Source organism: Notamacropus eugenii, chromosome 3 (assembly GCF_028372415.1).
Source record: "Notamacropus eugenii isolate mMacEug1 chromosome 3, mMacEug1.pri_v2, whole genome shotgun sequence".
NCBI lineage: Eukaryota > Metazoa > Chordata > Mammalia > Diprotodontia > Macropodidae > Notamacropus > Notamacropus eugenii.
Window position 1 is genome coordinate 285175959 of NC_092874.1, and position 283451 is coordinate 285459409.

Genomic DNA, 283451 nt, shown 5'->3' on the forward strand with positions numbered 1-283451 from the left:
TAAATAAATCTGGCTCCTTGTTCTAGTTGGGGAGGGGTTCCTGGAATCACTTCATAGACTAACAAGGGGTATAGTATTGATCTTGATTAAGTTTTGGGAAATTCATCTTTTCCCATGTGTGCATTGTAGAATTTGGTACAGAATTTTTATGGAATGATTAGTTTTGAAGACCTGGAGGAAAAAAAGATGTCATCAGGGAAGTTTGTGGTGGTAAAATAAGATGGATTGGCTACACTGCCAAGAGCAATGGGGAGGAATGGCAGGTGAATGGTGATACACTAGAGCAAAATCTTGAATGTGTTGAGTGGGTAATACCCTGACCGCCCCACACACACTCCAGGGAAATTATGGGAAGACAGACAAGATGCTCTACTCTATACTGGTCAGATCCCATCTGGAGTGCTGTATTAAGTTCTGGGCTCCGCATCCAGAAGAGAAATTACTTATCTGGAGTGAGTCTAGAGGAAGGTTGGTAGGGAAAGAGTTAGAACTATATCACGAGGATTGGTTGAAGGAACTTGGGTGTTTAACCTGAACAAGAGGAAATGTAAAATCAAGGACTGTCTTAGATAACCTCTTACATTCCTTTCAGGTCTTCATATGTAGTCCCGCTGATAAGAACTCCTCAATATCCAATACATTTTTAGATGTTGCCAGTGGGTTGATCTGTTTTGCCTCACTATGTATTATCTAGATACTATATATGTAATATATAATATTAAATATTTGCTATAAATTATATTGGCATGGATGGCTTCTTTGGGAGAAGGAGGGATACATTAGTTGGTAGAGATGGAGAGACAAATCTGTCTCTCCCTACCTATTGTCTATTTACCTATCTACCTACCATGTACCTCTGCATCCATCCATCCATCCATCCATCCATCCATGCATGCATGCATGCATATCTATCAGTCAGTTTATCTATCAATTGATCTATCTACTGTCTATATACCTATCTCTCTATCTACCATATAACCATCTCTCCCTAGCCGCCTATCCAGTTATCTAGCTATCATTTATCTACCCATATCTATTTATCTATTATCTACCTACCTATCATCTGTCCATCTCTCTCTCTCCCTACCTATCTCTCCATCTTTTTATCTATCTTCATATTTACCTCTCTATCTATTCCCAAAAGTCTTTATGCAATTTTAAACTTCCAAAGCTCCAAACTGCACAAAGATTTTTGGGACACTCTTATCTATCTATCTGTGAGTCTATCTATCTATCTATCTATCTATCTATCTATCTATCTATCTATCTCTATCTACATATAAAATATTTATGTGTATATATTCATATATACCATATGTGCATATAACTTTTAAAAAATTACATACAACGGACATTCACATAAACAATTCTCTTTCTTATTCTTTGTGCTGAACTGCTAGTATTTGTGGATCACTGTTAAATTCATAATTCAAAAAAAAAACCATTTCCAATTTAAAAACAAACCAACAAAAGACACTCACTACCTTAATACCAAATTGGTAAGGGCAGGGTAAAGGCCCAGGGCTAGGATTAGATAGGGTCCTTCTAGCTATGTCTTTATTGTTTTCCATTTCCTCACTTTTCAAGCTCCATGACAAAGCAGTCAAGACAAAGCAGTCTTCTCCCTCTGGAAGTTCATGCTGTTCTCATTGGTTAGTTCTTCCTAGTACCTCCATTTTAAGGAAGATGTTCAGTTGTGTATTCATTCTTCTATGGGCTCCAGTCTTGATTCTCCTGACTTTCTCCACCATACCCCTGAGCTGAAGGTACTTTCTCCCTACCTGCCCCCTGCTCCCTTTTGGCTTCCCTACATGTGCTCTTTTCCTATATTACAGGAAGTTCTTTGATGGCAGAATTGTCATTCTTTTTGCTTTTATTTGTATACTCAACAGTTAGCCTAGTGCCTAGAACATAGAAAACGATTAATAAATGCTTATTGACTTGTTGACTATGACCTTCTCTAGACTGCTCTCTCCTTGAACCCAATACATATACTCTTCACTGAGTCTTTAAGACACAGTAAGTTGACAAGCAATTTGTGAGGTTCTCCTTGAACCCAATACATATACTCTTCACTGAGTCTTTAAGACACAGTAAGCTGACAAGCAATTGTGACAAGCAATTTTATTCCTGGCAACTCCATATCACTTCTTCCATGTAATGAAAAGTATTCCTTGGCAGTCTTGGTGACCAATTTGGACAGTAGGGTGGTTGATCGACAGATTACAACGTTAGAGATTTCAGAAGGACTGAACCAACCAAATAATGGCTGATTGGCTACAAACAGATAGAGTCAAAATTTTGGCAAGGCCAAGATGAAAGCTTTTATTCAGTTATGCAATTTTGGCAACATATTGTCAACCAACGTACTAATAGTCAAGACATTAGAAAATTATATCAACAAAATTAGCAGACCATTTAGCAGACAAGTACTCTGACATAAACAAGATAGCAGACTTTAGACTAAACTAGAGGTCTGCAAAGGAATGATGCTTTACAATATACTGGATGTTATTTTTTTTTTTATTATTGATGCTTTTTCTTCTTTTTATTATTTTTAAAAAATTAATTTATTTTTGTTTTTCAAAATCAGATTTTGAGTTCTAAATTTCCCCCTTCTTTACACCTCCCTTTCCAAGATGGTATGCATTCTTATAGAAGCTATACACGTATGATTATATTAAATATATATCCACATTAGTCATGATTTGAAAAAAGAAACATGACCAAGGGGAAAACTAATTAGAAAGAAAAAACAACAAAAGAAAGAGAAAATAGTAAATAGTCTGCTAACTTTGTCTGCTTTCAGACTCCATAGTTCTTTCTGGATGTGGATAGCTTTTACCATCATGAGTCTTTTGGAATTGTCTTAAATCATTGCATTGCTCAGAAGAGTTAAGTCTAACAAAGTTGATTGTTGCTGAATGTTGCTGTTACTATGTACAATATCCTTCTGGTTCTGCTCACTTCACTTAGCATCAGTTCATGCAAGTCTTTCCAGACGTTTCTGAAGTCTGTCTGCTCACCATTTCTTATGGAACAATAGTATTCTATTACATTCACATACTACAACTTATTCAGCCATGCCTCAATTGATAGGTATCCCCTCAATTTCCAATTCTTTGCCACTCCAAAAAGAGCTGCTATAAATACTTTTGTACATGTAGATTGTTTTCTCTTTTTTTTATTATCTCTTTGAGATACAGGCCAATTAGTGATATTGCTGGATCAAAGCATGTACAGTTTTATAGCCCTTTGGGCATAGTTCCAAATTGTTCTCCAGAATGGTTGGATCTGTTCACAACTCCACCAACAACACATCAGTATTTTAGTTTTCCCACATCTTTTCCAATACTTATCATTTTCCTGGTTTGTCATGTTAGCTAATCTGATAGGTGTGATGTGGTCCCTAAGAGTTGTTTTAATTTGCATTTAATTAAAGCATTATTGATGCCTTAAAAAAATTACATTGTGGTTAGTTCCCAGTAACACTCAGATCCATAGACCCTTGTAACAGAGAAGTATAATTAAGCAAAATGGACTCATGCCTGGCTACAGCTAATAGCATCTGTATCACTCTGCACCTATGGATCACCACCTCTTTGCTGAGAAGAAGGCGTATTTCTTTGACAATCCTCTAGAATTAAGATTGATCAACGTCCTTATGTATTTTAATGTCATATTGTTTTGCATTATTGCAGTTATTTTGTAAATTGTTTTTGTGGTTATTCATTTTGCTTTAGTTCATACAAACCTCAAAATTTTTTATATCTAGTTGAGTTTTGCATCTTGATGAGCCTTATACTTTACTTCTGGGTTAATATTATCCTGAAATTTGTAGAACTTACTAGCTTTATGATCCTGGAAAAGTCTTTTAACCTCTAATGGCTTGATTTTCTCCTCTGACAGAGAGGTGGATTAGATGTCCCTTAAATGTGCCTTCCACATATAAATCTGTGATTGGTTGGTTGTTTGTTGTCCTTCATCTTCGAAGAGGACCAAAATGACATCACCATGATAAAGTGAAATTTCAGTGTCTCTGACTGGCTGATCAGACCAATACAAACTCAGAATGTTTTACCACACATTGGACACAGATAGTTTGTGTGAATATTTGGGGTGTATAACCCAAATTTGTGCATCCTGCATTTACCTTGTGCTATCTCAATTCTGCTTTGCTCAAAGAGCACAGCACCCTTTCTAATGTGGGCACGCCATGCTGAGCAGTCCTGTGCCAGTGTCTCCCATGTCACACAGTCAAATCCAAAGTTCTTGAGAGAGACCTTGAGAGTGTCCTAGTATCACTTCTTCTGACTACCATGTGATCGCCTGCCCCATGTGAGTTCTCCATGAAATGGTCTTTTTGGCAAGCATACATTTTGCATTCGAACAACATGGCCAGCCCATTGGAGTTGCACTCTCTGAGGCATAGCTTGAATACTCGGCAGTTCAGTTAGAGCAAGAACTTCAGTGTTTGGTACCTTATCCTGCCAGGTGATCCTCAGAATCTTCCTAATACAGTTCAAATGAAAGCAATTCAGTTTCCTGGCATGGCACTGGTAGACTGTCCATGTTTCACAGGCATACAACAATGAGGTCAGCACAATGGCTCTGTAGACCTTCAGTTTGGTAGTCAGTCTAACACCTCTTCTCTCCCAAACTTTTCTTTGGGGCCTCCCAAACGCTGAGCTAGCTCTGGCAATGCATGCATCAACTTCATTGTCAATGTGTACATCCCTGGAAAGTACACTGCAAAGGTAAGTGAACTTATCCACAGCATTCAAAACTTCTCCATTTGTTATAACCAATGGTTCCATGTATGGATGGTGTGGTGGTGACTGATGGAGCACCTATGTTTTCTTGGTGTTGATTATTAGGCCAAAATTAGCACAGGCAGCAGAGAATTGATCCATACTTTGTTACACCTCAGCTTCAGAGGCTGCACTGAGTGCACAATCATCTGCAAACAGAAAATCATGCACCAACACTCCCTCCACTTTGGTCTTGGCTTGTAGCCTTTCCAAATTGAAGAACTTACCAACAGTATGGCAGTTGACCTTGATGCCATGTTCATTCTCATTGAAAGCATTTGACAACATGGCTGAAAACATCATGCTAAAAAAGCATGGGAGCAAGCACACAGCCCTGTTTCACTCCACTGGTGACTGGGAAGGCATGAGAGCGTTGTCCACTATCTAGAACCTGGTAAGCATATCATCATGAAATTGATGTTCAATACTGATGAACTTCTCCAGGCAACCAAATTTTGACATAATTTTTCATAAATCCTCACAACTAAAAGTGTCAAAAGTCTTAGTCAGATCTACAAACACTGTATACAGACCTCTGTTCTACTCCTGGCATTTCTCCTGGAGTTGTCGGGCAATAAACACCATATCGATTGTTCCTTGTCCTTTGCTGAAGTCACACTGGCTCTCAGGTATATGACCATCTTCCAGGTGAAGGATCAGCCTATTAAGGAGGACTCTTACAAGAATTTTGCCAACAATGACTCAGAGAGAGATCCCCCTATGATTGTCACAGGGCAATCTATTCCCTTTACCTTTACAGAGATGGACAGTTGGAGGCATCCTTGAACTCCTACAGGATAACCTTCTCTTGCCATATAACCTGGAAAATTTCAGTCAGCTTAATCTCAACTGGAATAGCATCAGCACCAGGTGCTTTGCCACATGAAAGGAGCCTAATGGTCCTCAAAACCTCTTCTTTAGTTGGAAGTTCAGCTAAGGAGGAATTGACTTCAACAAGAGGTAAATGGTTAATGGCCTGAGCATTGTCTGTTGAGAACATTATGGAAATATTCAGCCCATCTCTTTAGGATCATGTCCTTATCAGTAATCAATGTGGCTCCATTAGCACTGAGTAGTTGTGATGCACCATAGGTTTTTGGTCCATAAATAGCTTTCAGGAAATCATAAAAGTGCTTAAGATTATTATTATCAACATAAAACTGAATTTCATCTGCCTTCTTACTGAGCCAGGAATCCAGAATCTCTCTAAACTTTACTTGTACTTTGCTTTTGATGGAATTAAATGCTGCCTTCTTAGAGGTGGGTGAACTATCCTGCTGGTAAATCCTGTGGAGTTCTTGTTTTTCTTTTAACAGCTTCTGAATTTCCCCATCATTTTCATCAAACCAGTCTTGATGTTTGTGAGTGTTCTGACCCAAATGAGCAAATGCAGTGCTGTACACCAGATCTCTGAAAACTGCCCCACTCCTTTTCTGCTCCACTATTACCAACTGTGTATTGGCTCAAATTTCCCTCGAAGTTAGCCACAAGCTGTTCACACTCACAGAGCTGCTCTGCTTTGTTGATATTAATTCTTCTGGTGGTCATTTTGCCTCAGGGGTGGCACTTTTGATGAATGTGAATATTTAACTTCTAAAGGATAAGTCTATGATCAGTCCAGCACCCTGCACCACACTTTGCCTTGACACTCTCACATCTTGTCTGTCTCTTCTCCTTACAATCACATAGTCTATTAGATGCCAGTTTTACTGTGATGGTGCATCCATGAAGTTTTATTGCGTTTAAGTGAGTGGAAAACGTTGTTGGTTATGAGAAGGTCATGCGATACACGAGTCTTCAGCAGTAAATGACCATTGCTGTTGCTGTTTCCAACTTCATTCCTCTCTAGGACTCCCTGCCAAGTCTAGTAGTTTGAGCCTACTCTAGCATTAAAGTCACCCAGAATTATAAGCTTGTCCTCTTTTGGCACATTGATGATAAGGTTCTCCCAGTTTTCATAAAATTTTTCTTTGACTTCACCAGGGATTGTCATGATGGGAGCATAGGCACTGATATGATGGCATGACATTTTCCTGTGAGTGGCAATTGCATTGTCATGAGCCTCTCATTTACTCCTTTTGGCAGATATTCCAGCTTGCTGATTAGATTAGTTTTGATTGCAAAGCCCATACCAGCTTCACAGCGCTCCCCTTCACTGCACCCACTCTGGAAAAAGGTTATCCAGCTCTAACTTCAGAAAGCTGGCCTTCATTTGCCAACCGTATTTCACTCAGTGCAATCCTTAAAAGGCTGCTCAGACTTAATTCTTGGTTTAGATGCATCCTGGTTGTTTGACTTCTCAATGCCTTTACCTAGGTGATCACTCTCTAAGACTAAGAAGTTGCAGAGAAGATCCCTACCCTCATTGGTAATAATAATAATAATAATAGCCAACACTTAGATCACACTGTATATATGTTAGCTCATTTGGTCCTCATAGCTACTCAGTGAAGTGGATGTTATTATTAGCTCCATTTTTTAGACTATCACCTAGAATAGTCACTGCATGGAGATTGGAAATTTCATGGTGAATGGAAGCATGGATGGAAATATGGTAAGGGAGATGCTTTTAAGTGGGAGAAAATCTCTGGAAGAGTTAATCCATTCAGTTTTGGAACTTTCATCTTGGGTCTGAGTGATGGACAACTCATCTAGCACATTCTATCCGGGTGGCCCCAAACCAGGTCATGATACATATCTCATGTAGCTGTCTACCCTAGCTGTCTTGCCATTGGACACTGGTGGGTAACCCTCAACCCCTGTCTACCTCTTGCTCTAGTCACAGTCATCAAATCAATACTACATTACTTCTCTGAAAAGAGTATGTTAGTGAATTGACTCACCCTCCCTGTGATTCCCTAAACTAAAACTCTCTTCCCTTGTCATCCTTCCTCTGCATCTGCTCTCTCCTTCTATTAGAATGTAAGTTCCAGGATAGCGAGAAATAGTTAGTTTTTATACTTCTATACTCTGTGCTTAACACACAATGCCTGGCACATTGTAAAGCATTTATCTCCCAGGGTTGCTGTGAAAACCAAATGAAATAATGATTGTAAAGCACTTGGCACAGTGCCTGGCATGATATGAAATTTAGCAATTGTTTTCATTCATTCACCATCTTGCCTCCTCACTTTGACCTCCTAGAATCTCTAGGATTGTAGTCACAGAGCTGAAAGAGACCTCCAAGGTGTCTCCTGATTTTTAGATGAGGAAGAAAAAGATACAGAAGTCAAATGTGACTTGCCCAAGATCACACAGGTAGTCAAGTGACAGAAAGTCAGATCGTTTTACCTCTCGTAGGAGGCTTTTCCTGATCCCCCTAACTGCTAGTGCCTTCAACCCAATTATTTTGATTTGCTTTGATATATTTCATATTTACTTACAGGTGTACAGGTTGATACTGCCTAGCAGAATGGAAGCTCCCTGAAGGTGAGGATGATCTCATTTTTAAAAATTGCATTCCTCAGTGCCTAGGACAGTACACTTAATAAGTACTTGTTGATTGCTATTGATTGATTATAGTCTTGGACCAGTTGCAGAGGGAGCAAAGGTCTATTTATGAATGTCAAGAAATGAGAGGTAGGTAAATGAGTAGGATTTAGGGCCTGGCACTAGCTCAGGTCTACATCCAGCAAAGAAGATGAGCCAAAAGGAAACTGAGCCAATGCAAACACTTCTGTTGTTGCTCCCCATCAGACACAGTGGCCTTTGATACACACAGACACACATATATGTGAGTACATATAGATATGCCTAGAAATATGGATCTAGGCCGTGACTATGCATATGTGGTCTATCTGTCCATCTGTCTATCTGACCACCTAAACTTATGAATTTTCTCTTGCATATGTGTCTAGTCAGCTCAGATGGCTCGACTCATATCTTGGCTCATACAAGCAAACCAGACCCTTTGGCTCAATACTACCTGAAAACTTTCTGGCCCATGGGGTTTAGAGTGAAGTGGTTTCTTTTTCTGAGAAGCTCTAAAACAAATAATTGGGATCCAGGCTAGAGCCAGGGTTATGTGAAACCCATTGGTTGCTGCTCATGTGGGTTTTCTGACCCTGAGACAATGAAAACAAAGTTAGATAAGAACTCTTGGCTACGTGAGCTTAATGATTTTCCCCCTCTAATGTTACCAGATCATTTTGTTTGAATAATGTTACTCTAGCCTTGATAAGCTTAAGGACCAGGGACCTGTTAATTAAATCTTCCTTTTCCCTAATTAAAAACAAATATATCTAACTTAGATTCAGCCCTAGTGCAGGTGTGGTCTGGGAGAGCTGAATTCTTTCCCTAATGCCCTTTATCCATGCAGGGATGTCAATGTATTTCTTACTTAGGCTTCCAACGTGATGACATAGGATCATAAGATCCTAGAATTAGAGGCAGAAGATACCCTAGAGGTATTTTAATATAGTGCCTTTATTTTACAGATGAAGAAACTGAGTCCCAGAGAGGTTATGTGGTTTACCCAAGATAACAGACTAAGTTTAAAAAGTATGATCAGATCAAAAGCTATAGGTATATGGTCTTTCTTGAGATAAACTCACCCCATTTCCTTTCCATTCATCAAATCCTTTTGTACTATGCTGCTAGACATTTAGACAACGAGAGATGTCAATTGATAGGAACACTGGCTTTGGAATCAGAGAACCAGAATTCAGATTTCAGTTGTGTGACTTCTTGGAAATCACTTTGTGTCTCAGTATCTTCATTACTTCTTTTTTTCTATCTACTTTTTAAAAAGCTAGTTGTTTATTTTTACATCATCTACATTTCCCATTTCCCATGGTCTATAGCAGAATGTCCTTAACCTTTTTTTGGCCATGGCCCCCTTTGGCAGCCTGGTAAGGCCTATAAGAGAATAATACTTTTACTAGGTTGTGCAGTCGAGAGAGTTCTGGAGGCAGGCGAATCTGAGTTCAAATTTGGCTTCAGACACTTACTAGCTGTGTGACCCTGAGTAAGTCACTTAACCCTGATTGCCTCCAAAAACAAAAAAGAAGAATGCTTTTAAATATATAAAATAAAATAGAGAAGATGGCAAAGGAAACCAAAGCTTAGTGAAAAGTAAAGATATGATTTTTTTCCATACAAAGTTACAGACCCCCTGAAATCTTTTTATGGATTCTTTGGGGGTTCATGGATTTCAGGTTAAGAATACCTAGTTGGAGAAATAGGGACAAGGATCTATGATTTCATTAAAATAGGAAACTCCTTCTATCAATGCAAGTTGACACCTTTTCTCCAACCTACAGTCTTAGAGAGTTAGCTACATCACCTAAGTCAAGTGACTTATCCAATGTTACACAGCCTGCCTGTGTCAAAGGTAAGAGTCCAGGTCTACCTCTCCCCATAGCTATCTATCTACTAGTCCACATTGCTTTTCCCCATGGTACATAGCAGTTAGACATTTTTGACCATTGTACTGAACTGTATCCCATTTTCTGCCCTTCTACAATCTCCTCCATAAATGAATCCTTTTCCAAATTAGATGCCACTTACATTCCTAGAATTATTTATGAACAGATAGCTCAGTCCAACCAATCAGAGGAAAATTCACTGACAACATTTTCATTTTAAACTTCTCTTCTTTGAGATGCAATGTAGCATAGATATAGAAGATAGAATGTGGAAGTCCAAGGAAGTCTGGATTCAAGTTATGACTCCGATGCTAGCTTATGACCCCAGGCAAATTTCTTAACTTTTCTGAGCCTCAGTTTCCCCTTCTACAAAATAGGGATGTGGCATCACAGTGTAGGGGGTACAGAGTTGTCAGAGTTAGGATGTTTTGAGTTTGAATCCTGCCTCTGACACATACTGTTTATTTTACTCTGGACTCTCAGCATCCTAGGTGGCACCCTAAGTCTGCAAGTTTCAATCAGTCAATCAGGAAGCATTGTCAAGTGCCTACTGTGTGCTAAGTGCTAAGAAATAAGACTGGTCTTATTCACAAGTAACTTATATTCTGAATTGTTCATTTGTCCTGGTAGAGAATTTTCCTTACCAGGAATCTGATGAAATCACGGGTCAGGACAAAACTGGAACAAACAGTAGCTGCTTTCTGGGGTGATTGTGATCAAGTGAGACAATGGATGTGAAATTCCACAGAAATGTGAGCTGTTGTCATTGGTTACATTCATTTTTAAAAATTCAAAGCAAGAAACAACAGCCAAGATAGTTGCCAGTTATTTTTAAATGAAAACAAATAAAAATAAAACAAAAAGTTCTGGTCACTAATAGCCACAATTAGTTTTTAATTAGAAAAATAATAGGCTACAGCCATGATGGTCACCTTTCACAACACTCTTCACTTCTAGCATTTTCTAATTTTATTTTCGAGGTGATTTCATTTTCTTTGTCTGTTGGATGCTATGAAGGAGTGGTTTCTGTAAGATTGATTGAAGTGGTTTATGGTTGGATTAAACTGTTAAAGGGTGACCATCCATTTACTGGTGGAAAGAACTTCCAATTGGATGAAATGGAGCATAAGTCATTGGCTATGTTCTTTACTCGGCATTTGGGAGCCTATGTGGAGGGCTTGGCATTTGGAGCAAAGGTTAGTGGTCAGCTTCCCAGGGGTGGCTTGCCTGAACTGAATGTGTTCTAAGATGTTACTTCTGCGCATTCAGCTCTTGAGCTGGAGCCAAAGAGGACCCAATGCCATGATGATTAAATGCTCCTGGAAACCAAAGCTGTGGCTTAACCTTTTTTAGTGATGGCACTGCATTGTGGCTAGGATGATGGAATATGGATTTGTGTTGTGTTTGGGAAGCAACAGGATGGAGAAAGAAGAGAGAGAGAGAGAGAGAGAGAGAGAGAGACAGAGAGAGAGACAGAGAGAGAGAGAGAAAGAAGAGAAGAGAAGAGAAGAGAAGAGAAGAGAAGAGAAGAGAAGAGAAGAGAAGAGAAGAGAAGAGAAGAGAGAGGAGAGAGAGAGAATGTAGTTATGGACAATCAAGAGACTTGGGCTCTTGTCCTGACTAAGGCATCTAATTGGCTGTGTGAATTCAGGCTAGTTATTTCATTTCTCTGTGCCTCAGTTTCCTCATCTTTAAAGGGGGGAAGGTGTTAAGTTAGATGATTGTTAAAGTCCATTCTAGCTGAGGACATATGGGCAAATGTTTAACAACTGGTACTTTGAAAAAAAAAGTACATATTACACATTTTAAAGTTTAATCTGCATTTCTAACATTTTCTCCATCTCTTTCTTAAGTCTAGGCCTTCAACAAAACAATAAATCAAGCTCCAATATGTAGTGTTTGATGATTTATGAGGTATAAATTCTCACACTGAAAATTTAACAACTGGATTTCCAGCAGGTTAGAGCTGACTCCAGCATACCTCTGATTCTAGCTCTCAGGAAAAAAAAAGTCTGTGAATCTATTTAAATTTAGGCATGCTCATGGCTTCTAATTTTAGATCCTAGTTTCATGCACCATTTACAAACACCATATTATAGCAACATTTTTTTTTGTAGTAGCAAAAAACCAAAAACAGATGCCCATCAATTGGGGAATGGATGAAAAATAAAATATGGTATGTGATTATAATGGAATGTTGCTTCACCTTGAGACTTGATAAATAATAATCTGTCAGAAGTTTATCTTAATTGCCTCCTACATTCCAGGTATTGTTCTAGGCACTTGGGGATAGAAAGACAAAATGAAATGGTCCCTACTCTCAGGGAGTAATCCACCAATAAATTTGTTTTGTGCCTACCATGTTCCAGGCCTGGATTAGGCATTGAGATGCAAAGAAAAATGGTTATTGCTTTTCAGGAAGTTCACAGTATATAACAAAATAATAAGAACAGAGAAGCTGGGGAAGATTTATATACTGATGAAGAGTGAAGTGATCAGGAAAACAGTCTGTTACAAGGACGACCATGATGCAAATGGAAAAGAGGCCAACAAAACAATGTAAGATAAGTGCTCTGAAGGTTTCGTAACCAAACTGGCTCTCAAAGTTGAGTTAGGAGGAACATGTATATACCTCCTGCCCTGCTTTGCAGAATTGACCTTGCTTAAAACGTCAGACTGTCAATATCGATGAACTGTCTTTTTTTCTTCTTCATATTGGGTGTTGAGTTGTCTCTGAGAGGGGAAAGAGGAAGGGCATGTAGGGAGATATAGGTGATATAAAAACAAAGAATATCAATAAAAATTCTAAAAAGAACCCAACTGAATGGGGCTCCAGGTGATTTTTTTTTAAAGCATTTCAGGAGTAATTACAAACTATTTTATCAGTGATGAGTGGAAAGAGCACTGGCTCTGACATCAGAAAGACCCAGGTTCAAATCCTGCCTCTGATACTTATGACTTTGGGCAAATCACTTAACTTCCCAGGATGTCTTTTTCTCCATTTGTAAAATGAATGATTTGGGCTAGACAGCACTGAACATCCTGCTAGCTTTAAATCTATGATCCTATGATATGTGATTTCTTTGTTATATGATCTCCTCCTTGGCTCTGCCACTTGTATGACCTTAGATAAGTCATTTCACCTCTCTGGGCCTCAGTTTCTCCATCTGTAAGATGAGGGGCTTGGACTCAGATGACCTCCCTTATCCTAAATCCTAAATCCATAGTAATACTTTTAATCTTAGAGATTTGCTTAAGGCTTAGCGAATGTGTGACTTTCCCATTGTTATACAGGTAATGACTATCAGATTTCAAACTCAGGTGTTCCTGATTCCAAGTCTTACTGTTTTTCCATTAAACTCTACTGCCTTTCTCTCTATCAATCACATTAGTTTAGGGTTTGAATTATATTCATATTAAGACTAAATCTACAGGAACCTTATTGCATTTACATAGTACATGCATACATAATGCATATGTACCTATTCATATACATTGCTACACACACACATATATTATATATAAAATCTAGTAATTTATGGTTTGCAAAATAATTACATCCATCCATCCACCCATCCACCCATCCACCCATCCACCCACCCACCCACCCATCCATCCACCCACCCACCCATCCACCCACCCACCCATCCATCCATCCACCCATCCATCCACCCACCCAACCATCCACCCACCCATCTATCTATCTATCTATCTATCTATCTATCTATCTATCTATCTATCTATCTATCTATCTATCTATCTATCTATCTATCTCAGCACTGATTCCCCCATATCTCTCCTCATTCTTTTAGTTCACAATCTTTGCTAGTAGGTTGAGTTCTTAGAGGGGTAGCTATTACTGCTCTTGGGATTCTAGGGGAAAGCATGTGAGTAGCTAATTGTAGTACTATAGATCCTAAGCCCCTATCAGTGTGCTTCCTTTTAACAAATCAGTCAGCAAACTCAACTTTTAACAAAGGTAAATTTACTCAAAAAAACAAAATAAGAACAATAATTGTATAATATCCCACACATAATCTTGGGGTCTACCATCACCCACCTACAGACTATATTAGGGGGGAGTGGTCACAAACTTAAAATACCATAGTAATGAGGCACATATATGACCAAAGTTGTTCGCAGTTCTTGAACTATGAGACAATGTCTGTTGTCTTTCTTGGGGACTGTCCTCACAAAGTTCACTAATGGGCGTGTTCTTTCTGTTGGATAGGTGACTCAGCTATTAAACTGGGCTTCTCTGGGGCTGGACTACGGAACTTTGCTCCTTTACTGGGCCAGGGTGCTTCTTTGCTGGAATAAGTCTTTGATCAAAAGGTTCTTTTGTGATGCTCTTTTTGTGATGATCCCTTGGCTGTCTATGACTGTGTAAGTATTTAGTACATAAACAAGGAAATCCAGTCTGAATGTCTGCAAGATTACACATCTTATAGATGAAGGACTTGAACCCAGGTCATTAATTGCTAATGCCACTTCCCTTCCCACTATAATACTCTGTCTTCACTCTGTCCAGAATAAGGGAAGTGATATATCATACCATTGTATTACATACACTAGCCAGAACCCATTAAGAGTATAGTGTATAGTTCTGAACTTCTCACTTTCCAGACTGACATTGACAAGCTTGGAGTGTGTCCAAAGGAGGGCTCCCAGGATAGCAAGGAAACTCAAACCCAGGCCATAAGAGTAAGTTGAAGGTTTTACCTGCATCAGACAGGCCTTAGAGATGATGCTCTCAAACAGGATTTCTGCTTTCAAATATTTGAAAGGATGTCATAATGGAAAACAGATTACACTTTTACTCTGGATAGTAGAACTAGGGCCAGAGTACAAGACCATTAATCAACATTCTTTGGGACCTGTCATTCAACCCACTTCTGAATCTACCTAACTGTGCTGTCATCCAGCTCACATCTCATTGTCTTGTCCACGATGGTAATTTAAAGCCCTTGTCAGAAGCTTACTAGAAACAAAAACTTCCTAACAGTTTCAGCTCTCCAAAATTAGAGTAGGATGTCTGAGGAGACAGTGATTTGTCTGTCACTGGTGGTCTTTAAGCAAAAGATAATGATTGCTTGCTGGGAATTTCATAGTGGGGATTCTTGTTTGGGTATGGGATTGGATGAGATGGCTTCTGAGCCATCTGATGGCTTCCATAATAATTGCTAGCTTTTATATATGGCTTTAAGGTTTTCAAAACACTTTACATATGTTGTCTCATTTGATTTTCAACCCTGGGATTCTAGTCTAGGGTAAGCCACTAACTTGTGGCATGGCCCAGTCATTTTGCACATTTGACCATTAATTGCAAGTTGGATCGGTTATTCACTCTCGTGATGACTATGACTTTTGAGAAGGCCAAGTTTAGGACTTGTTTTTTGTTTGTTTGGCCAAAGACTAAACTCTACTGTATTTTGATTTAAAATAAAAAGTGACATCATTGGAAGGACCATTCAACTGTTGATCCTATTCTGTGATTGATGCGGGATAGATGAAAAAGCCCTTTTGGAGTATTTGCTCAGGGTTTCAGACTGGACTCTTGAATCTGGGATTGTTTTGTTCCCTTTCATGGGGGTAAAGCAGCCACCCAATCATCTTGGCTGTCTGCCGAAGGCTACTTCCCTAGTCACCTTTCTCCTGAGTTTAACAATGGAGCCAGTTTTACAAATGCTGGAGCATGTCCTCCATTTTCAGAGGCCACATGCCTGCAGAATACAAACCTAATCACCAGCAGATGTGCCTCTGAATCAAGAATTCCCTGTTCTGGCTGTCCAGGCTGAGCAATGAGCTGCCTGACTTGGATCCCAGGGAGCTTCTTGAAAAACTCCACAGGATGCCTTGATAGCGCCCTGCGAACACTCAAAAGACAGATCCTTTCCAGACTCGGGCAGGATTCTTGGGATGCTGAGATAATACCTAACTTTGGGAAAGTGCCTTTGATTTTTCCTCCATTCCCCTGGAAAGTGTTTTCACAAGCATGATCTCATGTTATTCTCACCAGGGCTCTGTGAGGTAAGAAGGGAAAGCAGTGCTTCTCCTTAGCAACCTGGAGATGCTAAGTATCAAGGCCAAGGTCAACACAACTAGTTAGTGGCAAAACCAGGTTTAGCAACTTGGTCTCTGTGGGCTCTTTCTTAAACCAGTGATCTTCCCACCAGACAATTTACTATTTACTTGAAATTTAAAGACTTCTTAGGTGCTTTGGTTATCCAAGCTATTTCATTGATCATGGAATTCAAAGACAGATGTGCTAACCTTACTTCTTAAGCATGAGGAAAGGAGAAAAGATTAATACTTGAGTAACTCAGACAGCTTGGAAGTAGTGGATAGGATGTTAGGTTTGGAGTCAGGAAAACTTGGTTTCAAATCCCGTGTCAGATATTTAGTAGCTGTGTGACCCTGGACAAGTCACTTAAATGCTCTCTTTCTGAGTCTCCTCATCTGTAAAATGAGGGTGTTGGATTCCATGACTTTTAAGGTCCTTTCTAGCTTGGAAATCTATAATCCAATAATTGTATTATTCTTGCTCGCCCCCAGGTGGCGCTGCTAGCCTCTAGACTGATTTGACTGAAAATAAGAATTAGGTACAAAAAGAGAAATGCATCTGAAGTTGGAGGATCTGAGTTTGAATGTGGATTCTGCTCCTAACTACTTGTGTGAAATTGAATAACTGACTTAACTTGTCTAGGCCTTAGTTTCCACATCTGTAAGATGAAGTATACATAGACTAGATGACCTCTAACGTATCTTCCAAGTTGAAATCTACAATCTGATGATTCTGGGGTTTGAGTGTTCCATCCAACATGGAAAGCATGTAGAGAAGGTTGTCAAACTGTCTATAACTCACAGAGAGCTCCTGCCCATATCCCCTAAAGCTGCCTTGTTCACCTCCTCAATCCACAAAGGGGGTACTCAGTGTGAATTTCTACAACCAGAATCTTAGCTCCCAAAGGCGTCATCTAATCACGTTTCCTGGGTTTGATTGTATCTCAATGAACACTGATCATATAAACATGCCATACAGGAGTTAACCACCCAAAAGCATAGCTTACTGTGTCCAGGTTCTTTTACTCATAGCCATAGAGTCAACAAAATGAATAAAGTTAAATATATATCAAAATGACTTCTATGATTTGTTTGTGTAACTCCTTCTAAGCCTAGGATATTCCTTAACTAGTCTATAGGTACAACTCCAAGCTAGGAATTAGGAAGGAAGTTCTGTTGCCAAATAGCCTATTGCTAGTTACTTCTGTCAGGATTAAATAAACATCCTCAAATATTGTTCCACTCATTGTCCTTTGGATTTCCCACTCATGGTCTCCATGAACCATACTGTGGAGTCAGCTATTGGAACTCAAATTTAAAGTGATCTGGCTGGGGTAAGCTTCTTCTCTTAGACAACCATTGGTAATCTGAGTTCAGATGCTGCCACTGATTCTCTCTGCTGCAGCTAATCCTCTGTGGTCAGGGCCTTATGACCCTCCTCTGGCCCAAAGGTACAGTCTCATTACGGTAAATTGACAGCAAAACCAGGACAGGCTCTCTCTGTCCTGACCACCATCATGTTTGCCCTTCAGCTCTCTCTTCACTGTCCACGAACAACCTACAACTTCTGTGGTTTTGGTTTTTGTGTCCTCAGTGCCTAGCTTATTGCCTAGGACACAGTGAGAGCTTAACGAATGCTTGTTTGATTGATTGGACAGGTTGCTAGTTGCTCCCTCCTCCTTGCCTTCCCATGTCTCCAGTCATAGATAGACATTATAGAGTCCAGTCCCTGCATGTTACAGATGAGAAAGCTGAAAGGTCCTGGGAGATTAAATGAGTTGCCTAGGTCTCTCTTACTTCAAGTGCAGCACTCTATTCACTCCTTAAATTAGAGAATATAGGCATCCATCTTATTCTCTCTCATGCTAAATAAATGCTCTACCATCTGAGCTAATTTAGCAATTAGTATAGATTCAAATTTATTCATAACATGATGGTCAATGAGAGATATGGCAGAGTAGATAACAGGCCTTGAAATCAAAAGAGCTGGGTTCAAATTCCACCTGTCACATGACCAGTGCCAACAGTGTGTTGACAGTGTGACAAATAACTTAATCACCCATGGTATTAGACAATTCTCTAAAATTGTCAGTTGTAGGATTGGAGAACAGCTGTTGATCTTGATAGAGTTTCCTCCTAAGGGAACTCCCTACATTGATGAAATTAGGGGTCCAACCCCCTTTCTTCCAAAAAGATGATTTAATACAGCATAAGAAACATTTTTGAAGTGCCTACTGTGTCTACAGCATAACGAAATAAGATTTGGAAAGAGCTCAACGCAGTGCCTGACACATAGTAAGTCCTTAACAATTGTTTGCTTCTTTCCTTCATATACTAGATACTTGGAGAAATACAAAGTTTGGATAAGAAATGGTCCCTGCTCACATGGAACTTATATCCTATTAGTTGGATAAGATGTAGTTGACTAAAATATGTGACATTATATGCTAAGGAGATAGCACGGATTAATGGACAGGAAGTCCGTATAGTTGGAGTTAGTAAGACCTCTGTTCAGTTCCTGTCTCTGATGCCTACTGGCTATAGGACTGTGGGTAAATCACTTAACCTCTCCATGCTTGAGACTCTGAGGCCCAGAGAAGGAGCTGAACTGCATTGATAAAGAGAGTTCTCTCACTAGGGAGTTTCCTATACCAATGTGATCATAGGTCCAGCTCCTATCCTTAATACATGTTAAGTATTATGCAGTTGTTTGCAGTCATTTCTGACTGTAACACCATCAGGGTTTTCTTGGCAAAGATACTGGAATGGTTTGTCGTGTACTTCTCCAACTCATTTTACTGATGAGGAAATTGAAGCAAACATGGTTAAGTGACTTGCCCAGAGTCACACAGTTAATGAGTGTCTGAGATCAGATTTGAACTCATGAAGATAAGCCTTCCTGACTCCACGTCTGCACCACCTAGCTGTCAGTTAAAAGGATTAGAAGGGTTTTTCTTAAAAAAAAAAATGACTGAAGTAAGAGGAGGAGAGTTATTAGTAACAGAATGGCTTAGGAAAAGCTTAATGGGGAGGTGGCATTGGAGTTGTTGAACTTTCAAGGATGGGTGGGAATTTAGCAGGCTCTGCTGAGGAGGGAGCATATTCTAGGACAATAGCCTAAAGAAAAACAAAGTACATGGAATATTCAGGGAGTATACAGCAGTCTAGTTTGGCTGGAGAACAGAGTTTGCAGAGGAGATTAATAGGAAATAAAGCTGGAAATGTAGAATGGTGTCAGGGTCTGGAGAGCTTGAAAGATGTTTGAGCTTGAAGGGCAATAGGGATCCATTGAAGATTGTGGAGCAGGTCTACCCCTAAGAAAACTCATTCTGTCACTGGTGTTGAGGATGGATGTGAATAAGGGGGCAGAGAGTAGAGCTAGTTAGACCCAGGCTATTTTTAAAAGACCAATAGTGGGTTGCTGGAGGAGATCGGATGTGAATGGATTTAGTTGAATGAAGGAAGCAGCAATCAAGATAGGGAACACGGCCAAGAAGACTGCAGACGGAGTAAGTAAGAGATCAAGACCCTTGTGGTGTCGCCCCGGCTCTGCCACAAATTGCAGGGTGGTTTCAGGAAGTTGGTAGTGCTCTCATTTCCTTTCCTGTGAAATAGACACGATAGCAGTTCACATGGGTCATTGAAAGCAATGTGCTCTGGACCCGATGGTGAGGTCCCACCAGAGTAGAAGACACTCACCTATAGACGTATAGACACTGGAACCTGGGGAGAAGTTTCCTGGCCCAAGGAGCTGGAAAACTGGAGAAACAGGGTGGCATAGGGCAAGAAACTGAAGTTTATCCTTTCCAACTCCACAAAGAGCAGACCTTTCACATGGGAATGGGAAGCTGAAATGCCCTCTCTGGAGGGAAATATGAGAGACTAGATAAATATGTGAAGTTGAAGATGAGGGTATATGTGGGGGCTTGAGCCAGCAAATCTTGATCTCTGTAGGCCTGAGGTTGAGACAGCGGGTAGAAGCAAGAACTGACACCAGATGGTCTCCATCTCCTCAGTAAAGTAAGAGGCAAGGTCATTTGCCAAGAGTGGGGGCGGGAGGCTTAAGAAAAGAGAACCTGGAACAATCATGAGGAGGATTGTGCTTAGTAAGATTGCCTAGAAGCAACAAGGGCCAAGTTGGAGTTGGACAGTGCGTGGGCCAGTCTGCACAGTTCTGCCTCATCTTCCAGCAGCCTTCTGAGCCCTATGTTATGGGGGTGATTTGAGGTTAAGGATTAGAGGGTGAGAGGGCCTATTCTATGGCCATCAACACAGGAAGCAAAAATTCAGCAAAAAAAAGTGTCAAATTCTATAGTCCCCCAACTCTTGCCCTTCTAAATCCTTATCCTGTGTAAATGTCAAGATCTTAAGAGACTCCCTGTTTTCCAGAGCTAAGGCCCAGCAAGCAAGCTGCACTCTGAGCTGGGGATAACAACAATCCTTTGCGCTCACCTTCTGGATGATCTCAGCCACAGCAAAATCCCAGAATTTTTTCATATAATTATTGTATTGCTTTGATCAGCACCAGGTATTGTCTGAGCTTAGACAAGCACCTGTTGGATCCATGTTTCGGTCATGAAGCCCTGCTATGAATCAAACTTATCTCATTGTTACTGTTAACCCTCCTTGTCAAAGCTATAGATCACTGCATAGTTTTCGATTTAAGTATCAAGATCTCCCCACAGTAAATCAACTCACCCAACTAGGGGCAGGTCCCTGGCACATGTGTCTAATCTGCCTCCTTGATTGTGAGCCTTTTCCCTCACTTTGAAATTAAACTTGTTAGATTCCTGACTTGCCTGTCTCTAGCCTGCTCTGTTCAGCTCTGGCCACCCACAGGTTAGAGGTCGGTTTGGTCCAGTTGACATAACTTATCTGTTCCAGGAAATTTTCCCAAAGACCCGTGTGGTTTCTAGGCAATAGAGTATGGTGGAAAGGACCCTGTATCTGGAGTCAACTGACTTGGATTCAACTCATGGTTCAGACACTTCTTGTATGTGACCTTGAGCAAGTCACTCAATTCATTAAATTTTAATGGTCTCCTGTTGCCCTTAGGATCAAATATAAACTCTTTTCTTTAACACTTAAATCCCCTTACACAGTGGCTCCAAACTATTTTTCTAACTTTACTATACATCATTCTCCTTCCCCCACTTTTCTACTTCCCTCAAAGTCTAGTCAATCTGACCTTAGTCTCTATTCATGACCTTGCACTATCGTCTAATCAATCTGACCTTGGTCCCCATTCATGACCTTGCCCTATCTGTCCTCCATACCTGAATGTATTTTGTCCTCATCTCTTCCTCAGATGATGCCATTCTTCCCTCAATCCCCCATTTGCAAGAATTCTTTCCTGATTCCCTGACCTAGTCACCCCCTCTCCTAATCCATGTGCTGAGTTTAAATGGGCTTATTTATTTATAGAAGCCTTATCTCCCCAATAGAATAAAAGCTCTGGGAGGACAGGATCTATTTCGTTTAACACAATTAGGCGTTACATTGAACTACTACATGCCTGACACATAGTAGGTGTTTAATAACACTTGTTGATTAATTTTTGTCTTTGTGTCTCTCATGCCCAGCACAGTGTCTGGAACATAATAGGTATTTAAGATTATAGTAAGATCAGTGTATCACAGATAGAAAGCTGGAAGAGAAATCAGTGTCCAATTGCTTCAACCACCTAATTTTATAGTGAGGGGAACAGGTCTAGAGAGGTTAAGTGATTTGCCCATGGTCTCATATCAAGGAAGCATTAGAGGAGAGATATGAACCCAGGTCGTCTAACTCCAAAGTCAATGCTTTGACTGTCTCCTGTTTTCTGCTCAAATATTAATAAATACTTGATTGATTCTATGAGCTTCAGTTTCCTAATTTGTAAATTGAGGGTAATGGCACTTGTTGTTATAAGGAAAGAGCTTTGCAAACCTTAAAAAATGCCATATGGATTTGGGTCATCATTACTTCAATACTTTCACGTTGATCAAAGAAGTCATCCCTTGTAGGCAACCTGGGAATGAGCCTTCTCATACTTAGCTCAGCTAGTCTTCAGACTCTGAACAGTTCATCAATGAGTCTGCACTTGAAACCTTTCTAATTTGGGAGAAGTGCACTATCTGTACCTTCCATCACTCAAGGTCACTCCCATGAGTGAGGCATTGGACAAGGACTTTAATGGAAGGAGTTATTCTTGGTGGTTTTGTTCAGAGGGGACTTAATTTTCAGGGCTTGTGTTGGCCACCTTCAGTGACCTGCTATTAACTTTGTGCTTTGGCACAGCAACCTAGATAGGAGCCAATTTAATATTATTCCAGTTCAAAGGCACCATATTTTCACTCAACATCCTTCAAACAATATCTCACTGACCAAATGCCCTGTAATCACTACATGGAGAAAATAAATAAAGGGAAAGACTATCCTTATGCCTTAACTTTTCTTTGGGGGGGGCAGTTTGTGGGGGTCAGAAAGTGTGATGCCTTTGGGAACCTTATGGCTAGGATGTTTTTTAGCCTAATGGATGACTGCTGCAGCCTCCTAGCTACAATTTCTATTGACTCTTATAGGACCACTGAATGTTACAGTCTGAGTTAATTTAGTCCAACTTCCTCCTTCTCTACCATGAGAGAGGTGGCTGTGGTCTTTGGCTTCCACATCTTTGGCTGATAGTGGTGGTGTCATACCGATGTTCTTGACTGAGCCAAAGGCCTCATGCCAAAGTGGTGATGTATTTACCACCATTGCTCTGAAATGACTCTAAGGGTTTTATGTTAACTTGAAATGATGCCACAGTCACGTGGGTGATAGGGTTGGTGCAGAGCCAGATCTGGGGCTCATCGACTGGTCATTGCTCTGGCTATCACCACAGTCATTGCTTCTATCCTCATAAGCCAGGTGGCCACCTAGGCCACTCTCAGGAAGAGTTAGTCAAGAGCACCAATCAGATTAGATTGCTTTTCAGGCCTTCAGTTCAGTTGAAGTCAAGTCAACAAGTATTTCTTAAGTACTCACCAATATACTAGGCACTGTATTGAGTGCTGGGGATGCAATGAAAGGCAAACACATAGTCCTTGCCAGCAAGAAGTTCACAGTGCTCCCTTGAAGAAATGGAATACCTTGTAGAATCTTAGGATCATAGGCATTTATTGATAACATCCTAAGTCTAGAGCTAAAAGGGTTGGCAGAAACCATCTTGTTCAGTACCCTCATTTTATAGATGAAGAAACTGAGACAAAAAGAGCTTAAGTGACTTAGGATCTTAGCATCATAGAACTAGATGTAGAAGAGACCCCAGAGGCCATTATCCAACCCTTGGACCACTGCCAGTTACCTTGACTTTTGTCCTTCCACTGGACCCTGTTGACTCTGGAGGAGAGAGTGAGGCTGATGACTGTGTAGCTCTGCCTCACTTAAATCCAATTCACCCACAGGTCAAGCCATCACCCTCATGATGTCATTGGTCTTCTTCAAGAAGGGTGAACAACAACAGTCCAACCCCTCATTTTACAGATTGAGGCCCAGGGAGGGTCAACGATTTATCTGACGTCATACAAGTGGTAAGAGTCAGAATCAGGATTTGAACTCAGGTTCTTTAACTGCAGATCCAATGTTATTTCATCTTCACTGGTACTGGAGTAGCTCTCTCTCTCTCTCTCTCTCTCTCTCTCTCTCTCTCACTCTCTCTCTCTCTCATCATTAGTATTTCCCCAGTGATAATGCTATCTCTACCTTCTCATCATTTTTATAGCCTTGAAAGAGATGAATAGTAGAATTTTTAGGAAAATGCTCTGTTTGGCATTCAGTGCCCATCATAACTTACTCCATACTCTTCAATTCAGTGGCATTGACCTCTTGGCTGTTCCATGAACAAAACCCTCCATCTCTCACCTCTGGACATTTTCTCTTACTGTTCCCCATCCCTGAAACATTTTCCTTCTGCTCCAACTAATGATGTCTCTGGCTTTCTTTAAGTCTCAACTAAAATCCCACTTTCTACAGGAAGCCTTTCTTAACTTGTCAATTCCACTGTCTTTCCTCTTAATTATTTCATCTTGATCCTGCACATAGCTTGCTTTGTTTTATATTTGTTTGAACAGTGTCTTCCTCATGAGATTGTCCACTCCTAGGGTTAGGGTTAGAATTGAGGGAATCGAGGGTTGGAACTGCAGCGTTTAGAATTGAGGGTTAGGGTTAGGTTTTGTATCCTTTTTTGTATGTACTTAGCATGTAATAAGCACTTAGTATATTTATTGAATGATTGAAAACAGAGAGAAGATACACCTAATAGTGACCTTGAGTAAGTTTGCCAAATTGTTCAGTAGAAAGAGGGGACCTAGGTTTGATCCCTGGCTCTGCCACTTATGACCTAAGTGACCTTGGAGCAACTATTCTATCTGTCTGGACCTTGGTCTCCTCATTTGCAAAATGAGGAGGTTGAATTGAGTGATATTTGGATTCCCTTCCCTGTCCAGAACTGTGATCCTCTGACATCTTAGTTTCCAAAGAGCTTTAGGGAGGCCATAAGGCAAAAGGGCTTTTAGGTGAGCTGAGCTTAAAACTCACACATTTGAATGTAGCTTTGAGTCTAGCAAATGGACCTTCCTTGAGTGGCTCAATTTCTCTTCTGCCTCTTGGTATTGAATTCTTATAACCTGAAATAAAATAAGATCTTGCTCTTTGTTGACCTTTCCTCTTCCTTCCTTCTCTCACTCCCTTTCTGATTGTGACTCTCCAGTCTTAACCCTGTCTTCATCTCTGCTGATGAGACTGAAGATCATAGTAAAATGGATATTTCCATGATTATATAGCTAGGAAGTGACTGGGCCCTTTTGACTCTGGTCCAGGTCAGGTAAGGGACCACTTCCTCAAGCCCTGAATGTCTGAATTTCTTGGAAATTCTTTATTCCTGGGAGAAAAGAGGATTTAGTCTGTACCACAGACTCTTACAGTCATGGTTTTTCCCAAGGGGCTAAGCCATATATGTATAAATGGAATAAACCCATTAGTGTTCTGGTAAATGTTAATAACCAACTCTCCAGAAAAGTGTATGCATACACACTTTTAAATTTAATGTGTATTATTAATGTTTTCTGCGTCACTTTCCCAAATCTGGACAATCAACAGAACAATAAATCAAGCACTGATTTGTAGTGTTTGCTGACTGCCAAGGTGATGGGTTCTTACCGAAAATTTAACAAATGGCTTAGAGTCAGCTTCAGCACACCCTTGAAAACCTCAAGAGAGGCAGACAAGTTCACACAGGAGGTCAGGAAACAGGAAACCCCTCTACCAGTTATAGATGTATCAGCACGCAGAGTCTGAGACCACTCTACCCTCTTGGTCCTCAAAGCTTGATGTAAAACTGCAGCAGATTCCAAATCACCAGCAATCCTCAAGGTTGCATTACATACCCTGCCTGCAGTTAGTTTCCTTTTCATCTCCCTCTCCCCCATTTCTCTCAAATGTCATCTTTCCCCACCCCTTACCTATATGCCGCTATTCCCCTTTGCTCTGCTGTGCTGGGGAGACTTTGTCCTCATCCTTGTTTGCACACTGCTCCTAAACTGGTATTGAACAAGGAAAAAGCTAATCATCTCTGATATGTAAAGGAAGTAAAGAAAGTGGCCTAGCTCTTTTTGTGCTCTGGTTGTCATTAGCTTCAATAAATGATTGACAACGAGAGTGAGCTTTCCTTAGAACCTGAGTTAACCCAGTCCACCATCTTTTTTCTTGTCAAGTTTTTCCTCTTTGTAAACTACAGGGAAAGGTCTGAGTCAGAGGCGAGCACATATGGTGCGATGTTAGGTGTCCTGAGTCAGGGTAAGCCCAGCAGAGCTCCCCTCCAGGCATACTCCAGATCTGTGGTTTTAATCAAAGGGGTTGTGTTTTTCTGGATTTGTTTTGTTTTCTCTTGCTAAACTCTTCAGTGTGTGAAAAAAGCTGTATTTCTGTTGTAGGTTTAAGCCCATGGTGATGAAGAGGAACAGCCTACCTCATTTACCATGGGCTTAGTTTTTCAGGAGAGACATTAGCAATCAATCAGTCAATTAACTAGCATTTATTAAGTGCCTACTATGTGCCAGGCATTGTGTTAAGTGTTAAGGAGAGAAACAAAGGCACCCAACAGTGTGTGTTTGTGTGTGTGTATGTGTGTATGTGTATGTATGCCAAATTGTAGCTGATCCACTGAGGGAGGGCAGAAGAATTCACTGAGATTGGGAAAGGCTTCCTACAAAAGGTGGGGTTTTAGTTGGGACTGAAGGAAGCCAGGAGACATAGAGAAGGAGAGAGGGCATTACAAGCATAAATACATTTGAGACCCACATAGTCATCATCTGAAAAGCAACTTTCTTGATATCCTGATAGCCATAAAAACCTGGAAAACCAAGATTTATCCAAATTTCATATGTAGAATTCATACAAAATAAATATAGGTGATTTTGGAAGAGAAGGTGCTAAGAGTGGAGGAGATCATGAAAAGCAACATAGAAAGTGGGATTGGATCCAAGGCTGGAGGGAAATAAAGGAATGTAAGAGGAAGAGTATAGGAGTGAGTAAATTCCAGGCATGGGGAGGTGGAATGGTGGTGGAGGTAGTGTAAAGACAGAGATGAGAGATGGATCATTGTTTCTGAGGACAGTTTGACTGGACCATAGTGTACCTGAAGGAGAGGAATATATAATAAGGTTGGAAAGGTAGACTGGGGTCAGTTTGTAAAAGTCTATAAATGTTGATCAGGAATTTATATTTGATTCTTTGAAGTCATAGGGAATTACTGTAGTTTATTGGTTAAGGGAGTGATACAGTCAAATCAGGCATGAGGTGATGAGTGTGAACTAGTGCTGTATGAGAGGAGAGAAGGGGACAGATCTGAGAGACGATGTGCAAGTAGAAATGATTAAATATGGTGACTGATTAAATATTTGAGGTGAATGAGAATGAGGAGTGGAGGATGATGCTATGTCTACAAATCTCAGTGACTAGAAGAATGATTACACCTTTAAGAGGGTTGGGGGGAAAGGGAAGAGGATAAGTTATTTATAAAGCAGCTACTATGTGCCAGGTATTGTATTTAAGAGCTTTACAGATCTTTTTTCATTTGACCCTCACAACAGTCTTGTGAAGTAGGTGCTATTATCCCCATTTTGCAGCTGAAGAAACTGAGGCAAAGAGGTTAAATGACTTGCTGAGGATCACACAGCCAGAAGTGTTTGAAATCAGATGTGAACTTTCTGACTCCAGGCTCAGCATTCTATCCACTGTACCACCTAGCTACCTTGATACTGAGAGAAACAGGTTAAGTTGGAAGAGGTGCGGATTTGAGGGTGGAAAATCATCTTTGTTTTGCTGTACATTAAAGCACATATTGAGCTGTTTTATAGTTGGAAATGTCCAATAAACAATTGATATAGGACTGCAGCCCAGGCAAGAGATGAGAGATGGATATGTAGATCTGGGAGTGACTAACATAGAGATGATAATGAAACCTGTCAGCAAGGGAGAGATCACAGAAGGAGACTAGAAGATCCAGGATACCCACAGTAAGAGGGTGTACATGGCTGATGATCCAGTAAAGGAGATCTCTCCTTGGTTATATTTACCCCACTATGTTTCAATAATTCAAGAATTTCATTGGTGTGGGTTGCACCATCCACTAATGCAGATTGCAACCCCTCTCTGATAGACACTCTTGCAAGTGTTGTTGTAACTGAAAAAAGCTATCACCCTGTGGCCAACCTACTGATAAACCTTTCTGAATCTAGATAGTGATATCAACGTTGTAAAGTATACCTACAGTTTAGTGATGTATAATTGCAAATTGCTTTCCAGATTTTCTGGAATTCAAAACTCTGCCAACAGTGCATCATTGTACCTGATTTCCTACAATCTCTCCAAAATTTGTCATTTTCCTTTTTTTAAATCAACTTTGTTGATCCAATGGGTATGAGGTAGAACCTCAGTATTCCTTTAATTGGCACCTCTCCAATTTTTAGTGATTTGGAGCATTTTTATACGGTTATTGATAACTTAGATTTCTTGCTTGAAAAACTCCCAATACATATTCTTTGATTATTTATCAGTTGGGGGAATGGCTCTTGTTCTTATAAATTTCATCTGTTCTTCATATATCTTGGAAATGAGACCTACAGCAGAGAAACTTGCTTCAAAGACTTTTTTCTCCAGTTGTTTCCATTTTTATCCTGGATTTGTTTTGTGCAAAATCTTTCAAATTTTATGTATTCAAAATTGTGGGGAGAGATGTGAGACAGGAAGACTAATTCAATGAGACACTTTCTATCTCTTATTTGGTCATGAACTCTTTCTCTGTCAACAAATATTTATTTAACTCTTACTATCGACTTGGAACTGATATGCCAAGAAGTAGAGACAAAGAGTCAGTCAGTGAGTCAGTAAGCATTTATTAAGTGCTTGTTATGTGTCAGGCACTCTGCTAAGTGCTAGGGATAGAAAAAGAGGCAAAAGACAGTCTGTGCCCTTAATCTAATAAGGAGACAACAAACAAACAAATATGAATGAGCACGCTATTTATAGGACCAGCAGGAAATAATTATAAGAAGGAAGGCTCTAGGAGTAAGAGAACTTGGGAAAGACTTCCTGTAGAAGAGGAAATTTTAATTGGGACTTGAAAGAAGTCAGGGAAGGTAGAAGGCAAATATGAGGAGGGAGAACATTTCAGGTATGAGGAACAGCCAGCAAAAATGCCTGGTGCTGAAATGGAGAGTCTTGTTCATGGAGCAGAAAGGAGGCCAGTGTCATTGGAAGGAAGAGTATGTGAGGGAGAGTAAGACATAAGGAGGAGAGCATTTACCCATGGGGGATGGCCAGTACAAGGGTATGGCAATGAGTCATGTATGAAGAACATCGAGAAAGCCAGTTTGGCTGAATCATACATAGCTGGAGAGAAGTCAAGTGTAAGAAGACTGGAAAGGTGGGAAAGGGCCATAAAGGGCTTTAAAAGTCAAACAAAGAAAACTTCATGCTTGTTCCTAGGGGGTAATGGGTAGACGCTGGAGCTTACTAAGTAGGAGGGTGGTATAGGCAGACCAATGTCTTAGGAAATCTTTGGCTGCTGAATGGAGGACTGACTGGAGCGGAGGCAGGGAGACCAAAAAGGGGGCTTTGGTAGTGGTTCAGATGAGAGTGTTGGGAGACCTGAACTAGAGTGATGGCTATGTGAGTGAAGAGAAGGGGATATACAGGAGAGGTATTGTGAAGGTAGCAACAATAAAATTTGGCAATTGATGGAATATGCGGTATGAATTAGGATAAATTAGGAATGACATTGAGGTTTTGAGACTAGGTGACTGGGAGAATGGCAATATTCTTGACAACAATAAAAAAGTTGAAAAGAGAGGAGGTTTTCGGAGGAAAGTTAAGAAGTTCTTTTGGGGGCATACCAAGTTTGAGATGCCTATAGGAAATCCATTTTGAGATGCCCAAAAGATAGTTGATGATGCAGACCTAGAGTTCAGGAGAGAGTTGTGGACTGGATGTATAGATCTGGGAATTAGGTTCATAGAGATGACAACTGAACCCATGGGAGCTGATGAGGTCATTATATGAGGTACTATACAGGAAGAAAAGAAGAGGTCCCAGGATAGAGCTTTGGGGTTTATCTATGATTTGTGTGTGACACATGGACAAAGATCTAGCAAAAGGGATTGAGCAGGGGCAATCAGACAGGAGAAGAACCAGAGCAGAATAGTGTTATGAAAACCTCTCCAAGAAAGAGTCTCCAGGAGGAGATGATTAGCTGTGTCAAAGGCTGCAGAGATGTCAAGAATGATGAGGATTGAGAAAAGGCCATTAAAATTGGCAGGTAAAGGACCACTGAATTAAAAGGGGATAAAAGAGGAAAAAATAGCTAGAATCTAAGGTAGTATCTTAGACTATCTTTTATACAATTGGGAAATTGATGAACATATGTGGTATAGGAATGTAATGAAATATTATTAAACTGTGAGAAATGATGAGAGTCAATTTCAAAGAATCCTGCGTAGTATGAACTAATACAGATTGAAGACAGCAAAACTAGCAAGAAGGAGTCAGCTTTGAATGCAAGACAAAAGATTTGTATCTTGATGATGTAGCTCTTGAATAGGGAAGTGACATGACTGAATATATGCATTAAGACTCATCAGAAATATTTAGTGAAATTCTTGTATATGCTGGAACAGCTTTTCCAATTGAATGCCACATCTGCTTTTTCAGAGATTACAAGATTAGTCTTAGAGATTTTATCTAGTCCCTGTATTTTACAGATGAGAAAGTCAAGGCCCAGAGAGGGGAGAGGATTTGCCTGGAGTCATATAACAAATAATAACAGAATAGGACTCAAATCCAGGCCACTCAAGTTTTGATTCTATCTTCTTCCTACTATATCTCAGTCCTCCTTCACCTCCTAGTCCCATCCCATCTCCAAAGACAGAAAGTAGAAACATATATTTTTCACCAGACTTACTCAGGATTAAAAAAAATTAAAAAATTTTTTTTAAAAAGAGGACATTAGGCTCACCTGCTGGAATCAATGGTGAAGTGGGAAGAATGCTGAATTTGGAATCTGATGACCTGAGATTGAATCCTCAGTCTGCTATTCACTCTCTGAGTAACTTTGGACAAGTCACTTAACTTTTGTGTGCCTTGGTTTCTTCATCTGGAGGTTGTAGTCAGTGATCTTTAAGGTGTTTCTCTGCTCTCTATTTATCTATGAGATCATGGTCTTCTTGGAGTGCCCTCAGTTTTATCATCTTTAAAATGAGGTATTTAGAGTAGATAACCTTTAAGGTCCATTTCAAGTTCTAAATATATGAGCCTTTGATTCTATGACTTCTCAGTTTCTTCATCTGTAAAGTAAGGAGGTTGAACCAGGTGGAGTTTAAGGTCCCTTCCAATTGTAGATCTTTGATCCCCAAACTTGATTTCCCTTTTGTGTTTTGCTAGTGATTATTTGAAAACAACTTTCTCTTTAGCTCACAAAGTTAATCAACAAAGATTTCAGTTTGCCATGCATAGCAACTCTTTTCAATTTTTAATTCCATTCTTGATCATTTCCCCCTCCTGTAGAAATCACCGCTTTCCTCTAGAAAGGTTTTTAATCATTGCTAAAGTTTTATGAGAGCTTTGTCTAGACACCAAGGCCTATGAACCAATGATACATTCACAGTGCAATCTATTCTTCTGCTGGTATCTTGGACCACCTGCTATACACCTTGGAATGGTCACAGAAAAGCTTTTGGAGCACACAGAGAAAAAAACCCCTCAATAATTCAGTCTCCATGAATTAAGAATCTGTAATAATTTGGATGGAAATTTAGTTTTGTGCTACCTATGGGATAGAGTGTGTTATAATGGAGTGTGATATAATGGAAGATCATCCTAGAGTCAGGAATATCAAAGCCTGCCTCAGATACAAACTGGCCATGTGACTTTGGACAAGTCACTTGGCTTCTCACTGTTCTAGGCAAATTTCTTATGACTACAAGAGCAAGGAAGGGGCAGATTTGATTTAACTGAAGGAGTTTCCACACTGGAAGTACACTATGTTAAAGAAGTCAGATGCCCAAGCAAAAAAAAGGAAGTGAGAGAGGTGGGAACATACTAAAAATACTTTGATTCAGACACCAATATGAACAATTTAGAAGCACATTTAATTAATATAATAACAAATCAATGTGCTAATTATAAACTAATGTAAACAATTAAATGCAAATTTTGAATCTTTTTTTTCCGTTAGAGTAGGTCCCCAGGAAGTTTGCCTAGCTAAATTACTATCTTTTTAGAGTAAAGGGAAGTAGATGATTGAATATGGACCTTGAAATCAAAGGATTTGGGTTTAAATCCTGTTTCCTAATTTTAACTAGGTTATCATCATAAGAATTCTTTAATTAATCTTTTGTTGACTATCACATTCCCCACAATGATTATTCCAAAACTTTTATTACCCTTGAACCCCCAATGTTTTTTTCACATCAAAAATAAAATATCAAGGACACTTGACATTTTATATAAAATATATACATGAACTACACCTTTCTTCCTCATCACTCCATTTGGAAGTGCTCTCTCCAAAGTTGCCAAACCCAATGGACTTTCCTCAATCCTCATTCTCCTTTATGCATCTGTGGTCTTTGACCTAATAATCACTCTCTTCCTTGATGCTCTCTTCTCTCTAGTTTTTTTGGAATAGCATTTTCCTTCTACCTATCTGATATTTCCTTCTTAGTCTCCTTTGCTGGATCTTCCCCCAAGTCATAGCAGTTAAATTAAGGGGATGCCACAAGGCTCTGACCTGAACCTTCTTCTCTTCTTCCTCTATAATGTGTCATTTGGGGATCTTGTCCATTCCAGTGGATTCAATCATCATCTCTATGAATATGGTTCTCAGATATATGTATATCCAGCACTAATCCCTCTTCTGATCTCCAGTTTTGCATCTCCAACTCCCTGTTGGACCTCTTCAGCTGGATGTCATGTAGATGTCTTAAGGGAACGGATTCTGAGAAGATGGTGAAGTAGGTCAGAAAATTCCAAGCTCTCTAGATTTTCCCTACAAACAAGACAAAACAAAACCTCAGGGCAAATGTAGAATGGTAAAAATAAAGAAGAGTTATGGCAGAACAGCAGTCCTCTGGGAGAAGATCTGAAAAAAATCCAGGATGGAGGTTTGGTCCCTGTGAAGTGTAAATTCCTCTAGGCTAGTTCCGCTAAAATAGCAAGTGGTGAGCCTAGTTGAGTTGGAAGGTAGCCTGGCCAAGGAACCTCTGGAGCTAGGTCCAGCTTTGCCGCTGAGATGAGGCCCTGGGCAAGAAGGAACCAGTACACATCTGGTGAGTGGAGAAGCAGTAGGGTGGAGATGCTGCTGGCTGTGGGCACTTACAGGAGGGTGGAGTTATTGGTTTTGGTTCCAGGCCAGAGGGGAGAACTAAAGGAGGATTTAAGGCCAGAGGCACCACCCCCATAACCTAAGACTAGAAGTGATTACAATAATAAACTGCTACAATTTTTTTTTTAAATGAGCAGTCAAAGAAGAAAGAATTGTAGATACTTACTATGGGAATAGAGAAGACCAGGGTTCATCATCAGAGGAAGATACTGAAGCAAAAAAAACCCCAAAACCTGCTTACCCCAAAGAGTAATGTCAAGTGGTCACCTGCCCAAAAAGAATTCATAGAAGAACTTCAAAAAGATTTTAAAAATCAAATGAGAGATTGAGGAAAAATTTTAAAAAAATAAGAACAATTTGAGAAAAATGAGATTATGAAAAGAAAGTCAAACAACTGGAAAATGAGATCCAGAATCTTAAAGAAGAAAATGTCTCCTTGAAAATTAGAATTGGGCAAGGCAAAGCCAGTGAAGTTATAAGAGACAAGAAATATTAAAACAAAATATAAAGAATGAAAAAATAGAAGATAATGTGAAACATCTAAGAAAATCAACTGATCTGGAGAACAGAGAAAACATGAGAATAATCTACAATCAAATAAACTACAATCAGAAAAAGAATCTTGATACAATAATACCAGAAATGATGGAAAAAAAATTGTCCTGAAGCATTAGAATAAGAAGGGAAAATAGAAATAGAAAGAAATCCACTGATCACCACCTGAAAAAGATCCTACAAGGAAAACCTATGGGAATATCATAATCAAATTCCTAAGCCCCCTGCTCAAGAAGAAAAAGTTATAAGCAACAAGAAAAACACAATCCAAATATAGTAGAGCCACAATTAGAATCACACAAGACCTAGCAGTCGTGACACTGAAAGATTGCAGGTGTTGGAACACTATATATTAAAGATAAAAAGAATTGGGGTTGTTGCTGAAATATCATTGCCAGCAAAGTTAAGCAAAATCCTGAATGGAAAATGATGGACATTCAATGAATTGCCAGATTTTCAAGATTGCAAAAAATCTGAACTCAATAGAAAATCTGACATATAAGATCCAAGAGAAATATAAGGTACACATCAAAGACTAATTACAAAGGACTCAATAAGGTCAGACTGTTTACTTTTTATATGAAGAAATGTAAAATGTATATCTAAGATTGTTAGTAATTGGATAGTTCAAAAGAAAAATTGTGGTAGACCTGAGTATGATGTGATTCTAAAAAGTAACTGTTTAGGAAAAGGTAAAAAAAAAATAATAATTGCTGTATACCGATGAGGTGTGAGAGGAAGAATTAACAGAGGAATTAGATGAGGGAGGAGGGTTGGTAATTCTAGAACCCCCATTTTCATCAGGAATGGATAAAGATACATATGTATCTTTACATATGTATATGTATATACATATGGGTGTAAAGGTCTTCTAAATTCAGAAGGAAATAAAAGGCTAAGGGAATAGGGTGAGAGGATAAGAAAGGAATTTTTAGAGGGAACCCTACTCACATGAGATTCAGGCTAAAGAGAGAATAATATATACATTTAGTAAGGAATAAAAGTCTTCGAAATTTGTAAAGAAATAAGAGGGTGAGGGAATAGGATAAGGGGGGTATAGAAGAGTGTTTAAATTAATGGTAATGGGAGTGGTAGGTTAAGTAATAGGAGGGCAAGGTAGAAGATAGAAGTAAAGTAGAAGAGTCAGGAGGAATAGGAAATAAGACATATACACAAATATAAAATAAAGAGCAGAAATAGAATTTATTAGGAAAAAAGCAGGGGTAGTAATCATGATCTCAGATAAAGTTAAAGCTAAAATAGATTTAATCAAAAGAGAAAAATAGTGAAACTAGACTATATGTCAGCCATATGAATCAATATTGTTTTATTTAAAATAACTAGGCAGTATAAGGTTGGGATGTTGCTGTGGTGTAAGAAATGATGAGCTGGTAGATTGTATTGATCAGAGTAGCCAAATCTTTCACAGCTGATTATCACTATAACATTGCTGTTACTATGCACAATGGTCTCGGGGTCCTCCTCATTTCACTTTGCATCATTTCATATAGGCATTACTATGTTTTTCTGAAACCACCCTCACAACTACAATAGTCAATTCCCACAGCACAAAAGTACTCCATCACAATTATATGTAGCAACTTGTTTAGTCATTCCCCAACTGATAAACATATAGGTCCTTTTACCTTTTTTTAAAAAAAATCTCTTTGGGATACAGACCTGCTACTGGTATTGCTGGAACAAAAGTTATGCATAGTTTTATAATAACCCTTTGAGCCTGCTTCCAAATTCTTCTCCAGAATGGTTGGATCAGTTCACTACTCCACTAATAGTTCATTAGTGTACCTAGTTTCCCTTATCCCTTATAGCATTTGTCATTTCTGATAGGTATGAGATGGTACCTTGGAGTTGTTTTAATTTGCCTTTCTCTAATCAATAGTCATTTAGAGCATTTTTTCATGTGATTATAAATAGCTTTGATTTCTTCTAAAAATTGCCTGTTTATATCTTTGGAAACTCATCAATTGGTTAATTGTCATAATTTTGGTTTGACCTATATCTATACTCAGCATTTATTTGAGAAAGGAAGCCTTTATCAGAGAAATTTAACATAACTTTAAAAAATATTATTTCATTATTTATGGTACCTTTTAGCAAAATGTAATTTCCCTGATTATCCCTTTTAATTAGGTCTATTGTTTGCTTTGAGGTGATGATTTCCATCCCTGCCTTTTTAAAGTTCATCCGAAGCATATTAGATTCTGTTTCAGGCTTTTAACTCTGTGTTTATCTTTCTGTTTAAGTGTCTTGTAAACATCCTATTGTTTGGTTCTGGTTTCTAATCCATTCTACTATTGATTTTTATAAGTGAGTTTATCCCTTCACATTCACAGTTATGATTACTAACTGTATTTACCTCTATCCCATTTTCTTCTCTTTATTCTTCTCTCCCTATCTTTTTATCCTTTCCCTCCTAAAAAGTCTATTTTGCTTCTAAACACTGCTTTCCCTTAATCTGCCTTCCCTTTTATCACTCCCCCCAATCCTTGGCAGCATCTTATATCTTTCCGTGAATTTACCACTTAACTTGTAAACAATTGTCTCTACTTGCCATCTTTACTTCTTTATCACTCACTGGCTCCTCAACCTCACAATTTGGCTGCTATCTTTAAGACTCAGTGAAGTCTGTTTCTTCCAAGGTCATTAATGAATTTTTTGAGTTTGTTCCCTTCTCTTTCATTTTCCTATTCTCTTACTTAAGAACTTTATTGTCTCTAATAGCTTTAATAATTTGCTCAGATAGTTGACTCCCAAATCCATATCTCTATTCCTTTCTAGGCTTGGTTTCTTATATATTGATGATAGGAACCATGAGAAGAAGTGAGCCTACCATTTCAGAATTTGTGATAGAAGAGAGAAAAATCAAGCTAAGACTGACACTTCAGATTTGTCCCAAGTCAATTTTAAAGGACTAAGACAAAGGATAGGATCCCAAGGATCATAACTGTCACAAAATAAATCAGTGCAGGATAGATGAGAAAGCTCTAGGAATACAATTCTGAAGACAAGCAAAAGACAAAACCCATATTAAGGGACCAGAAAGAAGTAGAGAAATAAGCAAAAGACACAGAGAAGGGGGATAGAGCCAAGATGGCAGAGGAGAGTCAGCAACCCAGCTAAGCTTTCCCAATATTCCCCTTGAAATAACTTTAAAATAATGCCACAAATCAATTTTTTGGAGTGGTCAAGCCAACAAATGTTAGGGAGAGATAATTTTCAGCCTAAGACAACTTAGGAGATCAGCTTGAGAAGTTTGTTACACAAGGGCAGGGCATGATGTGTAGTACTATCCATGGGTCTTGAAGGTGAGCTTTACAGTGGTAGAATAAGAAAAAGGAGGAGGAAAAGGAGGAGGAGGAGGAGAAAGAAAGAAAGAAGAAGAGAAAGAAGAAGAAAAGATGACAACTGGTCAGAAAGAGATAACAAGAGACCCTTTCCTGCCACTGGATGCAGCTGGTGCTAATTGCTAGCTCTATTTCCCATTTGAAGTTCTGGTTCTAGGGCAGAGCGAAGCACTGGTGTTCACAAGAGAGCATGGGCTCTGGTCACAGTTCCAAGATAGAGAAGAGCATAGTATTTGTGGCTTCATGAAAGCAGGGGACTGGTCACAGTCAAAGGGTTGAGAGAATTGTTAAAACTTACAACTGCAGAGAAACAGGAACACTTCCTAGGTAAAGACCAGAGGACAGGAGAAAAGTGACCATATTTCTCCCAGGATCATACCAACTTGGAAGCACCAAAAACTTGTCAGATATAGCTTTCAAAGCAGCAATATGAAAAGGCTGAAGTTTTGGGCAGTACCACCCTACTCCAAAATGAGCAGAGCCAAACTTTAACATAAATTACAAAGTCAATAAATAGGCTAGAAAAATGAACAAGCAACAAAAAAAGAACTTAACCACAAAAAGCTACTATAGTGCTAAGGAAGACCAAGACAGAAAGTCAGAAGACAATAATGTGAAAAAAGCTACAAGCAAAGCCTCAAAGAAAAAATGCTAATAGGAACCAAGCCCAATGAGAATTCCTAGAAAGTTAAAGAAAGAAATGAGTGGTAGAGAAAAAATTGGGAAAAGAAATGAGAGTGATGTAAGAAAATTATGAGAAGAGAATTAACAACTTGGTAATAAAGGCACAAAAATACTGAAGAAAATAACACCTTAGAAAACAGAACTGGACTATGGAAAAAGAGGTAGAAAATCTCACTGAAGAAAAAAAATTTCTTACAAGTTAGAATTGGGCAAGTAGAAGCTAATGACTTCATAAGGCATCAAGAAAGAATAAAACAAATGCAAAAGAATGAAGAAAATAGAAGAAAATGTGAAATATCTCATTGGAAAAACAACTGGCTTGGAAAATAGATTAAGGAGAGATAATTTAAGAATTATTGTATTGCCCAAAAGCCTTGTTTCTAAAAAGAACCTAGATGTTATATTTCAAGAAACTATAATGAAATACTGCCCTGTTATCTTAGATCCAGAATAAAATAGAAATGGAAACAATCCACCTATCACCTTCTGAAAGAAGCAAAAACTCCAAATGAAAACTCCTAGGAATATCATAGCCAAATTCCAGAGCTCCCAAGTCAAAGAGAAAATACTTCAAGCCTCCAGAAAGAAGTAATTTGAATATTATGGAGCCACAGGATCACACAAGATTTGCAGTTTTCATATTAAAGGAGGAGGGGTTGGAATATGATATTCCAGAAGGCAAAGGAGTTAAGATTACAACCCCAAAAACCTACTCATCAAAACTGAGTGTAATCCTCCAGAGGAAAAATGATATTTAATGAAATTGAGAACTTTCAAGTATTCTTGATAAAAAGACCAGAGTAGAATAGAAAATTTGACATTTAAACTTAAGACTCAAGAGAAGCATAAAAAGATAAATATGAAAGAGAAATCATAAGAGACTCAATAAAGTTAAACTGTTTACATTCCCATATTGGAAGATGATACATATAATTCCTAAGAACTTTATCAGTATTAGGTCACTTAAAAGGAGTTTACACAGACAGAGGGCATGTTGGGATGATCTAAAAAAAATGAAGAGGTGAAAAAGAGGTATGCACTGGGAGAAGGGAAAAAGGAGAGCTAGAATGGGGAAAATTATCTCATATAAAAGAGATGTACAAGAAAGAGCTTTTTCAGTGGAGAGGAAAATGAAACTTGGGAGTGGTGGGCAATGCTTGAACTTCACTCTCATTGAAATTGGTTCAAAAAGCGAAGAACATATGTACATACTCAGTTGTGTATAGAAATGTAACTTACCCAGTGGGGAAATAGAATTAGGGAGAGTATGAGAGAAAGGGGGTGGGGAGAATGATAAAGAGGAAGGGAGGTAAGGGTCAGATGCAAAACAGATTTTTGAAAAGGGACAAGTTAAAAAGAGGGAATATAGAGAAGAAAATGGGATGGAGGGAAATACATGGTAGTCATAACTGTGAATGTGAATAGCATGAGTTTACCCATAAAACAGAAGCAGATAGTGGAATGGATTAGAAACCAGAATCAAACAATATATTGTTTACAAAAGACACGCTTGAAACAGAAAGACACACAGAGTTAAACTAAAGGGCTGGAATAGAATCTTTTATGATTTAGCTGAGATAAAAAAAGGCAGGGGTAACAATTATGATCTCAGACAAAACAAAAGCAAAAATTGATCTAATAATCTAAATATAATCAGAAACTACATTATACTAAAAATACCATAGATAAGTAATATAAAATATTTTTATAGCAAGTTTCTCTGCTAAAGGCCTCATTTCTTAAATTTATAAGAAACTAAGACAAATTTATAAAAATAAAAGGCATTTCCTGATCAATATGGTCAAAGGATATAAAAAGGCAAAATAAGAAATCAAAGCTGTCTGTAGTCATATGAAAAAAATGTTGCAAATCACTAATGATTAGAGAAATGTCAATTAAAACAACTCTGAGGTACTAGCTCACATCTGAGAAATCATAAATGCTACAAGGGTTGAGGGAAAATAGATACGCTGACGAACTCTTAATGGTATGATGAACTAATCCAACCATTCTGGGGAACAATTTGGAACTATGCCCAAAGGATTATAAAACTGTGCACACCATTTGACCCACTACCACATAGTGGGTCAAATACCACTACTAGTTTGTGCTACAAAGAGATCAAAGAAAAAGGAAAAGGGCCTACATATAAAAATATCTGTAACAACTGTTTTTTTTTGGTGGCAAAGAATTGGAAATCAAGGAGATGCTCGTCAGTTTTGGAATGGTTGAACAAGTTGTGTCATATGATTGTGATGGAAGAATATTGTGCTATAAGAAAGGATGAAGTGGATGCTTTGAAAAAAACAACTTGGGAAGACCTATATGTGAATCATTGCAAAAAGAAGTAAGTAGAGCCAGGAAGGAGATCATTGGACACAGCAACAGCAATATTGTAATGACCAACTATGACTTAGTTGCTCTAATCAATACAATGATCCAAAATAATTCTGAAGGACCAATGATGAAAAAATGTTATCCACCTCCAGAGAGAGAACTGATGAACCCTGAGTGAAAATTGAAGTATAATTTTCTCACTTTATTTTTCTTGCTTTTTTGTGAGATGGTTAATATGAAAATATGTTATACATGATTTCACATGTATAATTGATATATTGCTTGACTCAGTGGGTAGAGGAAGGGCACTAGAGAAGGAAGAATTTTGAACTTAATTTTTAAAAAAGAATGTTTTTAAAATTAAAAAATAATAAATTTAAGATTAAAAAAAGGAATGTAGACACACTCTTCACAATGTACAGAGAAGGAAAAGTTGGAGAGGTAGAAGGAGAACCAGAAGAGCATCATATCTGAAGTCAAGTAAGGGACGAGATGAGATGAGTGATAGAGAGATCAAATGGAGGCCTCAGAAAAGTCTTTGGGATTTATCTATAAGGATGTCAAAGCTGACTTTTGAAAGAGCAGTTTTCTTTCAAGAATCAGTCTCTTTCCCCATCCCCCAATCTCCTATAACCAACAGACAAGATTTCTAGAGTACACAGAAGGAACTCAATCATTTCTTGGGCTGAGAACCTGAATGGGATAACACAAAACGTTTTAAACAAGGCTACAGAAGCTCTATCCCAGATCTTGTTCTAAATACCATTCCTAAACAGCACTGGAATGTTGTTGATCTCACCATTGCTTGTGCTGGTGACTTTTGTTGCCTCATGTTACCTTTAGTTACGTAGATGACAACCCATGTTTCCTACACTTGTCTTAAAACATCTTAGGAATGGCTATAAGCCATTATAAGCTATAAGCCAATGTAAATCCTCTGTCTTCCTGAATTTACTACAGGTAAAGAAAATATAGCTGCCATTTGGAAGTCACTTAGACCTCAGAATATTGTCTGCCATCATTGAATGACAGTGATTTTTGCTATGAAATATTCTTGAACCTCTTCAAAAAGACAATTTTAACCTCAACTAATTAAAATAGTTTCAGAATTAAAGGATCATGACATTAGCTACTTTTTCTAAGGTCTTATTATCTTGTTAAATGTACTGTCTTTATTTTTCTTATGTGTGTGATGGTCCCATTCTTATGTTGAAACAAAATGTTCTCATTGAATCATAGTAATAATAGATGACAATTATATAATGCTTGCTTCAGGGTTTGCAAAAGGCTCACATGTTTCTTCCTACTCCTTTTGATCCTCTTTCACTCACCCTTACATACTCTTTGATTCATTAACACTGACCTCCTCACAGTTCCCAGTATAAGGAGTCCCATTTCCCAACTCCAGGTATTTTCAGTGGCTGTCCCCCATGTCTGGAATGCTCTCCTTCTTCATCTTTGCCCCTCCTCTCCAGCTGCCTTCAAATCCCAGTTAAAATCCTACCTTCTCCAAGAAGCTTTCATAATTCTTCTTAATGCTAGTGCCTTCTCTCTGATATTATCTCCACTTCTATAGATCTTGTTTGTACACAGTTGTTCGGGTATTGTCTCCCGCATTAAATAGTGAGTTTCTTGAGAATAGGGATAGTTTTTTTCTTTTTCTGGGGGGGCAGTTTCTTTGTATCCCCAAAGCATAGCACAGTGCCTAGCACATGACTTGAAATTCATGATCTCATCTTATCCTCACACTCAACCCTGGAAACTACCCCAATGAGAGAGGTGATTTAGTTTGGACTACTCATTTGAATATCATTATTCTTTTCAGATTCTTGTAAGGGAGAGACAGTCACTGGTTTATGAAACTGGCAGTGATGCTCAATTGATAACTAACTTTCTAAAACATTTCTTTTAAACTTTAACTCCATTCCAGCATGACCGCCTGCATTTTAACCATCTGTAGACTTGACATAATAGACATAATATCACTTTGTCTTTTTAAGCAGAAAAACATAGGGGTCTCATGGAAATTCTTGACATTAGGAAATGTCAAGAGCTGGTCATGGTGAAAAGGTCAGTAGTTACAGAAAAACAGTTTCAAAGCATAAACCAACAAGATTTAAACATGGTTTGGTGCCCAGAATAACTTGCCCCCCCCCGCTTTTTGCATAAATATCCTGGCCACTGAATAATTGAGTTGAAAACCCCTTTGCATACAGGAATTTTTTATATTTGAAATTAGCCTTTGTGAACAAATCCCATCTTACCAAGCCAAGAATTAGGTTTATGTCTTGTTTTTACTATTTAAATAGGTTTTGTTGATTTATTTTGTCTTTATATTAATCATTTCAACCATTTTCCCTCCGGATAGAATCTTCCCTTGTTTTAAAGAAAAACAATTAAGTAAAAACATTCAATAAAAAATTGCTTCAGTAACTGCAATAGTAATCATATTTGCCAAGGTACACAGTATCTTCTCCTAGGGTCTCTTCCCTGCTGAGAGGAACAGGATGCATGTTTAGCTATCTGTTCTCTGGACCCCCTCCTTTACTGTATAGTTTTACAATTTTATTGGGACTTTGGGGGCAAGGGTGAAACTTCATTTCAATCAATCAATCAATCAATCAATCAGCATGTACTGAGTACCTATTGCGTGATGGGTACTATGCTAAGTATTAGAGATGAAAAGATGAAAGTGAAGTAGTTCCTGTTCTCGAGTTTACATTCTAATGGGGAGAAAACATGCACATATACAAGATGTTCAAAAAAATCTCGGGGCAGTTTTAAGCTATTAATAATAAGACTTTTGGGTCATTCCATAGAAGTACCTACAGAATTGTGATTGTAGCTTGTCCTTTGTTCTCAAAGAGGACCATGATGTCAGGGAGATGATAACATGACTTGCAATTGATTTTGATTTTGAGTGAGGGAAGGCTGTGCAAAGTCACCAGACTAATTTTCTCCTCCAGAGCCATCCCGAGTCTAGTGGTCAGATGTCAATCAGGATGACTGGAGATGGCCCAGGATGTAGTGGGAGACCCTTTTAAGCTGAGGTCTTTTCAGGTTCTCACTTTAGTGAAGCAATGCCCATTCAGTGAACAGGCCCCTTCCTTTGACATACAGAATATATAGAAAAGTGAATATATGGTTGTCTTCAAGGCCAGTGTTTATTCTGCTGTGCTAAATAGATTGATGAGTTTGATAGGATGAGGGGGGTGAGGAGGATTGAGGAGGACTTTGGAGGAAAAAAGAGCTAAGTTCAAACTCTATCTATTTGCTCTGTGATCATAGGCTCTGAATCTCTGATTAAGTCACTTAATCTCTGAGCCTCAATTTCTCCACCTTTAACACTCAGATAAAGGTATCTACTCAGAGTTATTATGAAGATCAAGTGAGCTGATGTATAGAAATGTATATATTCATGTCACACATTGCTATTCTTGTTCTCAAAACATTCTTCCTAAAGTCCCCCATTTAAAAAAAATTAGAGGGTGGAATTCAAAAGCATAGCAATGATGAAGAACTGGCCACATTTCACAGTGTTTACTTTGCCACTGTAGAAAAGACCTTTCTGTCTAGATGGCCATGACCCCTTCCTGCTGCCCTCCCTTGGCTATTTGAAGCCTGTCTGAATGATTGATGGATTCCTTCCTCTTGTCTGACCTTTGAGAGGCAGCTTGGTCATGAAAATATGTGCTCTGCTTTAGTGATCCTTTATCTTGACCTGCCTGTTATTTCCCAGCTAGCAGAGGCAAAGGTGTTTTTTCTTTTTGGTTGTTTTTAACCCACTTTGCTTAATTGTGGAGTGATCATTCATTGATGTTATACAATGAGGGAGAGTTATGCAGTGGAAAGTGTGTTGTCCAAATACCTGGGTACATTTTTTTTTGTGGTTTCACCTCTTACTCATTGTGTGACTCAAGGTAAGTCAAGTCCTCTTTGAGTCTCAGTCACTTCAGCTTCAGGATAGTTATAATAAAATCTGAACTATATCTCTATTACAGGAAATCTACTGTAAGTCTTTCCAGGTTTAGGACAGAAATCAGAGGAACTGTGCATTCCTACTTATTATCCTTGGGTCATATCTTTGGACCTCAGTTACCTCGTCTGTAAAATGAGGAGCTTGGACTAGATGACCTCTGCAATTCCTTCTGTGATGTCTTGATTCTGTGTGATGCTGCTGTGTTCTCCAATGGCATAGTTTTTTGAGAATTGCTTCCATGCTAGCATGTGAGGTCAAAGTTAGATGCTTGTGGAAGGGCATGTTCTTAGTGCAAGGCTGCTTCTCCTGTATGAGGACATTTTTTTACCGATAGGAGACTCATCACCAGCAGGATGACCAATTTGGCCATGACAGCCAATCAAACACATAAAAATATAAAGCAGTCCTTGATCTGTATTGCCTCCATCTTCTTCTGAAATGATGGTAGCAGAGAGGTACAAAAGAGACAGAGGGTATTAATAATCATCCAGACTTTGAACTATAAATGTTAACTGTTGGTATCTAGTCAAATTTAATTTTTTTTTACTGAAACCTTTCCCCCCATTACCTTCATTTTCCATTTTATTCTCACTCCCATTCACATAGAAAACTATCCATTTAAAAATCAGTTCAACTATACTAACCAATATGTATATTCAATGTTCTACACATAGTCCCCCACTTCTACAAATAGAGGTAGCTAGGTGGTACAATGGATAGAGCCCTGGACTTGGAGTCAGGAAGATCCACGTCCAAATTTGGCCTCAGACACTTGTCATCTGTGCCACCCTAGGAAAGTCACTTAGCCTTTTACCTCAATGTCTTAATCTGTAAAATGGGAATAATTATAGCATCTATCTTGTAGAGTTGTGAGGATAAACTATTTGTGAAATGCTTTGGAAACCTTACAAATGTCATATAAATGTCAGCTATCATTAATGTTATTATTATTATTAGTAGTAGTAGTAGTAATAGTATGTAGTAGTAATAGTATGACACCAGGGGTAAAGGTACATTTTCATGTCTTTAATTCAGAGACAAGGTTGGTCAGTCTTAAATTCATCATTACTACTATTTCCATTGACATTGTTGTAATCGCTATGTATATTGTTTTCTTAATTCTACTTATTTCACTGCATCAATTCATGTAAGTCTTCCTGAGCTTTTCTGTATCTTCATATTCATCATTTCCTATTTCCATTACACTTATGCCCCACAAAATGTTTATTCATTCCTCAATTGATGAGCATCTAATTTATTTCTAGTTCTTTCTTACCAAAATTACTGCTCTATTTTGGTGTATTATGGAGTCTTTCTCTTGAGTTACGTATCTATCTGCTAAGTGAGTATCTGAATAGGCCTTGACCTAAAGGGGCCAAAGTCTCCCATTGCATCCTGGGTGGTGTCTAATCATCCTGATGAATATCTGTTCACTGGTTTGAGATGGCTTAGAAAGAGAAAGTGAGGCTGGTGACCTTGCACAGCCCTCTCTCACTCAAAACAAAATCAAGTGCAAATTATGTCATCATTTCTCTGATGGCAAGGTCTTCTTTGGCAACAAAGGATGAACACAACAACAACAAGTCTGTGTGCCTATCTGTCTGTCTAATTTATATGACTAGTGGTGAGATCTCTGTGTTAAATGCTATGATGAGATAAAAACCAAATTTTTAAAAGAAAATTCTAAATACCCTAACATTATAGAGAAAGATGGTAGCTGGTTACTAGCAATACTCTTATAAAAACTAGTGAAAAGCAGTGGGTAGGAAAATAAGTCTTCAGAAATCTCGGTGCATGATGCAAGCCAGATTGCCCTGGGACATTTCATAGAGGAAACTGGGAAGAGGATAATAGCAGACATGAGATGAGATAAATTTACAATAATTCTGGTAGAGACTCTGGTTTTAAATAACTTTAGAATCATCATATTTGGAATCAGTATCTGATATACTGCATCAGAAAGGGAAAAACGGCGCTCAAAAACAAGAATTTGGAAATAATATCTGACATTTACACAGTGCTTTAAGATTTACATAGTGTTTCAAATGCATTAAATGTATTTGCCTGGTCTTGACAAAAACATTCTGTGCTGGAGAAAATTTTAAAATAGAAATTCATTTTCAAGATCTCAAAAAGGCAGAAAAATTTCAAAGAATAGAAAAGATAATAACTAGTATTTTTAAAAAAGGTGACTGAGAAGATATCAGTAACTCCTGACATACACGTACTTTATTACCTCTTATAAGTCAAAGGAGATATTTGCAAAGTGCTTGGCACAGTGACTGGTACATAGTAGGCACTTAATGTTTCTTTCCTTCTTTCCTCCCAGACAACAATCTACATAGATTGAGAGTATCCTTGATAAAAACCTGAGAAGAATTTTGAAGCTCTTTGAAGATATTTTCTATGTTGTTCATTTGTTTCAGTTGTGTCTGACTCTTCATGACCCCATCTGGGGATTTTTTTTGGGTGGGGGAACAAAGATCCTGGAGAGGTTTGCCATTTCTTTCTTCAGTTCACTTTACAGATGAGGAGCTCAGGCAAACAGCTTAAGGTTAAGTGACTTACCCAAGGTCACATAGTTAGTGTCTGAGGCTGGATTTTGACTGCATAAAGATGAGTCTTCTTGATTTCAAATCCAATGCTCTGTCCACTACACCACCTAGTTTGCCATTCATTTTTCTATAGTTTACTGTATCTTCACACTCACAATTGTTTGAAAGGTGTCCAGAATGCAAGAAGATCATGCTTTATTGTTTCTTCATTATAAAAAAGCCCTTTGTAATGAATGTAGCTCTAAAGATTCTCTCCAACCATGAAAATGTTAAGAACATGCAAGATTCTGTCCTGCCATTCTGGAAAGCAATTTGTAGCTACATCCTCCAACTTACTAAACTATATACCATTTTTCCCATTGCTAGCACTACTAGGCTTACACCCCAGAGATTAAAATAAAAAAGAGAGACCTATAAAAAAGAGACCTATGTATGTAAAAATATTACAGCTCTTTCATGGCAAAGAACTGGAAACTAAGGGGGTACCCATAAATTGAGGAGTGGATAAACAAATTGTATGGTAACTTAATGTAATGGAATATTATTGTCCTGTAAAAAATGATTATTTCAGAGAAATCTGGGAAGAATCAGGCTGCTACTATATGCAAGGTACTGTGCTAAGTGCTTTAAAGATGTTATCTTATTTGATCCTCACAACATTGTGAGGTTGTCATTTTTGTCCTCTTTGTACAATTAAGGCAACTGAGGCAGATAGACATTAAGTAACTTTTCCAGGGTTACACAACTAGTGTCAGATTTTCCTAACTCCAAACCCAGCATTCTGTTTATTGAGCCATAAAGACTTATATGAACTCATGCAGAAGGAAGTTAGCAGATTCAGGAAAGCAATTTATATACAATAACAAATTCAGTAAAAACAATTTTGAAAGACTTAAGAATCCTAATCAATGCAGTGTTTAACCACAATTCCAGGGGATCAGTGATAAAGTATGTTCCCTACTTTTGAGTCATATTTTTGGACATGGCCAATACTGAAATTTGTTTTGCTCGACTCTACATATTTGTTCCAAAGATTTTTTTCTTGTTTCTTTTCAATGGGGAGAAGGTGGGAGAGAAAGAAAATGTATGCTTGAAAAAAACCAAACCATACACTATTCCTTGACATATCCAACCAAAGAGATATCTTTGTTACCCCATTCTTCCATTATCTAACAAGACAAAAGAACATGCAGCCTCATCAAAGAGAAGATTAGTGCACATTAAGGAATGATGTATATTATAGTCATAGTTATGGAAGATGATCTATGCCAAGTCCAGAATGAAAAGGCATTTATTCCCTACAGATGGTGCGGTCCAGATGTTCCTGCATGGGAGTGTCATTTTGTGGATCACATTGAGCCTAGGAATACCACAGAGTCTTCTCACTGAGCTGGTATGCTTTCCATTCAAAAACCTAGAAATCTTCCACTACTTTGAATTGAGCCTCCACAAAGCATTTTCTTAAAGTTAAAGGACATTTTTATTTACATAAAATTAAATGTGTTGAAAACATGTGTAAGCTGCTGCCCCACCCAGAACAATATACAAAAAGAAATTATCATCCCTCTCTCCTCCAGTCAATTTGGCTGTTGCCATTTTCTGTATGTTAGCAGCCCCCAGTTGGGCAGCCCTGTTCCTCTTCTTTCTCAAAGTAGATTTTGGCACCACACCAAGCCATCTGTCTGGCCAGGTACAGGTCTCTCACTGACCTCACAGTCTCTTTGTAACTACCCTTTTCAAATTGGCCCAGTGTCTCAGGTGGCTTCTCTCAATGAATTATTTTGTTCAGTAAGCTTTTGAACCTTCTCCTCCATTTGGCTAATTCTGCTTTTTTTAAAACCTCCTTCTCCTTGTTGGCTTTTTGGACTTCTTTTTCCAATTGAGTTAGCCTCTTTTTAAAGTTGCTATTTTCCTCAGCGTTTTTTTGGTTCTCCTTTAGTAAACTGCTAACTTGTTTTTTAAGGTCTTCTATTTTCTGAGCCAAGTTTAAGTCCCCTTTGGAGGGAGGGCCCTTGACTTCCTCTGACAGTATGCCTTGTTCTTCCTCATCTGAAGGGATGGGGGGAGACACCTGTTCCCCAAGAAAGTAACCTTCTATGGTCTTATTTTTTTCCCCCTTTTCTGGGCATTTTCCCAGCCGGTTACTTGACTTCTGAGTTTCCTCTCCACACCCACCTTGCCTCCAGTTCCACCCAGCTAGCGCTTAGGGGCTGAGATTCAAATGCTGCTTCCTAGCATCAGGGCTTTGGGTGGGAGTGGGGCTGCTATTCAGTGTCAGATTAAGTTCAAGTGCTCAGGTAGGGGCAGGGCTGACACATGGGGCTCAGTTCCCTCAGGGGGTTTATGTGGAGACCTTCGACAATGGATCCAGGCTCCTGCCTGCTTTGGGAGCCCCTGTCTTCTGCTGCCTCTGCTGCTGCTTCCCGAGGGGGCCTGAGTTATGGAGACACCCTGCTCCCCTCTTGGCGAGCCAAAAAGACCCTCTCACTGACCTCTGGTACCTGTGGGTGGAGGGACCTGCACTGCTGCTGGAGATTCTGTCCCTGAAGCCTGCTCGGATCTGCTCCTCTCATGTTCCATGCAGCCAAGGCAGGGCTGGGCTCTGCTCTGGGTCAGTGTGCGACAGAGCTTTCATGTCGGTTTTTCAGGTCTCTCTGGAACAGAAATCTCCTCCACTCTGTTGTTCTGTAGCTTATGCTGCTCCAGAATTTGTTGGGAGTTCTTCTTTACAGGTATTTTATGGGCTGTGGGTTAGGAGCTAGCACATGTGTGTCTTTCTACTCCACCATCTTGGCTCCTCCCCAGGTGGCTTCTCTCTTTCCCACTCTAGCTGATGCTTTGACCCCTGGTCCTTCAGGGCTGGAGACTTCCTCCCCATGTAGCCCGTCCTGTGCTCCAGAACTTGAGGTCCTTCCCTCTCCCTTCACTCCCTCTTCCCTCTTCATTCTCATGTCTTTCTCTCCCCTCTGTATTCTGCCTCTCATTTTCTTTTCCTTCTGACTGTCCTGTTGGTCTTTCCTATTTCTCCGCCTGGCTTTCTCTCATGGGGGGGGGAGGGGGAATGTTGCTTCTCCCTCTTCCTTCGTGGTCAGTTTTCCCCTTCTTTTTCCATCTTCCTGAAGTAGTCTTTACTGTCCTTCCTGGGCCGGTGATCTGTTTTTTCCTTTTTGGTGACCACTGTCAAGGTGCTGTTGGCTGTATTCCCTGACCTGGATTTCGCACCTGTGGTCCTGCTGGTAGTCTCCTCTGTCCCTGGTGATTTTGTCAGTGTTCCGGAGTCCCTGATGGTGGTTCTTGTTACAACGCCCTCTGACATTCCTCAGGGGCTTAGGTGAGCTTGGCTCCTTTAGCTCTGGGGGCCACTCTGAGCTCTCCTCTTCATCATCGTCTTCATGGGTCGTCCACACCAAGGTCACCGGCTGCGCTTGAGTCTTCCCCTTCTTTCACTCTGCTTTTGGGTGTGTCTCCATCAAGGGGATTTATTCCATCTATTTCTGGATTTCCTTCAACCGGAGAACCCCCGGCGGCTCCTTCCTCGGCAGGCCAGCGCTGGCAGGGTCTCTTCATCTGGGTCGTTATCAAACACTGAAGGCTTTTCTGCCGACCCTCTGATGTCTCCGGCTCCAAGGGGCCCACGCCGCCTCGGCGGGCCGCCACCCTGCTACGGCCTGCCCTCCACGCGGGTGCCTCCCACTGCCAGATGCCGGCGCCGGGAGTAAAGCTATGGCGCCTGTGCGGCCGTAGACTCCACAGAGCCGCCCCTCCCCCTCCTCCGGGCTCCTTCTCTCTTCCCGCCGCTGGCCCGCAGCTTTACCATCTCCGAGATGCTTCTTTTGTCTTTTTTAGAAAATAAGAACTATTTGTTTGGAAGCTTTTTTTTTTTAAGTCGCAAAATTTCCGTCGAAAATGTCGTCAGACTCTGCTTCCCAGACGCTCGTCTGGACCCTACTGGAATTGACTAAGGGGGAGGGGAGGCTTCCCAGACGCTCGTCTGGACCCTACTGTAATTGACTAAGGGGGGAGGGGAGGCTTCCCAGACGCTCGTCTGGACCCTACTGTAATTGACTAAGTGGGGAGGGGAGGCTTCCCAGATTCTCGTCTGGACCCTACTGTAATTGACTAAGGGGGGGAGGGGAGACTGGAGAAAATAGATCTGACCTTGACCTCTCTGAGGCTCCCACGGGTCTGCCCTGGGAGGATGAAAGAGCATCCGTCCGAATGCAAGAAAGGAACCGCTAGCCTTTCTCCAATGGCTTTCTGAGGGAGGAGTTCATGGACCTTTACAAACTGTGAAATGCCCTTTAAGCGGGAGCTGCTCTTTTTCTGGACCATCTTGGCTCCTCCTCGTCCTCCTTCTGTCTGCTTTTTGGTGTCCTGTGGCTCATTAGCACCTTCGCCAGAACCCTGGAAAGGGAGAAGAGGAAATGAAACCCAATTTTCCTACTTGTTAACAGCTCTCATTAAAAAATAACAAAAAAATAAAGCCCCAAAAAACACCAAACCAAACCCATGGATGGAGGAGGACGTTGTCAAAATTAACTCATGTGAACTATGGTTTTTTTTTAAAGCCATGAATTTTAAGAGTATCCACCCTGTTCTGTTTTATTTGCTTTTTTGAACTGAAGGCATCCCCAGTTGTATCCCTACCCTCCAAGTCAAGGACACCTAGCTTCAAAACTCAGCTAGGATATATACTATATGACTGCAAAATTCACTTAATCGTTCAGTGTGCTAGGCAATTCTTAAAGACTGCATGGCAGAGAAGATGCCAGCTCGAATGAGTAGAGTTTCCTCACTTGGGGGCTTCCCATAGCAATGAAACCACAAACCTGTTCCTATGCTTATTTTCCTTCTTACAGAAGACTTCACCATACCAAACTGGAGTAATGACTTTCCATACTCAGTACTAATGAATGATTGCTGCAAATAGTAATAAAAAACTAACAAATAATTGCTTGTAGTTGCTGCAAAGTAAGAAGTTTTCTTGTTCAGCCATGTAAAGTGGTCCATTTTTGCCCATCTTTGTATCCTAAGTGCTTAGCACAGTGCCTGCCCCAATGTAATACAGCTAAGTAAATACTTGTTGACTGATAGATTGATCCTTGAGGCCAATATAACACAGGTCTCCTTTCAGCTTTGAGCTTAATCTGAAGTTTGCTCTTAATAAACTCTTATGTTAATGAAGTTTAAAATGCTAATGAACACCATTTCATAGGAGACCTGCTTCAGTTATATTCTCTCATCTTGTAAGAGGTATCTCTTTGCTGACAGACTAATTCTGGGCAGCTAGGTAGTACAGTGGATTGGATGCTGGACCTGGAGACAGGAAGACCTGAATTCAAAACTAGTCCCAAACACTTGTGACCCTGAACAAGTCACTTAAGCCTTTTTGTTTCAGTTTCCTCATCTGTTAAATGAGCTGGCAAAGGAAATGGCAAACCGCTCTGGTATCTTTGCCAAGAAAACTCCATATGGAGTCAAGAAGAGTCAGACACAGCTGAAACGACTGAACACCACTACCCCATCTCACTCTAGATGCAGCTTGACTGAGTTGGGCTATATGAACCTTTTGGCCTTGGGACCTTATTGTCTGAAAGGATCTAAGAGATTAACCAGTACACAGAAGTATAGTTGGAGTGTCCCCATAACTACCCAAAGTTCTGTTCAACCAGCAAGAGCTATGGTCAACAAATTTTAATACGACCCTACATGTGGGGCTAGAAGGGATCTTAGTGATAACCCTTTCTTTTTAAGAATGAGGAAAACAAGACCCAGATTAGTTAAGTGTCTTGCCCAAGATCTCCCAGGGAGTGAGCTCAGACCCTTCTATTCCAAAGCCAGCACCCCCTATTGACCATACTGCATTTTTCTAGACTTCGTTTTTTAAACAACAGACCTATGATTTTACTGATGTACAGAACTTCCAGGGAGGAAACTGCTCACCAATACAGATCAGTATCTGCTATGTCTCTTAGAATCTTAGAGAATTACTTAGGGGAATGAGACTTGCCTAGGTTTTGCACAGGCAGTATAGGTCAGAGAAGGAGACTGACCTGAGTTCTTCCATCTCCAAGGTAAGACTCTCATGCCGACTCTCTTCTGTTAATGAAGTTTAAAATGCTAATTAAACACCATTCCATAGGAGCATTGCTTCAACTTGATTCTCTCATCTTGTAGGGGATATCTCTTTGCTGACAGTCAATTCTTGTAAATGTGGGGAAATCCAGAAACCTTTTTTTTCTCCCCCTAAGAACAATCTTAGGTAATTTTAGATAAGTGAAGAGATGGTGTAAGAAACAGTATAATAGACTAGATAAAGCACTGAACCTGGAGTTAGGAAGACTTGAGTTCAAATCCTGCCTCAGACACTTTTTGTGTCTATAGACTAGCCTTAACTAGACTCTTAAATCTTTGCTCTATCTACTGGATTGTCCCTATTTTAATAAATGGGACTAGGCATGTTTAGCCAGAAGAGAAGAGTGGGTGGGGAGGTTATATATAAGAACTGTCTTCAAGTATTTGAAAGGCTAACATGGAGGAAATATTAAAGTTGTTCTCTTTGGCTCCAAAGGCAGAAACAGGAGCAATGCGTTGAAGTAGCAAATAGGCTATTTTAAGTTTGTTATCAGGAAAAAAAATTCCCAACAATTGGGGTTGTGCCAGAATCAAATCAGCTGTCTCTAGAGATGGTAGTTTACCCTTCCTTGGAGGTCTTCAAGAGGGAACAGGATGGTTGCTTGTCATGTGCGATAATGTCATGGTGAAATTCCTTTCACATATGGATTTGATTAGATGGTTGTCGAGGTCTCTCAACTCTCAAATTTTGTGATTCTGTGTGTGTGGTATCTCTTTTGGGCTCATTCCCCCAACCCACACAAGAATTTTCACACACAGGTTGGGATTTCCAGAGGGCAGTTGAACTACTTTTCCCTCAGTGTTCTAGAATAACTAAGTGTTTGTATCATCTAACATAGTTATTCCTGAGCCCCTACTAGTGGGGCTATTAATCAACCAGTTGGTTTATTATCTTTTAGGGAAGGGATTTTTCAAAAAGGTATAGAAAGAACAAATGGTACAGAACATTTTCCAACTGAGTATACCCTCTCTTCTTATACACACAAGGTACCTGGTCTAGGAGTATTTCCTGCCTCATGACCCTGGAATTCCTTTTCCACCTTCATGGAATTCTCATGAAGTTCCCTGTACATGTACTACTCTGCTGGGCTGATCTTCCATTACTGCACCAGGCTGCTCCATGGCTGCTGCTACTCTTTTCCCTGTTTCTACTCAGGCAACGGGGAGGGGAAGACACCAGGACTGCTCTGGCTCTTTACTGGGACTGGCTGCTTTTCTTCTAGGCCACTCACTGGCTGCCTTGCATTCTTTTCAGACCTTCCACTGCTTACAAGGTTGCTGCCTGGGCATGTACATCTCAAATTTATTGATTAGTTATCTCTTGGTTGCTGTACCTATTCTTCCTGTTTCAAATAGACTCTGCTACCAGCTCCAGTTGTGAGTAGGGCCTCTGTGAGTATCTCAGTCTCCTGAACTCATACTATTACTTGGGAATTCAAAATACTCATTTTGCCTGATATAGGAAAAAATACACAAAATAAACAGCATGTGCTCACAAACACACAGTGGCTATACAGGAAATAGGACAGTAGCCCTTCACCTCACTCCCAGAAGCTCAAAATCATCCTGACTGCTCATAGCCACCAAGAAGTAGAGAGTGAAAGATCAACAGGTTAAACTTTTTGTATGAATAGTTAGTTCCAGATCAGTCACTCCTGAGTCATTAATTCTTCTGGCTCCAGAGTCAATTAAATGACTTTTAAAACATTATATGGTACCAACCCCTGAATCATTATGGAAAGAAACCAGTCCCAAAATTCCATGTGTTGGAGTAGAAGCAGGGAATAGCTCATGTACTCTAAGGAATGAAACTAGGCAGGGAAGACCTGCACATGTTTCAAGGACTAGTCATTCATGCTATGTGTAAAGTGCCTGTTGATAATTGACTGATAGAGAGAATCTCCTGCTTCCTTCAAAGTTCAAGCACCACTTCCTAGAAGAAGCCTGTCTTGATTTCCTCCCAGTTGCTAGCATCCTATCTCTGAAAATTACTTTGTACAGTGTCCCAAAACTCAACTGCACTAAGACTTTTGGGACATCTCATATGTATTGTTTTTAATTTTTTTTACGTATATGATGTCCTTTTCTTCCCCCTCTCCCCCAAGGTAAGCTTTTTGAGGACAGGGGCTATTTTTCATTTTTGTCTTCATTTTTTCTAGCACGTGGCCTTATACCTGGCACATTGTAGGTATAAATACATGTTAAATTTAATTGAATTTAGTCATCTTTTCTTTCATAGACTATTAACAAAAGTTTCCTAACTGATCTCACTACCTTGAGCATCTCTTTTATCCAGCTTATGCTTTATGCAGTGGCCAAAATGGTTTTTCTAATGCATCAGTTGGACGACAGATTCCTTTTAGCCTCTTAAGATGTTTTTGTATTCTGGTTCTGTGGTCTGTCAAAGTAGAGATCATCTGCAAATCTGATGGAGTGATGAAATGTAGTTGGTCGTATAGTAATAATGACAACAATAATAGCTAGCATTTATGGAGAGCTTTAAGGTTTAGAAAGTACATTCCAAATGTCATATCATTTAAACCTCCCAACAGTCCTGGAAGACAAGTGCTATTATTGCCCCCACCCCTGCCATTTTATTGATGAGGAAACTACGGCAGACAGAAGTCAAGTGACTTGCTCAGGGTCACACAGCTTGTAAGTGGAAGCTGGAATTGAACTCGAGTCTTTCTGACTCCAAGTCCAGTGCTCTATCCACTGTATCAGCTAGCTGCCAAAGTAATGTAAAATCCTCCATGAGGTAAAACAAACAAAAAACCCCCCCATCAATTCTTGAAGCATAGGAGAGAAGTGAAAATATAAAAAATACCTGGGCATTTCTACATATCTCAGACTTGGCACGTCAGTACTATGTCATGCCTTTCAAATAAGATCCATGCACTTTGAGTCCATCCTCTATGAGGAAGTGGATAGCAGACTTTATCATCAGATCTCTAGAAATGAATTTGGTCTTTCTATTGATCAGAATTCTTTAAGTCTTTCAAAATTGTTTGTTTTTACAATGTTGTTGTTAGTGTGTAAATAACCTTCTTGACCCACATCTCATCTATATGTACATACATATTCACCTGTACATATGTACAATGTACACGTACATGCACAATGAATAGCATACATATACTATATATGTACACAACATGCGTACATACATACACACAACATACATACACTCCCTTTCTCTCTGTCTCTTTCTTTTTTAAAATTAATTTATTTTTAGTTTTCAACATTCACTTCCACAAGATTCTGAGTTCCAAATTTTCTCTCCATCTCTCCTCTCCCAAGACAGTGTGCATTCTGATTACCCCTTCCCCCAATCTTCCCTCCCTTCTATCATCCTCCCCACTTCTCTTCTCCCTGTCTCCTATTTTTTGTAGGTCAATATAAATTTCTATACCCCACTGTCTGTATATCTTATTTCCCAGTTGCATGCAAAAACAATTTTTAACATTCATTTTTAAAACTTCGAGTTCTACATTCTCTCCCTTCCTTTTCCCCACCCACCCTCATTGAGAAGGCTAGCAATTTGATGTAGGTTATACATGTGCAGTCATGCAAAACACTTCCATAATCGTCAAGTTTCTCTCTCTCTGTCTTTCTCCATATCTGTCTCTGTCTCTTTCTGTCTCTGACAGAGACAAAGACAGAGAAACAAAGAGAGACAGAGAAGAAAGGGGAGAGAGAGACACACAGAGAGAGACAGAGAGAGAGAGACAGAGAGAAAGAGAGAGAGAAGAAGAGAGAAGGTTGTGCTTGGCTAAGGCAGTTGTCTGTTTTACTTGACTAGGCGTATTTGTTATAAGGGGGCCTATTTTTATTTTCTTTCCTTTTCTCCCCTCTAAAGGTGAATGTGGAAGATAAAGAAAATAGATTTTTGTTAATTAAAAAAGTAACAAAGACCAAAAAGTTCATACAGTATCTGGCTCTGTTAACAACCTGGACCATAGTGTCCAGGACAAGAGAGGTGACCATCTTGCTCTTCTTTGTCCTGGTCAAGCTCATGTATGGAAGATTGCATAGAGTTCTTGGTGCCACATTTTCAGAAAGACATTATCCAGCTGGAGGACAACCAGAAAAATGGCAACCAGGACCATGAAGAGACTGCTGCTGATCATGCTATGCAGAGATTGTTTGAAAGGGTGGGAAGAGGTGTAGCCTAAGTAAGAGTGGATGGTGGGAGGATGGTTCCTGTCATATATCTTTTTAAGTATTTGATTTAAAACTTTTTTGAAGACTGAATCTCCCACCTTGCCTAGATTGGAAGGGTAGGGGCTCTTCATGTTTCCTTCCCACTACTACTGATTGATAATGATTGCTTTGACCTGCCGTTTCCAACTTGGAATGATTTGCCCCTCCCTAGGCAAGCCTGATGGCTCTCCATATTGATGCCAAGCTTAGTGCAGGTACCTGACTGGCAGAGCCCACTGCAGCTGAGAACTTCTAAGCCCAAGAGAACCACCAGCCTCTGCCATCTTGGTAACTTGGATTGGAGGCATATACCACCTTGGTCAGTTATACTATGTGAAGATGAAGTTCTCGTTGGTCTTCAAGTGCCAGACTAGGAGCAATGGTTAGAAGGAACCAAGGGGCAGACTTGAACTTGATGTAAGGAGCAATTTTCTAAGAATTGACCATGTCCTGATGAGAAATAGGATGTCTTGGGGGGGAGTAATAAGCTCCCCATTACCAGTTTGCAAGCAGAGGTTGGAAGATCATTTGTCAGTGATGAGGCAGAGGAGTTTCCTCTTCCATTATAGTTTGGGTTAGATGATCTCTGAGATTCCTTCAGCTTTGAGAGTCTATAATTCTCTACAAATATTATCCAATTAGCCTCTTTTCTGTTAAATGTTTTTATTGCCATCTATGGTTTTTACATCACCTTTATTTCCAAATATTCTTCCTCCTCTCCTACTCAATGAGTTATTGCTTGGGACCAGTAATTAAAAAAAAAAAAGAGGGTGTGTGAGTGGCATTTGAAAAGGTTCAAGAAACATAATTTCTGGGAAATCTAATCATTTTATCAATAGGGCCAACATTTTAATTAAAGGGTGGTCATTTGGTTCTCTCTTTCTTAGACCAAAGAGCTTAAGCCTTATATATTCTTTTGGAAGAGAAGTGTTCAAAAGGATGGCAATCAACTCTGATTGGTTAACAGTTAATGAGAGAATGAATATTACGATGAGAGGCTGAACCTGAACTTTGATTATGTCATTTAGTTCTTAAGTCACTTCCTCTCTCTCTCTCTCTCTGTCTCTCTGTCTCTCTCTGTCTCTGTCTCTGTCTCTGTCTCTCTCTCTCTCTCTCTCCCCCTACCCCAAGCCTTGGGGAATCTGCTCAAAGATGCCCCTACCCAAGCCTGAGCAGGACATAATGGCTGCCCCACCTGGGTGGGGTTCTAGATAGAGGAGAAAGTTAGCTCAACCTTCAGAGATGGAACTTTTAAAATTAGAAAAGGGGGGAACTCTGGATCTCCTCAAATTATTGGTTATTAATGATCATTTCTTTCAGGGGGAAGAGAAGGGAAAGTAAAAGGAATTTACAAAAACTAATCATTGCATCATGGCTCTGCCACTTGCTATCTATGTCACCTACCCTCTTTAGGTCTCAGTTTACTCAGTTGTAAAACAAAGGGGTTGGACTAAATGACTTCTAATGTCCTTTCCAGGTCTTCATCTATGAGCCTGTAATCCTGTCCATGTGACCTTAGGCATTCCATTTTCCTCCTTTGACTTTAGGTTCCTCAGCTATCTAGTTGAGGTTCCTTTCTTGTCTTTCCCAAAACCTTAAACCCAGTGAACTCTGAAGCCCATAGATTGGACAACAATAGTTCCCTGACCAAACTTCATTTAATGGCTGTTTTCTGGACCCTCTTGGCTTAAGAATGATTATCAATAGTAACTGTTGCTCTTTCCCTGCCATCTTGATTTACTTATATTTTTTTCTTTTGTTCATTACAGGGGCCATTCCCTGATTACTTCTTAAAGAGGCCCATTCACTGAATGGGCATCACCTCACTCTGAGTACCTGAATGGGTCTTAGGTAAAAAAGGCCAAGGTCTCCCACTGCATCCTGGATGGTGTCCAGGATGAATGAATATCTGCTCACTGGATCCAGATGACTCAGGAGGAGAAAGTGAGGCTGGTGACCTTGCACAGCCCTCGCTCACTCAAAACAAAGTCAAGTGCAAGTCATGTCATCATTTCTCTGATGTCATGGTCTTCTTTGAAAACGAAGGACGAACACAATCTTCAACTGTAAAATGAGGGAACTGGACAAAATGGCCTATGGAATTCCTTCCAGCTCTCTGTCTGCGATTCTATGATAATACAGAACAAATAGCTTAAAAGTTAAGATTATTGCAACTGGAAACTGGAAGTTCCCTTCCGTCTCTAGAGCTATGACCCTGTGATCCTTTGACCCGAATCTCCCAATATATGCAATGTTCTGCACCCTCGGGTCCCTATCCTTGCTAATTCTTTGCACTTCATCAGGTTTTTTGATCTGGTTCTTTTGTGATTAAGGACTTGGAAAAGTGATCCCTCCCCTGCCCCCTTCCTGCTGCCATGACTTAGTGCAGCTCCAAAGAGGAGGAATGACTTTTCTTCCAGCAAACTCTTGCCTTGCACTGAGGTGACTTCCAGAAGGCTTTCTTATATAACCACAGAACCAGGGGGCTTGATGGGAACCTCAAGAGGTCACTCCAGTCCATTTTCTTACACTGAGATTTGCTAGCTTCTTGGCCAATTTCCTTTGCCTTCAAGGTATAGTGCAAGCCCTGCCTTGTTTACAGAGGTGATACAAGGCCCAGCCAGCTGTCACTAATAGGAATGGATTATCTGTGAATCATTAATGATTGGGAGCTGAGTAGTGTGTCAGTTTTGGACTGAGGGCAGCGTGGTAGTGACAGGTCTATTTATCTCAATTAAAGTGTAACTGAGCCTATTGGAAGCTTGATTTTTGCACAGACTGTGCTTGTTTTTAAAAGAAAAAAAAAAGCTAGTTGTTTTCTAGAGGATGTTGGGATGACATTGGAAAGGCCAGGAAATGGCTTTTTTTTTTTCTTCTGGGGGGAAGGAAAGGAAATAGTGCAATGATTAAACACAAGCTTTCTTTCCAGGGAATCCTGGGCAAGTTTTTCCCCAATATGAGATGGTATAAGTAAGGTCAGAGCATAAACAAGGGTCCTAAGAAGAGGGGGTCACCCTTGCCAAGGCTGTGAGTAGTTAAGGAAAAGAAAAGAAAACTCTGATGCTCTTTTGCCATTTGCATTGGAAAGGCCCATTTCCTAAGCTGGGTTTGGTGGGGGCCAGGGATTAAATAATAGGCAGTCTCTACTTGGGCAGAGGCCACTGTACATGATGACTGAATCCCAAACTCCCCTCTAAAGAATGTTCTCACTGGGGACCAGGGCTGTTGTTGTGGGACCAGATTACCTCACACCTGGAGGGATCTGTTTTGCTCTGAAGATACACTGAGATCTAGAGATACCAAGGTATATATTTTCAGATCCTTTCTGGAAGATTTCCTGGAAGAGCTTAAGTAGTGTCAAGGCCACCAGTGAGTGACCCTAGAGTGTCCTCTGGTTGAGTTTATAGGTATCCATCTGACCTGGATCCCTAGGTCCTCAATGGATTCCCCTATAGGCATTTAGATGTTGCATTAGATAGAATGTCAGAGTTGGAATCAGGAAGACCTGAGTTCAAATCTTACCTCAGATACTTGCTAGCTATGTGACCCTGGGCAAGTCACTTAACTTTTCTTTGTCTTAGTTCATCATATGTTAAATGGAGATAACCATACCTCTTCATTTACAGGAGTTCTGGGGTTTAAATGAGATAATATATGTAAGGTACTTTACAAACCTTAAAGTGTATCTAGTGATTGTGCCTGTCTCAGTTTCATCAACTGTAAAGAGGGGTTAATAGCAGCACCTACTATGGAGGATTGTTGGGAGGATCAAATAAGTTAATAGTTGTAAAAAGTGCTCAGCCCAGTGCCTGGCATATAGTAGGTGCTATATAAATGTTAATGATAACAATGATGATGTCATCCTCCAGTCTCTAAGTTGACCAAAGGGCAAACCGGATTTCTAGAGGTGATCTACATTGGGCAGATGAAAGGCTAAGCTTCTCTCTTTACAGGTGAACAAACCTATAGAGGTCAAGTGACTTACCCAAGGTCACACAGCAATATCATAGGATCATAGATTTAGAGCTGGAGGAAAATTAGAGTTCATTGAGTCAAAATCTTTCATTTTACAGATGAGGAAACTGAGGACCAGAGATGTTAAGTGATTTGCTAGGGTCACAAAACAGGTGTGTAGGGCAAGATTTGGACCTAGGTCTTGTAGTACCCTATCCTCAATGCTTTACTGTAGCCTTTTAAGGCACTAGGGGAGAACATTCTGGGCATTGGAGTAGGCATGAGCAAAAGCCTGGAGGTAGAAAAACTTGAGATTAGAGAAGAGTGAGTTGACTGAAATGTGAAAGGAAGGTGTATGAGAGTAAGTAAGTAAGTATGGGTTGGAGCCATGTTATTTGCAATCTTGAATGCTAGGATCAAGAGTTTGCATTTTGTTTAAACTTCAATTATCATCGTTCTGCCATTGGGCTAATTGGAATGAAGGTGTCTTCTCTCTTGAATCAGATGGTTTATTTCCACGGGAGGAATGGGAAGGTGGAGATGGGCAGATACCTATGTGAGGAGCTAAGCTACTTATCAGTAAAGTGGTTTTGGGAGAGGAGCAAAACTAAAAGAAACATGGTCCTTGTTGGTTTCTTGGGAACTCTGCCATGCAGATTCCTGCTAGCTGAACCCCAGAAGGATGATCTGAAGCATTGTGGGGGCTAGTGGGAAAAATGCTGGGCTTGGAGCCAAAGATCTTTATGTCAGCCAATCAACAAGCATTTACTAAATGCTTACTACAAGCCAGGAGCTGTCCTAGGTTCTGGGGATACAAAGAAAGTCTCTGCCCTCAAGGAGTTAACTTTCTAATGACAAAATGTAAACAATTACCTAGATACAGAATAGATATAGAGTAGAGGGGAGGTAATCTGGAAAGATAAGGCTAGGGGGAAAGCTGAGCTGAGAGACTCAGGGTGAGTCAGGGGTAATTCAGAGGCGGCACTGGGAGAGCATTCCAGACACAGGGGAAGGGGAGTCAAAGTCACAGAGAGGAAGGTTGTGTTGGTCTGAGTCTCAACTCTGACACTTGGGTGAACCTGGGCAAACAATTTACCCTTTCTGGGCCTCAGTCTCCACATCAGTAAAAAGAGGGAGGGTTGGATTAGATGATCTCTTAGGTCCTGTCCAGCTTTAGATCTGTGATGCTATGACTAGATGACCCCCAAATCCTTTCCATTCCTAAACTGATGATTCCCTCTTAGTAGAATGGATGCCCCTTGAGGGCACACTTAAACTTTTTTCTCTGGATTGCCAGTGTCTAGCATAGTTCCTGGCTCAGAGGGATAAGGGCTAGAGACCTAACCTATGATCTTATTAGTATAAGGAACTCCCCAGTGAGGAAACTCCCTTTTATAGGGCAAGTTGTCACTTTCTCTGACACCTTAGTGCCTCCAATACAGAGAGGTTAAGTGCCTTTCTCAACATCACATAACTTAATTGTGCCCAAGGTAGGTTTTTGGCTTCAAGGCCAGTTCTCTCCAAGATGACACCTTGACTCTCTCCTGATACATAGTATATACTTAACAAACATATTTTGGTTGATTAAATTTATGATCATGGCTCTAGATCTTGAGGGGATTAGCCTAGGTGGCGCCATAGTAAACTATATAGCACTATATAGAGCACTGGGCTTGGAGTCAGGAAGACTCATCTACCTGAGTTCAAATCTGGCCTCAGACACTCACTAGTGGAGTGATGCTGAGCAAGTCACTTAACCTTGTTTGCCTCAGTTTCCTCATCTGTAAAATGACCTGGAGTGGGAAATGGCAAATCACTCCAGAATCTTTGCCAAGAAAATTCCCAATATAGTCATGAAGAATCAGACATGACTGAAATGACTGGACAGTAACAACAGCATAGATCTTGTGACCCTGGGCAAGTTACTTCTCTGGGCTTCAACTTCCTCATCTGCAAAATGAGAGGTTTGGATTAGATGGAGGATTTCTCCCCTACTCCCACTCTGTCTCTGCTTCTTTCTTGTCTGTCTCTCTTTCTCTGTGTTGCCATCTGTGTCTTTCTTTATCTCTCTCTCTCTTTTCTCTCTCTCTTCCTCTTCTCTCTTCTCTCCCTCTCTCTCTCTCTCTCTCTCTCTCTCTCTCTCTCTCTCTCTCTCTCTCTCTCTCTCTCTCCCTCTCTCCCTCTCTCTCTCCCTCTCCCTCTCTCTCTCTCTCTCCCTCTCTCTCCCTCTCTCTCCCCCTCTCTCTTCTCTCTTCTCTCCCTCTCTCCCCCCCCATTCCCCCCCATTTCCTCTGTCTTTGTCTCTCTCCAGACCTGTCTCTAGATTTCTTTACTCTTCAATTTTCTCATCTGTCAAATGGAGATAAATAACACCTGCTGTACTTTCACTGAGGTTATCCTAAGGACTAAGGAACAGAACATAAATATAGTGCTTTGCAAATCTCAAAGGGCCTTGGAGATATGAGCAGTTCTCCCCACCACGGTCCCTGCTCCTGTCTGTCAGTCTGGGCTGCAGAGATGAACCCCTGGTGAAGGCTGCATCCAGGCCTAAGCCCTGGTAGAGAACAGCCCTGGAAGCTTTTTTTCTCTTTAATGCTTCACAACTTGGAAAACATTTCCAATTTCCCCCTTTTTTCATGGGAACTTATTGAACGTAAGTTAATAAAAATGTTTTTCTCATTAACTCCAGGACTTAATCATGTAGCATGACAAAGGAAATGAAAAAGAACAAGGAGAAAGAAAGATCCCTAATCCTGGGCAGGCCAAGTCCCCCCAAGGGCTGGAGCTTTCTGTGAAGCTGTTTGCTTGGCTCGGGCCAACTCCAAGTTCATTGTCCAGTGCAAGGTTCTCCAAACTTTGGCCTGAGTGAGCCAGGCTTCTGGGGCCCCGACAGCTCCTCTCCCTCCCCCATCATTCCATCTCCAGTCTGAACCCGAGGTCATCCTGAGAGGGCGTGGGGGACAGATAATGTACTCTCTCTGAACATTTTTAGGCAGGTCAAATGTATTTGAGAGGCAGGTTGGTAAAGTGGATCGACAGAAGCTGGGTGCAGACTCAGAGGGTCTGGGCTCAAGTCACATAATGTCCCTAGAATCCTAAACAGATATGTAAGAACCTTTCAGTGTTCAAGGGAACTCTCTAAATGGGGGGCCTTAATTTGTGGTCCAAGATGCATAAATCAATATGTACATATGTATGTGTATGTACACAGATACACACAACCCTCTGCATATACATGTATATGTGGATGAATATGCAGAATACATATATACAGTCAGTATAAACACATGTACCTATATACACATGCGTATGTGTATTTTTTACAAAATATTTTGATAACTATATTTTCATATAATTGGTTTCCTTTGTAATCTTATGCATTTAAAAACACTTTTCTGAGACAGGGATCCTAGGTTTCACCAAACTGTCAAAGAAGTCTGAGACAAACTCAGAGTTACAGAGTTATTGAGGCACTACTGATCTGCTTTAGGGGAAGGAGTTTCCCCAATGGGAGATCTCTTCATTGATGCATTCATAAATCATAAGTTTAGAGCCATAAAGGATCTTGGTGACCATCTAGTCTAGTTTCCTTTTTTTTTCTTTTTTTTACAGGTGAGGAAACTGGGGTCTAAGGAGGTCATAGGATCATAGATTTATAAGTGGAAAGGACTTAAAAGGAGAACTAGTCCAGCCCTTCATTTGCAAGATGGGGAAACTGAGGCCTTGAGAGATGAAATAACTTGCCTGAGGTTACACTGGTAGTAAAAATAGAAGTAGGATTTGAACCCAGCGTCTCAGACTCTACACCCACTATTCTTTTCCACTGAACCTCACTGGCCTTTCTAAACCTCTGGTCTTGATTTAAAAAACAAAATAAACAAAGCAACAAAATCAGCTACTTAAAATGAACAAGAAGGGCTCCTTTGAAAAAGAAAAGATTTCACAAAAGAATAACTGGGAGCCTGGGGAGTTATGTGGAAATAGGAGAGTTCAGTCCTTTCTAAATTGTCTTGGGGCATATTGGGGGGTAGTTTAGCCTGGCCTTGTGAGCTCCCCTCACCCCCTAGCTTGGTAGAACTACCCCCTTTCCTCCTTTGTAGGTGTTTAATTGAATCGAAATGTATTGACCTCAATAGACCAATCCTGGCTCTCTGCTTTCTGCATGTTCCCCTCTGCTTGTCTTCTGCCCCTTGTTTTTTCTTTCCTTCCTCTTCTGGATGCCTTTGGGCTCTGCTTTCCGGAAACACCAAGAACTTCATTTCGGGTTGTTCTCTTTAAAGTGAGAAACGATTGAGGATACACAAGATTTCTTCCACTAAAGAAAGACATGTTCAATAGAAACCTGGAAGTAGAGTGAGTGGTCCAGTGGTTTGGGATTCCCACTTCTGGGATACTTCTGGTGTGGCCTTGGGTTGGTTACTTGTTAAACCTGTTCCCTCACTTCGATGAATGAGGAGTTGGACTAGATCTGGGTTTGTAAATTTTTTTTGTTGTAACTTCTTTGTTTCTTCATTGTACATAGTTTGGTTGTCAGGGGAAGCCTATGGACCCCTTCTTAGAACAGTGTTTTTTGGTAATACAGTTATCAAAATATTTTTTAAAAATTCTAAAACAAGTTCAAGGGGCCTGGAATGGTCATCTTAACTAGGTGTTCTTAATCTTTTTTTCTGTCCTGGACAGTCAGGTAAAGCCTCTGGAGCCCTTCTCAGAAACATGTTTTTAAATGCAAAAAATAAAATGCATAGGATTGCAAAGGAAACCAGTTTTGTGGAAATACAGTTACCAAAATACTGAAAACAAAATTCATGTCCTGTGAGCTCCTTGAAATCTGGGACTGTCTTTTGCCTTACTTTGAATCTCCAGTAATTAGCATACTACCTAGCATACTGATGGTGTTCAATAAATGCTTGTTGACTGACAAGTTTTTAGAAAACATTTATGTGGACACTAATAAAGTCATAACCAAAAATCCTCTTCCATTGGAATACAAGCTCCTCGAGGGCAGAGATAATTTCATTTTTTGTCTTTGCATTCACAGTGCCTAGTCCAGTGCCTGATATGTAGAGAACACTTTATAAATGCTTATTGATTGATTGATATCAGACTCATTTTGACCTTTTTCTCCCAGTCTCCCCAATTCATGAACCTTTTTCTGTAATGTCAGCTGGGGGTCAAAGTGGATAAAGCACTGGAATTGGAGTCAGAAAGGTCTGAGTTCAAATCTGGCCCCAGACTCTTACTAGCTTGTAATTCTGAGCAAGTCATTTTAACCCATATTTGCCTCAGCTGTAAAATGGAGCTGATAATAGCACTTCCCCTCAGGGTGTTGGGAAGTTCAAATGAGGTGATGTTTGTAAAGCACTTAGCATGGTGCCATAGAGTTAGTGCTTAATAAATGCTTGTTCTTTTCATGTCTTCTTCCAGATTTAGTTGAGATTAATTTTATGGTTTTAGTCAGAGTGTGTATGGAAGTTTTCATTCTGTTTTCTTCACTCACCTTCACACACTCCCTTCCCTTCCCTTCCCTTCGCTTCCCTTCCCTTCCCTTCGCTTCCCTTCTCTTCCCTTCTCTTCCCTTCCCTTCCCTTCCCTTCCCTTTCTTTTCCTTCCATTTATGTCTATTAGATCTTATCTCTCCTCTCTTTATCTAGCCATAAACAGTCTGTATGACCACTCCTTAATAGGATGTAATGGGGGATTCCTTTCTGGGTATGTCTTAGACTGACTGGCCACAGAGGATTCCCTCCAGTTCTATCCATGGAGGATAAGAAGTTATACAATAACAACGGTATTGCAAACACAAATAACTTTTAAAGACTAGTGGCACAGTGGACATCGTACTGGGCCTGGAGTCTGGAAGACATGAGTTCAACTCCAGCCTCAGACACTTCCTAGACATGTGGCCCTAGTTAAGTCCCTTAATTGCTGTCTTCCTTAGTTTCTTTAACAGTAAAGTGGGAGTAATAATAGCACCTGTTGTTGTTGCGATAAGATTATTGTGAAGTTCAAATGAAAAATATTAATAAAATACTGATCACTGTGCCTGGTAGGCACTTAATAAATGCTTATTCCTTTCTTTTCCATCCTCTTCTCTCTCCTTTGCAGATAAAGGATATATGCCTCTGAGATGAAGTGAATTACTCAAGGTCAAAGGCCTTGGAAAAAAAAGGACCTGAACCTTCCAAGAGCAAGTCTAATTTGACACCAGGAAGCCTGGAACACTGATGACAAACTTCAGCACGTTCTCTCCTTTATCCCTAGGTTAGTGTTGACCCTGGAGTCTGGTGTGTGTCAGGTCCTATCCCTCTTTTAGCTTCCGTCCTAGTTAATTGGGAAAGATAAAGATCTACTTCCCTGCAAAGTTTGAAATAATAAACAGAGGTGCAGAAATTCAAAATGAAGCCAGTTGCGCTGGCTTAGTGTCGTTAGAAAGGGAGTTGGTGTTGTGGGGAGGACATTGGACAGGAAAAAAAACCCTCCGAGGCAGAGTGTTGGGTTTCAGTCCTTCCTGAATAATTGACCCAAGACTATTTTGAGAAGTTTGTAATGTGTTACAAAGGAGGCATTACTAGGGGCCAAATCCAGCTTCCTCTTCTTTATGGGCTGATTCTCATTGTCAGGGCTTTTCTTCTAGAAAGTGCTGCTAGTCACTACTCATAAACACTCCAGCTTAGTCTATATTCCTGCTCAGCCTGGACTAGTCACAGGGGAATGAACTGGTCTCTGCACACATAGGAACCATATCATCAGAGCCAAGACCAGGATGAGGTAACTGGAGTTTTATCCGGGGTACATAATGATATTAATAGTAATAATATAGGGTGGCTAGTGGTACAGTGGTACTACTGGTGGTATAGGTGGTATAGTAGATAGAGTGCCTGCATGGAGTCAGAAAGACTCCTCTTCCTGAGTTCAAATCTGGCCTCAGACACTTAGTAGCTGTGTGACCCTGGGCAAATCACTTAACTCAGTTTCCTTAACTGTAAAATGGCAAAAGAAATGAAGAAATGGCAAACTACTCCAGTATCTCTGCCAAGAAAACCTCAAATGGGGTCACAAAGAGTTAGACAAGACTAAAAATGACTGAACAACAGTAATATACATTGAATGTTTTAATGTTTGCAAAGTACTTAAATTTTTTCCCTCATTTATCCCTAAGCAAATTTAGGATTATTATCCTTATTTTACAGATGAGGAAACTGAGATAGACAGAGAGTGACTTGGGCAGGGTCACACAGTTGGTAAATGTGTGAGGCAGAATTTGAACTCAGGTCTTCCTGACTCCAAGTCCAGTGCCATATCCACTGAGTCATTCATCTGCCAGCAAGGGACTCTGTCCAACTTATTCCAGGGCTGTTGGGACAGTTGTCCTTGTATGGCCTTGTCTGGCCCTGAGCCACCAACCCCAGGGTCCTGTCCTAGAGTCAACCTTTCCCAGAACCATTGCTATACCTTACATCTGCTGCTCCTCCTGGGAGTTTGGGCAGTGAGAAATAGGCCATTGAACATAGGCAAGCCTGGGCCAGACTCTGTGGGAAACTGATCAGCCTTCTCTAAGTCAGTCAATACACCATTCACTAAGCACTCACTATGTGCCAGATGCTGGGGCTTGACCTTGGTTAGCATGTAGTAGGGACCTGATACTGTTTACTGACTGACTGAAGACAGTCCCTGCTCTTCAGGAGCTCACAGTTTAATGGAGAGGAAGCTCTGTACAAACACATTCTACACAGAATCAATTGGAAATAATTAGAGGAGTGAAGACAGAAGAAGTAAAAAACTTTGGGAAAGGCTTCCTGTAGAAAGTGGGAGGTTCTTGTTGCCATTATTTGGCCTTTACTCTCGAAGAGGACCATGACATCAGGGAGGTGATACCCTGACATACAAGCAAATTGGATTTAAGTGAGGAAGGGCTGTGCAAAGTCATCAGCCTCACTTTGTCTTCCAGAGCCATCTGGGTCCAGTGGTCAGATACAGAACAGGATGATTGGGGATGGCCCAGGATGCAGTGGGAGATGTTGGTCTTTTCAAGCTAAGGTCTAGCTGGGATGTGAAGGAAGACAGGGAAGCCAGGAAGCAGAAATCATAGGGATGAGCATTATATACATAAGGAACAGCCAGTGAAAATGCTGGGAGCTGAGGGGTGGATTGTCTTGTGGGAGTAACAGCCAGGAGGCCAATGTCACCAGATCAAAGGAGAGGGGCAATGAATAGTAAAGTTGGGGGGATAAGGTCTAGATTATGAAGGGCTTTGAATGCCAGAGGATTTTATATTTCTTCCTGTAGATAATAGAGAGCCACTGGAGTTTAATGAATTGGGAGGGAGGTGAGGGTATAACATGGTCAGATATGTGCTTTAGGGAGACTAATTTGATAGCTGAACAGGGGATATTTTTGCCTTGTTATCTGCTGCCACCTAGCTCAGTCCTTGGCACCCAGTAGGTGTTTAGCCGATATGTTTTGAATTGAATCGAATGGAATTCCTCTGTAGAAGGCCCACCCAACATACCGGAAGCCTTCCCTTGATTCTTTAAATATTTTCAGAGCAGAGTGAAGCTCTCAGACTGTCCTTTTATTATCTCTCTCTTGAGACATGACTGGCTCACCTTTCTCTCCCCCAAATTATGCACATTCTTTCACATCCTGTAACTCTTTGGGGAGCTCCATTAGTATGAATTTCCTCTTGGTGGCCTGACTTGACTCCATTTCTTGTCCGTCCATCACAGGGGATGGCTGTCAAATGAAGCTGTGGTCTCCAATTAAGACGAACCAGGCCCTGGTGATAGATGCCCCGAGCATCTAAGTGGCTATATTCCCATGTTTATAATTGAGAGGGCTTATTCTAAATTTAAATGAATGCAGTGACCTAAGTTTGAACTCAAACTTGAGCAGTTCGTTTAAACTGTTAAAAGAGAAAAATGTTCACGGTATTTGCCATGAACTGCCAGTCGTCAATCTACAAAATACCACAACTTAATTCATCAGAATGCTCAGAGTGAGACCTATGGGAGTGAATTAATTTCTTTTATTTATACTCATTTTTAAAAATCATAAATTTAGAGTTGGAAGAGACCTGAGAAGTCAACCATTCCAAACTCTTCCTTTTACAGATTGGAACCCTGAGAACTAAGAGTTTAAGTGAGGTACCCCAAATCACGCTGCCAGTAAATGGCAGGATTCAAACCCAGACCTCTGATTCCAAATGTAGATTTCTTTCCACCTCACTGTCCAATTTCCCTACATCTTTATATAATCAATGTGTCCATTTCTATTTCTTAGTAAGTAAACCATATCCACAATGATTGTATTTCTTTTTTTTTTTGTTGTTGTTGTTGATTGAGAAATTTTTCTGTGCCTTGAGTTTGTCATTTGGAGTACTGATGGCCACCTCCTTTGTGGACTTGGCCAAGGTCACATAGGAAAGAACTGGGATTTGAATCCAGGTCTTGTGATTCCAGAGACACTGCCCTGTTATCCTGTGTTGCCAGGCAGGATCCTCCAAAATCTTAATGATTCTATTCGTAAACATTTATCAAGTAGATCCTCTCTGGGGTACAAAGACAGACATCCCAAACAGTGTCTGCTCTCAAGCAGCTTAGCTTCCACTGGGATCAATCAATAAACATTCATGAAGTGCCTACTATGTGCTAGACACTGAGCATATGAAAAGAGGCACAAGGCAGTCCTTGCACCTAAGGAGCTAACAGTCTAATGAGGATGGCAATTAAGCAATCAATAAATATTTATTAAGTGCCAATCATATGCCAGGTCCTGTGCTAAGCACTGAGGATGCAATGAGAGAAAAAAAAATAAAAGTCTGCCCTCGGGAAGCTAACAACCTAATGGGGGAGACAACAAACAAACATATATACAAAGAAGCTCTATACAGGATAGATAGGAAACGGAAGGCACTGTAATGAAGAGGGATTGGGGAAGGATTCCTACAGATGGTGAGATTTTAGTTGGGACTTAAAGGAAGTCAGGGAAGCCAATGGGTGGAGTTGAGGAGGGAGACCATTCCAGGCATGAAGTACAGTAAGAGAAAATGGGCAGAGATAGAGGATCTTGTATGTGGAACAGCCAGGAGCCCAGTGTCCCTGGATGGGAGAGTAGGTAGAAGGGAGTAGTGTATAAGATGACTGGAAAGGTAGGAGGCGGATCAGTTGCAAAACAGGGGATTTTTCATTTGACCCTGGAGATGATAGGGAGCCACTGGGGTTTGCTGGGTAGGGAGTGTGGCATGGTTGGATGTGTGATTTGGAAAAATCATTTTAAAGGCTGAAACAGAGAACTGGAGTGAGGAGAGAGCTGAGGCAGACAGATTCCCTCCAGCAGCTATTGCAGTAGTCCAGGTATAAGATGATTCAGGTCAGCACCAGGGGCAGCGTCCGAGGAGGGAAGGGGTCATCAGACATGTGGCAGAGGTGAAACTGATGCGACAGCTTAGATATGGTGTGGGGGGCAGTGAGAGAGAGTGAGGAGCTGAGGATGGAGTAACCATAACATTTAGAGCTTCAAGAACCCTCCAGTTCTGTGATTCTGTGATTCTTTAACACATTTATTTTACAGGTATAGGAGCTGAGGGCCAGAGAAGTGAATTGTGCTGCCCAAGGTCACACAGCTAGCTAGCATCAGAGCTGAGACTGGCCCCTGGAGTGTGCTTGGCCCTAGTCACTTATTTTTCTCTTCCCTATGTACACATGGCTATCAATTTGGAGTCAGTTCCCCATCTGTTGTGGCATACACCTGGCTATAAGCAGCAGGTAATGCATATGACATCACCCTGAGAAAGACCAATCGATTCCAGGTTTTTGGAGCGTTAGCACATTTCCTGGGGTTGTGTATATTTTAAAATGGGCCTGCATGAATTCAGTTGCCTTCATGACACAGACGTAGGCTGTGTGATCTGGGAATTCAAAGAGGTATGAATAACATTCCATCCTGTCATTCTTGGTCTGTTTTAGGAAATGTGCACATTCACTCGAATCCCCTGTCCAGCTGCTGATAGAAGGGGGAGGCTGCCAGACCACACAGAGTGGCAGGCAGCAGAATGAGGTAGGTGTGGAAGGAGCTGACGTCAGGCAAGGGGTGATGATAACCTTTTGGTGCTGTTATAATGAATAGGACACTTCAAAGACGTATTTTGTGTTCAGGATTGATCTCAACAGCTCAGATTCCAAAGTGAAAGTTTACTGAGTGGAGGCAAGCTAGGGGTCAATTGCACAGGGTGCGTGAGTTCCCCAGGCTTTGCTTATGTTTTCAGTTTGGAGGAATCTTGAGAGGAAAAAAAGGTTGTTTTTTTTTTCATTTGCTGTTGGACTGCTTGGGCCTGAGGAATGTGTTCAAGTGAGGTCCCTAGATACTGACTTAGGCAGCTCCATCCTTTTGGTTTCTGTGGTCTCACCTTTACTAAAGGGTTCACCTGGGTTCTTCTTAAGCTTTCCTGAGTCTGTTAAATAAAGACTTCAGGTACTCAGAGAAGGTCAGGGCCCTACCAGCATGACCTTGAAATCCGCATTTGCATCTAGATAGCACTGGGAAAGGCTTGGCTCTGCTTGTAAGCCCTCGGCAGTTGAGATTATAGCCCAATAGTTAGGATTTTAAAAAAAATTTACAAAACTTACTATTATTTTTGACTGGACAGTCAAAAAAAGAGGAAACTGTTTTTACCTATGCTGACTGTACCTTCTTTGCAATTTATAGTCTTAATAGCATTGCCTAGGGGCAATGAGATGATAAGTGACTTCCCCAGGGTCACCCATCCAGGATGCTTCAGAGGGAAGATTTGAACAGAGGTCTCTTCCTGGGCTGAAGACCAGCCCTCTTTCCATTTCTGTGTGTTGCCTTTCTGGCTGCATTTAATTCAGTATCAATTTGTCAGACATAACAAATGGGGAAAAACACTTTGTGCTTAAAGGATGGAATTCCCTTTGTCCAGTCATTACATATGTAGGTAGCTCTCTCTCTCTGTCTCTCTCTCTGTCTCTGTCTCTCAGTCTCTCTGTCTATCTCTCTGTCTCTGTCTCTCTGTCTCTGTCTCTCTGTCTCTCTCTCTCACACACACACACATCTGTCATTTTTTGTCTTGTTTGTCTGTATCTATCAATCTGTCTATCCATCTGTTTCTGTCTATCTATCAATCTGTCTATCCATCTGTATCTATCATCTATCTATCTGTCTACCTATCCATCCATCTCTCTCTCTCTCTCTCCCTCTCTCTCTCTCTGTCTCTCTGTCTCTCTCTCTCTCTCTCTCTCTCTATCAATCATCTATCTACCTATCTATTATTTCTCTGTGTCTCTCTCGGTCTATAGGTGCAGACTTGTGATTTCATTCCTGTAGAGAATTTATGGCTAGAAAACTTCCTCTGCCTTTGTATATATTAGTCCCTGTAGTATAAACATAATAGTTTCAGTGAGCTGCCTGGGAGCACTGAGAGTTTAAGCCACTTGCACAAAGTCATATAGCACAGCCTAAATGACTATTTGAAAACTGACTCCCTGAGATGAAGCTGTCCTGGAGCTAGAGGGTACCTAGATCTTGAAAGAGAGAGAGAAGAAGGGGCAGAAATAGACCCCAAAGTCCTGGAGCCCATGGGTGCTTCTGATTCTGGATGCTGTCTGGTGTGTTAAAATCTTCTGTGCAACAATTAAAGTCCTTCAGTCTACATTTACAAGTTGTATATCACTCTGTGTTCAAGACAGACTGGCCTCCATGCTGTTCCCCTTAGTCACCATCCTGTTACCTGCCTCCATGCCTGTGCAAAACTTGTGCCCCATGACTGGAATCTTTCCTTATTTCCACATCATATAATCCCTCACATTTGTAGAAGTGGAGCTCAAGTACATCCTCCTGTTCATGTCCTGTCCTGATGTTTCCACATGCTGGGGCCTCCTCAGCAAGAAATTCCTTTGCATTTTCTTGGTATATATTTGATATTTACATATTTGTTCCTGTGTTTATTCCCAATAGAATATAAGCTCTTTGATATCAGGGACCTTTTAAATTTCACTTTGTATCTCTAGCAACTGGCATAGGATAAGCTCTGAATAAATGTGTATGTAGTGGATTGGAGGACTTTCTATGAGAATGAGTGAGGATGGTCTACTGGAACCATTCCATGGAGCATTCACACATCCATTAGGGAGCCCTGCCTGATCACTTGTAGTGACATTCAGTCAGTCAATGAGCATTTATTGAGCACCTTGTATGTGCCAGGAAATTCGTTAAGCCCTGAGGATACAAGAAAAGATAAAAGACAGAGTCCTAGCCCCCAAGGAGCTCACCATCTAATGAAAAGAGACAAAATGAAAACAACTATGTATCAACACATTATAAGCAGGATAAATTGGAATTGATGAGAGAAGAAAGGCACTAGAATTAAGGGGCATCAGGAAAGATTTCCTATATGAGGTAAGATTTTAGTTGGGACTTGAGAGAAGTCAGTGAAACCAAGAGGCAGAAAGGAGGAGAGTATTCCAGGCACGGAGGGCAGCCAGTGAAATTGTGCAGAGGTGAGAGATATGGTGTCTTGTCTGAGCCTCAGCAAAGCGGCCAGTATCACTGAATCACAGACATGTATATGGCAGGGCAGACGGGCTGTTGTTGTTGGGTCATTTCAGTCATATTTGACTTTCTGTGACCGTATTTGCTTGTTTGTTTTTTTGCAAAGATATTAGAGTGGTTTACTGTTTCTTTCTCCAGCTCATTTGACAGATGGGGAAACTAAGGCAAGCAGAACTTGCCCAGGATTACATAGCTAGTAAGTGTCAGAGGCTGGATTTGAACTTAGTTCTTCCTGAATCTAGACCAGGCACTCTATCCATTGTGCCATCTAGCTGTCCTAGGGCATTAGGAGGTGACAATAGGTATAAGAGCACTGGAAATATAGGGTGGAAAGGCTCATGTTATGAAAGTCTCTAGCCTCTTGCTGAAGGGCATGTAAGGCCAGAGGTTTCTGTTTTGGACCCTTGAACCCTGTGATGAGGTAAGATGTGGGTGACCATTAAAGAGGATTGGCCAATGTGTCAGGAGGATCTACTTACAGGTTTTTTAGAAGAGTGAATCCTTCCTGTGTCCTAGAAGTTATGTAGGCTTCTCACACCTGATAGCAAGGGCATATACCCATTTCAATGGGCCTTACTGGATCTCACAGCCTCAGTTGCCTCTTTTGCTTTGTGTAGTTTTTTCCCCTGAGAAGAGGTGACCAAAACAATCCTGAGACGGGTGTTTCTGGCCTTGGCAGCAGCTGCCTTAGTTTGAAAGGCTGGGAGCTCCAAAGTCCACCGGCTGCTTGACCAGCAAGAGATTTTCCTTTTGATTACCTTCTTAGACAAGTAGATAAACTCTATTATTATTGATGGGCACAGGATCCCTGGGACTGACAGCACCTCCCAAGGTGCTGGTCCCAGTCTAGCTCTTAAAACCATCATCTAGGGAAGCAGTTCCTATGGAGAATGCCAGTCATGCCTGCCAATTACTTAGCAACTGCCATACACAGGGCAGGCAAGTCAACCTAGACTAGGGAGCAGGACACCCTGAGGGAAATCAATCAATCAATAAACACTTATTAAGCTCCTACTATGTGCCAGGCACTGTGCTAAGTCTAGTCATACAAAAAGAGGCAAAAGACAGTTCCTGCCCTCAAGAAGTTTATAATCTAAAGGAGGAGAAAACATGTAAACAAAATATATACAAAACAAGACATATACAGGATAAATAGGAAATAATTAACAGAGAGAAGACACTAGAATTAAGACAGGAGGCAGCATGTACCAGGCAAATCAAAGAACCACCACCACCTCTACCAGCCTCTCTCCTGAAAACTTGATGGAGAAAGTCCAGGGTCCTGAACCCAAGAGCCTTGGAAAAAGCAACCTTCTAGTTCAGTGCCCTTAGTCATTATCCCAGGAAGCATAACATGTGTAGATGCTACCTGGCAACCATTCCTGCAGATTCTCTAGTCACAGCTCCTGACAATGCAGAAGAGAACATTTTCACCTCCAAAATACTTGGCACTGTCAAGTGGGTCTACACCAGAAACTGATGTCTTAGCACATATCAAAGAAGAAGCATTACCTTCTGCTTTGCAGCTCCATCCTAAGGATGCTGAGATTCTTCCATATGACTTGTAGCTGAAACACTGTTTATGTGTTAGTCTCCCACATTAGAATATGAATATAATATTCTTGAAAGCAAGGATTGTCTGGCTTTTCTATTTGTATCCCTATCATTTACCAAAGTGCTTTGCAGTGGTAAATGTTTAATAAATGTTTCATTCATTCATTCATTTATTACACTCTCAAAGTCTCTCTCAAGAACTTTGGATTTGACTGTGCACATGGAAGACACTGGCACAGGACCACTCAGCATGGCATGTCCACATCAGAAAGGGTGCTGTGCTCTATGAGCAAAGCACAATTGAGACAGTACAAAGTAAATGTAGGATGCTCAAATTTGGAGTATCCACCCTAAAAATTCATATGGACTATCTGTGCCCAATCTGTGGTAGAGCATTCCAAGCTCATATTGGTCTGATCAGCCACAGTTGGACACAATGAAACTTCACCTTATCATGGTGATGTCATTTTGGTCCTCTTTGAAAATGAAGGACAACCAACCAACCATTCATTCATTCATTCATTGTCAAGAAAAGATGAAAGGCTTAAGAAAATCTCAGTCCAGGCATAACTTGTCAGGAGACCCAGACTTACAAATTATATAGACCATACAGTTCAAAATACAAGTGAAACATCTTTTTTCTAAGTCCTCCAAAATGTTTCATGTTTCAGTGTTTAAAGTGTCAACTTTCTGAGAGAATATAAGAGGAGTAAGAAGTTATTATTTCATGTTTTTGTCAATGTGTCTTTGGTGTTTTCAATAGTTTTAGGGTATAGGAAATAAATACTTATTCTATGCCTCATCTACTTTGTACACTGAATATCTTTCTAGAAGGAACCCTGTAATGCTTTTGAGGAGACCTAGATATGAGCTGTTCCTAAGCTTTTACTTTATTGATTTCTCCCAGAGCTTCACTAGTATAAGTGCAAAATCAGCCCTAGAGTAGGAGAAACACTTGATTCCTTCTTTTTGGGGACAAGTCCTTCCCAGAACTAAATCTGGATATATATATGTGAGTGCAGTCACATTACCTGTCATGTCATAGCAAGAAATGATTAAACAAAACCAAATGACGGCGACCTCATTTGAAAGCATAAACACCATTCCATACCTGTAATCCTCTATCCCTTTAGAAAGAGGAGGAAAGTATGTTTTGTCAAATGTTTGAAAAGACCCAGATTAATCAACTGAAATTAATCAGGTTCTGCTTCACATTAAATTATTGCACAATCACTGTTTTTATAGAAAGTAGAAGGGACTGTAAACCAAGGGAGAGCCTTTTGAGTTAAACTGATGGAGGTTAATTGATGGTTTTAATTGAAAGGGTTGGTTTACATCTTGAAGTAAAGGGAAAGGTCAGAAAGAAAGCTAAGACCTTTAGACTCAGAACCTCTTCTCCCTTCTCAGACTTGTCTACCAGGTTCTAAGAGGGACAAATTGGCGGGAGAGTGGACTAAGGGGGGTTGAGCTGAGGATTTCACATTCAGCCAGCAAGGAGAGTGGATGCCTTTGGGAACTGGGCTCCTATAAAGACCACTTCTGGTTGCTAGACTCCACCAGAGACCTTATAGGCAGAATCAGAAACCTCAGAGACAATGTTTAAAAAAAATTTTCCCCCTCTTCAATTTGAATGGAAAACCCTGATTCACAAACACAAGATATCCAGTGTTTTCTATAACTTTTTGCTCAAGGGAAAGGAAGTCTTGAGGATGGCATATTATTGGGAGTAATAGATAAACTTCGGGTCTTAAGGGTTTTAGGAACAGGCTGCATCTTGGATTATAGAATCCTAGATTCAGAGCTGGAACAGACCTTAGGGGTCATCAAGGGCTAGGCCAACCCTCTCACTTTATAGTTATGGAAAACAAGGCACAGAGCTATTCAGTGACTTATGTAAGTCATGTAAGTGATAAGTAGCCAAGACAGGATTTGAACCTATGTTCTCTGACTCCACATCTAAGGCTCTTTCTATTGCATCTCAACATTGTGATCCAAACATACTTTTTTTGCCTGACTTTTATTTTACATAGAACATTTATTCTATATAGAATATTCTAGCATCCTTCATTCAAAGGTCCTGAGGGAATTGTGGAAAGGTGGTGGAATAAGGTAATTTTAAAATACGCCTTAAAGTAGTGAATTTTAGAATAGCAGAATAATTAGAAGTTGTGGTAAATGTTTGTTTAGCCTAAGACAATTGAGAAGGAATTTAGAAAAGCTCTGACCTCCCTTGACTTGATTAAGACTTGATTAAAGGGCAAACACCTCCAGGCAGATTTCACTGCATCAACAAACAACAAGCCCCTGGGGCATCTGGGTAGGTGTAGCCTCAGCTTCAGCTTTCATCCCTATGGACCATGTAGGGGTTGGGTGGCTGTTCTGGGGAAGATTTTGGGCCCTCCTCTGGTGCTGGCCCAGGCGCGGACCAGGCCAGGCTCACCAGGTTGTGGCTGTGGGGAAGTAGAGGGAGCACACATGGTGAGTGAGATCAGAGAGGTGGGGCCCTGCTGGTTGGGGTCGCTTCCAGGAGAGAAGTGTCCCTGGTAAGAGGAGAGCTAACCCTTGCAGTTGCAGTGACCTAAGGAGCCAAAGTATTTTCTATGGCAGCAGTTCTTGGGGCTGGGTCACAGCTCAGGGGAGAAGCGGAGTTCCATAGACAAGGTGTAAGCTCCAGAAGCAGTGACCACACCTGACCTTGGATTATAGACCACTGAAAGACTCAGGAGGTCAAAGGCCCCCAGATAGAGCTCAGAAAACAACTGCAAAACAATATGAAGCTGAGACATTAAACCCCTCTAGCAGAGCCCAACCCTAGTATAAGGTTACCAGCCAAGAAATAGGTCATTAAAAAAATTAGTAAACAACAGAGGAAGAACCTGACCATATATAGCTACTATGATGATAGAGAAAACCAGACTTCAAACTAAAAAGAAGACAGTGAAGTCAAAACAGCTGCTTGAAAAGCTTCAAAGAAAAATGTAAAATGATCACAAGTCAAAAAAAGTTATTGGAAGAACTTCATAAGGATTTTAAAAATCAAATAAGAGAGGTTGAGGAAAAATTGGGAAAAAATAAAAGTAATGTAAGAAAAGCAACAAAATTCTGAAAAGAAAGTCAATTAATTGGAAAAAGAGATCCAAAGACTCACAGAAGAAAATAACTCTTTAAAAATTAGAATTGGGCTGGGGGAAGGTAATGCCTCATAAGACATCGCGAAACAATAATCAAAAGAATGAAAAAATAGAAGAGAATATGAAACATCTCATTGAAAACAATTGACTTGGAAAACAGATTAAGGATAATAAACCTTGATGGACCACCAGCTGAATGTATCTTTAAAAAAGATATAACTTTTTTTTTTTAAAAAAAGAGTCTAGATAGTATACTTCAAGAAATTAAGAAATATTGTCGTGAAGTTCTAGGACTAGAGGGTGAAATAGAAATTGACAAAAAAATCACTGATAATCACCTGAAAGAGATCCCAAAATAAAAACTCATAGAAACATTATAGCTAAGTTTCAAAGCTCCTAGGTCAAGGAGAAAATATCCCAAGTACTAGAAAGAAACAATTTAAATATGGTGGAGTTACAGTCAGGATAGCACAAGATTTAGCAGCTTTCATGTTAAAATACTGAAGGGCATGGAATATCATATTTCAAAGAGCAAAGGAACTGGGTTTGCAACTGATGTAATCCTGCAAGGAAGAAAATGGATATTTAAAGAACTAAAGAGCTTTCAGGTATTCTTGAGGAAAAGACAAGAACTGAACAGAAAATTTGACTTAGAACCAGGAGAAACATAAGAAGATAAACATAAAAGCCCAATTGTAAGAGATTTAATATGGCTAAACTGTTTACTTCTTATATGGGAAAATGACATTTGTAACTCTTAAGAATGTTATCATTACTTGGATAATTTGAAAGTATATATATAGATAGAAGGCTTGAGATTGAGTTGATTATGATGAGATGATCCTAAAAAATAAATTTCACAGGGAGAGGTAATATGGAGCAAATCATCTTATGCAAAAGAGGTATGGATAGAAGAACTGTTATAATGGAAGGGAGAATAGAGTAGAGGGTGGGTAGTGGGAGAACCTAATTCTCATCATAACTGGGTTAAAGAGGGAATAAATATTCATTTTATGGACTATAAAAGTCTTTTTAACTTACAGAGGAAGAGGAAGGCAAGGGGATAGAATAAGGGAAATACTTTTAGAATTCTGTATGGCTTAGGGAGGCAAATCAGAAGTAAATTAGATTTCTGAGGAGGGAAAAGATTAAAAAGGAGGGAGAGAGGGAAAGGGAGAGGGAAGAAGAAGAATAAACAATGAGGAAAAATAGGGTGGAGGGGGGACAACTAGTAATTATAACATTGAATGTGAATTGGATGAATTCACCTATAAAACTGATACAGACGGCAGAATGGATCAAAAGCCAAAACCCAACAATATGTTATTTATAGTCAAAGGTCTCTTCTAGCACTAACCTTCTACATAGAGGATTCTAGCATCCTTCTTTCTAAGAGGTCTCTTTTAGCTCAAATATTCTATATAGAATGTTCAGATTTTTTTTTAAAAACATAGACTTTTGTTCTTTTTTTTAGTTCTAAATTGTCTTCCTCCCCCACAACTTATTAAGAAGACAAGAAAAGCAAAATCCATTACAAGTGTGTAGAGTCATGCAAAACGAATTTCTTCATTAGCCATGTCTTCCTCCTCACAGCCCTATCTGGTAAGGGATGGCATTTTTCATCACGAGTCCTTTGGAGCTGTGCTGTATCATTGTGTTGATCAGAATTACCAAGTCTTTCTTTACAACATTGCTATTACTGTGTAGGTTGCTCTCCTGGTTCTGCTCACTTAGTTTTATATAAGTTCATACAGGTCTTCCCAGGTTTTTCTAAAACCATCCCATTCATCATTTTCACTTGAACATTCTTCATTTTTACATTTCTGCTAACTAACATTCTATAAAGAATATTCTAATATTTAATTCTAATTTAATTCTAATATTTAATAATATTCTTCACTCTTTCTTTACTTCAGTGCCCTTATTTTATAGCAGGGAATCATTCTACTAGTCTGTGGGGATATTTGGGAATAGCAAACCAGTTCTTCTGACTTTAGCTCCATGCTCTTTCCATGAGCCTTCCAAGCTGGTTGATGGTACCACAAACTACATTTAAGAAGTAAATTCAACTCTCCTGTTTATAAGTCTGTGAAAACAAAATGTATTGCAAAATCACATGCACTTACCCAAGATGCTCTTGTTTAGAACTGGAGTTGGGGCCAGGGTGAATATGTATCTCTCTCCGTGTCTCTGTCTGTCTTCTCCTTCCCAACACTGAGAGCAGATAGCTGCTTTAAGGAAAAACAAAAGGAGTGAAGAGGGACCCTCCTAGAAGATGATGGGCACAGTGAAAGTAAAAAAAAAAAACAACCCATGATCCTTCTTCCTTTCAGAAAGGAGAGGTGTTATTAGTTACCTGTCTCATATAGTAGTTTATTATTCATGGTGACTTGTTACACTGTCTCCCAAGAGCCAGTCTGGTAGTACTCCATCATAGGCTGTCTTAGAACAACACTCTTTTGGTGCCTAGAGGCATGCTGGCAAGACTGTGGAGCACAGCAACTCATGGGTTGGATAGTAGGATGCCTGAACCTTTGGATTCTTGGTATCCTTGTATCCTTGACATCTGCCAAAGATGACGTGATCTGTTAGGAATGTCCTCAATTCCCCAAGGTCTGAAGCTGTTGGAAGTCAGTCAACCCAGTGAAATACCCCAGAATGCTTTAAACATTTTTTTCATTGTGCAAATCATCAGCAAATGTGCCTGGCTGGTTTACCCTCTTCTCCTTCATGGCAAAGGATCCAGCTGGGTGGTTTGATAGAGACTGCTGAACTTGGGGTTAGGAAGAACAGAGTTTTAATCCTGCCCCAGATGCTCACTAACAAGCTGTGTGGCCCTAAGCAAGCTGCTTAACTTCAGTTGCATCAGTTCTTGTGAGGCTTAAATGGGACAAGTTATATCAAGTTCTTTGTGAACTTGAAAGAGCTTATCGTTGGTCAATCATTTTTTCAGTCATGTCCAGTTGTCTGTGACCCCATTTGGGGTTTTCTTGGCAAATATATTGGAGTGGTTTGCCATTTCCTTCTCTAGCTCATTTTACAGTGAGAAAACTGAGGCAAACGGGGTGAAGTGACTTGCCCAGGGTCATAACAGCTGGAAAGTGTCTGAGGCTAGATTTGAACTCAGGAAGATGAGTCTTCCTGAGTCCAAGCCTGGCACTCTGTGCATTGTGGCTCCCTCTAGCTGCCCTATAAAATGATTAATAATTATATCTATATATAGCATATATGTGATGATTAATAAATAATAATAATAGAGGTCACATTAATGTTTGTTCTGTTGCTTTGGTTTTTTTTAGTTCTGTGAATATGGAATTTGGGATTAAGACTAGGGAAGACCTTCATTATGATCAGGTTTCTAACTCTGGGAGAGATGGGATTGCCCCCTCCCCTTTCTTTGTATCACCTGTGCTTAACATGGTGCCTGACACATGGTAGGTGCTTAATAAAAGATTCTTTACCCAGTATATCCAGTCTAACCTTCTTATTTTAGAGAGGAGGAAATTGAATAAACTTTCTGTAAAATCTGGATTCAGTCAAAAAGCTACACTTAAGAACCTAAAAGGCCAGATGTAGCCTTAAGGCCACAGGTTCCCCACCCCTGATCTAGTCCATTCCCTTTATTTTACAGATGATGGAACTGAGGTCTATAATAGTATAGTGATTCACCTGAAGTTTTGCACCTGGTGAGTGCTAGAAGCAGGATCAGAGGATCACAGACCTAGAATTCAAAGGGACCCAAAGAGGTCATCTAGTCTGACCCTCTTATTTTACAGATTGGGAAACTGAGGTCCAGAGAGGGTAAGTGACTTAGCCAAGGTCACAGTTAATAAGCTAAACAAGCAGGATTTGAGCCAAGCCCCTCTGACTCCATGGCTAATACTATTTCTTTTGTACCACATGCAACATGTGAAACCCCATTTTCTCTCTGTGTGAAAGCCAGAAAATAAAGAGGTATTTGGAGAGAAAAAAGGAGGTATCCTGAGCTTTGAAAGAAAATCTTTCTCTTACTTAGCCTGTATGTTCCAAGGGTTAAAATCAGTTTCTTTTCATCCAAAAAAGATTTCCCTTACCTCAATGACAATTTGAGGGAATGCTCCCCTGGAGTGGCCTTCCCCCCACCCCTCAGTTAATATGATTGGCCTTGGTTTGCTCATCTTGCAGCATTTAACAAACACCATCTGGTCCCTCTCCATTACTCTACCTTTTTGACAAAGAGAGAAAGGTTTCAGAGGCCAAGCAGTATCCACCGAGGCACACAAGTCCACGGAAGACTCAAAAGCATAGCCCGAGACCCATAACTCTTCATCTGAGACTCACTGAGAAATCTGCCTTCATCCCCTGTGCCCTTTGGGAATGGTTTCAAAGGCATTCCAGCCCTAGACTCATGCCAATATGCCGGTGATCAATTATTCTGTTCATCCCCCAGCAAATCCCCTAACTGATTTGCTGTCCCCTCGAGAGGAGACTTCCAAAGCTGACCTTAACTGCTCTGGCATTCCCTCTTCCCTCCTGGGGCCTACAAAAGAACAGCCCTTGGGGTTGGGTGATTTATGACTTTCTCACACAGGTCATGCTTGAGCCCAGACAGATAGGGGAGATCTTTCTTTAATGAGAGAAATGCACCATTACTCGGTCATAAATTCAACTTAATGGCAATTTTAAAAGGGCAGCATGCCCAGGCTTTTTTTGAAACACAAATCAAAAATCCCAAATTCCAGGCATATCCTCCTAGAAACTCTTTTTGGCAACAATCTCCCCCTTTAAAATGTTTTATTTTTTACTTTAGGAAATTGATTCGCCTTATTGCATCCCTGGGTTGCTTAGTTTAGGTTGGTGGGCAAGGCAAAGTCGCTGTGGCAGCAGAGAGGCACGAAGTGGCATGCAGCTCAGAGTCCCTTTGCCAGCGGGAAGGGAGGGCTTGACTTTGGTTGTCAAGGAAGCAGCAGTCAACTGACACATAGACCAGATCCACAACGGAGCAGGAATAAATGGAAAGGCAGATGGGTGGTAGAAGGGCTATAGAGATTTACCTGGAGTCAAGATGTTCTGAGTTCAAATTCTAGCTTTGTAACCCTAGGCTTAACCTTGCTCAGCTTTGTCTCCAAATCCTTGGTGCTGTCAAAAGGGTCAACATCAGAAACTGATAGGATTTTGTCAATGGAAATGATGTTAAAGATGAGGCCTTACCATCTTGCTTTGAGGTTGCCCCCTAAGGACCATGGAACATTTCCATCTGATTTGTAGCTGACTCCTTGAGCATGGTGAGCAGGGACTGTCTTTCTTATATTTATCTTTCTATTCCTGGTGCTTAGTACATTGTAAGTGATTATTTAATACCTTACTCATTTGTTCTCAGACTCAGTTTCCTCATATGTAAAAAAAGGGGATAATTGTAGCACCTACCTGCTGACTCAACTCCCTCCCTACCACTTTACCAGTTCCCTTTTCACCTCGGCATGCCTCCATATGAGGGCTGCTTGACCAATTGAGCAAGAGTATCATTTCCTGTGGGACCCCATTGCTAACAACTTTGCACCCCTTTTCAGATTCCCTTTATTGTCTAATGGAATGTCTAATTAAATTAGAATATAAGCAAACAAGATCCTTGAAGGACTATCTTGTTTGCTGGTGTTTGTATGGCCAACACTTAGTAGAGTGTCTATTACATAATAAGCATTTAATAATTAATCTAGATCTATCTGTCTATTCATCTGGATCTATTTATTTTTCTACCATCCAACCACCTATATACATCTTTCTGTTTAACCATCCATATTTATCAGTCTAATCACATGTATCTAAGCATCTCTATCTATCTATCTATCTATCTATCTATCATCTATCTATCTATCTATCTATCTATCTATCTATCTATCTATCTATCATCATCTATCGCTTTTTGTTTTTCTAACTCTATCCATCTATGTCTTTGTATCCAATCATTTATATTTATCTCTCTGACCTTCTATATCTAATCATTTGTATCATCTATCCAATTATCCAACCATTCATAGCTTTCTATCTGTTTTTCTAACTCTGTCTCATAGGCTTTGTTGTAGAGATCAAATGAGCTAAGATTTAAACACGCTTGACATATTTTAAAGCACCATATGAATGCTCACTATCCATCACCTCATCTACTGCCAACTTCATGATGAATCTTCTTTCATTCCCAGGGTATGCAATATATTTTGCATCCTTGCCTATGGAGTTGCAGCTTACACCTTTTGGGTGTTGTGAGACTTGGAAGTTGGTGGGAGAAGTCACTGTTTCCTAGTTTTCAGTATCTTGCATCTGATACTTTCAAAGCTGTTGGAGCAGAGTGTAATGAGTTTCTGGGAATGCGTAGCTAGAAATCATCCTGAACCAAAGAATATATTAAGTTCCCAAGATCTAGTTCACAGAGGGATAGTGTTTGTGATTATTTTCTTCATAGAGGCAGCAGGACCTTCTTTGATATCACTTCTCATGCTGCCTTGGGGCAGAGTCTGGAGCAGAATCCCTGTCCATAGTGTTTGGTATTTTTGTTCACTCTTCATGGGGTCAACAGTCAATCATAAACCAATAGAGATGGATTAAGCATCTATTGTGTACCAGGAACTTTAAGTATTATGGCAAAAATGAAACAACCCTTGACCTCAAGGAGCCTATAGTGTATTGATCATAAAAGTCTAAAGGTGGACAGAAGTTTAGAGGTCAACTGATCCAAGCTCCTCTTTATACAGATAAGAAAATTGATGTTCTTTTTTTATGTATTGGGAAGGATGGGGCAGAGAGTTTGGATCTAATGATTTAAATGGTGTAGGGAACTTTCTGTGAGGAAACTCCTTCCATCATCGTAGATCTTGTACTCTCTCCACTGCTTATAGCATGAGAAAATTGCCCGGATCAAGGAGAGGTTACATGACTTGCCCAAGGTCACCTAGCCAGTGTGTAACAGAGGCCAGCCTTTCTGACTGAAGCTGGCTTGTTTTTTGTTACTGCGTACAGCCCCTTCTTTTTTGAGTTGAGGTTCACAGAGATTAAGTAAATTTTCCCAAGGGAAGTCAGTGAGTGGTAGAATCGTTTCTTGAATTCAAGTCTCCTGAATCCTTCGCACTGCCCTTGCTGCTTTTCTGTGAGAGCTGGGTAGAATAGGGTGGTAGCAGGAACTTTGGCCCAATCTGGAAGATATGGACAGCTCCTTCTGCAAGAAGAGGAAGGCTCTGTGAAAAAGAGAAGAGTGGAATTCACTCTCTCTCTCTGCAACTCCATAAAAAAGACTCCTTCTTTGTAAGGTTATGTTGGCTGGGCCTCTGACTGGTAGCCAAAGAACTCTGCCAAAATCGTGTTACAGCCAAGTCTCAATTACCTGGAGGCCTTTTTCAAATCTCTGGCCTGGTTTCTCCTTGCCATTCACTAAGGGTAAACAGGATTATCACCTGCCAATATCCCAAAGGCTTTTTCATAGAAGAGAAAAGAGACTAATTCTGCTCAGCTCAGAAGGACAAAAGTAGGACCAGTAGTGAGAGTTACATAGAAGAAGCTATCAACTCTAAATCTGGAAGATTCCCAGGAACAATTAGAGTCTAATGGATGGCTTTGTAAGGTAGTGAGTTCCTTGTCACTGGAGATTTTCCAACACAAACTAGATGTCCTCTTGCTGGTTATATTGTAAAGAAGGCTCCTGCTTCAGGTAGAGATTAGGCCAGATACTCCAAGGTCACTTCCAAATGTGAGATTATATGATTCTAAGAGCCATGATTCTTCTGGACAGGTCTTTGTCAATGGTTGATTTCTGAGCAAACAATGTAAAATAATATTAGCCAAAACATATACAATTAGGAAGGTGAGCCTATCAACCACTCATTTAACCAGATGTATTATGTGCATACTATATGCCAGGTACCGTGCTGAGCACTGGGGAAAACAACACAAAATCAACTAATCAATTAATAAACATTTATCAGCCAATTGCTATGTTCTAGGAATCGTGGTAAGCACTCAAGATACTTTCTACATTGTTTTATTTTTCTGTTTTTGTATCCCTAGCATAACATAGTAACTTATAAATAGTAAGTGATTAATTAATTAATTAATAGTAAGTGATTTATTCATTGATTCAAATGGAAAGCAAAGACAGTCCCTACTCTGAAGAGGAGAAAACCTGCACATAGAAAAGCAGCTATGAGAATTTGCAGAGTCAATTGAGGCTAATTTTATAGGGGAAGGCACTAAAACCTTTGGAGACTAGTTCATTTTGAAGATGACCTGTGACCTCACTGGGTGATGTCTTGACTTGCTCTTGAATTGGATTTAAGTGAGGCAGAGTTGCACAAACTCATCAACCATACTTTCTCTTCCAGTCATCAAAGTCCAGTGGCAGGGCAAAAGTCAGGATGACCGGCCCAGTCTCAGACATCTCCAATGTCTGAGCACCTTCTTCAACCGTTTTGTGGGGCTGTTGGAACAAATTGTTCTCCTGTACTCATTTTGCAGGGGGATGTCTTCACATGCTTGGGGTAGATATCCCCTGCTCATAGCATAGCATATAAAAGTAGGGAAAACCAGAGGCCTTGGTCTGGTGTTTGGAGTTGGTCCACTACATTGTCGTTCCAGAGTTACTCGTGTTGGAAGGAGAAAGAGCAAGGGTTCCAGATAAGGGCTTTTTATGGCAGTTCTCTGCAGCTCCAGGAGTCTAGTGGTCCTTGTTAGTTTTTCCTGGGTACCTTAGTATGTGTTAACTTATATTAGGCTTCTCCCTGAGAAAGTCATATGTGTTGGGCTGCAATCTGTACAAATCTTTGGGCATGAGGATGTCAAAGGATGGGCAATGATGACTGTTCCACAAGGTTAGGGATAGTTTCTGTCCTCTTCTGAGCCTTTTCCCATCATTTCATTATGCTTTTGCATAAGTGACAGAAATTTTGGGATCCTGACAGAGGCCAGAATGAAAGTACAAAGTTAACATGCATGAAAGAGGGGATGATTGCTACAGAAAAGACCAGAGAAGGGGGAATTTAGGGAACTCCCCACAGATGGCCTCAGTCTTCTCAGGAAAGTAGGAGGGTAAAGGTACAGAGGATATACCATTAGGATATTAAACAAAAAAAGGCTATCAAATAGGCTATAGTAGGGATGTTAGGGGTTTGAGAAGAGTTTCAAAGGCTTAGAATATTTTCTGTGATAAATGATACAGGAAATTAATAAGACTAAAATAACAAGACTGCCCCACAGCAATGAGGAATGGGTTTAGATGCTCCCTCCACCAATAGTGTATAGACTTCAGTGAATGACTTCCATGACTTGTTGGCTAAAAGTCCATCACTGGGTGGCCAACTTTTGGTATTGAATTTCTCCATCCTTGACCAGACTGGTCTTCAGATAGCTCCCAGATGAGGAAATCCCTTCTGTCAAAGTACGTAGACATCTCTACAATTTATAAAGAACAAATGATAAAGTGTTTATTAAGTGTTTACTGTATGCTAGGAAATGTGCCAAAGGCTTGGAATGCAAATATGTACAAGCAGTCAAGACACCCTCTTTCCTCAAGAAGGTCACATTCTTGTGGGGGAAAGTAATACATAAAGGGGAGCTAGAAAACAAAGGTAGCTGTGTGCATGACACAGTAGCCAGGAAATAATGTTAATGCCTGGTTCCAGGCAGAATCAGATGAAAGTTCACTATCAGGTCCAAAGATCCCAGGTTCTAGTGGGAAGGGAAGATTAGGAGGATGGCCCCCTAATGTATAAAGGTTCAAAGATGGCCAAAAAGTGAGTCAAAGTAATCTCTTTATAATTTGCAATTGTTGTGAGAATTGTTTATTAATATCCTTTGACCATTTATAAATTTGGAAATGGTTCCTGGTGTTAAAAATGTGCATTAGTTCTCTAGATATCTTGACTATAAAACTCTTATCAGAGACAGTTGATTCAAGATTTTTTTCCCCTTTGGATCATTTTCCTTCTTGTCCTAGATAAATTGATTTTTTACATAATTGAAATAATTTATTTCATCTTTTGTTATTATTCTCACCATCTCTGTAAAAATCACTTTACCAAGTTCTCTATTTTATAATTTATTTGTAGGGTGATCATATTTTGAACTTGTGGTATTTGTTGTATCATGTTGGTCTATACCAAATTTCTACCATGCTCCTTTCCAATTTTTTCAGCAGTTTTTGTCAAATAGAGGGTTCTTCCACCAAGTAATGTCTTCTCTTCTCTCTCTCTTTTTACGCATCATTACTTTTAATAAAGCTGTTTGCTCTTCAGTATGAATTCTCTAATGTTCAAGAAGTTATAAACTGCTAGACATGCTTCTTTCACATCAATTAAATTGCTAGGTTCTTCTCTCATCATAAAGTTCCTGATATTGAGTAAGGTTTGATCATTTCGCTGAAGGATTTTTTGTAGAGGTAAAGAAGTCTTAGGGAGTTGGTAAAGGCATTTTGGTAAAGGAGTCTTATTTAGGGAGTTGCCAAGACCACTGAGAGATTAAATGAATTGACAGAATGTTTCAGAGGCATAATCTGAGTGTAGATCTTCTAGGCTTTAAGACTAGTTCTCCACCCACTATACCACACTGCTTTTGAGTATAGATGGACCCGTACCAAAATCCTTTCTAACTTGGTAGGATCTGCCAGTATGTATTTAGTTGGCATGACCTTGAAAAACCAAGGGTTAACCCCGTACTACCATGAACCATTAGAGAGTAGGTTTTTAGTGCAATAAGCTGTATATTCTTTGATATTTGGATGCATTTGTGATGTAACCATTGCTTCTATACCGTACCTTATAATCCTTTAATTATTATTCAGGTCTTTTCAGAGAGCATCTGTTCAATGTGCTAGAGGTCTTAGTCTGCAGGTCCCCATCTTTTGTGGCTATAGTGCAATATCCCAGCTGTCTATCTGTCATCACTAACTATTACTACATGACTGATTAACCTCTTTTTCTAGTCCTTTGTGTATTTGATAATGTCTTTATTCCTTTACCCCTTAGACCAGTGATTTCATGGGTTTGGGAGGAAATTGTCTCTACCAACATACATCTTCACTATTCTGCAGTAGCCTCAGAAACTTGCTTCTACCACTTTAAAGTTCAAGGATTCGGCCAGGATAATATAGAAAGTGTTTGTTAAAGGTAGAAATTGGAACCAAGTCTTCCCAGGGAGCAAGGGCTGTTGTGTCCTTGTACTCACAGTGTTTAGTACAATGCCTGGCACATAATAGTCATTTAATAAATACTTGATTGATTGATTGAATGAGTCATGTCCTGATTGCCATCTATCCACTAACACATGCTGTCTCTCATAGCCTATGTAGGTTTACCACAACTGCTGGAAGAAAGGAAGAATCTTTTCATCCTTTCTATGCTCTGGTAAGAAAAAAAGAAAACAACTTCCACCACCAAGCTTCAGAATAAATGGGGCAAATACCAAGTAGTTCTGCCTACCCTTTAGATAAATACTCTCCTCTAGCCCTCTGGGCTTCCTTGATGAAAATAAAGTTTTTACAAAGAAAAAAATTTCCCAAGATTCATTTAAAATTTTTCTCATGATGAAAGCCTTTTCTTTTAATGGTAAGCCAACCAGTCTGAGCTTCATTCGAGATTCTTCCCTATTCTCCCCCTTCCTTCCCCTCTAGACAGCAAAGAGATTTAAAAATATGTTGCAAGATTCTAATGAAATCTGCAGAGTAGAATTACATTCTTCTGTGTAACTTTAGGACACCAGGCAGAAAGATAACATAGTCTGTCTCGCTTTTTTGCAATTAGCTGCATGATATTGATTTAATTGTACTGCGCTTAATCAGTGGCTATGGTACAGATAATGGCACATAGTTAAAATAATTATGGGAATTAGATAAGATAATGCTTTGAATTTACATTATGTCTCACTACCAAATGGCTCCAAACTCCCAAATGGACAGAATAAATCCATGTTGCCATTAACCACTTACTACACCTTGTCAGTACGTTGGAATGAACAATCATTCTGGAGTCAGAACCCTTGGGTTCAAATCCCACCTGTGACACTCCTTTAACCTCCTTGGGGCTCAATTTTCTCATCTCTAAAATGAGGGGGTTGGGACTGAATAGTTTCTAAGTGCTTTCCAGTTCTGCATCTATGATCCTTATGAGCTTTCTGGGTCCCAATCTCCTCATGTGTAAAACGAAGGTGTTGAGGCCTCCAAGGCCCCTTCCAGTGGTAGATCTATGACCCTAGAAACAATTAGCTCTTGGGGCATTCCATACAGTAAGTGGTGTTGGCCCAATAGAAATATCCACCAGGGGTCCTGGAGAGTAGGGACAAAAATCAGGCACTGTAAGGTCATTCTATTGTAGTACATTGGCATTTATTCAACAAAGATTTAAGTGGGTGCTATGAGCATTGTCTTCCCCTATTCCATTGTGTCTCTCCCCCTTACACTGTGTCCCTGTCTCCCTCTTCGCCTACATTAGATTGTGAGCACCTTGAGGGCTTCCTCCAATCAACAAGTCAATCAATTGTTCATTCAATCAGCCAATCAGCCAATAAGCATTTATTGATTACCTTATGCTAGGCACATGATAGTTGAATGATTGATTTATGGCGATAGTGAGATACAGTATAGAGACCACAAAGTCTGGAGTCCAAGAACCTGGGTTCAAATCCTGCCTCTGATGCTTGCTTAGGTGGGTTACTTAAATTTCCTAGAACTCAGTTTCTTTATCTGTAAAATGAGGAGGTTGAACTAGGTGGCTCTTCAGGTTCCTTTCATATCCAGACCAGTGACCCTGTAATCCTAAAATCCTATGATTCTATAATCTAGACTCAAATTCTTTTTTTAAAATTTACTACCTGTTTGACACTGGGTAAGTCATTTATTCTCTTTAGTTTAATCTCCTCATATTTAATGTGAGGATGGTAGGCTAGATGATCTCTGAGGTTCCTTTGAATTTAAAATCTAGGACCTTATGATGATTGAGAAGAGAAGGATGGGGCATGTTTTGGGCTCCAGGTGTTATAGGAGTATTCCAGTATTTGATGGGCATCATATGGAATAGATCTGTCTTGTCTGGCCTAGAAGGCAGGACCAGACTCTACAGGTGGAAGTTTCTGAGTGGCAGATTAATAGTGGATGTGAAATCCCACCACCTTCCCCTGCCTCCTCAACATCAGGAACCAGGAGATCAGCTCCCCTCTCCTGCTACCTTTCTCTCCTTTCCTTTTGGGTTTCATCCAAGCGCCATCCCAGATTAGTAAGCACTCGGAACAGTGGTGTTCACTCAAGGGACAGGGGCTTTTGTTCAGCCGGATGGAGACAACACACCGGAGCCCTTCACCACCACCACCACTCTCCCTGTGGAGTGTAACATATCATTACAATCAGCTGAGCTTGTTCCTGGCTTTCTCAGCATCTGTAGTGGCAGCTGGTCCCTCTCCCTCTTCGTCAGGAAGTGCATTCAAGGGTATCCTGCTAGAAAGTTCCCCCAGCAAGCATTTCTTTAGATTGTGAAATTAACAAGACAGGCCTGAGTTGGTGGGGAAGGCAGAACCAAATAAGGTTGGGAAAGTTGGCCAAGGGCTCTCCTATCCCCCAAGTGATCTTTGAGACCAGGAAGGAACAATAAACAATCATTTCCTAGGATACAGGCATCTCCAGCCTCTTAAAGATCCTGGTGTTAATCAGAAAAAAATCATAGGATCATTGATTTAGAGCCTGGAAGGACCTTAGAATTCATTAAGTCAAACTGCCTCATTTTACACATGAGGAAACTGAGGCAGAGACATGATGTGTCTTGTTGGGGGCACACAGCTAATACATATCAGAAGTAAAAAAAAAAAACAAACCTGGGTTTTCCTGACTCTGAATCTTGCTCCCTATCTACTAAATACCATACACTGGCTTTTTTTTTTTTTTTGGATAAACACCACCTTGATATTTCTGACCTTAAATCTGGGCTTGAAAAGTGAATATCTCTCAGACGTTAGGTTTGTCCTCATATCTTCATGGCTGATGACTAAAAGTCACTTTCCATAGCATACCATTAGCATCTTTGTAAACCCCAACATGAGAGGCAATTAGCCTGGTGGAAAGAACACTGACTCTGAAGTCAGGGCCTTGGTCTTCTCTTCCTGTGTCATTCTTTCCCACATTTTTCCATGAATCCTCCATGGAGAGGCCACCCAATGTACTGATGGTCTCTTCTTCCTTCTAGGTCCCCTGACATTATGGTGGTATCAATACGGAGTGCATGATTGTCTCTCAATTTTATTATATGGCTGACCCTCCCCCCCTTTAGTTAGGCAGTTGCTTAATTAGTCAGTGAATGAGATAACGAGGTCAAGTATGACTGGTTTTTATTTAGTCTGCAACTGAATGACAAAGAGGGGGAATGATGATAACTGGCATTTGTCAAAAATATTTGAAAACTGTTGAGTTAATTAGGAAAACATCTTGTATGAGAGAAGCTTAGCTAGTGGGAAAATAATTGTTGGAAGAACAAGTTTTTTCTTTTTATACATTTGCCAGACACAGACACACACACACACACACACACACACACACACACACACACACACACACACACAGAGCTATTCACTCCCTGAGGCCCCAATAATACCCTCCCCATTTCCTCTCATCTGTCCTAGAAAGATTTTCTAAGTTCATTTATTTTGTCTTTCAACTTTATATTCAGTCATATGCACCCTAGTTAATATGTCAATATTACAGCCAACAATGTTGCTAGCCTTCAACAGTATTTACCCATGATTGAGACAGATGTGCTTCTTGGAGAAAGGCTAATTGAAGTCTCAACTGTTCAGTAAATTACTGGTTCATTTGTTCACACATAGAAGCTGGTACATCATCTTTATTTACTTTTGCTCCCTAAGCTTGTTTCATCTGCGGCCAGAAGACTGGAATTAGTGTTCTAGCTTCCACCCTAACTAGCTATATAATCCATCAATAAGCACTCAATAGAGGCCTAGTAAGTGATTTATTAATTGCCAGACACTGTGCTAAGTGATGGAAATATGAATACAAAAATGAGACAGCTCCTGCCCTCAATAACACATATTCTATTAGAGGCAGCGAGGAGGATTCAACTATTCACAGATAAATAAATAAGTGACATATACCAAATTAGTTTGTAGTCATTAATTTGTAGTTGGAGGTGCTCCAACAACTGGGAGAATCAGGAAGGGTCTTTTGAAAGTATTAGAACTTGAATTGAGCCTTGAAAGAAGCTAGGGACTTAAGTGGCAGAAGAGAGGAGGCTGTGGATTTCAGAACTGGAAGATAGCCTTGCAAAGTCTCAGAGATGGGAGATGGAAGGTTGAGTATGGAAGGCAACCAGGAAGTCAATTTGGCTGGTGTGTAGAATGTATGAGTGGGAGTAATATGTCACCAGCCTTGGAAGACATATAAGAGCCATATTTGGAAAGACTAGAAATGCCAGACTGAGGCATTGTATTATCTTCAAGACAATGAGGCATCACTGAAGTTTCTTGAGTTGGGGAGTATTTCTTTATTGGTAAAGGGCAGTAAGATCCAGCAGATTGATAAAACTGACAAAACTGGAAATGACAAATGCTGGAGGGGCTGTGGGAAAACAGGCACATCAATGTACTGTTGGTGAAGCTGTGAATTTAGTCCAGCCATTCAGAAAAGCAATTTGGAACTATATTCCAAAAGTTACTAAACAGTGTATATGCTTTGACACAGTGATGCCACTGCTAAGGTATACTCCCCAAGGGATTAAAGAAAGAGGGAAAAGGGCCCATGGGTACAAAAATATTTATAGTAGCTTTTTTTAGTAGTGACAAAGAATTGGAAAAAAGGTAGTACCCATTAATTGGGGAGCAGTTGAACAAATTATGGTGTATGCACATAATGGATTACTGTAAGATTAATGGAATGGTTTCAGAGATACTTGAGAAGACTTGTATTAACTGAAGCAAAGTGAAGTGAACAGAACCAGAAGAACAATTTCCATAACAACAACAATAAATGAACAACTTTGAGAGATATAAGATCTCTGACCAATGCAAGGACCAATCCCAATTCTAGAGGACCAATAATGAGGCAGGCTACCTACCTCCTGACAGAGAGGTGATGGGCTCAATAATAAAAACTGGACATACATTTCTGGACATAGCCCAGATGCTTCAATTTTTAGTTTGGTAACTTTTGGGGTATAGTTCCAAACTGCTCTACAGAGTGGCTGGAACAATTCACAAGTCTACCATCAATGTATTCTTGTATATATCTTCCCTTCAGTATTTGTCATTTTCTTTTTTTTTTTTAAATCCACTTTGCCAATTTGAGGGATGTGAAGTATAACCTCAGAGTTGCTTTAATTTACATTTTTCTATCTGTGATTTGGAGTATTTTCCCCCTATGGTATTAATAACTTGGTTTTCTTCCATTGAAAACTGCCTGTTAATATCTTTGAACAATTTATTAATTGGATAATACCTCTTATTCTTATAAGAAATGACAACTCTTAAAGAGAAACGCACATATTATTTAATATAGGAGATAATCCTAGTCTTGAATCAAGCAGTCCAGTTTGCCTGAAATGTAATGTGTGAAGGGGAATAATTTATTCTGCAAATGCAGACTGGAGCCACACCACAAGCAACTTTAAATGTCAAGCTGAAGAGTTTGTATTGAATTCTAGGATGTGATGTGATCAACATTTATTAAGTGTCTACTAGGTGCCAGGCATTGCGATATGGTCTGGCGATAGAAACAAATAGAAGAAAGACAGTCCTTGTCCTTAAGGAACTTAAAATCTACTGGGGAAGAAAACACACAAAAGGAATCTGGGAGTACCAGAGGGGCCTGGGAGAGTGGCATAATGAAGAGGATGTTATTGAGTTTTTTCAGTCATATCTAACCCTTTATGGCCTCATTTTGGGGTTTTCTTGGCAAAGATACTGGAGTGATTTTCCATTTCCTTCTCCAGTTGATTTGACAGATGAGAAACAGGCAAACAGAATCACAGCTTGCCCGGGGAACACAGTTAATGTCTGAGGCTGGATTGAAACTCATGAAGAGTCTTTCTGATTCCAAGACCAATGCTCTATCCGTTGTGCCACCTAGGCCAACCCAATGAAGATGATGGTGGAGTTGATGCTGGATTTTTGAGCCCTCTTGAAAGGGAGCTATGGAAGGACTGTTTTGCTCTACCCTCTAGCCCTCCAATAAGAGAGGCAGACACAACTAGGGGTACTGACAAAGTATGAGTAGAAAAGCTGGAACAATCTCCATGATGCTAAATTTTCAGGGAGAGAGTTTTATCTGGTGATGAGTTTATCTTGAGGGGTAGAGAGGGGAGATGAAGATGATGGTGGAGGTGAAATCATGTAGAGAAACTCGTGGCAAATGAAATCCTAGGAGAAATAGGAAACCATTGCAGCTTCTTGGGTGGGGGATGGACATGCTTAGACTTGGTGGATGAAACTTCTGGGAAGAGGCTTGTATCCTTCCTCATTTCAGTACCCACTCACTCATCAGTCCTTTACAGTTTGAATTCTGTCCTTATCACTTTTCTGAACTGCTCTCAAAGTCTTCTTAATTATCTAATTTTCTTCCAACATCCCTGCTGCTTTTGACCTTACTGACCAATCCAAAAAACATTTATTAAGTTTTTGCTATGGACCAGGCACTGTGCTAAGCTCTGGAGATACAATTATTAGATAGTCCTCCCCTCAAGAAGCTTACAATTTAATGGTGGTGGTGGGAACACCCAAAAGGAGGCAGGAGAGTGGGGGGAGACACCTGGGGATACCTGGCATGGTGTGGGGCATCTTGCTCTGTTGAGTTAAAACCAAGTAGGGTAGCAGACACAGAATGGAGTGAGCCGAAAAGTCCAATCTCTGCCCTCTACAAAAGAAGGCATTGGGAGGAGTTTGGTACTCTCCAACCCTCCAATCAGAGAGGAGAAGAGACTGAAGGAAGTGATGTCACTCAGGGCTTGAGTTAAGCAGCTTGGAAGTGAGATTAGTGTCAATGAGCTTCACCTGGGAGGAGCATCTTGTTCAGTGGAGTTGAAACCAGACAGAGCTGCAGATACAGAGTGGGAAGATTGATCTATTTTCATTCGGCATGCCCTCTTCTCTCCAAGCTTCTGAGACATATTACTTCACTGGTTTGATGCTTTCCTTCCTAACTAACTACTATTTCTTCTGGAAATTTTATCATCTTATTATTTTATCATCTTCCTGACCCCTGAAAATGGGTGCTCTCCAAGGTTCTAACTTCCTTTACAAAAGGGGTTCCCACTCGTGTGTGTGTGTGTGTGTGTGTGTGTGTGAGATAGTCTCCTCTGATTGTCTATGGACCTCTCCTCATATTTTTCAGATTTTCAGATTCATTAAATAAAATACATAGGATTGCTCTCTCTCAGTATGAGATAAGCATTTATATAACACCTATTTTATGTGAGTCGCTGTACTAAACACTTTTACAAATATTATCTCATTTGGTCCTCACCATAACCTTGTGAGGGACATGCTTGTTATTACTCCCATTTTACAGTTGGGTAAACTGAGTCAGACAGGCTAAGTGGTGCCCAAAAGTAAATGTCTGAGGTTGGACTTGGACTCAGATCTTATTGACATCAGGCCCAATGGATCTTTCCACTTTGCCACCAGCTGCCTCATTACAAAGAAAACTGGTTATATTGAAATCCTGGACTCCAGTTAAGAACCCCAACTCTGTGTTCTTCCTCATGAGACTTACGGTTTCATTGACCATCTCTGTGTAGCTGACTCTCAAATCTATATCTTCAACTGTGACAATAAAGAGGACAGGAGCTCTGGACTTAAAAGGTTTGGCTTTAAACACCACCTCTGCTGTTCCCTCCCTGTGTGACTATGGGCAAATCATTTCACCTCCCTGGGCCTCAATTTCCTTACTTGTCTAACGAGGGGGTTGAACTAGGCAACCTTTGTGCTTGATATCCAGGATTCCATGAGCTCCACATAAGCTCCGGTGCTTGATTTCCAACTGCCAACTCACTGTCCACCTGGATTCTGCTAGGACCCCAAACTCAATATGCCCAAAATTGACTTCATCCTCTTTCTCTTCAAACCTATCCTTCCTCTTAATTTCTCCATCCTTTATAAGTGTGCCACCATTCTCTAGTTATCCAGCTTTGGGACCTGAGTCATTCTTGAGTCTTTTCCTTCTCTTATTTTCTAGTGAGTTGGTAGAGAGGATTGAGTGCTAGACTTGGCATCAGGAAGACTTGAACTTGAATCTTGCCTCAGACAGTTACTAGCTTTGTGATCCTGGGCAAGTCACTTAATCTTTACTTGCCTGAGTTTCTGTAAAATGAATTATAGCACCTTAACAATAGCACTTACTTCTCTGGGTTTTTGTGGGATTTATCAAATAAGATAATATTTGTAAAGTGTTCTGCAAACCTTAACATATTGTTGATATTATTGTTGTTATTTTCCAAATAGTTGGCAAGTCCAGTTGACTTTAGCTCCACAATATTGCTACCTCTCAATAAACAAAGGAGGGTTCAGTTATGTTCACTATACTGTGCTTATTTAGGCAGGTATTTTATTGTTGTCTAGTCCCTTAGTCACATCTGACTCTGTGATCCCATTGGGGGTTTTCTTGGCAAAGATATTGAGGTGGTTTGCCATTTGCTTCTCCAGCTCATTTTGCAGATGAGGAAACTGAGGCAAAGAGAATTAAATGACTTACCCAGGGTCACACAGCCACTAAGTGTCTGAGGCAGGATTTAAACTCAGATCCTCTTGACTCTAGGACCAGTGCTCTACCCACTGTGCCACCTAACTGCCCCAAGACAGGGATATGAACCAAAATACAGTAGAAAAGTTTTTAAAAGTAATAATCAAAACCCTCAACTTTGGTCCATTTAAATGACCCATTTATTCCCTGTCCCACCACCTTGTTATCACTCTTATTTTCCATATCTATATCTAGTCACCATCATTGTCATCAGCAAACATTAATTATTTTCTAGGCATCAGTCTTATGTGTTGGGATAAAAAGCAAAAATGAAATACTCCCTGCTTATAAGAGGAAACAATGAGTATGCATAAAAGTACATGCAAACTATAGATTCATGGCTCACATGAATGTCAGTCCTTCTTCTCCTCAAATAGAATAAGTAACTTTCTCCTGATCTGACTGTTTGTGTCTGAGAGAAGATCTGAATCCAGTTGCCTTGTTTCAACTTCCTTGGGCAGTGCCCCATTTCTCACTCTTATCCCCCCTTCTAGTCATCAATTCTGGTCATAACCTCTTGCATCGGTTTCCCTGCCTCTGCCATCTCTAATATAGCCTTCTGTATTTTAAAACGTCATTCACTGGTATGGGGAACTCCTCATGAAGAAATAAATGCCCTCCACCAAAATGGACACTCTAAGTCTCTGCAATTTCTAGTCTTCAGAGTTGTCTGCAACCCTAAAGGGTTAATTGACTTGCCCAGGGTCACACTGCCAATATGTAGCAGAGGTAGCAGTTGAACCCAGGTCTTTGTGAATAGGAAGTCAGGTCTCTATTCAATTCACCATGGATGCCTTTCACAGTCTTCATGCTGCTGCCAAATAAGCTTCCAGGAATGACCATTTCCTTCCCTTGCTCAAAACACCTTCTGGAATGTCCGATCGCCTACAGGATAAAATATAAACTCCCTGGCTTGACAGTCAAGGCCCTTGATAATTTGGCTTCAACTTACCTTTCTCAGTCTTATTTCCCAGAATTCCTCCTTATGGACTCTCTGCTCCAGCCAAATCAGACCACTGGCTGTTTCCTGAACATGATGTTTTATCTCATGCTTTTGTGCCTCAGGCAGGGCAAGCTGTCCCCAATGTCTGGAATGTACTTCCTCCAACTTCCTCTGTCTGCCCCCCTCCCCACCCCAAGGCTGAATTCAGGTATGACTTTCTGAGTTCAAATTTGACTTCAGACACTTATCCCTCTGGGTCTCAGTTTCCTCATCTATACAATGGGGATAATAATAGCATCTGCCTCCCAGGGTTGTTGTGTGTTTTTCAACCTTAAGGCACTTAATAAATGCAAGTTACTATTATTGATAACTAATAGTCAACAAGAATCAGCCTCCCCTGATCCCCCCCCCCCCAGATGTTAGTGTTTTATTTCTCTTCCAATAACCTTGTTTTATACCTATCTGTGTTGTCTTGCGCACATGCATACATACATATATGCCAATAGGACATAAACTCCTTAAGGGCAGGCACTGATGAATATTTTTATTTTGTATTATGTGGGTCTAGTACAGTTCCTGGCTCCTGCTACATGCTTAAAAAATGCTTGGTGGGTTGGATTGAATTGAACGGGAGGAGAAAGATAGAATAATATCTCAAAGGATAGTGGAGATCTTGCTACCACAAGATCAAAGGAAGGAATTTTAGGTTGGGTAGGGTTCATTTAAGATGATGGAATGGAGTCAATAGAGAAGGGTTGGTAAGGAAAAATGATCAGTGAATGAATAAATAAATGAATGACAAAACAAAGCTTTGTTAAGCAAACACTATGTGCCAAGTATTGTGGTCAGTACTGCCAAGCCTAGAGGCCTGTATTGGGCTACCCGAGTCTTTCCTACCTGTCCCAGGTCTTCGGCTGGCCACGCCGGATGCACATATGAGAGAAAGGACGTTCCAGAGTCGAACAGGGGTTGAGCTTTATTCCAGGGAATCGGTTACAAGTGCAGGGGAAGGTCTTCCTTAGGAGGAAGAGGGGGAGATTTCCTAAGGAGGCTAAGCTTAAGGGATTGGAAGTAGAAGTACAAGCGGGGAGAGAGGGGGAGGGGAGAGAGGAAAGAAAAGAAGCGGAGCCCTACTTTTCTCTTTGGCTCCACACGTGCTAAGAGAGAGCTTTCAGGCTTCCTCAATCCTACTTAATCTTCAGCCACACTGTTTGCATCTCAATACTGTGCTGTTAGGTAACTAGGTGTGCTCCAATCCGGGACGACCTCGAGGGCAGGGAGACTCCACCCATCAGGTATCTCCGGGGGAGAGGCGGAAATACCCGAGCTAGCCGAGCTAGCTCAGTCTGACCTTCTCGAACCCCCGCTGTTCATGGAGGGCCTCGTAAGACTCTAAGATTTAGAAGTCTCACTTTTACCCGCCCGAGACCGTCCACACGGATTTGAGCTTCCAGTCCCAACAAGTACTAGGGATACAAAAAAAAAGGCAAGTTGCTCCCCTACTTTCTAGGACCTTATACTCTAATAAACTAGACAAAACATTTAATAGGTGCAAATTTAAGGAAGATGAAGTAGACTCTATTTTTCACTAAGGGCCCAACTGGTAAGTCAGAGCACTTATCCTTTAGGACTTGGGAGGAGGAGAGAATGAATGGGGAAGGATGTGGAATTTGAGGTGTGAAGGAGGGTAAGGTTGACATCTAGATTGTTGGAGGCTAGAAGATGACCCAGTTCCATCTACTTTCCTCACATTTTCAAGCAGCTTTACAGCTATGGTAATTCCAAAGGAAACTTTACAATGATGAATAAAAAATGCCCAGTGTTGGAAATAGCTGATGCTTACAGAGTGCTTAAATAACTTCAAGGCAACTTATGTACCTTACTTCATTTGTGCTTTATAACAACTGTGTGAGGGGGATATTGTGGGAGGATACTTACTCTCCTTTTGCAGATGAAGAAACTGAGATTCTCTCACAGAGGGTAGATGATTTCATTAATGGCTAATGAGCATTGGAGATAGAATTTGAATCCAGAACTTTGGACTATAGCATACTCTCTACTGCAACATGCAACCCTTTGATTTTCAAAGATTGTATTAAAGCAGGATATGAACCAATTGCAGAAGCCCATAGGATCATTGATTTAGAACCATGAGGAACCTTAAAAATCTTCAAGTCCAACATGCTCATTTTACAGATGAGACAGTAGAGTGGTTAAGTGACTTAATCATTTGAGTGATTAAATTAAGTGGTTAAGTGACTTGCTCAGGGTCACATAGCTAAGGAAGAGTCAAAGGCAGGATTTGAATCCAGATCTTCCTGACTCCAGGTCCAACTTTCTATCCACCATTATAATCTGCCTTCCCAAGTACCTGTAATCTAGTAAGTATAATCCAGTAAGTATCTGAGGCGAGATTTGAACCAAAGTCCTTCCTGATTCCAAAATCTATCCATTAAACATGTTAGTGTGAATTTCAACAATGAGTTATAGTCAAAACTTCCAACTTTTGTAGAAATTCTTTTCTTCCAAATGACCCACTGCCTGTCTCACCTCCTTGACATCCCTCCTATTACCTCCTTACTCTTGAGATTCTTTCCACACTTTCCATTCCTGGGGGCCTCCCAGAGGAATTTGAGAAAAATACTGATGTGAGGTTGGATGGGTTCATTTTATTTCATTAAGACCTCATTATCCAAGGTTCCTCCTTATCTGACTAATTCTTAAGTTATATAGAGGTAGCCCAAGGACTCTTTCTGGGCCGGTATTCAGTCTTCACGTTGATCCTTTCATTCAGTACAAAGCTCCAAACCTCCCTTTTTGGGGCCCCTTTTCCTACCCCCAGCAAACATCCTGATTCTTAATTACTTGCATCGCTTTCTGCTGAAGACCTTCGGGTCTGCAGCTGTTTCACAGGAAGGGGCCTCCCATCTTTGTTATGGTACAGGGTTCTGATTAATGTGTTCTCGGCCTTCATGTATCATCTTTTAAAGGTCTTTCTGAAAGTTTTTGCCTGGTACCTTAATTCTAGTGGAATGCAGATATAGTTCCTGGGATATCTGTGTTCTGAGGAAGATAATGTTAACTCTTTTCTGACCAAAAGCTGGACTGCTGTCTTTTCTAACAACAGAAATCTAAGGCATTGGTCTTTCACTTTTGTCTTTAAATGTCTGGGCTCACACACCCAATGCCCCTTTTAACAAAGAAAAACCAATGAACACAGTGATCTCATCTGCAAGTGTTGATAGCATTTGGTACTTGTTGTCCCAAACCCCTTTCTCTCTCCTTTTTTTGGAGGTGACTAGACCTATGATTCCATGATTATGAAGAAACTCTTTATTAACACTTGATCTCCAACTTGTGTAGTCTTAGACAGGGGATCCTAAAAGATTAAGACCTGCTGAGGATCATACAGCCAATACAGGTCAAGGACAGGACTGGAACCCAAATGTTCCTAACTCTGAGATCAGTTCTCTATGTATTCTACCATATACTGTCTCTTTTGTTCATGTGATTGTGGAAATCAAGAATAGACCTATGATTTCATTAGTATAGAGATCTCCTGGATGAGGGATATCCCTCTACCATTTCAGGTGGATACCTTCTCTGTTTTGGGATTGTCTAGATCAGCTAGAGGTAAGTGACCTACCCTGGGGCCATGCAGACTGGAACATGCATGCCACAGACTGGAACTTTAGTCCAGATCTTCCTGTTTCCATGATCAGCTCTCTATCTGTTACAACCCTCTGCTTCTGTCTATTGTTTGTTCAATTACTTTGCGGCTTGACTTCCTTTGAGCAATCTTTTAATTTATGTTGTTGTAGCATTCCTGTTGGTTTCCTGGTTCTGCCTACTTCACTGTGGATCCATTCATACAAGTCTTCCTATGTTTCTTGGATTTCCTCCATTTGTCATTACTTATGATGTAGTGATATTTCATTACATTCAACCACCTTTCTTCTCATGAGCCCTTTTAAAATCATTCTCAATCAGTATCTATCTAGTCAGACAAGCCTCATTTTAATCTCATTCTTGTCTATGAAATGTTCCTTAAAAAAAGAACCATAGACTCATTTAGAACTAGAAAAGACTCTAGAGGTTATCTGATTTAACCCTTAAGTGAAACAAGAATTCTGCCTTCACCCCTATTTTTCCCTAGTATCTGTTGTGACGTGATCAGTCACTTGGTCAACAAGCATTTACTATGGGTCTACAACACTGTTCTAAGAGCAGGGATACAAAGATAGGCAAAGCATAGTCCCTGTACTCAAAGAACTTACAATTTAATAGGGAAACAACATGTAGATAACTAGGAGCATGCAATATGTATAATATACACATACACATATATATGTGTACATACATGTTAGATAGGAGATAATAATTCAGTGAAAAGAATGTTATATCTAGAGTCAGAAGACCTGGTTTCAAAACTTGGCTTTGCTACTTCCTACCTATATGATCATGGACTAATCACTCAATTTCTATAGGCCATAGTTTCTTTTTCTGAAAAGTAAGGGGGGGTTGGCCTAGATGATCAACAAAGCCTTTTTAGATCCAGATATATGCTCCTGAGCACGTGGTCTTCTTGACCTGTTTCTATCTGAATATCTGAATAGTCACGATGGGGAGCTCTGTTATTGTTCAGTCATGTCCTACTCTTTGTGACCCTTTCTTGGCAAAGACACTGGAATGATTTGCCATTTTCTTCTCCAGCCCATTTTACAAATGAAAAAACTGAGGCGAACATAGTTAAATGACTTACTTAGGGTCATAGAACTAGTTAAATCTGACACTAAATTTGAACTCAGGTTTTCCTAACTCCAGGACTGGCACTCTATCCATTGTACCTTCTAGCTGCCCTGGGGAGCTCAGTATCTGTTCCATTTGTATAATGATGAGTGTTGAGAAGGTCCTCCATATAATGAACTGTAACCCAAGCCCTTAATATTTCTACCCATTATTCCTAGTCCTGTCATCTGGAGCCAGATTAAGGCTAGTTTCTTTTCTACATAAATGCCTTTCAAATGATTCAAAATTGCTACCATATTTTTTGTTGTTCAGTCATGTCTGACTCTTTGTGATGCCATGGACACGTCAGGCCCTTTTTGCCTCCACTATTTCTTAAAACCTGTACAACTTCATGTTTGATGTTTACATGACACTATCTATCCACTGTATCCTTTACCATCCCCTTTTCTTTTGACTTCAATTTTTCCCAACATCAGGGTCTTTTCCAGTAGGTCCCTGCTTTTCAGTATGTGGCCAAAGTATTTAAGTTTCAGTTTTAGTATTTGACCTTCCAGTTAATAACTTGAATTAATTTCTTTTAAGTATTGACTGATTTGATCTCCTTGCTGTCCAAGGAACTCTCAACAGTCTTCTCCAACACCACCATTCTAAACATTGATTCTTTGGGGCATTCAGCTTTCCTTATATTCCAACTGTCACAGCCATATGTTGCTACTGGAAAAACCATAGCTTTGACTTTATGGACCTTTGTTGGCAAGGTGATGATGTTTCTGCTTTTTAGTTTACTGTCCTGATTTGCCATAGCTTTCCTTCCAAGGAGAAAGTGTCTTTTAATTGGCTGGCTATAGTTGCTGTCTGCAGTGTTTTTTAAGCCCAAGAATATAAAACTGACACCATTTCCATTACTTCTCCCTCTGTTTGCCAGGAAGTGATGGGACTAGTTGCCAAGATCTTTTTTTATTTAATGTTGAGCTTCAAATCAGCTTTTACACTTTCCTCTTTCACCCTCATCAAGAAGCTTCTGAATTCCTCTTCACTTTCTGCCATCAGAGTGGTATCATCTGAATGTCTGAGATTGTTGATCTTTCTCCCAGCAGCCTTAATTCTAGCCTTTGATTCATTCAGCCTAGCGTTTCACATGATGTACTCTGTATATCAGTTAAATAAGTAAGATGACAGTATATAGTCTTGTCCTTCTCTTTTTCCAGTCTTAAACCAACCAGTTGTTCCATGCTTGGTTCTAACTATTGATCCTTGGCCTTAATACAGGTTCCTCAGGAGACAAGCAAGATGATGTCTTATCTCTGAGATATTTGTCACATTTTCCTGTGATTGACATAGTCAAAGATTTTAACGTAGGTAATTAAGCAGAAGTAGATGTTTTTCTGGAACTCCTTTGCTTTCTCCATAATTGAGTGAATGTTGGCAATTTGGTCTCTAGTTCCTCTGTCTCTTCAAAAACCATCCCGTTCTCCTGTTCTGGTAATTCTTGCTTCACATATTGCTGAAGCCTAGCTAGTGGAATCTTAATTATAACCTTGCTGGCATGTGAAATGAGTGCAATCGTTCAGTCATTTAAACATTCTTTGGCATTGCCCTTCTTTTGGATTGGCCTATAAACTGATCTTTTCCAATCCATTGTTGTGTCTTCCAAATTTGTTGGCATATGGAATGCAGCACTTTAACAGCATTGTTTTTTAGGATTTTAAATAGCTCAGCTGGAATTCCATCACCTCAGCTGGCCTTATTGTTAGCAAGGCTTCCCTTAGGAAGACCGTTGGACTTCATTCTTTAAGATGTCTGGCTCAAGATCACTAACCACATCACAGGGGTTATTGGTGATGTTAACAATTTTTCTTTTATAGTTGTTTTGTATATTCTTGCCTCCTCTTCCTAAGTTTTTCTGTTTCTGTTAAATCCCTGCCATTTTTTATCTTTTATCATGTCCATTTTTACATGAAACTGTCCTTTGCTATCTCTAATTTTCTTGTTATACCTATGTTTTCTTTTCTTGAGGCTACACATTTTTGGTTTATTCAACCTCTCTCTTTGCGATGTCTTTCTGAGTTAGCTTCCTGTATCAGTTAACTTCCACTGGGCACGATTGTGTTTGTCAGTGTCCCTCCTGAAATGTGGCCATGAGAACTGAACCCAACTCTTCAGGAATGGTTTGACCAGGGCACAGTAGGAGGATTCTCTCACTCTACTGGTCCTGTGTAGTGGATTTGTATTACTATAACATCTGATTGCTCTAGGTTTTTGACGGCCATCTCACATGAAGCTTCAGCTAATTTAAAGATCCAAGTCACTTTCACAGGAATCATTGTGTAGTTAGATTTTCCCTGTCTTCTTCCAAAGTTAATTTTTAAGAAAATATTTAACTGATGTCTTTTGTCTTTATAGAGTACTGGACTTGAAGTTAAGAACACTTAGGGTTAAGTCCTGCTTCAGATACTTAGCCTTCCCTCTGTTGATTATCTCCAATGTGTCTTGCCCATGTCTTATTTGTATATAATTATTTGCATATTGTTTTCTCCATTAGACAATGAGTTCCTTTAGACTGACCCTGGGTAAATCACTTAGCTATTCTCAGTCTCAATTTCCTCATCTGTAAAATGAGGGTTATAATAATACCCACCTTATAGCACTGTTGTTGTGATGATAAAAAAATAATATATTATAAAATACTTTGCAATACTCAAAGGACTATACAGAATTTATCATTATTATTATTCTCACAGTATTTTCAATTCCCCCTCTCTTGTTAAACTTGCCCCAATTACAAAACAAAAACAATTAGGACAGTGATGGCATCTGATACTGTACATAGCATCCTTCCCAAGAGGTAGTATACCTAACTCTCTGTCATGGGAAGATAGGTATGCTTCATTGTTGTCTCTTCTCCTCCTCTTTCTCCTCCTCCTCTTCTTTCTCCTTCTCCTCCATTTTCTCTTCCTTCTCTTCTTCTCTTCCTACCTAGTATTCAAGTTTTTTCTAATAAGATTTTCAATTACATTGTTGTAAGCATCATCATATGGTCTCTTGTATTGGCTTTTTTGGCTCATAAATCTTTCCATGCTTTGATGCATTCCTTATATCTATCCTTTCTTGCTATGAAACAATATTCCATTATATTCATATGCTGTAGCTCTTTTTTAAAGCTATCTTACAATTGATTATATCCACTTTGATTCTTCTTCTTTCCTACCACTTCGAGTGCTGGTGTATATATCTTGATATATCTTGGACATTTGTTAATGTCTTTGACTTTCTTGGGTTATATTCCCAATATTGGAGTTTCTGGGTCAAAGGCTATGGATAGTTTAGTCTTTGTTCTTGTGTAATTCCAAATTAATGTCCAGGATGATTAGACTAATTCTCAGCTCCACTGATAGATTTTGAGTGTGTCTATCTTCCCACAGCTCCTCCAATATTAACTTTCCATTTTTTGGTCATCTTCACCAACTTGTGATGTCAGACAAGTAAGCATAGCCTCTTTCACCTTCTTCATATACTCAATGGGGAATCTTACAACTTCCGAGGGTTGAACCTCAGTGGGTTGTTACCGAGGTCAAATGAGATCATGGATACAAAGCTCTTTGCTTTGTGTCATATAAGGAATTTGATGGGATACCTTCTTTCCCTGGTTTTTTCCAGGCAGTTTATGTAGTATTGGAATTAGTCATTCTTTAAATGTTTGCTAGAATTTGCTTATAAATCCATCTGTTCCTGGTGTTTTCCCCCACTTTTGGAGTTCATTTTTTACTTACTCAATTTCTTTTTCTAAGACAGGGTTATTTTAGTGTTCTATTCAGAATGGAAAGAAAGCTAAACCTCCCTGATGAAGTTGGAAGGAAGAAAGCAAGTATTTATTCAGCACCTACTATGGACCAAGCACTGTACTTAGCACTTTACAAATATTATCTCATTTAATACAAATATTACAGATATTATCTCATTTATTTGGAATCCTGGGATCTGAGGCTGATCCCATGTCTGCTCTCTGTGGGATCTTGGGTTAGTCATTTACTTTTAGGTTTCTGTTTCTCCATCTGTAAAATGAAAGAGTGGGACTTGATGTCCTCCAAGTTCCCTTCTAGCTCTGATGATCTCAGAGCTGGGATGGACCTAGAGAGGTAGTCCAACCAATTTATTTTACATTTGAAGAAACCAAGAACAAGAAGGGGGAAATAACTTGCCCAAGGTGGCATAGGTATTAAGTGATATAGCCAAGATCTGAATGCTTACCAACCCTCTGATGCCAAAGCCAATAGTTATTTTCTTCCATTATACCATCTTGGTGAATTAAATAATCAAAAAAAGAATTTATTAGGCTCTTGATATGTGGTAGGTACTGTTCTAAGTGCTGGTGAGATGAATACAAGTAAGCAAGATAGTCCCTACCCTTAGGACGTTTATGTTTTAATGGGGAAGACAATATCTAAATATACATAAAACCTTAAAACTCCATGGAGATCCTGGGGGCACTTTGTATTCCCTCACAATAGTTTTACCTGGTACTTTTTGTTGAGATAATTAAAAAGACAAGACAAGCATCGTCTTCCTTGCAACCTGAAGTTTAATCTAAGACACTCTCATGTTTCATAGAAACATCACTTGCCTGATGAGTTTTCACCTTCAACTGCTCAATAATGATAGTACCTTTAGTATGAGTGTGATGATAACCAACATTTATTCAGCACTCTCAGATTTGCAAAGTGTTTTACAATAATGATTACATACTAAAATTTGTGGGATACGGCCAAAGCAGTACTTAGGGGAAACTTTATATCTCTAAATGTTTGTATCAATAAAAGAGAGAAAGAACAGATCAATGAATTGGGCATGACACCAAAAACAAAACAAAACAAAACAAAAAACCAAAAACAAAACCAAACCCTAGAAAACCAACAATGGAGAAGAAATAAAAACAATTATTAGGAGCTATTTCACCCAATCATTTGCCAACAAAACTGACAATCTAATTGAAATGGATGAATGTTAATAAAAATAAAAATTACCTGCATTAACAGAACAGGCAATAGAACACTAAAATAACCCTGTCTTAGAAAAAGAAATTGAGTAAGTAAAAAATGAACTCCAAAAGTGGGGGAAAACACCAGGAACAGATGGATTAATAAGCAAATTCTAGCAAACATTTAAAGAATGACTAATTCCAATACTACATAAACTGCCTGGAAAAAACCAGGGAAAGAAGGTATCCCATCAAATTCCTTCTATGACACAAATATCAAAACAGAGAAAGAAAAGTACAGACCAATTTAATCTAATTAATCTAATGAATGAATAATGATTAATAATCTAATGAATCTAAAGGCAAAAGTTTTAAATAAAATACTAAGAAGGAGATTACAGCAATATTTCACAAAGATAATACACTGTGACCAGGTTGAATTTATACTGGGAGAGCAGGGTTGGTTCAATATTAGAAAAGCTATAAACATAATTGATCATGTTAATAGTGAAATCAACAAAAAACATATAATTATTTCAATAGATGAAAAAAACACTTTTAATAAAATACAACACCCATTCTTTTGAAAAACACTGAAGTGTATAGGAATCAATGTGCCTTTTCTTAAATGATAAGTAGTATCTAAAATCAAAAGCAAGCATTATCTTTAATGGGATAAGCTAGAAGCCTTTCCAATATGATCAGGGTGAAGCAAGGATGTGCATTATCACCAGTTCTATTCAATATAGAACTAGAAATAGTAGCTATAGCTGTAAGTCAGTATGTGACTCACAGAGAGATATGTTTCTATTTGAGTTTGATACTACTAGGGTAGAGGATCTCTAAGGACTTTTCCAATTCCAAATCCTATTATGATTTAGATAGAGTGTAAGCTCCTTAAAAGCAGATCAGTTTTTGCTTTTGTATCTCCAACTCTTCTACCTTTCAGTTTTTTTATTCACAGTCTTGTAAAAATTGATAGAAACTTATGTGGACATTTTGATCATCATCATCCTCATCATTATCATCATTGTCATCATCATTTACGATTTCATCCCAGTAGGGAACTCTGGTGAGGAAACTTTCTCTGCCAGTGCAGATTACTTCCTGCTCTGCCATTTAGAGTGCTAGAGTTGCCTGGGAAACTGAGCAGAGACACAGCCCAGGGTCATGTGGCCAAATGTGTCAGAGGTGGGACTTGACCCAGGTTTTCATGATTCTGAGCTTGGTTCTCTTATCCAATGTGCCATGACTACCTCTGGCTTGCATTAGTAGTAGTAGTGGTGGTGGTAATGGTGGTAGTGATAGTAGTAATAGTAGTAGTAGTAATAACAAGAATAGAAATTTTTTTAAAGAGTCTACTCCTCAAAAAAGTTCTGACTTTTATATCCATTGCTGTTGAATCAGACAGATCTTTCACCTAGGTTGTGGATGTCACAAAATAGAGAATATCTCTCTAGCCTTTCTTTTTCTTGCAGAATGTCAAACTAGTGGAAGGATGAAAAAGTGGTCTTTGGGTTTTCCTGGGACTGAGTGAGATCAGTCATGGCTTCTGAGCTGCAAGGTGTCTTGGAGGTCCTCTAACCCCATGATTTTATAGACCTGAGGCACAGGAGGTTAAGTGAGTTGTCCAGGGTCATATAGCCAGTAAGCATCTGAGGTGGGGTTTGAACCTGAGTCTTTTGGAATACCTAAACTTCCTGAAGGTTAGCATTATTAACCATTACACTATGCTGTCTTTTAGTATTCTCCCCATAAAAGACAGCTGGGTTCTGAATTGGGACACTTGAGTGGATGAACAGGGCGTAGCCCAAGATCATAGCCACAGACCTTTTTTCATTCAAGGAAACACATGGTTCTTTCCCCACTCTTTGGAAATGGGAGGGCTTAAGCTGATCCTTTGGAATCCACCCCTATTCCTTTTCCACCTGTTTGCAGTTACTGTCACAGGAGCGTCATGTCTCTTTCTTCCACAGCTGCAAAACAATTTTCCGTCTAGGACAAAATGAGTTCTTTGCTGTGTCAGGGACACTTCAGGATGTTCAAAGTCCGCTGTTCATTTCCCAATGTGTTTCTCTTCACAGTCTGTAGAGTTTTTTGCTTGGTGATCTGGAAAGAGATCTTCATCAGCATCTGGACTCTGTCTGCTGGTGAGACTACATCGGAACTCTGCCAGCCAACATAGGCCCATCCTTGGGCTTGAGTCTTTTACTGATCAGCCATCTTCTGCTTTAGTAACTGTGGTTTCTCTTTTTTTAAAAATTATTTTATTTGTTTTCAGTGCTCTACAATCGCTTCCATATAACTTGGATTTTTTTCCTCTTCCTCCCCCTCCTTCCCCCCTCCCTCCCCCATCCCTCCCTGAGAGGGCATGCAATTTTATATAGGTTCTACACATAAATTCCTATTAAATACATTTCCACCTTAGTCATGTTGTATAGAAGAATTAAAATGAATGGGAGAAATCATAAAACAAACCAAAATGTAATACAAAAGACATTGATCTGCTACATTCTGCTATCGAATTCTACAGTTCTTTCTTTGGATGTGGAAGGCATTTTGCCTTAAGAGACCACTGGGAATTTTTTAAGTCTTGGCATTGCAATGAAGTTCCAAGTCTACCAGAAAAAATCCTCCCACACTGTGTACAAAGTTGCTGTGTATAAAGTTCTCCTGGTTCTGCTCCTTTTGCTCAGCATCAGTTCATATAAGTCTTTCCAGGCCTCTCTGAAGTCTTCCTGTTCATCATTTCTTATAGCACAATAGTATTTCATTACATTCATATACCAATTGTGGTTCCTCTTTAAGAAAGTACATGCAAGAGGGAATATACACAACTTCGATGGATGGATGGGGGATTTTTTGATATGCTCACATCTATGGCCCTCTGAGGGAATGAGCTTCTTTACTGGTCTGACAGACGAACTAGGGAAATGACAGTGCTCAACATTTTAATAATATGTGTGCATATTGTCAAATATTCCTCTCCCATTCTTTTCATGATGCCATTGGCTCTCGATGGAGTCACAGGAATAATGGAGGTATGTATTGTAAATGTCGCCTCTATATAGAGTTATAGAATGTTAGTGATGGAAGGGAGCTTAGAAGATGAAATATTGCAATGAAGAATTTTAAAGCCAGGAGGTGTGTATTTGTCCTTTGTTGCCAAAGAAGACCATGCCATCAGAGAAATGATGACATGACTTGCACTTGACTTTGTTTTGAGTGAGGGAGGGCTGTGTAGGTCACCAGCCTCACTTCTCCTCCAGAGCCATCTGAATCCAGTGACCAGATATTCCTTAGGATGACTGGAGATGACCCAGGATGAGGCAATTGGGGTTAAGTGACTTGCCCAAAGTCACAGAGGTACATCAGAACAAGAGATTAGCTTAGAATGTCAGAGTTGGGAGAGACATTAGCACAGGAAATGCCAGAGCTGGAACATTAGAATTTAGAGATATAAGGGACCTTTTTGCACAGAATATCAGAGCTAGAAAGATCTTTAGGCTCTAGAATTTTGGAAAAGGGAAGGAGTTTAGAATGTGGGATAGCAGAGTTAGGAAGGACCTTACACTATAGAAAGCAGAGCAAGGAATTTCAAATAGAGAATGCTAGAACTGGGAGGGACTGTAGCATTAAGAGTGTCAGGGATGGAGTGGGGTGAAGCTTAAAGATCATATTGACACCTTATAGACCAGGAGGCAGTAAGGCTCTTGCTAGGCAAGCAGGGCAGGGCAAGGGAGAAGTTTTCCCTGTCTACCATCTGTTAGCTTCTTATTACAACTAATTTTTCTTGATAACTAGGTACTGAACTCCATTGTTTCTAAGCCGCCAGAGGACTGCAGGTGTTGTTAGAGCATGCTAAATTTAGTCCTCTCTATATTGAGCGTGCTGGAGCAAAACTCCCATCACCCCACCCTAGTTTTGTCTCTGGGTGTGCTCGGCAGTGCCTGAACAATCACATGTCCCGTCTAGACTTGTGAAACTTTGATTTGTTTCCTAGAGTCAATGAAAGGGGAAATTGCTTTTTCATGGATTCCACCTTTTAAAAAATTTCTTTGGGTTTTCCATGATGGCAGGTCCTATTCTACTCCAGCACCTCCTTCCCCCCAGGCATTATGCTGGGCTGGGATTGTCTCTTGGGAGCAGTTCCTGGTGCATGAAACCTAGAATCCCAGAAGGCTATAAAATTCAATGACATGTGGGTTTAATAATGTCAGGGGAAATGTTCAGTTAATCCTTGCTAGCGTGGGTGCACCTAGGATTCCAGAGAGCCAGATCCACAGAGTACTAAGAGGAAACAGAAAACTGGTAATTATCTGGTGAATTTGAACCATACAGAAAGCCAAACTCAGGGTTTCAGGCCAAGAGCAAAACTAAATAGTGGCTTTGGTGGGGAGGCAGTTCTTCTCCATCCTCCCTGACCCAGGAGAGTAACAGGGGGGTGGGAGCTGAAGATGTGGAGTCCCTCCCAGTTACAGTGGAGAAAGTATTGAATCTGGCTGCAGAGAAATCAGACTTTGAGTCTGGCTCTCACACTGTCTCATTCCTTCCCCCTTGTATTTTATTTGTATATATCTTGTTTTGACATATATTGTTTCCCCTGAGCATGTAAACTCCTCAAAGGCAGGTACCAGTTCATCTTTGTATTTTTATCCTAGCATCTGAGTGGTATGTGGCATTATGGGTATACAGCTGACTTAGGAGTCAGGGCAATCTGGGTTCAAGCCTTGTCTTCTGACACATGCAGGCTTTGTGACTGAATAAGTCACTTAATCCCTAAGTGCTCTGGGGAACTCTCAGACTCTAAGTTATGGAGAAAGTATATGCGTTCATCCTTTGTTGCCAAAGAAGACCATGCTATCAGAGAAATGATGGCATGACTTGAACTTGACTTTGTTTTGAGTGAGGGAGGGCTGTGCAGGTCACCAGCCTCACTTCTCCTCGAGAGCCATCTGAATCCAGTGACCAGATATTCCTCAGGATGACTGGAGATGACCCAGGATGAGGCAATTGGGGTTAAGTGACTTGCCCAAGGTCACACAGCTAGTGAGTGTCAAGTGTCTGAGGTGAGATTTGAACTCAGGTCTTCCTGACTCCTGCACTATCTACTGCGCCATCTAGCTCCCCCATGGAGAAAGTATAGACCTGTGCTGAAAAAGGAAGTTTCTCATTGAGAGCTCTTTATGCTGACCAAATCACAGGTCCGGTTTAAGAAAAAAAAAGCCCATCATTTGGAACAACATAGGTGCTTAATAAATGTGAGTTGTTGATCAGTGCTAATCACCACTGGCAAGTTATTTTGCCCCTTGACTCTCAGTTTGCTTATCTGTAGAATGGGAAGAGGGCTATTTATAATCCTTACCTCCCAAGTCTGTGGTGAGGAAAGCATTTTGTAACAATAACAAAGGGCTACATAAATGTAAGTTATTATTACCTATATTTTAAACAGCAGTATTCTTCCTGTATGGCTATGAATTGTGGACCAGAAAAATAAAAATGACCGGTGAACCACAGTGAGTGAGAGAGAGAGAGAGAGAGAGAGAGAGAGAGAGAGAGAGAGAGAGAGAGAGAAAGGGAGAGAGATGGATGGTGTCTTTATTTAGGCTGCAACAAATTGCCTTGGATGACATATTTAAGAGAAATATGAGAGTATGGCATACTGGGTGAGAGTAGTGACGTTCTGACCAACGTCCCAGCCTCTAGTCCCTGGAAAAAGAAAGATTTTATGAAGAGTCTTCCCATGTAGAGCAGCTGGTAATCTCTGTCATGTCCCTGTTCTCCAGTTTGCTACGCTAGAGACTTTGGGGCATTTTTCCTTGAGTGACATCTGGAATTATCTCTTTTGGCTGAAATGGGTTATCTTGATCTCAGTGGGGGAGCTCATTCATTCTGTATTGTCTGGTATACATTCTATATATATGTGATCCAATTTCTGCTTTGTTATCAACTTGGATAAGTGGTTTTATCTGCTATTTGCTATGCGTGTTCATTGTGAAACTTGCATTTGGTGGGAAGTGCGTCAAACCTTGGATCTATAGCTTGATTCCCTATTAAAGGACAGCAGTCAGGAGTGCAGCCTATATCCTTTCCAATCCCTCCTTTATACCTGATTTTCCTAAAGATTATTTCTTACCATATCACTGCCCTACTCAAGAAGTCCCACTGACCTCTTCTTAACTCTAGTATTAATCAGTCAACAAGCCTACTTAAGTATCTACTGTGTGCCACACACTATGGTAGGGGCATGAAACAATGCTTTTCCTCAAGGACCTTACATCCTATCAGAAAAATACAAACTCCTTTGTTTGACACTTAAAGCTTTTGCACAATCTGGTCATTGCCTATCTTTTCAGGTTTATTACACATTCCTCTCCTTCATACATTCCACATTCTAGCCAACCAAGCCCACTTGCCATTCCCCATACACAGTCTTCCATCTCCATGCCTTTGTACAAATTGCTCCCCCATATCTAGAATGTGCTCCATCTTTATATCTGCTTTGTAAACTATTAGATTCTTCAAAACTCAGCACCAGTGGTACCTCCTACAGGAATTCCTAGATGCCTATTAACTGGGGAAGAGCTAAACAGATTGAGATTAGTGCATGAAATGGAATAATAGTGTGGCATAGTAATGGCCAGTATGATGCATACAGGGAAATATGGGAAGACTTATATGAACAGATGCAAAATGAAAAAAACAAGGAAACAACAGAAAAAATTAATATGGTCATGGAAATAGAAGGAATAGCAATAATATAATTAAAAGTAAAAGCTGGAAAAGGATAATGACTAAGCTTAGTTCAATGAAGATGATAGAGATAATAGAAGGTGGCTTCCTAAACTTCTGTAGGGAGTGTGTGTGGGTGTGCTTTTCCATGTAGGTGATGTGTCCACGTGGGTCCGTCTAGTTGTGGCTTTCAGGGAGGTAAGAATAGATACCCTTAGAATCTCTTCTCTTACCTTTTTCAAGGGAGATTTTGATTCTTGCCGGGAGAAGTAGAAGGTTAGGACCAAAGGCTGACCACTCTGTCTTCTTCAGATAGAAGACATCCAGGTTAGAATTATTGCTATCTGCTCCTTTAAATATTGTTAGTCTTGGGGAAACAATTTTTAGGTTTGAACTGTACTCCTGAATGTTATATCTTAATAGAGGAATAAGGGCCTCAAGCTGTATATTGCCCTTTTCACCAAATACCAGTTCCACAATGGACACATCTGGCAAATAGCGAATAAACTCATTTATCCAAGTTGGTGGCCAAGCTGGTTGTTGTCCTTTGTTCTCGAAGAGGACCAAAATGACATCACCATGATAAAGTCAAGTTTCAATGTGTCCAACTGTGGCTGATCAGACCAATGTGAGCTTGGATGCTCTACCACAGGTTGGGCACAGATAGTCTGTGAACATTTGGGGTGGATACTCCAAATTTGCTCATCCTACGTTTCCTTTGTGCTGTTTGCTCATAGAGCACAGCACCCTTTCTGATATGGGCACACCATACTGAGTGGTCCTGATGGCAAAGTAGAAATCAGAGAAAGCATAAATAGGAAAAAATATGCTAAACAATATATAGAGTAAATGAGTTCTCCCATTGGGAGCAAAATAACTCAGTTCAACCAAGAGAGAATCCAAGATCTCACCAAAGAGAAAATTCCTCAGTCTGTAGTGTAGCAAGTGGGGATTAGCGACTTTGGAATTGCCAGTTACTCTACATGGGAAGACTTTTTTAGAGTCTTACTTCCTCCAGGGACCTGAAGACAGTATGGAATGTCAGGATTTCTTTCTTGAAATGAGAAACCTGAGGAGACCAGATCTCTTTTCTGTCTAGTTCTTGCCAGCTCCTGCTACCCCTCACACAGGCTCAGTGAATTAACATCAATCTCCATCAATGAGCTTTGAGCCAAGCTCATTCTTTTCACCTTCTTTCCAGAGGTGGTGGATTATACATACCGAACACTACATGTTTAGGCAGACTTTTTCAAAATGTTGGCTAGTTTCTTAAACTTCTCTCCTAATCCTTAAAAACTATTCTTTCAGGGATGATTAGGTGATGCAGTGGACAGAGCACCAGCCCTGGTGTCAGGAGGAGTCGAGTTCAAGACCAGCCTCAGACGCTTGACACTTATTAGCTCTGTGACCCTGGGCAAGTCACTTAATCTTGATTGTCTCATAACAGCAACAAAACATTATTTCTTATAATGGTTATTCTCTTGAAAGAAGAGAGGGAGGGATAAACTAGGAATTGTAGGTAAAATACAAATATAATTAATTGATAAAAATTTATTTTAAAAGGAAAAATATTGCTCTAGAGTAATGGTATGAGAGAAGGGAAGTGGAGGGAACAAACATTTATCAAGCACTTAAAAAATATTATATAATTTGATCCTTACAACAACACTGAGAGATAGGAACTATTATGATCCCCATTTGATGGTGGAGAAAACCTAGACAGACAAACAGTAAGTGACTTGCCCAGGATCATAAGGGTGGTGTCAGAGACTGGATTTTAAATCAGATCTTCCAGACTCCAGGTCAGCACTCTATCCACTATGCCACCAGTCTTTCAAAGTTGTTTTTCTTTGTAACATTGTAGTTACTGTATGACTTGTTCTCGTGGTTCTGTTCGCATCACTCTGCATCAAGGCATACAAGTCTTCTCAAGGTTCTCTGACACTTGACTGGAGTCAGTGAAATTTCAAAAGCAAGAAAGAACAAATTTACAGCTCATACGTTCTTTCACTATTCCTCCAATATTGAGTGACTTAGAGGAAGTTCCTTATCATGTTGAATTGTTGTTTGTCCTTTGTTCTCAAAGAGGACCATGACATCAGGGAGGTGATGCCATGACATGCAAATGAATTGGGTTTAATTGAGGGAGAATTGTGTAAAATCACCAGCCTCACTTTCTCCTCCATAACCATCTGGGTTTAGTGGCAAGATACACACATCAGGATGACTGCAGATGGTTCCAGATCATGTTGAATGGACCCCTTGTGGAGCTCTTAGGGTTGTCTTAGAGACAAGAATGGCACAGGAAGAGAGGACATGGCTAGGTGAATCAATGAAGGGACTCCCCACCTTGGTGAATTCATGAATCCATCTAAGTACTGAAGGATCAAATTGATGGATTCCATGTTGCCTGGGAGCCAGGGTAGAGGACACCCTTTTTCTATTTCCCTCTTCTCTACTAGATCCATCCATGAGTACTCTGGAGCATTGTAAGAACAGCTCCTACATAATATCTAGAAAGAAGAAATTAGAGCTATGGGGATCTGCAGATTGCTTCAGCCCCACTTCCTTCCCATCACTTGTACTGAAAAAAATAATGGTATAATGGATTGTGCTGAGCTTGGCAAAAGGGCTGTCAAATAATCAGCTTTAGCACCTTGAATGGAACAAGTGTTTGTTTAATAGAGTTGAACTGGAGCCATTGAGGAGCACCTCCTCTACTGAGGGAAATCAGTCAGCATTTATGAAGTCCTTACTATATACCAGGCACTGTGATAGGTCCTAGGATTGGTTCTGTGAGGATGAGATGAGGAAACTCTAATCAGTTCAGATCCACATCTTCTCCAATTCATATGCCGAGAGTCATGCAGTCATTATGTGTCAGAGACAGGACTTGATCGCAGGTCTTTCTGGTGCTGAGGACAGCTCACTAGCCATTATACCACACTGTCTCTCCAACAAAGAGAATATAGACAACAAAAGTAAGTAATCCTCACTCTCAAGGAGCTCATATTATACCAGAAATGAAATACCAAAAGGACAGAGACAAGATCAGTTCAATTGAACTCAAATCCACATAGATTCAACTAAGCACCTACTAGTTCAAAGAGATAAAAATGAACCCCTCCCTGTACTGCCCTCAAACAGCCTGTATTCTATGGGGAGGGGAGGGGGGAACAGGGAAGAATGGTAGCAAGGATGACATGCTTACAGAAAATTAGACTCAAAATACAAAAAAAAAGTTAATATCAGAAGGATATTAGTAATTGAAGGGATCAGGAAAAAAACTTCTATATGAAACCTGTCAGAAAACAGAAGAATGAAAAAAAACCTCTCAACTAACCAGAGGTAAGATGTTGGTCAAATCATCTGTCCTTCTTGAGACTCCATTAGCTCATCTGTGAAATGAGAGGATTTCCAAGAGTTGAAGAATGCAAGAACTCCAAGGGACCTTCAAGACTAAAACTAGCTTCTGACAATTGATTTGAACATAAATATTAAAACTCCAGGGATGCATTTTTCTATTTAGATGGTCTGAGACATCATTTTATTGGACAAAGACTCCCCCCAATTTCACTCGGACCTATTATTTCCTCAGTGTAAGAAGCTCCCATGGAGGAAAATCCCTCCACTGATGCAGAACGGCTACTTTTTTTGGGGGGAGGGGGCTTTCTTTACATCTGCAGCAAATTGACAAAGTTCCTGGAATACAGAAGATGCTTAATAAATGATTATTGATTTAACTTCTTCTATAGGTTATTGTGTGAGGCTTTAAGAGGTGAAGTAATTTACCCATGTTCACACAAACAGTATGGGTCAAACAGTAAGCCCACAGGCATTTATTAAGTACTTACTATGTACCAGGCAGTTAGGTGGTTCAAGGGATAGAGTGCTAGACCTAGAGTCAGGAAGATCTGAGTTCAAATGCTGCTTCAGACACTAGCTATGTGACCCTGGGCAAGTCACTTCACCCTTGCCTCAGTTTCCTCATCTGTAAAATGAGCTAGAAGAGGAAACAGTAAATTGTTCCAGTATCTTTGCCAAGAAAACCCTCAAATGGGGTCACAAAGAGCCTGACATGACTGAAATGACTCAAAAACAACAACGCTATGTATCAGGCACTATGTTAAGCACTGGGAATAAAAATAGACTGTCCTTGACCTCACAGAACTTTTGTCCTAATGAGGAAAAACAATGTGTGAAAGGAAGCTGTAAAGAGAAGGCTTTCAGTGGCAGGATCTGAACTCAGGTCTTCATAACACTAAGGTGGTCCTTTGGTATCATCTGCTGCCCCTTATATATAGAATATCCTCTGTTTACTTGGAAGCAATGGAGACACCTTTAAAATCTGAAAAATGACAGTTTGAGCTTGTTACCTTGTCACATATATGTCTTTTTACAACCCTGGGTGACTGTACGAGCTGGCATCGCCCTCACCTCTGACTCAGTGCCCACATATTTGTCTCACTGGTGGGGCCTTTTGGCCAAAATATTAGTTCATCTAAGTCAACTTTTAAGCAGAATGCCTAGCCTGAAGTTGGCACCTACATTCATGTATCATCCTTTCTGTATTCCAAAGCTGTCTGAGACTTATTTGATTAAGCATAAAAATAACTCTGTAAATGCCATTAGTGGTGCTGATGAATATTCAGTGCCTGGTCCTTTGCATTGGGATTCAGGGAAGCATTGTTGGACAGTCTGTGAGTCTTTCCTCTTGTAAGAAACTGATTGTGTTCTCTGGAGTCTGGAGGAATTATTTTCATATTGAGAATTTTAAGGGATTTATTTTTTCCATTTCCCATTCAACAGAAAGGAAACAGCTGGTAATTTTGTGAATGCTTGTCCAGTTTTTAGTTGGCTATACTACAATCTCCTTTTGCTAATTTGGTTGAGTTGAATATTTTTTTCAAACTTTTCTTGTTAGAGCAGGTTAGAATTAGTAGACAATAAATGACATTTCCTTCTCAAGAGTGGTGAAATTCAGGTTCTACTTTATCCTACTTTTTCTTCTGAAGTAGCAGCCTTTCTTTGATAGTTTTCCTCTGTCCCATGTGATTTCTTCCATTCAGCAGTCCTTGAGTTTGAGCAGAGCTCTTGACTTCATTCATTCCACACATATTTATTAAGCACCTCCTGTGTGCCAGGTAAAAGACAGTGTGGTGGTGTATGGGATGCCAAAACGCATTGCATGGGATGCCAAGATTCAGGCCAGACTCAGGGTCAGAAAAATCTAAATTCAAATCACATCCTGATTGTGTGATCTTGGGCAAATCACTTAACCTTTCTGTGCTTTGGCAATTTTCTAAGATCTTAACTTACAGAACAGGTGTTGATCTGCATTGATAGAGGGAGTTTCTTTTTTGGGAGTTCTGTGTCCACAAAATCACAGGTCCTAACCAGGCACAGTGCTAGGTACTGGAGATGCGGAGACAAAGCAAAACAAAATGAGCTCCAAATGAGCTTTCATTCAATTGGGAGAAACAACATGACATAAATAAGAAAATAAAATTCTGGGGTGAGGTCATTAACAGCTGGAGCTGGGAGATCAAGTCTGTTTATTGATTGATCAGAAAAGGTCTCTAGTAGAAGCTGACATTGAAATAGAGCTTTGGAGAAAGTGAGGAATTTCAAAAGTAAAGGTGAGGAAGATATGTAGAGACCTTCCATGACAAAGACTTAGAGATGGAAGAGGGGACATGGCATTCAAGGAACAGAAAGTAGGGGGATTTGGCTGACATGTAAAGTACTTGAAGAGGAATTGGATAGTAATGTATAACAAATAAGCTTGGAATGGGAGGCTGACTCCATATTGTAGAGAACTTGAAATGCTCAACAATAGCACTTGACTTTTTTCTTTGAAGAAGAAGGAACCATTGGAACTTTTTGAGTAGTGGACTACTGGATTGGCATTACACATCTGTTTATGTTGCACAGAGGGAGACCAATTCTTTGTGCCCAACTGTGAATGTTTTCTGAATTTATCATCTTTCCTTGATAAGGAGAAAGGCTAGGGAAAATCTTTGTGACTCTGGTTTTCCATCTGGAGTGTGTTTGTAGGAGGGAACACTTCTTTCCCAAACCAGAAAAGGGAGAATTATAACACAAGGCAAACTTGCCCACTTATAGTTGGGGCAACTTAATATTCCTTCAGGCTTTTGCAGACATTCCTCTCCCCCACACCTAGAATGCACTCCCTGCTCACCTCTACCTCTTAGCCTCCTAGGATTCCTTAGAAGCTCATTTTAAGTGCCATGATCTACACTAGTCCTTTCCTGATTCCCCATTTGTTGTCGTTGTCTCTCCACTTAATGCTGTATGTACTTATCTGTCAGTTCATTCCATGTCCCCCACCCCCAGTAAAATGTAAATTGCTTGAGGGGCAGGGAGTAGTTTTCTTTGCCTTTTTATGTACAGTCCCTCACACAGTGATATGTACTTCATTGGTATTTTAACAGTTCCATGCTGAATTGGATGGGAAGTTCCCTCCCATTCTTGTTGGAGGGGTGTGTGTGTGTGTGTGTGTGTGTGTGTGTGTGTGTGTGTGTGTGTGTGTGTGTGTGTGTGTGTGTGTGTGTGTAGTGGGGGACAGCTTGGATCAGAACCAGATGACTGCTAAGGTTTCTTCCAGAGCTCAGGGTTAGAGTCTGAGCCAGGGGCTCTGTCCTTTCTGTCTTTGACATCTCATTTCACCTTGCACATGATGGAGAGATATTAAAACAGCTGCACTCATGGCTCCAGTCATGTGGTTAACCAGGTTGAATAAATTGTTCATTGATGGGAAGTAAATTATTCCTCTTCAGGGACCCTGGCAGCTGTTGAGATTAATCAGTGATTTTCCCTAGAGTTCTAAACAGCCCTCTGGTGCCCAAAAAGAAACCAGTCACCTTCCACCAAGGGACTCTTCACCCCCACTGCTTCGAGAACCAGAGCATGGAGGCAGATCAGGCAGCAGGCAGTGTCTCCTTCACTGGAATGAAACTGGGTCATTCAACTGATGACAGCCAATGTTAACTTCCTTCTACCATGGTGACCAACAGGAGATGTCATAGCCCTCTTTGGAAACTGTCACCTGTTTCTATGTCTCCTCTTCCAATCCATCTAATTATACAGCTCCTGTCAAGTCATCTCTTTGCTCAAAAATCATCAAAGTCTCTCCATTGGCTATTGAGAAGAGAGCATACTCCTTAGGCTAGCATCTGAGGTCCCATCTAATTGAGAAATCACCCATAATTTTAATCTTCTCTTCTATTTCTGCCTTATTAAGATGCTGTCAAATTGTACTGTGTCACATTGTCCCTTTGGCACTCTTGTTTTCCCACCTCAGCCCCTTTGCTCATCCTGTCCCCTCTGATTGAAAAACTTTCTTTATTGCCACCTATCAAATCCAACCAATCTTTCAAAGCATAGCTCTAATGCTAAATTTTAGGTGGCACAGTGATTACAGCACTAGATTTGGACTCAGGAAGACCTGGGTTCAAGTCCTGTCTCAGATACTTGCTAGCCGTGTGACCCTGGGAAAATCACTTAAACTCTCTCAACCTCAGTTTCCATGTCTGTGAAATGGTGATTAATAATACCACCTACTTCCCAAGCTGGTTGTGAGGATCAAATGAGACAACATATGTAAAGTGCTTTGCAAACCTTAAAGTTGAATGCGAATCTTAGCTATTCTCCCTGAAGAATTTCCTGAGCCCTCTCCTCATAATGGGACAGTTAGATAATATAATAAATAAGAGTGCTGGACCTAAAGTCAGGAAAACTCATCTTCCTGAGTTCAAATATGGCCTCAGACTAGCTAACTAGTCTGCAGATCACTTAGTCCTGTTTGCCTCAGGTTCCTGAGCTAGAGAAATAAGTGTCAAACTACTCCAGTCTCTTTGCCAAGAAAATCCCAAATGGGGTCATGAAGAGTTGGACCTGACTGAAACAACTGAACAACTCCTCATGATGTCCAATAAATTGATAGCTCCCATTTACAGAACTCTTCAGGGCTTACTAAATTTTTTAAATCTATATCTATATATCTACACACACATGCACACACATGAATGCCTCACATGATTCTTACAATAGCCCTGGAGAAATGAGTTCTTCAACTATTACTATCTATATTTTACAGATCATTGGCTCATAGATTTAGAGGTGGGAGGGACTTTAGAAGTCATTGATTCCAACTTCCTCATTTTATAGATATGGAAAATGATGTTACATTGGTGAAGTGACTTTCCCAGGGTCATACAATTAGTAAATGTTTGAAACAGGATTCTACCCCAGTTCTCTTCTGATTCCAGGTCCATCTGTCTATCCATTATGCTATCCAGGTGCATGGTGGTTGAAATTAGATGGTATGTAAGGTTCCTTCCAGTTCAACATCTTGTTACAATCAGAAGTAACTTCACTTTTGCAGGCTCCAGTTTCTTCTTCTATAAAATGATAGGGACTGAGTCTAAAGACCTCTAAGGTCTTTTTTAGCTTTAAGCTTATGACCCTATTATCGCAAATCACTTCACCTCTGTATACTTCAGTTTCCTCATTTGTAAAGTGAAGGGAGGGGTTGGTGGGCTAACCCAATAACATGCAAAGTCCCTTCTAGATCTAAATCCATGATTCTATGATCTAAACACTACTCAAAGGTATAGTGCATAAATGAAAGTTACAGTGTAGTCCCTGTTGTCTCTAAGGGCTCTCTAGCCTAGCTGGGATGACAGGTTTAACCTACATGACAATCACCTGGGGAAGCAGTAGATGGCTAGTACAAATAAATGGTATAGATACTCAGTGGAGAGAATGATACTTGTGAGTTGGGGTGACCAGAGAAGGAGAAGATGTGATGCGAGCTGGTTTTGAGGGAGGAGGATCTGGGTAGTTAAGGTGAGAAGGTTTTTTGTGGCAGGAAGGAGTAGGAGAGAAAAGTTTGATATATATATATACATATATGATCTATTCCAGGAACAGTGGGAAACTAATCTGGCTGTAACAGGGAATTCCCATGCAGAATCCACTTTGTCCTTTATGTTTTAGGTAAATGTGTATGTTGCTGAATGTCCTGGAAAGAACGAATGCTTAAAGTAGGTGCTGAAAATTGTTTGTGTGATCAGATGGAATCCTGAATTGAATAAATATGGTATCATGCAGGATGAATTAGAAGGATGCAGAGGTCAGAGTTAGAAAAAACATTTGGTAAGAATTTCTGCAAGAATCCCAGCATAGAATGATAAACACCTGAAGGATATTGGTGGAGGTAGGAATAGAAAAGGAGGGAGGACCCCAAAGAGATCAAAGAAAGAGGAAAAGGGACAATACATACAAAAATATTTGTAGCAGCTCTTTCTGTGGGTGCAAAGAATTGGAAACTGAGGGAAGCAACAGGGAAGGGCTGAGCAAGTTCTGGCATATGAATGTGATGGAATAATGTTCTGCTGTTAGAAATGATGGAAGGGGTTTCAGGGAAACCCAGGGAGACTTATATGAACTGATGCAAAATGAAATGGGCAGAATCAGGAGAACAATTTAGACAGTAACAGCAATATTGTAATGATAATCAACTTAGGAAGGCTTAGGAACTCTGATCAACAGAATGATCCACCACAGGTCTAAGGGACTCATGATGAAACATGCTATACCGAGAGAGAGAGAGAGAGAGAGAGAGGAAGAGAGAGAGAACGAGCAAGAGCGAGTGCACTGAGAGACCCAGAGGGCAGACTGAAGCATATTTTCTTCTATTTCTTTTTTTTTCTTTTTCTCCTTGGATTATGACTAATGTAGAAACTTGTTTTCACATTTATAATGGTGTTCTTTCACCTCACCCTCTCATGTGGGGAGACTGAACAAGCTATGGTGTATGAATATGATGTTACTATTGTGCTGTAAGAAATGATGGAAGGCATGATTTCAGAAAAATCTGGGAAGACTCGTATGAACAGACAGGAGGGGAGGGAGAGAATTTGGAATGCCAAATAAAACAACATTGAATAAAAAAAAAGAAACGAAGGGACTGATGTAAGACATATTATAAAGGAAGAATCCACAGGACTTGCTGAGTACATATGCTGGGTAGTGATGGAGAAGAAGGAAACAGAAGTCACTCTAGCATTTTAGGGTGATATTAACAAAAACAAAAAAAGAGAAATAAAGAAGGGAAACAAATTGCTTGTGTGTGTGTGTGTGTGTGTGTGTGTGTGTGTGTGTGTGTGTGTGTGTAGGGAAACAGGGTTAATTTGGTTTTAGACTTGTTTAATTTAAAGTCATAACAGCCCATTCAGATTGAAATGCCCAGGTGGTGATGGTATAACTGGAGTTTGTGGAGACAGGATGACATTTTTGTGAATCTCTTAATAAGAGTTGACATTTATTGAATGCTTTAAAGTTTATAAATTACTTTATACACTTGCTTTCATTTGATCTTTACACTTATGCTGTATTTTTGACAGGATCTGTTATTTCAATTGAGTAAGGCGTTCCAGTGAGGAAATGCCCTTTACAGAAACAGATCAAGCCTTGTTTCTGCAATTTATAGTCTTAAAGATCGGCCAGGGGCATTGAAAGATTAAATGACTTGCACAGTCACTTAATTTTGTTAAAAAATTAATTTTAATCCAGGCTACTCTGACTCTATGTATTATTCCATGCTGCCTTTTTAGATTGTTTTATTATTCCCACTTTATAGATGTGAAAAATGAGGTTCAGGAAAATTAAAAGTGACTTGGCCATGGAGATACAGCTAATAAACATTTGGGATAGAATTCAAGTCTAAAGCTTCTTGACCCCAATGTTCAGTGCCCCACTTACTTTTTACTTATATAGAAATAGTATTGGCATATCTATGTTTTCTGTCTTTTCCTTGGGCTGAGTTGATTACATTCTCATGTGTGGTTTGAAATGCTATTGGCTCCAAATTGTATTTGTTTTGGGCTGCTTAGAGCATTGTGCTAATGAGTCCCAGGTCATGGTTTGATCACCATATGGGCCTGGTGAGTTTCATGCAGAGAGAAATCCTGCTCCACAGGTCACAGACTTTGCCCTGAATCCCATTCACTTGTCTTGAAAATATTTACCATTAATCCTAAGGGGACTGAGTGAGAAAGTGTGAATAGTTGAGCTCAATTCATCATGGCTACTGGAAAAAAATAGCCAGCTTGGGTCAGTTGGATTGTCAACATATATGAAAGCAATTCTCTCATTTATTTGTATGGAGAATTACATAAGAACCAGCAGATGAGGGGGCAGGTGCCTCATAGTTCAAGGTAAATTTTTTCCAAGCGGGCAGCATCTGCCTGGATGACTTCCTGCTATAGTAATCTATGACATCTTTTCCTCATGGACCTGTGATCCTTCAGATACCCTGACATCGCTTTGGAGAGAGCATCATGAGGCTGAACAAATGCTGGCACTGGAGTTAGGAGAAATGATGGGAAGTTAAATTCTACCTCTAATGCTTACCACCTATGTGACCTTTGTCAAGTTACTTGACCTTCCTGGGTCTTGGTTTCTTCCATAAAATGAAAGTTGGAGAAGAGAGTCTTTGAGGTATCTTGCAGCTTCTAAAGTAATGACTGTGCCTCAGTTTCTTTATATGTAAAGTGAAGGGGCTGAACCAGATGGCTTTTGATGTCACTCCTAGTTCTAAGTCTACAACCATGACATTTCTAGACTTCAGTTTTTGCATCTGCAAAATGAAAGGATTAGAGTCAGACTTCTGAGAGTCCTTTCAGTTATAAATCTATGATCCCATGAAATTTCTCAGACAAGATTTTGGTCCTTACCAGGGTCAAATTTTTCTCTGGATGTTTCAACTTAGAGCAGATTTATCTACATTTCTGTTTGCAGTGATTATTTCAGCTTCTTCAGAATTTCATTCATAGGTTGAATCAAAGAACATTTAAAAGTCAGTTGTTACCAACCATCATCCTTTATTAGATCTCACAGAGTTATGAACTCCCCAAACAAATACATTAGACAGATGATCTCTAACTTCTATCCTTCCTAGGGTTTTCAGACAGTAAACCATGAAGTTGGCAATGTATTTCTATATAATCTAAAACCCGAGGGTATGTTAACCTTTGTGCCCACTAAACAACAGAACCCTTTGGGGATGATAGATTTACGTGATTGCTGAGTAGTGAGAAGCACCAACCTCTAGACCTGCATATATGTGTTTAAAAGTCCTGATTCATTACTACTAATGAATCTAAACTTCAATAGTTCAAGAAAACAGTGACCAGTTGGTCTTATATAATTTTCCAGGAAATAGGATTCCTTATGATCACCTTTTGGAGTTTTCCATTTGGCACGAAAAGCTCTTCATGTGGACTTTTCCCAGGAGCATAAGAGGGCTCAGGGAAGATTGTAGTCCTTTTGTCTTCTCCTGCATCATAACAGTGATACCCATAATAGGAAATAGTGTTTATCATCAAGTGCTGGCACTGTAACATGAGTGGGCATAAGGACAAGAATGACAACATGGGCTGAATGGTTTTCAATGTTTTTGACTGCCAAGGAGACCCCACTGGTTTTATTTATCTTGGTGGATTGAGTGCTTTTTGGGAGATAACCACCATGACTTCAGATATCAAAATTCGCATATAGAAGGTGTTACTTCAAGTTTTGAATGATGGTGTTGCAAACAGAGTATGTGGGGCACTTGGCTTTGCTGTATTTGGATAGATGGTTTTCTAAACTTCTAACAACAGACTTTGAAACTAGAAGGCGGTTAGAGTTGTTTTACATCATTTTACGTTGTCATTCTCAATGTTTTTCACTTCTCTTCTTCCCTCCTTCCCTTCCTCCTTTCCTCCCTTCCTCCCTCCCTCCCTTCCTTCCTTGTTCCTATCTTGCGCAGCCTGGAAATGCAGTGGTCTCTCAAATGCAGTGAGTCTCCCAGACTCAGTGCTGATTGACACAAAGGCTATGATATGCTTCATTTTTTATCTTGGGCCAATTTGTCCCTCTTTAAGGAACCTGGTGATTCTCTGCTTCCTGGAGTTCATCATATTGGTTCCCAACTCAGCTTGGACCCTTGGTCCCAACTCAGTGTGGACCCTTGATCCACTTTAGCCCTACTGCAGCCCAGAACTCTCAAACTCAAACAATACAGCAGCTTCAACTTTTCCTCATAGCAGGGATCACATGCCTGTGTCACCATACTTGTCATGTTGTCTTAATATCTTTTCAATAGGGAACCAGAATGTTTTATTGAAATAGGAGATCTCAACACTTGAGAAAGAGCCCCTTTTTTATTCACCACATGTATGCCTGTGAGTCTCTGTGGATGTGTAATTTGTCATACACGATGTAATCCTCTGCTGGAGAATTGTGTGAAGAATTGCCAGTACTGCACACTAAGCATTATCCGTTGTTGAATCACATTGGGTTGTGGTCTGATAGCTCCTGAGACTTAACTAACTTAGACTTAGTCCTATCTATGTGGTATAGTTTATATAGATTTGATTGTCCTATAGCTGTTGGCACACTTTCAACAGGTGGCTGATTTTGGTTCACGTATATTTAGAATTTTCATTTTGCTTAACTGTCATCCTTGGTTGTTGGGAACACATGGGCAAGCACTTAAAAGTCTGTTGACTGATTGAGGTTATGGCTGAATTCTTAAGGAATGACACATTACACCAATGTTATCCAAAACAGACTGATTAATCAAACATGATTAATTTTAATGTAATTACTAAAGAAAAGGAAGATAATATCACTTTATTATGACTCTCTAGCCGTACATTTTCCAAATATGCTTATTACAACAGTAAATGAAAGATAATGATTCAGTTAGTTACATTTTTAGAAGTCATCAGGATCAATATTCCTTCACCATAAATGAATTGAATAATAATTTCAAATACAATCAGGATTAATTTCTTGAAAAATATGCTTTTTTTTTATACCTAAGACATATCATAATGAACTACCGATTGCCATTTTCAGGTTACAAAGTAGCAGGGAAGGTATGGGTTCAGTGCCAGGGGATCTGTTTAGCACACTTGGCCTTATAAAAGTGATAAAAATATAATGAAGCAAAATGCTCGATAGAACCATAGTCCTCATACTTCATTAACTCTCCTTATCCAAAGAGGATCTTTTATAGTGCTTGGAGCCCTTGTGTAAATTGAATACATGGTAAGTGACATTGGAAAATTTTTGCTAATCTTACTCTGAATAGGAATTAAATGAGATACAGCAAAAAATGGCTGGTAAATAGGTTGGGTTTGAGAGGCACTCCTGCTGGGTGATTAGCAGCAGATGTATTTATTTTAAGAGTGACCAGAGATGGCAGAGCAAAACAAGATGAAAAAAAAAGATCAATGTAATCAAGCTCTCAGGTGTGTCTTCAAGGTCAGTGTATTTTGGGCAAAAGACAAAGAATTATTTTCAGATATGATTTGGGCTTACAGAACCGAAAGACATGCCTTGTCAAAGAATGATGGACTGCCATCTACAAAGTAGCAGATGGGTTTCAGTTGACATCCTCTAACAAAGACTTAATGTCTTTAGTTTCTTTTATTATCAGGGAAAGGGGACATTTGCTCTTATGTCTTCTTCTTGTCACAACACAGGGAGAGTCTTTAAAAGAAAGTAGATACTCTTTCCCTTTGCAGAAAGAAGAGTGTAATAAGAACCCATGAAGAATGGAAGGAGAGCATCCGCATCCTTGTGACTCATTTATATTAATGTATGAAAAAGGAGCAGATACAAACTAAAGGTTCAGCTGGTCATTCTAAATGGTCCCATCCAGCTTAACATTTCTAGAGTAGTCTGCCCCTAATTTTTCCAAACATCACTAAGAAGACCACCAACACATTATCTGGGAGGGGCAAAAAGGATAATGGAAAACAAAACAGATGGGAACCCAATCCAACCCTCTATGCGTTCAACATGAAGCTCCTTGATTATCTTGTTTGCTCTCAGATGGAAATCTTTCTACTCTGCATGATGTACCAGGATTCCAGCCATTCTTTCCAGCATTTCTTTGGGGAGGGAGGGGTGGATAGGAATCACAAAGAAAAGACTTATAGGTGTCAGGTTCTAACTTTGGAAAGGAAAGCTTTTAAAAAAAAAAGTAAAATAATGACAAGCAAAGTGTGTACTATAAGATTAAATATTAGCATTGGTAAAAACAAATAAACAAACAAAAAAGAACACAGACCTTAACAGCTTTCCTTTTAGGTTTTTCTAAATGAAAACGCATCATTTGTGGTCAATTTCACTGAGGCATGATCTGGACTTTGTGACTGTAGGTGTGTGTGTTTGGTGGGGTGAGGAGGATGGTAGAAATGCAGTGGTTGAATTTTGAAATCAATGGCACTGAACAGATTTGCCAGTGGAAAGACTGGAAAGAAGGTGTGGCACTTGAGCTTGCTTTGGATGGGAAGCAGTGTTCTCATAGAGAGCCAACCATAGCAAGTACCTCTCAAATAAATTAGTACAATTCCTTTAATACTAAAAAATAAATGCAAACTATCTTAAATAGACTGATTATAACTTCATTAAGTCAAACATACATTTTTTTCCTAACTAGCCTATAGTTTCAAAGACTATTTGGGTGTTAACTTACTACCCCTTATTCCAAAAAAAGGAAAAAAAAATGAAAGAAAGATCTGAGTCATTTTTTTGCACATTAAGATAATCATAAAGACAATATAAAGTTTAAAAAAACTTCACAGATTGTTAGCCATATCTTTCAACTCTTTCTCATAAGTTGTCCTCTTTTTTACCTTTATCAGTAGATAACCTATGTCTCACATTGGAAATGCTATGTGGCATGGCTCATAGATCAGAGACTTTGCTTTCTAGATGAGTAGGGGTTAAATGCTCATTGAGATGTTTAAATGAAGGGTGAACAGCTTCCATGAATGAGGAAATGCTGAAGAATGTCATAGGGGGAAAGGGGAGAAGGTATTCTTAGCAGTGACTGCACATCTCCACACCCCTCATTTGCTCCTCGCTTTTGACTTTCTGCCTTGGGAGCAGACAACAGGGCAACCAGCCCTTGACTGCACTTCTATTGGAGCTCTGCCATTCACTTAGAAATGCTGTCCTTCACTTACGTTTGTGCCTTGAGCCAAGGTATTTAGTTCCATTAATATCCTGATGAGTTTTCCAAGTTCAAGAGCCTACAAAATCATGGAGGGCCTATGCTGACCTTAATGTCCAACTTCTACCCCTGCCTCCAAGTTAACTATTTGGAGGCTTTGCTACTTGTGAGTGAGTAAAAAAAAAGGTGAAAGGTGATGGCTAGACCTAATTCTATTTCAATACGCCTTACATCTATAGAATCATTGGTTTTTTTTTTCAATACTTTAAAAAAATATTTCTATGCTTTCTTTTGTGTTTTAGTCAAGTACTTTCTTAAACAAACAATAGCACCACTTTGGCATTGCTGGCCAAATCCGTAAACAGGAAAGCAAGATGGACTGCTATATACTCCTCTAGAAGCCTCCTAGGAAATGTATTGGTTCCTGATGGAGACCCTTGAGCCATTCGGCATAGGGGACTTCCTACATACCAACAAACTAATCCCCAAGGGCAGGGGCAGTCTGGAAATGGCTCCTGCCTAGGATTTATTTTTTTTCTTTTTAATTTAATTTTCAGAAACTGATCAGGGATTTGATTTCTGCTCAGAATGCCACCATGCCACCATGAACCCTCTAGTATGAATTCTAGACTGGTGTAAGTAGTTTTTCTGTATCCACAGAAGAGGGAAATTTTGATGGGAAAGAGGACCACACCTAGTCTGTTTGCTACCAAGCTTGACTGTTCATCAGAATCCCTTTTTTTATGATGGTTAAAGGAGGGATTATAGTAAAATGTGAGCCCCTTCCAGTCAGGAGCAGTCCTATTTTTGTACTTGTATTATCAGCACCTAGGAGAGTGCCTTGCACTTCATAGGCCCTTTAACAAAAACTTGTTGATTTGTCATAGACCATAATGGTTTTCTAGTTCAATCTCCTTAGTATATAGATGCAGAAATTGAGCCCCAAAGACACACAAGTAGTAATTGTCAGAGTTGGGATTTGAACCCAAAGCTTTCATTGCATCACACTGATCAAAGCTGATGCCAATTAGGCTCTTTTGCTTTGGGCAATCTCCTCTCGTGGTGATGATAATTCTTTTTTTTTCTTTTCCAGTATAAATAGTAGATGAAACAAATAGAACAGGAGCTGGTGTCTAGCTAACACCCAGAGTATCCTGTACCATCCTGGGTCAGGAGCCCTAGGAAAGGCTCCTTGGAAGTTATGCTGGAGGCTGGGGAATTTAAACTAATGCCACTACTAAAACAGCTACCAGGGTAGCCTTTTTAGGAAGGGAGTGTTGGCCATCTACAGTATCTATCACTACTCTCTCAATGACTAAGATTACTATCTTGTGCAGCCTTTTGTAGTACCTAGGACAGTGTTGAATACAATGCTCAATAAAAACTTCTTGACTGGAAATAGACTGACACTGTTCACAATACAAAATGACATTGTATCAGATATGCAATATGGTTTCTTTTTGTCTGTGTATCTTTGTATCTCCAATCCTTGGCACACCATAGGTGCATAATAAATGCTTATTGACTGATTGATATGTATATATCTCCCCTTAACGAATCTGAGCTCCACAAAAGCAGAAATTGTTTCATTTTTGTTGTTGATGTTGTTGTCTTTAAATCATTAGCATCAAGCGTGGTGCCTGGCACATAATAAGAGCTTAATATATTTTTGTTAATCAATTGATTGATTTAAGAAAGTATTTTGAATCTCTCGCCAAGGAATTAAAAAAAACCCTGTCATTCCTCCCTTTCCCTTTTTTTCTCTTTACAGCTTCCCATTTCTAAAAGCACATATTGTAGACTAGTTTTTTTTTAAAAAAGAAATCTTTCTAAATCAACAGAATGAGTAGACAAACTATTGATTCTTATTCTAATATCAGCTCAAGAGGTGACTATTTTTGCTTCTAGGTGTCTAACTCTAAATGGGGAGGGTAGAATTTTTCTGTTCTTTAACAACAACACTTAGTATTTGACAACTGACCTTTACAAAGTATTTGCAAAGTGCTTTACTACACATGATCTCCTTTGATTGAAAAGACCCCCCCACCCCCATTAGGGAGGGTACATTGACACTAAGGGACTCAGAGATTGAAAAACTCTCTTCTGGTTTTCCATTGAAGTGACCCAGTGGGCTGAGGAGCCAGAATGTTCTCTTTCTTACAGTATTATGTGACCATACTAAGTGCATAAAGGAGAAATGGGCCCCTCAAATGAAAAAGAGTAAGATTTGTAAGAAAGGCCCGAGAGCTCAGTGCTTTTCATGGAAGTGGAGGAAAAAGATGTGAAGGTCAACTAGTTCATGTGCTTAATCATTGAGGACATTCTTACACTGGGGAGTGGGGTAGACTCAGAAGACCTTGAAGGTCTCTTGTGACTCTGGGATTTGAAGAGTCAAGGAATATTTACAAAGCCCCATTAATGATAGAGAGACAGCATGACAAGACTTCACATTATGACTTTTTTTTTCCTCTTCCTCCCCCACCCCAAATAGAAGTTAACTTTTTAAAGAGCATAGTGCCTGGCACAGTAGGAGATTTTTATAAATGCCTGCTGATCGAGATTTCCTTGGGAATAAAGATTCGATTCCTCCAAATTAACATCTGGTTTCTTAGCTCCCTGTTTAATGTCTCTGTTAGATACAATCAAAGAGTTTTAGAAATTGGGGAGAGATGCTTGAGCGCACCTTAGAGGAACAAATAGCTGACTGTGGGACCAGGGCCTAACACCACCAAGTCAATGTGCTTCAGAGCAGCCTTGAATGTCATAGCCACATTCTTAAGGATCTTAGGAACCAGGACCCCTAGGGCTTGAAATGTGGAAACCAGACTGAAGTAAGCTTCTGTGGGCCCATTTTCTGTGTCTACTTTCCAAAGAAAGAAATTCTGTGGCACCCCAGAAAGTGTAGAATACTTATGAGAGGTTCCTGAACAGAATTTTTCCCATGGAACAAAATTTTCTGGTTGGTCAAGGAAATGCTTTAGAATTAGTTAGCTACCAAATTTAGAGAAAAGTAGTCAAATTTAAAATTGATGCATTTGTCAGAGGTTAGATGAAAATTTATTCAAGGCAGTAGTCCTGTGATTATTTTATTAGACACTGTTTAAATATTTTGAACGATGGATCCATGGACCTATGAGGAAGGAGCAAATTAAAATTTTCAGATATCTAGATGATTATTTCATGCACCAGAAGAGGTATTTACTAAATGGAGGCTGTTTGCCTGAAAGAATCATTGTATCCTGAAAATTTAAGCCATGTTTTCCTCTTTACTGGCAGAAATCAGGCTGACTCTGTCTTTTTCTCTGTTTTCTCCTCTTCTCTTTCTTTCTATTTGTGTGTGAAAATCAAAATGCATAATTCTATCCAGTCCTCAAATCTAACACATCCCATGTGCTTTGAAATATTTCGGAGAAGCCTGGTGAGCTATTAGCACATTGATGTTTAGCGTTCATTTGTGAATACATGCTGTGGTTATGATACTGTCACCCATTCAGAGGATTCCTCTCACTCCAGAAATTCATTTTTGTGTGGTAGAATCTAGACTCTTTTCTTATTAATCCTCACACCACTCTTGTGAGGTAGGTAGATGACAAGAACTCTCCCCATTTTGCAGATGAGGAAACTGAGGCACAGAGTGGTGAAGTGACTTGCCCAAGGTCACACAGTGGTGAGTCCACAGCAGAGTTTGAGGATGGGGGCCAAAAGGGATAATTTTGTCTCCAAAATTAAGGAAGGAAAGGGAGGACTTCTAAGCCCTTGACGCTTTTTGCTGGGTTGTTTTCTCTTAATACTCTCTCCTTGAGAAAGAGGTAATCATTCTTGGTATCTTTAGCTGTATTTTGGAAAGAAATTTGTTATTTTTTTGGGAGGGGGGGAGGAAGTATGTTCTGTGCTTTCCATCAAAACCAGATGGACTTTTCAATTCCCTTTCCCTTTGTTCATCTCTCCTTCATTTTGCTTTCACCAGTTACGGTTTTGGCCAGACTCCTTCATATAACAAACTACAAAATAGCACCATTGTACTAGAAAACAGAGTTGTACATACGATTCGATAATATTCTGTATTAATGATATGCTAAATTTTACATACTGCTTTTACATGGGAAAAAATAAAAGGATGAAATTACTTAGATCGCAGAAGGAGACACTGAGCACTCAAGACACTACTATGCTTTGAGACTGGGGTCTACAACAGGATCTGTTTTGCAAATTGTGTCTACTTGCTTGTGGAGGAAGAGGTGGGGGGCAGAGGGGGTGAGGAAAGAAAGCTTTGTCTTTAAACTAAATGGATCCAACCCATATTTGGTCCAAGTGCCACAGATGGGAAGCTGTGTGTGTTTGAAAATCTCATGGTGTTACTTTCCTGCTGGGGGTCGGCTACTGAGAGTGTTTGTGTTGTGCAAATGGAAAGGGAAGGGAGAAGACGAACAACCGTTATCTGACACCGTTAAAACAAACAGCCTTGGTGTTTGTTAAAGAAGTGCAAATAAAAATAAAACACCCACACACTCACTCACACACACATACATGCACACTCACTCACACACACATACACTCACACATTCACATACACACTCACACATTCATACACACACATACACTCACACACTCACATACACACACTCACACATACACTCACACACTCACTCACATACACACACTCACACACATGCACATACACACACACTCACACATACACTCACACACTCACACACACTCATACACACACTCACACGCACACACTCACTCACATATACATTCACACACTCACACACACATACAGACACACACACACTCAGACAAGGCTGGTGAATGCATTGCTCTCCCAGCCAAGGGTTCATAGATCTATTCTGAGCAGTTGCATCTATGGAGGCCCATGGAATTGTGGGCTTTTGAGAAGGAAGGGGATATATTTTGTTCTGCTTTTGTATAGGATAGCATAGAGAAGTTACAGAATCAGAGAGCAACGTAGCAGCTCTGGGAAGATGTTTAGCAAGGAGTTGACACTAGTCTTTTAAAGAGGTTTAACATTGGAATGTTTGCTCAATCCATCCCCCTCCCCCCACCCCCAACCCCTGGAAGAATGCCCATTGTTTGTTTTTTCATCAAGCTTATTAAAACAACCGGTGTGTTTAGTTTTTGTTTTTAAAGTCTTCCAATGTTGAACAAATAACTTATTTACAGAGAAGGATCCTGCAGAGGTGGCATGTTCATTCTTCACCCTTGGATGGTGGTTCTTACATTCTGTAGTTCCTGCTTCCTGAGCTCCCTCTGCTTGCGTTCTTCAAATGGATTTCCTGAAAATGAACAAAAATAGTCGGTCTTAACCAGCAGATGGGACTTCGTGAGTGCATCTGATGTCACTGTTTGTGGAGAGCAGTTATGTCTTCTCACTATTTAGATGTTTCTTTGGTGGGTCTATTTACATGGGGCTGAGAGCTGAGGGTTAGGCACTTTGAACTGGTCTGGGGATAGGGAGTAGCCCTGTAATTTCATTACTATAGGGAACTTGCAGGTGAGAAAATTCCCTTTACCAATGAGGGGTTAGCACCTTCTCTGGAACTTAGTCTTAGAAAGTTGCCTACAGAAGTAGTATTCAAACATCTTTGGTCTTAGGACCCCTTGACACTCTTAAAATTATTGAGGACCCCAAAGAGTTTTTGTTCATGTGGTTTATATCTATCGATATTTGCTTTTTTAGAAGTTAATATGTCTTAGCATTATCCTAAGATAGTTTGAACCTTATGGATCCTCTTGGACCACCACAGGCCCCTGGACAACATTTTGAGAACCACTGACATGGAGCACTGAGTTGTTAAGTGACTTATTTGCCCAGGTATGTGTCTGAGGCAGGACTTGAACCCATATCTTCATTGCCCCAAGACTGGCTCCCTATGCCACACAGATCCTAGTCTTATCCAAAATATCATTAATATTGAATTCAACTCAACAAACATTTATTTAATGTTCATTATGTATGAGGCAGTGGGGTTATAACCCAAAGTAAGACAGTTTCTGTCCTCAAGTAGGACATTTGACTTCCATTTACACTCTCCTTCTCCTCTGTCTGTCTATCTATCTGTCTCTCTGTCATCTCTCTCTCTCTCTCTCTCTCTCTCTCTCTCTCTCTCTCTCTCTCTCTCTCTCTCTCATCTATCTAATGTATGAACATTGTTATTTACATGTTATCTTCCCCATTAGAAAGTGAGCTCCTTAAGGGCAGGGACTCTGTTTTTGCCAGTGTTTAGCAAGTGCAGGACACTTGCTAAGCACTTAATACACGTTTGTTGACTGACTGACTATTGGCAGACACAAGAACGTAAATAAAGAGACACAAAGAATTTTTAAAATAATTGTAAGGAAAGAAAACACTAGTAACTGGGGATCAGGAGATATCTCCTGTAGGCGGTGGTATGTGAATTGAGTTTTCAAAGAAGTTTGGAATTCTGCATGGCCAAAAGGAGGAGGGAGTGCTCTCTAGACTTGGGGACCATTTCCCACGGCCCCTGGGATAATCCTATACCGCATCCCAATGGGGGATATTTTCTTTCAGCTTTTACAGAGAAGAGGTAATTGTTTTTAGGAGAGAGAGGCGGTAAGAATCATAAAAGTTCTTAACCTGGGATCCATGAAGTTATTTTTAAAAAATGGTAGTTATACATCAGTATAATTGGTTTCCAGTTTAACTGGGTATATTTTACTTTATGCATTTAAAAACATGATTCTGAGAAGGGGCCTAGGATACACACACAGAGTGATTAAGAACTTGATCCCTTTCAACTACATTTCCTGACCAAAGAATATTCTACACTAATGAAATGACAGGTTTGGTTCCTACCTCCAGTGTATTTAATAAAGATACTGGTAGATAAAGAGTCAGCCATAGAGTAAGAAAGTCATGAGTTCAAGACATGGCTCTAAGACATATCATGCCTCTATGAGTTGGGCAAATCCTTTGATTTCTCGCTGTTGCTAGTAAATCACTAAGAATATAACTTGGAGAACAGGTGCTAATCCACCTTGGTAGAGGGAGTTTCTTTACTGAAAGTTCCAACAAAATCACAGGTCTAGTTCAACCCTCTTCCTCCAGTTTGACTGGATAATCACAAAATTTAGACATTAGAAGGATCCTTTAAAGTCAGGTAGGTCAACCCCCTACTTGAATCATGAGTACCTCTACCATAACCTAATCATCTTTTACACAGTAGCACTTAACAAATGTTTTCTATTTCATCCCACACTTCTCTACTCCATCCTGTTCTATACAAGTGGCCATCAAACGTCTATTTAAAGGTCTCCAGTGACTGCCTACTCACAATTTCATGGGGTAGTGTATTTTTCATGGCTAAGAACTTCTTTGTATTGATCCTATATTTGAGTCCCTTTAAATTTCACCTACTGCTCCATGCTCTGGGACCAAGAAGATATGACAAAATGCTTTTCCCTAGTAGAGTTCTTGAAACATTTGAAGATAGTGATGACTTTTCCTCAGTGCCCCTGAATGACACCTGAAATTATTTTTAGTAACTGAAAACTGAATGTCAAATCTGAGAAAACCCTTAGAGATAACAGATCAACCCTTTTTGAGGAAACTGAGCCCCAAAGATGTGAAATGTGACTTGACATCAATGGAAAATTCTGTCTAGCAACAAAAGAATGTGGGCATCCTAGCTTATGGGCTTATCCTGCTAGTTAGCTCCTTTGCATGCCCCCTGAAAAATGAGAAGGGGGTTGTTAGTACAGTGGTTAGGAATGGGTAGAGAATGGAGAAATAAGAGAAGAAATCATTTGGTCAGAATATTTATAACCAGCCTCAGGCTCCCAGACATTGATGGAAAACATGCAAAAGAAAGAGTTTTTCCTTTGATCTTGTCAGTTGAAGTATATCAGATGATGTAAAGATTTCCCCCTCCCCCCAAATAATGTAAGATCATCAATATAGTAGCATATTGAGAAAAAAGGATCAGAGTAAGGAGGGAGAGACAGAGAAGGGAAGGAAGTGGGGGGTGCAAGAAGGAGAGAGACAGACAGTAATTGTATAATGATAGCTACTGAAAAAGGACTAATAGCAGTGTTTTCTTCCTATACCTCCCTCCACCATACCTTCTATAAAGTTTCTCTGAGGTGAAAAAAAAAAAAGACATAAGACTCCTTGGTGTAGTAGAAAAAGTCAGGTAAGCTAGGTTCAGATCTGCTCCTTACTACGAGTGTGGTCAATCTTGCTGTGCCTCAGTTTCCTTTTCTGAAAAAGGAAAAGGTTAGAGCTGGTGACCCCTTAAGTCCTTTGCAGATCTGAATCTTGTGACCAGCTCAGTGAGTTATCCCTATAACTCTCTAATCAATATTAGGCAGTCAGTCGCTAAGTATTAATTAAGCACTTAACTGTATGCCAGGTACTTTATGAGGTGCTTAAGATACAAATGCAATAATGAAAGAGTTTCTGCCATTGGAGGCTTATATTGTAAGAAGACAGAAGTATGTACATATCTAAATAAAATGGTCATTTTGGGTGGGTGGGTAGAAGGAGGCTCTTGGGGCTGGGGACACTGAGGAAGGCTTCATGTAGAAGGTGGTCCTTGAGCTGAGCTTTAAAGGTAACAAGGGATCCTAAAACATGGCGGTGAGGAGGGATTGCATTCCAGAGATGAGGTAACAGTTTGAGAGAGACAGGGAGAGATAGAAAAAGAGACAGAGACAGACCGACAGACAGACACACACACACAGAGACAGAGAAAGAGATAGAGATGGAGAGACACAGAGACAGAAACATACACACAGAGGAGAGACAGAGAAGGACAGACAGAGGGACACAGAGAGAGGAGAGAGACAGGAGAGAGAGAGAGTAAGTGTGAGAGAGATCAACAGAGAGAGAAGGGAGAGAGAGAGAGACAGACTGAGAGTGTGTGTGAGAGACAGAGAGACAGAGACACAGAGAGAGGAGAGAGAAGGGAGAGAGAGAGAGAAGGGAGACACACACACACACACACACACACACACACATACAGAGGGAAAGTAATACAGAGACAGACACAAAGAGATACATAAACAGAGAGGAGAGACATGGGGGGAGAGGGAGAGAGAGTTAGTTAGTTAGCTGTCCAGGGTCACACAGCTAATCAGTACGTGAAGCAGAAAGACTACAAATCATCCAGCCTCCAAGGCTGGTGGTCTCACCTAGGCAGCCTGTAGCTAGGAAGCAGAGGATGATTTTCCTTTCTGCTCTTAGTTTTAATTCGAAATGGGTGCAAATTCATAGAGATTAATTTAGCTACTTCTCTGAGGCCAAGCAGAGGCACAGACAACAACCCAGCTGAGCAAAGTGAACTTATTCTCAAGTTGCACAGTCTCCCCCTTCCCTGCTATTCCCCCCCCAACATACATGGCTGTGACTGTTCAAAACCAGCTGGAATGTCTGCTTTGCATTTGGCTAAGTTCCCAAAGTCTCACACATGCTTTCTTTGTTGCAGACAATGGAAATGATAAAACAAAACACTTATGGACTGTGGTCTCAGTCGCATCTTTTGCTTGGTTCATTGTCTTAATTTAATTACCCAGGGTAGTCTTGACAAGGAATGGGTGCCCATGCTGATGCCCACTTTTAAATCCCATTTTGCTGGGTACTGAAATTGTTCCCAATTTGGCAAAAATTGTCCCAAATTTTTGCAAACTTGTCAGTGTAATTAGGTTTTTAAAAAGGATAACAGCAATGGGTTGTTTTTTCAAAGAACTCTTGTATCTTAATGACACAAGGAAATGGGTAACCATTTAGGCCAAATTGAGAGGGACAACAGAAGCTACCCAGGCTAACAGTTTATGACCAAAAATTCCCTCTGTGATACTGGCTCTGGAGTTAGAGGGCCTGGTTTAAAAGCCTGCCTGTAATGTTTGCCACCTATGTGACCTTAGGGAAGTCATTTAACCAATCTGGACCTCAGTTTCCTCACTTGCAAAATGAAAGTGGTGAAATAGATGGCCTCTGAGGTCTTTTTCAGGGCAGCTAGGTGACACTATAGTTCATAGAGTTCTGGGGCTGGAGTCAGGAAGACTCATCTTCATGAGTTCAAATCTGGCCTCAGATACTTACTTACAAGCTGTATGATCCTGGTCAAGTTACTTAACCCCGTTTGCCTTGGTTTCCTCATCTGTAAAGTGAGCTGGAGAAGGAAATGGCAAACCATTCCAATATTTTTGCCAAGAAAATTCCAAAGAGTCAGACACTACTGAAATGACTGAGCAACAATAGAGGTCTCCTTTAGCTCTACATCTAGGAATCTGTATGTCACTTTATATCCCCAGGCCTCAGTTTCCTCATCTGTAAAATAAAAGGGTTGAATTTTGAGGTCCCTTTCAGCTTTAGGTCAATGATCTAATGACCTTATAATCCTAAATCACTTAACTTTCCTGAACTTCAGTCAGTCAGCCAATCAATCAATCAATCAATCAGGCCACAAGTATTTTTTGGGCTCTTACTGGTCCCTAAACTAGGTGCTGGGGATACAAAGGCAATTATAGGATGGGATGTTTCATAACTAAACTGCATCATTTGGTGCTTTGTCTCAGGCTACTCCAATTTAGAGGGTGCTCACAGCACTTATGTTCCTTCTACAGCATAGAAGGAACTGTACTGAACTCAACATATTTGGTAAGAACAGTGAATTAAAACAAGAAGCAGCCACATGATATACACCTTCTCCTTTTCCTCCCCTCCTCAGAGAGAGTCTCAGGCTGACCCAATGTCCTTCTTCCTACCTAATGATTTTATCCTTAAAAATTGATCATCATTGCTAGTGATGTCTCCGTATAGCACAGGCAGCCTGATACAGTGATTGATATTGAACAGACTTCTTCATGTGTTCCCTTCAACTATCACCGTTAGCTTTTGCCCCAGAGATCCACCACTCTTGTCTAATGTAAAGACGTAGGGCAGTGTGATAACAGGCCCTCTGCTATTCTGAGGGGAAACAGTGATGTTTCCACTGAGCAAATGTTTCCAGCACTGCGCATTCAGAACAAGTTGAGTATTGTAGGACACATCTCTTGGCAATAGATAGTACCCTTGAGCACTGGGGAAATGGGTTCAGCCATGCTAAGCATAGCATACTGTTGTCTAAAAGCAAGTATCATCTTGGCTTTGACCTCTTCCCCACAAAGACCAACAAGAAAAGGAAGCCATTGAAATCTTGAGGGTTCAGCAATTGGGCTAGCCTGTTACCTATTGTGAGTAATTTGTGACAACAGGATCAGTTATCTGGTTTGTGTGTGTGTGTGTGTGTGTGTGTGTGTGTGTGTGTGTGTGTGTGTGTATGTATGAGTGTGTGCTGAGTGTGTGTGTGTGTATGTATGAGTGTGTGTTGTGTGTGTGTGTGTGTGTGTGTGTGTGCAGAAATGACTTAGTGGGCTTGGTATTAGCTCCGATATCCTTGTCCCCTGGGAATCACAAGTCCAGATTCCAGGAGGGTTAAGTCAGCTTTTCATCTCTGAGAATCAGACGTATTGAGTGTCAGGCAAATTATGCCTCTGTTTGGAGAATGACCTTTTAGATCAAGTTCCTGTTCACTTTACTAGAGACTCTACAAAATGCCAGTAAATATCCAGACTGTTTGGGAAAGATAAAGAGTTGTGGTGGTCCCAATGTGCTTATATAGGGAGCAGCAGGAAGCAGGATCTGGTGTCATGCCAATGGTAACAACTCCAAACTAAGTCCGTTGAATCTGCTGTTAAGTGATGAAATGGCATTGCACCCATTCAGGAGGTTTAAAGGCTAGCCACCTCAATTTTTTCCTGGTCACCGTAGGCTGTCCCCTTTCAAGAGTATTGGTGTTCAAAGGAAGTAGATGGAATGGGAAGAGGCAGACAACCAAATTCTTGGCAAGTTATAGGCTGGGTCAATGTGTGAACCACTTGAAAAATGTATCCAAAATCTCTTGGTTGATAAATGGGCTAGCTGTTAAAACACCAACAAGAAAAAGTCCCCAAACTAGTTAGAAGAGTACTGGATTTGACAACAGAGGATGTGGGTTTTGACTTGTACCTCTGCCAATGAGTACTTGTGGAACCTTGGGCAAGTCACTTCTCTCTGGGCCTCAGTTTCCTCATTTGTAAAATGAGTGAGTTGGAATGGACAGCCTCTAAAGATCTTCCTAGCTGATTCTAAGGAGGCTCTTAGCTACTTCTCTCATGATGGTATTGTGCTGTCTCACCAAGGCAGATTTGGCCTCCATATGAGAGACTTCCCAAGATATACGAGCCATCCATAAATGGAATGTACTGTTTTGTGAAATTGGCAGTACCAGAACTGGTTGGTTTGATCACAGCAGAAGCTAGGCATAAGTAGACTTGTTTTATCTGCAACTGGGAGACAGTGTAGTATCATGGAAAGATAAAGGGATGTTGAATTAGAAAACCTGGATTCACAGCTCAGCTCTGCTGTTGGTTGTGAACTGTGACCTTACTCATTGCCTTTTATTCTGGGTTCCAGTTTCCTTATCCAAGCTGTGACTTCATTGACATGCCTTTATAACTCAGAGCTCAGCTGAGTTTCTAATGTAAGAGATCATGACCACTGAGTGAGGAGGATGGGGTGGAGTGGGAGGGAAGAAATGCTAGTATTGTTCTACCATGCTGGCGGGCGATTCACTCTGAGTTTCATGTTCTTGCCAGGATGCCATGAAACTTTTGAGGGGACCGGGTATTTAGGCTGCTGATTTTATGAGTCTCTTATTTACTGAGCTGTTTGTATATGTGTTAGATTTTTGATGTAAAAAGCTGAAAGACGCTGTCTTGCCCTGACTGAATTATTTTTGGAAGTACAGAAAGGGCTGAAGTTCTTGGTCATGGCATTTCTAGAAGGGAAAATATCAGATTTTGGCAGCTTCACTGAGATGAGCTAAATATACCGCATCAGATGGCATTCAGTTCATACCTAGAAATTAGATTTTTTTTTCTTTTAGTTCCTATCATGTGAAGTTACTTTTGATGTCAGGAATACAGATTACTAAGATTACAGTAGCATTCCAAAGGAGCAGGTAAATTCCAGTCTTTTATCACTTGCTGCCTTTTTAATATCTAATGCTTCAGTATTCTCATCTATAATAACATGAGTGGCAGACCAAATGACCTTGACAGCCTTTTTCATTTCCATATTTATGATCCTGTAAACGTCTCTGGGCCTCAGCTCCTTCACCTGTAAGATGAGTTGAATGGATGAGATGCTATTTCTACCTCTAAATTATACTTGTCTAATTTGCCCCACAGGGTCATGGTAAGGGCCAAAGAGATTATAACAGCTAATGCTTTCCTGCACTCACCCATTATCCTCACTCTTTTTTAGATCTGTGATTTCACTGGTATAGGGAAGTTCTAGTGTGCAAATTCTCTCCACTGATGCAAATTGTAACTACCCTACAATTTATATACTCTTAGAGAGCTGGTAAACATATTGAGAAACTGTGAGAGACACATATTACCCAATATGTCTTTCTGGCTTTGAGGTTGCCTTTCTATCCATATTGCTTTTATAGAATGTTAAGGCTGGCAAAGCAGTTTATATACACTAGATCTTTTGAGCCTCATAACTTCCCTCAAGAGGTAGATACTATAGGTATTATTGGCCTCCTTTGGCAAATGGATAAACTGAGGCACCGGGGAAATCTAAAGATTTCCCTCTCTCCAAATATCAGGGGGGAGATTTGAACTTGGATCTTACTCCATCACCCTTTCCATTATATCATGTTGATTTTCAAATGAAACCATGAGATAATGTTTATGAAGACCTAAGTAAACCTTACTGCTGGTAGAAATGCCAGCTGTTTGACTTCGGCCTTTACCAGTAAACCTTCTATGTTACCTCATCACCATTTGGAAGTGGTCCTGGCTTCCCAAAAGCCACCCCAGGGGAGGATGCGCTCCAGCAGACACTCCCAGATGGAATGCTTTCAAGTAGAGTTTAGCTCAGATGGTTTCACCACCAGCTTGGCTGCAGAGGAATGCCATTTCTGGCCACAACAACTTTTGACGACCTTCTCTTCTTCCTTTTCTTATGACTGCTTTTACCTGATATTTATATGCCACCTTTGTCTCTTAGAATTCTTTTTATCTGGCATTTGGACAGTGAAGTGACACAGAGGATAGAGTGCTGGGCTTGGAATCAGGAATGCTCATCTTCCCAAGCTAAATCTTGTCTCAGACATTTGCTAGCTGTGTGACCCTGGGTGAGTCATTTAACCCTGTTTGCCTCAATTTCCTCATCTGTAAAATGATCTGGAGAAGGAAGTGGCAAACTACTCCAGTATCTTTGCCAAGAAAACCTCAAACGGGGCCACCAAAAGTTAGACATGACTGAAAAATGACTCAGCAACCTAATCTACCATTTATATAGGACTAGGTGGTTTCCTTCAAAACTCTGTTTAAACTCTACTTCTATAGGAGCCCTGATTCCCTCTGACTGTTGATATACTTCCAGTCAAATGTTTACCTTGTGTTTATTTTCATACATACATTTATATACAGACTATCTCCTCTATTAGAATGTAAAACCCTGGGGTGCAGGCATTGTTTCATTTTTGTCTTTGCACCCTTAGCTCATAACTCAGTGCCTAGAGCAGGTGCTTAATCAATACTTGTTGGCTGATTGACTGACTAAGTGTATATCGTCTATATTTTCTCATTGAGTTCTCTTAACATCGTTATGAGATAAATATCATTTTCCAGAGGAAGGAAACCAAGGCTCAGAATGGGTGTGACTTGCCTAGGGTTACCTAGTTAAGCTTCTGAGGTACAGTTGGAATCCACATTTGCCTGCCTCCAACTCCAAAATGTAAAAGGGGTTGCCCTGGGCATTGATGTTGGAAGGACCTGTACCCACAAATTCACAGATACTTGAACTTTTGACAAACTTCCCAGAACCGTGTGGTTCTGTGATTAGCTCTCAGGGCCGGTAGAATTGGGTGCCAGCATCTTCCAAAGACTCTTTGTGATGAATCATGCATAATACCCCAATGCTCATTTTGAAATTCTTTTCTCAGCATGTGAGAGATATTGGGAGTTTGGAAAACAGTTTGGAACTTTTACATGGAATGAAAAAAGGCCCTTATGAGTAAATGCTATTTGCTTTCATCTGAAGTTGATGGGACCTTCAACATAGACAACTACCCAACTGTATCTGGGATTTCCCCATATAGAAAAATTCATGCTTATATTCTACTTTCTACATCATGCTTGGAAACCTTTGCTGTCTTCCTCTGTAGTCTTCCTATTCTCATCCTGAGTTAAAGAACAAATATTATCACTCCCATTTTGCAGGTCAAGGAATTGTGTGCATATGGTCACCTTGGGCAACCAGGAATAATAGTAGCACCTTGTCTGTATATAAGGGTTTATATTTCTCAGAGAATACTCCTTGATATCTAAAGAGCGCGGCAAACAGAGGCAACCTGGAATTGCAGGTAGAAGACTGAGCTTGGCATCAGGAAGACTTCGATTTGTAGGATGCCATTGATTGAGACCTAGAAAAGACCTTAGAGCCACGGAGCCCCTCATTTTTCAGATGGAGAAACAGAAGTCCATAGGGGTTAAGTGTTTTGCTCCATATCATACAGGTAGTATCAGAGGTGGAACCTGAGCCCAGTTCCTCTGACCCAGAGTTGTTGTTCTTGGTCTCCATTCACATCTTGCCTCTGATACTTTTAGCCATGTAACACTGGGCAAGTCACTTAACTTCTATGTACCTAGGAACTCCTTATGACTCATCTACAAAGTCACACAGGGGTTGGGATCCTCATTGGTGGGGGAAGTTGCCATGTTGGGAATTCCTAAGCTGATCAAATAATTGGTCTTTCTCCTATTATTTCTACCTATAAAAAGTGCTACATAAACGTTTCTTGAAGGAATGAGTGACCTACCCCAGGTACCATGTTGGATGCCATGGTCTATGACTCACTTCATTTGACCACTCTCTCGCAATAGTGCTGACAAGAGTCTTCAAGCCAACGATGTAGATTGATTAGGTATTGTTAGCCATATCTAAACCTGTCAGCTTTCTCTGCCTGTAATCCTGCAGAATTCAGGTCCAGCCACAATTGTCATCTCCAGCTGTGAAAATAGAACATCCTATTTTGACAGACTGGGGTTGCCTGGCCTTTAGTTATTTAACCTCTTGGTGTGGGCTGGGTCCAAAGCATCATGCTAACTAACATTAGCGCATTTTGAAAAGAGAGCCACAAAACCTCTGGCATCTGAAAATCCAGCCTGTGAAAGCTTTTGCCTTTTGGCCAGCTGGAGGTCAGGGAGGTCACATTTCCTGGTTTCTTGCTGGAACCTTTAGAGCTATTTTACCAGCAAGAAAAGTTGCTTTTGTGGTCAGCAACTTGCTCATCCTGTCAAATATTAGACTTTTCCATCCTCTGTTCTGTGAGGCATGGATGCCCCAGAGCCAGTGCCAACAACATGACCCCATGTCTCAGAGGCAGGCCTTGCATTTGCATCCTCAGAATACCAGGTTAACCAGCTCCTGTTGGACCCTGGTCAGTACTTCTCCTGGGGACCTTTCAAGACCTCAATAGGAATGCTGGACTTTAAAGCATAATCTTTCTCACTGGAGAGCAAGCAGTTGGCCTACTTGAGATAATTAAAGAGGTATACTTTTAAGAAAGTATTTAATTTAAAATTAAAATTTAATTTAAAATTCTTTAAAGAAAGGCCAGATCACTTAGCCCCTAGTAATCATAACAGTAGACATTTCTACAGTGCTTTGAGGTTTGCCAAATGCTTTACAACAATACATTTAGCATGCCATAGTGGTTAAAAAAGCTGGCCTTGAGCCAAAAATACCTGGGTTCAAATCACACTTTGACACATACTAACTTTGGGGCCATTGGTAAACCAGGATCCAAGGCAACTTGCAAAGATTTTAAGATAGAGCCAGATTGTGAAATCGTATCAGTGAAAGGATTTCCATAATGAAACTTCTCTGCTCTAAAGAATCACAAGTCTTTTACATCACCAAAGATGAAAGAAAAAGACTGGAAAAGGAGATATCAGTCATTTACCATGGATGAAGGGTCTTGGCTAGGCATCTAAGTACTGCATTGCCAACCACAAATAATTAAGAGACCTAGAGGGTCCCAACACCTTGGTGTCCCCTTGCAGCTCTAACTAAGACCAGAATCACGGAGTTACAGAGCATGTGCTGACTGGTATAAGTAAAAGAAGATTCCTCATCTATTAGTTCTTCATGCTCATGACATCCCAAGACAAGTCCCTATTCCTATGTTTACAAACATCATTTCATTTTAGACTCATAGCAACCCCGTGCAGTCATTAACACAGTTTACAAGCCCCATTTTCATATGAGGGAAGTGGGGAGAAGAGAAAAGAAACGGGTAGTCAGCTAATATATATCAAAGGTGAGATCTGAACCCGGGTCTTCCTGACTCCATGTCCAATGTTCTACCCATGGCAATAAGCTACATATCAATGTTGCTCGATAGTTCACTGGCACCTAGACCCCAGGCCTGTTGAGAAAACTCAAGAACCATTCGACACCTTCAGGCCAAGGGAGATTTTGAATGTTGTCTGTGGCTGAGTTTCCTTCATTTTTCACTAATCTCATAGAGCTGTGACATACGGCACACAGAGAAGTAAGTTGTTAGAGTGTAATGAATTTTGGACTCAGAAGACCTGGAGGGTAGGGAGTAAAAGCTCAGACTCTGACATTCATTAGAAAAAATATTATCACCCCCATTTTCAAGTTAAGGAATTGTAGGCACATAGTAGTCTCTGGCCACAAGTAATCATAGTACTCTGGGACTACAGGAAAAATCCTGGCTCTGAGACTCAGTTCTTTTATCTGTAAAATGTGGATGATTCCTACCTCACAGGGTTGTTGTAAAGAGAGAAGTAGGGCAATCTTATAGCATTATAGAATTGCGATCTCAGGATGAGAAACGAGTTAAAACTCAACATACTCCTCTCTTTAGGAAAATATTAGACTGAGACTGGATGGCTGATTACCAGTTCAAGAAAACCACTTGCGGAGTTATGAAATGATACCCCAACGATGAAGAACTGCCTTCATCTTGAGAAGCATCTTGGATAGCAGATGGCAAGATGGCTTCAAAGTCTGGGAGACTGGGCTTCCTGTCCTGCCTCAGGTTGTATGACCTCAGATAAGTCATTTCATCTCTGAGCACCTGGGGCAACAATCTTAAATCACAAATAGCACAGAAGGTACGGTTCTTCATTGGGAGATGGATTTTTCTCAACTGGGTGTTCCTTGTGCCAAGGAAAACCACAGAGGCACTCCCTACTCTTATGGCTTCACTTTGAGACACAGGTCAGGTTTATTTCTAGAGGATTATAAAGAAGTCAGACTTGTGATTTCTCCCAAGAGATGTTTGTCCAAGAGCAGCGAGTGTTTTCCATAGCCTACGGACATATGAGGGATCTGGAGAAAGATTTTGTCAAATGTTTTATGGATTGCTTTGATCCAATTCAAAGCATAAAATTTGTCTCCAGTGGAGGATAGTTTTCCACTATGTTTTCTAAAAGGACTTGACTAATTCAGCCATTCACTGCCTGTTCATTTTTTTTCTATGTACCATTTGAAAATAGACTACATCCCTTACCTGCCCCTCAATCTCTATCTCAGCTTTCTAGTTTATAAACTGATTGTTAATTCTGAATCACTGAGGAGTCAAGAGTGAGTAGGAGGATACTCAAAACATCATAAAGGCTGTGTACCCTTGAGGAACCTACTCTCCTCAGTTGAGAGGGTGAATGAGATGCCCTCTAAGGCTTCTTCCAGTCCGAAACCTCTGATTCTATGATCATTAATGCAAGCCCCTCTATAGTATTTTATTCCAGTGGAAAGCCAGCTGAATTTGAAGTCAAAGGATCTGAGTTCAAATCCTAGTTTCAAGTCCTGTTTCCGACACCTACAGACTGTGTAACCCTAGGCAAATCATCTAATGTCTCAACTTTCTAAGGCACTCAGTTGCAGAGGAGGTGCCGACTTGCATTACTAGAAGGAGCTCCCTATAAAATCACAGGTCCATTCTCTTTCCCTTATCCCTGTCTCCATATCCACAGTATAAGGCACAATTACTGCCTTAACACTATCCCATAATACCTGGGTGACCTCGGGCAAAGTCACTTCAGTTCTTTGGACCCTCAACTCCTCATCTGTGAAATGAATGATTTGACCCAGGGGACACAAAAAAGTCATTCCAGCTTTCCATCTCTCATCCTACAATCTCCAGAAAGGCTGACCCAGTGGTCTTATCAGCAGTTTCTGAAACACCTGATGGAACTGGCAGAATTGGTCAGAATTGTGTCTTTTCATTTGCTCGGACCTATCTCCCGAACGTTGACCTACTTCTAGCAACTTATTCACTGGGTTAAGGGAAGCCTGAGAATGTAGAGGCAGAGGAAGATTCCCAGACCTCAGGCAGACACTTCAGGACAGAGAGGCTGATCCCTGCCTTGCAAGGAAGTCAGTTCCCTGCCCTCCCCCCTTCCCCCCAGTGCTTATCCTGGCTCCTTTTTCCAGTGAAGTTCAGATATTTATTAGTCCAAAGGGAATCATTACTCACCTCAGCTACTTCTTATTTCATACAACACTCCTCTCTCTCTCTCTCTCTCTCTCTCTCTCTCTCTCTCTCTCTCTCTCTCTCTCTCTCTCTCTCTCTCTCTCTCTCTCATCAGCAGATGTTGTCACTGACTTTAAAAGGAATCAGTAACAGGGCTCCTCCCCACTCCCCCAACTGCACAGAGGTGAATTACTACAGCGAGGAATTCAAACGAAGAGATTCCAAGCCTTGTAAAGGGGAATTTCTGCAGCATCCAAAGCCAATAAATCTTTCCCCATTTACCACAGGTGTCCACGATAGATTCAGTAGACCATCTCAGACAATTTCTGATTTTTCTTTGTATCCTTAGCCATCTACCAAATAATGAGTACTTAATAAATGCTCGTCGATGGAGTGTTCTCTATTCTGAGATTGCCATCAATAAGTTGTATCTCATCAGTCTAACCTAAGGGAACTTCCTCTTCCCCACAAAGTCATTCCAGTCTACTAATCTTTCATTCCCTAGTGGGAACTTGCCAGATTTGTGTCCTCAAAGAAGCTAGGTGGTGCAGTGTATAGAGTATTGTGCCTGAATTAAAATCTAGCTTTGGACGCTTACTAGCTGTATAACTTTGGGTGAGTAACTTAACCTCAGTTTGCCTCAGATTCCTCATCTGCAAACGGGTGCCAATAGTAATCCCTACCTTCCAGGCTGTTGTGAGAATAAATGAGATACTGATTGTAAAGTTATTTAGGGAGAAGGCTATCTCTTGAATCCAGGCCTTCCTTTGACACAGGTTGTTTTTTTGACCCTGGGAAAATCACTTAATCTCTCAATGTTCTACACAATTCTCTAAAACTATATATCATGGTAGAGAGTTTGGTAGAGAGTTTCCTCACCTATACCTGTAATTAAAGTGACAGATTCTGTCCTTATTCCCTATTATCGCTCTGGTTTTTTTTCATACTACCATCCTAATGGTGCACTCATTGGAGGAAGGAGGCAGTTTTGTTTGTTTTCAAGACATGTTAGAAAGGAGGTTAAATAGTTGGGAAATGCACTGATTGGTAGCCCATGGAGACTGAAGTCCCAGAAGCAGTGGGGAGCCCGGAAATATCCCACATGTCTATTTATTTTTGTCTTTTCCCCATAAAGCTTGTAAGAGCTGGAGACTGCTTCAACCAAATCTTCCCCAGACAGCACAAAGTTGGATACATTGTCCCATTCTGAGAACAATGAAAATACAGATCCCACATGATTGTAAGTGGTAGAGAAATGGTCATTTCTCTGAGAGCACAGTCTAAAAGTTTGGAATCACGGTAGATAATTCATCTTATGAGATTGTGAAGCTTTGACTGGAATAATAATTAAATGTGCCTTATTGATCATGGATTTAGAGTTGGCAGGGACCTTAGAGGTCGTATAGTCTAATCCCTTTACAGATAAGGAAATTGAGGACCTGAGAGATCATAAGATGAAAGTATCATAGAATCATAACTTAAAGTTAGAAGAGACTGTACAATTGCCCAGAGATGGGGTTCTTTACCTTCTGTGTATCCCGGACCCCTGCCTGCAAGTCAGACAGGCCAAGTCTATGGACCTCTTCTAAGACTCATATTTTTAAATGCATAAAATAAAATATATCGGATTTGAATACAGTTATTGAAATATTAAAAAAAAAAGTAAGTTCAGCTACCCTTGGGTAAGATGATTTGATTGACTCGAACCTGTCGCTTTGGAGAGAAGAAATCTGAGAACTATAAGGTCATAGATTTATAGGATCAGATGATTATAGATTAAGAGTTACTGTGGAATTTAGAGATTATTTAGTCTAATCACCTAATTTTGCAGATGAGAAAACTGAGTCCTAAAGAGGTCATAGGATCACTGAATCACAAATAACTGGTTAGAAGGAACCTAAAGGTCATCTAGTCCAACCCTCTCAGAGAGTCTTAGAGTGGGTCAGTGATTTGCCTAAGGTCACACACTCAATTTGTATTAGAGACAGGACTCAAATTCAAGTCTTTCTATGTCCAAGGATAGCCCTCCACCTATCAGTACATCTTTATATCTCCATCCCACTGCCAATCCTGGTACCTAGCATAACATCTGAAACACAAGTGATGCCCAACCACTATTTTTTTTTGGAAGAATATACATTGATTTTTTCAATGACTTTTAAAATGTAGACTGACAATTTCTTTTTAAAATCCATGGTGAGCCATAGTCTTCAGTTTCATTTCTATTTTCAAAGGTACTCTGTGTGAAGGTATTCTAGTTGGATAGCACCTGCTGTCTAACACTCACTTGGGGCAGTGGATACTGACCAGACTGCCCCTTTTTCTCTGAAAATGGGTGAGAAATAAAAAAGCCAGGGATTATGAGAACAGGGCTGAACTTGGTTGACACAAAGCCCTTCATCTCCTCTCCTCAACTTTGCTATCGTCTTAATAGAAAGGGAAAGGAATCATTATGTTTTGCTCATATCATTTTCTTTTTTGCCCATGGTTCTCCAGATCCTTTCTCTCTATCTATTTGTGCCTCTTTATGGAGATGGATGGTTAACACTAGGTTTTCAACCCTAAGTCTTCATACTAGAGAAGAGGAAACTGCTCAAAAACTTCATGAGGATAGAGAATATCTTGTTTATTTTGGTAGGACCCAGTGCCTGGCATGGTACCCTACACAGAACAGGTGCTTTGGTTTAAGTTCATATTATTCATTGGTTGACATGCTGGGCACTTGGGCTGTTCATTCTAGACATGGAAAGATGGTTTTTGTATTTTTTTCAACCAATGAGTAATTAGGCCTGAAGAGATTTCTTGAACTCTACAGGTCTTTTGCTAAAAAGGTGTTTGCTCTCATTCCTTTTAGATTTCTAGGATCATAAATGGGGACCTCAGATGCTATTTTGTACATTCTTCCTCATTTTGCAGAGGAGAAAATTGAGGATAAATGACTTTCCCAAAGTCACAAAGGAAATGTGAGAGATGGGATTTGAATTTAGGGTCTCTGACTCCAGACCTTCTCTTCTTTTTGCCCTTGGTATCAGTATTCTAATGAAGTCATTGTATGGTTGTCAGTCATGAATCATGACATCAAAGATCATAGATTTAGTGTTAGAAGGGACTTTGGAGACAATCTAGGTCAGGGATTCTTAACATGGGGATGGAAGTGTTCATTAACTTATTTAATTTTGAATATTTTAATGATTATATTTCAATAAAATTGGTTTTCTTCAAAATCTTATGGATTTAATTTCATGTATTAAAAACATGGCAGCTGAGTGGCACAGAGGCTAGATTGCTGGGCTTGGAATCAGGAAGACTCATCTTCCTGAGTTCAAATCTGGTCTCAGACACCTCCTAACTTTATGACTCTGGGCAAGTCACTAAACCCTGTTTGCCTCAGTTTCCTCATCTGTAAAAATGAGCTGAAGAAGGAAGTGGTAAATCACTCCAGTATCTCTGCCAAGAGAACCCCAAATGGGGTTACAAAGAGTTGAATATGACAAAAACAAGTGAAGAACAACAGATTGAAAGCATTATTCTGAGGTGTCCATAGGTTTCACCAGACCACCAAAGGAATGCATACACACAAGTTAAGAATCATCTAGTCTACCTCCCCCTCATTATACGGACAAGGAAATTGAGACCAAGGAGGTTTAGTGACTTTCCCAAGGTCACATAAGTAATACACAGCAGAGCCAGGATATGAATTCAGGTCTTCTGACTCTAAAGCCAACACTCTCCCCACTGTACCATGCTCCCTTAAGAGTGAGGAACAGACTATTGTTACATTCCTATTGGGTGAAAGTTAGGTTTAAGGAGGAAATAATATAAACCTAGAGTTGGAAGTCAACTATCTAGTTCAACCTCTTTTTATAGATAAAGAAATGAAGGTCAAGAAAAATCAAGTGATGTGCTCAAAGTCACACAAGAAGTATTTGAAACCAAGTCCTTTGACTCCAAAGCCAGTGCTCTTTGCCCTGTACCAGTGCACTGTACCAGGGTGCCTCCTTGGAAGTTTACAAGGTCATAGAATCATAGCTTTAAAGTTGGAAAGAACCAACTCTCTCACCCTATAGATACAGAGACAAAGAGAGAGGCTAAATGATTTAGGATCATGGACCTAGAGCTAAAAGGGCCCTCAGACTCATCTGTTTCAATCCCCTCATTTTACAGGTGAAGAAACTGATGCCCAGAGAGGGCCAGTAACTTGGGGGTCATGGAACTAGAAAGTAGCAGAATACAGGTTCGAACCCAGGTCTTGATTCCAAATCCAGTGTTCTTTTCACTCAAATTTCAAGTGATAACTAAGAGGATTGCCTTGTTGTCATTTACCCAATTCCTTCATCATCCACTCTGAGCTTTGAGTTAACTTTGGCACTATATCAATAGCCAGGGAAGAGAATGGAGGGCAGAAACCAGACACTTTTGGGAATCTTTGGATTGGGAATGAACCAGTCACATTCTATTTGAGGAAGATCCCAAATGGCTTTCTCTAACTGCAGGAACACTTCAAGGCAGTAGCTCCATCCTGTGGTATTAAAATGACCAGAAGAACTGAGGGTTAAGGACTATACTTTGTAATTGCCTGGGTTTCTTCAAAGGTGCATGCATCCTAGGGGCAAGTGAAGAGGGAACTTGAGTGTCTTCTGATTATAAGGTCATCCTTGACTGAACTTCATCTGCTTTGAGAGTTAAAGGATAAAAGATTCTTTTAATGGTGGCTGCAGGGATTAATTGATTTCTTCCAGTTCTTTCATTCACTTCCTTTCCTTGGTCATGCCTGGTCATCTTTGCATCCCTATTCAAGGAATTCTGGGTCTTCAATGAACCACAAAGTCTTGGGAAGAGTGTTTCTGAAGCAGGAGGCCATAGGAGAAGTCTTGGCTTTTTCTTGAAGTAACTTCAAGGTCATCAGGATAGCGGCAGCATTAAGATTTGAACTCAATCCTTGGACTCTAAATTCTCTTCTCATTCTGCCATGCTACTTCCCTGTAATACTGTTGTCTTGGTATTTTGGAGGCTAGGGAGAGGGGTAGGGGCTAGATCTGAGATTTTATTGGTATTAGAAACTCCAGAATGAGGAAATTCCTTCTACCAATGCAGGTTATCACTGCCTCTGCAAGTTATAGTCTTAAAGAGTTGACTAGAACATTGAGAAATTATGTGGCTTTTCCAGGGTTACTCAGACAGTATGTGTCAAAGACAGGATTTGCACTCACATCTTTCTGATTCCAAGTCAACTTTCTATCTACTGTGCCATGTTACCTCTCAGTTTTATTTTCGAACTTATAAGTAAGCCGTGATATAAACTTCCCATTGCTAGGAGCTTCGACTATACTCTTTAGAGCAGATACAACTTAGAACTGTCTCTCTGTCTCTGTCTCTGTCTCTGTCTCTCTGTCCTTCATGGAGTAAAATCTTCTAGGATTTGAGGCCCAGAATCTCTTATTCTTATGTGTGTGTATGTGTGTGTGTGTGTGTGTGTGTGTGTGTGTGTGTGTGTGTGTGTGTGTGCTATGTAATACAAGGAGATGAGAGCAGAAAGCTCTAGGACATTGCTTCTCTCCTAATTTCACCCCAGTTTAAAGTACAAATGAAGCAGGCTACCTCATTGGTCATTGGACCAAGTCATGCCTCTGACAGGGAGTTGGGCTCTTGAAAGTTTTCCAATCTTCAGATTCCGTAATTCTCTAAACTGTTCCCATTGCCCTCTGGAGGAGTTTGACCCTCAATAGGATTGGGAAATGAACCATGTGGGGAAAGGGACCTGTGAGTGTTCATAGATGGTTCTGTTCAAATGCTTGCTAATTTTTAACTCAGCCTTTGAGTGCACGTCATCATGGAAGCAAACTTGCTAATGCAGAACTTTGGAAGTGTTCCGAAAAAGGACTTTAAAAAACCCCTCCTAGCTCCTTTCCTTCTTAAGCCATTACTACAGCTGTGCTTCACCTGTCTAGTTTTTCTATCTCTAGGCTTTTTCCTTCTTGTATCTGCCTTTGGACTTGCTTTGACATATTCCCCTTCTCTCCAAATACTTGGTTTTTTCCATGTCTTGTCCTACCCAAGGTTTCCTTTTTTCTCATTTCATTACATATGCCATCTATTGCCATAACACTTGTCTTCTTTTTTCTCTACAATGTTTCCTGATTTTCTGTTTCTTTCTCATAGTCCTTGCCTCTGTCTGTTTATTCCTTCTCTCCATTTTCCTGTTTTTTCCTCTGCGTTCAGTCTTTCTATCTCCAGTCTCCCTCCTCTGCTTTTTCTTCTTTCCTCTGCTCTGTTTTCTCTCTTCTCTTCCCTTATTCTGCTCCCCTCCTGGGTGTTTCTCTGGCCCACCTTTCCTCCTCTCAGCCTTCGTTCTCTTGTTGCTGGATGGGGGCTGATACTGCAAATATCACAAAAATAATTTCATTCAGAACAGATGGTTCCTGTGGTGTTCTCGATGATAGTGCTTCTGGGCCAGCCTATGGTCACTGAGATTCATAACTTGGGAGACTGAGTCTAGGGAACTGTGTTTTGTAATTGCCTGTGGTCCCAACACAGGTAAGCAAAAGCAAAAAACATTTTTCCTGTCTACCCCTTTAACCTCTAATTCAGCACCTGGATTTTGGAGCTCATGATCCTGAGACAACTGTGACCCCCATCAGAATGTATTCAGTTTGATTCTCTTATTTATGTTGTAAAGCATCGGGTCAACTGAGATAAGAAGGGAAAGGAAATAGATCTCCCTTATCCTCCCTCATTTCTGAAAAATTCACAGTCGTGTTCATATAGTGAGCATTGCTTGATCACTTGATCCCAGGTTCATTCAGGAACCAGTAGAAGGTATATGAGACCTTCCCTCTGCGCAGCTGGACGAGACACTTACACAAGAGGAGAGGGAAAGGGATTCAATTTAGAATCCACTTGGGTAACCTTGAATTCCTAACTCTCTCTTTGGGCTTTGAATGCTGGGAGCTTTACATACTGATGGTGGCCAAGGACCAGTCACATGGGTCACAGTGATCTATACCTATGCTCAGTTTAGGCTTCTGCAGAATGATACCATCAATTAAAACACATGTTGGCTATTTTTTAAAAACAAGAAATCTTGAGGAGATCAAAAAGAGATCTTTTTGCTTCAGTTTCTCTCCTTTCTTTCTCTTCTTCCTCATTCTCAACTCTTTCCCTGAAACCCACTATCTCTCCCTCTTACCCTTCCACATATCTTAACCCAAAAGATGAGGTAATTTAAATCATATCACACTGTTTTCATTCCAGAAACAAGTCTTCTAAGACTTGCTTATGGCCCATATCCTAGAAAGAAAATCCTTCCATGGTTCTATCATGGTAGGCATTTCCTTTAAGCAAAGCAGAAATTTTGATTTGGCATCTCTCTATGAGAGACAAGGTGGCAGAACAGGTAGAGTGCTGACCTTGGAGCCAGGAAGACCTGGGTTCAAGTCATGCCCCTAACATATACATACACACACACTTACATATATATGTATGTATGTATGTATGTATAGACTGTGTGATCCCAGTCAAGTCACTTAGCCTCTAGGCCAGTGTTGTCAAATTCAAACACAAACAGGGCCACTAAATCATACATAAAGATGTCTCTGGGCTGCATATTGACTTAGAAAACCACATATTAACATTATCTATGTTCTATTGTATTTTTGCTTATTTTTATTAAATATTTCCCAGTTGCATTTTAATCTAGTTCCTGCCAGTCTGGAGTCCTGGGGGTAAGCCAACTTCAGGTTTCACAGCTCTGCTTTAGGAAACTCTCTACCACTGTAATTTGCAGAGGAGGTGCTGACTTGGATGGGTAGAGAAACTTTCCTCACCTGGGAGTTCCCTGGGCAAATGAAACTACAGGTCCAATCCCTACTCCTATGACCTATTTCATTATGAACTCAGAGAATTCTTCTTCTAGAATGGTTTGTCTTTCTAGATCAGAATGCTCATGACCTCTAATAATAGTCCTTTGATGGTTAGCATGGGTTTGAAGTTAAAATCATGGAAAAAAATGATTAAAATAGGGATATCATTACCTAGTGCATAGTAGGTTAATAATAATAACAATTAATTTTAATAGGAGGGTAAGATACTTGTCAAACCATTTTCTTTTCTTATTTGGAGGCAATCAAGGTTAAATGACTGGCCCAAAGTCACACAGCTAGTAATTGTGTCTGGATTTGAACTCAGGTCCTCCTGATTCCAGGACTAGTAGTGCTTTATTCACTGTAACATCTAGTTGTTTCTAAATCATTCTCTATAATTAATATTGGTTAATTAATGATTATTATAATTTTTAAAAGGTACATGACTTTAAAAAGTTGTACTGAGTACACAGTCAATTAATGATTAACTAATGTTATTAATTAATAATACTTTTCCTGGGGGGGATAAAATACCAGTTTAACCATTTTCCTTAATTAATAATGATTAGTTAACGATTGCCATGTTTTTAAAAAAGATACATGATTTAAAAGTATCTAGCACACAGTTAGTAATTAGTTAATAATAATTTTCTTGGGGATAAAACACTTGTTTAACAATTTTCCATATTTAATAATGATTGACTAATGATTGCAATACTTTTAAAAAAGATACATTTTTCAAAGATACCTGGCACACATTTAATGACTAATATTATTAATTAATAATAATTATTTTCTTAGAAGAAATAAGATATTTCATCTATTTAATTAATCATTGTAATGATTTAATTAACATTATTAATGAATGCTTGTTATTTTCCTAGAGGAGATAAAGTGCTCAGTTTACTATGCTTTAGAATTACAAATTAATGATTACAATGATTGTAAAAAGTACATGATTAAGAAGACATGTCTGGCACCTAGTAGATGCTTTAAAAATTGGGGACAAGGTAGAAAAATCAAGCCTAAATCTAACAGGACTGACAATCAGCTGAGGAATTAAGGGCCTCTGATGAGGTGGGGGCAAGGGGAATATTTCTGAAATATTCTGCTAGGTATGACATGGTACCCTTGACTGAAGTGAGCCTGTAAAGGCTGCATGTTCCTCTCATCCTAACCTACCTTTTGGGCTTTGGGCATATCGGTGTGGCGTTGGGCACGCACCGAGCGAGCTGACTTGGCTGGCTTAATTGGCGCACAGTACATCTCTAGCCGCCTCAGATCACAGCTCCGGAAGCAGCATTCATCCACGATCCCTGTGTGGTGTAAACGCCGACTGCTAGAGCCATACCCAGTAGGCTTGCCTGGATAAGATAAAGAAGAGAATGGTGTAGCCTTAGAATAGAACCCATTTCTGCTTACGTTAAAAAAATTATAACAATGAACATTTCTATAGCATCTTAAAGTTTACAAAGCATCTTACCTGCAGTATCTCATTTTACCCTCACAACAGCCCTGCCAGATCAGTGCTATTGTTATCCCCATTTTACAGATGGGAAAACTGAGGCTGAAGGGGTGAAATGACTTGCCAAGAGTCATACCACTAGTAAGTGTCTGAGGGAGGAATGAAAGTCACTACAGCATTTTCTGCCTTAATTCCTAATTTCTATTGTTACATATTTAGTTTAGCTCAAAAGAGCAGTTATTCTACATTTAAATTAGGAAATGAGAATTTTGGTCTATTTATCTGTTAATTCATTAATTCATTCAGCAAACATTGACTGGATACAGTCTTATGATGGGTGTCAAGGTGGAGCTGTCCAAAATCCATTATGCATCATCCTCATCAGGAAGTCATGAGATCCTTTAAAAAAAAAAGTGATGATCTATGATTTTGTAGATGTAGTAGCTCCCAGGGTGGAAACTCTCTTCACTGATACAGATTGTCAACTTCTCTGTTTTAGAGATTTGTTGAGAAATTCAGGGACTTGCTTACAGTCATGTAGCTATTAAGTGTCAGAGGCAGGATCATAAAGAGGGCTTCCTTCTATACATTATACTAGAAAGAATACTAGCTTTCTAATCAAAGGACCTGCTTTCAAATCCCACCATGGGCACTTGCTACTGGTATCAATTTGGAGAAGTTACTTAAATTCTCTAGGCTTTAGTCTTTTCTAACTTTTAGAGGTCATCTAGTCCAACCTATCTAATTCCAGAGCTGTGATCCCCTATTTATTACTCACTGCTGCCTTGAACTTGTGATAGGTTCCCCCACCCTAGGGAAGTTGAGATTAGTTAAGCCCTTCCCCCATATTTACACCCAGTTTGTCCCTTTCTCTCAGTTCCCATCACCACCTGCCCCTTTGCCCAGATGACTGGTTGTCTCCAACAACTCCAGAACCAACATATTTTCCATAGTTAAGATGGTGGACAAGACAGGTTGGCTGTGTGGCTCAGGACAGTTAAGCAATTGTAACAGCATGACTGTGTTTGTGGCATCCCTGGCACAGTGATACTGCTTTCTTTCTGAGAGCAAATCTGGGAGGTGGCCCCCACTCTGATGTCGGGGAGAGGCACGGCAGCTGGCCCTCCTTTCTGTCTCCGTGGTTTTCTTTGCTGGTGTTAGATCCACTCTGTCTCGTTGCTTTAGCAGGCGACTTTACCCTCAGCTGAGAATCAACTGGCCCCCTGAGCTCTGTAAACAATGTTTTTGTTTTGTTTTGTTTTATAATCTTTTCCAGAGACTGTAAATTGGTGGAGAGAGGAAAACAAGCTCACATGGTCCTCAGTAATTCACAGAGGACATCCATAGGCTTTTTTTTCTTTGCTAACTTACTGGACATTTCAGGAGGCCAAAGGAGTAAGGCCACCAAGAATAGAAGCCAAACTCTGGTTTCCTTTCAGAAAAGATGAAAACGTGGAGGAGAATACAGGAAGTTTTTCTCTCCCACTGCCCTAGAATGCATAAAGGGCAATAGTTGCTGGGGACTGGAGGGCTAGGGAAATAAACACTCTTTACAAGATGTGACAAGGAGTTTGTTTGATCAAGAGAGACCTGACAATACAGGGTGGGACCCAGAAGCTTTCTAGCTTGGCCACTGCTATGGAAGCATTTTCTTCAGGATCATAGATTTAGTCCTAGAAGTGATATTAATTAACACCTATCTAACCCACTCCCTTCATCTTTCATCTGGGGAAATCAAGGCCCAAAGAATGGCAGTGACATGTAGCAGAATGGGGCACGGGGAGTGACATGGAGTCCATGTGCCACTGGCTTGGTGCTTTTTTTTTTCAGACCTGGCATATATGTCTGAACTTCCAGTAAGAGAAATTGCCAACTCTCATCTGTGGTCAGTATCTCTTCCTAATGGTATTATCAATCTTTTATAACTGAGGACACAGAAACTGAAGAAAGTTGTGACAAGATTTGGTGATGGGACAACATAAAGCTTGGTCCCTTGGACATATGCGTCCGTGATCTGTAGGTTGGGAGGGGATGTGTATGATGACTTTGAATTTCTTCTAATTTAATGAGTTTGGAGACTCCACTGGTTTCGACTCCAGATCTAATTTGTACTGTTTGCATTGAAAACTCACTATAAACTTCTCAGTGGTTGGTAGGGAGTCATTGAGATGGAAGGTCTGCATTCCACATTTGGGTTTCCAGCATCATCTCTTTTCACCCCTCCAGGGCTTACACAAGGAGACTTGTTACTGTAGGCTAAAACAGGAAACCCAATGCAAAGGCTGAGGAACAAAATGCTGAAGCTTCTGCCTTAAAAGAAACTGGTTTCTCAAATGGCCCTTAAATCTAAGCCTCTGCAGTTAATGACTGATTTTCAGAAGAGATGATCCTAGTTGTATCTGGTTTTAAAAGACCCCTTTCTATCCTTCATGCTGGTAACATTGCTGTTATCTCTATTATTAGGCATAACATTGACAAGAGTACCTTTGTAGGGCATTTTCTCCAGTGTTATCACTTAAAACCAACCGTTAGAGCATTTCTCATTTCTATACTTAGCCATGATAGCAAGTTAACATTTGTATAGCACTCTGTGTTCCAGACACTGTGATAAATAAGTTCTTTACAATTATTATCTCACTTGATCCTCACAACAACCCTGGGCGGTAGGGGCTATTAAAATTCTCATTTTACAGATGAGGAAACTGAGGCAAACAGAGGTGAAGTGACTTGCTCTCAGCTAATAAGTGTCTGAGACTGCATTTGAACTCAGGTCTTCTTGACTTCTGGCCCAGTGCTTTATCCATTGCATCAGCTTGCTGCCTAGTCACAAGAGGCAATAAATATGTTATGGTGGATAGAGAGATGACCTTAGAGCCAGGAAGAACTAAGTTCAAGTCCCACCTCTGGCCCATACTGACCTCTGCCTGGCAAGTTACTTACCCTCAGTGACTGAGAGGGTGCCAGATTGCATCAGGAGAGGTAGCTTCTTCCCCTAGCAGTTGTCTTTCAATGAAATCAGAGGCTCCTTACTTAGCCAAATTACCCAGCTTCCTCAGACCACTGCCATCATTGTGGGTGTCAGGATAGTTAGGAAAAGAAATATGCACCTGGTGACTGGAGCTGTCCAAAGGGGACATGAGCTTCTTTGGGAGGGAGGGGCTTCCTCTGGATTGGATCTCTTGGAGCTAGGCTGCATGATGAAACTTAATACATAGAATTTCCCCTCCCCACATTCTGTGGTCCTGCTAGACTGACCTTGCTGACCCTCACACAACACTTCATCTATCATCTCTGTTGCTTTGTACTGGTTGTCCCTGATGCCTGAAATACACTCCCTCCTCATCTGTGCCTCTTTGATTCTTTTGTTTCTTTCATAATTCAGCTAGCTCTACCCTTGCATTCTACACAGAACCCTTCCCAGCATGATTATTCCTCTAGATGCTAGTGCCCTCCCATCTCAGGCTGTCCTCCATCTACTCTGAACATACTCATTTAGGTTTGTGTTGTTTCCCTCATTAGACTGTAGACTTCTTAAAGGCAGGGACTATTTTCTCGTTTTCTTTGTATCCCTAGTGCTGAGCACATGGTAACTGCTTACTAAATGCCTCTTCATTGAAAAAATAAGCCTTTCCTGATTCCCCAATTGCTGGTGCTTCTCTTCTTTGTAGACCCCTGCAAATTACCTGGCTTTTATTCTGTGTATATTTATATGTGTGGGCAGCTAGGTGATGCAGTGGATAGAGCACCAGTGTAGGAGTCAGAAGGCCTGAGTTCAAATCTCACTTCAGACACTTGACACTCACTAGCTATGTGACCTTGGGCAAGTCACTTAACCCTAATTGCCTCATCCTGGGTCATCTTCAGTCATCCTGATGAATATCTGGTCATTGGATTCAGATGGCTCTGGAGAAGAAGTGAGGCTGGTGATCTGCACAGCCCTCCCTCACTCAAAACAAAGTCAAGTGCAAGTCATGTCATCATTTCTCTGATGGCATGATCATCTTTGGCAACAAAGGACAAACACACACACACACTTATACATGTTGTCTCAAAAGTCTTTATAAGCTATTAAAGTTTAAAAGCTTTCCGAGGCTATTGAAACCCTAAAGAGTTCTCCCATAAGAACCCCTATATGTACATTTTATAGTACCCCAAAAGAATGTAAGGTACTTGAGGGAAGGGACTATTTCATTTTGTCTTGGTCTATTGCCAGTGTCTAGGGTATTACTTGGCATGAAGGAGGCACTTCATAAAACCTTGCGGATTGATCAATAGATGATAGAAGGGATTTGTTTTCATCTAGAGAGTGGACTAGTTGCTCACTGAGATTCCCTCCAATTCTGAATATCCATCCTAATGATGGTGAAGATGAAGAGAACTATGTTTAGAATGACAGGATCTAGGTTTCAGTTCCATCTATACAATGCAGTGCCTGGGGAATCATGGTTTGCTTTCCTAGACCTCATTTTCCTTATTTGTAAAATGAAGGGGTTGCTCTATATGGCCCCCGAGGTCTCTTCTACCTCTAGTTCTGAGACGGAGATCCTTCTTAGAAGTGCAGTGTTAGTCAGTCTGAGCTGATTGAATATATACACAGCCATGGCATGAAAGAGCAGCAGGTCTCTCTTCCTTGGATCTACTTCACATCATTGCTCTTGTTAGTGACTAAAGTAACACAATAGGACTGAGAAGGGAGGGCATGGCCCCTCCATTTGGCACCACTGAAGAACTCTGACTTGGGTTGAGAAATTTTATGAGACAATTCTGTGGAATCCCTGCCCACAGATAGTGGGATGGGGTTTTTCCTTGTCGGCAGTTAGGGGGTCCTCAATAGGGGCTTAAGGGAAGGATTCTTTGGGGGAAAGTGATCACAGTCATGTCTATTGATTTGTTCTTTCATTCCTTCCTTCAATCAAAAAGCATTAATGAAGTACATACTAATTTAATGTGGCAGACTCTGTGCTAAGTGCTGAGACTACAAAGAAAAAGCAAAACCCGGTATTGTCCTCAAAGAACTTATAGTCTAATGAGGCAAGGAGATACTATGTATATATACGTATATACAAGTGGTCTTCCCTCTGGAGTGTGCTCTTTCTGACTCTATGCTGACTCTTCTTAGCTTTGACATCCTGGTAGACTCCATATTCCTGGGCTCAATTTAGTGCCTTGGATTTAGCTGCCCCATGAATTCTGATGAGACCTGGCACAATATTACTTTCTCAGATCATCATCTGGACCATACCCTCTTTCCTGGAGTGGATTCTTTCCCTGGTGCCATGTTGATCGTCTCTTGATTTACAGTACTTCTGGTTTCTGCCCCCTTCCTAGGGGTAGTGGTTTAGCAAATATCATAATGTGGGTTTTGAAAATAATGTGCTACAATTGTGCAGAAAATAAGATGTTCTCAAATGATTCTCCTCTTTGCCTCTCTTCCTGTCTTCTCCTGTCCTCTCCTCTTCTGTCCTCTCCTCTCCTGTCCTCTCCTGTCCTCTCCTGTCCTCTTCTGTCCTCTCCTCTCCTCTCCTCTTTTTCTTTTCTCTCCTCCTTTGTCTTCTCCTGTCCACTCCAGATAAAATGCTTTTTTTGTGTGTGTAATGATAATTTCCCCCAGGAAACTAACCATACCAATGTATGCAAAAAAGTTAAAACTTGAATGTTAACGAATTTCAATTTCATTGCTCCTTTGATCATCTGTGTAAAACATGAAATTAATTGCATTGTTGGCTTCTTAGCTTACAGGTATTGGTGTTCACAGCATTTTAGTTTTAGTCTATAGACATACTGGCAGAAAGGGGGCATGGTATAATGGATAGAGTGCTTGTCTTGTCATCCGGAAGACCTTGATTCAAATTCCTGATCAGCTCGTTATTTGTGTAACTTTGAGCAAGTCACTTAACCTCTGTATGCTTCCATTTCCTATTGTAAAATGAGGAAGTTGGACCAGATGACCCATGAGGTTTCTTCCAGCTCTAAATCAACAATTCTGGGAAGCACGAGACGTGAAAATCTCCTGTGATGGCAAGAGTTCCCAGTCAGAATTTCCCCATACTGACCAAATCAAAGCTCCCTTCTAGACTTTGTGCATGCATACACAGAATGGCAAACAGTTGGTTCAAACTCATCAGAAGTTGCCCTCTAATCTCATTCCTAAATGCTTCTATCTTTAGGCTAAAATCAAAGGAAGCGAAGAAAACTGCACATTCCACCAAGCTCAGAATACATGTCTCTCACCAGTCAGCAAGCACCAATAACACCGAGTTCAGCAGTGATGATTGGGTGTACAAATGGATGTTCCCCATTCCCATTTTCTGCAGTGTCACATTTTATCTAATATGTTCTTAATTTGGGGGCCATATAGCAAGCCCTCCCCTTCTCTCCATTTTCTTCATCTATCAAGGTAATTTGAATAAATTATTTTAAAACTTTTGAAATTTCTCTGCTCCTTTTCTACTCTCTCTTCTCTATTATTTCACTACCAGCAATAATTTTTAGGACAAAAGGAAGAAAAACTCCACTAGTTTTTAGTGAAGGATCATAACAAAAACAGGCTTAAGTTATTCTTGATCATTGGCCTCATGTTTAAGTGTATGTGGTCTGAGAGTACAGCCAACACAGAGGGACTTGTACTCTTATTTTCAGACTTTTATGAGTGCTGTTTAGTCTTATGTTATCGACATTTCTGAATACATTTCCTCCACACCACCATGGTCAAAAATTGTCATGCAAAACCAACCAACACAAGTGATCACATCAGATGGTGTGTGCTGCATTCCACCCCTAGAGTCCCTCACCTCCTTCCCAATGGAAGGAAGGTAATGGTTCATCATGTGTTCTTTGAGACCACAGTTAGTAATTGGCAGCCTTTTGGAGTCGTTTTCATTGACATTTCTGACAAACTACAAACAAAATACTTAGTATAGGCGACCCTGAGATGTGTTTGTCAAGGAAACAGAACAACATTGCAGATACAAAATGGGAAAGGTGTCCTTGCACAAGTTCACCTTCTTTTACTGCTTTCATATTATCTTATAGAGCACTGGACAGACAAGTTAATGAATAGAAACTACAAAAGGGGTGAAGTATTATGTACTCTTGCTCTCAGAGTAGCTAAGTTACTCCCTCCCCTTTGCCCCCTTCCCCTTTGCTTTCTCATTGGTAAAATAAAGGATTTAAGGTAGAGGATTCCCAAGTTCCTTTTAACAAAATTCAATTTGGCAAACATTTGAGTACCTACCATGGGCAAAGCACAATGCAGGATAATGGGGATATAACTCCACTCATGATAGAGTTATTAAGCTTCTACTAGGTGTAAGGTGGGGCAGCTAAGTGGTCCAGTGGCTAGAGCATTGTGTTTGGAGTCACAAAGATCTGAGGTCAAATTCAATCTCAGAAACTTCTTAGCTGTGTGACCTTGGGCAAATCACATAATCTCTTTTTGCCCCTGGAGAAGGAAATGGCAAGCTACTCCTGTATCTCCGCCAAGAAAAACTCATGGACAAAGGTCCACAGGTTCAAGAAGAGCCAGACATGACTGAAATGATGGAACAGCGTGTAAGGCACTATGCTGTGTTCAAGAAGGAATTGATTAAAGGTGTAATTGTGATAATGCAGAGCTATGGTCCTGGGGCCCCTGGATGTCACTTTCAGGGGGTCCACAGGATCAAAACTTATTTTCATAATAATACCAAGACATTTCAATTTCTAATAAATTAAGTTTTGATGGAGACAACTCACATAAAGAAATTCTCTTTTTAAGGATCCTCAATAATTTTTAACCATATAATGGGATCCTAACACAAACATTTTGAGAATTGTAGCTCTAGGAAACACCAGATGATCATGATCCTGTGACCAAGCCAGATCAGCACCTTCTCAGCACCTTAGAGTCACAAAAGGAGCCCATGGTACTGAAAAGTTATATGACTTAGCCAGAGTCACACAGCCTGCATTTCATCAAGGCATACTTTATACCTAGGACTTTATGGATCCCAGACCAACTCTCTAACCACTATGCAATGCTGCCTCTCTGTTAATTGGTAGAGATACAAGGACAAAAATAATGAAATAACCCCTGCTTTTAAGAAACTTATATTTTCCTGGAGGGAAAACAACATGCACACTGATAAGAAAATAAGAAGTCTAGAGATAACAATACAAATTCATTTCCAGGGAGAGAGATCTCTGGCCACTGGGGTGAATCTACAAAGGCCTAATTTTCATGCTACTAGAGTTGTGATTTGAGGGAAGCTTGGGATTCTTCAAAGGGGAGGGAGAGATGAAGAAGACAGCTCATTCAAGACCCAACAGAGAGCTTGTACAAAGTCGCAGAGGTGGGAAGATTTTGTATGACAGACACATTATAGAAAACTCAAAATGTTGGCCTGAGGAGTCTGAGCATTTGGAGAGTTCCTCGTGTGACCCTGTGTGTATTAAGACACACTCTATGGAAACAAGAACCAAAGAGCCAAACATCCCTTCACAATGGAAGCATATCATCCTTTACTAGTTTGGTCTTAAATACTGATTATTTCTGCTTGTTGGGGGCAGTGCATTGCATGGAGAATGCCTGTGATTGCCCTTTCCAGTCATGGTGACATCAATCCAAAAGTTCCATTCTCTTGCCATGTTGGGATGAGACACAGTGTTGTTCAGGTGTATAGATTTGAAATTAAGGCATCTCAGTTCACAGTCCAGCTCTTTTTGCGAGCTGAGCAAAACACTTAGCTTCTCTGGGCCTCAGTTTGCTTATCTGTAAAATGGATGGAGATAAACTCTAATCTCTGAGATCTAATTCTCTAATTCTTTCATTCTATTATCCTTTTCTGAACCTTATTTTCCTCATATAAAATATGAGGAGGTTGGACTGGATGATCTCAAGGGTCCCTTCCAATTTAAATCTAGGATCCTATGAACAAAGTCCCTGTAATTACTTACATTTGTGGAGGCAATCACATTAACTATTCATAGAATCCCTCTTACTGGTGTTTATTGATGTCCTTAGGATTCTTTCTTTTCCTTCCTTCCTTCCTTCCTTCCTTCCTTCCTTCCTTCCTTCCTTCCTTCCTTCCTTCCTTCCTTCCTTCCTTCCTTCCTTCTCTCTAGGGATCTTCTAACATATAAACCAAGGATTATTTAGTAGGATACCTGATCACCACTTTAATTCATGAACACCCCATGAGCAGACATAGCATTTAGTCAGAGAGCACAGCTCTTTTCATGAGTGTTGGCCAACGTACAGAATTCCAATGGTTAAACAGCTGGCTTCTATAATAATAGCACTTCCCTTTAAATAATTCATGGCCAGTGAAGTAATTCAATACTCTTCAGAGCTAACTCACTAGTTACAAGAATGGGAGGCAGAATTGTGGCATCATCAAACCCACAATAATTAGCTGACTTTCCTCATTCTGTCCAGGTCCATCATCAGCAAACCATTCTTCTCTGGCCTGGAGCAAGGAGGGATATGGAGATCTCACCTGTGTCGATCACTAACAAAGCAATCTTGGTTGACCAAGGACATCTTTACTAAGATGCTGTGTAAGCTATAGATAGATTTAGATTTCAGCCATATTGATGAAAGTATAGTTGGGACATAGGGTTTTGAGTTAAAATTCCTTTGAAATTCGCTCTACTCAACTGGATGGCCTTTCCTTAAAAAAAATCAGAGCAATGGAAAGTAACTCTTTGACAAGTCATGTATGATGAGTTTCCTCATCTGTAAAAGAGAATATTGGACTAGACCACCTCTAAGTTCCCTTCCAGCTCCAGACTTATGATCCTATGATCTCATGGCATGGATTCAGACTTGTAGAGCAATGGATTTGGAATAAGATGCCATGGGACCAAGCATTATCTCTGCCACTTACTGCCTGTTGGACTGGGGGTTAGTCACCTGTCTCCTTGAATTTTCACTTTGTCTATATGAAAGGATGCATCAAACATATGCTACTGACTTTTAAGCATTGTTGGAAGAAAGTGTTTTGTAAATATGACCTGTTGTAGTGATAATATGCCTTTAACATTTGGAGTTTTGGAAAGATGAAGAATTGGCTCAAATTTATAAACTTCTAAATGATAATTTTAAAAATCCATGCCCATTAATAGTTCCCAAATGGGGATAAATTCTGTCTGAACCTCCATGCTTTAAACTAAACATCTTAGAAAACAAGACAAAAAAGTCAGATCTGTACACTAGACTTTGGGGAGAAATTGCCAAGAAATTCTTAATGACCAGTATCAATGGAGGTGATCAATGATACTCTCTTTGTGTAGCTCAAGGCTTTGTTCTTGGCCCTATGCCGTTCAACCTTTTCATCAGTGTCTTGGATGGAGGCGTAGGTTCAATTTGTAGATAGAGCAATGCTGGGGAAAATAACAAGTGCATTGGATGCCAGAGTAAGTATCCAAAAATATCTCAACAGACTTGAATGGTCACATCTATTGAGATGAACTTTAATAAGAGATAGTTCTTTGAGCTGGGAGAGGAGAAAGGCAGTGATGCAAGGAGAATTTTAGGTGATGTAAAAAATAAAACATTTAGTATTGCAAAAAGGTGATTTTAATAGGATTCAATGGCCCTATACTTTGAGTTAAAATGATCAACTCTGATCTTTCTCCTTGATCTCTGTCTCCCTTCCTTCTGTCTCTTTCTCTCCTCCTTTTTCTCCCTCCTTTCTCTCCCTCTCTCTCCTTCTTCCTTCCTTACCACCTTTCTTCCATTCCTCTCTCATTCTCCTCTCTATTTCTGTCTGTCTCTCTCCCCATTAGCCCCATCCTCCCATCTTCTAAACTGAAAAGTGAAAGACCTCACTGTTTTCTAAGAACTGAGAGTCCTGAACTCAACTAAGGGCATTGTGATTTGGTTCCTGAAAATCTATCAACTTTAGATATTGATTTAACCCTTGGCCCATGTTAATTTTTAATTGGAGAGAATATTTACCAAGGCAGCAGTATCTCTTAATTGGACGAGGATATATTTTCCCTCCTCGGAATCAACACTCTCTCACCCAGCTGCTGAACCTTCAGATCCACAGAGCAGTTACTCCTGTTTCCCAATCAGGTCAAAGCTGAGTTTCTGTCTTGTAGAATTTTAAACGACTGGATCAGAGAATCACGGAGCTGGAAGGGACCTCAGAGGGTCTAATCCCTACCTGACTAAGAATCCTCTCTAAAATATTGCCAGTAGCACTTCCATAGACTCTGCCAAAAGCTTTCAGTGAAGGAGAACACACCACCTTCTGAAATAACCTATTCCATTTTTGGATGGCTCAAATTGTTAGACAGTTTTCCCTTTCATGGACCCTGTTTCCTCGCATCTTCCACCCATTCCTTCTAGTTCTTGCCTCCTACAGCCAACCAGAACAAATTTACTCCCTCTTCCATTAAAGAGCCCTTCAAAGACTCAAGAATAATGAACACCATCTCCTCTAAATCTCCTTGCCAGGCTCAACACTACTTATTTCTTTCACGCAATCCTTGTATGGCATCATCCAGTTCTGTCTTGTGCCATTGACTAAAGCCCCCTATCTCCGACAGGGCACACAGGATCCATATAAGGGAATGATGACTAGCCTTGAAGTATGTGTTATCACAGCTGAGCTGTGGGGCTGGCACAAGGAAGCTGGGGACAGTAGCCCCTGGGGCTTTCTCTCTGTCTTCAGACAGAAAAAAAAGGCATGGGCAGTACCTCTGAGTTGGTGTTTTAAATTCATTCTGCTTCCACCACTGGTTTTCCACAGATGAGGAAAAGCAAGAGCCAGGCAAGACCTTTTGCAGTGAAATTGTAGTATCCACTGGTGTTCCTGTGTGGCTTTCTCTGTACATATGTTTGTCTTCCTCTGTCTTATATATATCCCTTGGCAAACCATGCCGTAAACTGCCTGAGGTCTTGGGCACACTTCCCAAACCTTCCCTCTCCCCTTGGGTATGTCTTTGTTAGAGGTCAAGGAATTCTGAAATCAGGTTGGGGGACCACTCCCTAAACCCTTTCTTGATCTCTTGGGTATGTCTTTATTATGGGACAAGGGATTTTTCCATCAGAAATTGGGGGACTACTCCCTAAACCCTGCCCTGTTCTCTTAGAGATGAAGGGACTCTGCAACCAAATTGCTGAGACCCTCACAGAATGTCAAGGCTGGACAGACTCAATTCAAATCAGCAAACATTTACTCAGCCTCGATTATGTACTAGGCATCTTGTCACAGCATGACTCTGCAGAATTGATCCTCACTGGGTTGCCATTGACTTAACACCTCACTTCTCTTGGGAGGGCCTGCCTCAGTCAAGTGTGGTGGAAGACTCCTCCTGCCTATGTTTCCAAAGCCTGTGGCAATGGTGCAGAGAGCAAGGCCTTCGGCCGGATTAACTGGGGCTTCTGGAGCGGAAATAATCATTTTAGGATCCTTTGGAGAAACAGGCTAACAAAAAGAGTGGGAGGTAACGTGATGTATTGCTTTAGACCAATACAATGCCCTGGAGGGCGAGAACCTTGCCAGGACAGCACAATTTACAAGCCTAGGTCAGATTCCAGGGCTTGAAAGAGATAGATACTGCCAACAAAATTATACTTTGGCAACAGAAATGCTTTGCTGGACAGAAATTCAGTTCTAAGAGGATGGCTTGGTTTATCAAGGTCTGAGATAAGATAATTAGATGCCAAGAGATCATTGTTACATTTTAATTCTCCCGGTAGAGCATAAGGTAGCTACTAAAAAATAAAAATAAATCCCCCTCTACTCTAGAATACACTGTGAAGATTTACTTGGTTAAACAGAACACAGTATCTTTGTTATAGATGTAAACTGGATGACACTGATTCGCTAATTATTCCGGACTAAGTTTGAATCAGAGGTGATGTGACATGGATGGTAGAAAACCAGACCCGGAATAATGAAGACCTGAGTTCAAGTTCTGACACATATTATGTAGGTGATCACAGCATTTATTAAGTGTTCACTTTGTGCCAGACACCTGTGTTCAGTGCTAGAGATTCAGAGAAAAAGCAAAACAGCCCTTGCCTTCAAGGAATTTATATTTTAATGAAGGAAACAATACACAAATGACTAGGTCTATACTGAGTAGGGCAAAGGTGACCTTGGTAAATTACAGACATATTGCTGAGATCCTTAGTGAAGGGAGTTTCCACCCTGAGAGTTCCAATTCTAGTTAAATCACAGGTGTTCTTCATCCCTCCCAATTGAACTCAATTAATTCTAATGACTTCCCTTGGCTAACTGTTTTTCTGTCCCCTATATAACTTGATTTTTAGATATTTGTTAGCATGTTGTCTCCTGCATTAGATGTAATATAAGCCCATAGAGGGTAGGGACTCTTTCTATATCCCAGTGCTTAGCCCAATGGTAGGCGTATAGCGGGCATTTAATAAATGTTCATTGATTGATTGGATTATCTCTGCTTCTTTTTACTTTAACTTTCTCTAAAATTATATACTGGTTAAAATGATTCATTTTATAGTCCTTGAGACATTAGATCTCACTTCCCTCTTTTGGTACAAGGTCAATAGACCCTATTTTGAATGGCACCACACCTGAGACATCTCTTAATCACCCACTCTCCACAAATATACCTCAAGGGCAACTTTGGTGTGGTTGAAAGATATCTCATTTTGGAACTAAAGGAAGAGCATTGGAATTATGACTTGGCCAGTTCGTGACCTTGGGCAAATCACTTTTCTCTGGGCCTCAGTTTCCTCTTCTACAAAATGAGGAAGTTGGCTCAGATGACTGCTACAGTACCATCTGTCTCTAAATCTTATCATCTTTATTCTTTCTTCTCTTGTTTTTTCCTCCCACCCAATGTGGTTTCTTTTCTCTTCCCCTTTTGAATGCTTTCAGAATCTTCTTCCTTTAATTCTGTTGTCACAAGTTATATTGTGAAACCTCCCCTGATCTCCCCAGATGAAAGTGTCGTAGGTCTTCTCAAATTTTCCATTACAAGGAGGCAGAAGAACAAAGTGAAAAGACCAAAGATCTGAGTTCAAATCCTGCTCCCTTAATCAGTATTTGTGTGGCCTTGGGCAAGTTATTAAAACCTCTGTAGGCATCAGTTTTCTCATGTATAAAATGTAGTAGTAGAGAGGGTGAATTCCATGACCTCTCAGTTCTCTTGTAGCTTGAAATCTATGATACCCTTTGTTTGGGATTCTCCTTTGACTTTATCATACCTTGCTTTAAATTCTACTTTTTTCGTGTATAAACCTCATCTCTCCCTACTAGAATGTAAGTCCTTTGTGGGAAAGGATTGGATCATTTGTTTTTAATCTTTGTGTGTCTTAGATGTAGCATGGTACCTTGTATATCCATACGTAATAGATGTAGACATGATCGATTTGTATGCAAGGTACTATGCTATATAGCACACACACACACACACACACACACAGAACTATACTAACTTGGAATTTTTGAGTGTTACCTGGGGAGCACTGGGAGATTAGATGATTTTCCCAAGGTTGCCCAGCCAATAAGCATTAGATGTGGAATTTGAATCCATGCCTTCCTGACACCAAGGTCATTTCATACTACATATCTTTATAAGTAGGAAGTGCTTCATCCATGTCTCTTGCCTTGCAATGTTTGTTGCATTGGGAATACCAGTTCAAAGTTTGTCAATGACTTTCATTATCCTTAATCATACCCACTGTTGATGCTTATGACTAAGGAGGTGATTGGTCATCATTGTAATGAATGCCCTCTTCTTACAATCATAGAACACCTGAATGTCAAGAGTTGGAATTGATCTTAGTAGCCAGGTAGTCTAGTCCTTCATAGGAAAAAGAATTCCTAAAGTGAGATTGATTATACCATTTTCTCCCTTTAACCCATTATAGACAGAGAGAGAGAGTGAGAGAGAGAGAGAGAGAGAGAGAGAGAGAGAGAGAGAGAGAGAGAGAGAGAATGAAGAAGGAGATGTTGAGGAAGCTGGTATCTGAATTTCTCTTATCTCACCTTTGGCAAAAGATAGACTGTGATGAGAACTGGTAAGCTGACTCTGGCTCCAGACTCCAGAGTAGAACCACAGCACCAATATCATCATCTATAATTACACTTGGTATTATTAGTTTACCCTTTCTGCATCTGGGAAGAAAAGCACCAGGGCCTGAACATAAGGCAGTAGTGAATAGGAGGGAACGCCCGTCTTCTGGTGCCACAAAGCAAAGAATGTGCCAAGTGTGTATTAAAACACATTTTCTTTATTTGCAGTTACTCTCAAAAGTCTATCGTTTGCCTGTTCTTTGGGACTTGGCTCCAGCGCAGCCTCTTGGGGCCCCCTCTCCATCTCAGCCTCCTTATCCTCCACTCTGTTGTGTACCTGGAGGCTTTCCCAGGGGTGGGGTAGGACATGGTCAAGAAGGCAGGTGAGGGAGTGATGGCTGCCAGGGACTTTTTTTTCTCATTGGAGAGGGAGAGTGTCTGGAAGCAGGGAACCCAGTGGGCAAGATATCCAGATCCCACACCAACAAGCTCATTTGCCGGGAAGATGAAGAGAAGGCAGATCTTGGCACAACCAGAGCAGAGGAAGTAGCTGGATTTATTGACAGATTGAACATGGGGAGGAAAGGGAAGGGAGGAATCAGAGATAATTATGGTTTTACATAATGTTGATACTGCATTTTGTGCACTTGTTATTGTGTTTTGGTTTTCTGGTTTGGCTGTTCTTTTTCCATCTATCTGTAGTCATGCTACAATTAAAAGTATATTCCTAGGGATGAGGATGATGACCATAGCCCATGTCTAGGGAGCAAAGGGGACAACCTCAAACAACCTGGAAACTCAACAACGAGGAAAGTCTTCTGATGAAAGCAAGAAGTCCCTCTTTTTCACAGATCATTGATTCAGAGGCAGGAGGGACTTAGAGGTCACCTTGACTAAACCCCCTGTTTTGCAGATGAGAACATTGAAGCCCAGATCAATTAAGAGACTTGTCCAGGATGACAGTTGATAGGAGCAAGATAAATGATTGGAGAAGGATGCTAAGATCATAGCTTTAGAGGGGGAAATGACCTCCAGTCTTCTCATTTTACATTGGGGAAACTGAGGCCTAAAGAGATTAAAGGATTTGTCCAAAGATATGCAATTAGGAAGTGACAGGGCCAGGGTATAACTTCAGACCTGTGATTTCAGGTTCTAAGCTCTTTCCTCTACATCAGAGGTATTAGACTGTGGTCTAGTCGGTACATGCATGCGTGCGTGCGTGCGTGCGTGCGTGTGTATGTGTTTGTGTTTGTGTGTGTGTGTGTGTGTGTGTGTGTGTGTGTGTGTGTGTGTGTGGTAGGGAGAGTGACAACATTCTTGAGTGTGGAGGAACTAGATTAAAATATAAGTAGGAAATAGTTCCCAAAACAAAATAAAAATACAACATAACATAGATTACATTAATATGTCATTTTCTAAGTCAATATGCACCTTGAAAGAAAATTTATATTCCTAGTGGCTTCTGTTCCTAATTGAGTTTTATACCACTGCTTTCTACACCATACTCCATAGACACTTCTCAACTTTGATAATTTATTTATGGTGGAAAATGAATGATGGAGGAAAAAATGATGATGATGTAGCCTACTCAAGGTTAGAGTAGGGGCCATCATTTTCCTCCAGGGACACAATGAATCCAACTACGGCCTTTCATCAAATCATCCCTTGCTTATGTTTCCAGTCTCCCCAACTACATCTCTTTCACCATGGATAATGTGCATGCCTGGTTGGCCATTCAGACAATCCTCTACAATCCTTTACTGACAATCAGTAAATGTTCTGCTTCAGGGGCACAGAAGAGATAATACAGGACAAAGTAGAGAGAGAAGAAAGGCAGGCCTAGAATCCAAGGTTAAGTTTAGGTACTCACTGTGATTTATTGAGATGAGGAAGAAAAATTCCTTAAGGAGAGACAGGAAAGAAACTGAAGGAAGGCTATATTTTGAAAGCTTGTCTCTAGAAGGTTTTGAGATAATGATCTACAACTATTTTAGGCAACGTGGAGGGTTGGGAAATGTGTGGAAAAATCCTTTCTATGTCTCTCTTAATTAAGCATCATTCTTCTGGCATCAAAGGTCATAGGATCACAAAATTTTAGAAGCCACCGTAGCAGCTATTCGTATCTGGAAAGGAATCCTCACGGCAATGGTGCTAACAAGAGGCTATCTAGCCTTTGACTGGAGACTTCCATTGAGAAGAGACCCACAACTTCCTGAGGGAATCCATTCCCCCTTTACATATCTCAGATTGTTAGGATGTTTTCCCTACTATTGACCCCAAATTTTGCCTTTCTGTAATTTCTCAGTGCTTTTGGCTCTTCATATTTCTCGATGAATCTCCTTCAAATTCCTCCCTGACTCTTCTATATTTCTTCAACTCTTTTTCATATCACATGGCCTCAAGTCCCTTCACCATGCTAGTTGCTCAGCTAATTAGTGTTCTGAAGGAGCATCCCTAAAATATTGGAAAGTTTCTCTTTTCTGGGGATTTCCCCACACATACATTAAAGTGTTTGATTTTTTTAGCCCTCCATTGACCAAACTTCAGTCTAGTGATTTCCTTATGACAACCTCAATAAGCACAGGGTGAGAATGGGGCCAGATCTCTGGATTCTTCATCCACTGTTTAATTGACCAAATGAGGGAGATTCCTTCATTTTCCTCCAGAAATATAATGAATCCAACTATGGCTTTTCATTGAATGGTCTCTTGCTTATGGTGTCAGGTTCTCCACCCATATCTTTTCTACCAAGAACAACGTGCATGCCTGGTTGGCCAGTCAGATAATTGTCAGCTTATAGTGGTAATCTTTAAATGTTCTGAAGGTGGAGAGAATGTGTTTGTTGAAAGCTAAGATGATTTATTGTTTTGTCTTGCATCGAATGTAGGTGCTTATAGTCAACCGCTGCCTAGCAAGTGCCTAGCACATAGTAGGTTCTTAACAAATGCCTACTGAATGGCTGGATAGAAAAACCTCTAGTGCCTACCAAGAGACTGAATTATAGTAGGTGCTTAACAAATGCTTGTTGAATGGAGGGAAAGAATGAATCCTCAATGCTTAGCATTATTGGCACATAGTAAGTATTTGATGCTTATTGATTGACTGTTGATGGGTGAGGGTATACCACTAAGCTGTGAGGTTTCAGCCTATGCCTCTCCTCATTTTTCTTTAATTTCTAAAATGGGGTCTATGGAGTTTTGGAGTTAAGATTTTTTATCATTTTCCCTAAGGCTGGATTGCTTAGGTGACTGAGAGACTGTGATAAGCTTCCCTTGAACTAGTATACCTGGAATTTCCATCCACTTTTGGATCACAGTAGAAACCCCAGGGTTAGTTGGCAATGTTTGTCACCAATCTCTTTGGCAGACTGCTGGGCCTTTTTTTTTTTTTTTAAGCTGGTTGTTTTTTTCCAGTGGGCTCATTCTTTGAATTGAATACGGATTTAAGAGAGAGGTGTGGTCAGTTGAAACTACTCCCTGAGCTGAATCTAGTTTTCATCCTTATTTCATCTGGGACAAATAGTGTGCCTATATCCTTCAGCTGCTTTTCAATCAACATAGTGAGCTATCCAGAAAGTCTATGACTTCCCCCTTCCCCCTCCCTCAAAAAAAAAAAAAAGCTAAGTTCAATAAGAAAAAAAATCTATTTTTTTTTTTCAAAGCTTAGCTTGTGATGTTGGCTTGGGGATCAACTTATTTTTTTCCCTTCTCACACACTCCAGTGTGTTATGAATGACCACATCTATCTGCTCTGAAATCCCATCTGAGGCAATAGCTTCTTGCCTTATCCTAGTCAATCATTTCTGTGAATTTCCTGACTTTCTGAGAACTCCAGAAGGTTGTCCTTGGAGGCCCCTTTCCCTTCAGCACAGAAGCCAGCCAAGTTTTGTGAATCTGTCAGTCTATTTGGGAGCCTGCCACATGGTCTCTAATGTGACCCATGGACAAGGCTCCTCTGGTGATTTAGTGATATTGAGTTAGAAAAACTGTTGACCGGACTGTTTCTGTGCCCACCACACTTGTCTTTTATTGCTATTTCTTTAACTTGGCTCTAAGTGGAGAATTTGGAGGGGATAAGTAGGGGTAATACTAATGTATCTAGCTATTCCTTGGCTTTGGCCAGAAGAAAAGGCATTCATGGGCCTTACAGATGACAGATGCCATGGAGATCATTGAATTCAACCTTCTCATTTTACAACTGAGGAAACTGAGGTCTGGAGAGGTCATAAATTAAGCAACCAGTCAACTAACAAGCATTGGGGAAGCAATATGATACAGTGGATGGTGCTTGGGTTGGAGTCAGGAAGATTTGGTTGAGATAATATATGTAAACTATTTTGCAAACTTTAAAGTGACACATAAATGCTATTGTTATTATTAATTATTAATTGTCAGATCTTACTTCAGATACTAGCCATGTGACCCCGTGTAAATTCTATAACTTTGTTAAACCTCAGTTTCTTCATCTGTAAAGAGAAGGGGTTGAACTCGATGACCTCAAAGGTGTCTTTCAGTCTAATAAATAATTTATTATGTACTTATTATATGCCAAACATTGTGCTAAGTGCTGAAGATAAACAAATAAAAAAGAAATAGTCTTTGATTCCATGAGCTTTGATATACATATAAACATACATACATATACATACATGCATACCTTTATATATATACACATACGTTATATATTATATTATACATTATGATATTTTATATTATGATATTCTATTATTTATATATTATACAAAATATCTTTCCAGTTAATTATTTTAGGAGGGATCAGGAAAGACTTTATCTAGAAAATGGTACTTGAAATAACACAAGAACAAGAACTTCTTACCAAAAAAAAAAAAATCCCAATGGAGGATCTCAAGGCAAAATGCCTGCCACACTCAGAGAGAGAAATATGGAAGTCAATCACATATTGTAGCAGATCATGTTTGTGTATGTGTATGTGTTTGTGTATCATGTTCTGATTTGTTATACGATTTCTTTCATTTATCTTAGTCTGACTACATAGCATGACTATAGTGAAAATATACTCAATAGGAAAGTATATGTAGAATCTATACAGAATTGTATGCAGTCGTGGGGAGGGAGGGGGGGAGTGGGGGGTAGGTGGGGGGGATAAAATCACAATTGTATGGCAGTGATTGTTAAACATTACAAAATAAAAAAAAAAGAAAAAAAAAAAAGAAAATGGTACTTGAGCTGAGTTTTGAAGGGAACTAGGAATAATAGATTTTTGAGCTAGACTGCACTTGAGAGACCATAGGATCACAGATTTAAAGTTGGAAGGGTCATCGAAAACTTTCTAGTCCGCTCTCTCTTGTTTCTTTCTTTCTTTTTTTTTTATAGCTGGGGAAATTGAGAGCCAGAGATGTTAAATATTTTGCCAGGGTTACACAGGCAGTAGTCATCAGAGGCAGCATTGGAATTCAGATCCGTTTACTCAAGAATCAATGCTGTTTCCCTTTGTAAGTACCTTACTTCCCCCTAGATAAACTAATTTAAGCTCTTTGTACAGATGAGAAAACTTGAGGCCCAGGAAAGTGAAGTAATTAACTCAAAGTCACAAAAAAGAAAGTAGTAAATGTGTGATTTTAGTCTAGGTCCTCTGGGTTCAGATTCAGTACTCTCTCGTATCACAGCTGCCTCTCACGTTAAGGGATCACCACTCATCTACAGCTTTGACATGGGACAATTCTTTGCCTCTTCCCAACAGTCACCTTGTACACATGTTGTATATAACTACATGGATTCATGTTAACTCCCCTGATAGAATTTAAGCTCTTTGAGGGCAGGGAATCATTTCTGCAATCATACCACCTAGCATGGTGCATAACAGGCACTTAAATCTTGGTTAGTTAATTGATTGACAAATTGATTCTCCCTTCAGTCATTCCACACAGTAAATGCTCTCTTTGCATGTTCAGGCTAACCTTCTAATGCGTGTTCTGGCACAATATTCAAGCCTATTGGGTTGTTAATGAAAAATCTCTTGGTTGAGTGTTCTATTCTCAACTTTGTCCAAGGACGGTCATTTCTCTAAGGGACACACACACACACACACACACACACACACACACACACACACACACAAGATTAAGGTCAGTGACTAACATTGGCACTGAAGTCCTGCCATCAAGTTCCATAATAAGAACTCTGTCCAGGCAGCAGAGAAGGAAAATGGCTCTAGACAAAAAGAGATTTGATGAGAGAATATGAATGAAGCAGCCCAAGCCATCCTTCTCCCCAAAGCAGGTTGTGATGGTGAGTGGAACTCAATGTTGACTTTAGAACAGAAGGATTATGGGGTTGGTTAAGTGGAAAGAACACTGGCTTTAGAGTCAGGGGATCTGAATTTAAACCCTTCCCTGACTTTGGTTAAATCACTTAACCTTTATGGCAGACTGTTTGCTCTTCGGGAAAAAAAAAAGAGGGAGTAGGTCCCTGACAGCTCTGCCTCTAAGATCCTATGATGTTTCTGGAGTTATCTGAGTTTATCTCCAATGGTTTGATAATCTCAACCTTTCATAGTTATATCTCTAGCAGTCAGTATAGAGCCTGAAACATCTCAAGTATTTAATAAATAAGTTTTCATTCATTCATTCATTTATTCATACACATTCATTCATTCATTTTCATTCAGGTTCTGGTTTCCTTTTTCTTTTCAATTACTACTGGCAAAACAGAACCTTCTAGAAGGTCACTTGTGAAGAGCCACTGTTCCTTTGCTTCTCTATTACCTAAATTTTTCTGCAATTATAATGAACTCTGCCCTCACCAGCCTATTCTCCATATTTATTCTATGCTCTGTCATAAATCCCTAGCATTTTTCAGAACATCTGGAGCTTCTTTCGCCATATCTTTTTCTTTCTTTCTCTTTTCCCCCCTGACACTTGACAGGCCACAAATCACTCAGAACTTGTCCTTCCAACCCATTGATGTCTTAATACTTCCTTGTTAATGTACTACATTTCTCTCTATCTGTCTTGGCTTTTCCTGTATCTCCCATCTGTGTTCCTCATTTGTGGTGTCACCCACAGGGCCCTGCTTAGCTTTGTCCTGGGCTTGGATCCATCCAATAGGCTTTCTCAGAGTATCAGGAGGTATTATGCAAATCATGCTACCTGGTTTGAAGCTTAGTTAAGGGTTTTAAACATAGCTCAGAAACAGTGGTGCAGACGACACCTTCGTGAAAACAAGAACACTTGAGAAAAGCAAAGTAGAGAGGATGCTGATTAGCTGGTGAGAGGGAAGGAGCTATAATAAGGCCACAGGAGATAACCAGAGGAAGTCGAGAATGTTGCCTTTGGATGTGAGAGCTACCTCAGAGACTGCAGTTGAAAAGTCCTCCCTCCTTTCCAGCCTTGCTTCCCTTCCTATTCTCAATACTCTAGTCAAAAGAATCACTAGCATTGCATGACCTTGACATCACGAGCCATTACCCTTGCCTGGGTGGCATGTACTTCACCCTTGCCTCTGTCTCTAGGATCATCTAAAGTGTCACCTCCTCTGAGAAGCTTCCCATAACATATAAGAAGATTGTAGAAGAAATAAGAAGATAGAAGAGGAACAGAGGTACTTACTAGGCACCCATGGGAGTTTATTGGGAGAAGGGGACAGTCAGATTTAAGTTCTAGGAAAGTTGCTTTGGCAGATGAACAGGGGATGTATTGGAATGGGGAAAGACTTGAAGCAGAAATAGTAATTAGAAGACTTTTGAGAGCCTGAACCAAGTGGGTTACTATATGAGTGGATAAGGATTGTAGAGGAGAGAGATATTGTGGAAGTAGAAATGGCAAAATCCTGAAACTGATTGAATATGGCAGCTAAGGGAGAGAGTGAGAGGTGACACCAAAGATCACTAGTTCTTTCTTCCTTTAAAATATCTTGTACATACTTGTGAGTAGGCATGTCTAATCCTCCTACTAGAAGGGAGTTCCCTGAGGGCAGGGGCTGTTTGGGCGTTGCCTTCATATCCCCAGTGCCTAGCAAGTGTGCAAAATATTGTGGGCATTTAATAAATATCACAAATATTTCATTAAATTGGCAAGAGATTTCTTGATTGTTTATAACATTTGAACACATTTCTCTGGAGTTTAGTTTTAAATAAAATTGAAAATGAGGTTTTACGAATGTAGAGAATTCTTTCGTGAGGAAACTCAAGCTACTCACACAAATTGGCAACTATTCTGTCATTTGTACATTTAAGAGAGTTTTCTCATATAGAGTAAGTGCTCTATAAATATTAATTATCATTAACACCTTTGAAGTATCTCTGAGTGTAGGGAATCAATCACTTGATAATGAAAGAGAAACCGTTTTGAAGGATGGTTAAGAACTCCGAAGTAAAGGGATAGTGCTACTCTAGCTGGCCTTCTTCCATAAAGACTAGGTGAGGGCCATTCATATGTCAGGCCTTCAGCATCACATCTTCAGCAGTATACACTGTGTACAGAACCCTCTGCTTGGTGCTCTAGGGAGCAAGAACCAAAAGAAATAGAAGACCTGTCACTGCCCTTAGAGAGAACACATTGTACACATGTTGCACCATTGATCAAGGCTGAGTTTGGGGTGGTCCCCTCTTGCCCAGCCAAGTATACCATGGATCTTCCCAGATCACGATTGGACAACCAACTTTGGACCACAGCCAGAACATCCATTTTTGATTAAAGGTCTCTCTTTCACATATGTACTCCCAAGAATGTAAGTGACAAAGCAGAGAATGATAGTGGGATCAGTAAAGGCAGATTATAAACAAGTGTCAGTCATAAGGTTTATTCATAGCAACATAAGGCTTAGAGACAGAAAGGATCTTAGATTTCAGCTGGTCTTCATTCTATAGATAATGTATAGATAATTTATGGATGAGAAAATGGAGACTCAAAGAACCTAGATCACTTTCTGAAGGTCACATAGATAGTGAATAGCAAAGATTTGTGGTGGGAATCTAGAGCCTCACAGACAGTATTCCTTTTTACTACATTCAATTCCAAACAGAAGCAGTTCCTATTGAAAATGATCATTGCACAGGATGTAGGGTGTGCAACCAAGAAGGTGTCATTTTCTGGAGTTGACTAAGGAGAAGAGAAAACCAAAGAAAATGAAATTGGGAAAAACAATGACTCTTCCTCTACCTCCAAGTTACAACATCCTGCCTTGTGTCATTTAGTAGTGTTCTAACATAGATCCCCGATAGAAAAAATAGCTCTTATATCAAAAAAAAAAAAAAAAAAGGCAGGTAGCACATCTGTGAATTTGCCTGAATCCATGACAATGGTGGGAGGGGGACACTGAAAGTCCTCCATCTCAATCACATGTATGCTACCTGTTCTATCTATCTGATATCCAACATTAGCTCAGGCAATTGGATCCAATTTAACAAAACATAAGAGATCCTACTCTCTAACATGTGAAAAACCTCAATTTTCTGAGTTAATAGGCAAAGATAGTCATGATGAAGCATAGGATCTGGGTCTATTACATTTGCTCTGGACATTAGACACCCTTTTGGCTAACACTGGACATTACCCAAATCTTGAATATTATCTGTCACATATAAATAGATACATGTACTTACACTGTTATATATTATGCTACGGAACATAAATTCCATACAAACTCCAAACAAACCATAAACTCTATCTTTATTTTTGCAAAGGGGAATTTTAGCAAAGAGTATAATTGAAAGTTTAAGCAATCTTAACATAGGATGACAGATCTGAAGCAGACCTCAGAGGCTCACCACTCTCATTTTCCAAACGAGGAAACAGGGAGATGAAGTCATTTGCCTAATGTCACAAAGTGATAAGCATAGAGACAAGATTGGAACTCAGTTCCTCTGACTCCAGAGTCACACTACTCCAGAGTCACACTACTTCCTGATCTAAGGATCATATGTTCTTGTTGCACTTATGTTTCTTGGTGAACTTATAGGGAATTGTGTCCTATGATGTGGAAACCCATACATTATGAGAGGGCCCCAATGGCACTGGTGAATGGTGGGGGTGGACAGGAAGCCCATCTATATTCACTTATGCTTCTAGGAGCTTATTCTCTACTTCTACAACCCTGGGAAGGATGGGGATGGCATATAACTTTGCAGTTAAAAGCTAAAAGACAGGGCCATTTAGTTGGTCCTAACTCCACTTCAGAGTCTCATTACCTCTCCCTTAGAGAATTGCAATAACCTCCAGAATTATCTTTCTATTCCCAATTTCTCCTTTTTCCAAATTATCCTCCATACAACTGCCAAGATAATATTCCATAAATACAGATCTGACCATGTTACTCTTACTCAAACATCTTCAGTGGCTCCCTATTTCTGTAGGTAGGGAAAAAAACCCAAATTCTCCACCTGACATATAAAATACTCCACATTGTAGTACCTTCTTCCACCTGTCTTTCTTGTTTTATTTCATTATACTCCTCTTCATTCATTCACTCTTTGTTCCAGTGCAACTGGTTTGTCATTTTTTCTTCTATATGCCTTTACACAAAGTGTCCTTTGTGCCTAGAATGCCCTCTCTACCTTTTGGAATCCCTGGCTTCCTTCAAAGCACAGCTTAGGTAAAAACCTCTTCTTCAAGACCTTTCTTTCTCCCTCCTTCTGTCCTCTGTCTTTGCCTCTCTATCTCTCTCTCCTCTCAGTCTGTCTCTGTCTCTCTCCTGTCTGACTATATCTCTTTTTCTATCTTTCCTCTTCATTTCTAACTCCATCTCAGTCTCTGTCTCTCTCTTTGTCTCTGTCTCTCACTATCTTTCCCCCCAGAATTATGAATCTTCCAACATAGAGAATTCCTGGTGAAGAACCTTCCTCTACCACATCAGATTAGTAGTTGCATTTTATGGTCTTAGAGACTTGTATGAGGAGGTAAGTGAGTTGCCCAAGCTCATACAAGTAATGTACTTTGGAAGTAGAACCCAAGCTCAGGTCATCCTGACTTCTGGTCCAGCCTTCCATCTACTAGGCCACCAGTAATTAATTTGCTTATTGAATTGAATTAAAGGTTCCCCTGGGCTCTTTTCATGAAGTTAGCAAGATCTCTTTCCTCAAACTGAGATGTAACTCTGAGTTCATGTTTCCTCCAGTTTTAAGTATCTATTAAAGTTACATTATCACACAAGTATACAGCTTATGTATCTATAAGCTGTTATCCTGAGCCATAAAAGGGATGGAAAAACACTTAAGTAATCAATCTGTCCAGGTTGGTGTTGAGATAATAATCAAATGACAATGTGAAGTGCTTAACACGGTGCCTGGCACATAGTAGGCACTTAAAAAAGTCCCTTCCCCCTCCCCCGGGAGGAAAAATCCTAAATAAGGAATTTAATTCAATTCATTAAACATTTATTAAATACTACTTTATGGGCCCCTGGATCTTCTCTCAAGAAGCTTACCTTCTACACACAAGGGTAAATAACCCAAGGAAGGAAGAACCATTAACCACTGGAGAGATCAGGGAAGACTTCCCAGAGTAGGGGGCACCTGAACAGAGTCTTGAAGAAAGATTGGAATTTTGCAAGATGGTAATGAGAAAGGAGTACAAAAATGGGTTTTTATCATTTCTGACCAGTTCACTGCTTAACAAAAGTGTGTTGGTCTTAGAGTCAGAGGACCTGGATTCAAATCTCATCTCTGTCAACACTTGTTTTGCCTTGGATAAGTTACTTTCCTTCTCTGGGCCTCAGTTTTCTCATCTGTAAAATGAAAGAATTGGACTAGATGATCTTTAAAGCCCTGTCTAGCTCTAAATCTGTAATGCTATGATCCTAGCAGGGCAAACCATTTCCGTTTTCTGGGCCTTACTTTCCCCATATGTAAAGTAAAAGGGTTGGATCACATGTCTCCAAAAGTCCTCCTAACTCTAAATTTATGATCCTCTGATTCTTCATTTGTCTTATTACAGTTAGAAAAGTGAGACTCTTTAGTGAAAATCTTTAAAAGGAAATGGCTTTCTATTAGCATGCATTGGATGCTGATACCTCCAATGGAATGGAGCCTGCCCAAAGCAGAATTATTTGTCAGATTTGTATAGTGGCAAGCTAAATGTTCTAGCCTATTGCTTTTCTCTGTGGCTCTCAGATTCTGATTTATTAGAATGCACCCATGGACTATATCGTTTTCTTCATGGCAGTCTTGAGGCCTTGCACATAGAAACCAATCCCAAAGTGATTATGGAACTGAATTGAATTCAGTTGAATTGAATGTCTCCATGGGAATCATAAATACTAGCAGGGCTGCAGCCATAGCACATGTTTTTGTTTGTGATCCCCATGGTGCCTAGCCTAGATTTATTTGATTAGTAAGAGCCCCTAGATGACAGAGGTTTAGATACATCTCACAGATAGAGACGAGAATAATTTTTAGTAATGAGAGCTCAACACCTGACATTAGGGGTTTTCTCCTTATTTTACTTGGCCTAGGAATGGCCAAGTCTGAAAAGGACTTATCATACTGAGGTGTTTTGTTGAAATAGACACTGTGGTGCAAGGAAAGGGGATGAAAGACATGGATTTGAATTGTTCATACAAAACAAGTTACTTTGTGTTTCTGGACATCAGAATCATAAAATCTCACAACTGGTTCTGTAGGTCCAGAATGCATTTTGAGGTGCTATCTTATAGTTGTTTGGAGGTGAATTGGGGAAAGTTCAGGTGATTTCCTGCCTCATTTCACCATCTTGGCTCTCCAGAAGTCAGAATCTCACAATGACAAAGGACCTCAGAGGCCACTTAGAACAAAACCCTCTCTAGCATACCTAAGAACCTTTGCTTTTGAGATTGCCAATGGTGGGGGGTGGATGGGGGAATCCTCTACTTCCAAAGCTGTCCATTCCATGGTTCAAATTGTTACAATTGTTTCCTTATATCCAGCCTAAATTTGCCTTTGCAACTTTTACCTATGATTCCTTGTTCAACCCACTGGGGTCAAGCAGAAAAGTCCATCCCCCTTTCATTTGTTAGCCCTTCAAATACTTGAAGATGCTATCAAGGTTCTTTTAAAGAATTCTTTAATACAGGCTAATGCAAACTCCACTCCACCCCCAATTTCCCCTGACTCTTTCTAAGCAAGTCACAAAAAGATAAAAGAGAATCATCCTTCACCTAATTCTCACATGGCAGGGTTGTGAAAAGATTGAAATGATGTCTGGCATCCTGAACTGAGGAAGGGAGGATCTGTGTAACCTGGAAGCTGTTCAATTTTTAAAAGAAGAGTAATTTATTATTTGTGAATCATGAGACTCTTAATCATCCAAATGGTCTTGGCTAAAGTTATGATTAGCCAAATGGAGGATAATGTACAAATGTGCAAATATACAAATCCAAATGTTCCAAAATGTAAGCACTAAGAAGGGGGTAAATTAAGGGTTCTTTCATTCCTAAGCCCCACTCAAGTGTGTGTGTGTGTGTGTGTGTGTGTGTGTGTGTGTGTGTGTGTGTGCGTGTGTATGATATTAACTGTTTTAAATCAAAGCATGTCCTGTGGGACAGGAAATGCAGGTTGCAGACCATGGGAAGAAGCCACTGTGGCCCATGTTCAGTTTTTCAATAACCTTCTCCAACCTGTGTTTACATTCTTTTTTAAAGAAGAAGGTAGTTCGTTGTTAATAACCCCTTCTTCAGTTATTTCCTTTCTGCTGCCTTGCTATGTTAGTTATTTTGGAGCTTGTCTTCTAAGGGAGACTATTTCTGGGAAAGATCAGAAGTAGAATGATGTCATTCACTAATTGGAAACCTAATTGAGTAGGTCCCCAAGGCTCAAAGGAGATTCACTATATGGGTATCTCTGGGCTGGAGCAGCCACACCCACCCTGCCAGGAGCGTTTTACTCCCAGTTGCCACCACGATGGATGGAGTCCTTTATCAGTCTCACCACAGGAATGTCCTAATAGCCAGCCAATTGCTTGCTCCATGGCACTGAATGAGCACCCACTGTGGACTGAGTACTCAATGGAGAACTGTGGCAAAGGATCATGGGAACAGATGGCATGAGACATAACCTCAAAGAACAGATTCATTGGGACCAATGTGAACAACCACATTAGCATCAGGCTGGCCCTCCACATTGGTGTAATACACAGCTGCCCACAGATGCCCCTTAAACTAACTCTTCAATTGCTCTAGTGCCTGAAAATCTTACCACTCTTGTGAGTTGTCATTGAAAGTCCCATCCCTCCCCCAACTCCCAGTAGAATATAAGATCTTTGAGGACAGAAACTTTTCTATCATAAATGCTCAGTACAGTGCCTGGCACACAGTAGTTTTCTAATAAATACTTGCTGAACTGGATTGTATCAGTCATTAATACTTTAACACTAATTACTCTACAACAGTATAGTTGAGTTTTATAGAGTGCTTTGCCTATGCTACTTCTTTTTATCTTCACAATAGCCTTGTGAGGCAGGTGGCTAGCTTCTTATTATCATCTCTATTTTACAGACAAGGTCAATGAGGCCTAGGGCCACACAACTAGCCAGTGTCTTTGAGAAGAAGAGGAGACATACAGGAAATCTAGGCGATACAAAACCAAAAGATAATAGCTAGTATTTATATAGAACTTTAAGATTTACAAAGTGTTTTACAAATATTATTTCATTGGAGACATACCAGTCCTGAGATGTAGGTGCTACCATTATAACCATTTTACAGTTGAGGAAACAGAGACTGGAAAAAGTTAAGTAACTTGCTTAGGGCCACTCAGTCAGTAAATTTCTGAAGAGAGAATTTAAACTCGGGTCTTCTGACTTCAAGTCTAGCATTATTACCCATTCTACCCCCTAGCTGCCATTTATAAGGAAACAATTCTAACAGTTTGAACTATGAAATGCGCTACTTTAGAAATAGAGGATTTCCCTCACTGACCATCTCAAGAAAAATTTCCTAAATTAATTCCTCTCTAAATTTTACTTCTAGGGTGGGGGAAGAGCTCAAAGAGATTGCTGGGGTTCTAGGCTCAGCCCAGGAGCACTGGGGAATGGTATTCCCCAAAAATTATTCCAAGTTTGATAACACTTAGGGGCTTATCTATTACTAACAGGATGAAATGGAGAGAGCATGGCTCAGGACTTTGCAGTTCACATCAAGGTGGAAAGAAATGTGTGGGAAAGTTTGTACATTTCAAGAAACTGACATCAGGGACAAAAAGAACTGGGATGGGGAAAGATTGATATGACACAAGTCCTATGGGAGGAAGAAAAAAAGGAAACCTACTTAGTATTATCGACCTAGAATTTGAGTCGATATTAGAAAACATCTTGTCCAACTCTTTCATTTTTATAGTTGGGGAAACTGAGACCCAGAGAGATTATGTAAATTGCCCAGCTTCACACTGATAGTATGCAAAAGAGGCAGGTTTTGAACCAACAAGTCTTGTTCTAATTAATTACTTAATTCATCTTAATTCCAAGACTGATTCTCCCTACATTGTACCATCCTTGGACATGCTTTCTCCCAATCTCAACATGAGAGAATTAGGTAGAACTACTATGGCCAGATATTATGATGTATTATCATCAATATGAATTGTGAAACCAGGAGGCAAACCTTCCATTATACTTGGCATTGGTGTGGATACTAAAGGAGGAATGTGGATTTCAGTTGTTGGTTTAAAAAGTGGTGTGAAGAAAAGGGAAAAGATCCAGAAAAAAGCTAGAATGAATATCAGCCTGGAAAATGGGATTTATGAAGAAAGGTTACAGAACACTGGGGATTCATTTAAGGAAATAAGAGTGCTCAGGGAAGTTAATGACTGACTTCAGGTAGACAAAAAATTGCTTCAACACTGACCAGTTTTCTCCATGTCCACAGAAGATTGGCCAAAGTGAAGAGCTCAGGCTATATCAGTGGCCAGTTAGACATAAGGAAGAATTTCTGGACTAAAGGACTCAAAAAAATCTTCATTTCTAGGGAATCTTTAAAAATAAGAACACAGTCTTTTCTCAGTTTACTTAATCTCCCTGGATCTGTTTCCTAAATGATAAAAGTGAAAGAGTTGGATAAGATGGTTTCTGACATTGCTTGAGACTCTAGGTCAATAATAATAAGTAGGCTCTTGATTCTTTTTTGTACCTTTAGTAGTCTGGTGAAGCTTAGGCATCTTACGATCATGTTTTTAAATGCATAAAATAAATAACATTACAAAGGAAACAAATTATATTGAAATAAAGATGCTCATCCATATATTGTATGTATGTATGTATCTATCTTTCTATCTACTCATCTATCCATTCACCTATCCATCTGTCTGTCTATCCATCTGTCTATCTATCTAATCTTTTTTCCCAACCAAGTTCATGGACCCCCTGAAATCTATCCACAGACCATTTAGGGGTTCATGGAGCCCAGGTTAAATACCCTTGGCTTAAGGATAGAGGGAAAAGTTTGAATGAGAGATTTGGCATCAGGAAGACTTCCACCTTAGTTACTCAATTCAAATTCCACTTTCAAACTATATGACTCTCTACAAGTCACTTCAACCTCAGTTTCCTCATCAATAAATAAGGAAGTTGGACTTTTTCAGTGGTCTCTTCCAGGTCAAAATCCTGTGACCTTTTGGGGATAATTTTTGACTGTGTGCTCATCATCCAGGTTCCTAGGCTTCTTCCATCCCACAGTAATGACAGGATATCTCATTGGGAAAGATTTAAATTTTTTTCTTATGAATGGGGAGCAAATTGGTTTGTTGCTCCAGCTGCTCCTCAGCTCAGCCCTAGAGAGAAGACATGAGCTTTTGTCCTGTTGGACCATTTGGAGCTCCAGGGCATGTCTCTCTTATGCGGGGGTCCTAGGACCAAAGCCAGCAATACTGTGGATTCCCTTACAAATCAGAAAACCAGAGCCTGTAGGTAACTAAAAGGATCTGAAGGGGCATCTAGTCTGACCCCTTCATTTTACCAACACGGAAGTTAAGACCCAGAGAGGTTAATGGTGACTAGCTCAAGGTCACACAGTTAATTAGGAGCAGATCCAGGGGCAGACCATAGAACCCCTCTTGACCCCTCATCCGGGGTTCTATTACACCACACTGCCTCCTCACTAAGTAATGTGTTTTTTTTCACTGGAGATGGGGGAAGACACATTTTGAAAACACAGATGTATGACTGAAAGTACACTTTGGGGATTTGGGATGTGGGTGGGAAAACAAATGGGAGTAGAGAAGGGATTTCAGTGATGAGAAAGAGGTGGTTGATATTTAGACTGTGTGGAAAAGGACTGTTGTTTTCAAGCACAAATGGAATTCTGGGTGAAAGGCTTACTGGAATAAGCTTAAAGGCACAGGGTATTTGGGGACTCAATTTGGGATGTCACTGGGTAGAGATCCCTAAACCTCTCCCCCCTTTAAGAATACAATAGCAACCAAAGGAAGAGACTCATTGTGTAATTCAAATATCAAGAAATCCACAGGACCATCAATTCAGAGGTGAAAGAGACCTTAGATGACATCACATCCAACATCCATTTTACAGATGAGGAAACTGAGACTCAGAAAGGGACAGTGACTTGTCTAAGGTCACATGAATAGTAAATGGGAGACAAGGATTCCAATTGGTCTGGCTGTAAACCCAGTCCTCTTTGCCCTTTACCAAGCTGCTTTCTTTTTATCTTTATCCCTGTCATGGCTCCTGATCTCTAGGCATGGGGTGGGGAGGGGGGGGGGAGGTTTGGAATCAGCTTGAACTGTCTCCTGAAAGCCAGAGCCAATTGTAAAATTTGCGGTGTGAGTATTAATGCTTTAGAAATTAGCAAATGCTATAAATCAAGGCTTGCTTCACTGGACTGTTGATTTCTAAACTTAAAAAAGTGATGGCAAAAATGTGAGGAATGAAGATGAAACTTAAATGTGTGTGGTATGACTATGCCTCCCCAACCCCAACAGAGAGACTGTTGTTAAACATTTACCAACAAGCCCTGCCTCTTGACCTCATCTGTAACAGCCCAACTTGGAAGGATGTCTTGCCATCATGTCCGACTCAACATATTGCAGTTTGATTTTTCTCTTTTAATCTTTTCCCCAAACCTACTGGGACTTCCTTAGAGGTTGAATAACTTGACCCAGGTCATATGGCTTATGTAAGGCAGAGCTAAAATTCAAACCAAGGGCTTTTGTTCAGTTGTTTCAGTCATGTCTCACTCTCTGTGACCCCATTTGGGGCTTTCTTGGCAAAGATACTGAAGTGGTTTGCTGTTTCCTTCTCCAGTTCATTTTACAGATGAGGAAACTGAGGTAAACAAGGTCAAGTGATTTTGACCAGGGTCACACACAGCTAATAAGTGTCTGAGGACCGATTTGAACTCGAGATGAGTCTTCCTGACTCCAGGCCCAGCACTCTAGCCACTGCACCACATCAAACTCCAAATCCAGTTCTCTTTACACTATGCCACCCTCCCTCTCTCTCATTCTTTCAAGTCTGACTTCTTTATCTTCTCTGACAACTCCAGCTCACAGGAAATCATCTTTCCTGACCTCCCTAAAGACTTTCCATACAGACATCTTGTTTGTAGGATTTAGCATCTAGTATTTTAACTCCTTGGCAATTTTAAAGACATATTTTACCATCAACCAAGAATATAAGTCCATTGGTAGTAGAGAGAGTAGTTGAGTGGCATCTAGACAAGAGAGACCCTTCCCTTTACCCCCCTTTCAGCTCCTCTTTCTATGTTGTTTTTCTAATTAACATGTAAGCTCCTTAGTAATAGAAACTAAATTGCTTGTATTTGTATTTGTGGAACTTAGCACAATAGCTGGCATGTTGTAAATTCTATTAACAAATTCCATCTGTCTGTCTATCTCCATCATCTCTATTTCTATATATCATCTTCATCATCTATTTATCTCTCCACCTATCATCTATGTCTGTCTATATGTGTCTGTCCGTCTGTCCATTCATCCATTCATCTATCTATCTATCTATCTATCTATCTATCTATCTATCTATCTATCTATCATCTATCTATCTATCTATCTATCTATCTATCTATCTATCTATCTCATCTATCTCTCTATATCCATCTCAAATAAAGATTAGTTTGGTTCAGGTGAGTCAGGTTTTTGCTTTCTTACTCATAGTTCTGGGTTTGATTTCCCATCATCCATTGTCAGTTTCCTTCTCTAAGGGGCACCTGGGTGACAGCTTGGGGAATGATGTTGTGTGGGGGGGGTTTGGGGGGTGGTCCAGGAATGCCAGAGAGCTGGGTTGGAGTGTGCTGGAGCTCTGTGTGTTTTGGTCTGTTTTGGCCCTTCACATAAAGGGAAACGTAGGGGTCATCTTGTTAAAATCCATTCTCCAGTCTATCCAATGACCATTTATGCAGTTCCAATTGGAAGGGTGGGGAGCATTACACACACCCCTTATCCTCATTGCTTGATATTGCACAGTTCAGCCTGGATGAGGAAGATGATCATTCTTCCTCCCTGGGGTAATCTCACTCTATTAGGTCACATAGCAGGACTCCATAAAAAAGTGTGTCCTTTGAATTCTAAAACGTTGCTCCCATTCTCTAAAGCACCAACTTCTCTCCTTGAAATCTGGTTCCATCCAGCCTCTGTGTGCAAGACTTATATCCTGCACTGTCACATACTTGGTTTTCTATCCTCCTGGCCACTTTGTGCACCTAACATTTCATCTCCTGCCTTTGTACAGTCTCCCTATTCATCCCCCCCTACTTCCTCCTCACCTCTCTCTTGAAATCTCTAGCTCCCTCCATCTCCTCCATAAAGTCTTTCCTGACCCTCCCACTCATCACTATGTATTTACTTATCCACAAACGTATTTTATTCCCCTCCCCCTACAGAAAGTAAGCTCCTTGAAGACAGGCACTTTTTTTGGTCTCCTCAATTTCCTCTTACAACTGAAATACGTATTCCATGTGATCAGAGGAAGAAAGTTGGAAGGGCTCTTAGAGGCCACCTAGTCCAACATCCTCATTTTGCATGTGAGGAAACTGAGGCTCAGTTTCCAACACTGCAAAAGTAGTAACAGAAGTGGGGCCAAGTGTAGGTCCCTTGATTCTAGGTATCGCTCTTTCTCTAGGACCAAGACGACTCCAAACTCCTAGGTAATTATCAAACAACTGTTCTCATCTTAAATAGATTGACTAATTACCGATAAAATTAGTTAGATATAGCGATAAGAGCATAGTTCTTTTGACCAGAAAGTTTATGGTCAAGTCCTACTTCATAAGTGATTATTGAATTAAATTAAATGCTGTATTTTCCTAGTACAATGGAAACTTCTTCAGGGCAGGAACTGTCATTTTGTGGGGTTTGAGGGTGATGTTCTCTATTTTGCATACAGTAAGGGGTTCATAAATGCTCATTAATCTTAGTTGATGTTCTGGAGGTGATCTGGATATGTAGTAATGTCTCCTAGAGTTTGCAGAAAGGAAAACAAGGCAAGTGAGTTTAAGGAAATCCTCTAACACATCTGGCTAATGTACCAGGTGTATAACTGCTCAGTAAACAGTCATTTGTTAAAATGTTTTTGTGCCCAAGTGGCTTTGATGCTTGCAGCTGAACTCGTCATATGGGTAGGAGGGATGATTACTGAAGGGTGCGGGTGAAATCTCTCCCTGAACTCTCCCTTTCCCTGTTCTGGATGCTTGCTTCTTGTTGCCTGAAAGACCTCCATTAGCGGTCGTGAAGGCATTTCCCTTAGTTAAAATGCAAATATGCTACCGGTAAACCCTTCCTACCTGGTAATGCTTTAGTGTGTGATGATTTCTAGTTGGGCCAGCCCAGCAGCTCTGAGGTTCTGTGGATGGACAGCCAGAGGGGACTAGCCAAGCCTGAACCTCATTTTCCCCATGAGGAAACTGAGACCTAAAGATGTTAAATAAATTGTCCTAAGTTCCACAGGTAGGATCCAGTAGAGTTGGGAGCTGAACGCAGAATTACTGACCCTGAATCCTGTGCTTTGTCAGCAGAATGGGTTCATTATACAGTGGGTTAATTCTAGGGTGGAGTGGGGGAGGGGTATCACAGAGGCCAAAGCAGACTTGAGTAGGGCACTCAAGAGACATTGCAATGAGAACATTCGAGTCTGAGGGAGACCCATGGTGGAGGGGTGAGAGAGGGAGGAGAGAAGATGCCCAAGACAGAGTTGGTCTACTTCACAATTGGGTCTAGACCCCACCAGAGAGATCTGGGGGTTTGCTCTCTTTTTTTGTGTATCTGAGAGTGAGTTGAATCTGGACCTTCAGGGCCTCTTGTTCCTCCCTCAGTCACCCTTCTACCCCCCCTCAGCCCCCAGCTCTTTACCCAGGTATCACACAGGTGTCCATAGGAGAAAGACCAAGAAAGGGCAACAGGAAATGTAATCTAAACTCACAGGGAGCCAAATTAGTCTTTATTTGGATATGAGAGACAGAGAGAGAGAGAGACAGAGAGACAGAGAGAGACAGAGAGACAGAGAGAGACAGAGAGACAGAGAGAGACAGAGAGAGACAGAGAGACAGAGACAGCGATGTATTAAACCCTTGCTATGTGCCTGGAGACTGTTTGGGTGGGGGCAACTTCTGGAACAGAAACACCTTCCAGGTGTCAATGCAGGTGGGTGACATCTGTAAATTCTTGTCTTAGAGATCTTAATTTCTGGGGACACTGAGTGAGAGCAGGGGTCCCCTTTCTACCCTCACAATGCTCATGCCCAGGTCTTCCTGATTTCAAGGTCAGTTGTCTGTCCTCTATTCCACTCTTACACGATGTCTAAGTTCATGATGCGTGATGTCACCTTGGAGACCTTTGCTCAGGTTGCTAGACACAGGGACAACTAAGCTAGTGAGAGTGGAAGGGGACACTTGTCTCCCAAGCCCCAGGCCCCCCTTGCATAATGGCTTCACTGTCCAAGTTTGGATCATTGTTCAGGAGGGAGAAAAGGATTTGACTTTTGGGAGGAGGGGGATGAGGGAGCACTTTGTCTCTGGAGGAAAAAAGTAGATGGGGCACTCTGCCTCTGGAAAGGAAAAGAAAGAGCACTTTGGGAGGAGGAAGAAGGAGTACTCTGCCCCTGGGAAGGGGAAAATAGAGCCCTGGGTTTCTGGAATGGAAGAGCAGGAGCACTCTGCCTCTGGGAAGAGGACAGAGCTGGAGCACTCTACCAGTTGTTGTAGGGAGAACAAGCACATTCTACTTCCTGAAGGAGGGAGAAGGGGGACCCCTCCCTCTTCTAGGATCTTCCTGGGGAAATTGACAATGAAGCACGAATCTTTGGCACCAGACCATGCTTCTCTCAGGTTGACTTCTTGTGACAAAGTCTCCAGGAGCGAGGAATGTGATTTCACCCATCTGGGAGTCAGCTAAGGGCAACCAGCCCTCACAGAACCGATCATGTTCTTGGCCACCTCCTTCTGTCTGGTAAACGGGAGATGAAGTGGTGGTGGGGTGTGGGTAGGGATGGGTGGGGAGGGGTGCTAGGATGGGACTGGTTCTTGATGACTCCTGTGAAATTCACACACCATAGATTGAGAGCTAGAAAGCATTTTAGAGGTCAACTAGTCTACCCCCCCTCCCCAGTTGCCCATTTCCCAGATAAAGAGACGAAGGCACAGATGCTAAGCAGCAGTCTTACAGCTCTCAGATAGTAAGTGACATAGTCAGGACTTGAACCCACATTCTCTGACTTCAAACCCAAAAGCTTGTTACTCCTGTACCAAGCTACCTTATCAACACAGAGCCAGGAAAATGAGTCCAATAGCTAACATTTCTGGAGAACTTTAAGGCTTCCCAAGTGGTTCACATATATCATCTCACTGGATCCTTATGATAACCCTGGGAAGTTGAGACTGTTATTACTCCCATTTTATAGATGAGGAAACTGAGGCCCGAGGAGAGGAAATGACTTAGAAGATCATAGATTTAGACTCGAAGGGCTCTCAGAATCCATCTTGTCCAGCTCCCTGTCTCCATTCTCTCCACTCTCCAATCCAGCCTCCATCCAGTGACCGAAGCACTGTTTTCTCTAGGATCAAATGCAAATTCCTCTGATTAGCATTTGAAGCTCTTCCCAGTTTGGCTCAAATATTCTTTTCTAGCCTTATTATATGTTACTCCCCTTTGTATACTTTTTGGTCCAGAGAAACTAGTCTTCTTGCTTTTCCTCACATGTGACCATCTCCTGCTTCCATGACTTTGCCCAGGCTGTGCCCCATGCCTAAAGTGCTCTCCCTCCTCACATTTACCTCTGAGAATCCCTAATTTCCTTCTAAACTCAGCTCAAGTGCTACCTTCTACATGAACTATTTTTTGCTTTCCCAAGCTGACTTCCCCACCACAACTGACTGAGTTAATATTATATATATTTGTTTATGCATATCCCTACCCTAGAGAATGGAAGTACCTTGAGAAAAGGGACTGATTAATTTGCTTTTGTATCTCCAGTGCTTAGAACAGTGCCTAATACCTAACAGATGCTTAACAAATGCTCATTAACTGACTGATAATTGGTTACAAAATTGATCCTTAAATGCTTCTATGACTTCCTGAATGTGGGCACTCCCTCCACTGGTGCAGATTACAACCCATTCTCTTTAATTCTGTGTGATTCTTGTCTTTTCCTTTCCATAAATCCTCAACATAGGACCTATACAATATTCCAAAGAACTATGCAATCTGTGTTGTTCTTCCTTATGTTGAGTCCCAATCTACCTCCTTCCCTTTCTACCCACTGGTCCCCTTTAGGGCCAAGGCAAATATAATCCAATCCTATGATCTCATAATAGGTATTTTCCCGAAAAGTTCAGTGTCAATCAAACTGTTTAGATTTAAAACATGCTCAAAGATCTTGCTATTTCCACTAGAGAATTCTGCAATTGTTGTAAATATGTTGATGACAGTGAGAGATTGCCTAGGGTCACAGAGCCTATTTTTCACATGTTGAGCATTCTGCCAAGACATAACAAGGTGATGAACCGAGCTAGGGGTGAGAAGATCCAAGTTCTAGCCTCAATTCAGTCAGGTATCATGCAACTCCACCCAAAGAAGGTGACCTCTCTGAGCTCCCTCCTCCACAAAATGAGAAGGTTGGACTGGACAGTCCTGAATACTCCTCCTAGCTCTGTAATTCTGTCTGGGCTAGAGTCAGACATGGCTTCCCAAAACTTTAAATGCTTCCCTTCAACAGTCCTTGAGAACTGGTACAGTTGAATCCAACAATTCTCAAAGTGTGGGACCCTAAGACCTTTTCAGGGGGTCCTTTAGGTCAAAACTATTTTCATAACAATGTTAAGATGTTATTTTCCTATTAAAACACCCCTCCCTTTTTCAACTACATGTCTGAGGCTGGGTTTTCTCCATATATTTCAATCAAAACAGATTGCATGTAGAAGCAGATATGAGAATCCAGCTGTCTTCTATTAAGCTAGACATTAAAGAGATTTAAAGAAATATGGAAAACAACACCACTCTTCTTGTTAATTTTTTTTCATGGAAGACAGTTACTTTTCACATAAATATACATACATACCTATTTGTGTTTCCATTTAATTATCAATTATTATTTGGAAATATTTTAAAAATCATTAGTTTTAATTTCTCATATGATAAATATCAACAGATTTAGTCCACATAAGTGGAAACTTTTTAATAATTTTTAAGATTGTAAAGGGACTTCAAGATCACAAAGTTTGAAAACCATTGGTCTAATGGACTTGAAGTCAGCAGATACCTTGCTGATTGTCCCAGGGGCCCGTTAGTGAATTGTAGACTAATATCCTGAGAAGCATCAGGAATGCTGATTGGTTTCAGTAATAGCCAAAAAATAGATGATTCAATAGTGTATATTCAGTATCAGCTCTGTGCAAAGACAAAGTGGAATAGTCTGTGACCTTAGGAGGCTTCCACTCTCTCAGTAGGATCTATTCTCTCCTCACCTGTCTCTGAGAATACCTAGTTTCCTTCAAAGCTAATAATAACAATGGTTCCCATTTGTATAATGCTTTAAGTTTTGAGAAGTGTTTTACACATATTATCTCATTTTTATCCTCAAAACAATCCTGGGAAATAAGTGCTATTATTTATTATTATCCCCATTTTACAGATGAGGAACCTAAAGTGAGTTTAAGTGACAGGATCACACAGCTAGTAAGTAGTTGAGGTCAGATTTAAAGTCAGGTTTTCTTTAAAGTGGGCTGTGGGGAGGAAGAGGAGGAAGCATCTTAAGATAAAAATGAAACTTATTTTTATCCCTTTTGATCAAGGGATATATATATTCTTATGTAGTGTGTGTGTGTGTGTGTGTGTGTGTGTGTATGTGGAATAGACACACACAAAATAGAGGGACTGAGACTGGATCTGTGATTTTATTGGGATAGGGAAGTACCAAGTAAAAAATCTCCCTCTGTTAATGTAGATGAGCACTTCTTCTAGTCTTGGAGAGTTGCTTATGGCGCTGACAGATTGCCTCTGATCGCACAGTTTGTACATGTCAGAGACAGAACTTGAACTCTGGTCTTCATGTAATGGAATGGGCTGAGGGCATGCTCAGTACAGATTTCATGTAGACAGGGATGTTTAAGCTGAATCTTGATGGAAATTAGGTGTTCGAGGCCAAGGTGAGGAGGAAGAATTATCTTACAAGCACTGGGGCAAGGATCAATCAATCAGTCAGTCTATCAGCCCTTATTAAATACTTCTTACGTGTCAGGCCCTATGCTGGGCACTAGAAAATACAAGGAAAAACCAGAATGATGGCTAAGGATGGTGTCACGAATAGAATGTTAGATGCTGAAAAAATCTACCTGCCAACTTTGATTAGGTGCGTGATGCAGGACCAGTGGCTTCTGCTCTCAGCGTCCCTATCAGTAGAATGAGGCTGGTCATCTTTGTCCAGGGTGGGGAGGCTCCCATGAGCTCATGTACGTAAGTAAAGGGCTTTTGGAAGCCTTAAAAACCTATACAAACAATGGCTCTCCCTAGCCCTTCTTTCTCCAAGTTCCATGCTTTCTTCACTTTTCTCTAAACTTTCCCTGCTCCATCTGAGCTTGGAGCCAAATGTGATTTGCATTTCCACAGCTATCACAGAAAGTGTCCCATTAGCAGAGGAAGGGACCCCCCAACAGCAGCTGAGTCGGCAGTCTGAGCTCCTAGAGCAACCAGCTGCATCTCCCTGTGGGCCCTGACTTTCTGACTTTGTTTGTGAGAGTTCTTTGCTGGGCCTGTTCCTGGCAGCTCTCAACCAGGAATGGGAAGAGACCAACCCTAAGATGCTCCCCTTGGAGATAGAGCTCTAAGTCACTTAAATGACATTAACTTGCTTTGGGGGAATAAGAGGGGAAGACAGGTTGTTTCATCAGTGTCAGCAACTTCCAGTGTGGAAACTTCCTCCCCCAATTCAGATGGGTAATCCTGTAATATATAGTGTTAGAACTGCCCAAGACACTGCGAAATTAAGTGACCTGCCCAGGGTCACTTAGCCAGCATGTGTCAGAGGCAGGATTCGAACCCAGGTCTTCCTGACTCCACTATTTGTGATATCATACTGCCAGTCATGACATTAGTTAGTTAGAAGGAATTGTGTGTGTGGAGACAGTCAGGGTTAAATGAATGTCTGAGATCACGTTTGAACTCAGGTCTTCCTGACTCCAGTGTTCTATCCACCGTGCAACTATGTTGCACTCCGCCCCTTGCTCTTGAAGACTGTTGTTGTCCCTTCAATTTGAAGAGGGTGGTAGCTGTTTTCTGTGCCACAGAAAACAGAACTGGATCCAATGAGCCTTTCTTCCTTCCTTCCTTCCTTCCTTCCTTCCTTCCTTCCTTCCTTCCTTCCTTCCTTCCTCTTTCTTTCTTTCTCTCTCTCTCTTTCTTTCTTTTCTTTCTCTCTGTCTCTGTCTGTCTGTCTGTCTGTCTCTCTCTGTCACTCTCTCTCTCTCAGATTCAGGTTCTAGCCCTGTCTGGACCCCTCAAGGGCATAATATCAGTGGTAATGCTCAGGAAGCTCTGTTATATAGTATGCATTCCAGAAACATGTGGAAAAAGAAAAACAGGAGGCAGAACTTACTAGAGAAGAGATCTCAGTAACAGAGAAAGAAATGGGAGCTTGGGAAGATGCTCCATAAGCTCCAAATTATTCAAGATCTAGATAAGTAAGACTCTTCTTATTTCTCTGTTTTTTTCTTTCCTTCTTTCAAACCAGTCGTCTGACTCATGTCACCCTCCCCTCTCATCCTATCCGCAGCCTTTGTGTAGGTCTCCCTCCCTGGAATGACTTCCCAATTCCACTTTACCTACGGGAATACTCAACATTATTTAAAGTGCCATCAAGAAGACCTGAGTTCAAATCTAGCTTTGGATAATTCCTATCTGTGTAACTCGGGGCAAGTCACTTAACCTCTGTCTGATTCACTTTCCTTATCTGTTAAAGAGGGATAATAACAACACCTACCTCCCAGGGTTGCTATGAAAATAAAAGTTGACAATATTTGTAAAGCACTTTGCAAACCTTAAAGTGTAATATAAATGCAAGCCCAGCTTCTAGTGAGAGAGGTCATTCCCTTTTCTCACTTCCTTTGGCTTTTCATGCCTCTACGTTGGCACTCCAGCAATGTTTTTATTAAAGTTTAGTTTTAGGTTCATGTCCAAGGTCTCTGCAAAGTGGGCAGAAGAAGGATACTCAATGTAGAATTTGAATCAACCAGGTATGGGACAGGTATTTATTTCCTACTCTCAGAAGAAATGATTAATGCAAAGACACGTAAGCTTACGTTGACAGAAAGACTTAAAGAAGATGCAATAATAACTCCTGTCATATTCTCCTGAGCAGCTGATACTTAAGCCTCACCTAAACAGAAGCCATTTGTGGAAAGTATGGAGTAGGCATACTCCATTTGGCATTTACTATACCTTGATTCATTACCTGAGGGTACTTATCTCCCATGATTGTCCTGAGATGCAGATGAAATGGCCTATTAGAGGATAAAGATGAGACCTGTGATTTCACTGGCACAGAGAATTCCTTCTACTAATTAATGCAAGTCAGCACCTTCTTTGCCTAGGACCCTGAGAGTGCCTCATAAAGTCAGTACGCATAAGAAGTAGACTTGAACCCGGGTCTTCCTGGTTAGCTCTGTAGAAATCCACTATTCCTCTCCATTGTTTACAAAGCACTTGGCAAATTCTAGAGCGATATAGGAATGCCAGGTCGTCATGACTGGGAAGAGAACTGATGCCTAGAATAAGCCTTCAGAAAGCACTCCCTGGGGAACTCTCACTCAGAAGAAGAGAGCCTGAGCAGGGCTAATATAAAGAGATTGAGGCCTTGGGACTTGTCAGAGCAATTTGGTCTTGAAGATCATCGAAGTGGAAAAGTAATTAAGGATAGAGATCTCTTTTGGAAAGCAGCCCCCACCTTGCCTGAAAAAAAGAATGTGCTGGGTTAGGAACACCTGTGAAAACCTGTGAAAATCTGACTTCAATGTGAAGAAAACAATTTTAATTAAATCAGTTGTTTCTGAATCTTTCACTGGAAACCAAGGGTTAGAGATACAGGCCTGAGGGACTCTTCACTTTTCTGACCAACCCTGGACCTTGAGCCTAAGAATCTGTCCCAAGGCTTCTGAGAAAAGAGGAAGGCTCAATTGGAAGTAAAAGATCTCAGGGCTTTACTTGTTCACCCCTCCCCTGTCATTTTACAGATGAGAAAACTGAAGGCCATGTAAGTTATAGAATCCTAGATCTAAGAAGGACCTCTGATGTCCTCTAGTGCAACCCCATTTTACAGATGAGGAAACTGGGGGTTTACAGGGTCCAAGGCCATATAGGTAGTAAATATTGGAGGTGGAATCTGAACCCTGGTCTTCTGACTCGGGTTCTTTTTACTAAACCATACTGTCTCTGATTGCCAGATTAGCTATGAGGAAGATGGATTATAGAGCAGAGACATAGGAAATAAGGAGATGGATTAGGAAGTTATTACAATGATCGAGGTGAGAGGTGATAAGGCCTTTGGTCATGGGGAGCAGTGTTAGACTTGGGGACATGGAAGACCCAAGTTCAAATCTTGCCTCAGACACTTACTAGCTACCTGACCATGGGCAAGTCACTTAACTAGTCTCAGTTTCCTTATCTGTAAAATGGGGATGATAATAGCACCCACATCCTAGGGTTGTTGTGAGGATCAAACGAGAAAAATTTGCAAAGCATTTTGCCAGCCTTGAAGTGCTATAAAAATGCTAGCCACTACTTTACAGGTGACAAAACTGAGGCCCAGACAGACCACAGAATAATAGATTTGGAACTGGAAGAGGATCTTAGGGATGATCTAGTCCAGCCTTCTTATTTCACTGAGGAGGAAACTGAGCTCTTGTGAGAGACACAGTGACTTGCCCCCTGGTCACACTGGTAATTAAGATGCTTATTAGGTAGGTATGTGACTGTAAGCAAATCAAATCACTTCCCCTTTTTAGCTTTCATTTTCCTCCCTTTTAGAAGGAGGGGGTTGGAACAGATCATCTCTAAAGCCCCCCTGAGCTCTATGATTCTCTGAAGACAGCTTCTTAATTTAAACTTCCCTGCAGTATCAAAACCCCCAACAGAGCAGAATTTTCAAGCATGAACTCCAGAAGGTGCTATTGATAGGAATTCCCTTCTTTCCTTAGATCCTTCCTTTCCCCCTCTCAAAGGATACATAGCCACCTTTCCCCATTGCAAACTTGGCCCTGTTTCTCCAGGCTGATCCTCCTTAAGCAATCATTTGAAGGGATAATGCTGAGGAAATGATGAAAGCTGTTTCCATTTTAATAGTCTAAGGCATGAGTCATAAAATGAGGCTCTAGTGGGGATAGAGAAAGGAGAGAGGAAGAAAGAAAAGGAGAGGAAAAGGAAGATTCAGAAGCATGAGAGATGAGGGAATGGAGGGAGGGAAAGAAGTGACAGAGGGAGAAAAGGGAGAAAGAGAAGAGAGAGAAGGAAGGGAGAGAAGTTAGGGAGAGAGGAAAGGGAGAGAAAAATGAGAAAAATATAGGAAAGAAGGAGTAAAGGGAGAAAAGGAAGGGAAGAAGGACATGGGGATTAGGAAGGAAAAGGAAAGGGAGAGAAGTCAGGGAGACAGAAATGGGAGAGAAAGAAGGCAGAGGGAGGAAGAAGAGAGAGAAAGGAGGAAAGGAGGGAAGGAAAAACAGGATGTGACTGGAAAGAAGAAAGGATAGGCATTTAGTTTTGTTTAAAGTGATTTCCATCCCTCAGTCCCCCATTAGTGAGGTGTCAGTAGGTGTTTAGAATCATACCCACAGTAATTTTTGTAATTTGTTCTTGTAGATTAGCTCTATACATGTTCCTGTGAACCTATGCTCAGAATTGAAAAGATATTAGGCTTGCTCACCCAAGGGCAAAGGCTCATTCCTTTTTCTACTCATTAACTAGTCAATCAAGCATTTATGAAGAGCTGATTAAGTAACCTAGGACCACAAACAATCACATATGCACTCATATCCCTCTCATCCGGTAAACTGAGAGCTTCCTTGAAGACAAACACGTAGATTTCTGGAATGTCTTTGTATCCCTAGCACCTAGTACCTTACCTTGGCCAATCTTTCTGGAGGGGATGGGGATGTCTGGGCCTGTGATTGTATAGGTACAGAGGACTCCCAGGGAGAAAACTCTCTCTACCAATACAGATCACCATCTGCTCTGTAACACAGGGTCATGGAGAGTTGCCATAGTGATGGAAGATAAAGAGAGTTATTTGCCCAGGCTCACACAGCTATTATGTTAGAGGTAGTCCTTGAACCCAGATCTCCCAAGGACAGACAGGTGTTGCCTCCAGGCCAATGCAGGTCAAGATTAGAAGAGCCAAAATGCAGGCCTTGCACATAGTAGGCACTTAATATATGTCTACTGGACTGGAGATGTAGTTGATTGGCATTGTATTAGCCACAATGGGAAATACAAAGAAAAGATTCAGCCCCTGCCTCAAAGAAGTTTAAGGGGATATGTTCCCCACTCACAAAGTTTACAATTTTTTTAAAGAGCAATAGTTAAAAAAAAAAAGAGTCTACAAGGGAAATGTTTAAACTACCTGAGAGAAAACCCTTTAGGAGTTCATATTTCTATCCAGACAGCTAATATATTCATTTCAAATCCTTCATGTATTTTTAACTCGTCCTCCTAAGGACTTGCTTGAACGCAAACCATGTCATGTTAGAGCTATGACATATCTTTTAGTAGGCAACACTTTATTAATCCAGTTATTAAACTCAGTCACTTCCCTCTGTGATTTTGGGCAAGTTACCAGCAGCTTCTCTCTGGGCCTCTGATCTCCTTAAGGGGAAAATGAAAGTGTTGGATTAGATGACCCCTAAGGTCACTTCCAACTTCAGGTTTATGATCCTAGCTGGACTTGGAGTCAGGAAGGCCTGACTTCCAATTCTACCTCTGATACTTGCAAACTATGTGGCCACAAACAAGTCACTTAACCTTCATGGGTCTCAGTTTCCTCGTCTTTAAAATGGGCATAATAGTACCTCTAGTATCTACCTAACCAGGGGGCTGTAAGTCTCAAAAGAGATCACAGGATCATATGCCTACACCTGGAAGCATCCTTGGCAGGTGAGAAACTTAGATCAAGAGAAGAAAAGAGACTTCTAAATTCAAGACCTTTCACTCTAAAACCATCTTTTCCCTTGTACCACAGAGCTTTCTGTTAATATATGTAAAACTAATTTTAAAGCATTACCGAAAAATCAGTAATTATTACTGTATTATATGAAAGTTATGCAACTATATTTCTTTTTCTAAAAAAATCTCTTCTCTCGACATTTCTCTCATTCAAAATGGGCCTTCCTCATTTAGTGAGGTCTTACAGTAACAATAAGAAAAAAAACACCACGGATGTGAAAATGTATGTGTAGAGCCCATTATATGATCTCATGCTGTCTTGGGGAGGGAGGAGGAGAAAATTTAAAACTTATGGAAATGATTGTTGAAAATATAAAACAAATACATTAATAAATTTGGAAAAAGAGAAAAGAAAAAAAAACCCATAGATGAACAAACACAGTTCCTTTCTTTCAAGTGACTGAAACCGTTTCACATCATGTTATCTCACTCCATTCTTACACCATCTTTGGGAAACTACTATAACAGATACATCTGACAGATGACCACAGAAAAGAGCATTGTCTTGCTCAGTATTCACCATCAGGACAGCAGCTGGGCCAGGTTCCTGAAATGAGGAGCCTGGCTCATAATCTCATTGTGTCTCCACTGTATTCAACTCCTTTGTATAGATGTTTCCCCAGAAACTGTTGTTTTCAACCTGAGTGACTGGCATGTATGAAATCACTTAGCTCAGTGATGAGAAGCACTTGCTAGTAGACAGAATCAAAGATTGATTCGGGTCCTTGGCATGGGGCTTTCTCTGGCTCCCTTATGGATTCTAAGGAAAGTTTTACTCCATCCTAAACCCAGTCCAAGGGTGATTTAGAACACCTTCTGACAGCTTTGGGAAGGAGACAGGCCAGACACATGCAAACCCAAGAAATCCAATTATTTGCATGGACCCCCCTCCCCTTCTCTTTTATGACCTTATTCGAACTCTAACAAAAATGCCTATCATGGGGCCCATGATATTGATAGTTCAATTACTGGAAGAATGCTACCCAAAAGGACACTCCCTAGTGATTGCCATGGGAATTGAAGTCATTCTGTCTCAAAGAAGGCCACTCAACTCCAGAGAGTTGACCCTAGAAGATTTTAACCCTATATCAGTGGGAGAAAAGACACATGATACAAATGCACATGCTGCAAAGACAGAATTTCAGGCTCTGGGTATCTGGGTCCTGACTGGAATGAAGAAGTCAAGAAGTCAACAAGTGTATATTAAATACGTACTACGCCAGAAACTGTTCTAAGCTCTGGGGATAAAAAGAAAGGTGAAAACAGCAGTTCCAGATGTTCAGACATCATTTCTGACTCTTGGCATTAGCCAACGCGGTCACCAAGTGTTAAGGGGGAAGGGAGGGAGGGTATTGGATTCAAGTGAAGAACAATTATCTTCTCTTTCTTCTCCCTATCTTATGAATGTAAACTATGGTAGGAGATCTAGGCATGCCCAAGGTTATTCTTTTGTTTGATTGAAGGCTGATCACTAGCAAGGAAGGCCAAGATAAAACTCAACCATCATCCAGAAGATCATGGGGGACTTTTCAATAGGTCACCAAGTAGAGACTAAAGTCTATACTAAAGTATAGGATCCAGAGCTAGAAGAAACCTTACAGATCTTGCAGACCAACTTGCTTTTTTACAGATGAGGAAACTGAGTCTGAGAATAGTTGATTCTATGGTAATAAGCAGTGTGGTACAATGGAAAGAACTTGATTTAGAATGAAAGCATCTGAGTTCAAATTCAGGCTCTTCCATTTACTATGTGTCTAAGACATCCAAGTAAGGCATTTCTCCTTCTCTGGGACTCAGTTTCCTCCTGTAAACTGAGGAGATTGCACTAGATTGCATTGGAAGTCTAAGCCTCTGACACTATGAGAATTTTGAAGTTTGATCACCACTAATTAGTGACAAGATCAAGACAAGAACTTCTCTCCTGAGTCTTTTTAGGGCTGGAAGAGTTTTACAATATCATCTGGTTGTTCAGTTGTTTCAGTCATGTCCTACTCTCTTTGACCCCATTTGGGATTTTCTTGGCAAAGATACTGGAATAGTTTGCTATTTTCTTCTCTAGCTCATTTTACAGATGAGGAAATCGAGGCAGAGTAAAGTGAGTTGCCTAGGGTCACACAGCTAGTGAAGTGTCTGAGGCTGGATTTGAACTCAGGAAGATGACTGACCCCAGGTTTGGCACCTTGGTTGCCCATAAAGTTAGTCCACCCCCCATTTTACAGATGACGAAACTGAGGCCCAGAGACTTACTCAAGGCCACACAAGTAGTAATCAGTGGAGCTTTCCTCTATCCCCAAGCCCTCTTACTCTAAATCCAGAGCTCTTTTCATCATCCTACTCTGCCCTTGGTGAAGCCAGACCTCGACTGCCCTTCACCAAGTCCCGAGAGAGCTTTGGGATGGGCTGTTTAGGAACAAAAGTGGGGGAAGGCTCATTTTTTAAGAGACACTTTTCAGATCCTGTTTCATATTTCAGATTGGACCAGACAAGTAATCCGATGGGGATTGAGTGAGTCAGAAGATTAGAATGGGATGTATAGTCTTTAATCTTCAGACAGTTGGGTAGGATCCAGACCAAACTGATATCAAAAAAAAAGAAAGAAAGAAAGAAGAGAAAGGAGAAAAAAAGAAAAAGACTTTGTGATTTGATTTTTTTTTTTTTTAAAACCAGTCTAGGGGCTTAAGGCACTGAGCTCAGTATTTCAGTCTTCTCCCTTGCTACCAGGTGTCCCATCCCCGGGGTTCCTCATAGTTGCAGTTCCCAGTAGAGAAGTCTTGGGTAGAAGGGAGTATGGAATCAGTCCTCCCTACTCACCTCTCCCACTCTCTCTGCTGAAGCGCTCTGGGGAAACTACAGGAGATGGCACAGGGGTGGGGGAAGAACAGGAGGAGCGAGGGAAGGCCATGGCCACCCACAGTGTCATTCCTGGGTTCTGATTAAAGAGCAAAGCGCCGGTCCTGACATTCTCGTTTTCCCCAAGACCCAAATTTGTTTTGACGTTTTGGCGGAGGGAGGGCTCGGGTTTCGCGGGAATAGTCCTGGACGCTGCTGCTTTTTCGACTCCCGACCTAAAGCTGCTGGGTTGGGTTTTTCCCCCCTTAGTCAAATGCACAGAGAGGGCAATTTCCAAAGTGACATTGCTATGGATCAGGGTTGCACAACAAGATTATGTCAGCCTTCGGTTGGAAGTCTGGCTGTTGAGCAACTACGCTTGGAAGAGAGAGGTCACACACAGAAACCTGTCCAGCAGTTCTAAGAATTTTATATCTTTAAAAAATATTCAATATATTTCTTTATGTGTTAAGGTCCTGGTCTTTCCAAACTCCTGTTAGTATTTTTCCAGAAATCTCCAGTGAACTTGGGATCAGAAAATCACTCTCCCCCTGAGAGGCTAAGGAGCCATTGAGTATTTTATTACACTATACACTGAAATCATGAGAGGGCACTGAAAAGGCCTAGGGGGGAGGGAGGAAGAAAGGGCTGATCTCTGTGCCCTTACTTCTCCTACCCCCCAGAGCCTCCACTTGGGCTTTGATGAATTCAATTTTAATTCCACACATCTTTCTTTAGGACTTGCTAGGTACACTACATTTTGCTGGAAGCTGAGTATTGAGTCTGTGATCTCCTTGGTCTGGGGAACTTCTAGAAAAAGAAACTCCTTCTACTAATGTAGTTCAACAACTTCTCTGAACTAGAGTACTGAGAGTGACTTGTCTAGTATTGCACAGCCAGCATGTGTCAGAAGCACGCTAGATAGAAGTGCTGGGAATATGAAGATTAAAAAAAATGGAACAGTCTATTCTCAATGAGCTTATTTTTTGCTGGGGTGGTATGAGACATATAACAACATGTAGACAGAAAAAACAAGTACCAGATATATGATAAATACAGAGTGATTTTGGGGCTACAGATCAATAACTGGGGGAGTTAGAAAAGACAGACTAACTTGTTCTTTTACAGATGAGGAAACTGAGTCAGAGAATGATTGAGTGGATTGTCTATGATGATAGGCAGTGTGGTACAATGGGAAGGACATGATTTGGAATCAAAGTGTCTGAGTTCAAATTCAGGCTCTTTTATTTATTGTGGGTCTGAGACCTTGTAGGAAGCAGAACTTGGCCAGGGCCTTTAAAGGCATTAGGGATTTCAAGATTCAGAGAAAAGAGGGAGAGTCTTCCAGGCAGGGGACAGGGGGATGAAATTCCATATACAGGAAATAGTATATTTGGTTAATGTCTAATTAGCCTAGAAAGACTGATTAAAGTCAAGAGGTTTAAATGCCAAAGAAAAGTATTTGTATTTTATCTTAGAGGCAATAGGGAGCCATAACAATTTCTTGAACAGGAGAATGACATGGTTAGCCATATGCTCTGTAGTACGGAGGCAAAGGCCAGATACAGGGAACCACATATGATTCTGCAGAATCTTTAGCAGTGAAACTACAAGGTGTCCAACAACGGAGTAAAACATGAGCTTGTTTGCCTCCCTCCTTCCTCACCCTATCAGGCATCATGCGTGGAGTCTTTGGCCATGATCCTCATACTCAGCCTACCTTTTAAGATGCGAGGTTGTTACCATCTTTCTTTCTGGTGTTGGTTGAAATGAGTCATGGACACCAGCAGAGGACAAGGAAGGAGCTAACTTCACCTGACCTAGAGGACTGAGATCTCACTTGGCCAAAACTCCCAAGTGAAGACTTGGATGGAAGGGGGACCCTGCCTTGTATGTACCACAAACTAGCAGCTCTCAGCAGTGACATTTCCTGACCACTGCTTTCTGGGAGGAAAGGAGAGCTAGTGCATACCTCTGACCCCAACGACCGGGGAGGGGAGGCTGGCAGATCTCTTGAGCTCCAGAGTTCGGAACTTCAGTGGCTGATGCCGATGGTGTGTCCACACTAAATTTGGCACTAAAATAATGAGGCCCAGGAGCTGAGGTCCACCAGGTTGTCTAAAGAGGAATGGAATGGCCCAGGTGGGAAATGGAGCAAGTCAATTTTTCCATGCTGATCAATAATGTGAGAGGAGCTAGAAGTTACTGGAGTGAAGAATCTCACTGAAATAAATGTGTCTGAATAACTTCTTGTGTTAGTTTCCATCTCGGAATTCAAAAGTTAATCAGAGTGTGATTTTTTTGCTGCTTCCTCAAGGTGCCAACATTGCTAGGTCCAGTTCTGTTAGTGATTCTAAAAAGCAGAGAGACATTAGGCAAAGGTTTCTAAGGCAACACCAAATTCTAATTTCAAAAGGAGAGGGGAAGCTTAAGCTTAACTTGAATTCACCTTGCATCTGTTCTGCATATAACTGTATATATTCATATTGTTGTTCTGGAAGAATGTAAACTTCTTGCAAAATCTCTGGCACATAGTAGGTGCTTACTAAATACTTGTTAATTGGTTGAACGATGGGTGTTGTGGGAAAAGCACAGGACATGGAATCAGAAAGGACATAGATTTGAATTCCGGACTCTGTCACTTATTAGCCAGGTGACCAGGGGAAAGTCAGAGCCACAGTCTCCTCATCTGTAAAATGTGGATAAACTTGCTATCACTTATCTCACTCAATGATCAACTAAGAATAAGTTATGTGTGTAGAAATGTCAAACATTATTCTTCAGGGAGAAAGCCTGAGGGGAAACTGACAGATCACTTTTGAAGGGGAAAAGAGTTTCTAACAATATTTTGTCAGTATTTAATCCCCTCTTTTTAATTCAGCTTTAGTCTTCTGCTAAGTGTTAATTTGACAACCAAAGAGTAGCTAATAGGGTTGTAACTCGTACCAGTGGTTTGGTTTATTTCTCGGTAGTGAATTTCCTACATGTTCATGGCCTTCTAAAGGTCATGTGGCTACCAAAGAGCCAATTAACCCTTTTCTCTTCATCAACGAGTGGCAGAATGTCCTCAGTCATGTGATGTCAGTCTGGTGAAGGCTGCTGTGACCCAGAAAACAGCATTTGTGGCTCAGCTCTGGGCAGATCTGCATCTCCCAAATGGGGCACCTGAGCTCTAGGCAAAAGAGAAGTCTGAAATTCCCAACACCTGCTGCCGTCTACTCTAGAATGCCTCCTGACCTGGCCTGTGTCTAGCATTCCTTCATTTGGGCTCATTCCAAAATCCTGGATAACATTTTCAAAGGGAGGTATTGGCACCAAAGTAATTTTTAAATGCCTCTGGTCCCCTGCCCCTCTACAATTTTAAAAGGCCCCTCCCAGCATCCTTATGTTAAAAGATGGAAAAAAACCAACAATGCTTGCTGTTGTTCCATCCTGGTGGAATCTAATATGATAAGGAAGACAGGGCAAGAGGCAGAATTTGGAAGATTTTTTCCTTGAAGGGAGTTTTTTTTCCAGAGCTTTATTCTAGCCAGGATCCAGGCCAGCAGACCCAGTTCAGGCCTTGTTGTAGTATTTTAGGAAGGACATTGTCAAGGCAACATGGCTTTCTAGTAGAGAGAGAGCTGGTCTCAGTGTCAGGAAAACCTGGGTCCAAATCTCCTCTTTGATTCTTATGACTGGTAGGACTTTGGCCTTGGTTTCCTCATCTGTAAAATGGGGGTGTTGGATTAGATTAGTGATTCTAAAACTTTTTGGTCTCTGTATCCCTTTATACTCTTAAAAATTATTGAGGATGACAAAGAGCTTTTACCTATGTGGGTTATATCTATTGATATTTAATCTATCAAAAATTTAAGTTTTAATATTATTATGAAAATGCTTTTGACCTCATGAACCCCCAGTGGGGTCTTGGGAACCCTGAGGGATCCTTGGACCATACCTTGAGAACTCCTGGACTAGATAGCCTTTAGGGTCCCTTATAGCTTTAGGTTTGTGATTCAATTAATCACTTAACTCCTCGGGGCCTCAGTTTCCTCATCTGTAAAATGAAGGGATGATTAGATGGTCTCTGAGATTCTTTCCAGCTTTAGAACTAGGATCTCATGATCTAACTCATGGGAGCTTGGCTTAGATATCTTAGACAGCTTCCAGTTGAAAAGATCATATTCCATGTACCTCAATTCCCCTAGGAATTTTGTTTGGCTCCAGAGCTCTTCATTCATTACTTTCAACTTCCCTGGAATGTTGATGTCTTCCTAACTCAGATTTGTCTGCACTTTATCCAGACTGTCTTCTACCTGTTTACAGACACTCTAAGATTCAGGTTATATCATTTATACAGGTTCTATAATTATCTGTGACTTTGTAGTGGTTGAGTAGGAACATTTATGTTAAACCAAATCACATCCACTTATTCCCAGTATATTCAGTTAGATCAGGAGTGGGGAACCTGCAACCTGGAGGCCATATGTGGCCCTCTAGGTCCTCAAGAGCAGTCCTTTGACTGAATTCAGATTTCACAGAACAAATCCCCTTAATAAAAGGATTTGTTCTGTATAACCTGGACTCAGTCAAAAGGCTGCACCCAAGAACCTAGAAGACCACATGTGGCCTTGAGGCCGGAGGTTCCCCACCTCTAAGTTAGATGGTTTGGTCTTGACACTATCAGATAATTCGGGACTTTCTCCTTTGCTTTGGATATAGCTTGCTACACTAGAGACTTGAGGGAATTTCTCCTTGGGTGAGATCTGGGACTCTCTCTCTGTCTCTCTCTGTCTCTGTCTCTCTGTCTCTGTCTCTGTCTCTCTCTCTCCACCCCCTCCATCCCCCTTCTCTGTCTCTGTCTCTATCTCTCTCTTCCCCTCCCCCCACCCCAGTGAACTGAGTTACCTCACACCCAATGGGAAAGCTCCTTCCCTTGGTATTGTCTGATATATCTTCTCCCATGCATGCTTTCTTTGATGTCTGTTTTGTTATTTACTTGGATAAATGGGCTTCTTGGCTAAGTGTTATGTGTGTTTGTTGTGGCACTGGCCTTTGATGGGAAGGAAGTGAAGCCTTAGATATAAACCTTGAGGTCTTCTTTCTCCCTAATTAATGAACAGTATTCAGAAGTTTAGCTTGAACCTAGAAACTAAATGGCAACAACTAAGAGCAGTCAAGGGAGCAGAGAATTGTCAATCTCATCTGGTACCCGCTTCCCTGCCCTCCCCCACCAAGGAGGGCAGAGGAGTCATGCTTCTGGCCAAAACTTCTTGTTTCCCTTCCTGGAAGGAAATCAAGTTTCTCTTGGGGTGGGAGGAGAGGAAGAGGCTAGAGATGTCCCACCTACTACCCTTGGACCACACCAATGACATCTCCATGCTACATGTGAGGGACAGCCTCACTATCCTGCCAGCTGCAGAACAATTTCATTGGTGGTAATATTAATTATCATAACTCATTTGTTATTAAAAAATTACTTACAAAGTACTTTCCTCACAATAACCATGTGAAGCCAGGGGTCTATTATTATGTTATTATCCCCATTTTAATGATAAGTAAACAGAGGCTCAGAAAAGTTAAGCAACTTGCCCAGAATCAAAGAGCAGGTATACGCCAAATGCAGGACTCAAATACATCTTCTGACCCTTAAGTCCAGTTGTTTTTTCACTTTACCATATAGTGAAGAGATAGGAAAATAGAATTTTGAAGCTTGAAGGAAGTTTGGAGATGATCTAGTCCCAAACACTTCTTTCATTGAGGAGGCAAGTGAAGCATTAAGAAATGAATTGACTTCTACAAGTTGGGGGACTTCTGATTAAATGCAAGATTTCCAAGCTCTATGTTCTTTTTGTATAATGGAGAAGGCTCTGGATGAGCCATACCCCTATTGGCATGTGAGAAGAATAGGTAATGGAGTAAGGAAGCATTTTTCAAAGGACTCTGACTTAAGGATGCCTGGCTAAAGGTCCATATCTTTTCTATTACAGTTAACAGTAACTCTAATACGTTTCTGTAAGACTGTAAATTCTTCAAGAGTAGGGACTATCTTTTGCCCTTCCTTGTATTTCTAGGGCTTAGCATGGTGCCTGGGCTGCTTAATAAATGCTTATTTTCTTCCCTCCCTCCCTCCCTCCCTCCTTCCTTCCTTCCTTCCTTCCTTCCTTCCTTCCTTCCTTCCTTCCTTCCTTCCTTCCTTCCTTCCTTCCTTCCTTCCTTCCTTCTTTCCTCCCTCGCTCTTTCCCTCCCTCCTTTCCTTCCTATAATTCAACTCCCTTAATTCTCAGACACAATTATTTTCTCCCCAAACCTCCTATGGAATATATCTTTACGGAAGAGAAGATGGTCCCCAAAAGACTTTTTAACCACTGGAGGGCTAGAACAATAGTTTGAATACTTAAAGCCATGTTATTCTCCCAGAACATAAGCTCCTTCAGGGCAGGGATTATCTCATTCAAGTCTTTGTATCTTGAGTCCCCTGCAGTGCTTCATGGAACATAGCGGGTACTCAATAAACTTGTTGATCAATTGGTTGATTATCATGTGATCATCGTATCCTCAGTGCCTATAGTATAGTGTCTAGGGTTGTTTCTATGACCACAGATGGCCAGGGAGATTTGCTAGAGTCTGTCATTTTTGTTCCAGGGTAGATTTTCCCAAAGAGTCTCTGCTTGAACTTTTGGCTTATTACTGTTTGCAGACTACTGACTGAAATCCTCTTTGAGCTTCTCTGGACCATTTTTTCTGTTCTTTTCCCAAATCAAACCCTGGATAATTTTTGTCAGATTGGGATGACAAGAAACAACATTAGAATCCTGATAAAAATGACCAGGGAAGTTATTGGATTAGGAATGGGAAACATATTCATCTACTTATTGTGAAGATAAATAATTGTCTCTCTATTTTTTAAGTGCTATTCTTTGGCCATCACTAGTGGGGGCTTGTGGAGTGGGGCAGGGGGAAGGAAAAAGCCCTGGCAAGATCCTAAGAGCTGAAGTTGAGTTCCTGGCCCAACCACTGGTGTGGAAATTGCAGCCACAGCAATTAGTGTTTCCAGTTCACAGAAGGTCAGGCGATGGGGTTATCCTTGGAGCAGTTGAATGTTACTTCCAAGGAAAATCAGGACTAAAGAAAGGAAATAAAAAGCCTTTTGCCCAGTAGGGTCAGCACATGAATTGCTAGTGGTTGGGTGGAATTTGCTTATTCCAAACTTGGGTTAAAAGCTTATCTGTAACTAAGGTGGGGTGAATGGAGCTCTCATCCAGCCCTTATACTCTTTTAGCAGGTAACTGAGTGAGATTAGCAATTAATAAGTAGCAATAAAAATTAAAGTAATAACTAGCATTTATACAGCATCTTTGAGTTTGCAAAACCTTACATATCAACTAATTGAATCCTTACGACAATGCTGTGAGTAGATGCTATAAGGATTCCAGTTTACAAAAGAGGAAACTGAGGCAGACTGACATCAAGTAACTTGCTCAGAGTGGTTACCACTGCTAGTAAGTGAGGTGAATTTGAACTCACTGTACAAGCTGTCTCTACTAACTGTCTTGGTAGTTAGCAAGAATTATGAGTTAAAATAGGAAGCTACCAGATGCTGAGCTTCTCAAACCCCCCTCCCCCCCTCCCCTGCCATTTGCTGGCAGCCACATCCTACAGCAATGGCAAGGTCTAGCTCTAAGTGGAATCCTCCCCATTCTCTTCCTTCACTGGAGCATCTTGTGGCCCTATGTAGTCATCAATAAAGTCAAAGACTTAGGGATGGAAGATACCTTTGAAGTCATGTAGGGTGGCCAGCCTTCTCATCTTACAGTTCTAGAAACTGATGCTCAGACAAGTGACATGACATTACTGGCCCCAAGTCTCTGTCATCAGTAGGACAGGGTCTCTCCCCCCACAAAACCTTCTGTCCCAAAGTCTATGGTTTCTCCTTATGGTCTCTCTCACTGTATCAACTGCTTGACCCAGGACTATTGTTGTTTCCAGCCCTGGGTGCAAGATTTAATAATTATGGTTCAGAGAGGAGAAATCCAACCCAAGCCAATCAACGGGTACCTCTTGGCCCCCAGTATCCCTCAAATGACCACATTACTCTGCATGCCACATGGTGTTTGCTTTCTGTACTCCTTGGAGCATAAAAAGCCTGTTGCTTTGATTATAAAACCAAACTTTCCCATCATAAATCAAAGCTAACTTATTGGCCAGAAAAATATTTCTGTAGCCAGTTGAGCCTGGTCTCTCCTAAGAGACTCTACTTTTTTTGTTGTTTAAGAGCTGAGCTAAGGATGGCACAGACCAAGCCATACCAGATGACTTCCAGGTAGTAGGTGATGTGCCCCTGACTTTAGAGGTCAGCCCTAGGTTTTTCCCTATTAGCCATGTGCTTCAGGAGTCTCTGATTTCTCTCAAACTTACCTTTTTTGATAATGGAAATTTCCATAATTGTACATAAAGTTCTCCTAAGTACCTCATTAGAATGTGAGGTCCTTGAGGACAGGGACTATATTTTTTGCCTTTCTTTAGATTCCCAGAGCTTACCACAGTGCCTGACAGAAAGTAAGCACTTGATAAATACTTGTTGATTGATTTAGAGTATTAATGTATTTTACAATTTGTGTGTGTGTGTGTGTGTGTGTGTGTGTGTGTGTATTTGGGACCTATGGTCTTACTATATCAAGGGAAGGCTGAATGAGGTTTCTAGATGACCCCATCATAAATTTCATCTTTATATTTAAGTATATGCTCAATAGGAGGAAGCAAGAATTACTAGAATATATTGGAATTCTTTGGGAATGATCGCTACCCTAGCCAAAAACATACCTACACAAACTTCAGAGAGGAATAATAAAAGAGAATGCAATTAATTGGCAAATGCAGAATATCTCAACATTGGAAGGGTTCCCTCAAGTCACATAATCCCACCCAGCCCTCCAGGAGTTCCTTTTCCTCCATCACATCTCCAACAAGTCTCCAGTGGGGAAGCTACCACCTCCCTAGCAAGCCCATTCCACTTTGGGCACCCTCTCCATCCAAGATGGAGTCATCCCTTTAATTGGGGCCATTTGTTCAGGCTTGGAAAATTCGAAAGCGAAAAGGTTGGATCCATAGGAAGGAACATGCAGAAAATGGTTTCAATATGATCTTGTTTTTGCACTCGATACCCATTGATTGAGGGGTCTCAGCCAAAAACAATGAGAAAAGGAGCCAACCTTGGTCTTACATTTTGACTGTATTCGATAGAGTCACAGCTGAAGTTCGTTATATGTTTCAGGAATAACAAAGCCATCCATACAGCACAAATACTTGGCAGGGCTTCAGTTGATGAAACCCAGAAAAATTAGACAAATTATCAATCTCTGGCTCCCAAATTACACACACACACACACACACACACACACACACACACACACACACACAGAAATTAGATCCATTTTCAGTAGCTTTGCTTTCAAATTTCTTCATTCCATGAGTCACTGCTGTTCATTGCCAAACTAAATATGTCTATGAGTGGCTGGAAACTTTAATGGAAAGAAACATAAAACTCAAAATACGTAGGAAAAGTTAAGCTTTTTCATGGAAGACCTGTTGACTTGTACGTCAGGAATGCAGGGGACACAGGGGCAAGACGTTAAGATGCCTTTATCTTTGATGGTTTCAAGTTGGTGACCAATTGGAAGGAAGTAACTAGTCAACAGGATTTGCTAAATGAGGAAAGCTTTCCAAAAGAATTAGTTTTTGAAAACAACCACAATGACAACACACGCACACACTCACGCACACACACAACTGACCCAACTGAGAGGGATCATGGAAGGCATGGTGCCTAGAACATAGTGGGAATTTGATAAATTTTTCTGGATTAGTTAAGTGCTTGACTCCCTACAACTCTTATACATCAATATTGCAGAAAATAAGAAAGGGCTCTTGTTGATAGAATTATCTCATAAGTGACCCAATAATTTGTAGGAATAGGAAAGATGTAGTAAGATCGTAGGCCTGTACTCAGACTTCTGAGTAAACATTTGATTTCCAAGAGAAAGAACTGATATAGTTGGGGCAAATATGCTTAACTCAAAGGCAGAAGACTTGGGATGAGGATGTGTTCATGCTTGACTGTGGGCAAAGAATTCCAACCTCTTTGAGCCTCAGTTTCCTAATCTGTAAAATGAAACCACTCAGGTTAATATGAGCTAAACACTTTGGAAACAAGGGTTGCATGAATGAGGCATGCTGGACTTGGAAGCAAGCGGAACTGGGTTCAAATCCTGCCTCTGACTCTTACTAGTATTATGACTACAGGCAAGTCATTTAATCCAGTTTCCTCTTCGGAAAATGGGCATAATATCTGTACTATTTACCTCACAGGGTTACTGTGAAGATCAAATGAGGTAATGCATATAAAGCTGTTCGCAGACTTTAAAGCATTGTGGAAACATCAGTACTCATTTAGATTTCATAAGAAATATCTCAGTCATTACTTTCTTCATTGCTTCAAGGTATTCAAGAGGGGAAGTAGAGGAGATTGATGAAAACATTAACAAGATAATTGACATTTTCATTATTATTATAATTTCTATTTCTACTACTGATAATTCTGCATACAATCATTCCTATTCAGAATATCAGTGGGGAGAATGGTCTAGGTCTAATCCTTCATTAGTATCTGGAACTCCTGGATAGCGCATTTCCTCCACTGAGGCAAATGTCAACTCATTTGCAATTTATCTCCCTAGTTGACCAAGACACCGAAAGGGTAGATAAATTATTGAATCATCATATGACGGAATCAGGACTTAGTAGCTCTGACATAATGCTATCTTTCTAAATTCTTTATCTTTATAGCAGGGGTCTCAGAGAAGTGGAATGGGATGTCCAAAGTCATATGGCTTAAATCAGAGAGGAAGAACCAATTAATAAGTGTCTGAGGTAGAATTTGAACCCAATCTTCCTGATTCCCACTCCAGTGTCCCACACTATGCCACTCTATATGAACAACACTTTGATTTTACTTACAAAGAAATGAGCTGAGTGATTTTGAGACAAAGAAGGATTGGCTGAAATAGACATTTCAAAATGGCGAGTTTCTGCCTTACTCGTGTCCCCAACAGCTAGCACAGTGTCTGATAAATAGTAGGTGTTTATGAAATGTTTGTGGATCAAGTGACAAAAATAACCCTTAATAAATGATAATGATTGACTAAAATAACCAATTGTTAAATGAATGAATGACTAAAATAACTCTGGATAGAGATGTTCAAATTTCTAGTCAGAAGACTCTGCCCCAACTTAAAAAAAAAATCCTCAAGTTTGATAATTAGGAAGTGGGAGACTACTCAAAATAATTTAAGATACGCTGTGTGAACAGTTTTTCCTTTTTAAAGGAAATGTTACCAAAATGACTTCTTGTCCATGAATCTTCTGATTTGTCAGAATCAGTTTGGGGTCATTCCAGGACCAATAATGGTCCAGCTCGTGATTGGTCCCTGACTAACAATACTCCCTAACATCCCACAATCAGGTGATGTCAGAGCTGGAAGGAATCTTTGGGTCTAACCTGATCCATTCATTTTCCACTGGAAGGTGAGTGGGGAAAATGAGATAGGTGATATTTCAAAAATGCATTTGAAGGAGAGGGAAGCATTTCCTGGGAGAGGAGTTTGAAAACCCCAGATTATCTCAAAATTGCCCGGGGTTCCCAATAGATACATTCCCTCCCCCAGTTTTGTGCATATTAGGACCTGACTGCTTGTGGGTTGGCTTTATGCAGACTTTCTCAATCATATGTCAAGGATGAAAGGTCGATTTCATCAGGGAATATGGTGCATCGTCCTGGTACTTATGAGAATTGGCTACGTGATGGACATATTTTTAAAGTTAAAAGAAGGGACACTGGAATCCAGAAGATAATGAATACAGCCTGCTGTAGTTTAAAGAATTTTGGATTCAGAGTCAGAGGAAGTAGCCTTGGATTCTGGCTCTGCTATTTATTAACTGTATGACTTTGGATAAGTAATTTTACCTTTGGTCCTTGATTCTTTTTACATTGTAAAACCAAAGCTTAGATTAGGTTATCTTAGAGGTCATTTCTAGCTCTAAATCTGTGGTCCTGTGCTCTTAGGCACCTATCATCCAGTTGGAGAAGTCTTTAAGCTCAAAGAACCTACTCCATGTCATGGAGACTTCAGGGAAGAGGGTTTTCAGGAGAGATTCATACACCATTGCCCTGGGATCCTGCAGAAAATGGAGTGAAAAATCCTTCTTGGTCTGGGGCAGTGTTGACTTTTGAGTTCACTGAAAACTCCAGCAAAAGTGACTGGCCCAATAACTCATCACCCTGCTTCAGATTTTCCAATAGCCCAGTGTTATAAAGTCATTCCAAAGCAGCTCGAGCTGAGTTGACATTGGAGAAAGCAATCCAAGAGTAGGAGTGATAGAATATGTAATAACATTCTGAACTGTGACTTTAAGTGGAAGCTGGGAGAGAGAGACCCCATTGAAATGGTCTTTACCCAGGGCAGATTGAGGAGAGGAGAGTGAGAGACAGAGATACACACACACACAGACAGAGACAGAGAGACAGAGAGAGTCAGAGACAGAAAGAGACTTTGATGCTATGATGTACATTTGTGTGCACTGGTTTTGCAAATGCTTCTGGGTATGGATGTTATAGCATCATTCCTGATAAGAAAAAGCCCATCCTATTTCATATGAGAACTTCTCACAGCACAGATTCCTCCTTTCCTTTCACACTTTCTACCCAAGTCTGAAACAAGCATGGTAAGACCAAATAGCTTAGCAAGTTAGGAAAACTGCTAGGGTACTGGTCTCAGCTCTGCCCATAATTATGTGACCTTGAGTGAACATCCTTGGGACTCAGTTTCCTCATTTGTAAAATAACTGGGTTGTCCTAGATTATTTCTAAAGTTCCTTTTAGCATTATGAGAATAATCACGGTAGTAGCTCACATTTTTTTTTTAAACTTTAACAGAATTTTTTACATATCTTAGCTCATTTGATCCTCAGAACAAGTTAAATGTTACTATCCTCATTCTGTTGATGGGGAAACCAAGGCAGAACAGTTAAGGAACTTGCCTGGCTTCACTCATAACTAGTAAGTGTCTGAGATAGTATTCAAACTCAGATCTTCCTAACTCCAAGCCTAGCACTCTGCCTTACCGTCCCACTTAGATGCAGAAGGGATTGGAGGAACATAGAATTTTGAGCTGATAGGGGCCTTAAAGGTGATCTAGTCTAGGGGTACTTAATCTTTGGGAGTTTGTCATAGACCCCATTGGCAGTTGGTGTCATCCAGTCTGTAGGCCAGCTCTCAGAATTTGTTTAAGCTCATAATTGAAAGAAATGTTAAATTTCAGTTAGACATTGGTAAAGAAATAACTTTGTTATAAGTATAGTAATGACTTTCCCTCATCCAAGTTTATAGACCCCCTGAAATCTATCTGCAGATTACTTGGAAGTCTCCAGCTTAAGGGCTCTTGATTCAATCCAAACTTGCACTTTTACAAATGGGACAACTGAGGCCTAGAGAGATAGAGTAATTTATCGAAGGTTACACTTGGCAGAAAGTAGCTAAACTGGAATTTGAACCTGAATCTGGTGAGGTCAGATCAGGTTGACTTTCCACTTAGATTATATTGCCTTCCACAGGATGGGCCATTAAGTGAGACTCCAGTCTTTTGGATGTTGCTTCTGGAGGTCACCATGTGATTCTCCTGCCCTAAAACAGATTGCCTGAGCATTTAATGCAAGAGGTTTTCATTAGAAGACTGTGTGGTCTCTGCCAGTTGCATAATTCCTCCCTGCAACTGTGGCTGCTGCTGATCAAATATTGCAAAGCCATTAATTATCTCAGGACAAATGCAGAGGGCCCCGTGCAAAGGTTCAGGCCAATTGCATAAAGCAACATGCCAAGAGTAAAGTAAGTCAAGGGTTTTTCTTGGTATTTAGGGTTCAGTGAAAAAGCAAGAGGGGACAGCCATGCCAAGAATGAATGCCGGCTCTCCCTGTTAAGTGGCGTTAGCCAATATGAGACTAAACAACGCATTAAATAGGCATACAGCTAACTGAAGTTAAGGAATCAGATGTCAAGTAACAGTTTTTTTTTCCTTCTGGGTTTTAAACATGATCTAGCCTATAGATAAAGACAAACAGAATGCAATGTGGTCATCCCCTTAGCCTAACAGCTAAAAAGGCCTAGGGATTTGAACTTCCAGAAAATGGAAAAGTCATTCCTTTGCATTTTCCTGGAGAGGTGTTTCTTGGAGAGGTATTGTCATGGCATCTTGCCCAAGGCTGCAGCTCCACTTTAGGCCTGTTCCCCCAAATGCCACCAAAGAAGTCCTCAAGATCCTAGCCAAATTAAATGCAAGGCTGGGAATGCTGGGAGTTTCAGAAGCCCCAGAATTTCTGAGCTGGAACAGATTTGTAGAGGTCATCTGGTCCAACCAGGACCTCCTCTACAAACATCCTCGGAGAGCAGCCATCCAGATTGGCCTTGAAAATATCCGCTAATGCCAAGATTGAACAGGGAGACTGAGTGTCAGGGAGACTTGGGTTTGAATCCTGCTCAGGCACTATGTGGCTCAATTTTCTCATCTGTAAAATGGGGATGATAATTTCATCTTAATAGGATTGTTCTGAGACTCAGAAGATATAACTTACGTAAAATGTTTGGTAAACCTTAAGGTTCTATATACATATATACTAGTATTTTTGTACAAATCTGTGGTTTCATTGTAGATCTTTTATCATCATCTTGTTCTCAATTTTTTTTTTTGGTGGAATTCAGATAGAGATACTCCTAAAACCAGTCAATATACTGGCATTGAAATGAATAATATTATTTTATATTTAACATTGTGCAGTGGATAAAATGGATGCTTTTTGTAATTGACTATGGGAATATCAGAACACCCTCAGTAACCTGATTGAAATCATATCCAAGACAACTTCAGTAGCAGACTTAATGATAGGAAAAGTGGGAGCCTCACCCTTTCCCCACCTGGTTTTAATTTCTTCTGCTCAGTCTCTATATTTTGAAAGCTTTTCATTCCACCATTTGGAGATTATAAGCATTCTCTTTATTATCAAAAGCAAGAACTGACATTTCTACAACGTGTAAGAGTTTACAAAGCACTTTACATTCATTATTCCACTAAGATCTTCACGGTAGCCCTCAGAGGTAGGTGTTGTGACTTACAGAGGAAGAAACTGAGGTCCAGTGAAATTGAAGGAATTGGTCCAAGAAGTTTGCACTAAAATTTCTTTCATAATGACTTGAGTCATTAATAACTGCCCAATTATATCTATCTATATTGTGTTATCTATCTCTCTACCTATCTATGTATCTATGCATCTATCTATCTATCTATCTATCTATCTATCTATCTATCTATCTATCTATCTATCTATCTATCTACCTAGTCCTCAATGACAAGAGATACATGTGTGTCTGAAATTTATTTCTGCAGTGATTTGAAGCTTTTGGTGGGCAAAAGTTATCATTATAGTTAATGCAAGCACTGAGAAAGTGAGGTGTCACAATGGATAGAGTACTGGGCCTGGTGTCGGAAAGACCTGAGTTCAAATCCAGTCTTAGACACTTCCTAGCTGTGTAACTCTGGGAAAGTCACTTAACTTCTGTTTGCCTCAGTTTCCTCAACTGTAAAATGAGCATAATAGCTACTCTAATGTCAAAGGGTTGTTAGGATCAAACCAGGTATTTGTAAAGTGTTTAGCACAGTGCTGGGCACTTAGTAGGTTAATATATAAATGCTCGTCCTTTTAATGAATAAACCATGAATAGATTATTAAATTACTCTGGGAATTGACAATACTTTTTTGTCATTGTTGATACTGAAAGAGTTGTAGGAAAAAAATCACCGGTATAGCAGATGGAGTACAGTACCTGGACTCAGGAAGACTTGAGTTTGAATTCTGTCTCTGACTTCTACCAGCTACACATGACAGGCACATCACTTAATGTTCCTGAGTCTCACTTTCCTTATCTGTAAAATATGGCTACTAACACCCCTCTCTCATGATGCTGAAAGGATCAAAGGAGATCATCTTTATAAAGTACTTTGCCATCTGTAAAATACCATTATTTTCCTTCTTCTTATTATTAATCATAATATTTTGATAGGATCAGGCCTCTGATTTCACTGATGTAGGGAACTCCCAGGGAGGAAACAACCTCCACCAAGGCAGATCAGTAGCCGTTCTGTAACGTATAGTCCTAGAGAGCTGCTCCTCATAATTGATATTATAACTGTTGGTGTTTTTGATGGCATTATTGCTGTTGCTGTCATATAGCTATAGTTAGTCTTTGTGGAGAGTAAATTACAGGGAAATCTTTGAAAGGGAAGGCTGCTGTCTTTGAAACGCACAAATAATTTCCTCGCTTCTTCTTTGCATCAGATAATTCAAGATCAACCTGCCCATACTGGAACATTTGTTTAATCTCTGTTATTTATTTATTTTGCATTATTATAAATTTATTTACCTGTATACCTGTTGTACCCTTCCTACCCATGACCACTTGACCCCTTCCTCCATGAGCATGAAAGCTCCTTGTGAACAGCATTTTCTATTTTTTAATTTGTATCCCTGATCTAGTATGGTGCATAGCACATAGTAGGGGCTTAATAATGTTCTTTGAATTATACAGCAGGCACTTAGTGAATGATTTTGATTGCTACATTAGATGCTTAATAGATGCATATTGATTGATATAGTAGGTATTTAATAAATGCTTGTTGAATGGAATTGTATGGAATTGAATTTTCTTGATAGGAGGCAGCATAAGGTAATGTCTAGAGTACAGGATGGGGAATCAAGGACTCTCCATGCTTTCGTTTCCTCATCTGACAATTAGAGATATTATTATTAATAATTAACCATTGATCTCTGTACAATGAGATTGTCCTGAGTATAAAGGAATGTAAAAAGTAATATTCTGCTGCTCCAATAGTGTGATGATCTTACTTCATTGGAAGTTCTTTCCAATGATTTTGGCGGCAACCCATCCAAGGCTGTCCAACCCATGTGTGCCTTTCTGTCTTTATCCTTCCATAAATTTTTCACAGTAAGTCCTCACAATGTACTAGAGTTGCTAATAATAATAAAAGTAACATAGATGACATTTATATAGGTGCTTAAGATCTGCAGACTGCTTTACCTATATTATCTCACTCAACATTTACAATAACCTAGTGAGGTAAGGGCTCCTATCATTCTGTTTTAGAGATAGGGAAACTGAGTCTCAGAAAAGGGTAGTGATTCATCCAGTGTCACACATACCTCATTAATGCCTGAGGTAGAAGCTGAATCTGGGTCTTTTGGATTCTAGCCTCTATGCCATGCTGAAAGTACTTTGGAGAGTTAAGTCCACTGTATCAACAACAGACTTCATTAGCATGTTGACTGTTATGCTAACTATACTGTATATAATAATTGTATGTTGATTCTAAGTAATAATACCAATGATACTCAGTGCACAACAATCAGCAGGCACTTGTGCCAGGGGGTTTTGATGGGTGTGCGGAGGGAGTTAAATTGTGATGCTCCAATATCTCGGTAAAAAGGATTTATAAGCTACTTAAGGGGCCTGAAGGATCATAGTTCTAGAGTTGGAAGGTACCTCTGAGGCTTTCTAGTCTAACCCCATCTTTTTTACAGATGAGGAAAAACTGAGACCCGGAGTAGTAAAGTGATTTAGACTCATAGATTTAAAGCTGGCGGGGAAATTAAATGTCATATTGTCCAACACTGTCATTTTACAGATAAGGAAAGAGGTACTGGGAGGTTAAGTGATTTGTCCAGGGTCACGCAGAAAGTAAGTTTCAGAGGCATGACTTGAACTTAGATCATTTGCCTCCAAAACCAGTGCCCTTCCCTTTGGACCATACTGCTCCCTTAGACCGTTGTGAGAAAAGCATCTTGGAATCCTTAAAGCTGTATAGGAAAGAGAGGCATCGGTATTGGGTTGTGATGCTCAAAACACCAAAATCATGAGGGTCAACTCTCACATAGGTTGATTTGCCTCACATAAGGAAACATCGATCTGTAGTCATTGAAGGCACCTTAATTTCTACTGGTTATGTTGCAGATATGTGTCTCTGACCACAAGGGGGAGATGCCAGGGGGCTGGATGGAGCAGCTCCAACCCAGCACCTTCACTGTGGAGAAAGCACCATTTTTGTGCACAGAGGGTAGCCCAGCACACTTGTTTATTTAATAACAGGGTAGTCGATTTCGGAAATGTCTAGAGTGCTCTTGGGGCCAAGTTTTGGTAGGTTGTAAGCTCTCATTAGTACCCTCTAATTAGAGGATCATTTATAGTGTAGCTAACATTTTAGGAACCAACTCTACTCATAATAACCACTTATCAAGCTTGGTGGTCCCAAGACATAACTATTAAAATAATTATAAAGAATCAGGTAAAAGACTACATATGCAACAATAACACAATACACTAAGGCAATTGGTTTACAGTGCCTAGGACATAATAGCTCCTCAGAAATTATTTCCTGAATTGAATTAGATTGTATAAACTCTTGACAAAATGTAGATCAAGAAGGCACCTCTAGAGATTGGTATATTTAACTCCCCTGTCTCTTGACTGGTTTTCACCTAAACCAGCAGCTGGTTGTCTCCATTTTTTGTATGATGATGGCTAGGATAATCCAGCCTTCTTGAAGGACCCTGAAAGTCCTATCAGGTTGCATTTCATTTTTTCCCTGATTAAAGAATGCTATGATAATTATTATTCCACTAATTTCCCCGTAGAATGTAGATAGAGTGTTTGAGTCTTGAAATTAACATCTATTACTATGACCCATTGGTAAGAGCTGGCCATTAGATCTTCATTTGGAATTCAGTCTCATGAAACATCTGTGAAACTCAGGTTAATTATGAAGTCTTCCACTCTCACTAAAAATATGTCAATGAAGCAAGGAAGTTCTGTGAAATATTTTCAGTATCAAGTCATGGAAATGTGGCTTATGTGGGAAAAAAAATCACAGGATCTTTGAGATTTCTATGAGGCATGAGAATTCTGAGGTAATTTGGGTTGACTTGTACCTACCCAAGAGTTCCCTCAACCTCATTTCTAATAAGTTATCATTAGGTTTTTCTTGAAAGTTTCTAAGGATGGGGAACTCATTACTGCCCGGATAGCCTATTCCACCTTGGGACAACTTTATTGGTAAGGAAGGCTTTTCTTGACCCTGAACCAAGCTCTGAGATTCCATGGGTAACCTTGAGAGGCAGCAGGATATAGTGGAAAGAGTGCTGGGTCAGGAGTTAAAGGATCTATCTTCAAATCCTGATTCCTACTAATCACTTGTGTCAGTTTCCTCATACTTAAAATGAGGGGTTTGGACTATAAAGTCTCTGAAGGTCTCTTCCAGCTTTAAATCTGTGATCCTTTGATGTAAGAAAATATTTAATTACTTGAATAGATTAATGATCTAACATGTATAAGAGGTTGGGAAATTTCTCTATGTTCCTGAGGGAGAAAAGTGAGAACACAACTGATTTATAATAATAATGGCTTCTACTTTCATAGCTTTTTGTTACCAAGCGCTTTCATATACTTCAAATTTCTGATGAAATCTAGGACTGTCATTCTCTAACTATTTTCTATACCAAAAGACATTCTGAAGAATATAAACCCTGAGGGCAGAAATCTCCTTTCACTCTGAATTTCAAAAGGACAAAAATGTTAACTCAATAAAAATTTATTGATGACAGTTAATACCCATTAGAGTAACTGGCTGAGATGCAAGGTAGATTATCAATCTCTTTCTCTAATGCAACCAATTAATTTAGAATCAGTTGACATCTTAGTTAGTCATAAAACAATAACCACCACCACTAACTTCCAAACATTTTGGTAGCCTTAAATATTGCTAGTGAAACCCAGTGAGAATGAGAAGAGCTGGAGTGTTGCAAATTTCTATTGACATCTCTCAAACTGAGATTCCTCTGGTGAGGAGAGCATCTGTCTCATTTGCTTATCTTGGGGGAAATTCACCAGGGGACATCTCAATGGGAGCCTACTCTGAGTTGAATTTGGATTCTAGGGAAAAGAAAATTATACTAGATTCAATGGAACTTGGTTAGAGAAGGAATCTGATAGAAAAGAATGAGGCTGTGATCTTAATAGTTTGTTCTACTTGGAGTAAGAGGAGTATTTTCCTGTTCTGAGCGTGAAGATTAGAAAGGACCCCATATGGATCTTGTGTCAGACCAGTAATCCAAATAAAATCAATCCACTTTATAAACCAGCAGAGACATACCATTCACAAATAAATGAAGCAACAAGGATAATAGGAATAGAAGATTCCCTTGAGTTCACAGAATACTTTTCTCCCAAGAAGCCATATTCAATATATCAAGATTTTTTACACATAATTCTTATTCTTTGAACTTACTGAATTAGATTTCAGCTACAACCTTTATCCACACCCCCTACCCCCAGGGAGAAAACATGTAGATCCTTGTATTGCAAATAAAACCCAAGGAAATTTGTGGAAATCCATCATCATTGCTAAAGAATTTTGATTATCTGGAGGGGGTGGTAAGCATATATACCATCATAATAAACTGGCTTAAGACCTAATTTCTGCTTTCCATCCTATTTTTTAAAAAAAATCATACACATACATGTATGGCTCCATTTCCATGGGCTATGCTTTGGAATCTTGGAGAATGCCATATTACATTCTACAGTTCAAATGACCAGCCAGTGGATGATTTTTTTGGAATGATCATAGTTATCAAGGCAGCATGGTGCAGTGCATCTCCTGTTGAATTTGAAGTCATAGGACCTGAGTTTGAATCCAAGCTCTGTTACTTACCAACTCTATGACTTCACATCACTTGGTCCCCTTCATTTGGAAAGTGATGGGGTTGAATTCCTAGACAACCTCTAAGGTCCTTTCAAGATCTATGATTCTAGAAGTTTTAAAAAAATGTTCTATGGATGTTTTTCTTTTAAAAATCAGTAATATTTGCCAATGTTTCCCCCTCTCCTGACAACTTTAAACCCTCCTTTCTAATAAAGAAGAACCTTTAAGACAAATGAGCACATTGGCCATATCTGACAAAGTCTCATTCCATACCTCTAGTATGCTTAGAACATGGAGGTATATCTTATCATTGGTCATATTTTTTGACTGGTCCAAACAAAGTGGAGACCGAGTAGTCATTCAGTTAAGCTAATGGTGACAGTAAGAGTAGGTGGCTGAAATAAAACGAAAATCCACTTTGGGCTAAGAGGGAGACATTGAAATTCAGAAAACTGAACAAAGAACAATGATTCACAGAAGGATTAGACATTTTTACAAAATCATGTTTATGTCAGAAGGTCATCCCCTTCATTTTAATTTGAATGTTGAAAACAGGGCAGCTGGGTGGTGCAGTGGATAAGAGCAACCGTGCAGGAGTCAGGAGGACCTGAGTTCAAATCTCACCTCAGACACTTGACACTCACTAGCTGTGTGACCTTGGACAAGTCACTTAACCCCAATTGCCTCATTCTGGGTCATCTCCAGTCATCCTGATGAATATCAGGTCACTGGATTCAGATGGCTCTGGAGGAGAAGTGAAGCTGGTGACCTGCACAGCCCTCCCTCACTCAAAACAAAGTCAAGTGCAAGTCATGTCATTATTTCTCTGATGGCATGGTCTTCTTCACCAATGAAGGACGAACACACAATGTTGAAAACAACATTAATTTCTTTAAAATTCATTTGTATTCTGGATTTATCAATATGAAATTCAAAGAATTAAGAGAAATTATCTATTCTGAGAAAATAAAGTATTCACACTGGATTCAATCATTGGCTGGAAATAGACAAACTATTCATTCCATAAGACAGTAGAAGGCACCAAAGAGTACATAGAACTATCCTTCCCCTGCCCTTTCTCTTAAACAAGACTCTCTCCCAAATCAGTAGACAGGTCAGATAATCAGACTTCTCGTTTCCTGGAGAGAGAAGATCTGGGAAGAGGAGGAGAGATGAGAATCTATTCTTTAGAACTGAGAGGGGAACTGAGAAAACTTTTCTGCCTTCTGATGATACATACCCTTCAGGATGACTCACACATGATGTGAGCCAGATTCTCATTGCTTGGATCACAAGACCCAGTCAATGGCCAGTGGAAGTCTAAAATTCCACAGATCTAGTGAGGAGAAATATCTGGTTCTGGGATCTTTCCCTACCCTATGGTATGGAATAGTTGAATCCAAAGGGTTAAGTTTGTTTGAATGTCATAGATTTCATGTATGTATATTGTATCAAGGAAGACTTGAGAGTCTCTGAAGCATTAAAATGTCATGCTTTTAGCCAGCTCTCATTTAAAAAAAAATAGCCCTACTATGACCTGGTCCTTTTCATAAGAAATCCCTTTCATGTAGAGACAGCAATCAGAGAATGAGTCTTTATAGTTCATCAGCTCTCCAAAGTCAATGCCATTTTTATTAAAATTACTTATTAAAATAACAAACTGGCTCTCACAGAGAACAAATTTTGATTTTAATTTGTATTTCTTTTGTCTCTACATTGTATTAGTCACCATGATTAGTCCTTTCATTCTAATTGGCCTTAGCATTGATCAGTCATGTAACGTGGTAGTAAATTTCCACCAGTGGACTTTTTCCATTTTCCTCCAAAAAGGTAAATCATTTGGACCTGGATCAGAAATGGTTATCTAGATTAATGCCCTCACTTTACAGATGAAGAAAATGAGGGCTAGAGTAGTGGAAAGTGACTTCTCCACAGTCAAATGCAGGTCATTAGTAGCTGAGCCATAGTTAGAACCCAGGTCTTCAGACTCCAAAATTTGCATTACTCTCAATGTACCACAATAAGCTATATTTAGCCCAGAGGTATGAAAACTTTGAAAACAAGTATATGTACTTCTGTACACACTCAGACATGCACACAGCTTAAGGGCCGTCTTGTCTAACTATCTCATATCATAGCTCATGGGATCATAGATTCCAAACTAGAAGGGACCTTGTATCTCTCTCTATTCAAAGGTGAGTCAGTCACCTGAGAGGTGGAGGTTAAGAGACTTATAGGATCACAGATGTAGAGCTGGAAGTGACCTTAGAGGCTATCTGGGTCAACCCCTTCATTTTATACATGAGGAAACGGAGGTACCTATAAGCAAGTGGTTCACCAACACTCAAAGAGGAGGCAGGATTTAAACTGAAGTCCTCTAACCCCAAACTAGTGCTCCTTGTACTGTACCATGCTACCTCAAAGGTAGAGAGAAGGATGAACCATGAGCAGTGAAAAGGCAGATTATTAAGAAGGAAAATCTCATCCCTAGATGACTTCCTTTGTCAACTCTCCTCTGAAACATTATGCTTACTTTAAGGTAAGAAATCGCAGAGCCTTAGGAGAGCAGTCAGTGGTGTGCCTATGGTTCAATCATTTGCAAATGCACTCTTTGCAGTAGAAAATCTACAGAAGCAAACACTTCAGACTTTAGGATCTAAAATTGAGGGACCAGGGAGACAGTAACTTACTGAAGTAGAAACCTCTTTCTCCGCAAACAAATTGAAGAGCGTCCACCAGCTCGGCTCCGCAGAGCGTCTCCGGCCCCGCCGTGGCTGAACTGGTCAAGGTAAGCAAACACAAGGCCAGGTAGAAGAGATGGAGGGAGGACACAGTATGCATCTTCACCTGCCAAACAAGCAGAAAGACTGTCATACTTCCCCATCTGGGATAAGGGGACCAAATCCCCAACATTCTAGGAGGGGTAGTCATGAAAATATGGTAGTTTGCTTGACAAGGCAGGAACATAAGAGAATAGAACTCAAGCTAGAAAATTCTTCAGAAGTCATCTGTTACAGTTGGGGGAAAATCAAGGCTCCCTATAGTTAAGAGACTTGGCCCCAAGTGGGGATGCCCAAAGACTTGGGTGACTTGTCCTGTAAGTACCTCAAGTAGGATTTTGTTTTTGTTTTTTGCTGTTGTTGTTAGGTGTGTGTGTGTGTGTGTGTGTAGCAACTGGGGTTAAGTGGCTTGCTCAGGGTCAAAGAGCTAGTAAGTCTCAAGTGTCTGAGGCCAGAGTTGAACCCAGGTCTTCCCCACTCCGGGGCTGGTGCTCTATCCACTGAGCCACCTACTACTCCAGGATTTGAATTCACAGCCTTTGACTTCAGAGTCAACATTCCTTCTATCAAACCCTGCTCATGTATTTGGTCCTCTCTGTAAACTGGTATCCTAATGACACTTTTAATTGGCAATTTTGCCCAGGTTGAAGTTGGGGAAAGAGCTTCTTTGGGAGGTAGCAGGGGTATGCTGGATGCCTACTTGTTGATGATCTCACAGAGGGGATTTGGGTTCCTGCATTAGCTGAACTACATGGTCTCTGGGAGCCCTTCCAACCAGGCATGTTCTGGAGTCAACTCAAACTGGCTTGTGAGAGCAGATTGTTAAATTTTATACCTCAGAAATCAGAAACACTGCAAATTTGGGCTTGGTTCATCGTTTGTCTACACTTAAGAAAGGGACAGAGAAAATGTTAATAGTGCAGGTTATACTTAAAAGTATATCCTGTGTATATTTTCCTCCTGAAGAGCCAGCTGGTCATTAAACATTTACCAGACCACCCCTGCTTCCAACTCTAAGATTATGTGATAATTGATTATTTTAGAGCTGGAAGATAGGTGAGAGGTCATCTAGTTCAACTCCTGCATATGACAGATGAAGAAACTAAGGACTCTAGAGGTTAAATGACTTGCCAAGGTCACAGAAAGGACCAGGAAAGTTCTTAATGATTACTGTGCTGTGCTTTCTAAGATCACATTGTGTCCTATTTGGTCTTAAGTACATTTAATTATATTAGCATGCTTTGAAAATTGGTTGTCTGTGTTTGCTATATATGACAACGCTCTATGAACCAGAATGTGTGATTAACTAGAACATTTCATTCTATTTCATTCCATTCCAAGAATCTACTCTATCACTAAGGGTCCTGCAGTTAAGTTATAAATCTCCACATTTTTCCTGTTTTTTTTTTTTTAAATCAGATTTCTTATCTGTGAAATACTGGCAGCTATCACAACCAGGGAAAGATGGTACTGGGGGTGGGGGAGGAAAGGGACCAGAAGTCATAATTACATTGGATCATTACAGGTAGACTTCTTTTGGGTGTGAACCTTTGATTTTATGGACAGAAGAAACTAGCTCCTCATAAGGAGCATGGGCTCTGAAGCTTTGAATGTTAAGGGGTTGCTTGAGACACATAGAATGACTTGTTCAAGGTCACACGATTGGCAGGTGTCAGAGGAAGGACTTGAATCCAAGGCTTCCCTGACTCATAAATCAGATCTCTACCCTCCATGTCATGCTGCTCCAAATGAATTTCTGCTTTGGAATTCTAAAGTCCATTTCATCCAATTGGAATCAAATCAATTTAGTAACTGCCTACTGCGCATGTGGAACTTGCCAAACATTTCAAAGTTTTTTTGTTTCTGGGGGATCCCTACCCCCTTTCCTCTGCAACAGTTTTCCCTTTACTCTCAGAGGCTGTTAGGCCATCATATCCATTTTATAGCTAAATAAACAGAAGGACCCCCCCCCTCCCCCCCCCCCGCCACCCAATGATGGGACTTGGCCAGTCACAGAAAGACAAAATAGTAAACCAGCCAGGAAATGGATCCCCAAGGCTCGAGACCCAGGTCTGTTCTCAAAAAGAATACAACCAATTTGAAAATGATCATTTGGTTTTCCATGGTGTCAACTCATGTCTCAAAGTTTTGGCTCTTTTCAAAAAGTCTTCAAATTTAAGAAGCATAACTTCCTTCTTGGTCGTATCCAACATCAGTGAAATCAGAGGGAAACTCTGCCGGGACGGTAGGTAAAATGAATTATGTCTCCAGGGCAGGTAGAATACGGAGCCATCATTCTGAAGTAGGCTTCTCTGAACCTCATCACAATGGCGATTCATCCAACCCTTCCCCTCCGAAGACCTGGGCGCAATCATTTATTTCCTGACCACCGCCTTTGCACTCTGCGAACTCTCAACTTAATAGCTTTACATGAGTTGCAAAGTTTGCTAGGTCATTTTAATTAAGATTTCCATATTTGTGGCCAGACTTTTTATTTCTGCTCTTGGCAAAGAACCCAAACCCTTGACTCTCGTTAACACAGCATAAATATTTAGCAAATGCTTGTAAAATATACAGCTAAGCATTATAAATAACCAACATGAAATGGAAGAGGTGAAGAAGAGAAGGCTGAACATTTCTTCCATTTTCTCGATGGCACCTCTGAATGGAAACCACCCACATATCCAAATCCACCAAGGCTATAAGAAACAAGAAAGCATCCAATTTCCATTTTCTTCCTTGAAAATGTTTTTCTTCCACATTTCCAATAGAAACCCCAACAAATGCACCCCAAACATAACCCAATGTGATTTCAGCACTTTCTTTTAAAAAGAGCATGTACCCTTGAAAAATGTTAAAAGAAACAGCACTGTCTAGGTATGACCATTTCTAGAATCTATCATTTCTAACTCATTTCTTTTCCCCACTTAACTCTTTTTTTCATCTTCTTCCCTCTTTATTTTATGCAAATCAATTCTCCCCAGATCTTGAGTTGGTAGATCAGGCACCTGTAATCACAATTGGATTTTAATTCCTCACTTCTTAAAAAAAAATACATTGGAAAAATTGTCCACCACACAGCCTCAGTGGACTCAACACTAGGATATGTGTGTATATGAGAGATATATATATAATATACATTTATATATAAAATGCAATATACCATATGTACACACATATATCATATACATTTGTACCACATACATACACATACATATATATGTACACATACATATATATGTATATATATGTACCTATGTGTGTGTGTGTGTATATATATATATATATATATATATATATATATATATATATATATATATATATATATATATATATGTCAGAATTTTTGTCTTTAACAGCTCATTCAGCCAGGAAACATTAAGGCAAGTCATAAGTATAAATCTCCAGTACTGAACAACTTGGGCTTTACAAAGTTTTCAGCTGGGTTACATTGTAAGATAAACATCAGCACTTTAGTCCTAGGACAAGACAGATCCTCTAGTGGTTTTTCCTTTAATGAAGGCCAAGGGAACAGTCCAGTACACCCACAGAGAGAACCCGAAAATTTATCCACACAGTGTTCCAAAAAAGAAAACAATAAAGAGCTTGCCTGTGAGTAAAAAGTTTGAAAGAAGGCTACCCATATGTTCACCATTTACTGTAGCTTCTTTATTTTACCAAAAAGAAGAAAGAAAAATGAAAGAAATAAGAAAAGAAAAGAGAAAGAAACAGAAAAAAAAAGGAGAGGAAAGAAAAAGAAATCTAAACTAAAAACACCATTCCCTCTACAATCCTTCAGGAACCCAATCTACAGAGAAAACTTCTTTGATCTGAATTTTAATTAAATGGCCCCTCAATTGATTCAAGATGTCTGGGCTCCAGTCAAGGGGGCCAAGGAAATTGAAGGGTAATATTCATAAGAAAATACTCACGGAGGTGTGACAATTGGGTTGCAGGTCTTTTACAGCAGGTCAGGGTGGGTATTATGTGGCTGATGTGAATTGAAAGCTGAAGACTTTAAGAAACATGTGCTGCTCTGTGGGTGGGGTTTATGAAAGCATCTAGTTACATTTGGACACTCAGGGCAGGTATACCAGGGGACTGGGTAAACGGCCTTTTGTCCATTCAAACCCTGGACTCACTACTCAGCTGGAATTCCAGTGGGTTCTTCCCCGTCCTGTTCTTCCCCCCCCCCCCCCAACTCCCAATAAAGAGACCAATTCCCATTCCATTCCAATTATTGCAGTACAGGATTGCGGCAGGTTAGTCAAATGCCCAGAGCGCCTGGTTTACCTTTTCCACCTCTTCTTTCCTGACTCCACTATTTGGAAATGTTTGGAGTCAAGTGGAGTGGGGGGGTGAGGTGGAGGGCAGAGACTTAGGACCCTGCTGGCTCACTCAATTGCATTTTAAGGTTGGAACCAAGTCATTTGCCCAATTTAGGTGTAAGGGGAAAGAAGTGACCCCCTATGGGTTTTTCCATCTCTGAAAAGTGCCCGGCACGCAGAACAGAAGGACTTGGCAAGTTGGTTGCAAAAGGACAAAAGTTGCGCCAACATGTAGGTACGATGTAATGACGTGGACTCTGCCACATGCCACATGCCTGTGTGTTGGACAGGAACCCAGACAAAGACAATTGGTTGCTTTTCATGTCTTTTATAACACTGCTGTTCTCAGGGTCAAATTCGATGAATTCCCTCCAGGGTTCAGGACCGAGTGCCCTCGGCATATGGGTCCCAGAAATGCCCAAGTCCCTGATTTGTCTAATGAAGCCTCCCTCCTGACCCCGACCCCCCATCCCCCCTCGCTCGGTGGGATGACTGAAAGAACAGTGAATGAAGGTTGCCTTTAAGCAACAGCTACCATTTATGAATTGAGCTGGCGGTGGTGGTGTCCCCGGCACAAAAGTGTTAGCAAATTGCAAAAACACCCGTCTCCAAGGCTCTGATTGTGTCAGGAATGGAAACTTGAAGCGGGGCCAGGGGAGACGAGCCGAGAGAGAGGTCAGTGCATCCTCAGCAAGCCTGGTTTACCTACTCCGAGACCTGCCACCAGCGAGCCCAAAGGGGAGAGAGAGCTCTCTGCTATGAAACCCCACAGCTAAACTTTTGCCTCCAGAAGCCCTCCCCAGAAGGGAGAAGTTGGACAGGCAGCTGCCGGAGTAATTTCCGCTTTCCTTATACAGTATACATTTGCTCTCGTCCATAGGAATATGCAAGGTCAGCAAGAGTCGCAAAGGTTGATTTCTCAAAGAGTCAACTTAATTTCCCTCTAACTTTGAATGGCTGAAGTCGGAGGTAAGTGCCTACATAGCCAATGCCAGGAGTTTAGCCACCAATATAAAAATGCAAAAGTTATAACATCACCCCCTGGGTGCCACTCAGGACACATATGCCATGGATCACAGTCCCAGTCCTGACAAAGTTGCCGAAACAAGCCCCCAGGGTTCAAAGGATAACATCTGCACCTGCAGAAAACAGCTGGGAGTTTCTGTTCCCCCTGGGGGTTCACAGCCTCTGACTATAGATAAGATGCAAAGGAATCTCCAGCAATGATATACATGAAAGCTTGCAAAAGTGGAAGTCAGTCCAAGTACCTGCAGCAGTTCTCCTCATCCCCGACTATCTTCCGTGCAAATGCAACTTATTCCCCAGAGCTATTTTCTAGACCCCCCCTCAACAAAATTGCACAGTCAGCAGTTTGCAAATTACATCTCCCCTCCCAAACAATGTAATTTACAAGTAAATCCCCCTCCCAGGCAGAGAGCATGCAACATACCAAAAATTGAAAAATATATTCAAGTGAAATAAAATACCCACATGCTTGCAAAGAGTAGGAAAGATTTACCTTCAAGAAATCACAAAGGCAGCACTTAGAGAATTGTGTTGAAAGACTGTTGAATTTGTCCATTGCTTCTGAAATGCAAAGTCTGAAAATGAATTGGTGAGCGGTAATAATGGGAGAAGAGGAATCCAGAGAGATGGGGAATTTGTCGAGAGCTATGTCACATTTCAATTTTGAGGACTTTATTCCATTGCGCAGGCTCTAGCTGCTCTGAATTTAGCAGTGACAGTGAGATTTAGCAAACAGAAGAGGGATTTAGAGAAAATCCTCACATTTATCTACAAAACACAGACACTGTAGACAGGAAACAGCTGGCGGAACGTTTGCCTTCTCTCTCTCTCCCTCTTCTGGCAAAGTTATCAAGTAAGGACTTTTTTGGGCATGGTGACAAATAACATCATACCTTTGCATTTTAAAACTAGAGCACAGAAGCATCCCCCCCCCCCCCCCCCCCCCCCCGAAAAGAATGTGTGTTAGTGGTAGGGTTAGCAGACATTAAAATCCTTGGGCTGCCACAGAAAACAAGGAGTTGTTTGATAATTAACCCTTCCCGGGGCCGAGAAGCACATTTGCCCGTACACCTTAGTGGCTTCTCAACAGCAGAAGGGGGGGGGGGGGGGAACGGAGGGAGAAAGGGGGGGAGCACGGGGTGCCTTTGTCTCCTAGCGCAGAGAAAAGGTTCTGTCTAGGCGGGCAGCCTTCCAGGTTTAACCATGAAATGACCAGAGAGGGGGAGAAGAAGCTGGCTCCCCAGCAGCGGCTGCCCCCCGGTGAACCCTCACTTGTAACACACGGGAGCAAATACCTCGGTGAGCTCCCAGCAGCCACGTGAGGGGGAATGATCTCATTTCCTAGAACCTACATAAGGGGAATACAGCGATGCAAACGGCCTACTTTAGGTCACTGTCTCCTGCTCTTTGCCCGGTATCCTGGTGCTGGGCTGGACAGTCAGCCACAAAGAAAAATGAAAGAAAGAAAAGCGAAAATTCTCCTTCTTTCCTTCCTTCTCCTAATTAGTAGACTGCCTGATTACTCCCAGAGAGGGCACCTGAGAGCTCATTATTTCTCCCCCCTCCTTCTTCCCCCTTGCCTACCTTGACCCTCTTTGGGGATTTTTTTTTGCCCCCTCCAATTTGTGTATATTCTGAAATAACACCAGCTGGCCAGTAATACCCTCTCCAGGGTTATGATGTCATGCAGATCCCTCCAGTGTGCTAGTGGTTTTGCGGTGTGCTCCAAAGCCAGCTGTTTTTCTATTTATAATATATACTTTGCATCCCCACTCTTGGCCATTGAGAATCTGGTTGTGATATTTTATAGACACGATTTGTCCTTCTCCGTAGGGACGGAGGAGATAAAAGGAGGGGGATTATGGAACAAGGTGGGAAAAACCAAGAGAAGAACTCGAATCTTTCCCTAGAAATTGGTCGAGTAGGGTCTGATTGATTTCTAGGGACCCTTGAATGGTCTGGAGTTTGAAGTTATAGCTTTGTACCGACTGGGGGGCTAGTTTGGCCTTCGGGGCTCTCTTGTGGAATGGTATTCTGTTCCAGAGGTGGGCTTTATTTTTGGCTTACGGACCTTTCATCCAAGGGAAGCTCAGGAGGTTTTGAAAAATGGGTTGATTCATGCTTTCTGAGTGGTTATGGACCCCATAGCAATTATCACCTTTTGAAATCTAAGGCTTTTAAAGCTGTGGATTATTCCTCCAGCAGCCCTAAACTGGACCTCTCCAAATTTAGTGATGGGTTCATGTCTAGTACAGTAAAAAAGCCCTGTCTGGGGAGACAAAGAATCTGAGTTCAAATCCCAGCTCTGCTACATATATATATATATATATATATATATATATATATATATATATATATATATATATATATATATATATATATATATAAAACATTGGATAAGTCTCTTCACTGTTCTGGGCATCAGTTTCCTAATCTGTAAAATGAGGGTGTGTGTGTGTGTGAACTAGAAAGCCCTTAAGGTTCCTTGCACATTGAAATCTGTAATCCTGTTTGACAATATGATTCCAGATGGAAGGAGTGACAGCTCTCCTCTGTTAGGTTTTGGGGAAAGAATCAGCTGTCATTGAATAGTACTGTACGAACATAGCTCATTTTCCTAATAGGAGGCAGTGTATTACAGTGGAAGACACACCAGCTCTGGAGTTAGAGGTTGTTGTTGTTGAGTTGTTTCAGTCTTGTCTAACTCTCTATGACCCCATTTGGGGTTGTCCTGGCAGAGATAATGGAGTGGTTTGCCATTTCCTTCTCCAGCTCATTTTATAGATGAGGAAACTGAGGCAAACAGGGTTAAGTGATTTACCCAGGGTCACACAACTAGTAAGTGTCTGAATTCAGATTCAAACTCAGGAAGATGTGTCTTCCTGAGACCAGGCCCAGCATTCTATGTACCCTCCCACCTAGCTGCTGCCCCTGGAGTCAGAGGACCTGGGTTCAAATCCTACTTTTGATATTTGCTACCTGACACACCTGAGGAAAATCACTTAAGTCCTTGGACCTCAGTTTTCTCAGTTGTAAAAGGTGGGTGGGCAGGTGGGCTAGAGAGACTTTAATAAAGGTCCTTGCTTAGCTCCAAATCTATGATCCCTTGAACTATGATGCCATTGATGAGGGGAAACTCCTGCTCTGGAACCTCCCTCTGTAGACACAGATTGGCATTTGGTTTGTAAACTATGGTCATGCAACTGGAATTCTTAACCTGAGGTCTGTGAATTTTTTTTAGAGGATAGTTATTCATTATAATTGGTTTCCTTTGTATTCCTCTGCATTTATTATTATTATTTTGCATTAAAGACATTATTCAGACAAGGGATCCATAGGCTCCACTGACCTTCCAAAGGAGTATATGATACAAAAAAGCTTAGAAACTCCTGTTAGGGAGGTTTGTGGGAGTGCTGAGAAATTGTAACTCACCCTGGGACATTCAGTTACTAAATGTCTTGAGTTGGGATTCCATCCAGATCTTTGTGACTCTAAGGGCAGCTGAGGGGTGTCTTAGTGCACAGAGTGTTGGGCTTGGAACCAGAAAGCTTCATCTCCTTGAGTTCAAATCTGGCCTCGGACATTTACTAGCTGTGAGACCCTGGGCAAGTCACTTACCCCTATTTGCCTCAGTTTCCTCATCTGTAAAATGAGTTGGAGAAGAAAATAGCAAATCACTTCAGGATCTCTAAGATAATTCCAAATGGGGTCATGGAGAATGATATACAACTGAAAAAAATGACTTAACAACAATGCAATTCATGATTCCAAGGTTGGCCCTGCTTCATAAGTATAACTATTCTATCAAAAAATTATGACATAATTTGAGAAATTACAATAAGGTTTGCCCCCAGGATTGCCTCTACTACCATATTTTCCCTTGTTGTTCAGTCATCTTTCAATTGTATCTGACTCTTTGTGACCCCATTTGAGGTTTTCTTGGCAAAGATATTGGAGTTATTTGCCATTTCCTTCTTCAGTTCATTTTATAGATCAGGAAACTGAGGCAAACAGAGTTAAGTGACTTGTCCGGGGTCACAAAGCTGGTGTCTGAGGCCAGATTTGGACTCAGATCTTCCTGACTCCCTGCTTGTCATGCTACCCACTGCACCATCTAGCTTCCCCATTTAGTATGCAATTTTTATTTAGAAGAATCATTTTTTCTATTCAACTTTCCATAAAGACTCCTGTTATGAAAGGTAAGGGTCTAACATTAGGGGACTTCATCATTATGCATTGTGAACTGGGGTTAAGAGGTGTCACTTCTTACACATTCTGGCCTCCTGACTAAGGGCAAACCATTCTATGTCTCTGTGCCTCAGCTTGTTCATCTGTGCAATGGGGATGTGAATTCTTCCACTTTCTTCTTCACAAGCTTGTAATTAGGAAAGTGTTTTGAAAGCTTTAAGACCGTGTAGAATGAGGAGGCCTTTCTTATTGTCTGTGCAGCATTCGCTTTCCATTTTATAGGGCATTAGCAATGGTTGGAGAGACAATGTTGTCTAGTGGACGGAAGGCTGACCTTGGAGCCAAGAAGACCTGGGTTTGACACATACTGGCAAGTCACTTAGACACGACTGGCCTCAATCCCTCCTCTGTAAAATGGGGACACGCTAGGGAAGGAAATGTCAAACTATTCCAGCATCTTTGCCAAGAAAACTTTCTCCATGGGGTCACATAGACTTGAACATGACTGAACAACAGTATAGATGGTGAAAGTGAAGCTCAGAGAAGTTAATTAATTTGCCTTAGGTCTCACAGCTTGTAAGCATCAGAGGTAAGATTCAAACTCCAATTCTGTCTTAACTCCAGATCAAAGACTAGTGACTTTTTAAAGTCAGAGAGCAAGATTATGCTGTTAAATGTATAGAACATGTATCACTGGCATCATAGAGGGGATTTGGGTTCAAATGCCATCAATGTCACCTACTACCCCTGGGTCACCTTGGGGAAGTCAGTTCACTGCTCTCTGCCTCAATTTCCTCAATGATAAAATGAGAAGATGGTTCTAGATGGGCTCTGAGGTCCCTTCCACCTCTAAACCCATGATTCTTTGGACATACCTAATCCTGAATATTGGGCAGCTAGGTGGCGCCATAGTGTATAGAGAAACGAGTCAGGAGGACTCATCTTTGTGAATTCCAATATGCCTTCAGACACTTACTAGTTGTGTGACCCTGGGTAAGTCACTCGACCATTAAAGATAGAATGATTCTTTGTATCTCTGATGCTTTCTCTTATCACTTGCCTCTGAAACTCAATTGAATTTTTTTTCAGAAATGGGTCACTCTCTTTGGATTCCTCCACCCTGCTTGGCAAAATAAGAAAAGTTAGAAATCGCGATGTGGTATCTCTTTAGTCAACCAGTTCAATATACTAATTCAAGTAGCTCTCAAAGGAGGAGCAAAGAGGAGTTCGGAGAACCTGGGTTCAAATCTTGACTCTACTATGTGCCGCTCTTAGGCAAAGTTGCTTAACCCATCTGGTTCTCAGTTTCCTCATCTGCAAAATGGGTAGCCTGGACCAGATGATAACCGAAGTCCCTTCCAGTACTAAAAAGTAGGATCTTGTGCTCTGTGTCTGGGTCAGGGGCAAACCAGAGTCTCCTTCTTTGGTGTGTTGCTTAGCTCCCTTACAGAACACACAGCCTGCCCTCTATTCCCTATTGTGATTTCTACATATTTTAATCTTTCCAAGATGTTTGAAAGAGCTCACAAGCTTATTTGAAGGCATGTAACCAAGTCGGCTGTGATCTCTCAGAATTCACAGTGCGCATATCACCTTACCCCACCGATTTAATAAATGTTGCTTGGGAAGACAGAAGGCCCCACTTACTTGATCAAAGTCCTGGCCTCCTTGAGTCCTGACACACCAACTCAAGAAGGCCCTCCATTCCATAGTCCCAATTACCTCAAGGGATAATTGGCTTTTAATTTATGCCCCCTTGAATCAAATAAAACCAAAATTACAGCAAGCCCTAATTGTCATCAGCTTTGCTGGTGGAAACATTCAGATGCTGGAGATCAGTTTCCAATAGGGAAAGCAATTTCCTGTAGTGATTATTGTATATTTCAATTTGGAAAATGGTCCACATTTCTGCTTCGGGTGATATGAATATGTCACAGTGTAATAACTACTGGAAAAAAAAAGGTCCATTTTTTCCCCTGGCAAATTCCAGGAACAAAAAAAATGAAAAAATCATAAGCAATAAATGTGTCATTTGGATACTTACATGGTGATGTGCCCCTGTGGAAAAATAACAACACTCACGTGCAACACTACCACCACTACCTTTAGAAAGTGGAGATTTCAAGGTGGACACAAGTCTCAGTTCGGGTCACCAAGCCCTATTTAATCTGAATCTAATGGGTCATTCTCAAATTCCCAAATGATTATAGGGCTTGATGCCTGGCAAAGTCCTCCAATGAGATTGGGGAATTGTGCACCACCAAAATAGACAGCTGTAAGGATGTGCTCATGGTGAGATCATCCAACTCCTGTTTTCACCTTTTGAATTTGTAATGCCTGTGGGATATAAATAACTCTCCCCCAAAGACTTTTTTCTTGTCTGGTATATTGGCATAAGGCTGCAACCTCAGAAGACTTCTGACACCATTCTAAAAAGAAGAGGCTTGTTTGCTCCTTAAAATGCAGGAAGATTTAGGTCAATGCAAAGAGGAAGAAGAGGTCAATATGTTAAGCTCCAAACCATCTTTGCAGAATATAGAACTCTAGGCAACTTACTTCATTTTTCTGGTCTCAGTTTCCTCTTCTATAACATGAGGAGGTTGGAGTCAATGACCTTTGCAATCCCCTCAGCTCCAAATCTACAATCCCAAGATCTTTTCAGCACAAGGGGCTTTGGACAAGTCATTTAACCTTTTGGGGGCCCAGTTCACTCATCTGTGAAATGAATGAGTTGTACTCTATGACCTTGATAATCTCTCTAGCTCTGACTATAGCTCTAACTTCTGGGTTATTTGTAGGATCAGGATCTTAAAAAGAAATCTAGTTTGAAAAAACAACCACCCCAACTACATTTTATAGATGGAGAAACCAAGGCACAGAGCAGGAAAGTGAAGTCATGATCATATAGAAAGTGGGTAGCACTTAAAACAGCAGGGTTGGGAGTGGGAAGAGGAAGCAGAATCACTAAATTTTGCATCTGACTTTCACCTGGGTTCAACTCCTCACTCTGCTACTTTTGCGTGCAATCTTGGACAAGTCTAGACCTCAGTTTTCTGATCTGTAAAATGAGGTTATATGAGAGTCTTTAAAGTTCCTTCCAGTTCTAATTCTGTGACAGGTGATTTAAACCAAGGTCTTCTTACTCTAATTCCACTGTCCTTTCCAGTACATCATGCTTCTCCCTTGACCATCAGATGTGCCAAACACTGGGCTAGATATTGAATGTGATCCACTGGTGAATAAGGAGAGATATCTGCCCTCAGAGAGCTCACAGTCTATCAGGAAAGGGAACTAAGCAAGGTACAAAAACAACTAAGTCACTATGGCAGTAGCCAAAAATTAATCCCAGTAAGAAAATGCAATTGGAGTTCAGTAGAGTAGTAGATTACATTCAGTTGCTAGAATAAGGAAACTTCTAGAATTCCATAATCTTAGAGTTGGAAGAGATGTTTAAGACCATTAAGTCCAACTCCATACCTGAAGAGTAACCCCTTCTACAACAAACTTCAAAGATGATCATTTAATCTGCTGAAAGTACCCAAGACATTAACACCTAAGGCACCTTATTCTGCTCTCAGCTAGCCTTTCAGACACCAGCAACTTATATAGTGCCTCATTCTAGCTTTCTATCCCTTGTACTTATTTCTCCTAGTTCTGTGCTCTAGGCCCAAGAAAAACAAGAATAATCCCTCTTCCGCATGACAACCCTTCGAATACTTGGATCAAGCTGATATTTGCATCAGCCTCCCCCACTCTTGTCTTTCCCCTCCTCTGTCTTTCTCCTCTTCTTCATGCTAAACATCCTTTCCTTCTCTGACTCATTCTACACCATGAATTCAGTGCCATCTTCATGGAAGAGACAGAATTCTAACTGAACCTCCAAAGGGCATGGGAAAGGTGGGGAATCCATGAGCAGAAAGAATGCAAGATACAAATCTTTGTGTGAATGAGAAGACTACATTCAGGAAATATGGAGTCATTGCAGGATAGATCTTGACCCAGAAAGGACTATCCACCTCTCTTCCCCCACACCTCACTTTACAAATGAGGGACCTGAGGCACAGAAAAAGGCTAGAGTCACACAGCTAATAAATATCCAAGGTGGGATTTGAACTCCATGGGGATTTGGGATCTTCCTGACTCCATGTCTAGCTCTCTCTATTTATCATATTCCCTAATTTTCCAAAGAAGAGGATTACAAGTTAAGATTGGAAAAGCAGGTTGGCACCAGATTATAGAAGGCTTTGAGTATTTTCCAATCTGAGGAGTTTGGACTTTCTTTCAATGGGACAGAGGGAGCTATAGAAAGTATTTGAATAGGGGAGTGACACAAATAGAACTCTCTTTACCAAGCTGAATCTGTTAGCACTGAGTAGGATGGATTGGGATGAAGAAGCCTGGAGGAAATGAAGACACTAACTAGGAGGCTGGGTTAATAGGATTGTTGATTAAAGTCAAAACAGGATTTCTCCCCACAACTAGAAAAGACAGGAATAGAGACCCTTAAAGCAATCAGAGCTGTTCTTCCATTCCTCTACTTGGACATCAGTGGCTCCTGAAATGCCAAAAGAAAAAAAAAGAAGCTTTCTGAACACATGTAGGGATGAAAGCCTTCCTGAATTTGTGACCCAGTATGCTGTGCTGAAAGCAGATGGAATGTTGATGGAAGAGGGCAGGAGAAACCATGGGGAAGGAAGGGGATGCTTGGGCAAAGGAAGGAAGCCAGTGGTGGGAATCTAATGGTTCCTCTCCACTGGCCCAATTTAAATGGACATGGTGGAATGAAGGTACCTCCTCTGAAACCCACAGCTGTCCCTGTTTATGGGCTCCTTCTATGGGAATGGAAAAATGTGGGTGCCCTCTAGTGTGTGGCTCAAAAAATACCTCTCCATTCCTCTAACTTTCCAAGGGACTGTAGTTTAGGCATCATTTGAAAAAACAAAACAAAACAGAATCAGAGTTTAACTTAGTAAGGTTTGTTACTGGCCATTGGGAAAAAAATGTAGTAGTAGCAATGACACCTTATATTGGTATATTGCTCTGTGGAGAGATTTCAAAGGGGCTTTTAACTTGGGGAAAGATACATATTTGGTTCCATGTAATTGATTTCCTTTGTAATTCTATGTATTTTATTATATGCATTTAAAAACATCATTTCAAGAATGGATCCATAGGAATCATCAGACAGTGCCAGATGGATCTTTGGGATAAAAAAAGTGAAGAACCCCTGCTTTAAAATGATAGAGTCATAAATTTAGAAGGGAAAGAGACAAAATGTAGAGGCTATTGAGTTTAACCCCCTCATTTATTATTATTTTGCAAATAAAGAGAATTAAATGAGTTGCCTGGGATCATATAGTTAGCAAGTATGTGAAGTGGGATTTGAACTGGGGGTGGGGTGGGGTGTGTCTTTCTGACTTCAAGTCCAATGCTCCATCTCCTACTCCACTTTCTCTCCGTTATTTCTAGTTTGCAGATGAGGAGATTGGCACAGAGAGGCCAATTAATCTGCCCATTGGCAACCTGGCCAGTAAACAACAAAGCCAGAACTCCAATTCATGGACTCAAGCCTAGGCTTCTTATATGGATGTGAACGTAAGACCTCAGAAGAGGAGGTCAAATTCCTACCCTCAGACTGAACTTTGGAGATAAATGTATGAATACAAATATAAGTAAGATATATGTATAATATAGTATATGTCATACTATAGTGCATGTATACTGTATTATATGTATGATATATAAAATAAAAGTATAAGTAGAAATAAACTATATTATAACATACTATATATTGTGTATGTATGATATAAATGTATAAATAGAAATACAAATAAAATATATGTATAATATATAATATGCATGATGTATAATATATGTATACTATACTATATATATTATATATAATATATTCAGTATATGTATACTATAGTACATATATAGAGATATACAATAAATCTGCAAATATAAATATACATTATTATATGTATATAACATATAAAAATAAATGTATAAATAGGAATATAATTTGTGTATTTGCTAAGTGTTCTTCCCTGATTCAGATAAAGCCATTATTTCTAGGAGTTGATGATTCAAATCTATGTTATGTTTTGCCTCTTCATAATCATATTTTTTTCCCAGCACGGCATAGTTATAGCCATCATAGCTTAGATCTTTGGCTAGTTCATTGCCATGATTTTATACGGGAGGGAACTGAGACTCTGAGAGGTTAATTGCCCTGTCTATGGATTTCATTCTACCACGCCATGGGAATGAAAAGGAAAATACTTATTAAGTAAAATTTAGGGCAGCTATGTGGCTCAGTGCACCGAGTGCTATATCAGGAAGAACAGAGTTCACTTACTGTCTGTATGACCCTGGGCAAGTAACTTAAACCCATTTTCCTCAATTTTCTCATCTGTAAAATGAACTGGAGAATAAAATGGCAAACCACTATAGTATTTTTGCCAAGAAAATCTCAGATAGGATGACAAGGAGTCAGACATGACTGAGAAATGACTGAAGAACAACATATAGTTTCTGGCACATAGTAGGTCCTTAATGTTTGATGACTGACTGATGGATCATATACCTCTTTCACAGGATCATAAATCTGGAGTTTGAAATGACTTCTGAAGTCATCTAACCCAGCCACCAGGCAGGTGAATGGCTTAGTGGCTCCAGCGATGGATGAGGATTTAGCAAGTTCTGAGTTCGAATCCTTTGTCGTGTACTTGTGACCCTGGGCAAATTGTTTACTCCTCCCCTCCCCCCCGGTTTGGTTTTCTCATCTGTAAAATGATGGGGTTTACCTTGAGACTCTCTAAAGGACCCTTTTAGATCTAAGTTTATGATTCCAGTCTCATTATTCAGGTGAGGAAACTAAAGCCCAGGGAGAACTATTGACTTGCTCCACATCACACAAGTAGGGTCGTAGGTGGTATTTGAACTCACCTCCTCTGCCCCCAGGACTAGTGTTCTTTCTGTTAAGTGGGCACAGCATGAAGTAACTTGGGGCAGGAGTAAATGCTACCAGTGGGGTGGGGGTTGTGTGTGTGGGGGTCAAGAAAAGCTTAATAGAGAAAAAACTCACTGGAATTTTAGATGATTGAAGTGAGGTGAAAACAAAAGTATTCCCATTAAGGTTCATTTATTCTTACTCCAAAGTATCAGAGCTGATTGTATAAAATTCCCATGGGTATGTGTGTGTGTGCGTGTGTGTGTGAATGCGTGTGAACACACACATATATGCGTTCACACACACGTAGTTCAAATCCTCTGCCACTCACTGCTTGTTTAACCTTGGACAAATCATATCTTATGATATGAAACTTACTAATCTATTAATTGTTATTTATAATAATACTGGTAACAAAGAGGCAGCATGGGATAGTGGTCTCAGAGATACCCGAGTTCAATTCCTGCCATTCAGCTCTCTTCATTCCCACCCCATACTCCACTTCTTTCAGCCTCCTTTTGGGATCTTGTCTTCTCCCATTAGATTGTAAGCGTTTTTGAGGTCAGGGACTGTCTTCGTTTTTCTTTGTATTTATAGCAGATGCTAAATAAATGTTTACCGATGCACTGATTGAACACATACTACCTTTGTTACCCTGAATAAATGCCTTAATCTTTCAGTTACCTATGTATCTTTCTAAGGTGCTAAGTTACATGTATGTGTAGAATACAAGCTGTTTCCTGCTGGGAGCTCTCTCTACACATGAAATCACAGGTCTAAGCAGTAGAAACATGCAGAAGTATCAACAGACTGATGAGTCAGTGGCTTCATATCTACCTGATAAAACACTAATTCCAAGTCATCCTTTATATAGCACTATAAGGTTTCCAAATCACTTTGCCTACATTATTTCACTTGATCCTAACAACAATCTTGGGAGTGGGGGCTGTTAGTGTCCTCATTTTACAGGTGAGGAAACTGAAGCAGAGAGAGGCTAAGTAACTTACCCAGCTATTACGTGTCTAAGGTCAGGATTGGAATTCAAGTCTTTCTGACTGAGTCCAGCCTGGTGTGCCGCATTCCCAACATATTTATTTGCTGAATCTCTCTACACGTATCAAAAGCTGATAATGTTATGGACATTTCTAAGAACTTTTCACAACCTGGAGAGTGCACCTTTAATCAATCATTCAAAAGTCACTTATTTAACACCTACAATATACCTAGTAGCATTGTGCTAGGTACTGGGGTGCAAAGGTAAAAATATATGAGCCCTTTGTCCTCAAAGAGATTACATTCCAAGGAAGGGGAGACAAAAACATACATGAATATGTACACAGTGTGTACAGGTTATGTAGAGAGGGATGGAGCTAGGAGGTGAGGGCAACAGGGAAGTCTTCATGGAGAAGGGAATGCTTATGTGGAGTCTTGAGGTAAGAAAGGGATTTTATGAAGTAGGACTGTGTACAGTCCATACAACCCACATATGGGTCTTGGTATATACAAGTATATATATCATATGTGTACATGTATGTATATATAATGTGTGGTTTGGGGCATGTGTATAAATGTATATGTATAGCTGTGTATATATGTGTATGTGGATATATATGTAGTTCTGCATTCATGCATATATGTGTATGAAAACATGTATATATGTATACATGCATGCAAATATATATTAGTTGAAAGACTTAACAGATAAGCAGAGAGGTTTGTATTTTATTCCAGAGGGATAGGAAGCTACTGTAGTGAACTGAGTAGAAGAGAGAGATACAAGATCTGATTTGTTCTTAAGGAAAATCTCTTTGACAAGTGACAACTATGAAAGCTAAAGGGAAGGGGGTGTCCAAGGGGTGCCTGTTTGTGAATTCTCTGTCATCCACTGTCCCTATCCAGGCAACTTGGTCACCTGGCCTCTGCCTGGACCTGCTTTCGAGCTGACTCATCCCACTGTCCTTGCCTCCCCTCCCTGCTCCATGAACTCTGCCTCGCCTTCTCCCCTATTACATTTCTTGGCTGCCTCTCTGGTGGCTTTATGCTTTTCAAAGAACTTTCCATATCCATGATGTCATTTAATCTCCTTAGCAGATTTCATAGGTTAAATTCAGCGATCACTTTTGGTTCTAGAAAACTAATGACACAACACACTCAGTAGTACCAATGTACCCGCTAACCACCTTTGTGATCTTAGAAAATTTGCTTTACCTCTTCAGGCCTCAGTTTCTTTTCTGTAAATGAGAGCACCGAACTGAATGACCTCTCAGGATTCTTTTAGCTCTACTTCTATGGTTCTATAATGATTCTATAACTTAGAGTCTTAGAGATTTGCTTGGATTTCATTGAAGGTAGAGGTAGAGACTCAATGCACCAGTGCAGACTGACATCTGTTTGCAAACTTGTAGGTTTAAAGAGTTGGGGGTGTGGGTGGGGAGAACCAGAGAGAGAGAGCTTAAGTGATTTGGATAAACACAGCTAATATGTGTCAGAGGCCACCATGCTCCTTGTTATCTCCCTGCCATGAATTTTACCTGTAGAATGGGGAGAACATTATTATATGGTTAGTAATAAGAATTACCTTTTCTATAAATCCTTCAAGTTTTGAAAGGCTTGTCAACCAATCACTGGGAATTCTTCAGGTTCAGAAACAGTTCTCTTTCCTTTAGATTCCATCTTGATTCTGTTTACAAATCCATGGCAAAGAGGGAGGGGTGGGGAGAAATTCTTTAGGCAGATACAATCTGTGCATAGATAAGGAAATCCAAAGTAGAGGAGATCTAATTTCATGAAGGACAACTCTAAGGAATAAGGAGATAATACATTTTTAAAATGTATTCATGCCTTTCTCCAGTTTCTAGAATTGTTTTAATTAATCATTTTTTTGCCAAAATTTCTCTTGTAACACTTCCTATACTACAGAACCAGCCTTTATAACAAAGAACTTTATTTTTAAGAAAAGAAAATGAGAAAAGGAGGAGGAAGACAGGAAAATATAATTCACCAAAATCAATAAGAGATTTTTAAAAATCTGACATCATACGCATTATCTGATGTCTGGAAAGGAGTGGGGAGAAATATCTTCTTATATTTCATCTTTGGGGCCAAGACTGGCCCCAAATCTTTATAATTTTGCAATATTCCTTTTTAGATTTTTTTTGTGGTCATTGTTCGTTTCATTTCCATTATTGCACTCATTGTATATATCGTTTCTTGTCTCTGCCTCAGTTTGCATTAGGTCATATCTGCCTTTCCATACTTCTTTGTATTTTCTCATATTTGGCATTTCCTATTGTACAATACTATTACTCTATTACCTTCAGGTACTCCAATATGTTTAGCCATTCCCCAATTGGATAGCATCTACTTTGTTTCAAATTCTACCACAAAAAGTCACATTTAATTTTTATATAATTTATTGCCCACCACCCTACACTCAATGAGTCTTCATAAGAAACAAACAAGCCAACTCCCCACCCCTTTCAAAAAAAATCAATTCAGTAACACAAATGAACTCACTGACCAAATCTGAGGGCATCTGCAACATTCCATACCTATGATTTTCTACTTCTCTAATGAACATTTAGAGGACACCTTTTATCATTTCTTCTACAGGGTCAAGGTTGATTATTATATTTACAGATCAATCAGTTTGATTTTTACTATTTTTTCATTTCCATTGGTGTAGTCATCGTGTATATTGTTTCACTGTTTGCTTATTTCATCCTTCATCAGTTCAAGCAATTCTCAGGTGAAATAATATTCCATTAACATACAAAGGATGTATTTGGCTTTTCTCAGTTTGATGGGTGTCTACTTTGTTTTCAATTCTGTGGTGAATAATGTGACTTTCTGCCTAGGGCAATGAGATCTAAGATGACTTTTCCAGAGTCCCGTAGTTAGTGTGTATCAAGCTCAGGTCTTCCTGACTTCAAAACTAGCCCTCTATCTACTATATCATGTTCCCTCTCAGGAAACAAAAGAGAAAAAAAAAAGGAAACTAAAGAAAAGAAAAAACAAATAACTCAAACCAAAAAAACCTCTCTATGGACTGGAAATTAAAGTAAAATGATCTCACATAGGTAACCTAGTCATCATATTTCAGTGAGGACCAATGACTGCCTTTGTAGACAGAGTAGACTGTCCAGAGCTTGGTTCTTGGGCTCTCATAGTTCTTCAACTCTGCTTCACTCCCCCCTGCCCTGCACCCCCACTCTGTCCCATTCTAACAAAAGCTCTGCAGCCTTGGAGTTCTGGGACATTATTGTTTTGGATGCTTCAGCAATCACTTATAGAACTTTTATGACAATTGTTCTATGGACCAGGATGGAGAACTTCTGACATACACCTTGGTTTTCATTGACCTTCCCATGAGTTCAAGGTGTATAAGCCTTTTTTAGACAACAGGGGCTGTTTCCCTCTTGTCTTTATATTTCTAACCGCTAACCTGTTGCATTGTACACAGTAGGTGATTAATAGATACTTGACAGATTAGTTTCAAGACAGTGTGATTGAGTTCTCTCCTTGCTGGCTATTTCTTTGGCCTCTCTCTCTTGGCTGCTCCTTTTTTTTTTTTTCTACTTCTCCTTTCTTTTCTTGGCTAGTGATGACTAGCTGAACTGGCTTCCTAGGTCCTTTCATCAATTGTTCCCTGGCTTATCCTCCCTATATTCTTTGCAAGGAAAATGGTGACTTCAGATTTGGACCCCATTCGAGGTAGATAGCTGCCAACCCCCCTGGCATGCTTTTCCCCAGCCTGGGTTCCCATCCAGGTAGAAAGACCACATCCTGGATTGGCAACCTCTGCAGCAAGGCGCCAGGCTTGTTAAACATATTCCATGGCTCTCAAGGGGGAAGAGTCCTCATAGGTACTTGTATTGTCCTATAGGAAACTTTGAAGGCTTAGAGGCTAAAAACTGGGGGAGACTGTTTTCTCCTGAGATGCTATCTGGGTCAACTCATCTAACACTGGGCTTTTTCTCAGCTACTCACTCCTTGGAATTTGACTTGATAAAATGTTTACAAAACACAGATGCTCTGCCAGGTGCTGTTCCAAAAGCGAGAATCAAATCAGGCAATGGAAGCTTAAACTCACTACTGGACCCTAATGAATCAGCTTCCAATGGTCACAGGGAATGAGAGCTCGGAATCACAGGATTAGGAATTAGAAAGAACCTCCTAAGGGGAAGCTGAGGCCCAGAGAAGATCATGGGATCATACATCTAGAGCTAGAAGAAACCTCAAAGGTGATTGAGTTCTGGGATTTTTTCCCCCTTAGAAAATATTGCTTAATATTTTCCCCCTAGAAAAAATTACTTAGTTTTTCTGCCCCATCACTTGGAAAGTTTTAACTTATGTGGCTTCTGTCTTATTTGGCGGGGGAGAAGGCAATTTCTTTTACATATATCTTATTTTTTTTTTTTAAATTTGTAACTCAGACATTTAACTCTCATTTTACAGATGGAGAAACTGAGGCTTAGGGAGGTTAAATCAATCAACAAGCATTGATATGCCAGGCACTGTGCTAAGTGCTAGGGATATAAAGGAAGGCAAAAACTTTCTCTCCTAAAGGAGAGAACAACTGAACAACTGAACAACTGCAATGATTTGTTTGCCCAAGGTCCTAAGACAATTCCCATCAGAGTTGGGATCAGCTGGCCCAATCTTCTTCTTCCTTCACCATTTTATTCTTTTCAAATTAAGAAACTGAGATGCAAAAAAGTTAAGTGACTTGCTGAAGATCACATAGGTAATAAATAACATAGCCTGGATTTGAATCCAGGTCTCTTGCTCTACACCCAGGGATTATTCTCTGGGGATAGAAGAGGGCATATATAATGGATAGAATATCTAGTGTGATATTTTTAGTGGCTGCCTTCCAGTTTTAAGCCTGGTACTGGTGACTTTGGTGGAAATTTAGCAGTTTTATACATACACACACACGTGTGTGTGTGTACATATACATATATTATATATACACGTATATGTGTGTGTATGTATGTCACAAAACCCTTCATTTCTACACTCTGAAAAATTTTAAAGTTAGCTGGGGGTAGGGCTCTGTGCCCCAATGCACTAAAACCAGGTTTGGAGTCACCCCACTCTGAAAGTCCACATTATGTCCATTCATATTGGCCTCTGGGAGCCATACAGAGACCCTTGGCACTCAGAAACATGGAGGATATTTTATTCTTCCTGAAAGTGTAAAGCTGTTGTGTGATGGAAGGATTTACAAAGCTCAGCAGAAAAGCAATTCCCAGGAAACGGGCAGCCAAAGCCAAGGGTGGTCTGTCCTAGGTGTATTGTGCTCAGAAACACCCCTCAGAAAAGAGGCAATTACCTACTTTATGATCTAAAAAAATCTCCTGGGACCAAAATCACCTATTATACAAGCCAGCTGAAAGATGTGATATAACCATGTTCACGTGTTTTATAGTCCTGGAAGAATGCAATGGGGCCTTGATCTAGCAGGACTCATTTAAAGAAGACTTCTTCATTCCTATAAATTCCAGATGTTTACCCCTTAGCAATCATTCACTAGGAGTAGAGATGTGGGGTCTCTCTGGGCCCAAGTCTGATTTCAGAAATTGGGACATAGCTATACCTGAAACCAGATACCTTTGGAATTGTGAATGTAATTCACACAGATCCAGCTGAGTATCTGGATGTAAAGATTCAGTGAATGAGAAAACTACATGTATAGAGAGAAGGTAAGGAAAGGAAAACAAGGAAATAGAAAGGGAAGAATGCAAGAAAAGAAGAAAGTGTAGCCAACATAAACTCCGGACATCCTTAACTCCTCAGCTAGTTCCGCAGAGGGCAGCTACATAGTCTTTGGAGACCCTTGCATGAACTCCCACTTTCACTGTCAAATCAGATCCCCAGAAGTCTGGTTAGGTATGTCCCCTCTTCAGAGTTCTAGGGGTATCTCTGAGTGATTAGGTTGTCTTTTTGATGACACTGGCTTGAGTTCCTATTTGGATGTGTTCTTCCCAATATCTAGTTAATATCTCCCTTATATCACTGATTAATCCAATGATTGGTGCTGCAATGTTGTTTAACTGATTAAAATCGATTAGCTTTAACAAAACTTTGTTAACTGAGGAGACATAGCAAACACATCTCCCTTAAACTAGGCACATACTCCACTTTATACCATGTCAGTACAGGGGAAGAATGAGTTCAAGCTTACTTCAAAGTATTTGATACATCAAGTTCACTTCCAAACATAGTTTAGTTACTGGACAGGTCACATCCTTGGTGCAAGACCCCATATCCTGGATGCCTGTACTCTGTAACACTGGGTCATAGAGACCGAGTTCTCACATCTCACCAGGTGAGGCTACCAACAGTCTCTGGCATGGCCTCAGTTCCTGTATCACTGGCAGGTCTCTCTTCTGACTTTTTGAAGGTCAGGATGAAACAATCTTTAATACTCCACCTAAGAATACAAAATAAGCATGAGACAGAAGTCCAGCAGGACCATAGACCTCAAGAAGCTCATTCTTTTTATTCAATTCAAAAGAAAGAAGACACTTTGTTGTGTTAGGGTTTCTTTGAATGCACACTCAGGCCTGGCTCAGAAGCCAACCAAAAGACTTTTTCTTTACCTTGAAGTAAAGAGAACAGGAAAAAATTACCATTGAATATTGCCAAAAGCTCCAATGTTCATGTGCAGCGTTGCATTAGGCAGAGTCCACTATAACTATTTATAAGGACTGGGGCTTCATTTGCCAGTCCCTTTTTTAGAAGGGAGGAAGAAGGGAAGAAAGGAAGGAAGGAGAAAAGGAAGAAAAGAAGGAAGGAAGAAAGGAGGAAAAGGAAAGAAGGAAGGAAAGAAAAAAGGAAGGAAGGAAAGGAGGGAGGGAACCAAAAGAAAAAAAAATAAAGGACATCAAGGCAAGAATCCACTTCCTGTCAGTCTGGGATTTACAATTCCCCAGGCAAACATAGAATTACAGGCTCATAGATCTAGAAGGGATCTTACTGAGCATCCACTACAGACTATTTTATTTTAACAGATGTGGAAACTGAGACCCAAAGAGGTGACTTATCCAAGATTGCATAGGTCCTAAGTAGCAAAGCAGGAATTTGAACTGAAGCCTACTGATTCCCAGTCCTTCTCCCCTATACCACACTCTTTCTCAGAGATAAATTAATTTCTAATGATTTGGTAAGACTATTAGTCTTTTGTCTGTTTGTTGCTCCCTCTCTGTCTCTGTCTCTCACCAAATTGAGGATGTATTATCTGGACTCTCTCTTCCTTCTGCTACTCAGTGGTTGTCAATATTTTAATGGTCTAAGCAAAACAAAGTAATAGAATATTCCTATTTCACTGAATTGGAAAGGTAAATAACACACAAGTTCATTCATACAATTATTATTGAAATTTAGTTAAAACATGCAGCTAATCTATCTGCATAGTCTACAAATTTTAAGAGAAATTAGTCCTTATTTATTATATTACTTTAAATAATTCTTTTAAAAGAACCTGAACTATCCATGAATTCCTGCTCAGTATCCATAGGAACATACTTGCCATCTCCCTCATTAGGTTGGAAACTCCTTGAGACTTGGGATGTTTTGTTCTTTGTTCTAGTATCTCTAGCACCCAATCCAGTGTTTGGAATATGGTAGGCACTTGATAAATGCCTGTTGATTTATAGAAATCCTAACTTTAAGGAATAAACTTCCCTAAAGATGGATGGCAAGGCAGGAATGCATCTTTTAGACAAGCAGAAACATTTGACACACTGATCTAAAAAATGAGGAAAATGTAGGTTCTGTCTCAGTCTGTAGTAGCCTTAGCTTGGCACTCAAAACTTTTCATTCTTTGGACACAGCCTCCTCTTTTTGTCTCATCCCTATTTACTTTGTTTTCTCATATTTGCTGAATTCAGTTGAAAGAAACATCAGGATTTGAACCCAGGTTCTCTGACTCCAAATCCAGGATTCTTTCCTGTAAGTCATGCTACCACCTGATTGAGATCTTTCAGAACATGGGCTCTTAACTTGGAGTCTGTGAAATTAAAAAATATATATATGTTTGATAGCTATAGTTTAATAGAATTAATTTCCCTGTTAATCTTGTGTATTTTATGTTGTCATTTGGTCATTTCAGTTGTGTTCAACTCTTAATGACTCCATTTTGAATTTCCTGGCACAGATACTGGAGTAGTTTGTTATTTCCTTCTCTAGCTCATTGGACAGATGAGAAAACAGGCAAACAGGGTTAAGTGACTTGCCCAGGGTCACACAACTATAGTAAGTGTCTGAGGTCAGATTTGAACTCAGGAAGATGAGCCTTCCTGACTCCAGAGCTGGTGCTTGATCTACTGTGCCACCTAGCATCCCTCATTTTTATACTAGGCAGTTAAAAGCATCCTGAGAAGGGATCCATAGGTTTCACCAGATAGCCTAAGCAGTCTGTGATGCAGAAAGGTACTTGTTCTTAGTGAGCACAAGCTGGTTCTGAATTTATGTTGTTCTGCAGAAAAACAGCCTCCACTTTGTAGAATTTTTCTTTATGACTGAAGATGAGTCCAGCCATTTTATAAAGTAAAGACTTTCCAAGTAGCTCATTCCCATAGTGTTAATCAAGGGAAAATGCTTCATACTAGGATTTTGGACTCCTCAGGGTATAAGTTGTAAAGATCAGGATGTTCTAGTGAATACAAACTCTCTTAGCCTTTCACATCTAGCTGGCATCCAGACTCTGCTTCACTTCATGTCCCATTTGGCTGCTCGCTCATCCATTTCCCTTGGTCTTTTTGCCATATTCCCTGCAGCCCAAGGAGTACACCCTCCCTTTCCAACCATCCCCAAATATATCTTTGACTCTGGACCCAATAATCAAATCAATGGTTAGTCAATAAACATTTATTAAGTACCCTTTATGTGCCAGTCAGCTAGATGGCTGGTGTAGTAGATAGAGTGTAGGTCCTGTTGTTAGGAAGATTCATCTTCCTGAGTTCAAATCTGGCCTCAAACACTTATTAGTTGTGTGACCATAGGCAAGTCTCTTGACTCTATTTGCCTTGGTTTCCTCATTTGTAAAATGAGCTGGAGAAGAAAATGCAAACCACTGAAGTGGCTTTGCCAAGAAAATTCCAAACGGGGTCATGAAGAGTCTGAAATGACTGAACAATAACAGCATGTATCAGTCACTGTGCTAAGTGCTAGTGATACAAAGAAAGGTAAAAGACAGTCCTTGCTTTGAAAGGGCTGATAATCTCACTGGGGAGACAATAAGGGAATAACTGTGTACAAACAAGCTATTAGATCAGAAAATTTGGAGATAATCAACAGAGGAAAGTCACATCTACTAAGGGGGATCTGAAAAGGAAGGAATAGCATGATGGCTTTAAAAATGGTGTAATAATTACCTGCCTTAAGGATTGACATACCATCCCTATGACTACCTTGACCAAAAGGCTTCTGGTCCTTACTATTCTATGTGCATGTGTTTTCTTATTGAAATTGTTGTGGTCTAGAGGTGTTAGAAATACCAGGGCAGGGGTCAAGCATTCCAGAAATGGACCAAGTTCTTAAGGAATCTGCATATTTGATAAGTATGGGACTGATATTTTTATGCAAAAAAACACTGGAATCTAGGAGTGGCAAGTAGCCTGGAATAGTCTGGAGGTAACAGAGAAAGGTGGCTAGATGGGATTAAGGAGTGTCAAGTAAACTAATTAAGTAAAATCAAGGTGGCCTGGAGTGAGCCAGATGCCTTGGGTCTAGGCACCAGTGATCTGGGTTACTAAAATGACAGAGAAAATTCAGGGACTGGGTGGTTTTCAAAAACATGGTGTTTTCTTTTTAGGGTTCCGATCCCATCCCCATCAGAATTAAATTTTTTGAGGTCAGGTACTCTCTCATTTTTTATAATTGAATCACCATCCCATTACATAGTACTATAGACACATAATCAGTATTAAAAGTGCTTTCTCATTTGTTCGTTTTCCCCCATATCTAATTAATGGGGGTACTCCCTTTTTTAGTGATCATGACAGCTCATACATATATGTCCATCTGTGAGATGTTTTTCGATGTCCTGTTATATATTTTCCATGGGCTGGGGTCATGGCTAGGGGGTTGTGGAGGGTGAGCCTACTATCTACCCCTACCCATCATACTGGAGACCTTCCTCTAGATCTCCTGACATTTTGAGAAAATCAGGGGAGCATGTGGTCTGTCCCTCAGTAATCCTTCACACTTGTCCCAGGGCCAGCACAGCTTTTGTTTTCCTGGGACTTCATCTCTTCTTTTATCACTCCTACACATTTCTTTACTAATGATATATGAGTATATATCCACTTTTGTGTGACCCATGATTCTAACTCTTTGGAGAGTTGAAGTTACATTGGATTAGTCCATGAATAGTACTCTATGAATCCACAGTATTTTATAAATCCATAGTATTCTCTGCTTGGTATTCCATGAATCCTTGGTATTGTATGAATGTTGGATTCCATCATTCATAGCTGTCTAGTGTCCCTAGAAGAATGTATTAAACAAGTATCTCTCCATAAAACATCATGGTTTATCTGATCACCTGAAATCTTTTCATCAATATTGGTTGACTCAGTTTTTGATACTCATGTGGTTGTTCAATTGTTTCAATCCTTTCAGTCTAACTACTCATGACCTCATTATGGTGCTTCCTTGGCAAAGATACTAGAGTGGTTTGCCATTTCATTCTTCAGCTCATTTTACAAGTGAGAAAACTGAGGCAAACAGGGTTAAGGGACTTGTCCAGGATCACAGTTAGTAAGTGTTTGAGGCCAGATTTGAGCTCAGGAAAATGAGTCTTCCTGACTCCAACCAAGCCTGGTGGTGCTCTATCAACTACACTACTTGGCTGCCCCATACCCAATACCTTCGCAGCTCCCTCTGTCAGCTCTCTCCTCTGATTGGAGGGATGAAAGGGAAAGTACTCTCAAAGTCTTCCTTTATAGAGATCTGGCGGTGGAACTTTCCAAGGTACTGTTCATTTTCAAAGTGCAACAGTCCTTGGTTTCAACTGCACAGAACATCATGCTCCCACATTGGGTACCCCTTGCTACCTACCCCCTTGCTTTTCAACTTCCTTCTGTGTTGTCTTCCCTTATAAGACTGTAAATTTCTTGAGGTCAGAGATTGTCTTTCTTTTCTTACCTGTCTTCCTAGTGCTGAGCATGATGTTCTATGGGTACCACTGGTGCAATTATTATTTCTGCTACTGTTGCTGCTGCTCCTGCTGCTACCACCACCACTACTACTACTACAACCACCACCACCACACTACAACTACTACTGCTACTACTACTACTACTACTACTACTACTACTACTACTACTACTACTACTACTACTACTTGGACTGGACTTGTGATTTAATTGGCATAGGGAGTTTCTAGTGATGCAACTGTCTTTACCAGTGCCTATCAGTCAAAACCTGTCAATCAATAGACATTTATTTAGTGTTGCCTACTATGTGCTAAGGAACCAGGCTAAGTGCTAGGGATACAAAGAATGTTTTTTTTTTTAAAGTCCATGCCCTCATGGAATTCATATTTAAATGAAAGAATTCCAAAGGCATATACCTATACACACTTTATAGTTTTACAGAACTGCCTGGGAGTACAGTGAAGAAGAGAGCCTTGTCCAAGGTCTTTTAGTCAGTAGATATCAAAGGTAAGATTTGAACCCAGGACTCCCTGACTTTGAGGTCTTCCTCCTACTCTTTACTCCACTGGCATCAATGGTAGCATTTGAACCCAGGTCTCCCTGACTCTGAGGTCCTCATCCTACTCCTTACTCCACTGGTATCAAATTCAAATAGAAAGGATGACCACTAAACTTTGCATAAGAATTCCTGTTGGGGGCATAATGACTTAGAAACTATATATTAACATTATCTATGTTCTGTTGTGCTTTTGTGTATTTTGTTAAACATTTCTCAACTCCATGTCAGTCTGGTTCTGAGAGTTTGGGGGCAGCAGTTTGGATGTCGCTTGCCATGTGTTTGATACTTCTACATTACACAATGCTGCCTGTGTATTCCAATCCTATACTGGCAATGGAAAAACAAAAAGATATTAGGCAGGTTCACTGAGGTATCTTGAAGTTTTCAACCAAATATTCTGGTTGGTAAAGAAATGGACAAGTCCTCAGAAACACCAATGTCTCATGATTTGTGATTCCCATGAATTGGGATTCCACTCCCTTGTTGGTCATAAGATTAAATGACCTGGAAGAGTTCATCTCTAATCTAACCTTGGAAACTGAGGTCTAGGAGGTTAAATGACTTACCCCAGAATCACTAGAAGTGAATTCCAACCTAGGTCCTCTCTTTGGCATAAAGACCAGTGAAGTGTATTTTCCATTATGCCACAACATGTCCTGGACATCAGGACTGGGTCCCCAAGTCCAACAGCATCTGGTTGGGGTCTTAATATTTCCCAATATTTTCACAATCCAATTCAAGGCCATTCATGGATGTGTACCCTCCCATGGGCTCTCCAGTAGGATTTATTAGAGGCCTTGTTATCCCTAAAAATCAGAGGGATTGTAGTGTCTGGATGTTTTTAGGAGGGAGAAACAAACAACAACCAAAGCCCTCTGCAGTGCTGGACGCGATGTCCTCGATAAGGGGATGCCAGAAGGCATGTTCTCATCCAAAAAAAGGGGTTTTTAAGTGGTCATGACACTCTGAGGCACAGAGGCTTTTCCTTGGGCGGGGCCACCAGGGCCCTTCATCTTTCCATACTTGGCACAGAAGAAGTATGTCACAGAAGAGGCTAATCAACACAGATTTTCATTTTGAGGACTTTTTCTTCCCCTGGGGAGAAGGAACATTTCCCCCCTCCTTGCCATCGGTAGAAGTGGTGAGTCACAGCTGCTAAGCACTAGCTCCTGCTGCTGCTTCTGTGGGTTTCCCAGGCTTCCTTGGTGCCATACCAGCTGGAAGAGGGATGAAGACTGTAACAGCCCAAACTGATCCCCACTGGAATGTGGGGACTTGGGGGATGCTGCCTTAGCTAGTTTGGTTCTGAAATGGGGGTGGGGTGGTCATGGGAAAGGAGGGGGACTCTACCTCCCCCAATCTACTCAGAGAGTCTGGCTATCTGGACTGAATTAGGCACAGTCCACTTATCATGAGCTAGCAGCTCAGGTTTGGACAACCTGTGGCCTTGAGGCCACATGTGGCCTTCTAAGTCCTTGAGTGCAGCCTTGTGACAGAGTCCAAGTTTTATAAAACAAATCTTTTTATTAAAGGGATTTGTTCTGTTAAGTTTGGGTTCAGACAAAGGGCCACACTTGAGGACCTAGAGGTACACATGTAGCCTTGAAGCTGCAGGTTCCCCACTCCTGAGCTGGCTGGTCTAAAGGTATGTGAATGGAGATGCAGAAAGCTATGAAATCAGAAGACCCAGGTTCAAATCCTACCCCAGACACTTTGTACCTTTGTGATCTTGGATAAGCTATTTAACTGTCTTGTGACTCAGTTTCCTCATCTGTAAAATGAGATGACTAGGTGACCTCTGAGGTCCCTTTATCTCTAAATCTATGATCTACTTCTGATACTTTATCTGTGTCCTTAGACCTCAGTTTCCTCATTTCAAATACTAGAGGATTAAGTGACCTCTGAGTCCTATCATTCTAAGTCTGATGTTCCAGGCTTCTGGGCTGGCTGAATCAGACTGAATTGGAAAACGTTGGGGGAGGAGAAGCCCATTAATATAACAGTTTAATTAAGACAGGAGGAGTCATGGAATCTTAGATGATTGGAAGGGACCTTGGAGGCCATTTAGTCCAGTGTCCATCATATGAACCTTACCAAGATCTTTGCTCAAAGAGAAGGAATCTTCTACCTCCCCAGGAAGCCGCTTCTTCTTTGGCAAAATGAAATTCTTCATCATAAGGTCATCTTCATGACATCAAACCCAAAGTTGCCTCAATGTTCCTTCTACCTATAGATCGTAGCTCTGTTCTCTGGAGACAAACAGACCCAGTCAAGGTGTACAGAGGATACTGGCTTGGGAGTCAGAGGGGCTGAGTTCAAATCCCAGCCCTTCCACTTACCACCATTTACAGGTGATATAAGTTCATTGGGTCTCAGTTTCCTCTTCTGTAAAATGAGGGTATTGGAGTAGATGATCTCTTCCAGTCTGGGAGACTAATGAACTGCTTGAAAACAGCTCTCATGTTTCCCCCAAGTCTTTTCTAGGCTGAACATTTACAGTTCCTTCAAACTCTATGAATAAATTCAGCACACCTATTTCTAGCATGTAGTAGTTTCTCCATTAAGGCTTGTTAGTGCTTGATTGGTTGTTACATTACGAAATAGTAACCCTTCTCTATTTTGGTTTGGTAGATTGGGAAAAGTCTTGGATTTGGTATCCAAAGCCTTGGTTTGAAATTTGCCCAAGTCACTGACCACCACCTTTGCAGCTTTTCATAGGAAAGAAGAGAGAGGATCTTAAATTTATTACACAGATAAAGTTAATAGGACATGGCTATTGTTGGCATATTGGTGGTGAGAATGGGGAAAGTTCTAGTATTATATAGATACATTGGAAAGGGACCTCAGAGACCATCTAGTAGTCCAACTCCCTCATTTTATAGATAATGAAACTGAGGACTGTGGAAGTGAAAGTCACACATAAGATCTAGATCCAGAGATGGAATACCATCTAGATCAATCCTTTCGCTTTCATGAGAAACTGAGGCCCAAGGAAGTTGTGTGATTTGCTCCCACAAGTAGTAAGTGTCTGGAAGGGGAATTGAAATCCAAGCTCTCTTAATCTAGCCCCAGAGGTTCTTTATCTTTTTCAAATTCCAGACCTCTTCAGCAGTCCAGTGATGCCTGTGGGCCTCTTATCAGGATAATGCTTTTAAATGCATAAGATAAAGCCCACCAGATTACAAAGGAAACAATGATACCGAAATTCAATTGTGAAAATCATATAAGCTCTTTTTTGTTTAAATTGGATCCTGGATTTCTTAACCTAGACCCAGGTTAAGAATCTCTGCCCAAGAGCCAATATTCTTTCCATTACTTCATGCTAAGTCAAACATAACTCCAAGGCTCTGAGTCCCATATTTCCAGCTGCCTTTAGGGTATCTCCCTGCGTATTTCTTGTCAACACCTCAAACTCAACATATCTCAAACTAATCTGGTTATTTCCCCTTCAAAACCTTTCCTTCCTTTTCCTTTTACCTTTCCTATCCCCCTTGACCACCATCTTCCCAGGTTTGAAGTCTTGGCATCATCCTTCTTCATCACTTGTCATATTGGATCAATTTCCAAGTTCTATTGATCCTATCTCAGAAATGACCCTTATGACCATTCCTTCCTTCCTAGTCCCATTACTATCATCCTACTTCATCACTTCTCATATGTAGCCTCCTAACTGATGCCCCCACTTCTGTCCTCTTCTCCTCTCCATCCTTCTCACCACTGCCAAAGTAAACTTCTTAAAGCACTTTGTAAACTCTGAGTAAGTGACTGAATAGTCCTTAGCACCCTATGTAACTTCCCTGTTAGGTAAAATGAGGGTGGTTGGGAGTAGATAGATGGGGAAAGGGAAGTGAATAAAGTTTTAGTGCCTACTGTGTACCCAGCACTGTGTTAAGTATTCTATACATATCTCATTTAATAGATAGATGGGTAAAGAGATATACATAAATATTTATTAAGCACTTATTATGTGCCAAGATCTGGGCTAAGGGCTGAGGATACAATTCAACTCAATTCAGTAAGCATTTATTAAATGCCTACTATGTGCCAGACATTGTAGGAAGCACTGAGAATACAAAAAAAAACTTCTGCCCTCCAGGATTCTACATTCTAACAGGGAAAGACTACCCAAAAAGGGGAACTGGAAAGGGGATGGCATGTGAAGATGACCAGGAAATGGCCAGGAGGCCCAGTTCTAGGCAAAATAATGACACCTGTTAGAGCCTGTGTCCCAGGGGTAGAATCCAAGCTTCTAGACACAAGGTCATAGATTAACATCTAAAGGGACCTCAGAGGTCATTTAGTCCAGTTCTCTCATTTTACAGATGAGGAAACTGAATTCCAGAGAAGACACTTGCCTAGGCTCACCAAGGGATCAAATGGAAGTGCTAGGATTGAACCCCAGTCTTATGTCTACAGATCCAGGACTCTTTGAAGAGATAGCACTTTGCTGAATGTAGTAAACCATTCCAGGCCTCAAATCCTGACCCTTCCAATGGTGTTTTGTTTCCTGGAGATCTCTGGTCACTTTTGAGATGTCTCTCAGAGGGCTCAATAGGTTAGAGAAGGCACACGCAGCAGCCTCAGTTATGTCCAGAATGGTGCACAGGACTGGCCCCAGGGGTCCCATAAAAGAACCAGCAGGACCTCAGCATGAGGTGGCCTCACCCAGAATATGATCCCACAGCATTTGCCCTCAGGGGACTTGTCAAAGCCAGGTATTGTTCCGTACAGTTCTGAATTGCTCACTTGCATGGAAAAAAGATCCACCTGTGGCTTTCTCCGCTTCCCACCCTTGGGAGCATCCTACCTGTGGCTGGCACTATTGGCTCCCCCATAGGCAATCAGAGCAGGGACATTTGGACCTGGGTAGCAAATGAGAGGCTAGAAAGATAAGAATGGATTCAAAGATGTTTTGGGGCATCACAAAACCCCCATTGTAACCTAAGGCACTTGGAGCCACATTAAAGAAAAGGGAATTAGGCCTGTTTATCAGAGGGGAAAATGAAATCTCCTTGGCCACAAATGTTATTTTGAAGCTGGAGCCTTTAATGAAATTGACAAGAAAAGATATGGGCCTTTGAACATACTAAGGAATGAGAAGAAGCCACTTTCAGTCTTCAATAGGAGTTGGTTGGTATTTAACTCTATACTTCACCTCCTATCCTGGTGCCAGTGTAACAGGACTTCATAGTAAAACAATTGAATAGGAGAATTATTCAATCACTTACTCAAAGTTTACAAAGAGCTTTAGGAAATTTACTTTGTCAGTGGTAGGAAGGATGGATTAGAGAGGGGGAGAGGCTAAAAGGTAGATAGAGAAGAATTAAGCCCTCTAGCTAGGTGGCACAGTGGATAGAGCACTGATCCTGGAGTTAGAAAGACATGAATTCAAATTCAGGCTCAGATACTTACTAGCTGTGTCACCCTGGACAAGTCACTTAATCCTATTTGCCTCAGTTTCCTCATCTGGAGAAGGAAATGGCAAACCACTTCAATATCTTTGCCAAGAAGAATTGGATATGACTGAAACAACTTAACGAAAACCCTGTACCAATTCAGCAGAACAAGGTACATTGTAAAGTGTGCTAGGTTTGGAGTCAGAGGACTGGGCTTAAATCTCAGCTTCCATACTCTGGTTACCATGAGGAATCCACTTCCCTCTAGGCCACAGTTTGCTCATCTGTAAAATGAGGGAATTGCATAAGATGGCCTGTGAGGCTAGAAGCAGCATTTCCATCTATGATCCTAGGCTCCTATCTTGATGGCTTTAGGCAAGCCTATTTCACTTCTCAGACCTCAGTTTCTTCATCTGTAAAACAAGGGAAGAGGAAGATTAGACTGCATGACCACTGAGGTTCTTTTCTGTTCTAAATCTATGATCCCAAGATCCCGTGCTTACCTTTGTGCATTAGAATGGGCCAAAATAGGTATGTCAGGGACTGGTCTCATACAGCATCTGAGTGATGGGTATGATGAAAAAAGAAATTCAGACACATGGGCATCATGTGAACCTATTCAGTGATGACAGGCAGTTAGTTAGTTGCCTAGAAGTAGCTGAAATAGTAGTAGTAGTAGTAAGAGCTGTGTGACCTTGAGGAAGTCATTTTCTCACTCTAAACAAAGGAGGTATTGGATTCAATGACCCCTGAGCTCCCTTTGAAATTTAAGTTCTATTGTTCAGTCAACAAACATTTATTAAGAGCTGACTATGTGTCAGACACTCTGCTAGGCACTGGGGATTCAGTTAAATACAACCTCTCACCCATAAAAAGAGCTTACATTTTATCCTGTGAACTGAGAGGTCCAAGTAAGCAGGCAGTTTGTTTTAGGAGAGGTCTGGCAGCAGGAAAAGGGAACCTAGCCATATGGACTGAATTTGGTAGTAGAACTCTGGTCCTCAGGAAGACTAAAGGGGAAAAGCAAGATCTCGGAATGACCTGAAGTACCAGGCAGGGAACTGAGGCAGGGAGTCAAGCCCAAGAGAGTAAAGCAAGTGCCTATTTTCTGGAATTGAAGGGTTTAGAGCATCATTCATAATGCTGATGAGAATAAAACCGGAGGGGACCTTAGAGACAGTCACTCTGACCCTGCATTTTACCAAGAAGAAAACTTAGGACTAGAAAATTGGGGTGAGTCGTCCATGTTCACATATAGTCAGATTCATATTCTTTGACTCTGAATTCAATTCCATTTGATTTATTTTAATGAACAATTCCTTAAGGACCTGCTATGTGCATTTGGTAACAGCTAGAAAGAATCTAGGAGTTTAGAGATTTTTTCCCTTCTATTCAACCAATTTCTGCTTCTCTACAGTTTCCACCGATTCCTCCTGGTTCTGTCCTGATTCTGGGACCAAAGAGAATGAGTCTAGTCCCTCTCTTCCTTATGACCATCTTTCAGATAGCACAGCACAACTCCCTGGCTCTCACTCCCCTATATAAGCTTTGTCTCTTCCTATAGGAACGTAAGTTTTGAGGACAGGGACTGTCTTTGCCTTTGCCTTTCTTTTTAACTTTTATTTTATTTTCAATGAATGAGCATTGACTTTCTCTCTCTCCCATCTCTCCTCCACCCCTCCCACCTCCAGCCATACTGACAAAAACACACCAAATCATTGTTAATACATACAGGCATACATACATATATACATGCACACACACATACATATATATTTCAAGGAAAACCAATTCCTTCATTGGATGTGTCTCCACGTTTTCTCATTCTGTGCCTTCTTGCAGGAGGGAGTTAGTAGAGTTAGTAGGCTGCAGTTAGATGGTACCCTGTTGGAATGAATGGTCTATTGGAATCCTGGATGATCATTCACTGATCAGTTTCTAAGTCTAATTGTCTTTACAATGTTGCTATTATTGTAACAACTCTTCTCCTGGTTCTGCTCACTTTGCTCTCCATCAGTTCATACACTTCTCTCAAACCTTCCCTTTCTCCATTTCTTATTGTATAAGAATATTCTATTAGACCAAATTAGAAAAAGCATTTATTAAATGCTTACTATATGCCAGATATTGTGCTAAGTGTAGGGAAGACTAATACAAGCAAAGTATACATACATAGAATTTGTATACAAAACATACATACATAGAATTTGTATACAAAATATACATATATATAATTTGCATACAAAGTATACATATATACAATTTGTATACAAAGTGTACATATTCACAATGTACTTTTTTTTTTCAGCCAGTAAGCAATTGATGAGTCCCTCCATGGTTTCCAGTTCACTATTTCCCAATTACATTTGAATCTGGTTCCAGCATCACTCAGGAGGGTTATGGGCCCCCCGTGTTTGACATCTCTGCTCTAGTTGGCCTTCAGGGTCTTTCCTAGCTCTAGAACTAGGATCCCTCGATTTCATTTAAATTTCACAACAATCCTATGGAGTAGGTACTACTGGGACTGAGAAAAGGTTAAGTAAGGACTTTGCCCAGGATGTTTGAGGACGGATTCAAACCCAGGTCTGCCCAACTCCCTTTGCAACACTCAAGTCACTAGGGTATAACATTGAGTGGATACCTTGTTACTTTTGACCTTCACCACAGCTCTGGGAGTGATTCAGTGCAGGAATAATTATCCCTATTTTACAGATGTGGAGATTTAAGTTCAGAGAAGTGACTTGCTTATGGCCACCCAGCTGGCTGATGTCAGAAGCCAGGTCTCTTCTGACTTGGAGCTGATGGGCTATCTCTTACATCATGCTGTTTTGCTTCTCTCTGCTCTGTACTTGGGGCAAGCCATGAATGTTGGCAGTGGGCAGGGGTTGATACTTGACAACTTTGGGCAGTGCCAATCCATTTGGGGCATGAGAGCTGTCAAGACATATTTAAAAAGTTGACTCTCTGAGTTTCCCTGAAAGTCATGGTCTTAGAATCTTACACGCGCGTGCACACACACACACACAAATTAATTTTAAAGCTTCATGTAGCAAAAACAAAACAAATGTCACAACCAAAGTAGCAACACTGAGGATTGGAACAGAAGGGAAAACATGGACAGCTTGGAAGTCTTTCCTTTTGAAAATGAACAGTTGTGTTTATTTTACTGAACAGAGCAGGTCCGCCTTGACATCTTCACAACTTCATGGAGAATGTTGACTTACAATGCAAGTCAGAAATATGTCAGGGAAGTGAGAAGGGGGGTTGAAAGGGGATGTGTGTGTGTGTGTTTGAGCGTGTGAGTGGAGGGGGGAGGGAGTGCATAGGAAACTCCAGAAAAGATTGTGCAGGAAATATCTGCTTTTCAGACTTGTCTTTAATCAGGCAGGTCCCCCAGGTGTTACCATAATCAGGAAGAAAGGGCCGGGCGTCTGTGGGGGAGGAAGGCAGCAGCTGTTGCCAATAACCTAATGAGGGCACCAGTCTTTCTCTCCCACTCTCAGGTTGCCTCTAGGCAAGAGATAAAAGTAAAAAGAGCCTTATCCTCTGGGCTTGTGTTACAGTAGTCCTTACACTAAGAAAGAAAGAAAGAGAGAGAGAGAAAGAGAGAAAGAGGGAAAGAGAGAGAAAGAAAGATAAAGAGAGAAAGAAAAAGAGAGAAAGAGAAAGAGAGAAAGAAAGAAAGGGAAAGAGAAAAAGAAAAGAGACAGAGATTCCCCTAGGTCAGAGCAGTTCTAAAGAGTATATTTACCTGTGTGATTTTTCCCTGTGTGCATGTATGTGTAGGTAGAAAGTCTTACTCATTAGACTGTGCTGAAAGATGCCATAGGTTTTAAGCATAGCATAGTCCAAGGGCTTGAACAGTAGGATGCAGGGTTATGAGGTCATAGACTTGTCATCCTTCACATCATGTAAGCCTCTCCTAGCCTCACTTGAGTTGGCCAGAGGTTTCAGGACCTTGGCCATCATAGATTGTGGGATTTTGCCACCAGGATTAATGGTCCTGAACTTCAAAACTGTTTCTATTACCCTTGTGGACCTCAGAGGAAATGGCCTAAAGTTGATTGTGAAGTTCCCAAAGGATTTCTACAGAAAGTAATTATTCTTTGGGAAATAGACAAAGAAGGCCGATGAGAAGAGTAGGGGGTCCAGAAGGGAAGGATATAGGAAACAGACAAAGGAAAACCTGATCCAAGGTAGTGTTTCCCTGAGAGGGAAAATGGAGGGGGACTGGGAATGGAATATGTTTGAAGATCCCAAAGGTCAAACAAAGTCGACAGAGGTAGCAGGTGGTAGGGAAATGAGCTATCAGCTTTTGGGGACTGCTGCTCAGTGACTTCAGAGTTGGCCTGTATGAGAGACCTGAGCCAGGATGACAAGGAAGATGAGGGGCTTCCTGGGGCCCATTGTCAGAGCTGGGAGATGGATGGCCCCTGGCTGCCCATGATGTCATCAGGGTTGAAAACGAACAGCTGCTCAGGTGGGGGAGGTAATGGGCCGGCAGGAACAGGCAGAAGGTGAGGCTTAGCGGAGTCAGAAACACAGCCATTATCCTCTCAGCACAGGCTCTTGTCTTTTGACAAGTCCCATGTTCAGAGAAAGCATCTGAGGCACTTGGTGAAAGGATGGTAAACCGACTTGGAACCATCAAAGGGACAAATGGAGAATCAGAGAAACAAGTTCTTCAAAGATCTAGGTGTCTCTACCCCTTTGGTTTGCCCCTGACATCCTGACCTTTTTATGGCAGGGAGGAGGAGAAGATTTTAGCAGCTAGCATAAGAAGCTGCAGGCAACCAAGGTGGGGAAAAAAATGTTGCTGACTCCTATCTCAGAGGAGGAGTGAGGCAGTAAGGTAGAGAATTGAGTCCTGGACTTAGAAACAACAACGTGCGTTTATATAGTGGCTGCTATGGACCAGACACCATGCTAAGTGCGTTACAAATATGATCTCATGTGACCTGGAAAACCAGAGTTCAAATCCTACCTCTGATATTCATTAGCTGTGTGACCATGGGCAAATGACTTAACTTCTCTGAGTTGAAGTTTCCTCTCCTGGAAACTGGGGCCAACACTTACCCTATTTGCTTCTGATGAGGAAAAGACTGTATAACTATGAGTGTGCCATGCTCACATCTGTCCTGGCCCAACATATGAGTCTCCAGATTACTTTTCTATCTCTGTCCCAGTGGAGGGCAATTCCTCTACTTTACAGATGAGGAAACTGAGGTTCAAGGAGGTGAAGTGATTCGACCAAAGTCAGTAGGGGGCAGAGCCAGGGTTTGACCGAGGTCCTTTGTCTCCATATCCAGTGGATTTTTTACTACATCATGCTGCCTCCCATCTGCCTGGTTCTCCCTCCCAACCACGCACCCAAATGGACCAAATTTCACTGCCCTGCCACCTCATGATCCAGGAGCATTCTGTGGCCAGAAGAACATTTACAACATGAAAATATGCAAAGGTTGATTCAAATCATACAGTGTCATAAAGTATGTAACTTGGAGCAAGGAATTTGTTCAGTCATTTCAGTTGTGTCCAACTCTTTGTGACCCCATTTGAGGTTTTCTTGGCAGAGATACTGGAGTGGTTTGCCATTTCCTTCTCCAGCTCATTTTACAGATGAGGAAACTGAAGCAAACATGGTTAAATAATTTGCCCAGGGTGACACAGTAAGTCTATGAGGCTGGGTTTGAACTCAGAAGATAAATCTTCCTTGATTCCATGCCTAGTATCTATCCATTGTACCTGCTAGACAAGACCTGGGTTCAAATCCCACCTCTGATACTTACTAGCTTTGTGCCTTTGGCCACATCATTTAATTTTTCTGAACTTCAGTTTCCCCATCTGTAAAATGAGGCAATGGCACTAATTGACCTCCGAAGTCTCTTCCAGCTCTAGATTTTGATGCTTTAAGTAGTACAGGGTAGTCTGAATAAGTATCACTGTCTGTATTATCTATGTCTGTCTAAATCATTTGTTATCTATGCACGTACATATATATCTATGTCATCAGTAAATATATATATATCTATTTCATTGATACATATATGTAAAATCTGCATGTCTATATCATTGTGGCATATATATAAATATATCTATGTCATCAATGTATATCATATAGATATATCATCTATATATTATTGATGTGTAATATATATGATTTGTGTCTATACCATCAGTATAAACAATATATATTTATATCATGTATTTATCTATTTATGTTTATATGCTTAGATCATTGGTGTGTGTATACACATATGCATATAATATGGACCTATATTATCAGTATATATGTCTACATAGTTTGTATGAATATAATGTATAATCTACATCACTGGTGTATATGTGTGTGTATATATATATATATATATACATGCACACATAAAATTATAAATAAATATAATTTGTTTTTGTTTGGGGGGAGGGGTTGTTCATTGGTTTTTTTTTCTGACCTGGATGTGTGGAATCTCCCTCTACCAATAGAGATCTACAGCTCTTCTGAAACTGAATCTTAGAGATTTTCCTGGGGCATTATTGAGAGGTTAAGTGTCTTGTCCTGGGTCAGAAGCTGAGGTGAAATTTCTTCTAATTTATTACAAGAAATAATATGAATAACACTATATTTCTATAATGCTTTGACATTTGCAAAGCACATTCCTCCCAATTTCAATGAGTTAGGATTAGAATCAGTCAATAAACATTTATTAAGGTCTTATTATGCATCAGGAACTGTACTAAGGATTGGCTAGAGCTTTAAAAAACACATTCAAATGGGTGAGAAATCATGTGATCAATTATGTACCTGCAAGGTATGTCCAGAGCCTGTAGAAGGTGACCTCAGAGGGAAGGGTGGGGGACTAGTGAAGGCTTCCTGGGGAAGCTGAGCCTTGAAAGAAACCAGGGAAGGTGAAGAGAGGGTTTGTGACACGAGGGCTGGCCAGTGTAATACTGTGAAGATGAACGCTGTGTTCAAGGAATAGTAAGGAGAACAGGGCTTAGGACAGTGCCTGAGACCTAGTAGTGTGTAATCAATTCTAGCTGATTAATGAAATACATGGAAATGGAGAAGGTAATTTTGTCAATGTGGGGCATTTCCTCCACCGTGAGAGATCACAGCCCATCGATGACTTACCTTTTAATTCCCAGAGGCCATCTAGACAAAACCTGCCATTTTACAGATGAGGAAACAGGTTCAGAGAGGTGGTCACATAGAGACTAGATCAGGAGCTCTTTCAAGGCAGGCACCAATCTTTTGCCTTTTTTTGTATCCCCAGCACTTAGCACAGTGCTTGGCACATAGCAGGTGCTTAATAAGTATTTGTTCTTTTCCCCTTCTCCTTGTCCCGAGGTAAGCACTTCATTGATTAACTGGCTGACCCTGCTCCATGTTGCTTTGAATTTACATTTTCTTTTTTGTATGTTGTATTCCCCTTATTAGCATGGAGGTCCCATGAAGGCAGGGGCTGTTTTGTTTTTGTTCAGAGCATAGAATGATTCCTTCTAAGGTGTTAAATATGATTTTTTAAATTGAGACTAATTGGATTTCTCACTTTGGCTTAGTGTTTCTCTCTCTCTCTCTCTCTCTCTCTCTCTCTCTTTCTCTCTCTCTCTGTCTCTCTTTCCCTCTCCCTCCCATTTCCCATGTTTGACTGTTTTTGGGGGAGCCATGAGAGTTTTTCCCTGGGAGAAGTTTCGTATCTCTAACTTTTAACTCTAATTGGGTCATTGATCCAAGGATCTGGATTGGTTGGCACCATCTCCATTTTGTCGGGTACTAAATAATGAAGAGGAAAGAAGCCTGATTGTTAATTCCAAAGGCCTAGGAAGAGCCAGTGAATAGCAGGCCCAAAATAGATGCAATAATTACAAGTCTTACAAAGGCTGTTACGATGTACTTTATATGAGTCAAAGATGAAATGCGGATGACATTAGATGAATCATTCTGTGAAGAAGGGGGAAGGATATGAGTTATTCAAATGTTTTTTGTCAGTAGTGGTCCTTCAAGGCTTGCCATCAATCTTCCAAATTCAATAATTGGGATTGAGTGCTCCAGCGGAATGTGAAATAGATAAAATTCATGGGTCAGACTTCATGAGAACTTAAGGCTAATTAACTACAGGTTCATTTTGCTTAAAAAATTACAACCTTTTAAGAGAAATTTCCAAGTAACAGTCCCTCCCAGTTTGGAGGATTTATGGATATTTCCATGTTAAATTCATTTAAGAATTGAATTAACAAGACCAGTCCGAGCATCTGTTTGTATTGTCTTCATGTGGAGTCGTCACTAAGCATCAGTGACCATATCATCCATTTTTCTCAAATGGAAAAAACATCTGTGCTTTCCCTATTATTGTAATTCCCAGTTATTATCCAGTGGTCTCTGTTGATTGAGGGACATTGAGGAAATCAGTGAATCTCTCTGTATCTCAGTTTCCTTTTCTTATTCTTCCCTGAAGTTGGCTATCCTTCTCCCCTCACTCCCATCTCCTGCTGGCTGCTATGCCTTCACAACTCTGACCCCTTTACTTGGGGTTTTTTGCCTTCTCAGAACCCTTAGCTTACTTCAAGGTGCAGCCTTTTCTAATCACTCCTTTCCCCTTATCTTTTAGTTTTTTTATATGTTTAGATATGGAAGACTCTAGAAAGAATTCTAAGTATGGGATCATAGGACCTGGATTCAAATCCCATGCTTATTATCTATGTTACTTGGGCAAATCACTTAACCTTGCAGGGTCTCAGTTTCTTCATATGTAAAAGGAGGGATTTGGATTTCATAGATGGTCTTTGAGGTTCCTTCTGAACCTGTATTTATGATCCTAAGTCACTTCACTCCGGTGGGCCTCAATTTTTTCTCTTGCAAAATAAAGGTATTAGACTAGATGGCCTCTAAAATCCCTTCTTGATCAAAGATATGCCTGTTATAATTTCTAAATCCTGCATTTCCTCCCCTACAGAGAAAATACGTTATGGAAGGTCAAAGATGTTTTTATCTTATGCTCCGTGCCCCAAAAGTCGATCAGTCAGTAAGCATTTACAATGTGCCTGTGTGCCAAGCATTCAGTCAGGTGTTGGGGATGCAAAGACAACACCTCTCACCCTCAAGGAATTTATGTTCTAATGGAGGAAACCACATAGACACTTGGGTTTGTGATGCTTCATGTGGTTTAAATTGAGCGTGACATGATTCCTGATTGCTGGAGAGACTTGGGAGAGAAAAGTTGAGGTGGCAAGGCATGGACTTTGTAAGGCTACTTGAGAACCCTCCCTACTGAGGAAAAGCAAAATCTTAACCTGTCCCTTGATTCCCATTGTCTGTTAAGAGCAGACTTGGATGAGATGGTTTTCTCCTTGATTGACTTGAGATTTAATTTTATCTCCTGCAGAACCTTCTGACTTTAACAAATCCCATCCCCTAAAATTAATCTGTTTAACTCTGAAGACTTCAGTAAATATGTTTGCTTACTATCTATCATCACCTTTTATGCAATAAGCATTTAGTGGGATATGAGCTAAACTGAGATTAAGATAACTGTTATCTGCTTGGCTTGGAGTAGGACCACTACCTACCCAGAGAGATCAGTAAAAGTGGTTTTATCCTTAACTCTAAAAGAGTGTTATATCCCTAGATGGCAAACATCTGATTTGGAATAGACATACTTCTAACCTCAATACCCCTCTTGAAGACTGGAGCTTGAAAGAGTGATTTCTCAGTTAGAGCTGCCCTTGTAGGACCTTTTTTGTATAGGAAGAAACTAGGAGCTGAACTTTGAAGGAAGCTAGGAATGCTAGGAGGTGAAAGGAAGGAGGGTGAGCCTTCCAGATATGGGGGATGATATGTAGCAAGGCTGGGAAATGGAGTGTCATGTGTGAGAAACAGCTGGGGAGGCTGGTTTGGTTGAAATATAATGTGTGAAACACAACACCTGCCACATTGTAGCTCTTCCCTTAAGATGTCCCTTATGTATGGATCCTGAGGAAACTTGATGTCACTGCTCTTCTCCTATTGCACATCTGACCATGTCACCTCCCTTCCTCTTTATTTGAAAAACTCTAGTGACTCCCTATTACCTCTGAGATCCTTTCTTCACCTCTTTCACAGTCAGTCCACTACCAAATTCTGTCAATGTGACTCTTATGCAGTGAGGCAGTGTGATGTAGGCTGGGCATCAACCTCTGGACTTAATATTCACGAAGATGTACATTTGAATTTAACCTCACATATTTTTTTGGCAGATGATTCCAGGTAAGTCAGTTTCACCTTCAGGAACTTTCATTTTATCAGATGATAATGTCAGTATAACCTATAGGAAACGGCAAAGCGCTCCGCTATCTTTACCAAGAAAATCACAAATGGCATCAGGAAAAGTCGACTGAACAACAAATGGAAGGACTGTTTCATCTTTGTTATGAGGCTCAAATGAGATAATAGAGGTGAAGCCCTTTGCAAACCTTAAGCCCCTCCATAAATGTGAGTTCTTATTATTTTTCTCCCATTTTCTCCTCCAGCTCATTTTATGGATGAGGAAATTGAGGTTACCAGGACAGTGACTTGCCCAGGATCACACAGCTAGTACATATCTAAGGCCAGATTTGAACTCAGGTCTTCCTAACTCTAGACTTGGTGTTCAATCCACGTTGCCACCTAGTTGCCATCATCATCATAGAGACTATAATTAAATCCATGGGAGTTGATAAGATCATCGAGGAAAATAGCAGAGAAGGAGAAGAGGGAGAAAGAGAGGAGAGCTGCACAGAACTCTGTTAGAAGGCATTATCTGGAGGTGGATCCAGCAAAGGACATGGAGGTAGAAGGAGAACCAGAACTGAGAGCAGCCCTGAAAACCTAGAGAGATGAGACTATCAAGGAGAAAAGGGTCATCAACAGTGTCAAAGGCAACAGAGAGGTCAAGGAGAAAGAAGGCAGAGAAAAGGCCACTCGGGATTTGGCAAGCAAGAGATCATTTGGATGAGAACAGTTCAGGCAGAATGATTAAGTTGGAAGCTAGATTGTAAAGGGTTAAGAAGAAGGTGGGAGGAGAGAAAGTGGAGGCATCTACTGTAGAGGTCCTTTTTGAAGAGTTTAGTTATGAAGGACAGAAGTGATATATGGAGTGGAAGCATCACATGAGGACTTTCCCTACCCCCAGCTCCCAGAATGGGAGAGGCATAAGCATATTTGTAGGCAGAAAGGAATGAATGAGTTGACAGGGAGAGATTTTCTCTACTCCTGACCATCCATATACTACTAGAAGTAAATTCAGGTGGGCCTTCTTTGATCCATGCCAATTCTTGCATTCATCTCTTACTGTCTCCCCATCACCATCCCCACAGAAGCTCTTCCAAATCTTGCTCTCAAGTGCTTAACTCTACCTTCCTCTTCTGACTAAAAATATTCTCTGGTCTTCTCTATTCTCAAATACCAAACAAAGAAACTACAAAGAAACAAATCATTCCAATGCTCAGTTACCCCCTTAATCTATCTCTATCTCATCTCCTTTTCTCTGATTTTTTTAACTTTAATACTCCAAAGAATGTGTGATATCATCAGTGTGGTACGGGTGTGCTTTCCATCAATACAGGTTACAACCTATCTGTGTTTTCTCTTTGTGTATCATTCTTACCCTTGATCTTCTATAGTTTCTCCACAGAGAGTACGACCACCATGTCAGAGGTCTTCCTTTAAATCTGTGTGTGTGTGTGTGTGTGTGTGTGTGTACTATTCAGAAGGTACCAAAGAAGCCTTCCAACTATCCATCAGTCGTTATCCCTCACTTATACCAAAAGATTTGCCCATCTCTTCTTCTGATCATACATTTCCTGGATAGTCACACAACTTCTCAAGTATTGGTCATAAATGGAAATATCTGGTAGCTCACCCACACTTATACCATAAACCTCTCCCTTATCCTTTGTGTCATTGGCAAGGTCAAGTTCACAGAGACTGGAGGGCTCTATAAATTGTTATGGAACACCTCTATAAGAACAATCATGCTGAAATGATAGGTCTTTGCACTGAGGAGCAATTTGATAGCTCTGAATCTATTTCTCCACTGGATTAGAAGTCAGGAGACCTCAGACAGTCCTGGATGCTGCGACTTCTTCGCTCTAGGGCCCATGGGCAAGTCCATAGACTTCCCTGGACTTCAGTTTCTTCCTCTTTAAAATAAGGCGGCTGGATTAAATTATCATTAAGGTTCCTTTCAGCTCTAAATCCTATGATACAGACCCAACTGTAAACTAAGATATTGGTTTGATTATAATCTGTACTTTCCTGCCTCTCCCACACAACTCCTGCCCAAATCTGGCCTGTAATAAAAATCCAAGTATGTCTCATAATTGGTGCTATTTTCAGTCTATGTCTCTGTATATTTTTTCTTTCCAAGAGATCTCATTTTTCAGGGGTAGTTTATACTCTAGGGTGGCTTATATTCAGACCCCTACAGTAGTCCTGTATAGCTGTAGCACGGAGCATAGAACAGACATATGTTTCATTCATCTGGAGTTTGAAGAAACGACTTGTTTTATGGGATTCTTTCTTGACAAGAGATCAGGCTATTATGTGTGATTGATTTATGATTAAAAACATCCTGATTTTGTTTAAAAAATAATCAGGTTTTCATATGGAAGGAGGCGACTAGATTGTAAATGTTTGCCTTGTCTTACAGACAGCATGGAGAAATGGAAATGAGAGGGACCCCTACCCCCAAAAAGCCTAATAAAAACCTCATTTCTTTGTTGCTTTCAAATTTACCAAGTGTGGGTGTTCTTCCCAACAGCCCCATGAGCTATCATTGTTATTCCTGTTGTACAGATGAGGAAACTGAGGCTCGAGGAGCAGAAGTGACCTAGAATCATAGCTCATAAATTTAGAGCTATAAGGGACATTAGTAGATACTTAATCAGTGTTTAGCACAGTGCCTGACATATAGTAAGCATTTAATAAAAACTTGTTGACTGACCTAATCCAACTTCTCATGTTAAAGATGAGGCAAGTGAAGCCCAGAGACATAGGTCATACAGGAAACCCAAGGTCATACAGGAAGTTTAGCCAACCCAGGATTCAAAACCATCTTTCCTGACTCCAAATCCAGTGAAAAATTAGGCATAGGTTTTGTCCCATCTATTGGTTGAGAAGTGGTGGTCAAAAAAGCAAGACAAGGCATAGAAACTCAGACCTAGCCAACGTATTGACTTATTTTCCTCAAATAAATTTACTTTTTTTATTCAAAGTAATGGTTTTATGTTGGAAGATCCATTAAGAAGTGATGTTTAAATGTCACTGTTTCTGACATGTACCCCAGCTCCCAATGGCCACCCTGACCTAATTACCTTCCTTTTATAAAAATTCTATCTTGCAAATACTTAGATATTCACATATTGTTTTCCCCATGGAATATAAGCATCTTGAGGGCAGGAACAGTTTCCTTTTTGTCTTTTAGCATGGTGCCTACCAGTATAGAAGCATTTAATAAATTTTTATTGATTGAGGGATTGATCAGTGTAAAAAAGATTCAAGCCGGGGTTTGAACTCGGATCTTCTGCCACAAAGACCAATTCTGCTTTTCACCATGCCACCAAAGAATTTTGTAAAGCCCTACAGAGCCAGTTTTGAGACTTCAATTAACACCATCATTCCACATCCAAGGGGGCAATTTATTTCTTGCCTGTCAGGTTATGTAAAGGATTTATTGTATCTGACTAAGCCTGGTTTTTATTACATTCCAATTCATGGTGTTATGTAGACGGGGGAAACTGGGCCATCCCGGAGGCCTTCAGTGTGGCTAATTCAGCAGGTAACTCTTGACAATGGGCACAAGGAATTCTTACATAAGTCTCCTTAGCACTGACGAAAGAACAGTCCCAGAGAAACTTTCTATGGAAGAAAAAAACCCAAAACAAAACCTATCATATTCAATGTCTCTGAAACATGAACTTTGGACGAGTTCTTAATCCAGACATACTGGGGCCATGTTACTCATTGAAGTAGACATCTGAGTGAAGAATAGGTCTATTTTTGATTCAAGGACCATCTGCCATGATTAAGTAAATACAAGGAGCTAGGCACATTTCGCACTGAAAAAGATAAATTGATTGCGGGGGACGGGGAACACCACATGTAAGAAAATTGACTATGTCTTCCCCTAAGTGGCCCAGACCTCGAATAGTGTACAATAGTTAGAATATGACCCAGACCTCTTCCGACATCTTCCAAGAGCCTTCCTTAAGACCAGTCCTCACCTCTCCATCTTCCAGATTTCATATTATTAAACCTGAGCTAAACCTGACCCCAGAGGTGGCCGAGCCTGCATGGAAGCATTTTTTTTTGTGTGTGAATTGTCCCAGGATTTATTAACCAATCCTTCCTCAACCCCCCAACAGTGATCTCACAGCTGATTAACTCCAGCCAGATTTGTGGGGCTCTGGGGGGGTAAGGGGGAGGATGATGGCTGTCATCAATCTTAGAGGCAAGGCCATTAGGAAGTCCTCAGTGAAAGCATCACCTTCCTATAGGAT

At 40.5% G+C, this 283451-nt stretch overlaps 1 protein-coding gene and 1 long non-coding RNA gene across 6 annotated transcripts; one reads left to right on the plus strand and one right to left on the minus strand.

Annotated features, from left to right (window-relative positions):
• The first annotated feature begins 67475 nt into the window (after nucleotides 1–67475).
• Nucleotides 67476–176014, plus strand: LOC140534578 (uncharacterized). Its single transcript, XR_011977379.1, has 3 exons — nucleotides 67476–67675; nucleotides 71872–71962; nucleotides 167418–176014. It is a non-coding gene; the product is annotated as an uncharacterized lncRNA (long non-coding RNA).
• IGF1 (insulin like growth factor 1) lies at nucleotides 129948–240586 on the minus strand. 5 transcript variants are annotated; one of them, XM_072655747.1, is made up of 5 exons: nucleotides 240166–240586; nucleotides 234229–234385; nucleotides 160968–161149; nucleotides 158093–158302; nucleotides 129948–137637 (listed from the first exon to the last, which is right to left on the minus strand). In XM_072655747.1, exons 1-5 carry the CDS (start codon nucleotides 240226–240228, stop codon nucleotides 137578–137580), a joined length of 672 nt encoding a protein of 223 aa, XP_072511848.1. In that variant the 5' UTR covers nucleotides 240229–240586; the 3' UTR covers nucleotides 129948–137577. The 5 variants fall into 5 exon arrangements, with proteins under 5 accessions (XP_072511848.1, XP_072511850.1, XP_072511849.1 ...); XM_072655749.1 differs by having other exon boundaries at nucleotides 158254–158302; nucleotides 161010–161149; nucleotides 240166–240582; XM_072655748.1 differs by having other exon boundaries at nucleotides 158254–158302; nucleotides 240166–240579.
• Nucleotides 240587–283451: the final 42865 nt, after the last annotated feature.

What these genes read in the sequence shown, in the direction of transcription:
- IGF1 (XM_072655747.1), bottom strand. Translation starts at nt 240,228, where the DNA reads ATGGACAAATTCAACAGTCTTTCAACACAATTCTCTAAGTGCTGCCTT. An exon ending in AGAAAGAGGTTTCTACTTCA is followed by an intron (nt 161,150 to 234,228) that starts GTAAGTTACTGT and finishes TATCTTATCCAG; the next exon opens with GCAAGCCTACTGGGTATGGC. An exon ending in GAAGGAATAAACAGACAGAG is followed by an intron (nt 137,638 to 158,092) that starts GCAAGGACTATG and finishes GTTCATTTTCAG; the next exon opens with GAAATCCATTTGAAGAACGC.